Genomic DNA, 234,191 nt, shown 5'->3' with positions numbered 1-234,191 from the left:
CCACGCTCGCCAGCAAGGGGGTGGCTACAGCGATCTGGAAGGCTGTGGAATGGAGGGCGAGAACAAGCGTCCGTTCCAGAGACAGCAGCCAGCCGTTGCCAGCCCCAAGCCTGGGGATATGCTTCCTCCCTGTGCTCCAAGGGAAACGGTAAAAAAGGCCCGAGACGGCCTCTACGGCGTACCACCGTGCGGGCCAGAAAGCCAAGGCCCACGCGGACAGACCAAGAGGAAGCAAGGGAGGCCCGCATCCCGAGACTAGAGGGTGGGAAAAGGAACGAAAAAAATGCGCGAGACAATGTCAGTGCTCAGATCAGCGGAGGCCGGCCAGCCGGTGCGGCGCTGCTGCGGGTGCATCGTCGCAGACCAAGACACGCATGCAGGTAAGAGGCGGAGGCGAAGGGCTGACGGCGAGGGCGAAGACTCCTGTAACGGCCACCCCCCTCCGACGAGAGAAAAGAAAACAAGAGGGACCGTTGCAGGTGATACCATGCTGCTGCTGCTGCTGCTTTCTTTTTCGACTTGTCGTTTGTCGTCTCTGATTTTTGGTCTTGCTTTTTGGGATTATGTGTGCAATTTCTCGATTGGCCGTCCGAGACGTCTCTTCCTCTACTTCCAGGATGAGACGCGTAGGACATCAAAGGACGGAGGAGCGCATCTGCCGGTCTACGACGTACGTACGCCATACTGCTCTAGGCGGCCTCTTCTTGACCCTCGCATCCGGGCCACCGGCATTGTGTCTCCGCCCAGTAAGATGCCTGCATCTTGCATGCTCGCAGATAAGAGGTCTTGGATCGTGGCTCCCGTGTTTGTGTGTATGCATGTAGCTCTCTTTTTTCCCTCTTTATCTCTCCAAGGCCTTTTTCCCCTCTTTCTTTTTTACATTTTCTACATTTACAGCTCTCATTCGCCATTTCCTTTCTTTTTCCTCTCTCATCGTGCCTTTGCTCGCTCCATCTGCTGATCTCGGCCAGCACAGCACAGACCTCTGGTCCATGGACGCTTGACAACACACTAGACGAGATCAGACCTCCGGGATACCGGCCAAGAGGCAGACTTCCCCCGATAAGGCACTCGAGAGTAGTATGATCAGCCGGCAACAAAGGCGTAATCGCAGAATTGCCGCCCGACACAGAGTAGCATGTTGAAAAACGGTTGGCCGTTTGATGGGGTCGTCGCTAGTTTCCCCTTCAATGCTCACAGCTCTCCTCCCGTCTCGACGATCGGCAAAGCAGCACGCATCACGATTGCTCGGCACCCAGATGAACATCCAAGACTTCCCTCAATCCGGACAATCCTCCTGGCCGTTTGCTTCCGGCTCTTTATTTTCGGGGTTTTCTCTTCTCTCAGCCACTCGTACGAGTGTACGCTGCCGATCACTGCATCGGTTGAAAAATGTCGGATTTTTGCTTCTGACATTGTACTAGTGTTCCGCACCTCTCCCAAGCTGCAAGTTCGTAGCCCGCTCTTTCTCCGAGTCTAATGAACAACAGCCCATTAATCTACGAGTGTCCATCCTGCTCATAAGATCCCACTCGGGCTCAAGTTCATCACAGCGTCGTCAGCAGGCGGAGATGCATAAGGCTCGGATGTAAAACACACTCCTTGCTGCTATTGATGTAGGGGGGCGTGTTTTTTTTTTCTTTCTTTTTTTTTTTTTTTCTTTTCGTTCGTATTATGTATGTACTCAGCACGCAATAGTAGTCGGCGACCCAAAAAGCAAGCTCTAGTAGCGGTGTAGGTACGAGTAAACAGTAGACACTCCGTACTCCAATCACCAACAACTTCGCATCAGCAGCCAGAAAAATAAATAAACGAAACAGCTGCCAACGCGAAACGCGGCGGATTGGAATCGCTCTCTCTCTCCATCGTTTCCGCTGTTGACGCGTCACAAACTGTGCAAAGAGTTTTCTACCGGTGTGATGATCGTGTGTGTGGCAATTTAGGACCTGCATGAACGAGAACTTGCATTGTAGCGAAGCACCAGAGGTACATCTGTGCCGCACTCTTAAAAGCTGTGATGCGGGTGTGTGGCAAATGCGGGCTGGTAAACGCGTGCCTCGTATCTACGTCGCAGGGCTCTCGGTCTGTATTGTTGGCTACCGCCCCCCTGAAAGACATAATGCGACCTGCCCTTTTTCATTCCCTTGGTTCTCCCTTTTCTCTCTCGCCAGCCTCTTGTTCCAGCCCCCGTCTACGGAAATCTGGCTGAGGTTCCGCGAATGAAAAGCCCGTGACTGTGACAGCAAGTGTGACGAGCTGCGGGCGGTGATTATGTGATAAGGTTTAAGCTGGCTTATGGCCGCTGTTGGCCAAAAGACCCCTAGACGCACTACTCCAAGAGCTGTCAAGGCGCATGGGCAACACATGGTTAGAGGCACAGATTCAAGCCCAACAGCCAGGCCGTACATAGTGGCCGCAGACCTCCCACAGGAACGCGTAATGCACCGGAGCCAGTCCCAGAATCGCCGACCCCTTTTCATCACGTTTCAATCTCGATTACCCCGGCTTTCTGCCCGTCTCTGCCGGCCGCGTGTGAGTTGAGTTTCATCAAACGTTTCTCTTCTGCCGTTAGATCAGAAAGCCTCCGGCCTGCCCGCCATTCAGAGGCTGTCGGCCAAGGCCTGCCCCCACTGGCTTTGCATGAAAGACATACTCGTAGGGTGGCAGCGTGTTTATGCCAGGGAATGGCCTTTTTCGGCACCTCAGCGGACACATCATGATGCAGTGCTACCTATACTGTATTTTGCGTCAAGCCCGAGCGGCTGCTGGCCAGAACAGGGAAGCATGTCGCCGTAGTCAATACTCCGCCCATAGACCTATTGGTCCTTTCTGACGCTGTCTTCCTTGGCCGATTAGAAGCCATGCCACGATCTGACAAGTCTCGGCTGATCCAAGCGAGTAAGTAGTATGACTTCCTTCCCACTGACCGAGCCGAAAAGACACTGGCTCGGACCCGGACACCCGCCAAACAAAAGAACGTAGAACATGTGCACTATCTGTGCGGGATTTTCGAGCTGGTTGGTCTTTCGTTGGTGGCAAAGATACGAATCGTGCTAAAAAGCCAACGACTTGGAATTTGGGCGGGAACGCTTGGCTGCGTGCGCTAGACAGCCGCTATAGACTATTGGTCCTTTTGGCTAACTACTGTATGTAATAGCAGCCTGCCAAAACTAATATCGAAAGCGCATTGTTTTAGCCAACTCTCTTGCTTGGTCCACGCTTGCATCGATAGTATCGAGCGGGGGGGTTCAAGACGCACACCCTTCCATTCACTCGTATCTTCGGAGCGGGAAGAAGCGTTTTCGCGTTCTAGCTCGATGGATGCAAGATACGTAACAGACCTCATCCCCAAATACGGACATCCGCGCTTGCCTCCACGCGCTTGCCATAGTCGCCATAAGCGTCCGAAGCTCGTCATTCGAAGAAACCGCTCATGCAAAGGGCGGAGGACATTGGTGCACGTACGAGCACGGCACGACACGATGCGATACGGCATTGAACAAGAGAGCAGGCCGCCGGTCTTCTCGAATCGGACATGCCGCTTCTTATCTCGTGGGATGTCCAGGCTGCGGGGAACGTAATCTCCTTTAGGCATCACTGCAGAGCTGCCATTCCGCGCCTTCCGCCCCCCCCAATGAGCGTCTTGACGACTGGATAGGTGTGCCGCAGCCATCTATCCCGCGCTAGCTGCCTTTCGAGAAGGTCGATGGAAGACGATGGTGTCGTCTCAATCTTCCCATCACCAGCAGCATGATATCTTCTGTTTCAGTCGGTGTGCACGCTGATAACAAGAGTGGGGGGCTGTTATCTTTCAACTCAACTGGGCATGATGTCTCGAAACTGCATGTCATTCTCATGTCTTACTCTGCTCTGAGACCGCAGTCAGAAGGCGGGAGCTGCCGCAGGCCCGTCGTACTCCGTAAGCAGCCGCACGGTTTTCCAGGATCAGTCGCCTCGCGTCTTCCGAAACGTTCCCGTGGCGATGAGCTCAAGAAGAGGAAAAAGTCACAGGATCCCATCGAGCCTTGTCGTCGCTGTGTCGTCTGCCCGCATAGGATTGCCACACGTGCTTGCGCATGCAATAAGCATTTACGTAACAGCAGCTGACCGACGACCTCAATTGGAAGCCTCCGAAGCAATTTGAGTAGGTTCGGGGGGGGGGGGGGTCCCAGTGTTTTATCGAGACAGTAATTATCACAGGAAACACTAAGCAGGCGTGAGCTATTCTAGTAATGATTGCGTACGTATCTTACAAGTTTGTGTGTAATGGTTTCTGGAAGAGAATGCTTCCGAGTATCTTCCCTCCCATCTCCACATTAGGAAGGTGGTAAGAAGCAGTCGGCAAGTCGTTCTTGTTTATACATAGCACAACACCGGCGGACGGGACGATTTCTGTCAAGCCTGTGGAGACAGACCGCCCCCATCCATTGTCTGGCATTTTGCCTGATCGACAGCCTCCCACGCACTACGTCGTACAGCGTACGTCGTACGCACTATTCCTCGTCGTCCGTATATCGGTGCCTTTCCTGCCCAGCACGCTTGCCCGTAGCGAGCCTCTTGGGCCTTTCGTTTCGATGCAGGGAGGCGAGAGAGGCGAAGGGAAATGAAGGCGAAGGCGCTCGAGCATGGCCACAGCTCTGACAAAGAGCAAGGCGTATTGAGTTTGCCCTCGTAAGTAGCGTCGGAGATTGGCGAAGCCCACTCGAACCAGCCAGGCTTGGCGCTCGCGCCCATGCTCCGCAAGATACGGAGTACTATGTACATTACATACTATGTAGTACAGACTCGAGTGTCTGCCTCTCCGCCACGAATTTGCGCACGGGACTCTTTCTGCGAACTGGCTGGCAGGCTCGTACGAACCGGGCGGGCTCTGAAACCTTCGAGAAGTTCCTGCGGAAGTCCCAATTGGTCGGCCTGGACGTTCCTGCACTAGTGTATGCGCTAGGGCCACTAGCAGATGCTGGCGAAGTTGACCGTCAGCCATGCTGGCCTGTTGCCGGAAGTACGTCGTACGTACTGTGTATGGTCTGTACCGACCCCACGTGCTAGGACGAAACGAGGGTCCTGGGACCTGTTCCAGCAGCTGCCGGGATGGGTCGTACATAGTAGTATCGACAACGAGCTGGACAGGGGTTGGCCCAGGACCACTCATTTAATTTGGCACCAATTTTGTCTTCATGCAAAAGCTGCTCCGACAGAGGGCACTCTGGCCATGATACGAACATGTACGACTATCCGTACCGAGAGCCATGAACCCTGCGCATCTGCGAGCTGGTGGCGGCCAGCGGAGATGGGTCTGTCGGAAAGCGCGCTCGACAGCTGCCAGCGGCCGCGGCCGCGGCGTCCGCTGAAGAGATTGCGCTTGTCCATCTTTTGCGGGGGATTGAGGGCCAAGCGAGTCATGATCCTCGCTGGAGGCGACGTACGGCCGAGTCAGTGCTACGTCGCACGCTGCACAGCTTTCCAAGTCGTTGACCGCCGGACTCTGACAACGGCTTTCTGCGACGTACGAGCGACCGACCTTTATTCCACATTGCAGTGCATGTGACCCTATGGCGGCTCTCGTTCGTGCAGCTCTCTTGCCACTTCGCCTCGTACAGACGCGGTAGCATGAGAATGATTCCATGCTCTCTCGCCTGCTCGCTCTCTACCTTTCTCTCTCTTGCTCACGGGTGCTGTGGTACCTGCGGCCATGCCGTACCTCGACCAAATCACCAGCTCTGCCGGTCTTTAACGGTGCTAACCGTCATGGGCATGGCTCGATTACAATTAGATATAGCTCGCTACTCCGCTTTGGGAGATATGAAGACCCCCCCTGCCCAATCCATGTCGGTTACAGCAGGTGTGGGGAAGACAAAAGAGCGTAGCGACGAGAGGCAGGTACAAGCTATCCTATCTTACCGGAAGACGAAACCCCGCTCCCAAAACGACCTATATTGCTCCGGCTGGGTGATTGGCGACTGGCGGTATGTATCGTACGGGTATATCTCGCCCTGGGAATTGCAAGATTAGTCGAGAACCACCGCCGACGTAACGGTAATGCCTGCTTCTTGACCGTTTTTTTGTTCTGTTTTCGCAGAGGCCTTCCATGTATGGAGCAGTCTGCCCAACGGGTCCGGCTGTGTGAGCGGCAGAACCCCCCCCCTCAGTGTGCCAGCATTGGCAGATCAAACGACGGCAGCTCGGTACGAGCAGTGCATAACACACACAGCTTGCCCGTGGCGGGCCCCCCGGCCCCGGAGTGCTTCAGAGCTTCCGGCGCCTTCACCGCGCACCGCCGCTCTTGACCGCTCTTGCGCAAAGAGCGGTCTCGGTGCCGAGGCATGAGGCACAACCCTCGTTAGAATCAACGAGACTGTAGATCTGAATACCGACCTAGCGTGCGGTGAGAGCCTGTACGACGTATGGGTATTCTTCAATCAAGCGGTATCTCTTGGGAGTTGCACTGGCTGAATTACGGCAACCGGCAGAGCAGCCGGCGTATCGTTTTGGTGGGCCTATGGGCAAACCGAATACGGTACGGGCGCCGGATCTGAAATGAAGACTTGCAGGGCTGGCTTGTCGCTCCAAATCTCCAACTCTGACACTATGCAACTAGTCTGCCCGCCGGAATTTGACAACGTCGCAAGCCAAATCCATGAACCCGAGACTGTGGCGAGGAGAAGCTTCCGTTGTTCTCAGACCCTTGGCCGGAGGCGACGCTCTGCTGTCCGCAAAGAGGAAATGAGAGACCAATGGGGTTGGGAAGGAAGGCGGGCCTGGACGCGGCCCACGCCCGTGCCTTGGGCCTTGGGCCAGGGGTCTGAGCCAGGGGACCTTGTAGGTACATACAGGCTACTCGTACGCTATGCCGCATTGGCATATGCAATGCCTGCAACAAATGACTTTTGGCCATTGCTGGTACGAGACCGGTGATCTTATACGGCTCTGTATTGGTCTTCAATTTTCCCTTCCGGATAGGCCTGTCCCGGGTATCGGTTCCGTGACATGGGACAGCGGCGGCGATTTTCCTCCCCGACATATAACGTACCATGCAAAATGAAGCATCGAACCCGGCCGGCAGGCCGTTCCATTTCCAGTGCAACACCGTTTCTCTCTTGTAAGATTCGAGTGCGCGACTCTGGCAGAGAGACGAGCCTGCTCGAGGCACCCTCCCGGAAATTGAACACGAAATACAAAACAAAACACCGTGCCACACGGTATCTCCCATACCAGTAATACGCTCGTGCCCGACAATGGACAAGGCTATGATACCGTGCGCTGCTTCGGATAGGTAGGAAGGAGACACGGCAAGACTCTAGCCTGTCAGCCGAGCAGGACACGGGGCGTATCGTAATGTGCTCGTTCGCGTACCTTGCATATGATTTGTAGTTCCTGCAGGTGCAGTTGCATCTGCGGGACGACTGTGGCAACGCGCATACGAGGATTGGCCGTGGCGAGATGTCTTGCCGGCGGTACAGAGGTACTTTACAATCGGCTTTTAGCAGCGACGTACGAGCACGAGCAAGATACAGGTACAGAGGTTGCCAGTGAGCCACCGCTTGGTGCGGTGCCGGGCATGCCAGCAGATCGGAGCGTTCCCACAACTTCGGGGCGGTCGGCTTGTCGTCGCCCTCGTTTGACCGAGGCTGTTTGACTATTTCCGGTGACGCAAGACTCGTATCGCCCTCGATTTGTGCAAGGGCCTCCCTCATGCATTACTGATGTGGTGGAAAAAGGAAAGAGGATAAAAAAAAACGCGATGGATTGCGAGTACGAGTAGTGCAACCTATGCATGGCCGAGGAGGCCTGAGCTCGTACGAGTAATAGTGCACTGGTTTTTTGCCCATGCATGTTTTGATCAACTAATGCAAGGAAGGGGGGAAGGGGATTGTGACGCGTTTACAGGCCACAAATGGCGCGAAGCCGTGCCTGCCATGCAACGTAAGCCTGTTTCGGCCTAGCTGGTGGTAGGAGGAAGAGGAAGCCGCCAGCCATGAAACTGATAGTGGCTCTTACCTTACTCGCCGATCCAGACAGACGAATGGCAGTGGCACGGAGAGAGCCGACGTTGGAGGGCGAGTGGCGGGTTGTAGTGAGGCGCAGCACGATAGGGTAGCAGCATGCGGGATCAAGTTTCGCAGACAGACGGCACGAATCAGGCAGTAAAGTCTGATACTGGCCGCAGAACCAGAGGTGCCTTCAGGCTGTGAATGGCTGCAGCAGTGCCCCGTCCAGTACGATATTTACTGGTGAGCACCACTCGGCGCACCGTGCCAGCAAGTATGGGCGGCCTTCTGTTTGCGTTTTCTGGGTCAGAGACTAAAAAAGCAGGGCGCCCCATTTTCTGAAACAACCGTAAGAGACAGGAGACCAACTGCCGCCGTTGGTAGAGGCCAGAGCCTATTAGCCTCCAGAAGTGCGCATGCAAGAAAGATGCGAAAAAAGGCCCATGCGATCGCGTGTACGGTGTAGCGTGAGGAGGCGAAGAAGAAAAGAAAAGAACGACAGTACTCCGTACGGAGTACTCGTACCTGGCGATGCTATGTCGCAGGGGCCGGCCGAGGCGGAACTTGTCCCGGTGCTGGCCAACCCCATAACAGACTACTCCGTACTCCTACGGGGTGTACACCGTATGAGGCCTTTGCTGAATACGAACAAGAACAGTACGGGGTATGTATTGGTGACCGCCCATTGGGGGCTTGACGTGTCATGCGGAGGGAAGTACTCGTACAGATGCGTAATCTGCGGTTCTTTTGTCTCGTGATTTTTTTTTTTTCATTTTTTTTCATTTTTTTTTTTCCCTCGGCGCCTCTGAACATGTTGATAGCGAATATGCCAACGAGACAGCCACCAGTAAAAAGCGTGAGATTGCCATAGATTCAGGCATGAACATCGTGCATAGTGCGCGTACTCGTATCTTATTGGTACAAATAACCGTTTCAGGAAGGAACAAAAGCGGTGGCAACACCGCAGGGCTGATTGATCTAAACAGGCAACTGGGGCGTCTACGAGTAAGCATCGAGTCTGGCTCTGGCTCTGGGGCTCGTACTCGCACACACGCGTGGCCAGGTCCAAGTCAAGAGCGATACGGCTCGCGACCGGTGACTACTGACAACCGCCCCGTCTCTTCCGTCCTTCCCGTCCTCTGGCGACACAGTTGCTCTGACCGTCGTCGGCTGGTCCATGCATCACAAGCGTCATGGGGATACGGTCAGCGGCCGCCGTTTCCTGGCTTCTTCGCTCTGCATGCATGCGCATTCCCCCGCACGTCTTGGAGCGGGACGTGTGAGTGGTCTGAGCTCACGCTCACCGCCGTCCCGAGTACATACGGAGTATCACCCTGGCTACATACACCCGGACGCGGCATAGATGGGACGGACTCTGAACGTAAGATTTCGCTGGCGTGGAGAAGACAGATCCACGGAAGAGCGCTCCGTATACGAGCGAACATGAGCAAGCGTACGCGTACGAGCAATACTTGCAGAGCCGGGGCGCATCGGACGGGGACTCTCCGTCACACGCTAGAGACAGGAACGTATCGCATCGTTGCGGCGGCCTGGCTGCGAGCGTGAATGTATTCCGTACGAATTGCATCTCGTATCTTGGTATCGTTGCTGAGATATCGGGCTATGTATCAGCACGGGCACCCGACCAGAGAATGGCTGAAATGGGCTTGCCCAACAGTCGGCGCCATTTTTTCCCTCTCGTTCCGCTGCAAAAGTGGACCGTCTTGTGTCGCTTGTTCCTTGTCTGGCGGTTCGTGCATAAGCACTAATAGGAATTGTGCTAAGTCTGGAGGTATGGACAGGGTGTTCACAATATTTGCGCAATGGGCACTAGAATGGCTTGGTGGCGCCAGTACCAAAGGGGGCAAGTTGTGTCAAAAGATGCACTCGCTGCCAAGTGCGGCACCTTCCTTCCACCTTGCACGTAACCCCGGCTTGCGCTATGCTATATGCCTACGAGGTATACCAATAACACCACGTTCTTAGCAGGCCTGCTATTGCAGCATCGCTGCGTCAAACGGTCTGCGGAGCTCGCGCCAACTTTTCCCACGTCCGGCTGCTTCTGGCAAGCGGTCTGTTCCAAGTAAGATACGATGCTAGGTGTTGCCAGCCTGTACCGTAAAGCTCCACGTCATTCTGGCCTGGCCAGTGTCTTTTTGCATCCCTCGCTAACAACCTCCCTTTGCCTCGTGGCTGGAATGGGGTTTACGAGTGCAAAAGCCTGCTGCTGAAGAAAGGGCTGAGAAAAAAACCAAGGAAAATATGTCGGAGGCTGTTTGTTGGACACGGCGCGTATTTTGGCGCGTAGGATTACGGAGCTCGGCAACGCGTGACTGTGAATAGTCCTCCAGAAAACTAGATGTGACGGGAAGGCCTTTGCATCAAAGAGCCAATAGCTGCTGGGATCTTCCATATTCTCTCTGGCGCCTGTCTCTGTCTTGGGTGACGACCGATTCGACTGGTCGACTTCCAACTACGCGTTCAGGCTATCACTTGGAGGCTTATCCTTCGCCTGACCAACCAGCAGAACAAGCACGGATGTGAAGCTATCCTAAAAAATGAGCTGTTCGATCACTTGGCCACATGCTCAGCGCTTGGACTACAGAATTGGGATTGCCATTCGAGATACTGAATTTTTCCAGTATCTTTTTCGTCAAACCGCCAGACAGACCACATACGGCATTCAGCCGCAGCTCCGTCGTTTTGAGGACGTCCTATCTGCCCACGCTAGTTTTGCACCAAAAAAAAGCCGAGCCCTTCCACAAGCACGGCAAAATGGTCGTAAGATACGAGCAACTACCGGTGGCCTCCGACCGAGAGGCATAAGTCACTACTCGTACGCCACGATACCTGTACCCAGTGGGAAAAAGCGAGAAAGAGAAGAAGTGTGCCTGCAGGTCCAGCAGGACAGGGGGCCGCACAACCGGATATGCAGGTTTGGCGGCGATGCACACCAGGACCCTCTGGCTCAGGCGGTTTTTTAGAGAGGGCGCCTTGCTCTATCGCGCTCGCCGGTTCCAAACGCCAGTGCTGCATGCACTCAGCATACGTGAGTGGCTGTCTCGACGGCTTTCGGATGCATGCACGTCGCCAGCGGGTTTGGTCAAGTACGAGAACCAGATATCGGCACTGTGCAGTGTGCAGTGTGCAGTGTGCAGTGTGCTCGCCGACTCTTCTCTCGTCTCTTCTCTGGCGAGGGCCCACCCGATTCCATTGGGCCCAGATGTGGTACCCGTACTCCTCTCTCTTCTGCTCGCGTACTCGTACAGTGCCTCTATCCGTTCAGTGGCTACAGACCGCAGTGGTGTGCTGGCCAATGGGACCACCAGGGGGGTGGTCCCGCTGTCCAGAATTAGAACATGGGAATAATAGTACGTACTTTTTGTGTACGAAAGTAGACAGTGCTGCGCCTTCCTGCTTCCTTGACCCTACTCGTACACACCAACCATGCAGATGGGGTGCGACGTACCTTGCTTCTCTGGTCTTGCCCCCAAACAGCATGCAGCAAGGCAGTGGACCGAGCGAGGGGAAAAATAAAGACAGGGGAGGGGTCGGTTGTTCTTGCTCGTGCCCACACCCCCCACCCCCCCAATTCTCAATTCTCAACACCCCCCGTCTGCTACACACCCCCGCCCACACTTGCCTCCCCTTCTCTTGCCAGCGAAGCACCCTTGTCTCACCATGGAGGACCAAAAACGCTGACATGTTCGACTAGGGTGTATGGGTTGACGGCCCCGCTCCAGGTCCAACCCACCGCGGTGCTTGGTGGAGCCCTTCTTCCAACCGTCCGTTATGGCCCTCCCTCTCATATGGGTTCTCTTGGCCTCTTGTCCTCTTGGTCGGTTCGCGCTCCACTTTGCCTATCGACACATCCCATCCACGGCCTTTTTTATCTTTCGTTGATCGCTCTGAGGTGTGTGTGGCCTGGCTCCTCCATGCACTCAGTTCTTATTATTTTATTCTGACTCTCCATATCCTCGTACCCTCGTCGCAAACTACTTATCCTCCATCGGTTCCCCTTCCCTCACCACGCTCGTTCGCTTGTCTTCCCACCTCTCCTGCTCACGGTTGTTCTTGATCCGTTTACTTGGAATCTAGTCCGTGTTGTATTTTTGTGTTCTGTTCATTACCGGCTTCTACTTCACACCTCGCGGTTCATCCTTCGTTAGAGCAACTCGACTTTTGGAACTCGTTCCTGCCCTTCATTTATATCACGACATTGCTCTTTCCCACTCGCTCGTCCACAAAATATCTCGACGTTTGCGCTCTATATATATACTATTCTTCCCTCCCACCCATCCTTGCTATACTGCCTACCTTACTGGACAGTCAAAGGAAAGAGCGACTTAGTATCGACAGGGTAGTTAATGTACATCAGCACTCGCAACAGCCTCGACCTATCCTCAATATAGCTTCGAGACTACAACTTAGACTCGCCTCGCATCCACTCCTTTCAACTGACAGGAACCGAACGGTCAACGTCCTTCCTTGGGCCACCGTCCCATGCAACAGCCCAATACGAACAACTTGTATACTAACACACTGCACCAAACCACTACACTATCCTCACATTTGCGGATTTTGTATATTTAATTTATAACTTCAATTCTTGGCATAGCCAGGTATACCTTTCGTGAGTCACCCCGTCCGACACCGCTGTCGGCAAGGACGAGGCTAACAACATCCCAACAGGATCGAAATGGAGTCCATGATGTCCAACATCGGCCCGGCGTTCTACTGCTACAACCCAGAACAGAGCATGGCCGCCCGGCAGCACAACCACTTCATGCAGCACCACCAGATGTCGTACGCAGTGCCTACTCTGCCGTCAACACCCATCTACTCGCGGCCAAATTCGTCGTGCTCGCAGCAGCAGATGCAGATGCAGCCGCTCAGATCAATGACCAGTGTGCCGTCGAGCATCATGGCCCCCATGCCTTCGCCGCCGGCAACATCTTCGGCCATTATCAACGGCCACATCATGCACAAGCCGACTATCATGCTGGAGACTGAGCTCTGCGACGCCGATGGCCTGCACTATCCGTCCACACCGCCGCTGTCGACGGTGTCCAGCGCGATCAGCAGCCCCGGCAGCTGTGACATGCTGGCCACGCCGCTGAACCCCATGTTCTCAGGGCTGGACAGCTTCCGCAACCTGAAGGAGGCGTGCCCGACCGACTTTGTGCCCGATAATGGGTCCATGACTGGATGGAGCTCTTCACCTCCGCTGACACCTGGTGAGTCTTGGTTCCGCAATCGATTATCCCATTCAATTCCACAGGGGACCAGAAGCGGCAGCCCGTACACCAATGAGCGGCCGAGGTGGTCTCACATACATGACAATAAATTTCTGCGGGCCCCTCGCTGCACCTTTCAATTCTTTCCGTCTTTGTGTCTCCCGAACACTAGTGAACAACCGTTGCTAACGCATGCTCCCCAGTGTTTGTCCACTCCCACGCACAACAGATTCTGCCTATTGACAACTCACACGCGCCCATCTCGGTGCACAACGAGCTGCTTTCCGTGTCTGCTTGCCCTTCTCTCTCACCTTCGCCTTCCCCGTACCCGAGATCCATTGCATCTGAGCAGGACAACGATTTCTGTGACCCTCGGAACCTGACTGTCAGCGCGGTCGACAGTGATCTGTCGACAGAATTCTCTACTCTGCACTCTGATGTGGATGACGACTATTCCTTGAAGACGGAGCCGCTGTCGCCTGAAGCACATGGTGTGGCTGTCTGTGCTGTTGACTTTGAGCAATCTCTTGTGCACGGTGTTACTGGCCTGGACGACTTTCCGGAGCTGGAGTCGGAGGATGACTTTGTAAATGGGCTGGTGAACCTTGGTGGTGAGCTGTCTGCTATCTCTGCGGGATCTCCGTCCGCGGACCTGGCCAGCCGGTCACGCTCCAGCTCTTCGATCTCGGCGAACTCGGACTTTGAGTGCGATCAGTTTTTTGACACCTGGGACTCATCTCTGGAGATGGAGGCCCAGCAGTCGCACAAGCGCCAGCGGACAGTGTCCACCGGCATGAACATTTTCACGGCCGCGTCAGACTCTGCTGGCTCGAATGAGGTAGAGCAGGTGTCCAGTGTTTCGGACGAGCAGAATGACTCGTCGGACAACAACACAGACTCGGCAGGATCTGCCAGCCCAGAGAACATGGATGGCAACAGCAACACGCCGAGCGTTCCGGTTTCGACGAACCGTCGGGGCCGCAAGCAGTCGTTGACTGAGGACCCGTCGAAGATTTTTGCATGCGACCTTTGCAACCGGCGGTTCCGCCGACAGGAGCACCTCAAGAGGCACTACCGGTCTCTGCACACACAGGAGAAGCCGTTCAGCTGCCACGAGTGCGGCAAGAAGTTTTCGCGGTCGGACAACCTGGCGCAGCATGCCCGGACACATGGTGCAGGTGCTTTCGTCATGAACCTGTACGACGACGCGGAGATTGTGGCGGCGGCAACAGCATCGTATCCGCCACACCCCATGTATGCGCAGCATGCGGCTGCCATGGGCGATGACTTCTCCAACATGGGACGGGTGCTGTTCCAGGTGGCTGCAGAGATCCCGGGCAGCGCAAGCGAAGTGTCATCAGACGACGGCGGTGATGGCCAGGGCAAGAAGAAGCGGAAGCGGTCTGAGTAAGCTTGCTTACTGGCTCTTCGGCTGGCTGCGGCTGCTTCTGGGCAGCCGACCTGGCAATCGCATGTCCGATACGAATTTGATGACACATTCTTTTCAGACCGATGACCGCTACTTTTATGCGGAACGGTCCCTAGGGTTGGCTGTGGTGTTTAGAGGCGCCGTGTTGCGCTTTTGTTGATTGCCGCGGACACCCAATGAAAAATTGGCAGGAAAAAAGGGTTTGTGGCATTTCACAGGTTTTATATTATTGCAATATTGTATCAACACCCCTTGTCTGTTTCCGGCCGAAAGGTATCTTGTTTTGTTGTTCTACTGTCGAATGTTTAAGAGCCCATCACGATTTGCTAAAAAAGCGTCATCACAGTTGGAAAAGGGGAGGAGTTACATCTAAATTTTGTATTTGAGAGGTGGTGGTATGGGAGGCTTGTCGAGAAGGAATGCTCTACCGTTGACGGCATGAAGTATTATTCTGGCTTCATGACCTGAAAGAAGGGCAGATAAGAGTGTGCTGGCGGTGAACTGCAGCCAGACAGCCAGCTTTTCACTTTTTCCCCCGTTGTACTTCTGTGTTCTATTCTGTCTCTCTTCCTGGATTCGAATTTGTTTTTCACGCTGGTTTTCCCCCCCAAGTCAAGGAGTGTGCAGGTCACAGTCGCAGACGGAGACAAATCAAATTGGAATCAGTATTCAGCTAGACTTTCTTGAGCTTGTGATGTGTGCTCTGTGAAGTGATGGTGCTATGACTTGTCAAGGAGATGGTAGGCGAAATGGAATAATCGGTCCAGCACGTGACAATGGTGTACTACAGCCGCAACATAGCGTACGTCTGTGTGTGTAGATCGAAATAGGCGACACCAACTAGAGTTGGTCTAGATCGGTGATAATTTCTTTTTCCCGTTTTCCCTGTTTAGGTTTATCAGAAGCCTGGCGGGACGGCCAAAGCGCGATCGGGAGACAACGGCGTGGACCGGGCAAATTAATTTGAGGAAACATGGATCTAAGAGCGGAGCAGAAGCTAAATAAAGGAAACAAAATTGCAGTTGGGAAAAGACGGAGAGCTGTGGCAAGGATACAACGTGAGGAAGCATCCGGAGTATTTGGGGCAAATCGGACAATGTCAGACAGGCAGAAAAGCGAGGCTTAGCCCCACTTTAGTTTGCTTTTTTTGTCGGGCACATTTGCCAAGGCTACCAGGACGCAATTTCACAACAGCCAGCCAGCCAGCTAGCCAGCCCGGGCGTGAGTGTAAAACTGGGATTGAAGAGCGGCTGAGTTGAAAGGTGATCAGATCAACGGAGAGTGTTCCCAAAGAGGGAGATTGCCCGGTGTGGTGTTACCAGAAGGGTGTGAAGAGTCCAGGTATAGTGGCACGATGGGCCTCCAGGTGATCGGATTGGTGTCGGGGGGGAAGGACAGCTTTTACAGTCTGTTGCACTGTCTGGTGCAGGGACACCAGGTGGTGGCGCTAGCGAATCTGTACCCAGGGGACGAGAGAGGCGAGGGTGAGGAGGGTGAGGAGGGCGACCTGAACAGCTTCATGTACCAGACGGTTGGTCACGAGGTGGTGCCGCTGTACGGCGAGGTGACAGGTCTGCCGCTGTACCGACAGGCGATCGAGGGCCAAGCAGTGCAGCAGGGCCGGGAGTATGCGGCGGACGAGACGACAACGGGGACGACAGGGACGATGGGAGACGAGACCGAGTCGATGACGCGGCTCTTGCGCCGGGTGATGGCAGCCCACCCGTCAGCCGAGGCCGTGTGTGCGGGTGCGATCCTCAGCACGTACCAGCGCACGCGGGTCGAGTCGGTGGCCGGCCGTCTGGGACTGGTATCGCTGGCCTATCTCTGGCAGCTGCCGCGGCAGCTGTCGTCGTCGAGCCGGTCGACGTATCTGGGCGACCTCGGGCTGGCCGGCCTGGATGCCCGGATCGTCAAGGTGGCCAGCGGCGGCCTGGACGAGCAGATGCTGTGGGCCGATGTGGCCAGCGCGAGCGGCCAGACACGGCTGCAGCGGGCACTGCAGCGATTTGGCCGCCTGAACGGAGAGAATTGTGCGGATGACAGCGTGGCCATGCTGCTGGGCGAGGGTGGCGAGTACGAGACGCTGGTGCTGGACGGGCCGCGGGCGCTGTTTCGTGTCGGAGCCGTGGCCGTGGCCGAGGAGAACTGCCGGGTGGTGCGAGAGGGCGGCGGGAGTGCGTGGCTGCAGGTTGGGAAGGCGGTGGTGAAGGGAAAGGGGAGGGAGGACGAGGACGAAAAAAAGGACAAGCAGACGGCTCAGGTACGCGTGCCTGGAATTTTGGATCCGCGGTTTGAGAGCGTGCTGGCCGACATGAAGAGTCTGACTGCTGCTGAGACGGTCTCATCGACGTCTATCCCGATCTCGACTTTCCCTACTTTGTCTCTTCCGATTTCGACCTGGTCTGTCCTCCCGGAACAGTGCGACTGTCTGATTGGCGAGGCGGCCCAGTCGGTCGTCGACCAGGTGCGCGTCCGGTTGCAGCAGCTGTGGCCGACAACCGAATCACCGCCCGAGCCGACGCACTGCATCATCCGCACGCTCGTCGTGCTGCGCCGCATGGCCGACTTTGCTGCCGTCAACGCGGTCTACGGCCGGCTGTTTGGCAGTGCCCAGCCGAACCCACCGGCTCGCGTGGCCATCTCGTGCGGCGATCTGCTGCCAGACGGCCTGGACGTGGCCGTGCATCTGACCGTGCTGCTGCCTCCTCTGGCCGCCTTGACCTCAACCCCGACTCTCTCCTCAGATCGCCAGGGGCTGCACGTGCAGTCGCGCTCTTACTGGGCGCCCGCCAACATTGGACCCTACAGCCAGGCCGTCTCGGTGCGTGTCGATGTCGATGTCGATGGCGATGTCGACCAGGCTGACGGTCCCCGTCTCGTCTGCATCGCCGGCCAGATCCCGCTCGTCCCCGCTTCCATGGACCTGCCTGATGCCGCGGTCGAGACCGGTGCCCTGGTTGGCGAGCAGCTGCTGCCACTGGTCGTGTCGGGCCCCGGTTTGGCATCGTCGTCCGTCCGCGCCCCGTCTCCTCCCGCCTCCTTCGCCTTTCAGGCCACCTTGGCCCTGCAGCATCTCTGGCGCGTCGGCACTGCTGTTGACGTCCGCTGGTGGGCTGGTGCTGTGGCCTACGTGCCGCGGCAGAGCGGTCTGGCGGCCGGTGGCTTGTCGCGCCAGGCCATCGACGTCGCCAAGGCCTGGCGGGCTGCCCATGCGTGGCGACCAGAGCTGGCAGACAGCAGCGACGATGACAACGACGATGGACCGGACCTATGGGATCGCCATTTTGACGCCCGGCACTACCAGCTAGCAGGCGACGACAGCAACAATAGCAGCACGGCCCTGCAGCTCCCAGACTGGACGGCGGTCGCCCCAGCATCCGCGTCGTCTTCGACCGTGCCGCCTGTCTTCCTGGCCGAGGTCGAGGAGCTGCCGCGCGGAGCTGCGGTCGAATGGCATGCGCTTGCTGGTTTCAGTCACGTGACCGCCGGTAGTATCGAGCAGCACACCACCAGACATGGCCCAGGCAGCGGTTTCGTGCAATACGAGACGGCCGTCAAAGACAGCCGCCTGAAACAAACAGTGCGCATGTGGCCACGTGGTGCTGACGCCGGCACGCTTGCTGAGGCGGCCCTGCTCGATGGCACGGCCGCCGAGCTGGTGTACGTGGACCCGGCCAGCTGCAGCCTGTCGGCGATCACGTGGACGTCGGTGCCGGTGGTGCCGTGCATCTCGCTGTGGAACGGAGACGGTGAGAGGCTGGCGGCGGTAGTGGTAGGGTGATGGACGAGAGGAGTGAAGAAAAAGGTCAATTGAGACAGATATGGGTCTATCAAAGCCGTCACAGCCACCAATTCAGCCGTGCGGCTGCACGACGACGACGACGACGAGCGAGGCCACCATCAGGGCAAAGGCCACGACGGAGACGAGCAGCACGGTGCCGCGGCTGGCCGGAAACTTGCCGCGCAGGATCCACTGCTGGCTCTGGTAGTAGCGGTGGTAGCCCAGGAAGAGGATCAAGATGCTGATGCCAAGAAAGGTGCTGCCCAGCGGCCGGCCGACGCGGTGAAGTGCGTCGAGCTGCGAGCTGCTGTCGGAGGAGGTGCTGAGGCGGAAGAGCTGCGTGACGGCGATGCCGATGGAGGAAAAGGCGAGGGAGGTGCGCAGCCAAGCGAGGAAAGTTCGTTCTGGGGGATTAGCGGGAGGGAAGAGGAGAAAAGAAAGAGGAGAGAGGAGGAGGAGGGAGGAGAAGACGAGATGAGAAAAAAAAGAGAAGCGAGGAGACGAGAAGAGAGGAAAGGAAGATGATGACAAGAACAGAATCAAAACAACAGACACTCACCCAATGCCAAATGGTCCCTTGCCACACTCCCCTTGTTCTCTAGCTCCAGCGTCTGCACACTAGCCAGCAGTGACGCCCACCAGCTCAGCGGCTGTTCCGCTCCGTCTGGCCTGTCGTGACTGGCCTCGGACGTCGCTGTAGGCGGTGCTCTGCGTCGTCGGGGGGGTGTGCTGCTGGCTGAGGTCACGGCCGTGCTCTGATAGTCGATCGGTCGACCGGCGGCACTGTCATTGTGGAGCAGAGACTCCATTGGAACGACAGGAGCACGCGGTGTGTCGGTGTCGTAGAGAGAATTGGCGCGTCGACGGCCAATCTCGAGAATGACCTCGATGCGGTCTTGCGGGCGGACAGAGGCTGGAGAGCGGGTGCGGCTCAGAGGACGGCTCGGCGGATTGGACGGACTGGGGCTCTGCGGGTTGATTGGACTGGGACTCGGCGGACTGAATGGACGGGCTGAATCATCGCATTGGACCATCTTGATGTTTGTGCATATACTCCGTATGTGCAGACTATGTACTCCGTATAATATATGCACCTGCCAAGAGGAAATCACGTCAACGGACGCAGAATGGCGCTAGGCCGGAAAGCACGTGCACTGCAGCTACTGGAGCTGCCACCAGCCGGCCTCGTCACTGCTTTGCCAGCTGCTCGACGATGATGATTGTAGCGGTCTGTTGTGATTGTAGGACATGTTCAGGCGTATTACGTGCTGTACATAACTATACTGCCCGTGTCATACATATTCCGGTTGCTGCATATCACGGGATCCACAAGCGCGGGTCACGTGAGCTGTATCCCCATTAACCCCACGTGATACTCGACGACAGCTTTCACGACGGAGGCAAACACGCAAACACGCAAACGCACCAGCACACACGACGATGGCGGCCACGGAGAAGCGGACAGAGCCTATGGCGGTGGACATTCCGGCGTTTGCGGCCGCGCAGCTGGACCTGCTAACGGCCGAGCTGCAGAGCGAGATGGCAGAGACGGCGACGGCCATTGGCAGCCACACGCCAGCAGCACTACAGCGGGCAGGTCTGGCGTTGACGAACCTAGTCGTGGACGGACGGCGGACAGGCATGGGCGGGCGAACTGTGCTGACGCTGGTGCGTGACGGAGCGCTGAGCGTGGCTAAGAACAGTGAAGACGGCAGCGAGCTGCCGGAACACGGCCTCCGGACCGGCGACATTGTATTGGTGGCCGAGCAGCCAGGCGGCAGCGCGAAGAAGCGGGAGATGCGGGAGCTGGAGCAGCGAGGGTCACGAGGCGTGATCACGCGGGTGCGGCGGACAGGACTGGACGTGGGGCTCGACCAGGGCGACAGCGACAGCAGCAGAGAAGAAGCCGTGGACGTGCTGCTGGCCGGTCGCGTCTGGCTGGTCAAGCTGGCGGACGACGTGACCTTCCGGCGCATGTCAGCGGCGATGCAGACGCTGCAGACGATGCCATCTAGCGAGTACACGAGCCTGATGCGGGTGCTCTTTGGGCAGGCATCGCCGTCGCCGGCGGCACGCGAGAACGAGGAGGACGCGATTCGCTGGATTGACGGCTCGCTGGACGCATCGCAGCGGGCGGCCGTGCGGTTTGCGTTGGCAGCGCCCGAGGTAGCCCTGATCCACGGGCCGCCTGGCACCGGCAAGACGCACGCGCTGGTGGAGCTGGTCCTGCAGCTGGTCGGTCGCGGCCAGCGCGTGCTGGTGTGCGGGCCGTCCAACATTGCGGTTGACAACCTGGTCGAACGGCTGGGACCACACGGCGTTCCTATGGTGCGACTGGGCCATCCGGCACGCCTGCTGCCGTCTGTGGCCGGCTATGCGCTCGACGTGCTGACCCAGACGTCCGAGGCCGGCGCCATCGTGCGCGACGTGCGTGCCGACATGGACAGACAGCAGGACGAGCTGCGGCAACTGCAGAAAGGCCAGAAGCTGTCGGCCGCCGCTCGACGTGCGGCCCGTCGCTCTGTCTACGGCGAGCTGCGGGCGCTTCGCCGCGAATACCGCGACCGCGAGCGGCGCTGCGTCCACGACCTCGTCGCCGGCAGCCGCGTCGTGCTGGCAACGCTGCATGGCGCCGGTGGCAGCCAGCTGCGGGTGGCGGCCGGCGACCAGGCCAGCCGCAACTTTGACGTGGTCGTCATCGATGAGGTCGGCCAGGCACTCGAGGCACAGTGCTGGGTGGCGCTGCTGGGCGCCCGCAAGGTGGTGTGTGCGGGAGATCACCTGCAGCTGCCGCCGACGGTGAAGTCGAGGGGCAGTGGAGGGGGAGGGGGAAAAAAGAAGGGAGGAAAGGGAAAGGGAGGGAGTGGAAAAGGAGAGAAGGGAAAGAGCGAAAAGGAAGATGGGAAAGAAGCCGAAAACGAAGCACACACCACTCTCTCCCTCGAATACACCCTCTTCGACCGCCTTCTCGCTCTACACGGCGACTCGATCAAGCGCATGCTGACGACACAGTACCGCATGCACGAGCGCATCATGCGCTTCCCGTCCGACACGCTCTACGGTGGCCACCTGGTGGCGGCCGAGGCTGTGGCCGGCCGTCTGCTGCGAGATCTGCGCTACGGCGACGCAGACGACGGCTGTCCGGTAGCAGACACGGATGACACGCGCGAGCCGCTCGTCTTTATCGACACGCAAGGCGGCGACTTTGCCGAGGGGGACCAGACGAGCGAGCAGACATCCCGAGGGAAACTCACCGACAGCAAACACAACACCTTGGAAGCTGCCCTCGTGCGGCAGCACGTCCGCGCGCTCGTCGCCGCCGGCGTCCGGCCCCAGGACATTGCTGTCGTCACGCCCTACAGCGCCCAGGTGGCCCTGCTGGCGCCGCTCAAGACCGCCTTGGCCGGGCTCGAGGTCGGCACCGTCGACGGCTTCCAGGGCCGCGAGAAGGAGGCCGTCGTGCTCAGCCTGGTGCGCAGCAACTTGACCGCCGACGTCGGCTTCCTGGCCGATCGCCGCCGCCTCAACGTGGCCATGACACGGCCAAAACGGTCGCTCACCGTCATCGGCGACTCTGAGACTGTAGGACGGTGAGCTTTCTTTTTTTTTTTCCCCTCTTTCTTTTTTTCCTCTTTCTTCTTTTCCTCCTCTCTCTTCCTTCTTCTTTCTTCCTCTTTCAACTGCTAACCAGCCAGAGGAAGCACCTTCCTCAAACAGTGGATGGCCTTTCTCGAAGAGCATGCCGATCTGCGCTATCCAGACTCGTCCGAGGCCGCAGCCGAGCCTTGAGTCCCTGTTGCTGACTAATCACTACCTTCCGGCTTGGGCTTCTCTTCCGGCGCATCGCATCGTGCCGTGCTCTCGTAATGCCTGCTGTACATAAAACGGGTATGCGAATACGGAGGACCGGTCGCACCTGCTTGTTTCGCTGTCCCGCTGTGCGACGGATGCCGTGCCTTCCCAGTCCGGCCTCACGAGCTCGTAACTTGGCCTTCTTTCCCTTCTCATCTTCAACCTCTCCTTTTTCACCCTCTCCTTTGCTCATCCTCATCTCCTCCCTTTTCATTCATCCTCTCCTTTTCTCAATCTCATCTCTCATCCTCATCTATACTCTCTTTCCTCCTCTCCCACTGCAGCCTTACCAACCACGGTGCGAGACCTCCCACCCGACCCATCCGTGACACCACACACGCCGCAAACACGTCCGTTCGCCGAACCCTGGCACATCCGACGTCTGACACTGCAGAAGGAATACGGCGTAAAGCTCAAACACAAACAATGGCTGGGCCTCTTGCGACCCTCGGCCCCTGCATCGACTGGGCCCACCAGCAACGTTGAATCCTACCGTGCCAGCAGCTGCGCCTTACCTCTTTGGGCGCCCTGCTGCAACTGTCGCTCCATTCTCGAATCTCCGCCGTTGTTTCTTCTCTTTGCTTTGGCGCCGTTCCGGCTGTTTCATCCACGGGGCCTGTGTGGTTCCCCCCCCGTCAAACTGCTCAAACTCTCAGACAGCCTTCGCTTCGCTCTGCCAGCGTCTGGCCTCGTTCCTGGCCATCGCCACCGCCCGCCCGCTTCAGATACATCGCATCATCATTTCTATTTCTAAACCCGCAGAGCCCGCCTTTTTCTTTGCTCGCGGACCGTTCCCCTTCCTCCACGCTCTGCAAGCTTGGCTTGGGCCCTTCTCCCCCGTCCCACCGCCCTAGCATGCCAACCAGCAGCTAGGATCCCTGCATACTACCACCTTATTATATTGCAGGTATCTTACTTGAACTCGTGTCGCATACTCACTCTTTTCTCTCTCTCCAGAGTACACCCCCTTAAGACGGTCGCGCCCACCCTCATCTACACAGCGTCTGTTTCTGTTAATTGTCTGCCGCTGGTTCGAACGGCGCTCTCTCTCTCTCTCTCTTGCTCTTTCGCTCTGTCGCTCTTTCGCCCTTTCGCTCTCTCACCTTTGTCACTCTCTTCCACTCTGGCTGGGACAGAGCGGCCATCCATTCGTTTCAACGTGTCTGGTCCACGCCGCACAGCACTCAGTCCTCTCTGTCCACCACCACCAGCGCAGCGGTCTTTGCCGGTGCCCGATGGATCACGCCGGCACGAACCCGCGACCTCGTCTTTCCGCCAACTCCATCGCCTCTCGTGGTCATGAACAGAGCCACCATGTTGAAGCCGCTCTCCAGCCCGGGTGTAGACCGGCCCAGGGCCTCGCGCCAGTCTGTCCGGGGACGCATCTCGGCTCCAATCCCCATGCCCGATCCCCTTGACCTCAAAGAGCAGCAGTCCGTCCCCAGTGAGTCTGGTGCTGTGCATGAGTCCTGCCCGAGTCCCATGCCAAAGCCAGTCCAGTCCGCTTCTTTCGACCCGGAATCGGCAGAGGTCGTGCCTGTGGTGGCGGCACCGGTCGAGAATGCCAAGAGCGCATCAGTACCCGACGCTTCCGGACCCCCTGCAACGACCTTTCCGCCTGCATCGGCCTCTCTGCTTCCCTCCCCTCTGCAGAGAGAAGCAGGCACCAGCTCGCCTGCATCGGCTAGCCAGCTATCACCCGCTTCCACACCACAGCCGCGCCCTCTCTCGAAGCGACCGCCACCACATGCCATTGCCACCAGCTCGACTCTGCTCTCAGACTCCCCTCCTACTGCCAGAGGCTCAAAACGCGTTTCCTCGGCCCTTCAGCAACGTGCCCCTCCAAATAACGTGCGATACTCTGAAGCCAGCGCCAGATCGGAGAACCCCCGAATCAGCCAGAGCAGAGATACCGGCAGCGACATAAGGCCTCAGCGGAAAAAGTCTGGTTTTCGTGGCGCTTTCAGCAAGCTCTTCAGCCGCCGGAAGCACGTTGATAGCTTGCCCCCTCCCAGCAGCCAAGCTTCTCATTACGACACCCCCCCACTGCACCGCAGCGTGCGTTCGGTATGTTTTTTTTTTTTTTTTTTCGTCGTCCGCCTGCGCCTCCTCATACTGACTGCTACAAGGATCCCACTGTGCTCAGCATCTCAAAGGAGGCCGAGCCTGGGCGTTCGACCTCGCTTCCCCTCAGCGAGTATGGTCGCGCACTCCGGTCGCACTCAGTCGGTCCTGGCGCCATGTCGATCATTGACAGCGTGCGGACGTCCCTACATGCTGACGGCCCGTCAACGGTCCAAGACGACGCCGCTCGCAGTCGCTCATCCGCAGCTACGGCCACGACGGTAACCCGCATGCGTATTGCACAGCACCACTTGCGCCGTGGTGCCGGGGGTTACGGAAGCAGCGGAGACATTCTCGGCGGGGGGGAGTGGGCCGGCCTGTCTCCCCGACCTGCAAGCGTGCATGCCCGAGCTACTCACCATCCGCTCTCATCTACCGGCCTGGGTGGCGGTGCTGCCACAAGCCGAGGGAACTTGGCAGGCAATGTTGACGGAATCGTGCCGTATCGCGCTGACGAGATCGGCCGTGCCATCACATCTGACCTGGTGGGAGCGACAGACTTGGGTCTCAGGAGACGTTCTCGGTCGTTGTCTGGTCTGCGCGACCTGACCTTTGGTCGGGACAGGTCCCGTCGCCGCAGCGATGAGATCCGTTACTGGCGTGAGAGCTACGATCCGACGCTCATGTCTCCTCTCTCCGACGAGGATGCGGACGGCCCGGAGACTCGCACAGGCCACGCAGATGACAACGGCATTGAGGGCCGGGACGGCGACGACGACGATGACGACATCCGTGAACGCGATCTTGCGCGTCGGCACAGTGGAAGCCCTTCGGACTTTCTCAATAATGGCGGGCTCAGTGGCGCCCTTCTGCCCAGCCTGCCTGCCACACCTGGCTCCCCGGACTCGCCGAATACGGCGATGCAACCGTTTTCCTTTGGCAACTTATCCGGCCTGCCCGAAATGCCACACACCGCCAACATGAACTCCCGTCTCGACATGCTCGAGTCCCGCATGCATCGCGTCGAGCATGTCGTCGACCAGCTCTTCCACGCCGTGGCCGAGCTCAAGGAGCACCCGAGATCTGCGCACTCGTTTGCCAACGACACGGTCATGTACACCTCGCCATCAGCAACGGCAACAGCAGAAATGCGGCCGATTTACACGGCCTCGACATCGGCCAAGCACCGCTTTGCTCCCGCCGCCTCATCACGCTGCAGCAGCCGCCATTCAGACCGCTCCGGCAACTCCACCGCCTCCTTCGACTCGGACATGCACCAGTCACACCTGTCCTTTGGCGAAGGTCGCACCTACATCGGCTCGCTCCACCCGCCATCGACGGCGGCCACGCAGGTGAAGCCTGTGCCCATGCCGGCATTCCCACCGTCAGTCGCAGCCACAGTCAGAGAAGCGGCGAGCCTGCCGGCACTTGGCGCCTCCATTGGTCGCGGCACGTCGCCAGCCTCAGCCGCAGAGATGGCAGCACAGCTTGAAGCAGAGCGGGCTGCCCGCCAAACGCTCGAGGCCCAGGTCAAGAAGCTGAATGACCGCATCAACGTCCTCTCCACCACCATGTACGCCATCGTGCGCGACCCGGCAGCACAGCAGAAGCGCAGCCTTGAGCCTCTGTCCTCCCCGGTGTCAAGCACAGGCAGCATCCGTGACGCTGTCGCCACAAAGCTCACGCTACCACAAGCCATGGGCAAGCTCGAGCGGCCGTCGACCCGGGAAGACGGCAGCAGCAACGTCGACCCCAGCGGTGGCGACAGCCCCGAGCAGCAGCGAAAGACGTCCAGGACTCTCAGCCTGGGCCAGCTGACGCTTGGCAAGAGCGCCGTGCGCGCATGAGCAGCATCTTATCTTATGAGTGCGATGATACCCACGTTTTCGACTGGCCTTTGTTTGCTGCCCTCGTTGCTCTACTTGCTACTAACAAATGCCCGTTCTTGGGTCTCCTTGCTTATTCCCTTTGCCCCGTCCGACCTCAACTGTATTATACTTAGCTCCTCTGTCCTTTCCTTACCGTGATACTACGAAATCCCGCGTTTTATCGTCCTATTTGCCCTACTGTAGGCATGACCTCTTTACCTTTATTTTGTCCTCTGTTTCGTTCAAACTGCTTGTTTCGTCAGCAACCTCTTTCGTCTGGCAAGCACGTGGCACTAATGTATTATTATCCGCAGCGGAAGCCCGCCCGCCTTTTGATTTTGGCATACGTATTGGAAAGCCCCTATTTGAAGCAGAAGTATGCTCCATATGGAGAAATCGTACGCCATAATATATAAGATACCAACCATATGTACTCCGTACGGAGTACCATCCAACTTCGTCCACCGAAGGCTGAGCTGGGGAAAGCCGACCTTCTGTATTAGGAATAGCGCAAGTGGGGCTTATCTTCGAATAGGTAATAGCTCTTACTCCGCAATCGCGCTGGATTGAGCGCATGAAATTTTAGGTTGCCCGTTTCTCACGTAATCAATATTCGCGACCTAGTCTCATCAGGATCTGTTCTTTTGGTGATCATCTTGTCCTCCTGTTCCGTCCAGCTCTCAATTGCCCCTGGCCATCCTGTGACAGCGCTATCTTCCGATCTCAACACGGTTCTGACGCCCGATTGTATAGCGCGCCAGCAGAAGCATTGCATCAAGGCAGACGCGAGAACGAAGTGAAAAGACGAGGCACGATCGCAAGCATCATGTCGCACACGCAGTGGGTCGACTGGACGAAGACCACGCAGTCCAAGGACTACCGTGGCTCCAATTCATTTGCGACGTTTATGATCATTGGCCGTAGGTGCTTATTGTTTGCGTGTGATTTCTTCGCGACGTTGCGCTGACCTCTTGCGCCGACAGCCGTGTGTTTCTTTCTGGGCATCCTCTTTGCCTCCTTTCCGTACGACTTCCCGCTGCTCTGGACGTCGGACCCGGTACCGCCGGCGTACTATGACCAGCTAGAGACGCACCTCAAGTTTGTGCACCAGTCGCCGCCGCTGATTGCGCGGCTGCTGTCGATGATCATCAGCGTCGGCTTTGCCGGCTTCTTCATCAAGCTGTTCCGGCCCTCCGAGGCCAACGTGCTGTTTGACGGCGCCAGCCTGGTGCTCTACCTCATCGGCACCGGCGTCTACATTGCCAACATCGTCAAGGGCCTACGCACCGTCAGCGCCGGCATCTGGGAGGACCCCGAGGCCTTTGAGACCATCAGCGGCCCGCTCACCGGCGAGGTCGTCCTCGGCCGCGAGGACAGCCTCCAGGTTCTGTCTGCCTCCAACACCATCCTGGCCCTCATCCTCGTCGGCGTGCTCGCCCTGCAGATCGGCCAGTGGCACGCCGAACGCCGCGAGGCCGACGACGAGACCAAGCGCCGCTCCGGCCCCAGCAACAGCAGCAGCAACGGCAACAGCCACAGCAACAACAACAATAGCAGCCACAGCAACAACAGCAATGCTACCAGCAGCAGCAATGCTGCCAGCACCAAGAAGAAGCAGTGAGGGCTTCCGCATCAGAGGACGAGAGGGAAAAGGCCTGCATGGCTGTGTGTGTTGGGTAAATTGGGAACAGCTGATACGGCATCGTCGGAATGCCGGCAACAGCCGTGATATGGGACTCGTACATATTACAGTCTAGTCGTCGCCTACGTGCCAGATCAAGCAAAACAGCCAATACAACGGTAGTAACACCATACCTGCGAAAGCCTTGCGACAGATCAAAGCACGCAAAAAAAAATCACGAGTATTAGGAAAATCAACAAGCCGACAAGCAAAGAGTGGAATTAGGATAGTGGACAACCAGCTGCGTGTATTTCTATTTGGTAAGATGGATTAAAGAGTGATATTGCTCTGCAATTGTATCGTATCTTGCTCTACTTAAAAACACCTACGCAGTATCCAAACGCCCAAGTCAAAGCTTAAAACAAACCCGAAAACGAGTAGGGAGAGAAAGAACAGGTGGCAGTGCCGTATAAAACGAATGCTAGCCCTAAAGGCTCTGTCTGGTATCATATGCATGCATAAAGAAACAAGTACTCAAAACAAACCCAAAAGCCGAAGGAAACAAAGTAATACAAAAAATAAGAAGGGCTGGAGCTCTACTTTCGCCGTAAGTCCGGCGTTGATTGCACGCTGTCTGGCACATAGTGGCCGAGGTCCAGGCTTGCTGCTGCCATCATGTCGGAGAATGTTGTCTGCCGAATTCCACTTTGTTGCCGCTGAGATCCACTGTTGCCCGTTACCGTCGCCACCGGAGGTGGTGTCTGGAGAGCTGAAGGAAAAATAGTGCTTTCTTGGAAGCCAGCATGTGCAACGATGCTTGGGTCTGCACCAACATTGATCTCCTCCATCCCGGGAAGGCTTTGCTTCCACTGCTCCTGTTGATGTCGGGACAACGAACCTCGCATGTTTCGAATCGGGGGCACAACAATAGCATCCAGAGAAGCAGTCCCTCTGGACCTTGGAGGTGAAACTGTTCTGTAACTCCCAGCGCCACTGAAACCAGGATTCATCGTTCGCTGGCCACCATCGCTGGCCACTGTCGAGAAGTGCGACACGGGCGACGTCGACTGCTTGCGAATAAAATCTGACCGGAAGGCCGTGTCCTCTTGTAGCATCGGCGAACTGATCGACAGTGGGTTTTTGATTATGTTGCCAAACGAGGAAACTGTCCGGGACCGCTTGTAGTAGCTTCTTCCACCAGGCATCCCACTGCTCGGCTGTCCCTTGCGCCGGAGACGGTAGCTCCCAGCCCACACCATGGCGCCGATCAGCAGGAGCCCTCCCAGGCCACCTACTACGCCGCCGATGACCGATGCGGTAGGAAATGGTTTGGTTGATTTGCTGCTAGTGCTTGTAGCTGCACTTTCACTACTGGTCGTGGTGCCAGCACCAGTCGTGCTTGTAAAGGCAGCCGTCGGTGACGAGTCAGTAGTCGGCACTACGGCGACAGTCGTCTCTGAAGAAGTCGGTACAGTGGAGGAAGAGAAAACTGTTGTGGCTCCTGCTGTCATTGTCGGTATTGCTGACGTGGTGAGTGAGGTTGTGACGGGAGCTGTATTCTGGTCGGCGTCCCGTGTACAATCTCCGGAACTGTTGCAAGAGTATCCAAACGGACAGCAAGTACCAGAGCCGCAGTGTGTCAAGACTCCGTTGAGCGCAGTAGTCTTGACACTTGCGTTCGGATAGTTATCCACATCTTGTAGGCTTATGTCGCAGGAAATCGGGCGAATAGTTGAGCAGCTTTCTCCTGATGGACAGCAGAGGATGGTGGTGTTTCCCGCTAGGACATCGCAGGTCGAGCCGGAAGGGCAGCAGAAGTTGCTTGGAAGGTTGCTTTCTGCACATGCGAAGAAGTTGGAAGAGCAGCCTTCTGACCGTGATACTAGAAGCGGATGATTATCCATAGAAACTGAGTAAGCAAAGGCGTTGTGCGGTGTCCAAATGGAGACCAGTATCACGAATGTCCAGGTTGTTGGTATTCGGGACATATTTGAGCGAGGCATATCGATTTGGTTGCTCGTTCGTTTGCGTATGTGTTTAAAGCTCTCGCTCTGATGGCATAAGTTGTTTGTAGAATATGTGTGATTGTGAGGTGTACGGGTGTCAGTGGTGTATTCAGCACGGCTGGAATTGTGTTGGGGGTGACAAGGATTTGGGAGAGGTATGCAGAAAGGAAGAGCTGAAAATCAGAACTAAAACAGCAAGGTATGAACGGGAAGAGGTTGGCGGCAAGACGGTGCCTTGAAATACAAGACGGAGCCACAGCAATGGAGTGATTCATGAGCACGATTTGGGGCCTCAAGGGGCCCAACCAAAGCCACCAGGTGAGGCTAGTGGGCTACCTCAAATACCAAAGGATAATAAAAGAGGGTAGAAAGGCGCAGCCAAAAGAACGTGCGGTTTCGTGGACGAACAGTGTTGGGGTCTGAAAGAAAGACGGTGAAAGGCCAAGGGCAGGCTCTAGAAGGAGGCAGGCACGAGAGGGACGAACAAACGACTGGTTCTCTGGGTCCAGGATTAAGTGAGCAGTCCAGTTTGTTCATGCACCAAAGATCGCCACATTGTCACTAGGACTCTTTGTCTGGCCATGTGGACCATGCCGCTTTGCTGGATCGGAATGCCAAGGAGTGCACGAGGCACAAAGGAAACGACAAGATGTCTGGTTTGCTAGCACAAGGAGAGGTGGAGCTGAAAGGACTGGAAAGACCGATCCACGGTATGTCTGCGAACGAATAGAGTCGTGAACAAACGGACAGAGCTTCGGCTGGAAAGCCAGTGCGACAGGACAGGAGGAGACGACGTATGCAGACGTTTCATTAGCCACTTGTTGCGAGCTGTCGCTTGCATCTGCCGCCTCGTGGTTTCGTTGATGCACAGAAGCCGGCCAAACGACTGGGTGGGAGGATCTGCGTTCGTGCAAGCGCTTGGTCGCTACCGTGTTAGAGGAGCTCTGGCCGTCAATCGTTGGGGGCGGTTGCCTGTGGCTCCACAAAGTTTATTCTTAGCACAGCCCCCCAAGCTTTCATTGGATCTCAGCAGTCTGCCTCTTTGAATGGGAATTGTAGGAAAAACGTGTGCCTGGCGTGTAGGTCCTTTGCCTTTCTTTGTCATTTGGGTGCGATCGATTGGTTTATATCTGTAAAGAAGGTTGCCGCCCGGAAATTCGCTCTTTGAACACTGGCGAGGCAATAAAGGGATTGAGCAACGGTCCTTGAAATTATCGACGGCTTCCTGGTGATAGAAAGTCTCGAAATATTGGTGAAAGAGCGATGAAATGTACATCGTTTGGCAAAGTCATAGTCACAAGAATGTAAAAGATATGTGAATCATAGAGCTTAAGAGCAGGAGCGTATGACCAATATTCCCGGAACAACTTCTCGCCGTCTTGCCGTAGAAAGTGAGGCCTTGGAAAGTGAGGACAGTGACGCATATCGCAACAACTGAAATGCACGCTTTTACACACCAGAAACAATGACTGACAGGCAAGAACAGTCGGAAGCAGCCATGGGTTTGCTCTGCAATGTGTCCTTTCGCTGCCGTGCGGCCAGCCGGCCGCTCCTGTCGTCATAGCCCTGGTGCCGCGCGGGTTGCATAGGGAGGAGACAGACGTCCAATCGACGACACGGACGAATGAGATATCCCATATATGTCCCTTCCCCCACCCTCAGCCAGAGAGCCGCGCGGGATCTGCTTCTTCATGCTAGTTTGGGCCGTGTATCGCTGCTCTGCTCCATGAACCGCTGAGATCTCTGCAATCGCTGGTGGCGTACTCTGGCCTGGCTAAATAGCTGAGCGACAGGGCCAGAGGGCGGCAAAAGGCAAGAAAGGTTCGCGAGAACAGAAAGAACCGCCTTGCTTCCGTCTGTTTCGGGTTGGCGCTGAGCAGAAGCGAGTCGGGACGCTTAATGAAGGCGGTCGTTGTCTATATATCTGTTCGAAGCACTTTGTCACTAGGCAGGATTCTTGCGATCAAATTGTAGATTTCATATGATTTTTCGTATTTCATGATACGGTGAGCCATATCCCAGGCACCGACTACCTATTATCCTTTTCATCCCACCTAACCGGGTGGCCAATATCCTATCATCCTATCCAAGGATGGCCACTTCCATAAACTCCAGTGTCCAATGCTATGACGGGGTATATGATCCCAGAATGCTTCCCAACCGGTAAGAAGACCCCTCTTCCATCATAAAAATAAAGAAAACAAAAACATGGAAAGAAGCGAGGACCCTGCCAACTAGATCAGGAGAAAGTCCCAGCCCTTCATCTGCATCACGTCCCGCCAGTGGACGTATTGTTGTTGGCTGTCGCTCATCGATGAGCCAACCGACTCAGGCGACGAGGGCTGCTGGCCCTGCTGCTGCAAAAGGTCCTGCTGGTGCCACACCTCGTGCAGAAGAGACACCACGCGGCCGAATGAGCCGACGTATGCCTGATCGCCCATCTGCTCGATGCGTTCCGCAAAAAAATCCTGGAACGGCGAGCCTGGTACAGACACGGCCCCGGCCATGAGATACACCCACACCACGCTCCGATCATAGCCGGCTGCACCACATGGGATCATCTGCAAGACTGCCGTCAGCTTCTCCACCAGCCCGATGCAGCTTGGCTGTGCCGGATGGAAGCCTGGCACCAGCGAGCAGAGGTACACGCGGGCCGCTAGACGGAAGGCTGCCGTCATGTTCTTCGACAGCTGCTTCGGGCTGAGGGTGCCGTTGGCATTGAAGGGCGGCCTGACCGGCGCCTCACCCATCTCCGTCAGCCCAATCTGGTCGCCCAAGACGCTGACGTGTTGGCACAGCATGATGTCGTCCATCCCACCCGCCTTCAGCGCCTCCAGGCAGGCGATCTCCGAGATCAAATACATGACCCGGTCCTCGCAGCCCATCAGCTCGCGCAATCCCAGCGAGGTTTCATGTGCCGGCGACAGGTGCTTCTCCCGGTACGTGTGCGCAAATGTCGGCGCCCGTCCCTGCATGGTCGCGCCCAGGATGTCGATCCAGGCCGTGAGGGTCATGTTGAACGGCGTCTGCGGCTGCGGCAACGATGTCTTCAGTGGTTCCTGGGATGACACCTCCAGGCTTTCAGTGACCAGTCGCGGAAGATCCAGCTTCTGCACGACCGACACGGCAGCCTGAAAGTGCTGGTGCCACGACACGTCTGGGAGGTCGTCGTCGAGGCGACCGACAGAGCACTGGAAGAAGATCATGCCCAGCGTGGCCTCCAGAATCTGCTGGTAATTCTCTTCGCACGGCAGGGCGGCACACAGCGTGGAGATCGTGGCGTAGCGGTGGCGCATGACATCACCGTCCAGCTCTGAGCCGTGCGGCTCGCCCAGCATGGCTTTGAGGTGCTGGGCTGCGATGCTGAGACAGCAGTGCAGGTAGCACTTGTTGCTCTGCAGTGCCGGCAGAATAAGATCCGAGCCTACCGAGCCGTGCTGGTTGGTCTCGAGAATGGGAAAGATGGACGGCAGCACAAAGCGCACAAAGTGATCCAGCAGTCTCTGGTCGCCCTCGTCCAGCTCAATGGCCACCTGCCGCGAGTCCGACGACGGCCCGTGCGAGAAGTCGAAGAAGTGCATGTTGAGCGTCTCCTCTGTCATGGACTCGCGTCGCTCCAGGTACACCTGCTCCATCCACTCACCACCTTCAGTGGCGACGCCCATGGCGACACCCATGCCCGGGGCGCCCATGTAGGTGCCGTCAATGACATCGATGCTGCCAGGAGTGCCGCATGGATACGGCGGTAGAACGGTGCCAGGGGGCGGTGGCGTGTGGAATGTGCTGAAAGTGGATGTGGTGGACTCGTGGAGTGTGGGCACGTTGTCGACGTACATTTGGCGCTCAGTCTTGATGTCCACATCGTATGGAGGAAATCCGGCGCTGAACATGAAATCAGGGTTTAGCTGCGGAGTGGAGAAGGCGCTGGTGCTGCCCAGACCGTAATCGGACGAGGATGTGGGCGGGCTGTTGAAGTTGAAGGAAAGGTGGGAGTCCACCGAAGCCGATCGCGTGCGGTCGAGCGGGTCTGAGAAGGTGGCTGACGTGGGCAGCGAGTGCGACAGGCCCGGTGGCGATGGTACCGATGACTGCATGTTTGTGTGCTGTGCCGACGTCTTCTCCGACTGCTTCGTGCATTTGATGATCCGCTTGATCTCTTCCTTCTTGGCGCGACGAGCCTCGTTGTTGCTCCACCAGTGCGGCCGCTTGAACTCGCAGCAGAGTCCGAGGTGTTTGCAGGCCGTGCACATGGGGGAGCCCTCGTCGCACTTCTTTCGCCGCAGCCGGCACGTGTAGCAGCCTAAGAAGCAAAGCGTCAGCAACTTGTCCGAGGGGGGAAGAGTCTGAGAGACGACGAGTGTGGCATACCTGTTCTTGACCGGCGGTGCATCTGCGCCTTCTGCTTGTTGGTCGAGCTTGTGTCGGAATTGGCCTTTGCCGCCTTGGCAGCGGCGGGTTTTGCCTTTGTTGTGCGCGGGACTGCCATGTTGACAGTTGTGGTCGTTTTTGTGGTCGTTGTGGTTGCCGTCGAGGATGACGCCGATGCCTTGACAATGGGGGATATGCTAGACATTTGTATGCTGCTGCTGGTGCGTGTACCTGCGTTTAAAGCAAGCAGCTGGGTATGCGACCCGTGAAGGGGGGGGGAAGAGTTGCTAAGTGTGGTAGTCGTCTAAGTGGTGTACACTTTTGGTCCCTGACAGATCCACTAAAGAAAGATATGGGTGGGTGGGTATCTGGCAATCTCTGGCCCGAAGGAAAGCGTTGCAGGGGGTTTGGGTGTGCAAGGAATTGAGCTATGCAAAAGAGGAGGAGAGGGTCCAAGCCAGTTGCCCCAGTAAGGTGACAGAAGAGTAATAATGCAAAGGGGACCAAGCCTGTAGTCCGACGGAGCCAAGGGCTAAACACACAGAAGCAGGCGAGAGTGGTTCGCGAGCAGAAATTAAACAATAACAAGGGCTCTCAATGAGCAATGATTGACTGGATCCGAGCAAGTCCGGCTTGCTGTTCACGGGAAAGAGGACGTCTGAGGGTGCCGAGCCGATTAGATGAGGAGGAGAGGAGCGGCAATGGCGGTTGGCGAGAGGCCGAACGGAGGAAGAGAGGCGAAGAGAGAAGAAAGAAAACGGGGCGAACACTCGATTGCAACTGGGCCTTGGTCAACAAGATGGAAGGAAAAGAAGGAAAAAGAAGGGAGCATCAATAACGAAAGGCCCCAGAAGCCGGCGCTGGATGCTCAATGATATATACATGAGCACGATCACGAAAAGAGACCTGCAGATTGGCCTTTTGGCTGCTGGCTGCTTGTTCGGATGCGGCCAGCGTCTGTTCCAAGAATAGAACAGCGAGAAGAGTGAGAGGCGCGAGTGACTGGCTGCAAAGTAACGCTTCCCTCGATTTCGACCACACAGAGGAAAGCATCGACGGCCGGCCGGTCGCCTGGGTGTATGTGTGTTGGTGGAGACGAAGGTGGGCAGTCAAGCCGCGCTAGTACGAACTAAGCATGCAGGCAGCCTTCTTCAGGCTCTCGACGAGGAAAGCACGATGGCTCTGCGCTTATTGGTGACCAATACTACGACGTATGTACATACAGACCGAGGGGTGGGGCTCCTTATCCGGATCAAGTCATCCCATTCCCTCACTTAGAATAGAACAGCAGAGGCAGGTGCGAGAGAGAGGGCAATAATTCGGCCGGGTCTGTGCTCACACACATCCTTTGTATCTTACGCGTATCTTACAATGCTATTATCCGCACACCATTACCGCTATTCACCCACGTCTGCGGCTGGCTCGGCTGGCTCGCAGCTGGTCGAAGCTCCTCTGCTCGACGAGGCGGGGAGAGAAAAAACATGGGGAGACGAGAGAAAAGTCTGACGACACGCCACGATATCGGCAGAGGACGGACAGGATCCGAGCTAGATCCTACATAGTACTACGACTGCATCAAGCAGGCAAAGGCGCCAATGCAAGATATGAATTCTACTCCACGCTCCATACACCGCCTGTCTCTCGTGGCGTTCCTGTCCCTGCTGACGTAGGGATGAGGCTGCCGTACACACAAGAATACCGAATACTGTGCTCCTCTGCGCCGTAGCGTTGAAAAAAACGAGAGAAAAAAGAAAGACTAAAGGAAAAGCGTGCTTCTTGGGAGGGCAGGTGGAGTAGCTGTCTGACCGTGCGCTCGTTCACGCCCTGCGAGCGGTGCTATGTAGCTTCCAATACCATGTACTTTGTACTATACATGCATGTCGTGCCCCGATCAAGCAACATCCACAGCCATGCTTGTGCCACTCTGTGGCTCTCGTCTGTGGGCGCCCACGCCCACGAGCACTTTGCGCGCTTTGGCGGGAAACGACTCTTAGCGGTACTTTTTGGCCAGTGAAGCAACTCGTCGGCACCGGCGCCTTTCCGAGCGCATTGCTTTTTATTTTTATTTTTATTAGACTCTCTGCAAATGCTGTCGGTTGGATGATCGCCGGATTGCCTCATTACCTGGTCAAAGGGTGGCTGTCGAATAAAGGCCCGAAATTGGCAGAGAGGCTCTGGATTGGCTGGCGAGGCACTTGATAGAGGACGATCCTGTCTTGGTCGGGGTTGGCCCCCAAATTCGGGTTGCTCGTACTCGTACAAACGTTGGCCCGTGGCCTAGTGGACATACACGGTCAAAAGGGGCAAAGCTGCCCGGCCTCTGGACGGCTGCAAGAAGAAAATCTACCTCTGATGAGAATGATCAGCGAGCTACTTCCGGGTCACAGTAGCATAACCCCTGTACACACTTCTGATTGGCCAAAAGTATGGAACCTATGTGACGAAAAGATGGCTCTGTGCATATGCAGTTGGCCTGCCGGGACCAACCGTCTCTAGCGCTTTGTGATAAGACATGGATTGTAGTCCTTGTGAGGATCGCGAGGTAGGGTCGTTACGGCTGCGGATTGGCTGGCCGGGGTATTTGGCTCGGGTAGTAGTTGCGTTTTAGTGCTTGACTAGCGGCCGGGGTGGATTCTCGTTGTCCTTCCGTCCCCTTAGTGACTTGTACGAGTACAGAGCGTCTTGTGCGCTCCCCGACCATTTTCCGTCGTCCAAACAGATGGAGCGATTTAACCGCTGTCGAGAAAGAAAAAATACACTGGTCTGGATAGTATTACTATGTAGGTCGCTATCTATTTTTGCCCACCTTAGCACCTGCTTGTGCATGTCCAGAGGTGTGCTCGCTACAGACCGATGTTCAGATCTTGCAGCTCTATTTTTATTTACGGAGTAGCTCCCATTTGTCTGTTTGCCCTATTTTGGGCTGGCATCAGCCATTGTCCTGTTGTAAAGACAAACTGCGGGGAAGTCATTCTTGGTTAGTGGATTTGGAGGGGTTCTACGGATATTCATCGCTACTAACACGGCATTGTCTCATTTGCTTATCACGGAAAGCTGTTCGGTTCCGACCGGGCTTATTGACTTCATCTGTGCGAGTATGTAGTACATTCTGGTACGAGTACTGGACTAAACCGATGAAATAAGGTGATGACGGGTATCTCTGCCTTTCAGGGAGATTCAGTGAGCCATTTTGCACTCAGGCACGTTTGTTGCGGTAATTTCCCCTGAAAAATGCCTACTCGCATCCATATACCAGCACTCCCAAAGTCAGCTCATCTACGCTGTGTCTGGCCACGTCTTGTCTTTGTTTGCTGCTTCTTGTACTCGCATGCGTCGACAGCGGGCAACGAGCCGTGTAATTTCCACGTCCTGTCAATCACACTCTGGAGTCTGCAAATGCTCGCATTCGAGGCGTGTCTCTTGCACCTGCTTTTCGGTAAGAGCAACTCATTCTGGCTACGACGCATCTTGAGGCCCAGGACGGCTAGTGTGTGATGAGCGACACACGTAAGATACTACTATATTACGAGCCCTGGATGCCTGAAGATTAAGCACCCTGCTATCGCTATGCCCAAACGAGCAATATTGCGCGCCAAGTTCGATGGCTGGATGGAATTATGCATTCTATCTCCATAATAAAACGCTTTATCGTGTACAAGTACGTCGTACTCCGTACTCTTCGGCCTTCCACGTACGATGCAGGAAACGATGCGCTACTCGTGCTCCATGCGCTAGCGTATGCAGCTCACCGATGAGGATTGAATGAGGTAAAGAGGCGAAGATCATGGTCTGTGAGAACCCTGCTCCGGACGCTATGAGAAAAGATGCAATGTCGGCGCGTTGCAGCGTAGCACTCCGTTCAAATCTGCACGCACGGGCATGGCGAACCGGGTGAATTCCGTTCTTCTACGAGTACGAGCGTCAGGCATCTGCCATTTTCCTCTTTCTTTTCGTTTCGCGTAATCAATGTGATCAGGTCACCCCCATGAGCAGTACACCCGTATGCTGATCTTGGTCCTCCGTGAGCTGTGAGTGACGGTTCTTACTATTTTAAAAAGGACTGAAGCGAGGTGAAGCAACGCCAGATTTGGCAGCGATTAACAGCAAGTGTCTCCTGTTGGGTTTTGAAAGTATTGTGCGCAAACATCAGACGCAGTGAAATGTACTCGCATACTACGATATGCAGGGAGTAGGATACATTTGGCTTGTGATTGGCGGCGGATACGAGTCTTCATTATGGTTGCAAGCCCCTCGTCGTCCCCTGTCTTGCAAACTGAGGCTTTTTGCACTCCGATGTTACAATTGACAGGGGAGCGCATTGGGCTCCGGTCCAGACAGAGGTAAAATACTGATCAGAGAAAACAGGCTGGGAGCTGAGGAGGCCGGGATTCCGCTGTTTATGCAAGACAAGCGGGGAAGAAGAAACGGCAACATTAGCTTTCTTTTGAGAGACTTAGTTTTGAGATGGGGTGCGCACGAGATGCGACGAAATATTTTCTGTTTGGCTCTGCGAGTTCTGCCATGGTGCTACGATTTGTGGTTGCACGTGCATCCGGTGATGGGAGTGCAGCTACACTGCTGTTGTATGCTGTGCAGTCCGATTTCATAGTAATCCGTACTACGTACATATGGTAATTGATCAGACCAATTGAGCTTTGCACCACATGGGACAAAAATGCCTTTGAGGGCGGGAAGACTATTATCATGTCGGGAAAGGCTCTTATCTTAATTCACACCAACGGCAAGTTCATTGCCACAGACAAGGTTGCTTCCGGCCATTGGTACCTGGTGCCGGCACTTCCTACGACGCAGGATAGCTCTGCTAAAACCGGTATTCACAGCTTACTCCGTACTCCGTATTTCTTACGGCCTTTGTCCATATGGGCGTTTCACGGCGGATGTGGATAACTTTTCCATGCCGTAGCTACCAGCCATTGTCCTTCCAGCTACTGGGACATGCAGGACGGGCATGGCGAAAAAATCGGTAGTGACACATAAGATTTTGAAGAAAGCTGTTCACTTGTGGGGAAAACGTCACGACTGGGTCATCGTGCCCGTCCATGTGGCGATTGCTGACCTTTACTGTACGGAGTACAATGTGTCTTGTGATCCCAGGCTGTTTCAGACCGGGAAATGCGGGGTGAAAAATGCTGAACCCTACATAGTATGGAGCACTTCGGATGCAAATTCCTTGCGCCAGCTCTCTCCGGTTTCCCAACATTGCGCGTGGAGACGTAACCCGATTTTCGGCGGCCGCTGATGCGGCCAGCTTCACCTCGGAGGCAAGATACCCTTCCCGGCTAGCAGACGTTGCGGTGAGAGGTTCATCTGCGTTCTGCTGCTTCAATGTGCGATGCAGGAACAAATTGTCCCTCTGCAGCATGTCGTAATACCATGCACACATTTCTCTGTGCGATGCGATACCGCAGGCTGATGACTCATTTTTTTTCCTGCCACGGGACCAAGACGGGTTGGGTCCTCTGCCCCAGTAGCGGCTGACTGTTGCCACAGTCGGCCAGCCGAGAATGGCCGAGCTGGCTTGAGGATCAGCAAGGATGATCCCCGTCCATCGCAGCTGTGCGGTCTCAACGGCGAGGACAGATCGGGCTCATCCGCACACCGTCTCTCTCCTTGGCCGCTCTCTCTTCGCAATCCTCTTCTTCATCAGGTCATGTGCCCCCACAAAACCGGCGTCCGGTGTGCCCATGCTGGACTTTCTACATTCGGCAACACACCCCTGCCAACAGTGCGAGTCGATGAGTGACAGGCCGAAGACCGTTTTAGTGCCTGCCACTAACAAGAAAAACGACGCCAAGGAAGTAAGAGATGGCCTAGAGTGACTCTCGATTGATAGTTAAAACGGTCCTCTACGACGTATCTTACATAGTAGCGGGCGTTTTGGCTCGTCTGTACGCCGTACGCCGTATGGCCCTCTTGGGCTGCGCTGAAGGAAGCGAAGCTTCGACCCACCCGGGCATTACGAGTAGCCGACCCCGTTGCTTGCATTCTGATCTTCGGCTAGCCCCTCTCTTTGCCCTGCCAATCTCTCAATCACCAATTGCACACTGGCATCACACTTTGCTTTTTCCTCGTCGGCCAAGGTACGGTCCGACTCTCTCGTAATGGCAGACCCTAGTTGCCATCTCCCCATTCTTCGCACTTTCATCGGCAGCAACCGGGAAGGGTTTTCGTCGCTCTCGTCGCATTCGGAACAGCCAAATGCGGTAATAGATGGAAACATGGTCGGCTCGATCATGCGAGTTTGCAACCATGTGCGTACTTCCATTTTTTTTTTTTGCGGTCCTCTCTGCCCTTGTTAGCTACACACAGATGTCTTTTGCAGACGGCAGAAGTGGTGCAATGGGCAAGCACGGCATATACATATCTGAGCACCTTTATGCCATTGCGATTACACTGCACGTTGCTATATTAATGGACTCCGTACTCCGTACTTGTATCTCACTCCGTATGGTTACATCACAGACCGGCCCCATGTTTAGCTCCACCCCACCGGTGCCAGAATATGTGCGTACGACGTACTCGTACTCTTTCTTGTACTCCGTACTATGTATGTATGCACATGGTTATAGTAGCTGGCTGACCAGGTCAAGCCTCCCGCCACGTCAAGCTTCCCCATGAGCCCTGTAGGGCCTGAATTGCGGTCCTTCAGTGCTCGTACGTCGACAGTGAGAGTGGCATGCGCAGACGTCTCAGACTTCAAGCCGGCTGGCATCTGGCTCCCAATGATTCCTAAAGGCTCTCCGCGATCGCCAGAGCACAGCCATACTCCGTAGTGGCACGGCCTCGGCCCTTGGACCTCGGCCTGTGACCCAAGAGAGCTTCAGATGGCAGTGGGGATGAAACAATTCCGGCCAATGAAAATTCTATGCTGCGGGCGCTTAACGCAATTTATGTGAAAACAGGGCGGGCCTGCGGGAGGAACTGCAAGGTGGCGTGAAGATAGGAGGAGTCCATGCAAAGAAGACCTCTGATAGCAGTTGCTGCAACCTGGTTATTTTTGTGCCATTTGGCCCCCTCTGTCCAATGGGGTGTTAGCGCCGTCCGCAGAACAAGTGGCACGACATTCTTTTTAGACCAATCGGCGCCGCAGACGATCCCTTCCTGCAATGCGCTCTGCACTGCAGCTCGTACCTTCCCTGTCCGACTTCCCGTTTCGCCAATGATGCTTCGTCTCTCAACGCGCCAATGCAAGCTATCTTGGTCTGTTCACACTTCGACCCCCCCCTATGACCCTCCCTGGTCATCTGAGCCAGTCGTTTTACCGCTCCTCCGCGGTCAACAGGGCTGCTTCTGCTCTGCACCAATTCTATTCTTGCATACTTTTCAAGGCTAACACAGAGGTTGGGTTACGGCCCTTGCCCCCAACGAAAGACTCGCAGTCAATGCGTTCCCGTTGCTGGGGGCAGTCTCTCGAGCCACTGAGGGTCGATTATGATGTGCTCAGACGACTAAAGATCTGTCTTCTCCATAACAGAGGCGAGGACAGCCGGGGGCTTGAAAACAACAAAAGCCAGTCACTGTGACGGGACATCCTGCATGTGCCAGTGCTGTGATTAAAGCCGCTTATCATTGCTAGTTTATCCGTCACTGTCACCTCAAGGGTTATCCCTCTCTACTAAGATACAAGCTGTCACCACCTCTACGATCCCAGGCACAGCCATCCTTCCATACATAATTCTCTGTAGCCGCCCGCTCATCCTCACGACTGTTGTCCTTTTTTTCGAGTTTTCGAAGTTTCTGTGAAATTGCGTGTTGGATCCCATCAAGCTCTCCTTTTTGGTCGTTTCCTTTTGTTTGCCGCCGACCCCGTTTCTTGCGCCAAGCCCGCCTCTCCTGTGTACCGTTTTCCCTATTTACAACACTGTCACTCCTGTCTGTCTCGTTGACCGAGAAAACAGACCCACTGGCAACGGTATCATAAAACGAAAAAATCGAGACCTATCCGAAATACTCAAGCGAGAGGAGGCGACTGAGCCCGCGAACGTTACAAAACCATACCAAGGAGGAGTAGGTGACAGCCAAACGACATACGAAACACAAACATACAAAGACAAGCACTTGGGGGCGAAACAAACAACATGGTAAGACTGCCCCACCAATTGTACTGTCTCGATCTATGTTCTGATCAAATATACTACCAGACGTCCCATATGCCCACTGCTGTCGCATGGCAGCCGTCACGAGAAATGCAGCAGAAGGGCTCACAATTCCTTCATAACTCATTTTTCAGTCTGAAGGGCGTCCAAGACAGACCAGTATCTGTGGCGACTGAATTTATGGAGTCTGACTTTGAGGACGATGAAATTTTGAGCGACTACGAAGACGGTGAAAACTCGCCACGTGTGAGCCTGCACGTAAGTTGACACACTTTATGAAATAAACCCGCACAAGCTTGTGTTCTGCTAGCTAACGATTTACGCAGTCTGGCCAGCCCAGCTTCACCACTGTGTCATCCTACGACGAGGCCCAGACACCGAGGTCCAGTCGAATGCCCACAGATTACCACATCGCGGTAGAACAGCCAAAACAAGTCGAGGGCCCCCGTGGGCCGCACTTGTTCCGGATTTCCACTCTGTCAGCCGAGTTCCAGGCCGAATTCCAGAATGCCTTGTCTTTGTCACCCTTGACTCCAAAAGTGCCGAGGGGCGAGGGGCTCCCACAGGTTCAGCGGCCCCCGCAACAACAGGTGCCGCTGCCGCTGGGTATCACCCCTCTGCCTACCAAGAAGACGTACAGTGGACCGTTCCAGTTCACTGACGAGGAACTGGACACGCGGGATCTGTATTCGTGGTCACCGGAGAAGGTCGCACAGCGGATGCTCAATGCAGGCTTTGAGCTCAAGGTGTGTGAGCGTTTTGTGGAGAACGACATCACGGGAGGTATATTGATTACGCTCAAGTTCGAGGATCTCAAGGAGCTAGGCATTCCTTCATTTGGCGTGCGGACAAATGTGTGGACCCAGATCAATGCGATGAAGAACGTGCAGCCGGCGGCCGAGCCGCGTCCGGAGACGCCGATCGAGGACGAGCCAGATCGGCATGTGCGGCGCGAGCTGCGGCAGCAAGATGGTCCTGGACGGCCGCTGCGGCGGCGGGCAAGCAGCCGGCGCAAGAAGACGCGCATGGACGACGTTGTGACGCCGCTGGAGTCGGTGTCGATTGTGGGTATCGAGCAGATAGTGCCGAAGCCGCACCAATGTTCCAAGGGCGAGAACTGCAGCAAGTGGAAGCGCAACCAGCGGATGATTGAGGCGTTCAAGAAAGATCATCCCTTTGTCGATATGGACAAGGGTGGTATCATCATGATCGCGGGCGACCCGGGCAACCCGGAGACGGCAAAGGCCATATGTCCGTGGACTGCGGTGGAGGACGACAACCAAAACCAGGGCCTGGGCCAGAACCAAGGCCAAGACCAGTACCTGCGGCCGCTGTCAGACATGGTGCCGTCGGTGGTGGCTTCATCCGACGTCATGGGCCCGGGTGTGTTGCCGGCACCCACACAGGCATTGCAAGAGGACACGCTTCGGACAGTGCAGACACGAGACCCGCAGGACAACGTGCGACAGTTCCTGGACTTCCAGCACCAACACATAACTTCCTGCAGCGAGGTGCCACCGACGCCACCGTTTGAGCTCTACCCTACCCGCCAACAGCCGATTGAGGGTCTGCGGTCGTTGCCCCGACTGTCGATCCCGTCAAAGATGCGGCAGTCCACAGCTGCTGCAGCTGCTGTCGTCTCGGCCAGCCAATCCACGGTGCGGCAGCCATGCTGGGCACCTGAGTCGGCGCAGACGGCATCGACAGTGCCCACATCAGGCACATCATATACGCACACGGCTATGGAGGAGTCGCCGGATCGCACGCCGATGGAAGTGTACCGGTTCGGGACCCCGTTTTCGGAGATGGACGTGCCGGTGACGACGGTGCCTCTTGGCCCAGTGGCTCGTGATGTCTCGCAGTCTGTGCCCCCCGACATGAACTACCGTGCGGGACCGACGAGGACCATGTCGCGAGCCTCTGCACGCCGGCCGTCGTTCCCAGTCCTGCCGTCGCTAGACGAGAACAGAGCGACTGCAGCGATGACGCGCGGGCAGCGCCAGCGATCGTCCCCTCTGGCGGCAGCTCCGACGGCAGGCAGCTCTCTGCCAGCTACCACGCGGGTGCTGCAGCCGCCACCACGCATCAAGTACCCGTGGTCGCCGGAACGGGCGACGTTTGAGACGGCCATTGCGCCCATTTCGTCTGTACTGGGGCATGCGGCACCGGAAGCGTCAGACTCCTCGTCCTCGTCTCTCGTCTCGACTGGCTCATTCAGCACCGGGGCTTCGGGGTCGACCATGGCGACGTCAGTCAGCGGCAACGTGGTGGTGCGGACGAGGGACGACGTCACAGGGGATCACGTGACGTATCAAGGTCCAGTGAAGAAGCGCAAGACCAAGATGCTGCGGCACGAGTGGCACGACCGGTTTGTGACGCTCAAGGGCACGCGGCTGGCAGTGCACAAGGACGCCAAGAACGTCGACCGCACGCTCGAGTATGTGGACATTGACGACTATGCCATTGCCTGCTCATCGATGGCTGCGTCGACCAGCAAGCTGAACGCAGCCTTCAAAGCCATGAGTATCCGACGCGGCGGAAGTGCCGACCCCATGCAGTCGAGCAAGGCGGCGGACGTTGCTGCCTTTTCCTTCCAACTGATCCCACAGGATTCACGCGGTGGTGTGCGTCTGAGGAAGCGGGAGAGCAGTCTGCCTACCGGCAGCAGTGCAGGTGTCAGTGGCTCGGCAGCTCTTTTGCCGACACTGGTGCCAGCTTCGGTGGCAGGCTCTGTTGCCGCGACTGTGACAGTTTCTGCAGCAGCAGCAGCAGCGACGGCGGCGGCGCCTGTCTCTGAGAAGCCGTCATCACCGCCACCGCCGCCAAGCGATGCCGTCAACGGCACGGGCAAGACGCATCACTTTGCAGTCAAGAGTCGGGACGAGCGGATCGAGTGGATGCGCGAACTGATGCTGGCCAAGGCCATGCGCCAGAAGGGCGAGGGCTTCGAGGTGAGCGTGAATGGTAACATGATTTGAGGCGGGAAAGGTGGTGATGATGGAAAAATTATGAATGCATGAATGAATACGTATGTATGCCTGCGAATTTGTCTGTTTGTCAACGTCAAGGGCGACCTTGAGGATTTGCTTGTAATAGTTCTATACCACGCTCCTTCGTCATGGGCGGCATTTTGAATTGATCTTAGTTAGTTTTACCTTGTTCCACTTGTGATTACAACGGACTCTGCTCTTGGTCACAAATGTACTCCATATGTCCATTTTATTTATGCTTGGGTGATTGCTATCTTACAAGGGTACGCCCAACTGGCCACGGCCCCCGCTCAGGTCTTGAGCATGGGCCGGTTGAGGTTGGCCATCTCGGCCACGGCGTCCCAGTCGATTGCATTCCACCAGGCGTCGACAAAGGCAGCCTTGCCACCGTAGCCGTCGGCGCCGAGGCCGTAGTCGCGCAGCCAGACGTGTTCCCAGGTGCTGAGGCAGAGCAGGGGAATAGCGTCGATGCCGCCGGGCGGGCGACGGTCGGTGGACGAGGCGGCGGGGAGATGGGTGGAGGATGAGGAGGCGGTAAAAGCAGTGGCCGAGGAGACACCGCCGGCAGAGACGGCCGCAGCCTGTTTGTCGAGCCATTGGCGGGCGACATTGCCACTGCTGCTGCTGCTGTCGACGCCATCAGCACCGACGGTATTCATGTCGACAGCCTGTCGCCGCCAGTGAGCGCCCGGATACGGTGAGCCAGCCAGGTAGGTGGTCAGCAGGCGCAGATTGTCGCCGCCGCGGCCAGACTGCGGCAGATGGCTGGCCTTGACGAGCCAGATGAAGCCGGGCCCGAACATGGCCGAGGCGGTGGCAGCAAACTCACGGCGCAGGGTCTCGGCGCTGCCAAAGTTGTCGTCGATGGCGCTGCGCAGGGGTGCCGGGATCTCAGCCGGCGTCCCGTCCGACGACGGCCGCAGCTGCTTGAAGAAAAAGTCCGTGTTGTGGGCCATGCTGGCGTGGTTGAAGACGGCCGCCTGGGACGGCGAGCGGGCCGAGTCCAGGACGATGCCCTTGAGATCGCGGTCTTCGTAGTCGGTGCCTGGGGAACAAAGTGTCAGCTGAGGGCAGGCAAACATAGTAAAGAGAAAGAAAATCCCCCCCCGTAATGGAAAATACCTGCTACCAGCTGGTTCAGCCGGGCTAACATCAGCGTCATGTGCTGCGACCAAGCCAGGTCGAAGCCCTCGGCCGAGAGCAGGTGTGGCACGCCAACACGGACGTCGTGTCTTGATTTGGGCATGTGGTGTATGCGCCGGCAGGACGTCGTCGCTGCTGCTGCTACTGCTGCCGCTGTCGACTGTGACTGCTGGAGCCGGCGGCCGAGCGCGCCGACGGCCGACGGCCCACGTAACCTCGGGCGGAACATGGCACCGGCAGGATGCACGAAATAAACAGACTGTGACGAGGTTCGCAAAGTTGTACGGCGGTCTTGGTCCGTGGCAGGCCCGCTTGATCGTGTGATTTCACCGAGTCGTCTGTCGTTGCTGCACAAAATCGGCAGCTGCTGGTTTTTTTCGCTAGATGTGGTGTTCTGCCAGGCCTGACCGCCCTCACGGACCTAACCTTGCTTTGCGGGACAGAAGGTCCAACGACAAGTCTCTATACTAATGCTCGACTCAATACTTCGATTTCATGAGGAGCTTCAGCGCATGCCAGATATCCACTCTGGGAGCCTCCGCATTGCAGACTTCCCACGTGCTACTCCGCCGACCAAACAGCCGGCTTCCGACAGAAGCTGAACACAAAATGAGCCATTGGCGCACTTTCGATTCATGTTTCTGTCCAAGAAACTCAGATAGGCCTTCTCTCAGCTTTCGGCCTCTTATGCCTGTCAGTGTATCTGTGGTAGGTCTGAATATACTCAGACTCAGGAACTCGTAAGTACAACATTGTGTATAAGTAAAATTAAATCAAAACGCTAGATATATTCATATTGGTGATCCAAGTATCTTGTTGAAAACGTCACGCTCCTGTTAATGCGAAAACATACGAACGCCACAATACCCAGCCATACATACGCAGATGCCCTGCCAGGGACCCCAAGATCAACGCCGTCGAAGCGCTATGTAGACGCTCGAAACAAAGGATACGACGCTGGTGCAGAAGTGCAATGTGAAACAAACAAAAAGACGCGGAAAACTTCCGTCTAGTCGTCCTCCATCATTGCCAACATGTCCAGCTCCGTCTTGACGAGCTGCTCGAATTCTTCGCGGTCAATGCCCGACGCCCTGGCGAGCATAAAAAGGCTCTTGATGCTTCGCGACACGTGCTGCTTGACGCCAAACTCGCCCCGTTCCCGCTTGTCGGCCGAGTGCTCTAGCTTGGCGACCGCCGCCGATCCGCTCGAGGAGCTCTGGCTCGAGGCCGAGGCAGGCCGCGGGTGGATCAGGTTGGCGAGGCGTTCGTTGTCCTCGCCGGCGTCGTTGCCGTTGGTGTTGCCGTTGACAGCGCGCTCGAGCGTCAGGACAGCCGTCGGCCGGCCGAACCCGATAGGAGGTGTGGCAATAGCGGGTTCCCCAACGTCCTCATCGGGGTCGTGGCTGTCCATGGCCGGCTGCACGGTGTCGTACTGCGCAAAGTAGGCGTCGTCGGCCTCTGTCTCTGTGCTCTGCTGGGTACTGGTGGCAGCAGCAGTCGGCAGCGGTGCTGGAGAGCGCTTGACAGCAGGCGTGCGAGCGGGTGTGGCGTCGTATTGGGCCCAGTAGTCGTCGTCCTCGTCATCTGTGTCTTGGTCTGCTGATGTTTTTGTTGTTGCAGCACCTGCACCTGCACCTGCACCAGTACCGGCAAACGCCCGCTCGGCCTCGGCGGCTGATTGGTAGCCGCCAAACGAGGCAAAGGCGTCAGGAGTGTCGGGGATGCTGACCTCACCGACACGCCAGCCGCTGCCGCCCCCTTCGTTGTCAGTTTCGCAGTAGACTAGCCGGAAGACGAGGTCGAGATCTCGCAGGAGGACGAGGGCCTGCAGGGTCTCGATGTCGATGCGCTGGTAACGAATCTGGACGTCGCCACCATTGCCGGCACCGGCGCTGTCCCAGTCGATCTCCACCTCGCCCGAAAGCGGATGGGGCTCGAGCCGGGTGCTGCGGGCAATCTCAACCAGCCTGGCTGCTTTGACCGCGTCGTAGGAGAGCAGGCGGATCCAGGGCTCGGAGCTGGATGCCGAGAGAAACTGTACGCGCTGGCGTAGAATGGGTGTGAGAAGCGGAAGAATGGCCGTGGCCGGCTCAGACGCGATGGCGGCGCTGGGCAGCGACGGCAGCAGGGGGGCCACGATGCCTCGCGCATCGAGCGGGCAGATGACCTCTGTCATGGTGTGTGAGGGGGGAGAAGGGGGAGAGAGAGAAGGAGAAGGTGAGGGAGAGGGCGAGGGAGAGGATGAGGAAGAGGGACAAAAGGGGAGGTAAGGGGGGAGAGAAAGAAAAGGAGAATATAAGTGTGTAGGCGAGACTGCAGTAAGGAACTGCTGTAGAGAGAGTAGAAGGTGGAGGGGAACAAGAAGGGGAAATGTGCCTTGATAATAGCGTGAGGGTCGATTAGAATGGATCACGCGTAAGATACGCAAATGATTTTGTAATGTGAGCAAGCGTATTATGTGCAAGACGCTTCTGCCGCTACTTGAGTGAGGAGAACCTGGGCTATAGACAATATATGGAGGCGAGAAGTGAAAAGACAAGAGGCCTCGCCAAAGCCTATTTCCGATTCGGGTTAGGGCGCTGTCTGCTAGGCTCCAACAGCGTCCATGTGCCCGCATGCCCTGAGTACGTCGTAGTGCGCCACTCTCCTTCCGCCCTCATTGCGGTGCTTCGGGCAGACGGAACCAATCAGCAGCGGCACAAAGCGCACCTCCCAAACAAAGCCTTGGGGCCCCGCGCTCTTGTTCTGGGGTGCACCTGCCCCGGCTTCGGCCTGCCGACGGCAAAACCGGCCAAATTAGAGCTAGAGCTCCTATACGGAGTACTCCGTATGTGACTAAGACAGCAGTGCAACTTGCTGACCTCTCCTTTTTTTGTTCTCTCTTCTGTGGGTCTTCTAATATGGATCTGCCGTCTACGGAGTACCAGTCTGGCTCGGGGTTGCAAAGGTGGCTGGGCAATGAATATCTCTGTCTCTGGTCTGTTGTACGAGCAGGATCTGGTTCAATGGCTGGATAGGAGATGCGCGTCTGAGACGGTGGGGTCTCACATTCTGCGAAACGGCAGGTTCGGCACTGTATGCAGTTCTGGAGATTGCCATGCAACAGCGGGTGATGACGTAGCTTCCACTTTGACTCTTTAGCAGCCACGAATAGGATTGGAGGTACGAAGTACCCTGTGCAAATGCAACTTACCGCCTTTAAGCTCTTAATAAGGCCCATGTACGGCGTACCTTAAAGTGTATATACGTTGTATGGACTTTGTAATCAACTATGTAGGTTTATGTCTCCGTTCCTTTTTACTATCGCTTGATATCGCTTGATATAACTCTGAAAATTGTTTAATGCGATGAAGACGTACGGCAGAATAATTAGATATTATAAGATGCTGTCTCGCCCCACTATATATCTTACCTATGCAGGGTACGGAGTAGTGCAGGGCAAATAACGGTGATTCGTAGTGTTAATAGCACTTTTCGACTAGATCTGAGAAAAAAGCATAACCCCAAAGGTCTATCATATTTGCGCGCCAACTGCAATTGGGACGGACTCTGGACACCAAACCAAGGATACACCTTCCAACGACCTCAGTGACTGTCTCCCGACACGTGCATGCATGTCTAGCAAGGGAGAGCGCCTGAAAGATGAGGTAAGCCGGGCATCGCGCACGCTTCCGGATAGCAGCGATCAGACGGCTGACAGTGTGGACACAGGGCTCAAAGCTTCAGGTGGTGATTGCCGGAGGGACGGCAGGGCTGATTGCGCGGTAAGTTTTGGTGGTGGTCAGGGCTGCACGGCGCAGACACGAACACGGACACGACGCTGACGTCTTTTCCTTTTTTCCTCTTTTTCCAGCTTCCTGGTCGCGCCGCTCGACGTGGTCAAGATCCGGTTGCAGCTGCAGACGCACTCGCTCTCGGACCCACGGTCGCAGCTGAACCTGCACGGTGGCCCGACGTACAAAGGCACGCTGCCGACGATGCGACACATTATCGCGCACGAGGGCCTGACCGGCCTGTGGAAGGGCAACGTGCCGGCCGAGCTGATGTACGTGTGCTACAGCGCGATCCAGTTCACGGCCTACCGGACAGCCACGCTGCTGGTGCAGCAGGCGGCCGGCGGCCCGGGCGTGCTGCCGCCGAGCATTGAGTCGTTCGTATCGGGCGCGGCAGCCGGCGCAGCCGCCACCACGGCCACATATCCGCTGGATCTCTTGCGCACGCGCTTCGCAGCCCAGGGCTCCAAGGACCGTGTCTATACGAACTTGCGCCACGCTGTGCGCGAGATTGCCCGCGATGAGGGTCTGCGCGGCTTCTTCCGCGGCCTCGGCCCTGCCATCCTGCAGATCGCCCCCTTCATGGGCACCTTTTTTGCCGTCTACGAGGGCCTGCGCGCGCCGCTGCTGCGCGCTCACCTGGCTGACCGGCTCCCGTTTGGCGGTGGTGATGCGGCCGCTGGTGCCGTTGCTGCCGTCGCCGCCAAGACCGCCGTCTTCCCGCTCGACCTCGTCCGCAAGCGCATCCAGGTCCAGGGCCCGACGCGCGGCCGCTACGTCCACAAGAACATCCCCGTCTACGACGGCAGCGTCGGCCGCACCCTGCGCAAGATCGCCCGCCGCGAGGGCATCCGCGGGCTCTACCGCGGGCTCACCGTCAGCCTGCTCAAGGCTGCTCCCGCCAGCACCATCACCGTGTGGACCTACGAGCGAGTGCTGCACCTGTTGATGCGGCTAGACAAGCACGACTGAGGGATGGAAGGAAGGACGAGAATGATGGACTTGCAGGAATTGTCCCTTTCCTGAGACGTCGCCTGTATTTCTATCATACACACAGATGCACAGAACACGCGTCCCCGCTCTCTTCCGGCCTATTTGCCCTTCTTGACCCAGTCCTCGACGGTCTCGCGCACGGCATGGACCTTGTCGTCGGCGTAATTCTTGCTGACCTGTGCGTGCAGCTTGGCAAAGTAGACGGACCGCTCAATGGCCGCGCGCGTCTGCAGGTGGGCCTGGGCGATGACCGGTACGCGCTCCTCGTACTGCCAGAGCAGGTCGGCGCAGTTGCGCATGGTAACCGGCAGCAGACCCCAGCCGGCGCTGACGCCAAAGGCCAGCGGCACGGTGGCGCGCAGCAGAATGTTGCTGCGACGCGTGACGATGCTGCCGGCCATGGCGGCCACGAGCACGTAGACGGAGCCGGGCATGAGCCGCTCGCCGCTCTCGCGTGACGGTGCCAGCGACGCGATCGTCTCGGTGAACGACCGCTCGAGCCCAAACACCCGGTTGGCCGCCTGGTTGACGCCATCCTCGGCCGCGCGGGCCTGACGGTACAGGAACAGGCGGGCGAGCCGGATCTGGCCGGCGAGTCGGTCGGTCGGTGTGGGGCCATGCCGGATCGGTGCTGCTGGCGACGGCGATGGCGACGGAAAAACCGTTGCGACAGCTGTGGAGGAGGGTGCAGGCGATGCCAATGGCTCGGGGGAGGATGGTGTCGGGGCAGCGGGCGACTTGGCCGCGGACAGCGGCGCAGGCGAGGGCACGTAATAGTCGTCGTAAATGGGCTTCTTGGCCTAGAGATGGTCAGAACTGTTTCCGTTTCCGTTTCTGTTTCTGTTTCTGTTTCTGTTTCTGTTTCTGTTTCTGTTTCTGTTTCTGTGGTGGACTGACATAGTTATCCGGAGCTTCGGCATGCGCCGTCCGCGGGTAGAGCACGACACCTCCAAGCAGCATTGCAGCCACGGGTGCTGCAGCTCCCTGTCATGGTTGATTAGCAGGGCGAGTGCGGGTGGACGGGAGAGCATTAGACTGCAAGGCACATACCCGTTGCAAAAGTCTGGCTGCCATGACCGGTCAATGGAGGATGGGGAGGACGCGGCGAGAGAGGGGAAGAAGCCCGGTCAGACGATCGAACGAGAAGGAAACAGTCAAGCGACACCGCAGAAGGAAAGGCTGCAGACGGAGGAGACGGGCGAGGTCGATGAACTTGAACTTGTTTGGTGATGCAGGGAAATTCGCTGTCTCTCTCTCTCTCTCTTTTCTTCGTTTGGCTCGGCAGCTGCTGCGGCTATTTTTCGGGAGCACCTTCCCATTCATTTTTATTCTATTTTTTTTTGACCTGATTTCAATCGCCGTGTACTGACTAAGCCATATTGGACCTAGCGCTGTCCAGACGCTGGGCTTCGGCAGGGACACGCGAACCACTGAAGAAGGCCGAAAAACCCCTCCGTCTTCTGCATACAAGACGCAGCTAGACGGCCATGTTGAAATACGTGCGGAGAGTACGGCCGCTGCCGTGGATATGCGGGCGATGTCTGGGGCAGACGTCGCTCAGGCAGACACAGCAGCGCCGGCCGCTCTCATGGACGGCGACCAGGCTGTCCGCACAAGAGACGAGCGAATTGTCTGCATTGCCCTTGGCAGGATCCCTGCCGACGGACCACCGGGTCAACACGGGCCAGGAGAGAGACGACGACGCGATGCTGCGGTCCATCTTCGACTCGTCGGCCGCATGGACGGCGTTTTCGCGGGCAGCCAAGAGCAGGCCGGCGGTCGGATTGTTTGGCAACGCATACCTGACAGAGCCACGGGGCTTTCTGGCCTTTGCACAAGCCAGCCTGGGACGGGCGCAGGGCATTGTGGACAAGGTGGCGCGGGCATCGTCGGCGGCTGAGTACGGGGCGATCGTGCGAGACCTGGACCAGCTGAGCGATCTGCTGTGTCGGGTGATCGACCTGTGCGACTTTGTGCGGGCCAACGCGCCCGACAGCCAGATGCAGCAGGCCGCCTCGGATGCCTGGGCCACGGCATACCAGTATATGAACCAGCTGAACACGACGACAGTGCTGGCCGACCAGCTGGACGTGGCCATGGGCAGCGCCGCCGCATCGGCCGGCTGGGGCGAAGAGGAGCAGGCCGTGGCCGCCATGCTGAAGCTGGACTTTGCCAAATCGGCCGTGGACTTGCCGCAGGAATCGCGCGACCGTTTTGTCGATCTGTCACAGCGAATCAGCGAGGTCGGCACTCGCTTCGTCGAGACCATGGCGCCGGCTCAGGCTCGTCTGGACCTGCCCAGCGCCGCCTGTCGCGGCCTTGATCCGGTCGTGGCCCGCGGTCTGACCACCCGTGGCCGCCTACGGCTGCCGACCGCCAGTGCTGAGGCTGCGCTGGCGCTGCGCAGCGTCGTCGACGAGGACGTTCGCAAAGCCGTGTATTATGCGTCTCGCACGGCCTCTCCTCACACTGTGCAGCTGCTCGAACAGCTTCTGTGCCAACGCGCTGAGCTCGCCGGCCTCGCCGGCTTCGACAGCTACGCCCACATGGCGCTGCGCGACCGCATGATGGCCCGGTCGCCCGAGTCGGTGCGCCGCTTCCTGCTGGCGCTCTCGGGCAGCAACGCACCGCGGGCACGGAGCGAGCTGGCCGAGCTGATCGCAGCCAGGGCTTCCAGTGCTTCAGCTCCCGACATCCTTCCCCCTTGGGACCGCGACTTTTACATGCGCGCCTTGCGCCGGGCTGACGATGCTGCTGCGCCGCGTCAGAAGCTGCTGCACGGCACTCCGCTGTCGCACTACTTCTCGCTCGGCACCGTGATGCAGGGCCTCTCGCGGCTGCTGCAACGACTCTATGGCCTACGACTCGTTCCGCGCGCCACACCGCCCGGCGAGACCTGGCACCCCGACGTGCGTCGCCTTGACGTCGTCTCCGACACTGACGGTCACGTCGCCGTCCTCTACTGCGACCTCTTCTACCGCGACGACAAGTCGCCCAACCCGGCCCATTTCACCGTGCGCTGTGCCCGCACCATCTCGCCGGCCGAACTGGCTGCTGCCGCCGACAGCGACCTCGGCCGTGCCCTCGGCTCGCCCGCCAAAGCCGCCAATGATGGCATGGCCACCATACGCACCGCCGACGGCGCCGTCCACCAGCTGCCGACGATCGCGCTGGTCTGCGACTTTGCACGCAGCGGTACAGGCGGTGGTGGTGGGTTTTTGTCACGTGTCGGGTCACGTGATAGACCAGCACTCCTCAGCTTCCACGAAGTCGAGACCCTCTTCCACGAGATGGGCCATGCCGTCCACTCGGTCCTGGCCCGCACGGCGCTGCAGTCTGTCGCCGGCACGCGCTGCGCCACTGACCTCGCCGAGCTGCCGTCGACGCTGATGGAGCACTTTGCCGCTGACGCCTCAGTCCTGGCCCTGTTTGCGCGCCATTACGAGACCGACGCGCCGCTGGACCACGCCCAGGTCGCCGAGGGCCTGCGCCGGTCGCGCCGCTTCGCCGGTCTCGACGACGAGAACCAGATCGTGCTGGCCATGCTGGACCAGGCGTACCACGGGCTGCCTGCCAGTGCTGCCGAGGGTGCCGGCCTCGACTCGACTCGCATCTTTCACGACCTGCAGCGCGCCATCGCCGTCGGACCGGCCGATCCGCCCGGCACCTGCTGGCAGGGCTTCTTCGGCCATCTTTTTGGCTATGGCGCCACGTACTACAGCTACCTCTTCGACCGCGTGCTGGCCGACCGCGTCTGGCACGACGTCTTTGCCGCCGGCCGCGACGGCGCCGCCCTGCATCGCGACAACGGCGAGCACCTGCGTGACTCCCTCCTCCGCTGGGGCGGTGCCCGCGACCCTTGGCGCTGTCTCTCCGATGCTCTGCGCGACAAGCGCCTCGCTCCCGGCGACGAGGACGCCATGGCCCTCGTCGGCAGCTGGGGCACGAGCAACACCTTCCAGCAGAACAAAGGCCGCGTCTGATGGATGCTTTTCATCCGGAAACCCTTGTGAAAAGGGCCTGTCAGAGAGAGAGAGTACTCCGTATGGCCTCGTCATTTTATCTGTTCATATCCTTGTGCAGACAGAGATCAGCCGCATTTAGAAAAGTGGGACTCTGAATTAGAACCAACCAATAAGAGGCCGCCAATACAATTTTAAGACCTGAATACGAAAGGACTCGGCAAGAAGAGCAGTCCAGTCCGAGCGAGAGAACAGGTTGCCCGTGTCTTTCCGACAGCGATCTGGCTGTTGTGGTGCCCGCCTGTACTTGTTCCTCCTGCAATCCATGACGCGCCTGCCGCGACCAATGCGGATGCCGGCTCGAATGATGTTGTGGTCGTGGTGTCTGGCGCTGGTCCTTGTCCTCGCCGGCTCGACTGCGGCTGCGGCTGCAACCTTGACCCCAGCCGCCGCGACAGCCGGCTCGACCGCGACGTCTGCCGTCTCTGCTGCCTCTCCGACCGTGTACAACAGCTCCGCAGCGACGGGCGCGTCCCGCCTCGTCCGCCAGTACGCCTACCACGGCTGCTTCCTCGAGATCACCGGCACCAACGGCACGGCTCCCGGCAGCCGCTCGATCGAGGACGGCACCGACGAGATTCTTCCCGGCAACATGACCGTCCCGCTCTGCCTCGCCTTCTGCGGCTCGGCCGCCTACCCCTACGCCGGACTCGAGTACGGCCGCGAGTGCTGGTGCGGCCAGGACCTGTCCGCCCTGGCCACCGAGGAACCCGCCGCCGACTGCGACCTGCCCTGCGATGGCGACACCTCGGCGCTGTGCGGCGGCAACCTCCGCTTGACGGTACGCCTCCTCTTTTGCTATTTCTATTTCTATTTCTATTTCTGTTTGTTTCTCTCCCGTCGCGAGAAGAGACGCTGACCTTGCCCGCGCAGGTCTACCTGCTGAGTGCGGCTGCTACTGGAGGCGCTGCACATGGAGCGCTGTGGGCAATGCTGGCCGCTATCGTCACAGCGTCTGGTGTGCATCTTGTGTAGGGTATGGAATTATGCTTCGTGAAGAATATATAGATGCGATAGTTGCATAAGACGTTTTTTCCCAATTTCACGCCTGTTCCTTCCTCTTCTGCTCCTTCGTCCCCGCTCCTTCCTCTCTGTATCGTCTTTCTCTCATCTTTTATAACCTTCCCACTTGTAATCTCCAGATTTATTCTCGCTTCTTTCCCTCCTTCTACCCTTCATCTACCTCATCTATCTTCTCTACTTCATCCAAACTGCATCGGCCCCAGTCCCCTCGTTCCCATCGCCTTCTGCACTGCATCCTTCATCTGCGTCACAGCCAGCCGCCAGGCCCGTCTTCCCAGGCTCTTTCCCTCGCCATCCTCCCCGTCTTTCTCGACCCCCTCTTCAACTAGCCATTCCAAGCAGGCAATCAGCTTCCGCACCTTGTCCATGTCTCGTTCCTCTAACACGACACCGACCAGAAACCGCTCTAGCACCTCCACGTCCGCTTCGTGTGGGCCCTCTTCGCATGTAGCCTCGTGCCATGTTCGGATCATGCTTTTGGTCTCCTGCACAGACAACAGCCGAGATCCTGACGCTGTTGCCCCCAAAGTCATCTTGGCTGGCATTGCTGGGAATTGTAGCATCGCTTGCATCTTGTCAACGCTGCTTCCGCCGCCATCGCCATCGCCAGCTCCTCGTCGTGCCACCACTACCGGTATTTCCAACCGCAGCAATCCCTTTGTCGCCATCTCCTGCTGATGCTCCAGCCGTCTCTGTCGGTAATCCGCCAAGACCTCTGCTCGGATGTCCTCTGGAAGCGCAGCCAGGACAGCCGGATCTGGCTCCTCCAGCAGTGGCGTGCCGTTATTTTCAGTCTCCTGGTTACTGCCAGCGTGTGGCTGCCTACTTTCCGCAACAAAGGTTGATTGAGCCCGATTGGCCGCTGCATCGTGTTGTCGCTCTCGGGTTGTTAGCACGGTAGCACCTTTTCCCCCTCGAGTACCCCAGAGACTTCGCCTGACGCCTTGTTGCCCTATAATTTTGCTGCCCCCCCCCCTCCCCCTCCCTCTCCCTCTTCCTCTACCTCTACCTCTACCTCTGGTGCTATTCCTCTCCTTGTGGGGTGATGCTGCAGGCGAGTTCGATTGGCGCCCCTGATGCTGCCTGTATTGTGCGAGCACCTCGGCACGCACATCCTCCGGAAGTTCACCCAGCACATCCATATCGATGTCGGCTGGCATGTCGTCCGTTGCAAAACTAGTCACAGCTGCTCTCACTGGACTTTGCACCCTGGACCACATCTTGATTGGCGATTGGTGCCTGCTGCCGCTTTCGTTGGGGCCGCTCGTGCTTCTGATGCTGTTTCTACCATTGCCAGTATCGTCGCTTACTTTGGACTCAATCACTTCTGGCTCTGCCACAAGCTGCCGCCGAATCTCCGCAGGTAGCATTGCCAGAACACTCGGGTCCACGTCTCGAGGCAGAACGAATTGCGTGCTGGCCAAGGCAGGAACCTCCCCCGGCGACAATTGGCCGCCGTCAGTGCTCCTCTTCTCTGCACCACCAAATGACAGCTTCTTCTGGCTCCCATCAGGCGCCGCTGCCATCGACTTGATCGGCTTGATCGGCTCCAGCTTTTGCAGCTGCACTCCCAAACCGCGCAGGTCACCGGGGCTGAACCGGAATGACCGCAGGATCGACACAGCCTCCTTGCCGATGGCCTCGGCACTATGCGTTGCCACACCGAATACCACACTTTTGTTATAAACGTCGCAACGACCATGCCCGAGGTGCTTTTCAGGCTCCAGCGGTGCATTTGCAGCCCGCTTCAGGATCTTCATTGTCAGGTTCTTGCCCCGGACTTGTTCGTTTAGCAATCGTCGCTCCAGCTCTTTGCAGAGATTCAGCACAAACTCCTCCGCCTCCTCCTGGCTGACAAATCGGATGCCCCAGTTCACCTCAGCCGACACAGATTTGCGCACCGGATGGCCTCCTACCTCAGTCCGGTCGATGCCTCGCGCATAGTCCCACAGCCGTTCGCCCGTCTTGGGGCCAAGCGAGCCCACCAAACGCTCTCTCGACACGCCGCGGAGGTCACTGACCAGCTTCACGCCAATCTCTTCGAGCTTTCCTCTGATGCTATGCGCAACCCCCGGCAGCTGCTCCACTTTCAGACCACCCAAAATCTCCAACACTTCCCCAGGTCGCACCTGGAACTGTCCGGCTGGCTTCGCTCGCCGCAGCGCTACCTTGGCCAGCAAAATGTTGCCACCAATGCCGACCGATATAGGACACCCGGCTCTCTCTAGGACGCGTTGTCGTAGCTTTGTCGCTATGCTGTCGGCTATCTCTTGCTCCCGCCAGATACTGCCCTCATCAGTACCGGCTCCAGTCGATCCAGCGGCTGTAAGCACAATGCTCGTAATGTCCATGAGGGCTTCATCCACACTGACGCTTTGCACAACACCGCCAACCTGAAGGATGGCTTCGTAGAACAAGCGGCTCGCCTCCTCGTACGCAGGAAAATCATACGGAAGAACCTTTAGGTCTGGACAAAGCTCCAAGGCTCTCTTCATCCACATGCCATTCGTGACGCCAAAATGCCGCGCCGTATAATTGCAAGAAGCAATCTCAGACGCGCTTCCCGAAGAGTGAGCAACTGCCACAGATTTGCCGGCATACTCCGGCGCACTCTTCAAGGAGACAGCACAGAAGAAGCTGTCAAAATCAGCATGCATGATATACCGGCGGGCTCCGGGTTTCTGCTTGCTGGATTTGGCAGGTGCTGTCGCCCCCTTTTCTGCTGCGAGTCGCTGCATCTTGGACTTCAGCTCTGCCCTCCATGTTGACAGGTGGTGAAGACGGCTCTCCGAATAGAACTGCTTGAGAAAGTCAGGATTCGCTGTAGACGACTTCCGTATCTTGGGGTCAGACAGCAGCCAGGCATTGTGCTCTTCTGATGTCATGGCATCCGGCTTCTGCGGACTTGGAAGTAGGCCCGTAGAGGCCTCGGCGTCTTGCTCCTCGCCCGAGTCATCTCCATCTGGCAACATGTCCATGTCCACGTCTAGGTTATCAAGTCCTTTTTCTGGGCTGTGGGCATCGTGTACAGAGGAAAGGATCTTGTGGACCTCGTCGTTCTGCAGTACCGTAGAATGCTTCTGTATATCGTCTGTATAGTAGCTGGCCTTGCTCTGGACTCGATATCCAGCCATCTGGTTGGCCTGGCCATCCTGTACAACCAACCCGCCGTCGTTAAGTTGGATCCTTTTTTGCCGGGGGCCTTCACCGATCAATAGATAGTTTTGCCACGGCAACAGCTTTCCGGCTGCTATGGAATCGACGACCCAAGCCGGTTGCACCACACGCAATCTCCTCCATTCATCTGCCTTCTTTGGTGGCAATGTTGAAGCGATAATGTGTGTGACCATAGTCTTATAGTCCAAATATTTGATGTAGCCGGCACCATGAAAGACTAGAAGCCGACGCAGCCTGTACTCATATTAGCGAATGCACGGCGTCCACCATCGTATCATAGCCAGTACTCTGTATGTGCCCAGAATCCCCACTTACTCTTCTGGTGGCGGTTGGGTGTAGCTGGCCACATGGGCCACTACTCCCTTGAAGATTTGAGGCCTTCCCTGCACAGCCTGTCGCATCAAATAGTCTTCGTTTTGGAGCTTGATCTTCTTTCTCCGAAAATAGTCTCCAAACTCCCCAAACGTGCTCGCGCCGTACTCTTCGCCATCGTCTCCCAGAAATGCATGCTTTTCTAGCTGTTTTCGCACCACCGTTGAGTTCTTATCCAACTGGTTGGCCATAGCTGCATCTGCATCTGGAATTTTTTTTAATGATGTACAACATCAGGTTCAACCGAAAAACAGTACCATGACTCTTTATTATGTGCATAACCAAAGTGTCGATGTGGAGGAGAATCGCGTCATAAGCGAAATCGCGTAAAGTGGAAGTTGCTACGGGATGACTGTGCCCCGCTTTCCGCGAAAACACGTGACCATCTCGCTGCGACGAGCTGCGATAAGCCGCCATCAGAATTTCAGAGCTTTGGGTTGTTTCTAAACGCATCAACACGACCACCTCTACCCGTTGTCGCCGTCCGGCAAGATGAACAATGATCAGTTTCGTCGGCTTGCGCTTGGCGCCGGCAAGCAAGGAGGCCCCAAGGATGAAGCAGGCAAAACGTCAGCGTCGCCTAGCCCCGGTATTCTAGGATCGAGACAGAAGTCCAGCATACCGATGACGCCGTGAGTGCGCCTTTTGCTTTGTGACCCTCTGTTTGAAATGCACACAAGTACTAAGAATCTGCGTAACAGTCGTTCCGGAGGCAACGTTAGCAGAGTAGCCTTTGCTCGGCAGATGGCAGAACGATTCCAAGATACGGAGAAGCAAAAGAAGGTTCGAACATCGGTTCCCAAAGGCAGCCGGCTTGCTCAGGGATACGTCGACCGCGCAAAGACCCGAGTGGGCGAAGACAGCACGGACGAGCGGGAACAGAGGCTGGCAGCGTTGCAAGAGGCGCTCAAGTTGGAGCAGATCGACCAGGCAACATACGACAGATTGCAGCTCGAAATTGCGGGTGGCGACCTCTCAAGCACACATCTTGTAAAGGGCCTGGACTTCAAGCTGCTGGAAAGAGTGCGAAGGGGCGAGGATGTGTTTGGGGAGGAGGTTAAGGCGACAAAAGACGAGGAGCAGAAGAGTGGCAGTGAAGACGGCGAGCCTGCAGGCGCAGCAAAACCGGGCGACAACATTGATGATGAGTTTGAGCGTTTGGTTGAAGACAAGGTACAAACCATCACGCACGAAAAGGTGAAGAAAAAGGGCCAGCTGGCGACAACGAGACTCGTCCCCGGACAGAAACGGACAAGAGATCAGATTCTTGCGGAGATGAAAGCGGCTCGCGAAGCTGCGAAGAAGAAGGAGCTGCCTGCGTTGGGGTCACGATTTAAAAGAATCAGCGCGCCACAAAAGGCGGGATCGCGCATCGAGCACGACAGCCAGGGCCGCGAGGTTCTCATCATTGTAGACGAGGACGGCCACGAGAAGCGCAAGGTGCGGAAGCTGGCGAGAGGCACAGACGCAAGGGAAGCTAAGGAGCGCGAGAGACAACGCGAAGCAATGGCCCCGGCCGAGGGAGCCGAGGTGCTCGGCATGGAAGTGCCAGAGTTTTACCGAAAACAGCAAGAGGCGGAGGCGGCAGCAGCGGCAGCAGCAGCAGCTAAGCCTGTGGATATCTTTGAAGATGCGGACGCAGACTACGATCCGCTGGCAGGCATGGGCTCCGACTCAGACTCAGATTCAGACTCGAACTCGGAAGCAAAAGTACAGACGGAAGCCCGGACAGAAACGAAGGCGACCAGCAGCAGGTCTCCGTCAAGAGACAAAGAGGAAGGCGAGGCAAGCGACTCTTCGCAAGATGCGAAAAACAAGCGGCTCGCCTCAAAAGAGAAGACACAGCCGACACAGCCACGGCAGAGCTATTTCAAAGGGTCGACGTTGCTGTCAGAGGTGTCGCGAAGCGGACCGTCGATGGACGACCCGGCAGTGGTGTCAGCACTGCGCAAAGCAAAGGCGATGCGCGAGGCAGCCGAGTCGGAAGAAAAGAGCAAAGAGGACGAGAGGACGGAGCGGCTCAAGAAGCTGCTGCAGGCCAGCGACCGGGATGCCGAGGACCTGGACATGGGCTTTGGCACCAACCGGGTCGAGGACGACGAGGACATGGAGGAAAGCGACATCAAGCTCTCTACGTGGGGCGACGAAGGCAAGGGCGAGGACGGCCAGTCTCGCGGCGAAAAAGGGAAGCGGAAGAGGGGGGCGAAGAAGCGGAAAGGCGACGGCAATAATGCGGCGGACGTGATGCGGGTGTTGGAACGGCGCAAGGGAGCTGGCGGGGCTTGAAGAGGGCTGTAGGGAATACGGAGTACGGGGCACAGGATACCACCAAACACTCTGTAGAAGACTAAAGCATATCTGAAGATTAGGTATCTATTATTGGCATTGCGATTTGTGATATTGCTCGATGGCTCTCCACATTTCTATTTTGATTATTTTAGACATTCACAGCAGCTAGCAGAGATAAGCTGGACCTTAAAGGCGAAGGAAGGTTACTGTGGGGAGAAGGAGCGTCGCCGCAACGTTGTTGCCATTTGTAGCCCGAATTCTGTCTGCTCACTGGCCGTGCATTTTGCCTTCTATCGCAGCTAAAAATCCTCCATAAGCTTGCGTCCTGCAACCAACCGATTAGCAAAATGGCCGCGAAACAGATACCGGTGTGGCTGGACTGCGACCCGGGCCACGATGTGAGTGCGGGGAGGGGGATGACAGGCCGGAACGAGTTGATGGACTGATATGCTGGACCGCAGGACGTCTTTGCCATTCTTCTGGCAGCCTACCACCCATCGATCCGGCTGCTGGGCATCTCGACCGTGTTCGGGAATGCGTCGCTGAAGTGAGCAATGGCCGACCGACAAGAACGAGCGGGGAGCAGTGAGGCTGACTACTTTCATTTTTCTCTGGTTCTAACAGACACACGACCTGGAACGCGACGTCTGTGCTGACGGCCCTTTCCAAGGAGGAGGATGTGTCGGTCTACGAGGGTGCAGCACAGGCGCTGGTGCGGCGACCACTGCGAGAGCCGGCAGCCGACATCCACGGCGAGACGGGTCTGGACGGCACGGCGCTGTTGCCTCAGCCACTGCGGCGGCCGGCCGACGACGTGAGCGCAGTTGAGGCTATGGCACGTGCTCTGATGGTCGAGCCGGCCGGAACAGCCTGGCTTGTGGCTACGGGCACGCTGACTAACGTGGCCGCCATGTTTGCAACGCATCCGACGCTCGTCGAGCACATTGCCGGCCTCTCCATCATGGGCGGCGCCATCGGCGACGGCTTCACGGCGGCTGTGGCTGGCACCGTCAACGGGAGACCGCGCATCGGCAACACGACGCCCTTTGCCGAGTTTAATATTCTGCTGGACCCCGAGGCTGCTGCGGCGCTGCTGCACAACCCCCGGCTCGCCCGCAAGACCACGCTGATCCCGCTCGACCTGACGCATCTCGTGCTTGCCACAGCATCCGTGCAGGACCTGCTGCTGCACGGGCCTGAGAGTGTCGGCAAGGAGGCCAGCAGCAGCAAGGCCGGCGGCAAGACCACCCTGCGCACCATGCTGGTAGAGCTGCTCAACTTCTTTGCCGACACGTACAAGTATGTCTGGACTCCCTCTTCCTTCTCCCGCTCCGGCCCTTGCTCACGCTGCCAGGAACGTGTTTGGCATCGTCGAGGGTCCCCCCCTACACGACCCGCTGGCTGTGGCGGCCGTGCTGATCGGCACCGCGGCTGAGATCCCGTTCTACGACTACACGGACGACGACAGGTCCCGCCACGAACGCTTCGACGTGCGCGTCGTCACCGACGGAACCAGCGAGGAGGCGCTTGCTGGCACGACCGAGACCGGCCGCACGGTGGCGCGGCTGCTGGAACCTGGAGCCGAGGGCGTGCGCATCCCACGCGGCCTGGACATCCCGATGTTTTGGCGCGTCATCGAAGAATGCTGCACGCGGGCAGACGCTGCCAACGCCGAAAAGGGACGCAGCTGAGTGCCGTCCAAGACGTTCACAGGGCTTCTGACCACTAGAAATACGCGCATGTGTATACGATACAAGACAAGAAAGAGGCGAGGAATTGATTAGACCGATTCGTGAGTATGTGCCCGTTTTAGTATCCAATTTACTTCAGTGTCCAAATCAGCAACCCAAGCCAAGTCCAACTGTGCCGTCAGAGGCTCGAGGATCGTCTGGGTGAGTTTGGCCTTCTTTCCCGCTATGGCTACTGCCCGGTCAGAAGGCGGTCGTGGCGGCTGAGGTCGATGCCTCGGGGCGGCTCAAGGCTCTGCTCGGATCAGAGACTGCGAATCCAAAGGCGGATGGATGGCTGCCGACGAGAGGTGATGCCTCCGGCTGTCGATTGTTCATTGTGCTTCTGGCCAGAGCCAGAAGATGAATGCCGGCTCAAGCTGCCTTGGCATCAGCGGCTGCTATCTCGGCCTTGGGCTCGCCATCGGAGTCAAAGCCGAGTGCGTCGAGCTCACGGATCAGCTCGCTGATGCGGATGACTTTTGCAATCTGTTCCGGCAGCAACGCCTCGCCGTCATCGCGCTTGTTCTTGAGCTCCCTGGCTTGCTTGAGCTTCTTCTTGAGTCCGCGCAGCTTCTTTTCGCGCTCAGCTGCTGGGTCGATAGGGGGAACAGGAGGAGTGGCCGCAGAAGGGGTAGAAGAAGCAGCAGCAGCTGCTGCAGCAGTAGATCCTGTTGCATCATCTGCTCCGGCCGCCTTCTTCCTGGCTTCCCTACGCTTCGCGTTCTTGTTGGCGGCAGCACTGGCGGCCGTCTTAGCCTCGTCGACCAATCCCTCGGCCCCCGGCACGCCGCCCTTGTTCCGGTTGCGGAAGCTCTCGGCCGTGCGGTTCTTGTACAGCTCCACGTCCTCAGGCGGCCGATAGCCTGGCCGGATCTTGATGGCTCGTCGAGTGCTGCCATCAGCTCGTGTCGATTCTGGGATCTGCCGCTCGCCGCTGGCATCAGTGATGATCCCCGCCGTCGTTGGCTGGGACGGCATGTTGGAATTGGCTCGTTGCGTTCTCTCTTCGCAGCAGTGCTGGCCGGCCTGGACTTCGGCTCGCTCTGTCGTCTGTGCTTTTTTCACCCTTTTCTGTGAGAGGGGCCACTGACGATTGGATTGAGTGCTACGACGTACGGAGTATAAGAAACCAAGCTGCCCCGCCCAATTGCACCTGTCCACAACAGGACTAGTGCGCACATGCGGTGTGTCGTTACGTAATCAGAACAGACAAGTTAAGCCAATGGAGCAAGCGACAACTGATCGACATACGACTTGTAATGACAACACCCAACCAGCAGACCCAATTGATGCTAACCGCACATGAAGATACGAAAAAAAAAACGCCTGACTGCGCCCCTCTATTTTGTCTACTCCATTCCGATCCAGCCACTCTCGTCGTCGTCGTCATCGTCGCCGAGGACGGCGGGCAGTACGAGGGTATTGAGATCCTCAGACTGCTTTTGGCCGTCTGGCACCAGGGGCAGCAGGGCGCCCGACTCGATCTGAGGCAGTTTCTGCGACGAAGTGGCAGCCTGGTGCAGGAGGTAGTCGACGGTGTAGACGTTCTCGTCTGCGAGGCGTCGGATCTCGTCCTGCATGCGGCCGACGGCGCGGGCGACGACGCGAAGCTCGACATCCAGCTTGCCGCGATTGGCCGTCAGCCAGGGGCCGTGGCGGTCGACAAGAGCCTTGATCCAGAGCAGACAGAACTCGATGTGCGGCGACTGCTCGGTTTGGGCGGCGACGAAGCGCAGCAGACGCGGAACGTAGACCGTGGGCACGTGATCGACGACGAGCGAGATGTGCTCGTGCGGCACGGCAAGGAAGACGTGCTCGATCAGCTTGGCCTCGTTGAGGCGAAAGGCCATGACGAGAGCGGTGAGGTAGTCGCGGTCGTTGCGCAAGACAGCGAGCGTGGCAGCCGGGGTAATCTCCATGCTGAGGTCGAAGGGATCAAAAGGCAGGACAGCATCGAGGCTGTAGACGAGCAAGCCCTCGGTGGAGGCGGCACAAAAAGCCATACCGGTGGGCGAGAAGGCCACACCGGAGACTCGGACCTCGGGTTTGCGCCGGCGGGCAGACGGGTCGCCGCCACGCTTGGAGCCGGGCAGCGAGCGGTCGCGACGATCCTCGCGATCCGAAGCCTCGCCGACATCGTCCAAATCGTCAAGCGGACCGGCCTCGGTCAGCAGACGGCTGTTGAGGAACTCCTGGGTGCCGGAGAGCGAGAGGTTGACGCTGACGGTGAACTTTTTAAGCAGCACACCGGTGGCGACGGCATAGAGGCAGATGTACTTGCTGCGGCCAGCAGCCAGCAGACAGGTACCGTCAGTGCTGTAGCGGATGCTGGAGAAGCTCTTGGTGCCAGAGACGTTGGCAGCAGTGCGGCGGTCGGAAGCCTTGCGGCCGCCCGAGACGTCACGCCGGCCGTCGAGGCCGAGCACCTGGGTGGCCTCGGAGAGTGACCAAAAGGTCAGCTGACCGTCGAGGGTGGCGATAGCGAGCTGCTGCGAGTCGGGGCGGATGGCAACGTCAACAACGTCGGCCTGCAGCTGCAGCGGCTCACTCGTCTGGGTGCGAGCAAAGACGGACCAGATGCGGGCAGTACGATCCCAACTGCCGCTCACGAGGCCGCTGCCATCGGGCGCAAAGGCCAGCGAAGACACGGGGCCCTCGTGGCCGGACAGCTGGTCCAGCAGCTGGCCCGTCTGGACAGACCAGATGTGGATGTCGAACGAGTCGATGGAGCCAGCCGCGACGACCTCACCGCTTGGGTCGACGGCCATGCACGAGAAGGACAGGCGAGTGGGCGCGGTAAAGGTGCGGAAGTTGCGGAAGCGAATCAGATCCCAGGCCCGGACGGAGCCGTCGAGGCTGGAGGTGAAGAGCACGTTGCCCTTCCGGGCAAACTCGCAGGCCGTCACACCGCTCGTGTGCTCGGTAAAGGTGACGATGCAGAAGCCCGACTCGACGTCCCACACCTTGATGCGGCCATCGTCGGCCGTGGTGACGACACGCTGGCCGTCGGGCGAGTACACCAGCGCGTTGGTGGAGTCGAAGTGGCCCTGCTGCTTCAGGATGTACGACTCGGACTGCCACTCCCACACGAGCAGCTGGCCCAGCTTGGACGCGCCAAAAGCCAGCCACTCGCCCGACGTGTTGATCGTCACAAAGTCAATGTCGTTCTGCGAGATGCTCAGTGTGTGGATCATGTTGAAGTCGGGCATCTCGTACAGGCAGAAGAGCCCGTTCGAGAAGCCGGCCACGAGCAGGTTTGACGCCGCATGGTACGCCGCACACCGCAGGCTCGTGTTGTTCTGCATAAAGTAGTTGCGCTTCACGATCCGCCAGCGGTAGTCAGCCTCGTCGTCGGCCTGCTCGTCATCGTCGTCGGCGTCGGCCTCGATGTCCAGCGGCCGCCGGTACTTCCACTCGAACAGCGCGCCGTCTTTGCTGGCCGTGAAGATGGTCTCCTGGTCCTTGGAGAACCAGGCGCCGACAACGGCCTGCTTGTGGCCGGGCAGCGCCGTGTTGGTGAAGCCCTCTTCCCGCTCGAGACTCCATATCCGTGCCGTCAGATCCTTGGACGCTGTGAGGAAGAAGCGCGAGTCGCTCGACCACTCGATGTGCTGCACCGTGTCAAAGTGCCCCACGTACGTGCGGTAGAGCACAAATGGGGCAAATTCGAGCCCGCCATCGGCACTGGAATCCGGCGTCGATGGCACGTGCCACACTTCAGTCTTGCGGCCGAGGCCGACGGCAAAGAAGCGCCCGGAGGGCGAGAAGGCGAGCGCCGAGGCCGACGTGCGGAAGGAAAAGTGGTACAGCGCGATGCGCCGCGGCAGGTTCGTCAAGATCGCCTGTCCATCTTCGTCGATCGAGAGGAGGAGGTTGCCTTTGGGCGTGAGGCCGATTCGTGCAATGTTCTTGCGGTGGGCGAACGGGAGCGTGTAGGACTTGTTGCTGCGACCGGGTCAGCACTCTGTCTTGGGGGCTGGCTTGGTTGCGCTTACTCGACAAGGTTGAACACCGTCACCCGATTGCCTACGGGCGAGTAGAGCTGGGTGCCGTCTGGGCTAAATAGCAAGTTGCCCTGGCAGTAGACGGTCCCAAGCAGGTTGGAGAACTGTGGGCGCGAATCACGTCAGCACCGCATGCTCGACCACCGCGGACAGACGCCCCATGCTCACCTTGAAATCCGTCTTCATCCTTGCTGGCCAGTCGTCACCGAATTCCTAGATGAGCGCCGAGATTTCGTTTTTTTTTCTTGCGACGACACTTTAGTACGACTTCTCCAGGCCGGCAGAATTTCAAAATTTTAGCGGGGACTGGCGAAACATTGTTCCGTGCCGGCTCTAGGTGCAACAGCCAGCTGGGCTAGCTCGTAGCGCACCCAGCTAGCTGCTGTCTCGATGGCCCTAAACGGCCGTTGCGTTTCGGTAATACAGCGCCGACCTAAAAAAGGGGGGACCCTGTAGCCAGCGTGGGACATCACAATAAGAAGCTGGAGGACGGAAGGCACTTGGGGGAGCCACTGGTGGCCCCTCCCCCCTGGATTGCCTGGCCCGTGCGTCGCACTGGAAATTTGAACACTTTCCCTTCTTCGTTGGCTTCTGTCCCCTGACGCCAAAGCTTCTTCTTCCCGCCTTTTTCTATCTGCTGCAGAAACAAGGAGAACCCGACGAGAAACAAGCCCGCACCACTTCCTTTTCTCTCCGCCATCCTCACCGTTGTCCATCGCGACTCTCCGAGCTTCGATCGAGCTTCACACCGTCCCAAGAACCATCACAGCTGGGCCACTCCCGACCTTGCTTCCCCATCTATACTAGACCCCGTACATATCGTTCGCAATGGCTTCCGTGACCGTCGAGAGCGCCTCGCCGATTGGCATCGCCAATCTTCCTAACCAGCGGCACAAGATCGTGGCCAAGAGAGGAGCTGCCTTTACCATCATGGTAAGAATGCCGTCGTTCGGACGTCTCGTGCAGACGTCTCCCCCCGGCTGCTGGTCTTGTCCGCTCTTTTGGCTGACCCCCTTTTTTCTCTCGTCTTCAGGTTGCCGGCGAGTCTGGCCTGGGCAAGACCACCTTTATCAACACCCTGTTCTCGACCACCATCAAGAACTATGCCGACCACAAGCGGCGCCACCAGAAGCAGGTCGACAAGACGGTCGAGATCGAGATCACCAAGGCCGAGCTGGAGGAGAAGTTCTTCAAGGGTATGACGTCCGGCACGTTTTATATTACCCTATCGACACGATGCTAACGCTGCCCAGTCCGTCTGACCGTTATTGACACGCCCGGCTTCGGCGACTACGTCAACAACCGGGACTCGTGGATGCCCATTATCGAGTTCCTCGACGACCAGCACGAGTCGTACATGCTCCAGGAGCAGCAGCCCCGCCGCCAGGACAAGATTGACCTGCGTGTCCATGCTTGCCTGTACTTCATCCGCCCCACCGGCCACACCTTGAAGCCTCTGGACATTGAGGTCATGAAGCGACTCTGCTCGCGAGTCAACCTGATCCCCGTCATCGCCAAGGCCGACACGCTCAGCCCGGCCGACCTGGCCCGGTTCAAGGAGAAGGTAAGCAGCGCCCCCCCTGAGATCGGACACTGGCTTTGCTGTTGCATCGGCTGCTGACGGACCGCGTGCAGATCCAAGCCGTCATCGAGGCCCAGGGCATCAAGATCTACCAGCCGCCCGTCGAGGAGGACGATGAGGCGGCGGCGCAGCACGCCCGCAGCCTGATGGCTGCCATGCCCTTTGCGGTTATCGGCTCAGAGAAGGACGTGAAGACGGGTGACGGCCGCATCGTCAAGGGCCGGCAGTACTCGTGGGGTGTTGCCGAAGTCGAGAACGAGGACCACTGCGACTTTAAGAAGCTTCGGTCCATCCTGATCCGCACTCACATGCTGGATCTGATCCACACAACCGAAGAGCTGCACTACGAAGCCTACCGCGCACAGCAGATGGAGACGCGCAAGTTCGGCGAGGCCCGTCCCCGCAAGCTGGACAACCCCAAGTTCAAGGAGGAGGAGGAGACCCTGCGCAAGCGTTTTACCGAACAGGTCAAGATCGAGGAGCAGCGGTTCCGGCAATGGGAGCAGAAGCTTATCGCAGAGCGCGATCGCCTTAACAAGGATCTCGAGCAGACCCATGCCCAGATCAAGCAACTGGAAGCAGAGCTTGACTCGTTGCAGGGCCCTGCTATTCGCAGCCACGGCCGTCGTTAAGGGCGGCCCAACCACACCGGCCACTGCGCCGACAGCTAGGCTCGCCATGTGCGGGTACCTGGCTCCCGTACCGAGAACACGTCTATTTCGTTTCTCTTGTTTGTCCCTACACCGGGCCTGACGGACAAGCTTTTCTCTGGGTATGTGGGAGCGGAAGCGAGGAAAATAGCAAGGAATGTAGCACGGCCTCGTCCTATTTCCTTTTTCCACTTTCAACAAAAGGAGGTCATTTCCCCGGCCAGACATTTTTGTCACTACATCCTTCTTCTAGCATCCTATCCTGCGTTTGTGTGTGCGTGTGTCTGTTTTCTTGCGTCTTGTTAGCCCTTTTTTTTTTATCCCTCCGCCTTTTTTATTTATTTTCCCAAGCTGCTGTTCCTAGTAACGATGTAATATGGCCGTCTTTCTTATGATACCAGATAATGAGATTGGCTGCCCTGTTTTCTTTTAAACGTAGCCACGAGCTGCGAAATTAGCTGGTATATGGATCTATATTAATCTTCGACTATTAAAATGATATTCAGCACCCAAACGCCTATTGTTTTCCCCCGGCCGGCTGTCTAGACAGCATCCATGCTTGCCCGCCGTGTCAGCTGCTCATTCTTGTTTCCCAACTTGGAGATCTGAAGGAAGACGTCGACGCCATATCCCTCGAGACTGTGAAGCTCGAGGCTGCCAGCCCAGTATTCGGCGTAGACGCGACTCAAGGGCAGCCCCATGCCGAGACGCAGGTTTGGAGGGCGCTGAGAGAGGGTGGAGAGGGAGCTGCCATGGTCCGAGTCGGGATTGACGTGTTTGTGGCGATGGCCGTGCTTGTGCGGCTGGTGCGAATCGTCTGTCTGTAGCTCCTGCAACGTGGCGCTCATCCGGGGCACCTTTTGCAGGTTCTCCAGCAGGCGCTGCGAGTGCTCGCCCTTGCTAAAGGACCAGAGGTACGGGAGCATGTCCTGGGACACGCCGCCACCCTGGTCGGAGACGCGGATGATGATGTGCTGCTGGGCCTCACAGATGGTGACCTCGATGGGGGGCGGGGTGCCGGTGCCGAGGCGGAGCTGCTTCTCGACGACGGCCTGGACGGCGTTGCGCAGCAGCTCGCCCACAATGTACTCGATGTGGCTGAGGATGTAGGGGAAGGTGGTGTCGAGGTGGCCGGCGATCTGGACGCGCGGCAGCGTGACATGGGGGCCGTAGGCGCTGCGGGCGAGCGCGCAGACGGCGTTGGCACAGCGTTCGATGACGTCGCGGGCGGCGCACTTGAGGAAGACCTCGCCGATAAAGTCGTGATTCTCGGGCAGCGGCGCGCCGGGCGAGTACCAGGAGGCGCCAAAGGTCTCGGTGAGGGCGAGGTGCTGCTCGGCGATGACGCGGCGGGAGATGCGCTCTGGGTGTTAGAGCGGGAGGCAGACACAAAGACACGCAGACAGCTCACCGATCGCAGGATGGTGTTCATAAACTTGTCGAGGTCGCCGGGCCCCATCAGGCCGCTCGACTCGAGGATGCCCATGGCCAGCTTGGGGATGACGGGCAGGTGGGCCTGCAGGGTGTGGCCGATGGCCGTGCAGAGCGCGTCGTTGTCGTCGAGGGAGCGGATCTCCTTGAGGCGGCGCAGGCGGTCAAAGGCGTCGTAGTACAGCTCGTAGACGGCGCTGATGTGTGGGTTCGACACGACGGCATAGGGCAGCTGTTGGATGTCGCGGATGCGGTGGGCCAGCCGGATCGGCAGCTCGGTACGGACATAGTTGCCCGAGCTGATCAGCCGGGCCTCGGTCAACGACCGGCCAAAGACCATGAGCTGACGGAGGCTGATGGGACGGGCCTCCTTGGCGACCCAACTGCGATGTGAGTCAGTGGGGAGAGGAGAGAGGGGAGGAGAGAGAGGAAGGAGAGGAGGAGAGGAGAGAGAGGAAGGAGAGGAGGAGAGGAGAAAGAGGAAGAAGAGAGATGAGGAGAGGAGAGAGGGAAAAAAGAGGAACCTACTCGTCAAGAACAGAGATGGGCCTCCATTTCGAAATGTCAGGAGAGTAAGAGGCTGCCGGAGAAGTCGACAGAGACCTTCGAGGCAGAGCCGAAAGCCAGAAGAAGCGACTGCCAGCAGCAGGACGACAGCAGGCGATGCGCAACCGCCCTGACGGACTGGCCATCCGTAAGGTCCCAGGAAAGACACGACGAATAGCAAGAAGCACCAGGCAGACAATAATTGGCGTGTTGTCGTCTAGACGAGGTGAGACTCAGTTGTCGACTAAACAGATTGAGGTCTTGCTTCAGCACCTAGAAGCACAGGCCCACAGCACAGTCCTCAGGTCTAGTGGCGGAAAAAGGCTGCCAATTACCCCACATCGATCACTTTTACGGGTCAGATACCGTTGGGTCTTGCGAGACGACAGTAGAGAGAAACGACAGCCGTGTTACGACGCATCTGGATGGCGCAAGACCCATGAGAATAGGATGGGATCTTAGCGTGCAATAGTCCCTTTGCAGCGTAGTGCAGCCTCGTGGCGGCCCTGATTCCAGGCGATAATCCGATGACGTGGTCGCTTCCATGGCAGCTCCAAATCACACGACAGGCGTCTTATCGCCCGCACAGACTGCCACTGAGCTCTGGCACAGAGCACAGAGCGCTGGACGAAAAGCCTGCCCGAACGTCATGGCGGGGTCTTTCCTACCTTGTTCATGCCTGCCCCACCCAGGGTATGCGCTGAAAAATCGGTATTAGCGGCCACCCGTTCGACCTGTTGGGCCTAGCCGAAAGCAAAAAGTAAGATATCATCAGGCTTTGCCGTTGCAGCGATTTCTCTGATGTGTGTACTGACCACTGTCGCCCTGTCCTCCGTGCCCTCGTCCACGCTGAGCTCCTGCAGACAAGCACCCGTAGTCTAGCTGTTCTCCCCACGTTTTGCCGTCGTCCGGTCCTCTCGCTCTTCCCATCCGCGCCGTGCTCTGCAGCAGCTTACGCGGAGCAGCAGCAGCGTCTCCGCCCAGGCTATAGCACCGATATGCACGAAGAATGTAAGATGCAGAAATAGTAGACAGAACCCAGGAAAAAATCAGCACCTCATCCACCCCAATTGCACACCAATTTGCACCGGTCTGCACCAGCCTGCACCACCCCCGTACTTCTCGTCAAAGCGAGTCCTCGCCCGTCTTGGTTTTACTCTCTTTCTCCATTTCTTAGTGCCCCATTTGTCATACGCCCGTGGCCATCGCACGCCCCCCAATACGAGTGGTCCATTTTGTGCTGTTTTTCTCCTCCCACTTTTCTCCTCGCCTCGTCTCTACTCGCACCTACCTCTCACCATCGCGGGTCGCGTCTCCCACCTCTCAATCATCCCTCCTGTCGTTCTCGTCCTGTCCACCTTCCTAGGCCGTCGACTTTTTTCTGGTGGCCTCCGAGACCGTGCCGCCTAGCTCTTTCCTCCCCACCGAGAAGGCAAGAGATTCCAGGAAAGGCAGGCAGAAGCATCAGCAAAGCCGCGCGCTCTCTGAGCAGACATGGTAAGTTTCCGACATCGTCGCCTCCAGCACCAAGACAGCCCTTCTTATCCCTCTCGTCTACGTGCAAGCCGGTCAGAGTCTCGGCCTCGGCTGTCCGTGTCCGTCTTCACCTCCTCTTCCCCACTCGCCATGCCCTGCCCTCCTCCTCCTGGCCCGTTCTCAGTCTTCAGCTCGCTTAGTCTTGAGGCTGTCAATACTACCTCTTCCATTGCCCTCCTATTTCCTCGTCTCTCCCCTCTCCCGCTATGTGCTTCACGCCACAGTGTGCTTTGACTTTCGCTAAAACAGGCCTCGGTCTCCCACGCGAACAGGATCCCAATCACGATGCGGATGTTCCGTACCCCATGGAGACCGACGATGTGCTCACCGGCCCACCCGTGAACAGCACATCCGACAACGACTCAGCCACAGATACAACTCCGGATGCCCCGATCGGCATGGACACAGAGTCCGATCAGCCCCTCGCAAATGACTGTACGTTCCGCTGTCGCCAACCCCTCTTAGCCTCTCCCCTTGCGAGGTACGCTGGGCCGCTCTGCAGTGCTAACCGTTGTCCAATGATCAGTCGAGGCTATGAAGGAACTGATCCTCACCCCGTTGATCGAGGAACCTCCCATTTTGGATGATGTCATCGACACCTGGACGGTGCCCCAGTGGCGGACGCTTCGTAAGAAGGAGCATGGGCCCGTCTTCAAGGCTGGCGGATATCCTTGGTATGATAGCTCACCCGGTCTTCAGGACCGTCCTCTCCAGCTCTTTGCGCTTCAATCGGTGCGACTGCATACTGACTGCAGCTGGTATCACGTCTCACAGGCGCATATTGCTCTTCCCTTACGGCAACAACGTCGACCATTGTTCCGTCTACCTAGAGCACGGTTTCGACGCAAACGAAATCCCCGACGACTGGGTGTGCTGCGTTCAGTTCTCCCTGGTCGTCTGGAACCCCAACGACCCCTCCATCTACACACACCACACCGCACACCACCGCTTTACAAAGGAGGAAGGCGACTGGGGCTTTACCCGTTTCGTCGAGCTTCGCCGGATGCTCCACAAGTCCGAAGGCCGCTCAAGACCTCTCATCGAAAACGACACGGTGAACATTACGGCCTACGTCCGCATCGTAAAGGACGAGACAGGTGCGCTCTGGCACAGCTTCATCAACTACAACTCCAAGAAGGAAACGGGTTATGTTGGTATGAAAAACCAGGGCGCCACCTGCTACCTCAACTCGTTGCTACAATCCCTCTACTTCACCAACATTTTTCGAAAGGTGAGTCGTGTCCCGATATTTCAGGCCTGGTGTCCCGCTCGCGGCTGCCTTGCTAACATGTCACCAAAGGCCATCTATGAAATCCCCACTGAGACCGAAGAGAGTCTCAGCAACAGCGCGTACACACTGCAGCGACTGTTCTACCAGCTGCAGACGTCAAATACCGATGTCAGCACCAATGAACTGACAAAGTCCTTTGGTTGGGAATCAAGGCATATCTATGTGCAACAGGATGTGCAGGAGCTGTGTCGCAAGCTTATGGAGCGCATGGAGGAGAAGATGAAGGGTACGGCTGGCGAAAACTTCCTCGCCAAGATCTTCTGTGGCAAGGTCAAGACGTACATCTCCTGCATCAACGTCAAATATGAGTCTAGTCGCATCGAGGATTTCTGGGACATCCAGCTAAATGTCACGGGGAACAAGGATCTGCAGGCGAGCTTCGAGGACTACATCAACGTTGAGAGAATGGACGGCGACAACAAGTACTTCGCCGGCGACAAGCACAAGCTGCAGGACGCCAACAAGGGCGTCATCTTCCAGAGTTTTCCTGATGTCCTGCATCTGCAACTGAAACGCTTCCTGTACGACTACTACAAAGACGCGCCGATCAAGGTCAACGACCGACACGAGTTCCCCGAATTCTTCGACGTGGAACCCTTCCTAGCCAAGGACGCCGACCGCTCTGAATCGTGGGTGTACCAGCTTCACGGTGTTCTCGTGCATAGTGGAGACTTAGACGCCGGTCACTACTACGCATACCTGAAGCCGAAGAAGGACGGGTGGTTCTACAGGTATGACGACGAGAAGGTGACAAAAGCTACGAAGCGAGAAGTCCTAGAGGAGAACTATGGCGGTGCCTACCCGCCCCTACAAAACCCATACGTGCGCCCTGGTACGAACAAAAAGTCGCCTGTTATGCGTCCAAACAGCGCTTACATGTTGGTGTACATTCGCCAATCGCGGGTCGATAATGTCTTGACTCCCGTTACCGAAACCGATATTCCCAGCCACATCCGTACGTCTTCTCCTTCTGCATCATTCACAGCTGCCTGCCAGTCGGGGTTGGTGAGTACTGACATTGGTAGAAAACCGCTTCCTCGAGGAGGCTGCAGCGCGCGAGGCCAAGCGCAAGGAGCGCGACGAACAGCACCTGTACATTGGCATGAAGGTCATCTCAACCGACACGTTCCGCGGTCACTCCGGATTCGACCTGACCAACTTCGACGCCATCCCCGACTCAGACCCTGCTGCCCCTAGAGTTTACAGGATATTGCGTACGACAACGATCCAGGAGGCCATTGCTGGTATCGCGTCGGATATGAGCGAGAATCCCAAGAAAGTGAGGTTATGGCTAATGGTCAATCGCCAAAACAAAACGATCCGGCCAGATCAGCCAATCATGGATGTGCACTTGACTGTCGAGGAGACGTATACGCGCATAGCTTCTCACAGAGACAACATGCTCCGCGTATGGGCTGAGGTGGCGGACGAGGTTGGACCTGATGGCGAGCCCATTTGGCCCACCTTCCAGAGTCAGCCTAACGGGCAGGTGGTTAGGAACGACCTCATCTTCATCTTCCTCAAATATTTCAACGTTGAGGAGCAGACAATCAGCGGTGTCGGGCATGTCTACATGAACAAGGAAAAGAAGGTGGAGGAGCTGCTTCCCCTGATCATGAAGAAGATGGGATGGGGTGACAAGCTGTCGGATGGTGAGAAGATTTTGCTTTGGGAGGTAAGTCGTCTTTTCGCTTGCTGCAATAAATGCATTGAGAGCGGTGTTGGCTGATATCACATACAGGAGATCAAACCGAACATGATCGAGTCTTTGAAGCTGAAGCAGACCCTGAAGGCTGCAGAGCTGCAAGATGGAGACATCATCTGCTTTCAACGCCAGCTGGACCGGAAACCGTCGGGTCATTTCCTGGATAAGATTACCAGTGATAAATCATCGACAGGGGACAAGTCCTCCAGCGTGTATGTGCATTTCACACCTGTTCTGGGACTCTCTTACTAACTCACTTGTTTCAGTGTCAAGAAATGGGACTGGTTCGCCGATGCCAAGGGATACTATGAGTTCCTGCTTAACAAGCGACAAGTCCACTTCATGCCTCATCCTACACGGTGTGATACAGAAGCATATGGTCCGTTCGCCCTCATGCTGAACATCCGTATGACGTACGACCAGCTATCAGAGCGGGTCGGGAACCAACTCCAAGTCGACCCAACACACCTGCGTTTCTACACTGTGAACAGCAACGCGTCGGGAACTCCAAGAACAGTTGTCAAGCGCAGCGTTGCCCAAAATCTCAACACCATTCTTACTCCGCAGGGCTACGCCTCCCTGGGCACTTCTCAGAAGACAGACGCTCTCTACTTTGAGGTTCTCGAGATGAGCCTAGCCGAGCTGGAAACGAAGAAGGGTATTAGGCTTATCCTTCTGAGCGAGGGCATCACAAAAGACGTAAGTCCAAATTCGAATTATCCATGGCCGGGAAGACGCTAACGTTCCGTTGTACTACAGGAAACATTTGATCTCTTCGTCAGCAAGAATTGCACGATTGAGGACCTCATTGAGGCGCTCGTCCGAAAAGCCAAAATCGCGAGCGAGGCGGAAGGTGGAAAGATCCGCGTCTATGAGACAAGCGGCATGAAGTTCTCTCGCGACCTCTCCCGAGACTACCCGGTTGTGAGTCTGAACGACTACTCGCAGATTGTAGCGGAACGAATCCCGAAAGAGGAGGTCGAGGCGGCCGAGGATGCGCAGACTATACAGGTGTTCCAATTTCACAACGACCCGAGCAAGGTTCACGGCATTCCGTTCCGGTTTTTGCTCAAGGAGGTACGTCTGATCAGAGCCCAGGAGCGGATGAGTGGTTCAGCACTGGCCAAAGCTAACTTATGTCTAGGGTGAGCCGTTTTCTGAGACTAAGAAGAGACTCGAAATACGGACTGGGTTCAAGGGCAAGAGCTTTGAGAAGATCAAGTTTGCTCTCGTGCGGCGGATGCCCTATTCCAAGCCACAATATTTGGAAGATGGTGAGCTTGCACAATTTCTTTTACGCGAGAGCGGCCGAGTTCTAACATGTTATAGATGACATTCTATGGGATCTCACGAACCATGAGGACGACTTTTTGGGGCTTGACCATGTTGATAGATCAAGAGGCCTGCGTAACGGGATCGAGGATTTGTTTTTGCACTAAACGGCGGTTGGTGAATACAGGGTGTAGGATGGGGGAAAAGGCCATCTCTTAGCACAAAGTACCAGTAAATACAGTTGGAGCCCATGTGCTGTATATTCCGCGATGCTTGCATTTCAATGATGCCTCGGCGGCGTCGAAGGCGATAGTTTGGGCGGTGAGCTGCGGCAGAAATAACAAGTCGATAAGACTTTTGTCGCAGTGAAGGAAGACCAGTCCATACAACTAGCTGTACTGAGGGTCACAGCAACGCAGAAGATTCGCTCGATCCTGTCTCGGCCTTTTCTTCTTTTTCAGGTCGCCTCTGTCATTTCGACATTTGTACGCCTCTCGTTTGCGACATGAACTTCCCAGGGGCGGGCCTTCCGACTGGGGGCGGGCCAAACGGTGCGGACGACCCCAATGTCAAGAGGGTGAGACAAGATGCTGCGATCCGGGTAGAGAGCTTGATGTTTATGATTTGGATGTGTTGGTCTGACTGTGTTTGCACGAACAGGTCCAAGCGCTGATGGAGTCGTGCTTTGCTAAGACGGCCATGTCTGGTGTGGCTGGATTTGGTCTTGGTGGTATATTTGGCATGTTCATGGCATCAGTACGTCGTCAGGAGCGGGTTTTGAAGCTGGGGTGCATTCTTACCAGTGCCGTAGATGTCGTATGACACGCCCTACCACACGGCAGTGCCGACACCCACGCCAGCAGCGGGAGCTGTGGCAGCTACTGGGACAGCAGCAGCAGCAGGTTCTACTGGAGCTGCAGGAGCAGCAGTGGCAGCAGGGAAGCCAGCCGTACCAGGAGCAGTTGTATCTACGGCAGCGACGACGGCATCGACAACAACATCGACGGCAGCAACAGTGACAGCAAAGGCGCTGCCCAAGGCGGCACCAGCAGCCGTGCTCACGCCCGAGACGATCTCGTCTCTGCCACTACGCCAGCAGCTAGCCTACGGCTTCCGCGACATGGGCTCGCGCAGCTACTCGACGGCCAAGAACTTTGGCAAGGTCGGCGCGCTCTTCTCCGGCATCGAGTGCGGCATCGAGGGTCTGCGGGCCAAGAACGACATGGGCAACGGCGTGGCGGCCGGCTGTCTGACGGGCGCGATCCTGGCACGCAACGGTGGTCCGCAGGCGGCGGCGATCGGCTGCGCCGGTTTCGCGGCTTTTTCGGCAGCCATTGACGCGTACATGCGGATGCCGCCGAGCGATGACTAGGGGTCGATGATGTATGTATATAATTTCATGTGCAGAGCCATACAATCACACATAGAAGCGGGTTGGTCATTTCACATTGAAACTCAAAGCTGGATGGGGCGTTTTCTTGGCATAGACGGGAATCATATAACAAATCAAAACTCTTCTCTTGATCGACGGTGGTATATCAAACTCGGACAATGTTGTGGCCTAACAGGAGAAATCAAACAGAACAGACAGATCAGACAGACAATACAGCTCCAGCAGGCCTATGAGCTCGCCTGGAAGACCTTAAAGGTGCCAAACTCCCAGTATGCATCCTTGAACGCATTCGGATAGTTGGCCACGTAATCGGTGCAGTTTGTGGGCGTGTAGCCACCGACACACGTGTGGCTACCAACACAGTTGTTCGGGCAGCCTGACGAGGCGTACTTGGCCTCACCCAGCGCTCCACACAGGTCGATGTTGGCGATGATGCTCGCGTTCCGGAAGTGGCTGCTGATGCTGCACTTGGTGTCGGGGAAGTCGGCCAGAGCAGTCCCCCACGTGCTCGGGTCGGGCGCGTCGTTGCTGATGTCCGAGGGCACAGCATCAGAGTCAAACTGCCATACGCGGATACCGGCATCGCGCCACTCGACAGCCATGATGCCGCCGCCAGCGTCGTTAAACGACGGGCCGTACGTGGAGTTCTTGCCGGTGACGCCGCAGCCGGCGTTTTCGTTGGTCGTGTTGTGGCAGTCGGCCTGGTCGACGGTGCCGGACATGATGCGCTCAACCGACTTCATCGTGCAGTCGTCGGTGGTGTGCAGCGTAACCTGGTTGCCGGACGTGCCCTGGTTGACAGCCTCCATGATGTCGATCTCGCCGTTGTCGGGCCAGTTGTTTGGGCTTGTCGTGTCAGCGGAGGGAAGATTGGAAGAAGGGAAGAAGGAAAGAAGAAAAAGACCAAAAAGGTACATACTCGGACAGCCACAATGCTGGCCACGTGCCACAGCCATAGGGTGTGTGCTTGATATCAAAGATGAAGAGCCCGCTGTCGTACTGGGTCTTGGACGTGAGCCGGACGGAGAAGCGGCCAGTCGGGGCATCCGGAGACGACGTGTTCCCGACAGACGTGTCGACACGGACGACAGCCGCAGACGTCGAGGCGCTCGTGAGGTTCTAGATAGGGGGGAAAGTCAGGTCTGTGTGGCTGTACGGCGGCATCTGGAATTCACGTACCAGGCTTTCGGCCGTACCCTGAGGCACATAATGGACAAAGCCATTGGCAGGATCGTATCCGCTGAAATAGTCGAACTTGTCAAAAAAGTTCTCGTCCGAGTCTTGTCGTGTCAGCAGTGACGTCGACGAGAGAAAGGTGGTAGCGACTGCTTACATGTGTCTGAGAGGGTGTAGTTGATCTTGCTGTACGTTGGGTAGGCCGACTTGCTGTGTTTGCGAGATTCGACCACGGCGACCGGGACGACAATGACAATGATCACGACAAGGCCTCCGACCAGCGCGGCCCATATCTTGTTCGACCAGAATCGTACATCCCACCACGGCGCACTGTAGCCTCTGTAGGCGTCCATTGAGGCTGCCGATCAGATAAACGAAATCGGGGACGAGAGATGGAAGCAAAGAACGTCTGAGCGAGCGGACGAGCAGAAGCTGCTGTTTCGAAACGACTGTTGCGGTAGATTACCTCGAAGATAAGAGAATGCGAAAAAAGGCAATAGCTGCATCCACAAGGACACGCGGCTCACTTATAGCAACATCTCGTGTCTCGACTCTAGTCTTGCGTCGCGGGTTGTAGTGGAGCCGAGCCGAGTCTGGCGCACTGTAGCGTGGCTGTCGAGGGCAGGCAACGCATGGCGATTCTAGGCTCGGCCAACTACTGCGGGCTTTGTATCTCAGGTCTCTCGCAGGTGGCGATGGCTTCCAAAACCTGTACGAAATACCAACGGGCTGTATTACCTGAAGCAGCCTTGAGCTAAGTAAGATATGAGCAGCCCCACCGCTCTCAAGGAGGAAAGGGCGAAAAACAACGTCTGATCGCTCCTTCCCAAAGTCTGGCGACGAGGACTCGCCTGCTTTCTCTATTGGACAGTCATCGACGACACCAGCCGTTTCTATACGGCCTCACAGTTGCACTCATGTTATAGCTCGCTCTGCGATCCTAGAAAGGACATGACATCCCGAACCGTTGAATTGACTCGGGTTTCTGATGCTTGGATGATACCGAACCAGAACGTATGGCGTTACGGAGTACATGTGTCGCCACTCCTGGGTACACGGACCTTTGACGACTTGGGAGCACTCGGAACCTGACCAGATCTATAAATACTCCGTGTGATGACTTATACGACGCTAAACCCCGCCGGAAATATGCTGGATATATGCTGGAAGAATGTCGTAGCACTCTTGAGCTTAGCGTTGTCAGAGGTAACCAGGCGACTGGAAAGCATCTGCGCAATGTTCTTGCCGAAATCAGCCACAGTGAGATGTGGATGTCTTCTTTACTCTTATGTTCATATTGTCCGACTCCGCCCTCAAGACCGTTCGACAGTGTGTTCTGAGATAGATGCGGCTTTAATGCCGGTCAAGCTATCGAAGTTATCACCATTTTGACCCTTGTTTGTGCAACGATATTGCCGTACGGTCCGAGCCTCAAGTAGAGGACTTTGCCAGAGCTGACGATGTCTGATCTCGGTCCTTCCTGGTGCTCAGGGGCCACAGTTCAGACAGACCAAAACGGCCCATGAGTGCCGTCGTGTTGCATTTTCTCGTGGCAGAGCATATCATCCATGACACAGGAGATCTGTGGCCAGAGTCCAGCCGTCAATGCCTCTGCCTACGGCTTTTAAAAAGTCGCGGCTTGCATATACAAAGACGGAGCTGCAGCCTTATGCAGGTCCCAGAATCGGCATAAAATATATCATTGGTGCCTCCTCGGGCGCTTACGCCTCGCTACACTCCGTTCGGTCCAAGAATACAGACACTATCCAGCGACTGGTCGACTCCGGCTTTGTCGTCGTCGGCAAGCTTTAAGACAAGCCAGTTTTCTGACTCTGGCACTCACATACTAGATCTGAGAGCCTGCGCGCTCCAGCTGCTGCTCAGGGAATATTTAGCATGCGGCCGTCTCGCGGGGGCGACTTACATGCGGCCCCCTGCCGATTGTCATCATTTTGCTTCTGTTAGCTGACTAATCATATCCTTCAACACAGTCGGCGGGTTTGTGAGGACAGAAAGAGGGCACGATGTTCTTGCCAAGGCTCTGTATGGATCGTAGATGAAGTAAGGGCTGGCACGAACAGAGGTTGTTGGGGTCTGCTGACTGACAATCGTTTTGGGCCTGGACCAACGGCCGCACTTCTTCAAAGCCTTATAAGGGAGTGTAAGAAGAAGAGCCACTGGTTCATCCTAAATCTGCAAATCCGTTTCAGATACCTCTGCCACGCGTCGACGCCGAGTAGTCGTTGACGTGGCATCAGGAACAATCTTGTGGGTCTAAACAACACTACGTACGGAATACACAGAGCGGAAATGGCCACCGGCTGCTTGGGACTAATCGCTGTACACGTCCAAATATACTGGCAAACAGGAGCAACTCCAGACATAGTTGGGACGAAGAAAGGGGCTAATATCCTGTGTCTCTAATTGGCTGGCAAGTTGATATGGTATACTGATCAGCTATGCCACTCTTCTGCTGGCTTCGTAAGAACATCCATTGCTCCCTTGTATATTCTGCACACTCATATGCTCAGTGTGCCCTAAACCATGCTGCCGACCAAAAGGACGGATGATCGCAAGAATCAAGCAGAGAAAACAAGATAGAAACACAGCCCCAAAGAGCAAACATTAGCAACAGCAGGCACAAACCCCCATTTGTATGTATCCAGACTCCGTCTTCTCGCACTTCTCGCACGTCTTCCCTTTCAATCTTCGTCCTCGTCCACACGAGCCCGCTTCGACTGCCGTGATCCACCCTCCTCTTGCAGTCCGTAACCACGCTTTCCGGCCGAGCTCTGCTCCACCTCTGACAGGAATTTGTCGACATTAAACGGATCCGCTCCGCTCGGTGCAGCGACCTCCTTCTCGAACTGTACCGGGCCCTCACGCGCTTCCACCTCGCGCGCCCCCTTGAATGTGCCGCGGCCCAGTGCCTCGCCAAAACGGCTCGTCTTTTGGATCTTGGCCATCTCCGCATCGCCCGCCGCCGCGTCCTCGTCGTCCTCGTCGCCCGCCTGCGTCCGCACCCGGTAGATGCTGCTGATGGCGTCCTGCGCCGCAAACAGCGGCTTGTCGTATGGGTTGTCCTCGTTGATGCCGCTGTCGAATCCGCTCGTCTGGTTGAAGAGCCGCGAGTCATACATGCCCTCCTTGGACGCCGTCGGCTTCGCCAGTCCTAGGGCCACCTTCTCCGATATGTCCCGGTTCTGCTCCCGTGCTAACACCTGCATCCGTCGCTCAGCACCCATCCGAGACTGCCGCAGCTTCCGCTCTTCGTCGCGTCGCCGTTCCTGCCGTGCCTCTTCACGCTCGCGCACCGCATCTTCCTCGCTGTCTGTGCCGGAATCTGATCCAGATCTCGAGTCTGACTCGGACCGGCTGTAGCTGCCCGACCGTGACCGCGATCGCCTTCGTCCACCGCCGTTTCGCCGTGGTGCCATCGCCTTTGCCCGCTCCTCTCGTGCCAGCTGCGCCTGCTGCCGCAACTGCTCTTCTTTCTGCAGCTTCTCCTTCTCTGCCAGCCGCTGCTGCATCAGTGCCCGCTGCCGCACTTCCTCACGCGCGTGTCGGTCTGCCACAAACAACGCCTCCGAAAACTGTGCAAATTTGTCGTTGATCGTGACATCTTCCAAGCCCTTACCGGCTGCCGCTAACCGCTTGTCCAGCGGAACGGTGAATCCCTTGGGGTTCTTCCAGTTGGAAATGGGTGCTGCAACAACCACATTAGATTTGTCTCAAGGAGGCATGCGGACGTCCTCGGACTCACGTGGAATCTTCCAGGCTTCCTGATCGGCCGCCGTTAATTTGCGAGGCGGACTGTGCATCACCGGCGGTGGAGGACTCGGGGCTGTTGAGACGGACAATTAGCAACGATACATTGGTAGACGCATCTGACTGAAGACTTACGACCGCGCGGAATCTTTTTGTGCTTGAACTTGGGGGGCTCCATAGGATCCTGATAACAGAGTTAGCAGATGTGCGTGTGAGGCGGTTCCCTTCGAAAGCAAAACATACCCGTTGCCGCTCAACAATCTTCATCACCCGATCGGCCTTCTGTGAGGTGTCGCCCATTTGCGATGCTGGCGTGTATCGCACATACGTGGCCTCTTTTCGCTCCCCCATAGCTGCCAGCGTCTTGGGTTTCTGTGCCGCCACCGCGCCGTTCACGAGCTTTGCCAGCGCGTTCCTCGTCCGCTCTGCCGTCGCCTCGACCTCCTCCTGGCTTGGCCGCTCGAGATTGATGTCGCCGGCCTCCGCTCGCTGCCGCAGCGGAATCAGGTCCTTAAAGGACGTGTGGATCACCCGTCCTTCTGTGTGGCCCTGCCGTGCGATCGCGTCGTATTTGATTTTGCCGTCCCCGTCCACCTGCACGGCGAGTGCGTTGTTCTTCGTCTTCTCCGTCCGACCCATGCCCAGCGGGTATTGTGCAAAGAGAATCTCCTAAAGCCCGGCAGAAATGTTAGCCACCTCGAGTCATTTGTGTCCTCCATCGCGTACTGACCGGAAAGGCACCTCCATCCCCAAAATCCTCTGCCTCGCGCGGCCTCCATCCTGCTCGCCTCCCGTATGCTGGCGGCCCGGCCCTCTGCAAAGAGGTCAGCTTTACTCTCTCAACATCACAGGAAGCATCGGCCGGAGACGCGCAAACCTTGACAACAACTTGTGTCTCGTCCAGTTCGCTGGCGCTGACGATACGCGGTCCACGAGGCACGGCTCGTGAAGGCAGCTCCTCTTCCTCGCCCGAGTATTTGGGCTTCGGTAGCGCCTGCGCCAGTGACGCCGCGATTGAAGACATCGTCGATCTTTCGTCTGCCGCCGTCGTTCCTGTGCAGTGTCGCGAGATTCTGGCTCGCTCGTGGTGATTCCAGGATGCCGCAGTCGCTATTTGTGGCGTCGAAAGAACAGTCGAAAATCCAGCCATTAAAAAGTCCAACCTACGTGCCAGTGGGTCCACTTCCATATAATCACGTGATCGTTTATAAGCGCATTTGGTTAGTTCCACCGAAGCTACGGACTACGTCGATCAACGCCCGTCTTTGCGCTCGTTCATATTCACGTGACCCTTACAGGAGATACAAAGTTCTCTATGAACAGCCAAGCAGTTAAGATGGTCATATTCTCTGTTCGGTGCATGATACATACGTCTTTTATACAACATCCCTCCACTTTTCTCCCCAGACCGCGAAAAGGGCTCCGAGAATCCACTATCCTTCGTGGCGGCAGTTTGAACAGACCGAATCCAGAACCCGCCAGCTGGTGCCGTACGCCTTGCATGCCGTCCATTACTGCCATGTGTACCTAAGCCCCCTCCCGTGTTGCGTTCTCCAATTCGATCATACGTAACCTTTCCGTGCACCCTGTGTCTCTGTTAGTTACTTCGTCGCGATGCTGGGGCTAAGTGGGGGAAGGCGGCACTGTGACATACTTGGAAGAAGAAGCGAACAACGAACACCTGCAATGCGCCCATACAAACGACAAGGCCGCACTGGATGAGACTGAAATTGATAATTCGCTTCTCGGTGCTACGGACCGTGCTGAAATTGCGGTTCTCGCGCGTGCGGAAGTACTTCTGGTTGCGCGTGATGGTCGTGAGCTGGCCTGACAGTTTGAACACAGACTCGGCGATCTTGCCGGTCTGTTCGTCTGAGCTGCCCTGCTTAGACGGCAGCTGGACGCGAGCTTCGTTTTCCACCTGTACTGTTAGCGGTGGCCTGGGGACGGAAGAGGACCGACGCAAGGCACGTACGGAAATCTCAAAATCAACGTATTTGTCCGTGTATGTGCTCATCTCGTTGTTGAAGCAAAACTTGTGCTCGCCGGGCTCGTTGGCTGTGAAGACAAAGTCGCCCTGTCGCTCGTTCTCGCCTTCGATAATGACACCACCTGCAGGGCCCGTCACTTCATAGTTGATGTCGAAAGAACCACCAGATTGGACCTAGATACGTAGGCGCAGTCAGCATCCGGACGTAAACCGCAGCAAGGGAGCTACACGCGGCACTTACCGCAAAGTAGAAGGCGATCTTTTCGCCCTTGTTAGTAGCATCTGCGAAGAAGCAGGCCTTCTCGTTCGCCGTGACCTTGTAGGTCAGCGCTGTCGCCGCGACGTCGGTCGCGAACCAGGCGGTAGCGCCTGCAATGACATTCGAAAGCCTCATTGTAACTTGTGGTGTGGTCGGAATGGCATTGGCGAGAAGGCGGTCGTGTGGACAAGGTGGAGGCGGAAGAACGAGAGCCTCGAGTTTTGGAAACCGTGGCACGCGAAAAGGGATGCTTACGTACAGCTGGTCTTGACACGACTATTCGTGAGCTGGCACTAACAATTATTAGCGGATTATCCGATTTCCCAGGGCCGAGCTCTACTATGTAAGGACCTTCAGGGGCCTAAAAAAGGAGACAGTGGGACCTACAAACGGAATCGCATTCGAGCTTGGACCAATTACATGCTGGCAAAAGACCGTTGCATATTACATAGCCAGTAATGATATCATTCCAAGCCTCACCCGCATGGCATTTTTGGAACCTGCCAAATATCCTTTGCACAGAACAATACCAACAACCAGCGCGAGCTCTCCTAGTCTCGCTGCTGTGTAATCCTCTCGAAGCACTCGGTGTTCCTACAACACCGAGCCCAGGCTAGGCGCTACGCGCACCTGATGACGAAGCCACCGTTCTTTCGAATCAACCAGCCAGTTTATAGGTCCATGCCAGCCAATCCGAAGTGAAACACAAACGCACCACCGTTCCTACAAAGACATCGACCTCAGATACAAAGTGAGATACTGTGTTTCGGGGTGCAAGACCACCGGAAAGCAAGTCTGATTCTCACCTTTCACCAACAGCAACCAAAGTCGACCAGAGAGACCCGCCTTTCGGTTGCCAATCTCAAAACAACCCCCTTACGGCAATCAATTCGCGCTGTTGCCATGGCTGTCCAGACGGCGCTCGCCCAGATCACATCGATCTTGATACGAATTTTATCGTATTTCTTCCTTCGTTGGGTGAGCACAGTTGGAACCCCGGTTTTCTCGCCTGATCTACTAGCTAACAACACCAAACCGGTTAGGTTTCTGCTCCTGTAAGTCAGCTCTCGTGCTAATCTGCGATCTACAGAAATCATAGGGCAGCGGGAGATGAGCCTCGATGGGCTGAAGAATTCTAACCGCTCGGCAGATCGTCCCCCCGGTTATATTCAGCCTCCTCGCCGTCAATGTGCCAGCATTCATTTTCAGCCATTGGGCTGAGCCCAAATACGAAGTGGTCGGAGAAGAGATCGACATAATTGTCACCGACACCGAGGTGACGAACGAGAATGGAGACGGTTCTGAGATGGGAGAGGTGAACGTTTCCGATACTGTGATTCTCGGAAGGAGGTCCATATCCCCATGGAGAAGTCTTCTCTTGGGCGCCCCAAGCCCAAGCAAGCTGCTGTCGCTTCTGGCTGTGGCCATCAACGTCGCCCTGGTCGCTATGGTTGCCGACCGCCTTTTCTCTGAGCACTCAGTCACCGCCGCCGACTTGTCGTTTGTGCGCCCAGGGTATATTTCGGACACGCAGGCCAAGTTTGTCATCCGCGAACCGGACCAGTCCAAGATGCCCGTCTCTATGCAGATCCGGATCAAGGATGCTCAGCCGCCATTTGACAGCCCTGTCTGGCAGACGGTCGGAGGCACACGGTGGACCGATAATTCGACCGACTACACTGTCGTGTTGACCGTCCCGCTGCAGAACCCGGTCCAGCGCATTTATGAGTGGAAGACGTCCAACAACCACTCGGGCGAGTTCATGGCTGGTCCGAAAGCTGGCAAGGCACCTGCCCTGTTCAACGGCAGCTTTACCTTTGTCACCACCTCATGCGTCCTGTCACGGGTGCCTTACTCCCCGCTCGACCACCCGCTGGCCATTCCGGGCCTCCGGTATTTGGCGAACGTCTTGCCGAAGCTCAATGCGCAGTTCATGCTGTTTCTGGGCGACTTTATTTACAGCGACGTGCCGCGTTATTGGGGCAAGTCGGTCGAGGACTACCGTCAGAAGTACCGACAGGTGTATGCATCGCCGGACTGGAAGGCCGTGGGCCAAAATCTGAGCTGGATTCACGTGCTGGACGATCATGAGATCAAGAACGACTGGTCGGAAAACAGTACCGGTGTCTACGAAGCGGCTGTCGACCCTTGGCACCACTACCACACAGGCGCGAACCCCCCGGCTGCCCGGCAGGCAGGTACTCAAAGCCTGCGTCCCGGTGCAACGTATTTCGAGTTTGCGCAGGGTCCGGCAAGCTTCTTTATGCTAGACACGCGCTCGTACCGGTCCAGCAACAGTCTGCCGTTCAACAGCACGGATAAGTCGATGCTGGGCGCAGAGCAGCTGGCGGACTTGCTGGACTATCTGCGTCGGCCGGAGCCCCGGGGCATCAAGTGGAAGATTGTGGCGTCTTCGGTGCCCTTCACAAAGAACTGGCGCATCAATCGGCGCGATACTTGGGGCGGCTTCCTGTCTGAGCGCCAGGTTATTTTCGAGGCCATGTGGGATGCTGGTCTGCGTGGCACTGGAGTGGTGATCTTGTCGGGTGACCGGCATGAGTTTGCAGCCACCCAGTTTCCCCCTCCGGCCAATTCTCAGTGGCCTGCAAGCGTTGCGGTGCACGAGTTCTCGGCAAGCCCACTGAGCCAATTCTATTCCCCAGTCCCTTCCTACTTCCAGTGGGACGACGAGGACGTCAAGCTTGAGTAAGTGTATCTATCAATCTCATCAGTAATAAAACGAGAAGAGGAAGGCGGCTGCTGACATTGGCACCTAGATATATCCACCGGGGAAACAGCAAGTTCGGGGCTGTCACTATCAACCAGACCATCGGAGAGAGCGACCAGAGCAATCTACATTACCGTCTTTTTATCGATGGCGCTGAAACATGGAACACAACGATCGTGTCTCCTGTGGCAGTGATAGAGGAGCCGAAGAGCAGTTCAATTTGGAATAAGATTCTGGGTCGCTAGTCTGCTACAAGGGCTTTGGTAGGATGATCAAAAATATATGCTGGCAAGCGATACAATATGCGTTGGGTTGGCTTTAGGGTCCCAAGCTTCTTTCCTCTGTCTTGTTTTTTGTTTTTGTTTTGTTTTGTTTTTGCAATGTTGTTCTACTGATCTGTTCGTTCATTTGCCATGTCTGGTCTGCAAGACTTTCTTTCACATTTGTCTTTTCCATACCCTCGTTTGGTCGCCAGCTATTTACCCATTTCTTTTGTGCGATAATACCGGGTATCATATATTGAATTGGGGGACTACTCATAAATAGCAGAAATGAACAGGTTGTTAGGTGATATCGGTATTTATTAGTCATAATCATAAAACGGCCTTTTGAAATGCCAGAAACACCCTAAACTGCCACACTTCAGGAGGCAACCCTCTGCAGCGGCTTTCGGTAAGGCCGATACTGTTGCAGAGCCGGGGGCCGCACCACATGCACCATATTCTGTATACGATGCAACCGTTGTAGCTGGGCCTGCTGGATCTGCGGTTCGTCAAGCGAGTTGTAGCCGTTCCCCATGGTATCGGCTCCCTGATGCACGCCAAGTCCTCTTGCCTGCAGCAACTGCAACGGTACCGGCGATGCAGGCAACTCAACAACCGGCAGCTCAGCAGGCTGTTGCTGCTCCCCGGTAGGGCGGAAGTTTCGCCATTCACGCCTTAGATTGGGTCGATAGTGAAACGGGTACTGGCGTATCTCAAGCGGCTGTGGCCAGGGAGATGGTTCTAGTGCGCGGATTGGGACAAACGACGACATTGGCGACGGGGAGAGCAGATTTAGTGGCTCCGACGATAATGGCTGACGTTCGGATGTCGTCGACGGGATTGGCGGCAGGCTCTTGTCCCTGAAGTCAGAGTCAAACCAGCGGGTGATCCGCTTGGTGCTTTGGTTTGTAGATTTCTTCATTCTGGCCATCACCGACACAGCCGTCTCGACTAGCCAGCGGTGGCAGCCCTCCAGAGCCCGGAACACGCGTTTCCATTGCATCTTGACAGCTGCCAAAATCGGGGATATACGCTTCCACTGCAGCCGAGCGATCAAGAAAATGAAGACCGCCGAAGAAAAAACTGCCATAAAGCAACCGGCTGCAAACATGGCGGTGGAGGAGGAGCGGTGGTTCGGGGCTTTACTGGAAGTCGAGGAAGAGGTAGTTTGGGGAGCAGAAGTGGTTGCGGATGGGAGAGACTCAGTTATAGTGTTCACGGCGTTCTTTGTTGTCGTATGTGTCTCGGTCATTACGACCAGTGTAGACAGGGTGCTATCGACGGTAGCAATATGCGAGGTGGTTGTAGATTTTGATGTGGCAGTAGTTTTGGACGTGGTGGCTGTTTTCGATGTTTTTGCACTTTTCAAATTGGTAGTCGAGACTGTGATATAGACGCCATCGCGGGGGTTTATTGAAGCAACAGGGGATTCCGTGTTATTGTCTGCTTTGGACAACGACATTGCCGGTGAAGGAGTATGCACAGCAGCATGGCTAATACACAAGCCCATAGAGATTTCAAAGAAGCAGAACACGAGAGCCAGGAGAAAGAAGTAAACAGTAGACGCCCGCATTTCAGAGGTTTACTGCAAAACTGCAAATGAACCGTGAAGAGAAGTAAATAGATAGATGTGAAAAAAGATCCGAAAAGATGTGAGCACGACTCCAGCATCAAGAGGCAGAAAGCGTAGGGGGAAAAGCTGCAAGAAGACAGAAAGGTATATGAAATGAAGAGAAGAGGAGGGGCAGCCAGGAAGGACAAGCCTCATCTAGAGGCTTTGTCAAAGCAGGATGGAAGCGTGTCACAAAAACCAGACAGACGCAGAACCCTGCATGCAGCTATATCCTCCGTGCAGCATCGGACGAGGAAATATATACATCGCAATACAAGGCCCACGACCGCGGCTAGAGCACACTTGCTGCTCGCGGCAATTTTCTTTGCCATCATTGTGAGTGGACCCTTCGCATTTCGGTTGTAGCACAAGACAGGGGCAAGATATAGCCTCGAGAGTAGAGAATCAGACGAATTGAGCGTTGTGCACTCGCACCAGCCGGTGGTGAAATGGGGCAGAGTTGCGTCGGGCTTTCACTGGCGGGACGGCGCTTATATGCAGGTGCTGTTTCACGGCCTGTTTTATGTCCCTTGTATGGTCACGGCGATGCCACGTTGGCGGAGAGTCGTGAAGAGTGGGTGGGACCAGCAGAGAGTCGAAAGCGAAGAAGAGAAATAAGATATATCAAAAACTTGCGGATTATCGTGATGTAGGGAGGCTTTTTTCGCTAAAGACGCCAAAATTTGAGTACGGAGTCCCTGAGATGGAAAGAGAATGGAAAGGGAAAGGCCGGTCACAGGAGGCATGAAGGATGAAAAATACAGGAAGGAGCTTCTACATCGTGACTGCTGTAGATGTGTTGTTGCGGTTCCAGAATGCGATGGTTACCTTGTCATAAGCGCTGGCGCTATTCGTCCACTAGCGGCCCCTGCATGGTCTCACAAGAGGGCTGTCACGGCTCTGTCCAACCGCGGCCGACCCACTGAAGCGCCCACTGGCAGATCTGCACGTGACCGTACCTAACCGCAGAGCAGCGAGAGCGAATTGCCGAGAAAGGTGGGGAAAGCTTGGTGTAAGTCTTACGAGAGAAGAAACTCGCGCTATGGCAAAGTGTTAGTCGTTGATTCTACCTCTTCCAACAAGCTCAGATACCATGGCCGTCTACCGTCTTCCCGTCACTCTGGCGTCTCTGGCGCGTTTTGGCCTGCGCATGCCGACCGCTGGGCGAGCTGTGTCTACTCTGCCTGCATTGAGGCGCCTAACGGCGCAAAAAGCGGCACAACGGAAGCTTCCGGTCAGCGGACGACAGTATTCTCTGCTGCTCAGCCGTGATTCCAAAGTGACTGCTGGCGATGCGTCCATTCAGATTGCCTCATCCGGGACCGTCAAGCGTACTGAGCTGTGAGTTCTGGGCCCCTGGCCAGCCAATTGCTCCCGTCCGATGCTGACTCTCTTCCCAGACCAAACATATGGCTCCGGTATGTATCGTATTGCCTATTCTGGAATGAATTTGGCGTACGGACTTCTCATGCGTGGGAACTAGGGACAACTGCCGGTGTGCAAGCTGCGTGAATCAGGACACGTCGCAGCGGAACTTTGACACGTTCAAGGCAAGCAGACCTCGGATGGCCTCCGGCGAGACGGAACAAGTCTGACCCCCTTTCTGCAGATACCGGCCAATATTCGCGCACGTGACGTGGTGGCCGACGAGAAGGGCCTGAATGTGACATGTAAGACCCGTCAAGGACCGCTCTCCTGGCAACGACTGAATGCTGACGATGGCCAGGGTCTGGTGACAATCACAAGAGCAGCTACCCGTGGGATTTTCTCCAATTCTACCAGGAAAACAACTTCCGGGCTCCAGAGCCGGTCGAGTATGTGCCCATCCAGACTCTCTCTGCAACGAGGGACTGACACGTGCAGATTCCACTACTGGGGGCGGTCTATCGAGCAGGACCCGCCGTCGGTGGCCTATGATAGCGTGATGAAGGCCGACTCGGACGTGGGAGTTGCCAAGCTGACGGACCTGATCGTACGTTTCCTCCCCCTTTCTCTTCCCTCCGATGACCGGTGGGACTGATGCGGCTTCGTCTGTACAGCGCCGGTTCGGCTTCGCCTTTGTGGACGGCACGCCGTCGGCCGACCCCGAGGATACTCGACGGCTGCTGGAGCGCATCGCGTTCATCCGGGTGACGCATTACGGTGGCTTCTACGACTTTGTGCCTGACTTGGCCATGGCCGACACGGCCTACACGAACCTGGCCCTGCCGGCACACACGGACACGACGTACTTTACGGACCCGGCCGGCCTGCAGGCCTTCCACCTGCTGTCGCACCAGTCACCACCGGGCCAGCAAGGCCAGCTCGGCGGCGAGTCGCTGCTGGTCGACGGCTTCCACGCCGCCCGTCTGCTGCAGCACGAGGACCCGGCCGCCTTCGACGTGCTGACGCGCGTGCGGCTGCCCTGGCACGCCAGCGGCAATGCCGGCATCACCATCGCGCCCGACCAGCGCTACCCGGTGCTGGAGCTGGACGACGCAAAAGCCGTCCATCGCGTCCGCTGGAACAACGACGACCGCGGCGTCGTGCCTTTCGACGGATATATCGACCCCGTCCGCTGGTACGATGCTGCCCGCCGCTGGTCGGCCATCCTGCAGCGGCCCGACGTTGAGTACTGGACTCAGCTGACGCCCGGCCGCGTGCTCATCTTTGACAACTGGCGCGTGATGCACGGCCGCCGCGCGTTTGTCGGCCTGCGCCGCATCTGTGGCGGATACAGTCAGTCTTTCTCGTTTTCTTTTGCGTCTCTTTTTTCTGGCTTGTTTTGTCTTTTTGTTCCGCTGCTGACAGCTCCCAGCCGCTCGCGACGACTTTATCTCGCGCTGGCGCAATACGAACTATCCACGTGCGCAGGTCCTCAAACAGGTGGTAGGATAATCTGAGGACGAGTAATAGCAACAAGTACTCCGTAGATAGACAGCAAGGATGGATTGGCCGAGACGTAGAAACAGACACGGAACTGTCTGTCTCGTTCAGACACTTGATCGCTGACCTGTGCCACCTTTTCTGGTCCTTTTTCCTTCGCTTGCTCTCTTGCGGTGAAGCGATTCGATGATACGGAGTACCATGTATAAAAAGACAAGTCGGCCAGTGGTGCTTGTACTGTCGGTCTGCACTGCAGCGTCCTCGACCCTCTGTTCATTCTCTCAACGGCCTCTATGCCACATGCATGAGGCTTAAAATGGCCGCCAGAACCGCTGCTGTTGCCGCGCTGCGAACCAGAGCGAACCGTTGCCATTGACGCATGTCTCTTGCCAACTCGGCCGTCGTCGAATCAGCAGCTGGGGAAACCACAGGCTGGGACCCACTTTCCCGCTCTCCTTTTCCATGCCTGCCCATTTCAGCCCAGCCGTGCTTCTGCCCCGCTGGAGAAGCGACACTGTCCCCTCCTTTTTCTCACCAGCCGATATTTTGATGTGTCCGCTCCTTTCTCCTTCCTCTCCCCCAAGACACGATCCTGCGCCCTTTTCGAATCCTCCTCCGGTCCATCCTCTTCTCCCATCGGCTCCTCCGCTCAGACACAAACGCCGACATCTGTTTCCTGCTCTTCTCGTGGCCGAACTCCTTCTGTCCGATTGCCAACTGTCCCCGCCTGCTGGCATCAATTTCACCGGCGATTGCGAGCGGTCTTTCTAATCAGTCGCTACGCCTCGGCCGACGTGTCGACAGCAAGCTGTAGCTTCAAGAGACGCGCCTAAACCGCCTACACATTCCTGCTGTTCCTGCATCTCACCTTGTTGCCTCGCTGCTTTCAACGGCCTTTCCTGGTGATTCTCTCGGTCGCCTCGCCGCCCATCTTCTCATCCGCCTCGTCTTAGACCTCGCTCGAATTTTACAAACAGCTCCGCCCTTTCCAAGATGGATTCTGAATACCCAACCACCACCGTGACGCCGTCGCCGGTGGACCCCACCCCCGCTCCCCCTCCGGCTGAAGACCGTCGGAACATCCAGGTCGACAATGCTATTCGTGCCATAACGGACAAGCGGCCTGTGCCGGAGATGGACTTCACCATCCACGTTATGGAAGATGGCTCCAACGTCAGCACGCTCGAGCGAGTGTGTAAAGGTCAGCCCGCCTCCCCTGCTCTCCGGCAGGCCAACCCTGTCCCAGCCTCGCGGCATCTGACCCTTTTTCTTCCCTAGATGTCCAAGCACCGGCCACGTACAAGCCGACGGACGAGCAGTTCTTCACGGACGAGTCCCATACCAAGCCCGACATCAATTTTCTGAAAACCCACTTCTACCGCGAGGGCCGCCTGACCGATGAGCAGGCCTTGTGGATCATCCACGCCGGCACCGAGCTGCTGCGTGCCGAGCCCAACATGCTCGAGATGGACGCTCCCATCACTGTGTGTGGCGATGTCCACGGCCAGTACTATGATCTCATGAAGCTGTTCGAGGTTGGCGGCGATCCGGCTGAGACCCGTTACCTCTTTCTTGGCGACTATGTCGATCGCGGATACTTTAGCATCGAATGCGTGCTGTACCTCTGGTCGCTCAAGATCCATTACCCAAACACCCTCTGGCTGCTCCGCGGCAACCACGAGTGCCGTCACTTGACAGACTACTTCACTTTCAAGCTTGAGTGCAAGCACAAGTACTCCGAGGCCGTATATGACGCATGCATGGAATCTTTCTGCTGCCTGCCCCTGGCTGCCGTCATGAACAAGCAGTTCCTGTGCATCCATGGCGGTCTCAGCCCGGAGCTGCACACGCTGGACGATCTGAAACGGGTAAGCCAACTCGGTCTCGGCTGTCCCACCATTGCACTCCCGTGTTCGCCATCGTACTGATTTGTGTTTCTGCAGATTGACCGCTTCCGCGAGCCACCAACACAGGGCCTCATGTGCGACATCCTCTGGGCCGACCCGCTCGAGGACTTTGGCCAGGAAAAGACAAGCGACTATTTCCTCCACAACCACGTGCGTGGCTGTTCGTACTTCTTCTCGTACCAGGCTGCCTGTGCCTTTTTGGAAAAGAACAATTTGCTGTCCATCATCCGCGCACACGAGGCGCAGGACGCCGGCTACCGCATGTACCGCAAGACCCGTACGACAGGTTTTCCCAGCGTCATGACGATATTCTCGGCGCCAAACTACCTCGACGTGTACAACAACAAGGCGGCTGTGCTGAAGTACGAGAACAACGTGATGAACATCCGCCAGTTCAACTGCACGCCACACCCGTACTGGCTGCCCAACTTCATGGACGTCTTCACCTGGTCGCTGCCGTTCGTCGGCGAGAAGATCACGGATATGCTGATTGCCATTCTGAGCACGTGTTCCGAGGAGGAGCTCAAGGAGGAGGCTGCCTCTCCGGGCCCGGTATCCCCGCCCACCACACCTGGCTTCGGGAACATGGATCCGGACTCCATTGAATACAAGCGCCGGGCCATCAAAAACAAGATTTTGGCCATTGGCCGTCTGTCACGTGTCTTTCAGGTGCTTCGAGAGGAGTCGGAGCGTGTCACAGAGCTTAAGACGGTCTCTGGCGGTCGCCTGCCGGCAGGCACGCTTATGCTTGGTGCCGAGGGCATTAAGAATGCCATCAGCACATTTGAGGATGCCCGCAAAATTGATTTGCAGAACGAGCGGCTGCCGCCTAGCCATGACGAGGTCGTTCGCCAGAATGTAGAGGACCGGCAACAGGCTCTTGAGAGGGCAACAAAGGAGGCTGACAACGACAAGAAGCTTCAGACACTGTCGCGGAGGCTCAGCACGTAAGTGTGCCTGTTGACGTCGTTGTGTTCTGCGTTTTGCGTTTCGTCTCGAGATTGCTGATTGCTGACGTGGTGTTGCAGCAGTGAGCGCAAGTAATGCATAACGTGATCATGCCAGGAGGAATGACTCCTCCGTTTTTGTTACCTCTCTCTGCCTCCCTGTCTCTCTGTCTCTCTTCTGTCCTCCAAACTCGCCTTCGTTGCTCTTGTTATTTCTACTTTCCACGGGAATCTAGGCCAGGATTTTGTTGGTGTAGCTGGGGACAAAAATAAGTGCGTAATTTCGTGCCAGTTTTCTAACCGGGGTGGGGGGGACCTGAGGACGCTTTTCTGCGATACACTTGACGGCGAGACCGAGACAGGCCATGCCAGATATTGGCGACTGGGAGCTGGCTCTGGGTTGCCCAAATGTCTCGGTATTCTTGTCCTGGAGGGATGGATCGTCCACGTCCAGTCGGCAGTTATTGGGGTACGATCCGGATAAGGAAACGATGTATGGTTTTTATGTGCGTGTCGAGCCTATCTGGGGTCGGCACTTGTTGAAATTTATCTATTATTTTTGTTCCGGCTCTTGGGGAGGGCGCATAATAAATATTTTGAAGAAAGCATATTTGCTGTGTTGCAAGGCTAGAACGGTTAGGTCTCTAGCTGCAGCAATTCTCGTGTCGGAAAGGTTCCAGTGCCATTCTTCCCCGGATTTTCGTAGCAGCATTGGGATGCAGGGCGTGGGGGTGAATCGGGGGAGCTTCCACCAAAAAAAATGATATTCGAGAGGTTTAAAGTAAAGCGCAACTGTGAAAATAGAGCGAGAGAGCGGGAGAGAAAGAAAGTGATGGACGAGTAGTTTCTGTCAGGTCAATTGCTATTTACCGTTCGGCCTTCGCGGCTGCCAACTGCCGGAGGAGGGGCCAAGCTAAGCGGTGCCTTCCTCCTAGGGAGTAATAGGCCATGGTCGATCATTCCTGCCACCCTTGCGAATTGGGTCGTGCTCTTTTCTCTTTTCTCTTTTCTCTTTCCTCCTTCCTCTTTGCACCTGCTTCTTGCGACTTCTTGCGCTTGCCCGACCTCGACACGTTTGCCCAATCATCCCAGCCTCGATCTACATCGCTTCTCTTCTGTCTCATGAGCGCATCATGACACGGCTCCACTGAGCCGACGACCATGGCCGACCGCAAGAACCCAGAGGCCGTGCCCGGGCGACACTCGCACGCCGTTCCGGCGCCTTCTTTCCGTGGGTGGTTTTCGTCCCCATTTCCTGACTCCTGACTCCTGTTTGCTGACCGGATATCGTTGCCGACGACAGCCACCCACAACTCTCCGCGCACCTGGTTTCTCACACAGGGGCTGTCGCCGCTGGCCGTGCGGCTGACGCGGCTGCTGCTCGCGCACGGCGACTACGTCGTGGCCTGTCTGCCGCCACAGGAGCTGGCGGACGAAGCACGCAGTGCCGAGTTCCGCGAGCTGGCCAGCGAGTGTCGGACGGCGGCGGGATCGACAGCGATGACAGGGACGACAGGGACGGCAACAACGACGATGGCATCCATGACAGCAACACCGCTGACAACACCAGCAGGGACTCGCCATCGGGACCGCGAGGGCTGGAAGGACCGGCTGCGCGGAATCCGCTGCGACGGGCGGCAGATGGGCCAGTGCGCGGCAGCGGTGGCGGAGGCGGTGGCGGCGTTTGGGCGCATCGACATCCTGCTGTGCTGCAAGAGCGAGTCGGTGGTGGGCGCGGTCGAGGAGCTGGCGCTCGCAGGCGGGGCGTCGCCGGCCGTGCTGGACCAGTTCGACAGCATCTTCTTCTCGCAGGTCAACGCGATCAAGGCGGCCCTGCCGCAGCTGCGGGCCCAACGGACTGGCCATGTCGTCGCGCTCAGCAGCGTGGGCGGCCATATCGGCATGCCCGGCATGCCCATGCATACGGCCGCTACGGCCGCGCTCGAGGGCTACTGCGACTCGCTGGCCTACGAGATCGCCCCGTTCAACATCAAGGTCACCGTCGTCCAGCCCAACACCGAGGTCCAGATGCTCACGAATCGCATCGTCTTTGCCCCGTCTCTGTCCGCCTATGCCAGCACCCTCGTGGCAGCACCAGCACCTTTGACAGCACCGCCACCTGCGGCCACAGACTTGCTCTCTCCTGCCCACAACAACGGCGGCGAGCCGGCTGCGCCCACCGTCCGCGACATGCTCATCCGCGTGCTCAACACACATCCCGACACGGCTGTCCCGGCCACCAACAATGCCGCCAGCCGCTCGCCTGTTAGCCGGTTCCCGCGGCTGTCGCCGGCTGCGCTTGACGGACTCGTCCTGGAAACGGTGCACGCGCTGGCTGCCATTGGCGGCCACGAGAACCCGCCGTCTCGCCACATTGTCGGCTTCGAGGCCAGCGCGTCCGTGCAGGACAAGCTCAAGACGGTCACAGAGGAGCTCGAGGACTTTGTCGAGGCCAGCGTGGCCGTCGACATCTTTGACAGCGAGCTCAGGGCAGAGGCACGCAAGGGGCGTCTTGCTGTCGCCGTGGCTGCGTCGGGGGTTGCAGATGGCGGAGGAATGGCCGACTAGCTTGCTGGGATGGTCTCTTGTCTACTCTAGGAAGGAAATATTACGCTATAGCTAAACCTCTATATACCTGTAGTCTGTACTGTACTCCATATGCCTGCGCCTTCTGATTGTGCTTTTGCTTAGTAATCGCTTAGTCAAGCAGGCTCCGGCCCTGTCCACGTGTCTGCATCGCCTGGTGATACGAAGGCGGTGGTGGCAGGGCGACGTCGGGCTGCTGGACGAGCGGCTGTGGCAGTGCAGCTGGTTGGACGGCTAGGCCGGCCGAGAGCGCAGCCGTGTGCATGGTCATACCGTGGAAGTACTGCTGGACAAACGATTCACTGGGTTGGTTGTCAGCATGGACCAAGACGGAGGACTCTGTAGACGGCTGTGAAACTCACGTGTAGAAGCTGTGGCGGGCATTGTGAATGGGCTCCAGGTTGTGGGCCAGCTCGTGAGCCAGCACGACCCACCACCAGACGGTAGCATCGACGCGAGCCTGGACTGCTGTTGCTGCCGTCGACAGGATGCCGGCTGCGTGCAGCTGCTCGAAGAAGCGCAGGTTGCAGAAGATGCTGCCACCGCTGTTAAAGGCAATCGTCGGTCCGACGACATCATGGTAGATGTGCAGGACGGTGCTGGCCAGGCCGTAGACGACGGCAACGTCGCGCAGCAGCCGCTCAAAAGCTGCAATGGCCGGTTGGCGCTCGGCTAGAAAGCCCGTCACGGAAGAGGTCGTGCCACGTGACAGGTAGATGGGCGTGCCGCCGGGTGCCTGCCCGATGTGTTCCAGGTCGTGCGCATGATTGCTGTCACAGTATGTCGCTTGTTGGCGCACTGTCGGTTCGCTCGGCGGCTGGAACAACGTCGATGACCCGTACGGCCGTCCCGACCGGATCGCGTTGCGCATGTCCTGCTGCACGGCTTCCGGCGAGGCCTCCTGGCCGTTGCCGTCGCCCTCGGTCGTCGTCACCCGGCCTTTGCCTTTGTTGCCGTCCATGGATCCGGCGTCTGGCTGTCGGTCCATCTCGTCGTCCTCTGGGCTTTGGTCCAGTCCCAGTCGACGGGTAATGGTCGAGAAGAGACCTCTGTTTCGTCTGCCCTGTTGTTGTAGCTGCTGCTGCTGCTGCTGTTCCTGTTGGTAACGCTGTTCTTCCGGCGATCCCTCGTCGCCAAATGCTCCCGGCATCTGTGGCTCGGGTGTATGTGCTCTTGTCCTCGTCATGGCTGCTGCTGCTGCTGCTGCTGCTGCTGCTTCTGCTTCTACCTGCTGTTGGTCTCGCTGTTTCAGCCGGTCCTTTTCCGAGTATTGTCCCCGTCCCTTTTCGTTTCTCCCTCTTTCTTCTCTCCCTCCTTCTCTTCCCCTCTCCTCTCTCCCCCTCTCTTCTCTCCCTCTCTCTTCCCTCTCCTCTCGTCTTCTCTCCTGCTCCGCTTCCAAAGCCCGACGTCGCTCCTCCTCGGCCATGCGTGCCTCGGCCGCCTTCTCGCGCAGGATCCGGTCAACATTGTAGCCGCGAGCCCGCAAGTCCAGCAGGTCCAGCTTCAGGAACGGCTCAAAGAAAAAGTACGCCTGCTGGCTCGGCCGGTTCAGCACCACCTGACACACCGCCTGGCCGACCTGGTACATGTCCACGGGTCCCTGTGCCGAGATGTACAGCACATGACCGCCCGTCTGGCGCGCACTCGCCGCCGACCGCTTCTCCGTGTGCGTCTCCGTGCCGCCGCCACCGCGCAGCGATCGCCGCAGCGCCACGCTCTGCACAATCTCTACCCGCAGGTGCTTCTCCAGCCAGCGGTGGTCGTGTCGGATCACGTCACGCCGGTACTTTTGGTACTCGTGCAAAAAGATCTTGGACCGCTCTAGCACGTATTTGCGCAGCAGCGCAGCCTGCGTCTGGTCGCTGCTGTGTCGCCCAATCTGGATCTCCTCCTGCACGATGCTGCTCAGCACCTGCGCTCCCAGTGCCAGGTAAAACGTCTCCAACACGTCCTCTTCCGGCGCACACATCAGCTTGTCCTTGAATAGCCGGTAGCTGATGTAGTCGTCCAACACCGCAATCTGGCCCGCTGCCGCCAGCTGGAACTGCCGCACTGGCGTCTCCTCTTCTGTTTCTGTTGCTCCCGTCGTCGGAACGGCCTCGCGTGATGCCAGAAGGAATGGCGCCGTCTGCATCAGCCCAAACAGCTCCCGGTCCTCCTTCAGTCGCGGCAGGTCTTCCGCCAGCGACCGCAGCAGGTTGAGGTACCGTTCTGGTGTCTGCAGCGTGCTGAGCAGCCGTGCCGGCTCCTTGCAGGCCTGTCGGGCCAGCTCTACCTTTGTCGGCTCCATCTTTGACCCGCACTGGAACAGAAAGGCGTTCGCGCTGCGTCCAAAGTCCACAAAGTCAAAGATGTCGCCGTACGTCGACGACACGCCGAGATAGCAGGCCTCGGGCTTGACGTGTTCCATTTTTGCTGTCGCTGCTGCCGTTGCCATAGACATCCGCTGACCCTTGTCTGTCCACCCGCTGCGCTTGGTCACCGGCACAAAGCGCGCCTGCTGTAGCTGTCGGAGCGCGTCGCCTCGGATGTCCGCCAGCCGTGACGAGAAATACCCAAACACCACCACCGCCTCTTTATGGCTCTGCGGCGGCTTCGTCAGCAGCCGTTTCACACAGCTGTTTATGGGAGGGTCACGCGGCACGCCGAATTTAGCCGCGTGCGGCAGTAGGTCTGCCCGCAGGATCGGAAAGCCGAGAATTGCCGCATCTGGGTTGGTGTAGCATCCCATCGGCCGTGCGAGCTGTTCCAGCTGCTTCTCGTTGCTGCTGCTGCCGCTGCTGCCGTCACTCGCCACCGGCAGGATCGCCTTGTCGGTCAGCGAGATGTTAAACGCCTGATATCCGTTCGTCTGGTGGTTGGCAATATAGTAGGCACGCGCTTTGTCGCGCAGGTTGCGGTCGGGAGACGCCATCTTGGCCACCAGTTCCGGCACCGACGGACAGATCCGGAGCCCCAGGCTGGACAGGAGCCCGCCTTCCGGCGAGTTGCGTCGGTATGAGCCCGGCACGCCCGGCCATTGCATGATCGCAAACCCGAGCTCCCGGATCTCGCTACACGGCTCAAACAACTCTGCTGCTCGGTACAGCTTCGTGCTCGGCACCGTCCATTCCTTGCCTGCTGGACCTGCCTCGGCCGGACAGATGGCCGAGTCCCGTAGCCTGGCAAAGTCTCGCGCTGGAATGTCTGTCCGCACTGATGCCAGATACTTGGCCAGCTCCACGTGACTCCATTTCTTGCTGTCTACCTCCGGTCCTTTGCTGCCACCGCCACTTTTCGAGTCTGCTGTCGGCTGACTCAGCAGTCGCGTGAAGATCGTGTCCAGGTCAATCGTCTTGCGCACGCCCAGCGCCACCAGAAACTTCTCCTTGAGGCCGTGGCAGCTCGGCGCCAGCGTCGGCAGGTCATCAAACAGCTTGACCGACGGGAAGAAGGCGTCCGGTGGCCGTCGCATGCCCATCTTCGTCGGCATCGTCGTCTGCGCCTCCAGCATCGCCAACACTACCGGCCGCTGCGCTGCCGATACGTTGTCCCAGTTCTTCGACAGTACCATCAGCACCTGCGCCGCAAATGTGGCCGACTTGGTCATGTCCCGCTTCTCGCCCAGCCGCGCCCGCGCGCCCATTAGGTACTCCAGCCACGGCACCAGATCCAGCGGCGTCCAGCCCAGCGCTTGCAGCTGGCTGTGCGGAATCGTGCTCGTGATCGAGTACGGAATCGTCGTCGGCGGCAACGGCAGGCTGGCCGGAATCTTGTTGCCTGACAGAAAGTTGCGGATCGTGTCGAGCTCGACAATGTACGACTGGATCGGATTGTCGTCCCCACCGCCTCCGTCCTCCGTCTCCGCGATGCTGGCGATGCCGGCTCGAAGCAGAGACCGCACGCTGGGCGGATCCAGGTCGCCAGATGCTGCACATGCTGCCAGCCACTTGACAAAGTGCGTCAGCTTCTCCCGGTCCAGCGGCTTCGACTCCAGCTCCGATCGCACGTCGTCGATCGTGATGTCGTGCAGGATGCCAAACTCATGCAGCTTGTGCACAAACGGACTGTCCTTCATCTCCGCCACCACGACCGGGATCCCGTCCACAAACCGGCTGATCCGCTCGTCGCCCATCCGCACCTTGGCCGTCGACAGCACGCCGCGCGTCGAGAACACGTCGATCGCCGGCACCCTGTACGCCGTCCAGAAGGCCTCCTCGATGATCTGCCCGACGTATGCACTCGGTGTCGAATCGCCAAACGTGTAGGTCTTGAGAATGTGCAGCGCCTCGGGCACGAACCGGGCCACGTCTTCGGCCGTCGGCGTCGGCAACCGGCTGCCCTTGCTGCCTCGGTTGGTGCTCTCGAGGTGCTGCCGGAACTTGCTGTCCAGCACGGCCATCTCATTGACAAAGGCCAGTCGCGTCAGGATACCCGACGCCCGCAGCAGCTCCATGTTCCAGTTGCGCACCCAGCGCGCGTTAAGGTCGATGGCCTCGCGCTCGACTGTCGGGATCAGCGACGGCGCTGACACGTGCAGTCCACCGCCTGTCGTCTGCATCGTTGGGAATCCGATAAAGATCCGCCCGCCGGGCTTTTTGCTGGGCAGCACCGAGGCAAACACGTCGGCCCCGGTTGTGGTCGCCACCGTCTTCGCGCCGGACGTGAGCACGTCCTCGTACGATGACGTGAGGATGGCCATGCTGGTCATCTTGGGCGGTGGCTTCTTGGTCGCGCGCTCTAGCTCGGCCGCAAAGCTGGCTGCTACCTTGGTCTGCACCTTGGCCGAGGTGACCCGGAGGAAGATGGACGCCCGATCGAGCCCGGTAAGGTTCTGCTGCAGGGCATCCTGGGCCGCCTTCTCCTCGCGGGCTGCTTTGCTGCGCTGGCTGGCCAGGGCCGTCGCCGACGCTGTTGCCGAGCTGGTCAGCCGCGAGAAGAAACTGCGCAGCGACGGCATATCCGCGGCCGAGAGCCCGTACGAGTCGGTGGTCTTGCCCGAGGCCGCGGCCGAGCTACTGCCGCCCGACGACCCCGACGCGCTGTTGACTGCTGACGCGGGCGGCTTCCAGCCGACGGCGTTCATGTAGACGGCGTCGATCTGGGCGCTGGACCACTCGACCGCGGCCACGGTCATGAGCCCGTCCTTGGTGCGTGTGCTGAGGTCACGTGGAATGGGCACGACCGTGCTCGGCGAGAGCGTCTTGTGCAGGTCGAGCAGCTTCCAGTCGTCGATCCAGAACTCGATGCGCTGCAGGGCCACAAACGTCAGGCTGGATGCCAGGAACTGGCTGACCGACAGCAGGTTTGGCAGGGCCGTTGTGGCGTTGCGGTAGTCGAGCACAAACGTCGTCGCCCCCGTCGGGCTGCGCTGGTCGGCCGGCACGACCAGCTTGCGCGTGAACAGCGCGTTGCCCTTCCAGTAAAAGGCCATGGCCTCGCTGCCCGAGCTGACAAAAGGCTCCTCGCAGTCGGCAAAGACGCTGTAGAACCCGACGCCAAAGGCCCCGATCTTGGTCTCGTCCGGGTTGCCCTCAGCAATACGCTTGAGCCGCGCCCAGTCTGTCGCCGCAAACGCCTGCCCGTCATTCTCGACCAACAGCCGTCGCAGCGTGTGGTGCAGGATCGTGTGGCGGAGGAGGTCACTCGAGGCTCTGTCGCCGCCATCCGCCGCATCTGTGGCTGTTGGCTGCGGCACCGTCGGCAGCGGCACCGTCGTCGATGGCAGCGTCTCCCACTTGATCTTGACCGTCGTGGCCTGCGCGTCCGCCGCATTTTGGATCAGCTCCCGGAGCGTCGTCCATTCGCCCGAGTAGCGGGCCAAGACCTTGTCGATCAGAGCCCGCGTGTCGACCGTCACCGCCTCCTCGGCCTCGCCGTCACGGAGGGCGGCGGCTCGCAGCCGTGTATAGTCCATCGTGCCTGTGTATGGGTATGTTTTATGGGTAATTGTGGGTTGGGCATACGGGGGTATATGGGGGTATCGGAGTATTGGTGTGCTTTTATTGGGTTATGTTCTCTGGATGCATCGCTCACTCAGCAAGGCCTGTTCGAAGCGATCTCGCCGAGGTTGCTGACCTGTATCTGGGTTGATGTCGTGCCGGAACAGCGGCTGTGAGCTTTTCGATAAAGCAGAGCGAGTCGAGATCTGATTCGAGAGTTGATGCAGGGGGCCGTTTCGGGATAGGCAACCGTCGAGGCAGCTGCACAAATAGAATCGACGGCAAAAAGACAAAGACGCAAAACGAATGCAGGGCTCTCTCTTGGTCATCCGTCCATCCCCTCGATGGCAAGCGAAAGAAGCGGCCAGCAACGTCGACAGCCTGCCTTGCGGTCGCGTTGTGTCGACTTTGTATCTTAGTTTGTTGACTTCTGGAAGTGGCAGCTGCGAGGCACAGTAGTTGCGGTGGTGACGTACAGAGAACGCCTCGGGGGTGCCCCGTGATCTTTAGCGCTATGGGCACTGTTGCAATCAACTGATAAGAGATTAGGTGGTTACATATGTATTCCGTAGATGGCCAAAAACAGGGGCTCAACCAAAGGTTATTCTTGCTACTATTGGCGTTTGAATCGCCGCAGAAGTCTTCGCTTGTATCTATACGCCCATGTTCCTTTTCCCGACACGCTGCGGTCACGCTTCAACGCCATTCTCTACTGTTTCCGCTTTTTCGCGCCTCCAGCCTTTGCGTCAGAGCCTGAAGCCTTGCCGGTTGCGGCCTTCTTGGCCTTGTCCTTTACATCCGCCACGTCCTCGCCCTTCTCCTCCACGCCATTTCCCTTCACACCCTCCACTACCTTCACAGTTGGCTCGTCCGTCTCGTCGTCGTCGCCACCCTGGCCAAACTCGTTGACCCGTGTGTAGTCGGTCCGGTAGGCCCAGCGCTGGTAGATATAGACGAAGAAGATGATGTCGTCGCGGAAAGTGGCCAGACGATGCAGAAAGGGCATCTTGATGGTAAAGGCAAACAGGTCGTCGATAAAAGTGTTGACAAACTTGTACATCATGGCCTTACCCGGCATGTGGGCCACACTCTTGAGTCGGTAGTTGATATAGAGCGACGGGACCATCATCAGGAAGCCGTACGCGTACACAGAGCCGACCAGAGTCGCGATCACGTAGCTGTACCACGACTTGTGGCTGTCATAGACGAGCGAGTAGATGGCGTAGGCCACCAGCAGCGGCACCGCTGCCACGTACATGTACTTGAACGCGATCTCGTCGTACTCCTTGGTCTTCTCCTCCGTCTCGCTCAGCTTGTGCTTGTCCTCAAAGGCGAGGCGCCACGGGATCAGCGAGCCGGCCGGTGCGTCGCGCAGCCGCACGTCCACCACCGTCGTCACCTTCCACAGCTCGATCAGGATGCCGACGCCCTGTGAGCCCAGGATCACCCAGGACGTGTTCTGCGAGTTGTCCACCAGGTACAGGAAGATGACCGTCTGCATGAACACGTTGGCCAAAATCGACCGCACCGAGATCCCGACATTGTCCTTCTTCTTGCGGTAGTGCGCAATGTCCGAGCCGAAGGCGAGCATTTCCAGCAGCGTGTGCACAATCGACACCACCACAGTCACGCACAGCAGGATCGGGTTCGTGTCCAGCAAAATCTCTTTGATCATGTCGATCTCCGAGCCATCGCCACCGCCCGGCGCCGGGTTACCAAAGGCCGACTGCCGCGCCGTCTCCCGGCTGCTCGCCTCGATGCTCGACATCAACTTGAACTTCCAGTCCGCCAGATTGCCCAGGTCCAGATGCAGCGGCAGCGTCTTGACCGTCTCGTTGAGCACCGTCATCTGGCTCTTGAGCTGCCAGAACGTGTTGACAAAGAGCACCGGGTAGTACCACGTGTTCTGGCCGGACCCGTCACGCTGCCCCGTCAGCTCGAGATGCACAAACTGCTGCACCACCGGCGGCAGCTGCTGGTACTGCATTACGCCGCCGTTGGGGATAAACGAGAGCGACGTGTTGGCGTGGTAGTAGCTGCCGATGATCGGTCCCGACGGCGTCTCCGGCTCGTTCTCCAGCTCCTTCTCGGCGTCGGCAGTGTCCGGTCCCGCGAGTAGGTTGCGCACCTTGACCTGCTTCTTCCGCGCAATGTACTGCGTCAGCGGGAAGGAAAAGTAAAAGGCCGCCCCGGGGTCGAAGGCGGCGTTGTAGGGATCCAGCACGCTGCCCTGGAGGCCGATCAAGAAGTGGCCCCACAGCGTCCCATTGTTTTGCACCTGTGGCGGCACGTCGATGACCGTGTCGATGGCCCGCTTGTCGCTGAAGTTGCCGAGCCCAAAACCGGTCTCGGAGAGCACAACCGGGTCGGCGTCGCGGCCGCCGAGCGGCTTGATCTGGGGCGTATGCGATACCGTGATGATAATATCCAGCTTGCTGTCATCGGGCCAGATCGGCGCCACGCGCTGGGGGTCCGCGTTGTACACGGCGCCTTCGTCCAGGCTGGCCGGCCGCAGCTGATACGGCGGGATGACGGTCGTGCCGGCTGGCACCTGGACCGTCTTCCCGCTAGCATCGGTCGTCTGCACAGAAGACTGAGCCGTAGGCATGAACTGCTTCATGACAAACTGCATGCCGACGTACATGGCCACCATCTGGATGATCCGCGTCGTCATGGAGGACTGCTCGGTCAGTTAGTGTAGCGGGGGATGGCAGCAAAATGAGGCACCTACGCCTTGCTCCCCTCGGGCATTGCCCGCAGGCGCATTGTCTTGCGGCATCGTGTCGAAAGCGTGTGGGACTCTTGGACACGCGCGCGGCTTGATGGCGGCGATGGAGAGTTTGCGTGGAAGGACGTTGCTTTTTTCCGCAGTGGAAGAGGCGACCTGGCGAGATCTAGAGCACTCCACTATGGCGTCTTGCGACACTGCTCTAGTGGGCAGCCTAGGCATTACGTAACTGGCTAGAGCCCCGGTGAGATTGCGTCGTGGCACTAGGCACACTGTAGCCCGATGGACTGCATGCCACAGCCTATCGCTCTGCATGCAACGACCAACGTCGTGCGACGGCATGAGTTGTCCGCTGGGCTGACGAGTGCTGTCACAGATATGTATGCAATATATTCCGGAACGGGCGTGGGATGAAGCACGCTGGCAGTTGTCTTGCCGGTTTCCGTGGGCATTTCAACTTTACACTGCAAGCACTTTAGCCTCTCAAGCGCCCACTCAACCCCGCCTACACTCACTACAAGTCGCTCTTCGACAGCTACAGGAGCGGTCTGCACCTTCTTCGCTCCTCGAACATGTGACGCTCAAAGTCCGGCTGCTGCATGCCGACTTCCTTTTTGGTGCTGTCTGCTCTGCTCCCGATTGGGCAGCCGCGAGCGGCTGTCTTGGAAACCCCTCCCCCGCTGGCAGGCAGCGGAGCGCCGTGTCAAAGGATCCCGCTTCAGCGCATTTTAGACTAGTCAGTTGACTGCCAATCCAATAGCATGCCCATCGTATCTCCTACGTAAAACTACGTGTGCTTTTCGTCTTGATACGTAGGCATAGCTCCCAATTTTCCCATTTCTATATAAGTTGATCAGCTCCTTCAAAGCGCCAAATTCCGCAACAGCGCACAGCCCCCTCATCGGCCCTTTCACTATACTGCGTGCCTCTCCGATCCTGTGAATTCCTCCTTCGATTTCGGTTCACCGGCAAAATGGAGTCTGACGGCGAATCGGCTACGCCGTCGTCAGCGTCAGGAACGGCCGGCCTTGCCACCACAGACACATCCGAAACGCCACGCACAAAGATTTGCGTCTACTGCGGCTCGTCGTCCGGCAAGAACCCCGTATATATGGAGGCAGCCCGGGAGCTCGCCCGCGTGATGCACGAAAACGACATTGGTCTCGGTAAGTCCAATCGGCCCCTCTTCTCGTCCAAGCAGCACCTGCGGGTTCATGGATGCTGATGCAGAGAAACTACAGTCTACGGTGGCGGCACTGTCGGCCTGATGGGTGAGCTGGCCAAGACGCTCGTGTCTCTTTCCGGCCCCCAGTCCGTGCATGGCATCATCCCCGAAGCTCTCGTGCGCTACGAACGGGACCCCAAGTATACGTCGACGACGACGGCCAGCACAAGTGGCGGTACTGACGGCACCGACGACAGCAGCAGCTCGCATATTATCAACGAAGAGGGTCTGGCAGTGCCTGCTGAAGAGCTGTACGGCAAGACGACGGTAGTGCGTGACATGCACACGCGCAAGCGCATGATGGCACAGGAGGTTATCCGGGGAGGACCGGGCAGCGGCTTCCTCGCGCTGAGCGGCGGCTATGGCACCTTCGAGGAGCTGCTGGAGACGTGCACATGGAATCAGCTGGGCATTCATGATCGCGGCGTGTGTGTGCTGAACGTGAACGGCTTCTACAATGGCCTGTTCTCCTTGATCGGCAAGAGTGTCGAGGACGGCTTCATCGCTCCCGGTGCCGCCAACATTATCGTCCAGGGCAAGACTGCCGAAGATGCGGTCCAGGCGCTGCGCGAATACAAGGTAGAGCCAGCCGTGCTGAAGCTGGCTTGGGGGAAAGAGTGAGGGAGCGGAGAGTGTAAAGCTTAAAAGAGAGGGGCAATAGGGACAAGAGGTTTCCATGACCCATAGGCGTATTCGTCGCTCCTCTTTATACTTCAGATCACGTGGGTTCTTGCCTTGCATACATTGCCGGGAATAGACAGCATTTCTATCTGCGCCCAGTTAAGCCCATTGACCTTATTTTCTTGTGCCTCTCGTTGATCAGAGAACATCCGTGTTCGGTGCTGCTGGTACAGTGTCTTGGCTGCCTCTGGTAGTCTTCCCGACACTGCACCCGATGGACATTTGTCAACTATGCATATGGAGACAGGTGCTGCCGCTTATATAGCTCAGCAAGGAAGCCAAGACTAAAAAAAAACTCCGATACGGGGAATCGAACCCCGGGCTCGACGGTGAAAACGTCAGATGTTGTCCACTACACCATATCGGAATGATGGTCCATGCGTTTTTTACAGTCGCTTCCGCCTAGGTTCTGAAGACTGGTGCAGCCGACACACAACAAAACCACAAGTGTACACCCTGGCTCAAGACAGCCGTAGTCGCTTGTATTTACTCCGTACGACTCCATACACACATCACAGGCACGTACGTCTCGAAAGGATGGCGGGAAAGAAAGAAAGTTCATTCATCAGTAGTATTACAGAGAGGTAGGGAGGGACGGAAATGTGTTTTTTTTTATGACACTGCAAGTCGCTGCTGCTGCTGCTGCCACCCGCCACCGTCTAGCTGTCGACCTCCATGTCGCCTGGCGCAGCGGCCCCTGCGTCTGCTGTAGTGTCTGGCGCAGCGGTATTGTCGTCATCGTCGGCGCCGGCCTCCTTATCGTCCGCGACGGCTTCTATCCAGGCCTTGACATCCTGGCCGTCGTAGATGGTAAAGGGCTCGACCTGGCGCTTGCCGGTAGCGGACTGGGCGGCGGGCACGATGCCGACGATGCCGATGCTGGTGTTGTCGACGGTCAGCTCGCGGTCCTGGACGAGGCTCTCCTTGAGGGCGCGCAGGCCGTGGCGGACGAGGCCCTCGCGGTCGCAGGCGGCAAAGCCGTCCAGGTGCTTCTCCAGGTAGGTGCGGGCCATCTGGGAGCGGGCGCCGATGGCAAAGGCGGTCATCTCGTCGGTCATGCCGCTCGGCTGGAACTCAAACAGGTGGGGACCACGATCGTCGACGCCGGCGACGAGCAGACCGACGCCATACGGCCGGCGGCCGTAGTGCTGCGTGTTCACCTGGGCCTTCTCGCCAATCATGTCGACGAGCAGCCGGACCGGCATCGAGCGACCGTACGTCAGCCGGTGGCCTAGGCACTGCTGCTTCATAAAGTTGGACAGCACGCGCGCGTCCGACGTGAGACCCGCAATCGCGATGCCCGCGTGCTCGTCCACCGGGAAGAGCTTCTTCTGGTACGACGAGAGCTCCTCGGCATTCCGCTGGAAACAAAAGGCGTCATCAGCGCCTGGCTCTGCACGCAACCCGAGAAGGAAAAGGGAAAGCCCACCTTGACGGCCACGAGCACGGCATGCGTCTTGCTGGCAATGCCCACAACGACGGAGCCCTGCTTCACGGCCTCGGCAGCATACTCAACCTGGAATATCCGGCCCTGGGGCGAGCTGTGAGACGGGTTAGCAGCCGGTCTCGCCCAGACGGCAGTAGTGGTGCTAGGGTAAAGCAGGCCCGCAGTGGCCTCACGCACAATGTGACAGAGTCGTTGTCATAGTTGTTTCTGAACATGGCGGGCAGTCGAGTCGGCGAGACTGTCGGTCGGCAGACGTGGTGGTGGCTGTTGGCGGCGCGGCGTTTATTTCTTTGGCAAAGCCCCGAGCAGCTGCAACAGAAGGGTATGTGTGTGGCGAGATCGGTCGGTTACGGGTTGGTCGCTGCTGGTGGTGACGCCGAAGTGGTCGATGTGGATTCGTCGTCTCTTCGATACAGGCACGCAAAGCAGGCAGCTTTGAGCTTTCGTATGTGCTCTGAGCTTTCCCTTTCCAGAATGTGGCCCGTGCACCGGACTTGTACTCCACCGTGGTGTCGTCGCCCAGAGAATGGCGGCCTGAGGCAGCTGCGGCGCTCGAGGCTGGAAGGAACAGGCTTCGCGGCGCTAGTTCGAAAGGCTGTCTGGTTTGTTATGCTGCCGCCTACGAAGCACAATCGAACTACGACCAGCTGCAACGCATCGCTCGCCCGCTCCATCAAATCGCCCGTCACAACCCGACCGACCGCTGTGTGCGAACCGATCCTTCTCCCTCTTCTCGGCCGATTCTCTGCCTGCACGGCATTCTGCTGCCTGGTACTCCGTACCTGCTGCTTTGCACTAGTCTGTGTTGCTGTCGTCTCGCCAGCTTCCGGCTTCCCCGAGCGATCCTTGGACTCGAAGCAGCGGGGCATCTCGCTGTCGATCCGTGAGCGCAGACAGTTCTCTCGGCTCCCGTCTCTCCCGCGACATCCCTCTTCTCCTTCCCGTCTTATCCGCCCACCATGGCAACGGCTGGACTTAAAACCATCATTGCGCTCTCGTTTGTGCTCGCCGTCGGCTTCCTCCTGGTCATCCTCTCGTGCGCACTCTGGAGGGTGTACTACCCCCTGCTCGTGGTGGCCACGTATGTGCTCGCGCCGCTGCCCAACTGGATAGCTGGCCGGTGTGCAAATCCCGACGACTTTGTCGAGAGCCCGGGAGCAGCCATTCTCGACGTCGGCCGCTTCTTCACTGGCTTCCTTGTCGTCATGGGCATTGGTAAGTGTATTTTCCCTCCCTTATGTCTCCCTTTCGTCTCCCGTACTCACTATTGTAGCCCTCCCGGTCGTGCTTGCTCACTCGAATCTCATTGCGACTGGCGCCATGGTCATGTCTGTGATCGGTGGCCTGCTGATCTACGGCACCATCATCAGCTTCGGCATGTTCTTCCAGGAGGACCAGGACTTTTAAGTCAGCGTGGGAAGTCTGGAAAACTGCCAAACCGGGGACACTGTCGCTGAAAGGAGGAATTCTCTGGCCAAGAAAGCCATCCGCGGCTCCTCGTGGCAGCCTGTATTCTACTCTACGCATGGACAAACCAGAGCGAGCGTGCCGCATGTCGGATTTGTTGTCTTCGTGTTTACCCCTCTTTGTCAGCTTCTCTTGGTCTTTTGCTCGGCAACTGGATTGTAAGAACACAGATTCCATCTAGGCGTTAGGACCGCACTGCAGGATGCATGACAGGCCGTGGGACCTGTTCGCCGTCCTACTTTTTTTGTACTCTCGCTCTGTCACCATAAATTCTAATTATGAAAAGAACAAGAAACAAACAAGCTGCTCTAAATGCCTCTTGAGGGGGGTATCATCTATTCGTTGAGTAGTATCGCAAAGCCGCAATAGTGGGACCCCGGAACGCCAGACAGCGAGGACAGACGTTGAGTGCTGCCTCGCTGGTATATGAGAAAGGAAGATCAGTAGTCGTCGTCGCCGAAGACAGCCAACGGCCCGGCCAGCTTAGTGAGCATCTCTTCGCGCTCGCCTTCGGCGGTGCTGAGGATGGTGACGGCTCCGCCAGCACCGACATGCCAGAGGTCGCGACGGTGGCCGTCACCATCAACCACAACGGACTCGTCATCCCAGCGGAACAGACTGCGGATAGTGACGCTCCAGTCGCCGCGGCCGGAGGCGCACATGTAGCCGACGACGCCAGAGTAGAGGCTGCGCTCGGGACGGGACTCGATCCTGTGCAGCAGCTCACAGCTGCGCTTCTTGGGCGCGCCGGTCATGCTGCCGGGCGGGAGGCTGGCGGCAAGGACGTCGAGGCCGGTGTAGGAGCTGGTGGAAGCGTCGGTCAGCGGCAGACGGCCCTCGACGACGCTCACCATCTGGAAGACGCGGCCGTGCGGTTCGACGCGCAGCAGAGCAGGCACGGAGACATGGGCGGGCCCGCAGACGCCGTGCAGGTCATGGCGAACCAGGTCGACGATCATCAAATTCTCGGCCTCCTCCTTGGGCACGTGCAGCAGGGCGGCAGCCTGGGCCAGCGTGGCCACAGCGGCCGAACGGCGCACGGTGCCCTTCATGGGGCGCATAGAGCAGACAATGGGATGGCCGGGCTGAGCTGAACTGTCTCGGTCGGTGCTCGGCCCATAGGACAGAAACCGCTCGGGCGAGCTGCTAACCAGAGTGGCCCTGCCGAGACGGACGTATGACGCAAAGGGGGCCGGGTTGCGCAGCCGCAGGGCTCGGTAGTAGCTCCATGACGAGGAAGATGACGATGCTGCGACAGACGTCGTCACCTGCACATCCGTCTGGTCGGTGAGGCACAGCTCGTACGAGTCGCCGGCTGCAATGTGTTCCTGACAGGCTCTCACGCGATCCTCATAGTCTCGAGCGTCGGGAGTCCGCACCACCATGGCTGCAGCCGGCTTGCTGTCTATGGTAGCTTGTGTCGTCGAGAAGTCGGCCTGCCGCCACTGCGAGGATGTGCACAGCCGGCGGACCGTGTCGGCCACCCAGACAGACGCATTGTGCGCATCGCCCTCACCATAGAGGTTCTGCACGTAGAGCAGGCCGCGGACGTGGTCGACGACTATGCTGCGGGTGATCCAGGCGAGACACACGTCCGGACGGCTGTGGCCACGGGTGCTGCTCGGAGCAGCCACGCCGATATCGTCCAGCCCCTGCTCATAGGTCACGTAGCCCATGAAACCGCCGACAAAGGATGGCCGTTGGCTGGGGTCCTCCTCCTGGAGTCGCCGGGCTTCGTGAAATTCGGCCAGAAGCTGCCAGATAGACTGTGCGCCCGGCTGCAGCGGGACGGTCTCACAGCGTGGAACAGATCCCGGTCGGCGCAGCCGCAGCGTTGCCGTCGCGTCGCCGGTGTGGTATTCGATGCGCAGGGCGGCGGCAGCATCGAGTGCAACGATGCTAAAGCGGCCCCTGGCGGCGTCGTCCGTAGTGGCAGCGTCAGCGTCAGTTTCTGTTGAGCGTGCTGCTGCACTAGTCGACTCGAGGACGATGTGCTCCGGCTCGTCTCGCGACGGCTGGCCACCGAGGAGAACTTCGACGATGTCGGGCACCTGTACATGGGCGGGAAAACGGATCGTCTGCGAGGCAAGGCCGCGTGTCAGCGCCGCAAAGCACCACAAGTCGCCGACGGACGATCCAGTGCCGATGGACGGCCGCAGCGACAACAGGCTGGGCCGTGTTGCCTGATGGGCAGCCTCGTCGCAGCAGCCTCGGGTTGGCAGTCGTCCGTGCTCCGCATTCCACTGCTGTGCGGCGCCAAACCAGTTGACGAGCACGGCGTGGCTGGCCGCGTCTGTGCAGATGGACTCGGGGTGGTACTGCAGGCCCCAGAACGGCCGTTGGCGGTGGCGGACAGCCATGAGGATGCGCGAGTTGTCGGGCATGGCAGCTTCTCCGTCGAGCCAGGCCAGTGGAAGCAGATCGGGACATCCCGGCAGGTCGGATGCGGAGGACGAGGAGGTGCCGGCCACGACGCCCAGGCTGTGGTACAGCGTGGCGCGAAAGGGTCGGGCCACGTCGGCAAAGAGGTCGACTCCAACTTCCATGTCCTCGTTCAAGTCCACGACATCCAGAGCTCGCACCATCCCGTGCAGACCGCCACAGGGCAGCCGGACAACGCGGCCGCCGTGGGCGGCCACCAGGCTCTGGAAGCCCAGACAGATGCCCAGGGCCGGCGTGTCGCCGTCCCACACATGGCGCATCAGGCCGACGTCGGCCGCACAGTCGGGTGAGCCGGGGCCAGGCCCACAGACGACGGCGTCATAGCAGCCCAGCTCACGGCGAAAAGCGGCAGCCGAGAGCGGTGCGTCGACGGGCAGGACGCGCACGTCGGCGTGCAGCAAGGTGGCGAGCAGGGCGGTGACGTTGTTGGCAAACGAGTCGTAGGCGTCGAGGAAGAGGATGCGCGGACGAGAGTCCATGATGGGGGGGAGAGAGAAGAAGGAAGAGGAAAGAGGAGAAAGTAGAGAGGAGAGAGGAGAGAAGATAAGGAGGTATAGGTAAGAGTGAGGGAGAGGGACGAAAGAGGAAGGAAGAGAGAAAACGCAGATAGGCAGGAGCCACCGGGGCAAACACCACGGAAAGAGCGATGCAGGCAACTGAGACCGAAAGACACAGAGAGCGGGAAAGAGCCCGAGAGAGCCGAAGACGGACAGCACAAAGCTCGATTGGCCGTCAGAGCAAGAGGAAACATTAAACATAAAAGCGGCTCTTGAAAAGTCGGATTTTCGACGTATTTAGTGTGGGGCCTGCACTTACACTATTTTGGGGGTTTGAATTGCTTCTATTCAGTCATCACAAAAGACCCCCGTTCTCCTCAGCTTCCCCCCTAGTCTGTCACCACAAAATGACACGGCGCCCGCGAGTGCCAGATCCGCCGTTCCTTGGCTCCCAGCATCGAGTCCATCAACAGGGTCTCGGTGTTGGAGCGTGGCCGGCCAGCCGCCTGATCTGCACGATCTGCTCGTCGAGCTTCGGCCTCTTCTTCCTCGCCGCGTGCCGGCACCCACAGCCGGGTCTCCTCGACGGACGCGGTGACCTCGAACTCGCCGCGACACAGGGCCGTGGCACCGATGCGCACGATCGTCGATGCGCGCGGGCCCAGCAGTGCCAGGCCCTGCTGCAGCGTTCCATTCCAGGCAAACTTGCGCGTAAAGTCCAGGGCCACGTTGTGTGGCCGATGGCATAGCGATGGCATCAGTCGCAGCAGCGGGTGGATTGGCCGTGCTGTGCGGTTTGTGATGCGTACCCGCAGTTGCATGAAGTCGTCGACCTGAACGATTGGGTTCCTTTTCTCCTCGTCCTTTTCTTCCTTGTCCTTCTCTTCCTCATCCTCCTTCTCCTCGTCCTCCTTCTCCTCGTCCTCCTTCTCTTCGTCCTCCTTCTCTTCGTCCTCCTTCTCTTCGCCCTCCTTCTCCTCGTCCTCTTTCCCTTCGTCCTTCTCCCACTCCCCTTTCCCACCCCCCTCCATCCATATTTCAATCCCTACCTCCTCCACCTTGACCGCCTCAATCATCCGCATCGTTAGCCGAATGCTTCGCAGCTCAATCGCCCCTTTCCGCACGGCTGGCCGTCCGAATCCGTGTCCGCTCGCCCAGTCGCCCTCTTCCCCCCCAGTCGTCCACTCGCCGCGCAGCAGGTCCAGCATTCGCTCCCGGTACCAGAACGTCTCCCGGGTCGCCCGCTCCATGTCTGGCGAGATCTTGCTCGTGCTGACCACAAACTGCCGCTGTCGCGCTGGGTTGAGTGCCGGGATCGACGCGTGCGGATCTTCCAGGTAGATCCGTCGCATGGGCACCAATACCCGGCACGTGTTGCCCGGTAAAATGTGCTCGATCGCCGTCGCATCCGCGTCCGACCCGTCGCCACCGCTGCTGCCACCCGTCCACAACCGCACCCGCATGTCACTCGGCCATGCGTTGCGCAGATCCATCAGAAGCAGACAGAAGCTGTCAGGATCGGGCTTCCGCCTCTCCCCTCCACATCGCTCCCACAGTGGCCCCGGTATCTGCCCGTGCAGCGGCAACACGTCCATCCGCACCACCTCGACGCTCGCGTTCACCGTCACTGTCAGATGCAGCGACACTTGTCGCGTGTGGAACTGCCCACCTGCCACCACGTCTGCTGCCACCCCCTCGGCTGTCACGCCTAGGTATGCATAGTCCATCTGGATCGTCCCGTCTGTCAGCCCTGGCTTGCCCAGGAGCTCAAAGTCAAACGTCGCCGTCTCGCCGGGACCGATGTACCGGTTTTGGCTTGTTTTTTCATCCACTCCTCCCTTTCGTCCTCGCAGCCGCAGCGCCGGTCGCTTCGCCAGCATCAGCTCGTATTCGTACAGCTCGGCTGGCGACGCGTCCCGGCTCTCCAGCGCCGCCTGCATCGTCGCCTGTGTCGAGTCTTGGAACGAGAAGATCAGAAAGTCCACTGCCGTCGTCAGAGACAGATTCTGCAGCGTCACCGAGAACGCCTGCCGCTCGCCTTCCAGGATCATCGCCGACGATTGCGCCAGTGTCGTCGACTGCACCACCACCAGTGGCTGTGCTGGAATCACCTGCAGCGACAGTTTCTCGGCTGCAAGCACTCCGCTGCTGCCCATCATGTTGCCACTGCCACCCTCCTCAAACGGCGCCACCCCGATCGCCTTGATCTTGTCTGCCCGTTCCCTCATCCACGGCTGCCTCAGGATCGGAAACCGTCGCTCGCGGCAGCCGTGCACCCGCACAATGGCCCCCGTCACGTTTAGTGATCCCGGCGCCTGTGGAATTCCTCCCACCCGCACAATCTGCGTCCGGTATGGCCCCACCACCACGCCTTCCTCAAACGCCTCAAACGCCACCCCCGTCGTCTCCAGCCGGATGCTGTCGATCACCACCTCCATGTCGAACGGGTTCTGCAGCGTCAGCCGGAACGTTGCCGGCTCCATCGCCACCAGTGTCTGCTCCACCACCTCCTTGTCGACCGCTTTCAGAAACGGGTTGTGGATGAACGGGTCCACGTCCTGTGATGTCCGCACCGTCGTCACCACCGCTGCCTTGCCGCCTCGGATTGGCAGCTCGCTTTCCGAGTGCGCCACCGGCACGCAGAGCGCTGGTGGCAGTTCCAACCGCACTCCCCGCACCAGGAACTCATCCCAGTACTCTGCTGCCACGTCCGCCAGCCCCAGTCGTCGTGCCAGCCCCGTCGCCTTGGCAATGTTCGTCGCCAGCCGCACCTGTTCGTCCCGCGTGATCATCGCCGCTGCATCCTCCCGCCGCGGTCCCGGTGCCACCCCGCTGCCTGCTGTCCGCAGCAGGTCGCTCGAGAACTTGGCCACCCCGCCAAAGTCTGGTAGCGCCTCCGAGAAGTTGATGCACGCCCGCAAGATGTCCATCTTGAGTGATGGCACCCCGAATTGCCGCGCTGCCGCCTGTCCGCCGATCCGCGAGAACACTGCCTCGTCCGTGTCTGCGATCACTGACTTCGCCGTCTCGTTGTCTGTCTGTCGGCCCGGCTGCAGCTCCACCACGCCGTATGTCCGCAGCAGCAGCCCCAGGAACGCCTCCACCCCCGTCTCCAAGTCGCCTTCTGCCAGGTCCAGCGCCACTCCACTGCCGCTGCCCTGCCCTCCACTTCCCGGTGTTACCAACCCTGCTGCCGGGTGGATGCCTAGTTCCGCTGCTCCGCGCGTTCGTGCTTCCACCAGCCCGTCCGTCAGCACCGACAGCAGCTCACGCACCACCAACGCCCGCTTGCGCCGGTAGTTCAGCCGTCCAAGCACCGACGCGATCCCGCTCAGGATCACAATCCGGTCCACCGTCGACAGCATCAGATCGGCTGCTGTTGCCGCTGGAAACGCTCGCAACACTGACGTCAGAATTTGTGGCCGTCCCGGCACCACCCCCGGCCGCGGCGACATCGTTCGTGCTACTATTTCCTCCGCTTTGCTGCGTCCCACCACCACAATATCCAGGAAGGCCCGCCCCAACACGCCGTCCGCTGTGTGAAGCGCCGTCAGAATGTTGCAGAACCGGATCGTCGTCTCTGCCATTGCCAGGGGCGGCAGCCGCTCCGCTGAGATCCGTCCGTATAGACCTAGAATCCGTTCCAGTAGGTCCGGTAGGATCTGCTGCAGGTTGCGCAGCCATCGCGGTTGGTTCGGGTGTGCTCTCTCTGCTGCCTCTAGCGCGTGTGCAGTCGCCGCTGCTGCTGCCCCCTTTTCCGGCGGTGGCAGGCAGATGGTCGGCACCTGAAACTCAATGTCTGCCCAGCCCAGCAGGAAAAGGCACACCACGATCAGCTCCAGCGCCTTGCCGTGCCACACGTGGTCGTTGTTCGACCGCGACACCGTCGCCCCGTCGATCAGCTCCTTCAGTGCATCCGTCCAGCGTCCCGCCTGCAGGTACAGCGATGCCACCACTATCGTCACCCGGCTCTTGCCTTTGTTGCGCCACCGCTCGTTGAGCCCGCCAGACCCGAAGCCCTGCACTGATACCCGGTGGTCGGACATGCTCCCTATCGGCGTGCCCTGGAACCGGAAGCTATCCGCCGAGTCGCTGATCGCAGGTGACGCGTTCCGTTCCGGACTCGGTATGGTCTTGCCTATCTCGTCAAACGTCGTTGCAGGCCCGGAGAGCCCGCTGCGCACCGGCGTCGACGGCCGTCCCGTCACCGATGTCGAGCTGCTGTCCCTTGCCGGTGCCGGCATAGACATGCGTACCTGTGACCGGTCCGCAGCTGAGCTGTGGTCGTTGCCCTTCAGTGAGCTTGATCGCATCACGCCGCCACCGACGTGTGCTGGCAGTGCAAACTGCGAGTTCCGGCGCGACGGAAGTGCGCTGCTGTGGCTGCTGTGGCTGCTGTGGCTGCTGCCATGCCCGTCGTCCGAGCCGCCGCCGCCACCTGCCTGGGCGGGAGACTCAATGTAGGACATGGCTTCGAAAGACTTGGCCAGCGTGTTCATCTCGGCCAGCAGCAGTGACGACACGTCACACATGACCATCCGCATTGTCGTGCGCTTCGACTGTGCCGGCGACGATACCGTAGCCATGCCCTCGGGAATCGGGATCGGCGTCTCCGGCGACGATTCGTAGTCGAAGATGAGCACGCGGTGCACGAGCACTCGCGGATATGTGTCACGCAGCGCCTCGAGCTCCTGGTAGAGTGTGCGGATGTTGCGCTCTTCGATCGATCGTCCGGCCGCCGACTGCCGCCGGCTGCCGAACAAGACGCTCTTGATGGCCGCCCCATCCGCCAGCGCTAGCACCACCAGCGGCTCGCGGTACTGGTCAAACGGCGTCAGTGCCAGGTGTGATGGCTGGGGTACGTGCGTGATCAGGTCGTAGAAGATGAATCCAACAGGAAAGGCCAGAGGGTTGAACATGTCTAGGGAAAGCATAGCTGTCAGCAGGGAAGCCGGCAGATCGATCCGACGGGCTGTAGGCAGTTGCACCCACTTCGATTTGGCCGGCCGTCCGCGCTGATATCGCGTAACTGCACGGAGCTTTCGCCAATGAGTCGTTGCAGAAACGAAGCAAAGCGGTCTTGGTGAATGGGCCCAACCGGCAGCACCAAGGCCTTCACCCGGGCCGGCGAGATGGGCAGGAAAGGGTCGGACCGTTGCATTGTCGCCATTGTGACTCTCCCGGTCCGTTCTGTCTGGGTGTGTGTCGTGTGTGTATGTGGCCGAAAGAGAAGAGGGGGGTAGATTTATTTCGAGAAAGACATGGCGAGTGGGCAGAGGAGAGGGTCCGAGCCGACAGACGGGGCTGTGGGCTGTTGTGCGTTCTCTTTCTAGGGTCTCTGTGTCTGCGGGAAGTAGACCGTTCGTACGAGAGCTCGACGTTGGGCTCGCGGGTCTTGGCCGGCCGGGAGGTGCGAATCAAGCTCGTTCTCAAACTCACGACGGCTTTTCTGGCGATTTGAGGATTATAGGCCACACCGCAAAGTCCCCTACCTAACCAAGAAGATATCCCTGCCGTTTGTGGCCCGAGCGTTCAGGGCGGACTCGCCGTTGGCAGGAGCGGCTTAAGTGGTGGCGCCTTCCCCTGGAATCGCTAACCGCAGTTGCCAGATGGGCGCTGCAGATAATAAGATACAATTCTCTGCATATCTACTGCCACAGTTACAGATCGTGTGCTTGCTTCAATGCTGCGATGCAGTCTACCTCATAGTCCACAGACTGTTGCAAGATGGAAGTCATGTGCAAAAAGGTATGGGGAACCCCAGCGTATCTCTTGATGGTGACCTTGGAGCCGCCCTCAATCAGCTTTCTGCCATACGCCTCTCCCTCGTCCCTGAGCGGGTCGCAGCCGGCGGTAGCGATGAAAGTGTCGCATATTCCGCGAAAGTTGGGCGCAGCCAGAGGGCTAAAGTAGTATTCTGGCAATGTCTGGCGCAGGCTTTGAAGTAGCTTCTCGGGGAAAGTGCATTGGTTGAAGTATTTTATCAGCTCCCAACTCAGCACTGGCCCCTCGGCAAATTCAGCAAAGGACGGAAATGGCGAGTCCTCAGCCGATCTGTATTCAGAATGAGGTGCCATTGGGGGAACGGCAAGAATGGCAAGCTTCAGTGGCAACTTGATGTCTCGAGCCCGGTGTTGAAGGATGGCTGCAAATTGGGCTCCTGCTGACAGACCTCCGATAGAGACCGAACCAGGGTTGATGTTTAGCCGTTTACCGTTGTCTCTCACCTGCGAGTATTAGAAACATACTCTTAAGGGAGTAAGAATCCATTGTTGTATTTTGTATCCATACCCATAAGAGTGCAGACCATGCATCCTCGATATTATGGCCATAATTGACCTCTGTTTGTTTCACTGGTCAGTCAAGTACAATACGTACTAAGCACAGGCAATACAAGGAAAAGAACAGGAAAAGTATCCTACCCGGACAGAGCCGGTAGGCGACGTCAACGATCACCAAGGGTAAATCGTCTCTTATGTGCAGACACCATTCGGCATCATTCGTCAAATCGCCAAACATATACCCACCCCCTGCCATAGATGTTAGCGAGTAAATTTACTAAACCAAGTTAAAGAAGCAAAGGAAAATCAAGCACCGTGGTAGTTAACGTGCACAGGATACGGCCCTGGGCCGGCTTTTTCAGGGTCAGGATGGTACGACCTGGCCTTGATGGTGGCCTCGTCTGTTGTAGCTACATCCCAATCCTTGACACGTTCGTAGCCTTCCCGCAGCGCATCCAGAGCCCATCGTGCAGCATATTTACGGGGGTCACTCCGAATTTGCTCGAGCGGAATCTGATGCAGTGCAGGCTTCGTCGCCAATGTCTCCTCGTAAAACTTGACAAACGCGGGGTCAAGCTTGGGACGAATATCCGGTTTGATAGGACCAGCAAGTGCCATGGTTTTTTATAAGATGCTACTTGAGCTTGTGAAATATCGGTGGCGATGCAGTATTGAAGGAATTTGAGCCATCTTGGGATGTACTCTACCCTCTCGATCTGATTTAATAAATACGCATACAACCGGTGGGGAAATGATGCCTTCGAATCAGTCTTTTCCTGTTTGGACCACATCTTCCCCTCTCCAATGACTCGTCAGATTTGTACTCCGTAGTTCCCCTAATTTCCCATCTATCGAGATACTGGTGCCCCAAAAAGCACACCATTCCATATGTTGATTAAGATTGTATTTGAGATCGCTTGTAGAACTATCAGCATTGTATGTTTGATTTTCGGCTACAGTCAACTCAAACCACTTTTCCTGGACCATCGCCTTAAATCGAAGTGCCTGCTGACATAGGCTCTGTCAACTCCACGCAACCAATGACACCTCAAACGCCTTCCATGCAAACTTGAATTCGTTTAAATGACGGCATATTCCCAGACTCACGTGCTGTACGAAGTTACATAGTACTAGAGAAGATAGTTAGCATAGGTGCACTTCCGCAGGGGTTCGTGTAAACACAGTCATAACACCATACCGTGATTGAGCTTGTTTCTGTCGCATCGTCTGCATCGTCTGGCTGCGACACGTACACATGCAACACCAACGTCTTGGTGTCGTTAAAGCAGGCGATGACTCGTCCGTCCAGCCGGCCCACGCTAAGCACCCGACTCCAGTCCCGGCCGTCCACCAGCACTGTAGCAAACTTGTCCGGTCCAGCCTCAAGGAACTTGGTGCTCGGGTGTTCCGCCAGCGGCATCGGCAGCGCTTCTTCGTTCATCGGCGGGTTCTCCAGGTCGTTCCACACCGTCTCCACGCTCAGGGTGTCCGTCACCAGCCGCAGGCGCAACGTGCCGTACATGTTGGCGCTGAGTTCCAGCTTGGGACCGCTGCCACCGCTACTGCCGCCGCTACCGCCGCCATTACCCCCAAGGCCGCCGATCGTGCTTCCCATCATCATCGACGATCCGCTAAAGCTGCCGCCACTTGTCGTGTGGGCGAGCTTCGTGAACCGGTCCGACACTGCCTTGAGCTGCATGAGCGGCGGTAGCACGATGTTCACGTCTGCCTCGGCCACTGTGGGCTCCAGCGTGCGATGCTCTCCGTCCAAGCGCAAGACGCGTACCGGAATGTCCTGCACGACCACCTTTTCGCGTTCTCGCTTGACCGTCAGCTCCAACGTCTCCTCGTCAGCCTGCGTCCGCTGCTGCGTCCCCTGCGTCCCCTGGTCGACAAAGATAGAATCGCCAAAGGTGTTTTCCCGCCCGTAGTTTCCCGGTCTTCGCCCACTAGTAGCTCCTCCAGCACCGCTACCACTACTTCCACCCCCTCCAAACCCTCCGAGGCCGCCCCGTGGGTTGGCCATGGTGTGGATGGTCATGGACAGAACGGGCACGCCATCGTGCTTGCTCAGACGAAGAACGGCATCGGTGCTGTTCAGGGCAGACTTGAGGGCGCGCTGGAGAGAAGCCAGGGGAAGTTCGAGATCAATACGATTGCCTGCATCCAAGGACTGGACCAGATAGTTGTCGAAGAGAAATTCTCGGCGGAAGGTTCTGCCAGCTGTTAGCACGGCTGCCGGACCGTGGGAGAAGACTAAGCAGAGATACGCACGACCAAACCTCCGACCCCTTGTCTGGAACTACAATGAATTGTACAGTGTCATTGTCCAGACGCATCCATACGATCTTGTCGAGCGAATTAAGTACTGCGGCCAGTTCTGCAGGCGAGAGTTGCGAGTTAGTCTATCACATAGCAAGTAGGTCCGATTTTCACTGAAAGTTAGGATCATTCATTACTTGAAAATGTGCGTTTGTTTCGAAGATCTGCTTTAAACTTCATGGTGGTACTGTGGGAAAACGCACGATGCGTCCTGTCCTCTTACGGGACTTTGGGGCCACCTTAATCGGAGGTGTGATTTTCAATGAAAATAGACGCGTCTAGGAAAAGTCGCGAGCTGTTAGTGCATACTTGCTGTTACGACGTAATCGTGCGGGGTATTGCTTGTAATTAGTAAATTGCAATTGCCTAGTTAGGGAACTACGTGCCCCGCAGCGGGCTGTCGCGAATGTTGCGATAAGGCATACCAGGTGACAACGAGAGCCCAATCTGACCGTATTAGGAGCATTATAACAATAAGAGACAAAACAGAATCAAAACGCATATATAGAAAGTTTCTCTCTAAATCCAACTCCAGCAAGTAAAGCATCCGGCGCTACCACGATGACGCCGCCGTATGATCCAATCTAAATAATCCAACCTTGTGTAGGGAGCTCTCGTGCTGGCTCTGTCGGAGGCTGCTGAGTTGCCCACCACTCTCCAAAGGCTCTGCTGTTGTCCTTCCGCCAACGCTCCCAGTATGCATTTTCTGTGTTGCTCTGGTTGTTGTTGTTGCTGCGCGAATGCTGCGTGAAGACACGAAACGCGAGCCGGACCACGCCACCCGGGGGTCCGCCATGCGACTGCTGCTTCACCAGGGACACGGAGCAATACTCACACGGCGCCTGCGTATCTAGCGGAACCCGCACTGGAATAGACGAAGAGCCTGGAACACTGAGACGCCGCTTGCGACGAAATCGGGAGACGGAGCGGCTGAGGGTGGAGCCGTCGGGGGAGCCTGCCGCAGGAGAGCTCGTATGTGATGCTGGCGATGCATTCTGGGACATGAGTGCTGCCTTCTTGCTCAAGCGGTTCTCACTGTCGCTGTATCCATCCTCTTCGGCCTTTCCGTTCATGGTCTTGCTGGGAACGGTAGGCAACGGGAGCACCGGGTGCCCACAGGCGTGAACCATAGGCGTGCGGCATATGGGGCATGCAGGCTGTTCTGCGAGGCCGAGCCAGCGCTTGACACAGTAGGATCCAAAACGGTGCCCGCATGGCAAAGCGGACCATGACTCGATCTCGCCATCGGGGGTTCGTACGCCAACGGGAACATAGCAGATCATGCACGGATCGGTCTCCTGGTTTCCAGTGCACACATCTGATAAGGCCGTAGTGCTTCTCCAGTTGCGATGCCAGAAAGATGGCCGAGCGCGGAAAATGCTGGCCATGTTTGCCATAACACCCTTTCAAGAGTTAGATGGGGAGCAAGCAGAGAGCAGTAGGGAAGATGGACGAGGCGATGCTGGTAGGACGGGGAAAACGGCAAAATGGGAAGGCAGGCAGACAAGCAGGCAGACTAACAGGCGGACAAGCAGGCAGACAAACCGATGTGGCCGACAGGGAAGCTGGTGACAAAATAGAGGGGGAGGGTACAGTGAAAGTGGAATGCTGCGGAATCGACAGGACTAATAGTAAGAAAAGTATCGGGTACAGCAGCGAGGTCGTGTGACCGGAAACAGAATAAGATACCGAATAAGTCAAGATAACGATGTTAGTGGAAGCATAACGGATAACAATGTTTGTGGAAACATGAAAGGAAAGTGTCTACCGATGCGGAAAAAAGGCGCGAGCAGCCCGAAGCATCGAGGGAAGGAGGGGTGGCACATATGAGGTCCGGCTTTCGTTGGCTGCAAAGGCCTGCGCAACAAGGATGCTTGTGAACCTGTAATAGTTGTAAGAGAGACCCAGAGCCTCTGTCAGGCCAGGTAACAATGGTACGCCCCAGCACCGCACGTGTCCGGTTGGCTGATTTGGCTGACCAGTCAGGCGCAATCCTTTCATAGCAAGTCAAAAGCGACCCAAAAAGCAGCCGGCAATCAGCGCCAATGTGTGGGCAAAGGGACGCCGATGTGTCAGGCGCTTTGAAGGAGGAGTAATCTGGAACGGGCACTAACATGTCGGTCAGCCTCGCGGGCCAGAAAGTTGGATGTGGGAAGTCCGCAACGGCTCAGATACGTAATAGATCTTCGGGCTTATTATTCAGGCACCTAAACAGTGCATAGAGACACCCGGACAGCTTGCAGCTACAGACAAGATGCCATGACGCGAAACACTCTGTATTTGTTTATCCATTCGGTTCCATCGCTCCCGAGTCTTGCTTTATCTCTTCTTATTCATACAGTAAACCCCATGCAGGCTCGTGCTCTAAAAGAGACCGAACAACCCATATTACGCGAGAAACCAAATATGCATAACCATGAACCACACACTCAGCGCCGCCGTGCTGGCGGCTCGTCATCGTCGCTGTCGTCCATAAATCCCTGTTCTAGGCTGCACAAATGGGTCAGTCAGACATGCCGTACACCGGTATCGCAAGTAGCAAAATAACATACTCTCTGCTAAGCCGATTTGTATTGTAGGCTCCTTGGCTCGGGAGGCCACGCAGTAGAGCTTCGCCGCGCCGAATTTCGCCTAGCTCTTCGCCTTCTTCTCCCAGGACGAGGCCTTCACTGCCGCCATTGATGTCGTGGTCAAAGTCCTCGCCATCAGACAGAAACTCGGTATCGTCGTCCATCGTTTGGCGTCCTAGGAACCCGCCTGCCATGAGGCCACCGGCAAAGCCTAGGCCGCCGCCAGCGGCAGCCCGATCGCGCAGCCGCTGTTGCCATGTAGACGGCACCAGGAACCGACCGGCCACGCTCTGCATGCGCTGACGGATCGATGATGTCTGGGTGGTGATGGTGTCGAGTGGCAGGTAGTGGCTGTACCGGTTGTGGTAGAACCGGATCAGAGGGATGACAGCAAAGGTAATGATGATGTATGCGAGGAGGGCAATCAGGGCGGGGATGAAGAGGGTCTGCAAGCGGAGAAGAAAGTCAGCCAGGTACATGTTAAACAGGCATCAGTTGGCCAGGCCTTGCCCACCTTGATCATAGACAGTGTGGCCCCCATCTTGGATTGTTGCAGAGGGTATCTAAGGTAGGGAGGTCTTGGATGCCGGTGCCAGACAGGAGCTTCTCAGTACATGGCGGCACGATGCGCGCTGTCGACAACATACGGCAACGACTCTAGATGTGTGGTGCTGCTGACGACGACAGATGCGAGTACCCCGTACACATATGTAGCGCAATTTTGGAACAAGCCGGCAAGCCACAGAGGCAACCCGTTTGGGCTCTGAGAATTAGCCACAGCGCCTAAACCAGAAAGAGTCCGCTGTATGTTCCCCCCTCCCAATTTCTATATAGCACACATGTTGACGTTACTTTGCAAGAATCTCATACGTATATGATATGTCCTTTTGTTTCTCACGCGATCGTCCGTCTCTTTCTGTCACGCTTTGCGTGTTGTTTTCTCAAAGGTCGTTGGGCAGCGCGACGGCCGTAAGAGACAAAAGGAGCTAGTGCATCTGGGTGCCCCTGCTGGATTATATTACCAGCAATTTAGCAGGCGTCTATCGTTCTCGTACAGCGCTTGGTCATTTTTCCAACTCGTAATGCGGTGGTAGAATAGTTCCCGCACTGTACTGGCCATCGTGTCACTGTAGCAATCCCCATGGCACGGACTACCGGCCGTCTAGTCACGATCCCTCAAGTCAACGTGCGCAGCGTGTTCGAAACACATGCTTGGGCTGGGACGCAATGCGACGTGCAAGAAATGTGTTTGAACATGCTTGCGGGCGAGCTGGGCGTGCAAGGACAGACGGTATGCAGGGGCGTCCACACACGGCATTTCGCTCAGTTGGGATTAGCGCGCGTCTCTCATACTGTGCTGTTGGAGCTCGTACCCCCCCCCTGAGGCGTGTGCCAGGCAGGATGAAGAAGAAGAAAGAACCAGGACCCAGGGGTTTTAGGCCGTGCTAAACCTGTTTCAGCCAGTCGAACTTCACAACAGTTTGTCTGCAGGAGCGACCGACGCACGCAGCGCCCAGGCTCCTCCCCGTATTTCTCGCCCACAATCGATAGCGAGATTCCGGATGCGATTTTGCATCTCGCAACCTGGAGCGGACGTTGCCTTTGGTTTGCTCAAAACCAAGAGAAAAAAAACAACGGACGAATGCGCGTGCCGGATCTGCTGGTCTACAGCCAATTGACGGCCATCTAAAAATAAGATTCCACCACCGGCGCTTGCCGGACGGCTCTTCTTCGCTCTCTCTGGCCGCCCGAGGGACCACCACACTCCTTTTGTAGGCTTTTTACCAGCTGCGACCGAAACGGGCTTACTCGAGATCGAGGCAAAGGAAAACGGACTTCAGGTGTGTTCATATATGGCACCATCGGCTGGTGGCGGCCCTCCCCCTCCCATGCCAGGCCGTCGGCTCTACCGCCAAGCGCCGTCTCATGCTAACGAACCTTTGTTCATGCAGACCCCCTCCTCTCCTGCGTTTCTCTCACGTTAACAACCACCTGGTCGTGTCTTCCGACCAAGGGCACGATGCGATCCGCCTGTTTTATTCTGAGACAGCACCACACCCACTGACGGCCGAGAAGAAAAATCAACAGTCATACGGATCTTGTCTCCGGTCGAAGAGAGACGGGGGAAGGCAGAGAAAGGCGCAGAGACACACCACAGCGCCTGGCCTCACCACAGGGCCGTTTCGTACTTCGGACACACCCCAACCTTTCTGTGTCCTCGAGCTGTAGCCCACCATGTCGTCCGACAAAGGCAGACAGACGTCCAGCGGGAAGCCGTCGTTCTTCTCCCGAGTCAAGCACAAGTCCGACAAACGAAATACCAGCGATGAGGGCAGGTTCCTCGGTCCGCTTGACATGGACGCATCCGGTTCTGTCGCAGCACGAACATCGCGGCACCACAACCGCGAGTCGTCGATCAACAACCGTGACTCGATCATCTCTGTTGACCGGCCCGGCTCACCCGAATCCGGCCTCAATATGATGGCCGGGGTCATGACCTCAATCCCATACGACAGCGTTAGTCCGGATCATCGCTCTCCAGTGACGACCGAATACGCCAGCAGCATCGACGGGGGATATACTGGCCGTCGCGAACCACTGCCTCACCAACTCAATAAAGCCACGAGCGACTACCACCAATATCCGTCCTTTGACCCCGCCTCCTCTTCTGCAACCGCTGCTGCTGCCGTGGCCATGTCCATGTACAGCGCAGCACCCGGCGCTCACCTCTCTGCCGGGAGGCTTGCGCCGGGCACAAACAACCTCACCATGGCTTCGACTGGCCGCCAAACGCAGCTTCAGCAATGGGGTCCGCCACGCGAGAGCAGCTACCAGACCACGTCGCACAATTCGCGATACAATTCGTATGCCCCATCCGTCGGCCGCACCTCGACAGACCAGGCCAGCATCATGTCCGGTATGTTTGCGCCCTAGCTCCCCCTTTCCCATGCCCGAGTGCGGTGTGCTCACCTATTGTCGCAGCGTTGCCCAGCGCATCCTCACAAAGTTCCTACGCCTCGTATCGCGACTTAAATCGCACAGCCAAGACTTCCAACAGCGCAACAGTCACCACTGCCGACGGTGGCTTCGCTTTGGCGAAGCCGGACGACGACGTGGTGATCGAGCAGATGTTTGTATCACTAATGCAAAAGCGTGGATGGCACAACCTGCCAGAGCAGGCGCGACGGCAGATGATCGCCTACCCTCCCACGAAGAAGTGGACGCTGATCTACCAGGACCGGTTGACAGAGTGGCAAGGCGAACAGCGACGTCGCCAGTCGTCGCGGCCCGGCCAGTACCAGAACGTGGACATCACGACCTTTTCGGACGAAGAGGGCTCGCCGGAGTGGTATGTGCGCAAGGTGATGGAGAACAGCCTGGACAGCAAGCACCTGGGCAGCCTGGAGGTCAACCTGCGGACGCAGCAGATCGGCTGGGTAAAGCGATTTATCGAGTGCCAGGGCCAGGTGGCGCTCACGAACGTGCTGTTGAAGATTAACCGCAAGAGCGCGCGCGGGCCGACGGTGCCGGACAGCGGCAAGGGCGACAAGGATGTGGAGCGGGAGTACGACATTGTCAAGTGCCTGAAGGCGCTGATGAACAACAAGTATGGTGCGGACGACGCGCTCGCGCACCAGCAGGTGCTCGTGGCGCTGTGCATGTCGCTCATCTCGCCGCGGCTGTCGACGCGGAAACTGGTCAGCGAAGTGCTCACGTTCTTGTCGCACTGGGGCAGCGGGGAGGGCCACATGAAGGTGATCCAGGCGATGGACAGCGTCAAGAGCCAGCAGGGCGAGAACGGGCGGTTCGACGCATGGATGCGCATCATCGAGGTCACCGTGGACGGGCGCGGCAAGATGGGCAGTCTGGTGGGCGCGAGCGAGGAGGTGCGCAGCGGGGGCATCGGGATGGAGAACCTGCTGATGGAATATGCGGTGGCAACGCTCATCCTGATCAACATGCTGGTGGATGCGCCGGAACGAGACCTGCAGCTGCGGCTGCACATCCGGGCGCAGTTCACGGCGTGCGGCATCAAGCGGGTGCTGGCCAAGATGGAGGCATTCCAGTACGACCTGATCGACAAGCAGATCGAGCGGTTCCGGTCGAATGAGGCGATCGACTACGAGGACATGCTGGAGCGGGACAACAGCAGCATAAAGGATAGCATCGAGGGCGAGGTCAAGGATCTGAACGACCCAGTGCAGATCGTGGACGCGATCCAGCAACGACTCAAAGGATCGAAGACGCAGGACTACTTTGTGTCGGCGCTGCAGCACCTGCTGTTGATCCGCGACAACGACGGGGAGGAGCGGCTGCGGCTGTTCCAGCTGGTGGACTCGATGGTCAGCTACGTGGCAATGGACCGGCGGCTGCCGGACATGGACCTAAAGCAGAGCCTCAACTTCACGGTGCAGAACTTGCTCGACAAGCTGCACACGGACTCTGAGGCGCGGCAGGCGTTGGACGAGGCGCTGGAGGGCCGGCAGATTGCCGAGGCGGCGATGGCGGAGCGCGACGAGATGAAGGCGCGGCTGGAGCTGGGGGCGGACGGGCTGGTGGCCAAGATGCAGAAGCAGCTGGACGAGCAGACGCGATTCATCGAGGCGCAGCGGCGACAGGCAGACGCACTCAAGGCGGAGATTGAGAGCGTGCAGACGCTGCGGGCGAAGGAGGCGCAGCGCAACGAGCTGGAGACACGCGAGCTGTACCTGATGCTGCGCGACGCCCAGGATGTGGCGGCATCGACGGCAGCAGCGACGAAGGCGGCGGCAGGAGGGGCAGCTGGCGGTGGAGCGGGCGGCAAGCTGGGCGACGTGGATCCGGTGCGCATGCAAGGCATCCTAGACCGCGAGAGACTTATGGAGCGTCTGCGGATGCAGATCGAGCGGCAGAAGACGCAGTACAAGCTGGAGGGACGGGTCTGGGGCGACGCGGTGGGACCGTCAGACCGGCTGCGGGCGCTGCGCGAAGAGATGGAGGGCTACAGCGGCGCTGGCGATAGCGAGGGCCGGGGCGTGGAGGGCCTGCTGGGGGTGGGCGAGGGCGGGCTGTCGCCGATGAGCGTGCTGGGAAGCGTCAGCCGGATCAGCCGACGACCGGTGGGCAGAGGCGGACAGCAGCAGCAGCAGCAGCACCAGAACGGAGGCTTGGGCGGATCAGGCGGCGACGAGAGCGAGGCGGGCGGCGAGGGTGGCGAGGAGGGGGGTGTGAGCGAGGGCGGCGAGGGCGACGACGTGGTGTACGAGAAGCCACGGATGGTATCGATCCGGCGGCCGGTGATCGATCCAAAGCAACAGAACGGGCTGATCAGCGAGATTGCCGGCAAGGTGCGGCGGTACGACGGCAGCGACTCGGAAGACGGCGATGGAGTGACGACAGGACCATCACATCCCAGCCTCGAGTCTCAGTCACCGATCACGCCAAACGATCTCGAGCCACCGAGGATTCAGATCACGGATGCATCATCCGAGACCACAGCAGGAGCACCACCTCCGCCTCCTCCGCCTCCTCCTATGCCCGGTCAGCTACCCGGTGCACCACCACCACCACCTCCTCCTCCTCCACCCTTTCCAGGCCAGCTGCCTGGTGCTCCGGCTCCTGTATCACTTTCTGGTGCTCCTCCTCCGCCTCCACCGCCACCACCACCACCGATGCCTGGGATGCTTCCTGGCGCACCACCTCCACCTCCGCCACCTCCACCTCCACCTATGCCGGGCATGATGCCTGGCGCACCGCCGCCGCCACCGCCACCGCCGATGGGCGTGCCCGGGTCGATGACTGGGCACTTCTTGTCTAAGCAGCCGACGTTTGGTTCGGTGACGTCGGTGGGCCTGCCGGTGGTGAGGCCAAAGCGGAAGCTCAAGGCGCTGCACTGGGAGAAGGTGGATGAGACGGTGACAACACACTGGGCGGCGCACACGCCATCGGCGGAGGAGCGCGAGGAGAAGTACCTGGAGCTCAGCCGCAAGGGCATCTTGGACGAGGTGGAGAAGCTGTTTATGGCGAAGGAGACGAAGAAGATTGGCGGTGGCAGCGGGAAGAAGGACGACAAGAAGCAGATCATCTCGACGGATGTGCGCAAGGCATATGGTGAGTGCATGTGGTGTTGTGTTGTGCTTCCGAGACGGTTCGGGTTGCTAACGGGCCAGAAATCGCGTTTGCCAAGTTTTCGCAGCTGTCGGTGGACCGGGTGGTGCAGTTGATCATCCACTGCGACAAGGAGGTGCTGGACAACTCGGTAGTGATGGAGTTTTTGCAGAAAGACGACCTGTGCAACATTCCGGACAACGTGTCGAAGCTGCTGGCGCCGTACGGCAAGGACTGGACAGGCCCGCGGACAGAGGAGGATACGCGCGAGGCAGACCCGGCAGAGCTGACGAGACAGGATCAGATATTTTTGCTGACGGCATACGAGCTGCACCACTACTGGAAGGGACGGATGCGGGCGCTGGCACTGACGCGCAGCTTCGAGGCAGACTACGACGAGATCATGGGCAAGATCGGGCAGGTGGTGGCGGTGTCGGAGTCGATCCGCGACTCGGTGTCGCTGATGAACGTGCTGGGACTGATTCTGGACATTGGCAACTACATGAACGACGCGAACAAGCAGGCGCGCGGATTTAAGCTGAGTTCGCTCGCGCGTCTGGGCATGGTCAAGGACGACAAGAACGAGTCGACGCTGGCGGACATGGTGGAGCGGATTGTGCGACAGCAGTATCCGGAGTGGGAGGCGTTTGCGACGGACATTGGGGGAGTGCTGACGGCGCAGAAGATCAACATCGAGCAGCTGCAGGCGGACGCGAAGAAGTACGTGATCAACATCAACAGCGTGCAGAGGTCGTTTGACAGCGGCAACCTGTCGGACCCGAAGCGGTTCCACCCACAAGACCGCGTGGCGCAGGTGGTGCTGCCGGTGATGAAGGAGGCGCGACGCAAGGCCGAGCAGATGGAGCTGTACCTTGAGGAGATGGTGCGAACGTACGACGACATTATGGCATTTTACGGCGAGGACTCACGTGACGAGAATGCGCGCCGCGACTTTTTCGCCAAGCTGGCGCTGTTCATCCAGGAGTGGAAGAAATCGCATGAGAAGAACGTGCAGTACGAGGAGACGCGGCGGCGCAACGAGGCGAGCATGAAGCGAAAGCACGCGGCGCAGCTGAAGGCGAACGGCGGTGTGGGCGGAGCCGGCGACCCGATGATACCGCTGCCGAGTCCGACGAGCGCCGGAGCCATGGACAGCCTGCTGGAGAAGCTGCGGGCGGCAGCGCCACAGACACGTGACCAGCGAGATCGGAGACGGCGAGCGCGGCTTAAGGACCGGCACCAGGTGCGGATAGCGTCGGGTCAAAAGGTGGCGGACCCGAACGAGAGCGGCGACGGCGAGGCGGGACGGCCGGGCAGTGCGTCTGGAGGAGGGAGTGGAGGAGCAGCAGCCGGGATCGAGAGACGGAGCTCGCTGTCGACGACCGGAGGAGGAAGCGAGAGCCAAGCAGCCGGTCTTTTGGGGAGTGGCAGCGGCAGCAGTGCGCTGACGCCGATACCGGCATCGCCTAGCGAGGGTGACGCCAACGACAACGGCGACGGCGGCGACGTGGCAGCACGAGCGGCACTGATGCTGCAGGGGATGCGGGGCGACGAGGCCGACGAGGAGAAGCGGGAGAGCCAGCGGAAGATGCGGCGCCAGACGGCCGAAGAAGAGCGGCGGTCACGACGACGACGACGTGAGCGCGCCCAGTCTGGCACCATTGTCGGCGGCGTGCCCAGTCTGGCCGAATCGGATGCCGGTGGCGGCAGCGATGTGGCGCCAACGACACCGACGACACCGGCAACACCGGCAGACGAGGGGGTGAGCGATACAGTGCGTGTGTCCGTGTCGACAATACCAAGCACTGTGAAGGAACTGCCCGAAGTGCCAGAAGCGAGAGAGACCGAGACGGAAGAAGCGACAGCAGAGGCACAGGCGACGGAGGAATGAGGGCAGATGAATGGCAATGGAATATGAACGGCGGATGCACGGCACATGAACGGGCCATGTTGTCTCCAGGAGATGTGCGACTCAGATCGACTGAGCCAGTCGACTCGCTGCAAAGAAATGCAAGTACCACAACGACAACTACAAACTCACAAATCACCCACAAAGAGCACGTCCTCTTGTTTCCTTTTCTCGTCCTTCCACCATCGTTTTTAGTTTCCTTTGTTGGCCACAGGATGGGGAAATGCATGTACTCTTCAACTCATCCGCACTCCCTCGTCTAGCAGTGACTACCCCAGAGCGCCTCTTCTGATAGAGCGTATTAATGGCTAAAAAAAAATCCAAACTATGCAGTGAACGGAGTGAGTGCAAGGCAGACTGTCTCATCGAGTGCGGCTGCGACTGCGGTGTCGCCGGCGCTGGTGGCCGGGACTGCGGCTGCGACTGCGTCCGTGATGGCTGTGGTCGCCGGCCGTGGCTGGCCGTCTCTGGCGCCGAGCCTCGTCCTCTTCGGCACGTCGTCGTCGCCGCGTCCGGCTGCGGTCGCGATCGTCTCGTCGGTCGCGGTCGCGGTCGTCGTGTCGGCCACGATAGCCGTGATGGCGACCAGACTCGTCCTCGTTCTTCTCGTCGTCCTCGCGGTCGTCGTTGTGCTCCTCGCTCTCTTGGTGATGGTGGCGACGGTGACGGGGACGTTCTCGGCGACCGTCGGTGCGGTCATCATCGACAGCGTTCTTCTCGTCGACCTTGTTGTGTCGGTCTGTGTCGATCTTGTCGTCGTCGTGGTCTCGTCGCTTCCGTCGATGGTCTCTCTCCCGGGCCCGACCACGTTCTCGTTCTCGCTCCCGTTCTCGTTCTCGTTCGCCTCGACCTCCTCTCTCTCTGCCTCCTCGTTCTCCTCGTTCTCCTCGTCGATCTCCTCGCTCTCCAGTCCGTGGCCTCTCTGTCGTCGTCGCCCGCAGTGGCCCCGACACGGCCATCGCATTCGCCCCCGTGGCCCCGTCGGTCGAGCCGGCCGTGCCTCCGAGCCGCATGCCTGCCGGCAGCCCTAGGGCTTGAGCCATGGCCTCCTCCTCGGCTTCCTTCACTCGTCGCAGCTCGTCCCGGCGCGCTGCTGCCTCGGCGGCCTCGGCGTCGCCAGCCGCCCCCCCGTCCTCGCCCTCCTTGGCATACCACGTCAGGTCGCGGCCCTGCTGCCACCGGCCAACCGGCGCCCGTAGGCTGTGGCCCAGATAGTTTTCGCGATGCGCCGACGTGGCCACGTCGTCCCAGCTGAAGTTGACGCCGCCGCGCGATCCCTGTTTGCGCACCGTCGAGACGAGATCCATTCTGGTGGCGGTCGGTCGTCCGTCGATGTCCGTGGCTGTTCGTCGGTTCGCCTTGTCGGAAAGGGGAAAACAACTGGCAGGGGAGACAAGGGGAGACAAGGGGCGACAGGTGAGCACGGCGTCATCGAAAGACGACATGGTATAGTAGAAATAATAAAGTGGGTATTTCTTACATAATCAGCATCGTAGTGCATCACTGCTTCCGTTCAGCTTGGAGAGCTTCCACCTCACTTTCCCCTCTCTCCTGCCCATTGCCATCCGAGGCTCACGCTGCGCCTCCCTCTCGGCCATGTCGTGGAAGACGCTCGACGAGCTCCAGTGGAGCGACCCGGCGGCGGCCGACGAGATGCAGGGCATCCACTCCAACTCGATCCTGTTCTACTTTATGCGGTCGCCGTACTTTGACAAGACGTCCAACAACAACACGGTGTACAACCAGGCGATGCACAACGCCAGCATGTTCCCGGTGCTGGAGACGCGCGAGCGGTTCGAGGACTTTCTGCGCGGCATGTCGGGCGTCGAGTACGTGGTGCACCAGGCGCCGGCCGAGATGGCTCCGGGCACGGGAACGGGCGTCTGGGTGATCCGCAAGCAGCTGCGGCGGAAGCGCAGCGACGGCCAGCCCGATGACCTGACCGTCTACGCAGACTACTTTGTCGTCGGCTTGAACGTGTACCAGGCGCCGACGCTGGGGGACGTTTTGAGTTCGCGGATCGTGGGTGCCTCTCTTTATTTTGCTTTTCTTTTCCTTTGCTTTTCTTCATACCTCTGACTTCCCAGACCTCCATTGCCGTCTCTCTCAGCAAGGCCTTTCCGGCCATGGACAGCATGCAATCCTGGTCGCCGGCACGTGGACACGTCTATGCGACCCGCGAGGACGAAGAAGACGATTACGACGACGACGACGACGACGACGACGACGATGATGACGACGACGATGACGATGACGAAAGCGAAGACGAAGACATGGTCGACATTGTCAACATAAACAGCAGCAAAAGTAGCCCAGGCAGCAGCCACAGCCTTGGCCGCGAACAAGATGTCCCCCGGGCCGACAAGGAATCCGGGCTCGACCCGCGGCTCGCCGAGGAGTCGTATGCCATCCACATGATGTTTGGCGGTGAGTACATGGATGAACAGCCTGTGTCTGGACGACCGGGCGAGTTCCATCTCTCGGCGGCCTCGCGCAAAAACGCCAGCGCGGCCAAGGCCCAGGAAAACACGGCCGACTCGGCCGACAGCAACTCTAAGCAGCAGCAGCAGCAGCAGCAGGAACAGACAGCCAGCAAGAAGACGTCACCCGTTAGCAAAGACGGCAAGAGCGGAAAGAGCGCGGCTGGTGGGCCAGGAAAGGCCAAACGGCGCAAGAGCAAGGGCGCGTCGGCAGCTCAGCCTGGTTTGTAGCCAGTGGATGGACGGCAGACTGTAATACCATACAGCTCGTAGTGTACAAAAAACGGCAGTTCTATGACGGAATAAGGAGCGACCGATAAAACGGGTTCCCACGCAAAAATGCACTTTCGTTTGGCTACATTTGCTACGGCTGAAAAGCGTGTTATGAATAGCTGTTCTAACGCCCAAGAGCAGATTTAATCCATGTTTTTGGATGCCGGGTATACAAACCAGAACGCCATCTCTCAACAGTTGCCGTAAAGATACTCATATCGTAGCAGTCCACTCAATCCAAAACAACCTCCCAGCTTTTGCCCCGCTGCCTGCGCTGCTTGACCAGCGTTGGCCCCAGCTCCCAGCCGAGACCGCTGCTGCTGTCGACGCGCAGATACTGCACAACCCAGCACTGACGCTCGAGACCGTCGGCTGAGACATACGTCTCCTTGATGGGCTTGCCGTACGTCAGCAGCGACGTGCCGCGGGCGAGGCTGGCCAGCTGCTTGGCCGAGATGTCGGTCAGCGCCTGCATGCGGACCTTGGGCAGCGTGATGGCAGTGCTGCCGTCGCTGCGGACAGTCTGGCCGGCAGCCATGGCAGCCAGGGCCGTTGCCGTGGCCTCGGCCGAGCCGCTCGAGAGCAGCAGCTGCGAGAACACGACATACTTTGGACACTCGGCCACGGTGCAGTGAGCCAGGACCGACGCCGGATGGATGAAGACGAGCCCGCTGCCGGTCTGCTTGTGGTCCAGCGGCAAGAGCGGCACGTAGGCCACCTCGATGGCGCGGCGAGGATGCTGTCGGCCCACAAACTCGGCCGGTGGTGTCGGCATCGCATCGGCCCGCATCGCCACCCTGTCGACGAAGCCGGCCGCCGCCATCAGCTTCAGCAAGGCCACCTCTCTTTCCGTCGGCTTCTTCAGCAGCGGCGTGTACTCCATGTTGGCCAGCCCGGGCATGTTGGCCCGCAGCAGCTCCGTCAGCTGTCGCCGGATTTTTTGCACCTCGAGCAGCGTCTTGTAGCTCACAAAGTTGTTGTCGCACCACGTCGGCGTCGGCGTCTCCGAAAACTCGGCCACCACGTGCAGCCGCTTGATCGCGTCCGAGTAGTCGTCCGTACTGCTGAGCCGCCGGTGTACCTTGCTGTACTGCTCCGCCCTTTGCCGTTGCTGCTCCTCCTTGCGAATGTCCTCCTGTGTTCGCACGCCCGAAACAGAGTCCTGCTTCGGCGCCTGCACCCGCTTGACAAACAGCCCGTCCACCGTCAGCGCCGCCACCATGGCAATGTTGTAGTGCAGCAGCCCTTCGTCGTTGCCACGCAGCAAAATGTTGGCATAACGCGGCGGCAGCGGAAACAGCATCAACGCCTCGCCCAGCTTGGAGATCTTGCCCGACCGCTGCACCGCCCCGATGTGCTGCAGCATCTGCTCTGCTCGCGCCAGGTTCTGTCGGTCTGGCGGCGTCGGGAACGGAAACACGTCCACTTTGGGCACGTTGAACGACTTGAGTAGCAGCACCACGTCCTCAATCGGCATCCGCAGCATCTCCGGCACCGCAAATGGCTTGAAGCTGGCCTCGTATAGCGCTGACGAGTACAGCCGGTAACAGTGACCCGGACCCGTTCGTCCGGCCCTTCCGCTGCGCTGGTCTGCACTGGCCTTGTTGATCCAGCCCACCTCGAAGCTCTGCACTCCCGTCACCGCGTTGTACCGCCGCTCTTTGGCTCGCCCGCAGTCGAAGACGAACCGCACTCCCGGGATCGTCAGACTCGTCTCCGCCACGTTTGTCGCCAGGATCACCTGTCGGTACCCGTTCGGTGCTGGCCGGAACACCTTTTGCTGCTCCTGTGTTGCCAGCTTCGAAAATAGCGGCAGTACGTTCATCCGCAGTGGTCCTGTTCCGGCTTCTCCTTCGCTCGCCTCCACCACAAACTCCTCCTCACCTTCACCTTCACCCTCGCCCTCCTCGTCCTCGCCCTCGATCGCCGCAATGTCCAGGTCCAGTCTGCCGCTGCCAAAGTCGATATCCTCCGCTTCAAAGGGCGCCTCTCGTGTCGACAGCCGCACCTTTGGCCCCGTCGCCACGTCGAGTCCGTTGATCTCCCGCCTCAGCCGCTTGGCCAGCTTCTGGATCTCGTCCTCGCCCGTCAGGAAGACCAAGAAACTGCCTGGCGGCAGCTTGCGGTGGCCGCGCACCACCTTGCGGAACGCCTCCTCCACATAGTCTGTCTGGGTGGTGCGCGAGAAGTGGACCGTTACCGGGAACTGCCGGCCCTCGATGCTGATCACGCGTGGTGGTGTTGAGAACAGCTGTGTGTTCTTCGTCAGGTCCTCGATCTGCAGCGTCGCCGACATGATAATCAGCTTCAGTGGCCCCAACGCCTTCCATCCGGCCACCTCGCTTCTCTGCTTGTTCAGGATCTCCCGCATCTGGTTGACCCGGCTCAGCAGCCCGATCAACAGGTCCGTGTTGATGCTCCGCTCGTGCGCCTCGTCCACGATGATCGCCGAGTAGCCTGACAATACAACGTCGTTGGCCATCTCGCGCAGCAGCACGCCGTCCGTCATGAACTTGATCGCCGTCTTCTTGTTGTGCGTGCCCTCGAACCGGATCTGGTACGCCACCGCTGACCCGTGCGACCCGAGCTCCTCAGCCACCCGCTTCGACATGCTCACTGCCGCTACTCGTCGCGGCTGCGTCACTCCGATCATTCCTGGCGTCGGCGAGTCCGGTGAGCCGTAGCCGGCCTCAAACAGGAATTGTGGCACCTGCGTCGTCTTGCCCGATCCCGTCCCGCCCGTGATCACCACCACGTTGTGCAAGTGGATCGCTTCCATGATCTGATGCTCCTCCGCCACCACCGGCAGCTTCTCCCGCGCTGCCTCCACCTCGGCCGTCCGTGTCACCGCCACGTTGAACACCTTCCGGCCCGTCGCCTCCGATAGCTGCAGCTCGACCGGCAGCGGTTCCTGTTCCATCGGCCGCGGCTCAAAATTCTCCGGCCGTGGTATTTCGAGCATGGCCGCTGTCGTGCTCTCGGTCGTCGGCTGGAACCCCAGCGCCGCGTTTCGTTTCTCGGTCGCCCAAATCTTGAATATAGACGGCCCTTTGTCCTCGGACGAGTCGCTCTCTTCTGACTCGGACTCACTTTCGCTGGTATCATCTTCCTTTGCCGTCTCCTGTGCGATCACATCCTTCCCTTCGAACCCTTCCTCTTTGCTTTCATCTCCGCCAGAGAATCCGTCCCACTCCTCTTCCTCTTCGTCTTCCTTCATATCGTCTTCCTCCACCCGTGGCACAATTGGCTTTGCCTGCGTGTGAACTTGTTCCACCTGGTATTTAGACTTGACGCCGCCACGTTTCTGCCGTTTCTGCAGCACTGGTCTTCCATCATCGCCGAGCTCCAGTGGACGCTTCAGACCGGATCCAGCAACCGCCGGTACAGACTTGGCCGCCTGTGGAAACAGAGAGACGGCCGTCGCTATAGCATTTGCCGTTGTCACTGCGGGCAAACTCCCTTCCGGCTCGTTTTCCGTTGCCACCTGTGGTTTTGGGGCAGGCTTATTCGGACGTGCTTTCAGGGCCGGTGCCTCTTCCGCCTCGGACGACGATTCCTCGTCCGGAGAACCACTGTCGCTGCCGGTATGCCGGGCCATGCTCTCCTTCTTCCTCTGCTCGGCTTTACGACGCTTTCTGCCCACTCCCAGGTTTTTGGTGCTCTCAAACATGCTGGTGTCGATGCTTGATGCAGCCAGCTTCTCGTAGAGCCTGAGATTTTCGTCCTTCTTCAGCTTGAGCTCGATGTACTTGTCCAGACGCTTTGCCTTCTTGGCGCTCATCTGTGGCTGGCTGGCCCGGAGCTCTTCGCGCAATTGTGCCTTTTTCTCGTTGTGCTCTCGCTGTTCTTCGAGCAGGATCTCTGCCCGGTTGCTGTCCACTGGGGCTTCCCCATCATTCTTCGCCCGAGCAACGTTTTTGTGCTTCCTCTGCCGAGGGACAAACTTCTTCGTCACTGCCATCTTATGTTTACTTGGTGTGATAAGACGAATGGAAATCTATCCGATAAACAAAGATTTACGACAAACGTACGGAGTACTCACAATTTTTTTGTAAGGCGCTTTCGTCCGATTGCTTATCGGAGTGCTTATCCGTAGTTCAGCGACTTCTAAATTTCCCGTTTTTTGCGATCACATGGCCAGAATGCTTACTAATATGATACGTATTTTTAGTCGTACGGAGTACCCCGCGCGTGCACGCCTCTCCACATTTATTCCTGCAAGCACCGTGTACTGTTCAAATGTTTTGATCGCACTGTACTCTCTCCACACCTAATATTGGCCTAAAGCAGTCAAATTACTCTGTATATCAACTGGCCTGACTGAAGCACATCGGCACGGCGTATCTAGAGCAGCCTATAATCTGAAGCTTTAATAAGGGTTTAGATCAAGCCTTTCCGAGTTTATATCAGAGGGCCAGCTGCTGTTATAATATCGTACGTATGGTATTCCGATAAAACCTAGGGCAGAATTGTAGCGGTCTTCTTAATAGGCTTAGGGTGGTGCCTCTCAGCTTATGGGCACAGTGCATACGGTGCCAATTCATCAGAATTTCCTACACTACGAATAGAGCTGAAGCTACAACGCAAGACCACTGTACAGCACGAGCGCAGAACGCAGCCTCACACAACATGGAAGAGCCTGTTGTTCGCACCGCGCCCTACCCGGCACCGTCGAGCAAGGTGTTGGGAACGGTCAACGGCATCCCCACGGAGGTGGAAGTCATCTCGTTCACAGACAAGATCATGGTCCTGATCTCCCAGGGCGGCCGGTTGGCACAATGGGTACAAGAGAGAGAACCTCTTCTGACAAGACTCACGCTGACGCGGTGGCACAGATCGAGGTGCCTCTCTCAGCACCCTCGGCAGCATCGGTGGATGCGGCCCTGCCGGCTGGGCTCCGGGGCAGCAGCGGACCCGACCTGCTGCCGTCGACGCACCTGACGCCCAAGACGCTCTTCGGGGCTGGCGGCCAGGCACGGGAAACGTTTGGACAGCTGGTGGCGGCACAGGTAGGCAGCCTGCTGGCACTGCGGGACGCGACCGACAGCCGGACGGTGGTCGTCGGGCTGGGGCTGGAGCCTGATCAGGACGTCGGGCAGGGTGGCGGCGGCGACAGCTCGCAGGCGCAGGCAATCTACTTTGACATTGTCGAGCTGGTGCAGAAGGTGCTGTGAATGCGGCCAAAGAATCTGTTCGGCTCACACGCTGCAGACGATTATGTGATACTTGGGATCTCGTGGCCAGAATAGGAAAGGCCGAAGCGGCTCTCTTGTGAATGGCTCCTGGCTCGAAAGAATACAAATCACAAGTGCCGCTTGTTCTCCTGGGCAAGACAACACCCCCTCTTCTACTAGCAGCAATCTTCCGGTCGCCCATTAGCTCCTCCTGTCCATTGTCAGTACCTCTTTGGATTGGTGACATCACGGCCTAGGCATCAAATGAGGGATGTGCAGACGAGCGTGATCACAGTGGAGCCGACGAGTTCTCTGTTCGGCCCCGCTCGCCGCCCCCACATGGTGTCAAACATTCGTATCATCCGCATCCCGAGGAAGCACCGACACATCTCCGGAGCTGGGGAAGAGGCGTCCGGCTGAACACGCGATGCCGTTCGTGGCGTGGGATGTTGGGACCTGCGCGAATGCGCGAGGGCCACTTTTGGGGCTCTCTCTTCTTGGCCAGCCGGACCGGCAGGAACGTCTTTCTCTTTGCTCGTTCCGTCGGGCTTATCGTTGCGGACGAGAGCAGGCTTCCGGACACTCCAGACGGCTGTTCATCGCTCTTTCGTACGTAAAATCTGGTCAGGTACAGCATGCAAGATGACATACTCTCCAGCAAAGTCCGACTCAACGCCATGCATCCACAAAGGCGGGTCTGCCGTGAGCTCCCATTGGCGCCTTGGTCCAGCCTCCGGCTGCAGGCTCGGACTTCGAGAGGGGTCGTCATTTCATCATAGCTCCGAGAAGTCTGCGATTCCGTAGCCCAGATGATCAATATGACCCCACAGTAAGAGCTGCGCAACCAGGGCTCTGCCACGGACTTGTTGTATATAAGCTGCGCTGATCCGTCGTCCTACTTTTCTCTTTCTTGTTCTGTTCTTCCAGCTCATTATATCATTTTCCCATTAATCACATAATCAAAATCGTCAAGATGGTACGCCTCAGCTTCTTCTTCATCGTCTCCACGTCCTGCTAACAGCCAATAGGTCAAGGTTCTTCTCGTTCTGTACGATGGTGGTCAGCACGCCCGTGATGTAAGTCTATGTTGTCTGTGTTCGATGTGGTCGTCAGAACGCGGGGTATACGCTGCGGCCGACGCTCGGCATGTTGGCGAGATCGGCATGAGGGCGGTAGCACGGCTCTGCAGCAGATTGATGACTAAGCAATACATGAGCTGACGAGTGTGATGTGATGCAGGTGCCGGAGCTTCTGGGCACGACGGAGAACGAGCTGGGGATCCGCAAGTGGCTCGAGGATCAGGGCCACACGCTGGTGACGACCTCGGACAAGGAGGGCGAGAACTCTACGTTTGACAAGGAGCTGGTCGATGCGGAGATTATCATCACGACGCCGTAAGTGTCCCATGCCCTTTTTGAGTTTTCAGTGTCCCACAGGACGAAACTGACCTCCTCAGATTCCACCCTGGCTACCTGACGGCGGAGCGTCTGGCCAAGGCCAAGAAGCTGAAGCTGGCGGTGACGGCGGGCATCGGATCGGACCACGTGGACCTGAACGCGGCCAACAAGACGAACGGCGGGATCACGGTGGCGGAGGTGACGGGGTCGAACGTGGTGTCGGTGGCAGAGCACGTGGTGATGACGATCCTGGTGCTGGTGCGCAACTTTGTGCCGGCGCACGAGCTGATCGAGGCGGGCGAGTGGGACGTGGCAGCCGCGGCCAAGAACGAGTACGACCTGGAGGGCAAGGTGGTGGGCACGGTAGCGGTCGGCCGCATCGGCGAGCGCGTCCTCCGGCGTCTCAAGCCGTTCGACTGCAAGGAGCTGCTCTACTACGACTACCAGCCGCTGTCGCCCGAGAAGGAGGCCGAGATCGGCTGCCGTCGCGTCGACACGCTCGAGGAGCTCGTCGCCCAGTGTGACATCGTCACCATCAACTGCCCGCTGCACGAGAAGACGCGCGGCCTGTTCAACAAGGAGCTCATCGCCAAGATGAAGCCCGGCTCCTGGCTCATCAACACGGCTCGCGGTGCCATCGTCGTCAAGGAGGACGTCGCCGCTGCCCTCAAGACTGGCCACCTCCGCGGCTACGGCGGCGATGTCTGGTTCCCCCAGCCCGCTCCCAAGGACCACGTCCTCCGCTACGCCAAGAACCAGTGGGGCGGCGGCAACGCCATGGTCCCCCACATGTCCGGCACCTCGCTCGACGCCCAGCAGCGCTATGCGGCCGGCACCAAGGCCATCCTCGACAGCTACCTCAGCGGCCGCTTCGATTACCGCCCCGAGGACCTCATCGTCACCGGTGGCGACTATGCCACCAAGGCGTATGGCCAGCGCGAGAAGAAGTAGGCGTGCTCCCCCAAGAAAAAAAAGTGCTCACGGAAAACAAGTTTGGTAGAAATACAATGTGATGTGATCAGGGATCTGTTTTGAGTCACGTGCAGTGCTGCAGCCTTCCTAACACGTGATTCCATTATTGTGTCGTAGGTATTACAAACCATAACCATATCCCAAGTCTAAAGCCTCGTTCAGAATACACATTAATGCGACATCATCGTCACCATCACACATTGCATACGTCGCACATACCCCACTCTTCGCCCTCCTTCAACCCTCACTGCGCCATCACGTCCACGTACCGCCCAGTCTTGCGGCCCTTGCGCGGCTTGCGCGGCCCTGCCGCCCCCAAGAGGTCATCGATACTGTTGGCCTCGCTGACACCAGTTCCCGGCCGACTTGGCGACGCACTGCCCGGCAGGCTGACCCCTGAGATCGACCGTATCAGTGGCGGTGGCACGCTGCCGGATCCGCGGACTGCCCGCAGGTTCGGCACCGACGGCGACGCCCCCAGAGGCCGCAGCAGTCGTGCTGGTGGTCCCATCGGTGGACCTCCCATCATCGGCGGCGATGCCAATGGGGGTGTCCCCATCGGTGGTGCCATCGTTGTTGCCGTCGGTGCCGTCGTTGTAGCCATTGTTGCAGCCGCCATCGTCGTAGATGACTGCGAGGTCGATCGCGGTGGCGGTGGCGGCGGTGTCGTTTTGGCCGTCTCGTCCGAACCACCGTTCTTGTTTATCCACCGCTTCAAATCCGCGTCGTAGTAGAAGCTGCTCTTCTCGCCCAGATTGGCCCGAACCGCTTTGGGCGCCTGCTCCACCACCTCCTTCTTCCCACCGCCAAGCCATGCCGGCAGGCCCCATCCCTTTTTCTTGGCCTTTGCTGCTTCCGCTCGTTTGGCTGAATTGTTAGCTCGTGCTCTCTCTGTTCACATCGCAACAAGAACCAAATGGAACAAAAACCTACCGTCTTCTTCAGCTGCTTTCCGAAACATTTCCGCGTTCTCGCGGTCCTTCTCCTCTTTGGTCTTCTCTGTCGGCTTCTTCTTCGTGGCAATTCCATCATTGTCGTCATCCATAAAGCTCTTCTTCCGCTGCAGCTCGCCGTTCCCATTCGATGTCTCTGCGTCCGGCTCAGCCCCCGCATCAAATGACGGCGGTTCGTAGCTGTACGGCTGGAACGACGGGGACGCATACCCGCCGTTTGTCGTTTCCTCCTGCACCGGCTGCGCTGGCTGCCGCGTCTCGACCTCCTCGCTGGCCCCGGCCCCAAACGACGTCCTAAACGAAGGCGGCTCGTATCCGTACGACATCGGCTGGAAACCAAACTCTGCCACTGGACTCGGCTCCGGTCTCTGTTCCGACCGTGGCGCCTCGCTGGTTGGCGTCAGCACTGGCTCTACCTGCACCAGCGGCGTGTATGACGACTGTCGAGAAAGCCCGTTGCGACCCGAGTCCGACTGGCCTCCCGTGGCATTGTAGCCGCTCAGATATCCGGGCGACAACTCCGACGATGCCCGCCGCGAGCTGACCTCCGCCGGCTGGTACTCCAGAGATCGCCGTCCCGAAGCTGCAAACGCAGATGGCGGTTCGTACAAATTCGGCACGCCGGCCGCAGGCGCTGACACCGATAGCGACATGAAACCCGTCGTGTTGGGCTCGTACGGGCTCGTCACCGAGATCGGCGATGTCACCGACTGGCCGCCTGCTCCTGCTCCCGGCGCATAGCGTGACGCTGACCGCATCGGAGGCGGAGACACCATGCCCGAACCGCCAACGCCGCCGTTCGTCTGGCTAACAAACGTCGGACTGAACTGGGAGCTCTGCGGGCTGAACATGTCCATGCCCGTGAGGCCGGCCGACGATTGCGGCCGGCTGATCGTCGGGGTGCCGCCCGGTAGTCGTGCAAACGGTCCGCTCTCTGCTGCTCCCTCGCCGTCCGGATGCACTCCGCCGCCCTCGGCCTCGTCGCCTGCCACGAACTTGTTGAACCGGTTCCACATTGTGTCCGACACCTTGTTCATGCTTGGCTTCGGAATCCATGAGTTGGACTCCTCCTTGGGCGCCTGCTTCAGCCGCTTCATCAGATCGTCTACCGCCGTCTCTAGCAGCACGTGGTGGTATGGCGACCGCCGGCTCTGCGCCGTGATCGCTCCCATGATCGCCTCGCAGTACTGCAGCGCCCTGTCCCGGAACCCATACTCGGCCAAAGTCATCGCATGCTGCAGCTTGTACGCCGCCAGATGGGGACTGCCGCCCGTTGCGGCCGCGCTGCCGCCCAGTGACAGCCCGTACTCGTACACCTCGCTCAGCAGTACTGCGTCCGTCTCCTTGGCGAACGAGTCGACCTGACGCTTGTGGTCCGCCCCGAGCAGCACAAAGTTGGCCGCCGCGTCGTCTAGACCCCCAAACACCGTCACGTTCCGCGAGAACAGGAAGCACACATGGGCCGCCTCTGCTCGGCCATACCCCGACAGCAGGTTCCCCAGAGAGTTGATCGCCTGCACGTCGTCTGTCGTCCGGTTGTTCAGCACCAGACACAGCGTCTCTCGCCAGTTGTCCAGCCCGGCCAGCGCATCCTTGGACTGCTCGCCCGCCGCTGGCTGCCTCGATATCAGCTGCAGTCCGGCCCGCGCATGGATCGGCACCAGCTCGTCCACGCATTCTTCGTGATTTCCCGACAGAACGTCGTACAGCGCCGCCAGCGACTCGTTGTTGTGTCCCGGTGTGTTAACCTCCTTCCGCACAAACTCCTGCGCCACCTTCTTAAACAGTTCGGCCGATGCAGCTCGTGCAATGAGGAACGCGTGACCCCAGAGCCGCTTGTCAACAGCATCCCACGCTGCCTTTTCCTTGTCGCCGAGCAGCAGGTTCTTGCGGATCTGCTCAACCACAGCTGGGTCCACTGCATCGGACTGCATCTGCCCCGACGACGGCCCGTCCGATAAGCCCGCAATCCCAATGCCGGCCGTATACGCAGGCACCTCTGCGGCCGTGACAGTCTCGTCAACAAATGGCAGGAGGCAGTCACGCACAGCCTTATCCACCGCTGGGGCGCCCTCTAGGACGCCGTCGTGTTCAACGAAAACACGGAGAATCTTCCACAGCAGTATTCTCTCTTCGAGCCGCTTGTCTTCGTGCGAGACCTGCAACGAGAAGGACTGGCTGGGAAGAGAGCGCGCCAGGTCCTCGATCCCCGCCGTGAGCCATGCTATCACCTCCTTCTTCTTCGACTTGCCCTTGAGAGGGCCGGGGAATCTCGCCAGCCGTTCTTCAAGCGGGTGGATCTCTTTGATGTGCTTGATCTGCACGTCCCCGGCCTCACGATGATACATGGGCAGTGCCTGGTTGATGCCGTAGCGTGGGATGTCTCGTGGAAACGACGACACAAACACGCCGCCTACCCCCCAGGCAAATATCGGCGCCCCCTTCCATCTCTGCAGCGGGTCTTGCTCTGTTCCGTCCGTGGGAGGAACAAGATTCAGGTTCTGCGACGCAGCTCGAGGACGAAGCGGGAGAGGGATACTGGCCGGGGCACTGTCGGCTGGCTTAGGGGCCGGGGGGGTGGCAAGCATGCTGGCGGGAGACTGCGTGAGAGCACGTTGCGGAATAGGGTCACTGTGCGGCGTGTAGTTTAGTATCCGCTTCGGAGGCGACAGCGTCTGGGTCGACAGGCCATATGAGCTCGCTTGCGGCGGTGGCGTCTGTCGGGATTTCTGAGGAGAATATTGGTTCGTCGGTGGTGGCGCTGGATTCGGCATACTTGACGTAGGAGGCCGCGCCTGGGACTCATCTTCTTCCACCTCTCGTGTGGGCGGCAGCGATGGGACCCGATTGAGACGCGGGTCGTACGCAGACGAGCTGCTTCGCCGTTCCGGCAGGTTGCTCTCGCCCCGGATAATCGGATGCCCGAGAGACGCATTCCTTGGCTTGTCGTAGGACATCTCGAAGTGGGCAAGCGGGCTGGACGTCCGCGGCTGGTGGGCGAGTATGGGCGGCGGCACGCCAGCCGGGATGGGTGCATAGCCAGTCGAAGGCGTCCGGGCCACAGGTGCAGGAGAGTATCGGCTCGGTGGCGAAACATGGGCGGAGCCGTTTGCGTGAAGCGTCATGTTGGGCGAGGGAGAGTACCGCGACAATTGCGGAGAAGCGGCGCTCTGGGGCGCCAGGTTCGAGGATACAGTAGATGCGTATGGGTTCGTCCGTGGCGGTGCCACCAGCCGGACGATGTCAGGAGTGCCCGACGTCTGTTCCGCTGGCTGTTCCTGTGGGGGTGCTGGTGTCGGCGCGGGTGAGTAGTGAGCCTGCGGGGGTGCGAATGAAGGCGTGTGTGGAGGCTGAGAGAAGGCAGGCGGCGTCGTCTGGGGAGGCGGGTGGATGGGAGCGGCCTGCGGCGGTCCATATGGACTGGCCGGAACCGGTGACCCGTGGGTATGCCGAGATGCTGGCCGAGCCTTGGAAACCATGGGCAGCTCTTCGAAGAAGCTCTCATGAACAGGAGCAATGACAGGAGCACTCAAAGGAGTCGCCTGAGCCTTCGGCAGTGGCGCGGCTGGAGACTGCTCGTAGTTCGGTTGAAGAACAGACGGCAGCGTCAGCGTCTGCATGCTGGTACTCCGGGCCAGGATAGGGGGTCCCGGTGGCGGGGCAGAGGCTGCTTCCACAGTCCTGGGCAGGTGCTGCATGCTCGGCCGCTTCCTCGGCTTCACAACGTCCATGGGAAGGTCGTAAGGCGAGTGATACCCACCCTTGGACTTGTCGGCAAAGCTCTGGGCCTTTGGAGCAGGCCGTTCCTGAGACGGCGTGCTACCATAGAGCGGAAACTGGCTGGGTGGCGGCCCAGGAGTGACAAACGGGGACGGAACGACAGGCTGGGCGGGAGAAAACGTAGTAGTCGGCAGGTATGGATTCGCCGGCTGTGGCGTTTGCAGAGGCTGGACCATCTGCGGGCCAGCTGGAACATATCGGTTGGCGGTTGGTTGTGGCTGTGACCCGTTGACCTGGGGCACTTCCGGGACCTCGTCATCCAAAAAGCCCTCGTCGTCGTCTTCAAAAAAGGCAGCCGGATCCAATTCCTTGTTGTCCGTCTCCAGCACAGAGTCGTCCATGAGCAGTTCGTCCTCGTCGTCGCTGGCGAGAGCAGCAGCCCACTCAGCAGCCAGGTCTTTGCTGCTGGCTTTCGGGACCTGTGCGGCGATGTCAGACTCTTCTTCCTCCTCCATGGCAGCGGCCAAATCTGAGCTGTTGTGGCCCAGTGCGCCCACATTCATCGCCTGCAGAACCTGTATTGTCGATTTTCGCTCAAAAGCAGGCTTCGGCGACATCTCCGCTGGCTCACGGTCTGACGGTCCAGCGTGATTGAAAAAGTCGTCGTCTTCGTCAATCGCCTCTTCGCCGAAAGGATCATCAGCCTTGTGTTCCGGCGGACTTGGCTCTGCAGCCTGGTGGTGGTCGTGGGAGATGAGCGGGACGCCCTCTTCGAAGCGAATGCCAAGAGCATCATCAGACGCAGCCGCTGCATGGTCGACGGCATAGCTGTGGTCGAGCAGAGCATCGGCATGGCTGGGTTCCAGCTCGGCATATTGGCTAACCTCCTGGTCAACTTCCTGGATGATGTCCGAGGCCTCGTTGGACGTCAGCGGCTGATGGTCGAGGCTCCGGTCGGACTGCTCGTCTGCAGGCATTGTGTCGAGGGCAGGAACGACGGGAAAGGAGTTTGTCCGATCGGTTGGGGACATGAACTTGAAAGGGTCCGTGTCAGCCCGTGAAAGGCTCCATTCGGTGTTGTCGTCATCGTCGGCATCCCAATTGACCTCGTTCGACACCGTTCGCGTAAAGGAAACGGTGCTCATGTGCTTGTTGGCCTTGTCGGACACAACAGGCTCGGCCGACGGTTCGGCCGTCGCACCAGTGGCCTGATCGTGATCGACCGGGGTGTTGGACATGTCCGCATCGGCATGACGGAGCTGCCCGGTCCACGGATTGCTGGCATCGTACTCGGGAAACCAGGCATCTGCAGCCGTCTCGTCGTGGTCGGCAGTACAGGCTTCGGCTTCGGCTTCGGCCACGCCGTCGGCCACGACCTCGTCAGCCGTGTGCGAGGCATTGCTCTCCTCTAGGGCCTGCGGTGCTAAAGCTGGCTTTGCCGGGGCTTCCGCTGCAGACGCCGGCATAAAGGCCGGATGCCACGTCGCGTTCGGCTCGTCGGACGGCATCGGGCACTATAGGGGAGCGAATTAAAGGGAAATAGACCAAAGCTTCTCGCCGGAAGCACAAGCGAATCGAAGATGCACAACAGAAACTGACCAGGTCAGCAACATGGAATCGGCAGGCGACAGTCCGCAGCTCCTGTGCATAAAAAGGGGGATCAAATAGCGAAAGGGGAGAGGGGGGGTTGAGCGGACGCGACGACGTACGGAGTACTGTATGGATTAATCTGAAAAGGAGTGACGAAGGTGCTCGAGTTATAATGCGCCTGGCATCTTGGTCATGTGCCAGAGATGAAAAATTTGTCAGAGGTCGCGCTTACAAGGGGTCCGGAAAGCAAAAACAGGCTGCAGACGATGGCAAGAGCCAGTGAGATGGGAGACGATAAATAATGTGGGAGGCGGAATACGGGCAGGAGGTCAAAATGGTTCCATCAGGAATTCGCAATAGAGCAAGGACATCAGTGGTTTTGCAGGGATGTGGCATTAGTGCCGAATCGCCAAACTGTCCTCATTCTTCGGTGCCGTTAGAATAATTACATATAGCGGACCTTCCATGCCTGTCTGTGGGGCTTGGACGTGCATGCGAGTGAGAATGGTTCTATGTAGGGGCAAAAGGGGCCACGTTTTAGCAGAGCCCCTACTACTCCGCACAAGATACACACGGCTGCCTCTGTGGCTTGCCTGCGGCGTCGTACTCTGTAGCGTTCTTAAACTGATGACGCACGCATCAGGCAGGTGCTTTGGCCCCTTCTGTGAACGGGAAAAAAAGCAACAGCTGCAGAGAAGCTGCATTGACATTCCACAAACGAAGCCCAAGGCAAGGCCGCGTAAAGGTTGGTCAGAAAGACAGACAGGACCCTCCTCGCTGCCACGAATCAAAGGCCCGCAAGCTGAGACACGCTGCAGCACAACACTACGTACATTAAAAAACGATATATTACCAGCAGAGGCCCAGAAAAGCCCGTCTCTTATCCACACAACAAGCGACCTCGCCGGAAGCTGATGCACGATGACAATGTCTTCCGGCAGCAGCGCCTAAACCATCACACTGCTTCCCGCCCAATCAGCCCGACACGCCACCTGCATCTTGGCTGCCGATTTGCTTTTAGATCCTCGCCTTCCCTCCTCCCTCTCGAGGACGCGAACCCGCATGCGGGATGCCTCCCTCACCATCTTACCATCCAGCCGAGCCGCCCAACCGGCTCTCTGACGACTCGGATTCCGATCTCGAGCTCGATCTCGACGAGCTCGACCCCAAACACTCGCAGCCGACTGAGCCCCACGACGCCAACCGTGGCCAGGCAAGTGCTAACGGAACGCCCCCTGCTCGGATCGCTCTGCGCAACCTTCGGATGGGCGGGTTACGACGAGCCGCAAACCGGGCACGTGGATACGGCGATCTGGGCGGCAACAGCAGCAGTGGACGGCGGCTGAGCGGCGACGAGGATGCCCGTGGCCTGCTGTCCGACCATGCCGGCCTGTCCTCCCGCCGTGGCTCCGATGTACATGCCGATGACGATGATGCGCCACTGCTGAGCCAGAATCACGGCAGCAGCAGCAGCGACAACAGACGGCACCGGCCTTCTGTTCGGGACAGGCTGCACGGCCTCGCCCGACGACTTCGACTGCCTGGCTTCCGTGCCAGCCACGACAACCACGACCACAACCACAACCAGCATGGCCAGGGCCTCGATGGCTTACAAGAGGAGGACGACCCGTCAACATCACGTCTGGTGACCGTCGGCTCGGTGCAATCGACCCGGTTCCCGCCCAACGTCATATCCAACGCCAAATACACGGCGTGGTCGTTCTTGCCCGTCACGCTGTACAACGAGTTCTCCTTTTTCTTCAACATGTACTTTTTTTGCTGGTGGCTCTGTCCCAAGCCATACCAGCACTGCGTATCGGCTACCTCAGCACGTACATTGCACCTCTTGCCTTTGTGCTGGCCATCACGCTGGCAAAGGAGGCGTACGACGACATTGAGCGGCGACGACGAGACAACGAGGCCAACTCGGAGGAGTACAACACAATTCAGTTCGCCGATCTGGCCAAGGATAGTCAGCCGCGGGCGCCAAAGGCGCTGCGATCGTCTGCTTCGACAAAGGCGCAGCGAAGACGACTCAATGCTGTCGAGCGGGAACGGCTGTCGGACATCCAGGAGGAGGAAGAGCGGCTCGAGGGCGACGGCGTGGGCAGCCGGCTGCAGCCGTCATCTCGGGCGTTTGAGGTGGCCAAGAAGTCGCGTGACCTGAGGGTCGGTGATGTTTTGAAGCTCACAAAGGGACAGCGCGTGCCTGCGGACGTAGCGATCCTCAAGTGCCTGTCGCAGGAGTCGCACGTGCAGACGGAGACTGTGTCAGCACCGGCAGAGAGCTCTCTCTTGCTCCTAGACCACGAGGAGGGCAGCAGTGCTCCACCGGCAAAGGCACCCGAAGAGAGCAGTGGCCCCAACGGCGAGACATTCATCCGCACAGACCAGCTCGACGGCGAGACGGACTGGAAGCTGCGGTTGGCGTCTCCGCTGTCCCAGCAGCTGCCTACGGCCGAGTTTGTGCGGCTGCGGGTGCTGGGCGGCAAGCCAGATCGCAAGGTCAACGAGTTTGCCGGCACGCTCCAGCTTCTGCCGGCGCGGAGTGCTCTCACGGACTCGGACTCGGACGCTGACGTGGCCGAGACGTCGGTGCCGCTGTCGATCGATAACACAGCGTGGGCCAACACGGTGATTGCATCGCATGCGACGACACTAGCAGTGATTCTGTACACGGGCCCGCAGACGCGGTCAGCCCTGTCGACGGCGCCATCCCGGTCCAAGACGGGTCTCCTGGAGTACGAGATCAACTCGCTGACCAAGATCCTCTGCGCGCTCACACTAGCACTGTCGCTCATCTTGGTGATGCTGGAGGGCTTCAACCACACAGCGGGCAACGTGTGGTATGTCAAGGTGATGCGGTTCTTGGTGCTCTTCTCGACGATTGTACCGATCAGCCTGCGGGTCAACCTGGACATGGGCAAGAGCGTGTACTCGTGGCTGATTCAGCGGGACCCAGGGATGCCGGGAGCGGTAGTGCGGACGAGCACGATCCCGGAGGACCTCGGACGGATCGAGTACCTGCTGAGCGACAAGACGGGCACGCTGACGCAAAATGAGATGGACATGAAGAAGATCCACGTGGGGACGGTGTCGTACGCGAACGAGGCGATGGACGAGGTGGCAGCATATGTGCGGCAAGGCTTTGGCGGCGCAGACACAGGCCTAGTCACGCCGTCGTCGACGTTTGCAGCCGGAGCCGGAGCTGGAGCGACGCGGACACGGCGGGAGATCGGGGCACGGGTACGCGATATCGTGCTGGCCCTGGCGCTCTGCCACAACGTGACGCCGACGACAGACGAGGACGAGAACGGACAACCGGTGACATCGTACCAGGCATCGTCACCCGACGAGATTGCGATTGTGCGGTGGACCGAGGCGATGGGCCTGCGGCTGACCTCACGCGACCGACGAAGCATGACGCTGGAGTCGACCGAGACAGGACGCACAGTGGTGCAGGTGCGGATTCTGGACGTGTTCCCGTTCACGTCGGAGGGCAAGCGGATGGGCATCGTTGTGCAATTTCTGACATCGACGACGCGAAGCGAAGACGAGGGCGAGATCTGGTTCTACCAGAAGGGAGCAGACACGGTGATGGCACCGATCGTAATGGCGAACGACTGGCTGGACGAGGAAACGGCCAACATGGCGCGCGAGGGCCTGCGGACGCTGGTGGTGGGCCGCAAGCGGCTATCGGCAGAGCAGTACCGAGAGTTTGCAGGACGATACCAGGAGGCCTCGCTGGCGATGGCCGGACGCGAGACGGGAATGCAGCGGGTGATGGGCCAGCACCTGGAGCGTGACGTGGAGCTGCTGGGGGTGACAGGCGTGGAGGACAAGTTGCAGCGGGACGTGAAGCCGTCGCTGGAGTTGCTGCGCAATGCGGGCATCAAGATCTGGATGCTGACGGGCGACAAGGTGGAAACGGCACGCTGTGTGGCGATCAGTGCGAAACTGGTGGCTCGTGGACAGTTCATCTACACGGTGACGAAGCTGAAGCGGTCGAGCAGCGCACAGGAGCACCTGGACTTTCTGCGCGGCAAGCCGGACGCCTGCCTGCTGATCGACGGCGAGAGTCTAGGGCTGCTGCTGGCCCAGCACCAAGATGCGTTTATCGCAGCGGCCGTGCAGCTGCCGGCTGTCGTAGCCTGTCGCTGCTCGCCAACGCAAAAGGCCGACATGGCGCGGCTGATCAAGACGTACACGCGCAAGCGGGTGTGCTGCATCGGCGACGGCGGCAACGACGTGTCGATGATCCAGGCGGCCGATGTGGGCGTCGGCATCGTCGGCAAGGAAGGCCGGCAGGCGTCGCTGGCCGCCGACTTTTCCATCACGCAGTTCTGCCACCTGACCAAGCTGCTGGTGTGGCACGGGCGCAACAGCTACCAGCGCAGCGCGAAGCTGGCGCAGTTTGTCATCCACCGCGGGCTCATCATCGCCGTGTGCCAGACCATGTACAGCATCGCGATCCGGTTCGAACCTGAAGGCCTGTACAAGGACTGGCTGATGGTCGGCTATGCGACCGTGTACACGGCCATGCCGGTGCTGTCGCTGGTGCTGGACCGCGACGTGGACGAGGACCTGGCCAGCCTCTTTCCCGAGCTCTACAAGGAGCTCACCGAGGGCCGTTCGCTGTCGTACCGCACATTTTTTGTCTGGGTCCTCGTGTCCGTCTACCAGGGCTGCATGATCCAGGGCCTGGCCCAGCTGCTGACTGCCGTCGACGGACCACGCATGGTTGCCGTCAGCTATACCGCCTTGGTGCTCAACGAGCTGCTGATGGTCGCCATCGAGATCACCACCTGGCACGTCGTCATGGTCGTCTGCATCATCGGCACCTTTCTGCTGTACATTGGGACCGTACCTTTTCTGGGGGGATATTTTGACCTGGGCTATATCATGACGCTGTGAGTTCTTTCCCTGTTTCCGGCTTTTCCTGTTTTGCTCGGCTCCTTCCGCTTCTGTCTTGACTCCTCTTTGCTCCTTCTTCATCCACTAACCAATCAGCGGCTTCCTGTGGCGCGTCACTGCCATCTGCGCCATCTCCTTGATACCGCCATACGCCGCCAAGCTAATTAGCCGCACAATGAAGCCGCCATCCTATCGCAAGGTGCAGAGCATATAAGAGGGAAGAAGGGAGAAGGAAGAGAGAAAGGAGGAGAAAGGGAAGAGGGCGTTTGGTGTTTGTTCTGCGTGGGCAAGACTGCCGTCTCTGATTGTGTCGATTCGTTTGTTCTCTTCGGCGTCTACATGTATTAATACACAAATGCTTGGTGTCCGGCTACATTTGTCCGTTCCATCTTCACAGCTTGAGTACCAGCCAGCTATCCAAGACAGGCGCACACCGCATCTTCAGTGCCCCCAAAACGCCGCCCAGGGGACCCTGTCGCTCCTGGCCGCCTGCCCACCTCTTGGGCCCGGCCCAGGACGAGACGAAACCGTCCGGTCCGGAGACGAGGAGCACGTTCGGCCGGTCTCCTGGAACAGGTCTGCACGTACAGCCACTGTTGTTATTCACGTCTGTGCTTGCCGCTAACCTCTGCAGCGCCGTCGTCGAGTGGAACTGGCAGCTGGTCGCCGGCACAAACGTGGTCTCTGTGGTGCCGGACGCCTTCTCGTTTCCCTGTTGCTGCTTCCACGGCCACCACGATGTCCGCTCTCCCGGGCTGCCCAGACTTTCTCGCACGGCCGCCTCTGTGATGAACGAGCGGTCCTCGTCGGCAAAGCAGTGTACCTGCAGCCGGTCATGGCCATACTGCTGCTGCATGGCCTGCAGGTCCCGCATGATGGGGCTGCCGTCGCCGTCCTGACGCATCCGGTTGGCCCACAGGATGGTGACGGACGTGCTGCTGTTGCGCTTGTTCGTGTCATCCGTCCGCAGTGCCGCCGAGGCTGCCTGCAATGCGGGCGCGATGCCCGTGCCGGCAGCGAGAAAGAGCACGCGGCCGCCGTCGGGGCTCAGTCGCCGCGCCACGTCCAAGCCCAGCTGAGGTCCACGCAGGCCGACGGTGTCGCCGACCGCACGCTGCACGAGATACTTGGACATCTCGCCGCCGGGCACGACCCGGACAAAGAGACGGACGGTGTCAATGTTGTCGGCCTCTCGCGGCGGCAGCGGCGTGTACTCTCGCGCAATCTGCAGCTGCGGCTGCTTCGCCTCGACGGCCCACGTGCTGCCGCGACGCCAGGCCTCCGCAATGGCTGTCCGGGTCACCTCGCGAGCCGCCGGCGACATCATGCGCCCCGGCTGCAGCGTCAACACCACTGCCGTCGGCGAAACCGGCTCGCGGCCAACTACCACAAACGGCGCAAACGACTCGCCGTTCAGCCCACGCGCTGTCTGGTCGTTGCTGCTGCTGCGGTAGCAGACATAGCCAAAAATACAGACACCCACACCCACAGCTGTGGCCGCGAGGTATGGCTTGCTCCTCGTCTCCCGATTCGGCCGGCCGCTGGACACTGCACCGTCCGCTGATGCTGCCGGTTGGCCCTTGGAGAACAGCCGCTCGCCAGCAGCCTTGCTCTGTTGTTGTCGCCGGCAAGGCGGAGGTAATGCACAAGGCCGCCGGCCCGCTAAGCCGCCGCATGCAGCCCTCTGAAAAGCGACAGCCCGGGAGAAACACCACATTCCCGTAGCTGGCTCTGCTGGTGAAGAAACCCGATTGCAGATATCGTTGCAAGATGCTCGCTGACAGAAGACAACCGCAAAGGTTGCTGGCCCATATTTTTACGTTGTGTGTGCACGTGACTCGGCGACGGTGATGTCGACTCGTCTTAGCATCTGGAACTGCATCACTATGTACCCCCAGATCGGTAGATGCCGAATTTGGACACAGAAGTATAGCTTTCTTTTTGTGGGTCACAGTAAAAGGACGCAAAGAGAACACATCAACATTCCTAGGACGCACAACGGCTTGTGGGCTGCAAGATGCTACCACCACACGGTATTAGTCAAAACCTGGGCCTATCTAAGCGTGACCCGTGTCGGTGGCCCAGCCGCTCCTCCTCTTCCCTTCGGATACGTGCGACTGGTTGCCAGCCGCTTCGAGAGCTTATGCCGATACCGGCAGCAAATGAGAGAAGAGCGATTGAAATCTTTAGCCTCAGCTGCTAGCCTCGCTAATCTCCTATAGTTTTCGTTTTTTCCTTTTTTTACACTGAAGATAACTGAAATATCCAGCTAAAGCTTAGGCACAGAGCGCTGTTGCGGCAAAACATCAGGGGCGATGGAGGGGTGGTTCTATCTTATCAAAGAGAAAGGGCCACCAGATAAAAACTAGAAGATGTGTCACACAACTTTTCGGCCGCAACCTGTCACGAACATCTACACACAACTCGCCTTACTTCTCTTCCTCGTCTGCGTGGGAGGCAGGTCTTGTGGTCTTCGTTTCGCGCTTTTGCCCTTTTTTCCGTTTCTCTTCCTTCTTACCCCCGCTTTTGCAAAGAAAGTGGTCGTTTATCTATCTACAGGTCTGTGCCTCCCAGCTAAACGACTTAAAGCCAATGCGCCTCATCTTGGAAGGCGAGGCGCAATCAGTCCAGCAACTGACACGCAAGACCTTCCAAACAGCTTTACAAACATATCGCCTGCTCGTTCGATCCACCATCCGTTCACCATGTGTGGCATCTTCGCTTGTCACAGGTATGTCACTTTCCTCTTCTCTGTTCTCTTTTCTGGCCGTTGAGCCACTGAGTCATACTTGTTGCGCAAACCTCCCTTTTACCACAATAACAGCTTCACACTTTCCGATGCTGCACAGAAGCTTCTAAGGCTGGTATCCGTGTCCAATTGACTCGTTCTTGCTAACCCACAACCAGTCACCCCGACGTCGTGAAATTTAAGCCGACCGCGCTCCGGCTCGCAAAGGCGTAAGTGTTCTGGTCCTTTTGTGCCGTTCTGTTGTTTGGTTACTTACTTGTGCCTTTTCAGTATTCGGCATCGGGGTCCCGATTGGAGTATGCACCATTCCGCTGATTGAATGCGGATTAGTACTGACGAGACATCAAACAACAGGCGGACAAGTCACTTCCAACAACACGAGTATGTCTTTGATCCCAAGCCAAGACTTCCTCGGGTAGTTATCAAATTCTAACCCAGGCTGCAGTCCTGTGCCATGAGCGTCTCAGCATCGTCGGTGTTGGTAAGTCCTTTCTGGCAGATCCCTCTGCCTCGTCCATATTCTTACATACATACAGAGAGCGGTGCTCAGCCCCTAACCAACGCCGATGAAAGCATCATCCTCACTGTTAACGGCGAGATCTACAACCACCGTCTGATTCGCAAGAATCTCAAGACCTCCTACCACTTCAAGACCACGTCCGATTGCGAGGTCATCATTCCTCTGGTGAGTCCTCGGCGACACCACTGTGTATGCACCAGGAGAATGCACCTGACAGCCCTTTAGTACATGGAATACGGCCTCGATGCACCAAAGTACCTCGACGGCATGTTCTCCTTCGTGCTGTACGACAAGAAGCTGGATCGGACAATAGCAGCGCGGGACCCCATTGGTGTCATCCCCTTCTACCAGGGCTGGCACTCGTCCCAGCCCAAGACGGTGTACTTTGGCTCCGAGCTCAAGTGCCTGCACCCCGTCTGCGACAAGCTCGAGGCCTTCTTACCCGGTCACATTTACGACAGCCTGACGGGCGAGACCACCCGCTACTTCCAGCCCCAGTGGTGGGACCCCAAGCGGGTGCCGACCACGCCGCTGGACTTGAAGCTCGTCCGCGAGACGCTGGAGAAGGCCGTGCGGAAACGACTCATGGCCGAGGTCCCCTACGGCGTCCTGCTGTCGGGCGGTCTCGACTCCAGCCTGGTGGCTTCCATTGCTCAGCGCGAGACCCTGCGTCTGCGGAAGTTGGCCGAGGCCAACGGTGGCCAGGAGCCCGCGTCTTTTGGCGCGCCCGACGACGACAACCACGACAACATGGATCGGGGCGAGGGTCTGGTCGGCATTGACGACGAGAACACGCTCTCCACCGTCACGTACCTTCCCCAGCTCAACTCCTTCTCCATCGGCCTGCCGGGCTCGCCCGACAACGTGGCCGCCCTCGAGGTGGCCAAGTTCCTCGGCACCAAGCACCACGTCATGACATTTACCATTGAGGATGGTCTCAACGCCCTCTCTGACGTCATCTACCACCTCGAGTCCTACGACGTGACCACCATACGCGCCTCCACGCCCATGTACCTGCTGTCGCGCAAGATCAAGGCCATGGGCATCAAGATGGTACTGAGTGGCGAGGGCAGCGACGAGATCTTCGGCGGCTACCTCTACTTCCACGCTGCCCCCGACAAGGCTGCTCTGCAGGAAGAGACGGTCCGTCGGGTCAAGAACCTGCACCTGTCTGACTGCCTGCGTGCTAACAAGTCCACGTCCGCCTGGGGCTTGGAGGCCCGCGTGCCCTTCCTCGACAAGAAGTTCCTCGAGGTCGCCATGGACATCGACCCGCAGGAGAAGCTGATCACCAAGGACCGCATCGAGAAGTACATCTTGCGCAAGGCCTTTGACACCTCGGACGAGCCTGATGCCCAGCCGTACCTGCCCGAGAAGATCCTCTGGCGCCAGAAGGAGCAGTTCTCCGACGGCGTCGGATACGGATGGATTGATGCGCTCAAGGACAACGCCGAGATCCACGTCACCGACGAGATGATGAAGAACCCCAAGCCCGAGTGGGGCGACGACATCCCGGACTCCAAGGAGGCCTACTGGTACCGCCTCATGTTCGACGAGCACTTCCCGCAGTCGTGCGCCTCCACCGTCATGCGATGGACGCCGACCTGGTCCAAGCAGACCGATCCCAGCGGCCGGTGAGTTTGATAATTTATCTCCACATCTGTGATCTGGTCCGAGAGCCCCAGCTGACATCAGAAAGTGCCATTGCCATCCACAACGCCAAATACGACGGTACCGAGTAGACTAAGGGAATGCCTCTGTTCTTGCCGTCTCTGATAGACAGCAGCCGTGAATCTTGGTTACATATGTCTTGGTATGCTCGTAAATCTGGGTGTGAAGAAAATAGACTGGGAGTTAGACGCAACATACTGTAGTCACGTGGTTTTACAAGCGAAACGTGCAGGTTGAACAGACGCCTGTCGTGTCACGTGGATGCCCATTCTTACCTCAAGAGGGATGTTCCCACGCGGGCGCCCTGCCGGCTGGCCGTTTTGCGGTTGTCAGGGGACTTTGTCTTTCTTGTGTCCGGTTTGAGCCGACGGCCTCTCCACTAAAACGCCTACTTGAATTTATTTCTCTCAGGGCCGGAGGGACCTGTTGGCAGAAAAATACGGCCAGCTAAAACGGGAAACCGGCCCAAACGGGAGAACGGGTCACACACAGTTCAACCCCTGGCCTTTTTTTTTTTCCTAATTCCACTCGTAGTTTCCGCAAATTCCCATCAATTTCACTCTCCCTCACCAACAATCGCATTGCCTCCCGTCACGAATTCCCAAATCAGTCACGATGTCGGTTCCCAACTTCTCGGACATTGCCAAGGCGGCAAACGACGTGAGCTCCCGCCCGCTGCTTCTTCTGCTCTTCTCTCAATTGCTCCGCGTCCAGAGATCGTCCCGCCCCCCGGACAACCACTACTGTGGCCCATCGCTTTTTGCGCAATCCACAGTCCAATCGTCGCTAATGTCTGCTGTTTTTGCCCATAGCTGCTCAACAAGGACTTCTACCACCTGTCGGCTGGCACCCTCGAGGTCAAGAGCAACACCCCGAACAATGTTGCCTTTAAGGTTTCCGGCAAGAACAGCCACGAGAAGTCGACATCTGGTGTGGTAAGTTCTCTATACCAATGGGCAAGGCAGCGAGTGGGGCGAAGAGGAGAGGCAACAGAGAGCTGGATTGCAGCAAAGAGAAGAGAAGGGTGGTGTCAATCGCATGGCGGCTGGTAGGACTGGAACATTGTGAAGCCAATGTGGCAGCAGTGTGGCCCATCTTCGTCTGTTGCTGGCTGCAGCTCTCTGTTGATCACCGGCTCCACTTGGCAGCTTGGGCTCTAAACGGCTTTGAGAAGGACTGTCCAGCTGACAGCCTCGCTACAGATAGAAGGTCGCTTCGTGGACAAGTCTCTCGGTACGACACCTCCTAGCACGAAATGGGCACCAGCACAAGCATCAGCACAAAAACAAGCACCAGCACAAACACAAGCATCAGCACCAGCACCAGCACATGCACACCATATCTCAAGTAGCAGCCTCTTCAGCATACCCAGCGGTTACGCTTCAAACGTCGAGTCCCAAGGCTTCAACTCAGAGCCCAAGAGCAGCGGCGATTTTCGCAAGGCGGAATCGCCAAAGCTCTTCTCCTTCCCCTCTAAGACTCCATCTTCAACCGCTCCTACTCCCCTTGCTTCTTCCTCCCGCTCACGAACTTCTGTCTACCCCCCTTCATATGATCCGTGCCTTGCCATATATCCGGTTGGTGGATGGCACAGCCGCTCACCGGTTGATGCGATGGTGCTGCTGACGCCAAGAACGTCAACATTGCTAATGAGGTATTCACGACCAGGCCTGTCCGTTACCCAGACCTGGAACACGGCCAACGCGCTCGAGTCCAGAATCGAGCTTGCCGACTCCCTTGCCAAGGGCCTCAAGGCTGAGGGTATCTTCTCCTTCCTGCCGGCCACGCAGGCTCGCGGCGCCAAGTTCAACCTGCACTTCAAGCAGAGCAACTTCCACGGCCGTGCCTTCTTTGACCTGCTGAAGGGCCCCATCGCCAATGTCGATGCCGTCATCGGCCACGACGGCTTCGTTGCCGGTGCCACCGCCGGCTACAACGTCAACAAGGCTGCCGTCACGAACTACAGCGCTGCCGTCGGCTACCTGGCCTCGACCTACTCCACGTCCGTGACCGCCAGCGACAACCTCAGCGTCTTCGCCGCCAGCTACCACCACAAGGTCAACAGCCAGGTCGAGGCCGGCGCCAAGGCCGTCTGGAACAGCAAGAGCGGCAACACCGTCGGCCTTGAGGTCGCCACCAAGTACCGCCTGGACCCCCTGTCCTTTGTCAAGGCCAAGATCAACGACCGTGGTGTCGCTGCTGTTGCCTACAACGTGCTCCTCCGCGAGGGCGTGACCTTTGGTATTGGTGCCTCCTTCGACACCCAGAAGCTGGACCAGGCCACCCACAAGGTATGTAGCCCGCAATCCGAGAGATGCTGTCTAGAGCCTCCTTGCTAACAATTCAATCAGATCGGCACCAGCTTCTCCTTCCAGGCCTAAACGCGCCTCAACCCGATATCTCTTGGACGGTCTGTGTAGCCGGAAGCTGGGAGGTAGCTTCAAAGCTAGACTTCGAACATCAGATTGTACCAACTAGTAGTAGGTTGCAGTAATTGACACAAAAATCGGCAATCATATGGGACATCGAATGTTTGAACAAATATGATTCGTGTGAATTTGGCGTCAAGGTCTATGTAGTCGTACACTCCAATATGCGGAGTACAAGGAAACAAATCATACAGCTATACTTACTTTGGACTGGCCGGTTCCTTTCTCTTGCGCTGCCATTCTCCAAACACCACCACAGGCACAACCACGCTAGCCATCAGCACCACGCAGATCGCAAAGAAGCCGACCACCATGGACGAGTCCGAGCCAATAGATATTCCCTGTTCCGCCTCAGCAGCTTCTCGTCGGCGTGCCGAGCGCTCATCGAGCCGCCGTTGTGTCCGTTCGGAAGATGCGCGGTCAAAATGCGGCGTGTCTGGATGCAGTCGCGTGCCGAAATCATCTGGGTTGACGTTTCCAGGCCCCGATCCGGTGCCAAAGCCGGGACTGCTTTTGCTGCCGCCACTGAAGCTGCCGCTGGAATTTCCGCTTGCCCTGGCAGCTCCGCCGGATCCGGTATTGCGGTAGAAGCTCGGCGGTGGACCTTTGAAAGTGCCGCGCCTGCGACTCAGCCCCGACGCGGGGCGACCACCGGCTGGACCGGTGCTGTGGTAAGACGAGCTCGTGTGGTGTTTGACAGCATGGCTGGCGGAATGCCGCGATTGCAGGCGGTGTCTCATGACATCGCGGTCGTAGACGGCGCGTTTCTCCGAGTGGCCGAGAATGGCGTAGGCCTCGGATATGCGGACGAAACGGCGGGACGCATGGGGGTCATCCTGGTTGTGGTCAGGGTGGTGAGCCTTTGAGAGCTTGTAGAAGGATCTGGACGGAAGAAAGATCAGAGTAAGTCGGTTGTGTCAGGAATTGGGCGGTATCGAAACACAGATTGTACTTCTTGATGTCGGCCATCGATGCGTCGAGTGGCACGTTTAGGGTGTCATAGTGCGACGGGCTGTGTGCTGGTACAGCATGGTCGCTGAGACAGCGCCCACTGGATTGAAAGGGCCTCTGAGTTACAGGTGAAAGCGTTGTCGGTAAAGAGCATCGAGGCTGTCTATGGTGGTTGGAATGAAGGAGCACGTGGGGACGTAGGACGGCCGGCAGAGACGTGGGGAGGCGGAAGAGTGTCATTCCTCATCTCTGGAGGAGCTGTCCTGTGCCCTTCTTCGGTCGTGACAAGGGGAAGCGGATGGGCGGATTGACGCAGCAAACTGGCAGACGGACAGAGTCGAGAATCAAAGGCCGGCAGCTTTCGAGTTCGCAGATTATGCCGTAGATCGGCGGAAGGAGCCAATTCCAGGTGATGACATAGCTGTGGCTGCCACCTGTGGCTTGACAAGTGTCCCGCATTATGACGCCACTCCAGCATTCGCCCCACGCCCTTTCAATGGCATTTTTTCCGAGCCAGACGTCGTTACGTAGATGTCTGGTTTGCAGGGTCGGCGAAGCAACAGGAGCAAGACAAGATAGCACGTCCTTGACGCATCGCGGTGAAGACTTTCAACATGGCGGCCAAGGCGCCAACAGCCGAGCTCGAGAAGCTCTCCGGTACGTTCAGCCCTGTAATTTTTGCAAGTGCACGCCAAGATGGGGTTTCTAACACGGTTGGCCTGTGCAGTGAACGGCGGCTCAATCGCTGCATCCAAGACGGCAGCAGGCCCGACGGCCAGTGGAAACGATGCAGAGCATGACAACTCAGACTCCGAGGACGAGGCAGACGAGGCGGGCGTGAACGGCAGTGGCGCGGGCGCGGATGGAACGGCGGCCACGGCGGCCAAGAAGAAGAAGAAGAACAAGAAGAAGAAGAAGAAGAAGGCGGGCAACGGCGGGGCGACGGTGCAGTCCGATCCGCCGCGCGTGCTGATGTCGCAGCTGTTCCCTAACAACAGCTATCCCAAGGGCGAGGAGGTGCCGTACGTCAACGAGAACGCATACCGGACGACGAGCGAAGAGAAGCGACACCTAGACAATCTGCGGGCGGACTTCCTCTCGGACTACCGGCAGGGCGCGGAGACGCACCGGCAGGTGCGGCAGTGGGCGCAGAAGAACATCAAGCCGGGCCAGTCGCTGACGGAGATTGCCAACAACATCGAGGACAGCGTGCGGGCACTCGTGGGCCACCAGGGCCTGGAGGAGGGCGACGCGATAGTAGCCGGCATGGGCTTCCCGACGGGCCTGAACATCAACCACATCGCGGCACACTACTCGCCCAACCTGGGCAACAAGACGATCCTGCAGCAGGAGGACGTGATGAAGGTAGACATTGGCGTGCACGTCAACGGCTACATTGTCGACAGCGCCTTTACCATCGCGTTTGAGCCACGCTACGACAACCTGCTCGAGGCCGTGCGCGAGGCCACCAACACGGGCATCCGCGAGGCCGGCATCGACGTCCGTCTGGGCGAGATCGGCGCCGCCATCCAGGAGACCATGGAGTCGTACGAGGTCGAGCTCGACGGCACCACGTACCCGATCAAGGCCATCCGCAACCTCAACGGCCACACCATTGAGCGCCACACCATCCACGGCGGCAAGAGCGTGCCCATTGTCAAGTCTGCCGACACCACCAAGATGGAGGAGGGCGAGATCTACGCCATCGAGACCTTTGGCAGCACTGGCAACGGCTATGTGCGCGACGAGGGCGAGGTGTCGCACTACGCCAAGCGCACCGATGCCCCCAACGTCAATCTGCGTCTCTCGTCCGCCAAGACTGTGCTCAACGTGATCAACAAGAACTTTGGCACCCTGCCGTTCTGTCGTCGCTACATTGACCGTCTGGGCCACGACAAGTACCTTCTTGGGGTAGGTCGACCCTCCTGCTGGCTGGCTGCCGCTGTGCTGACATCTCCCAGCTGAACAGTCTCGTATCAAGCGGCATTGTCGAGGCGTACCCTCCCTTGGTAGACAAGAAGGGTTCTTACACTGCCCAGTTCGAACATGTGAGTCAGATGCGCCCAGCCTTGTTGCTCTTCTGACCCGCCGCTGACGCCCGTTCAGACCATTCTTCTGCGCCCGACGGTGAAGGAAGTCATCAGCCGTGGCGACGACTTTTAGACTGGATGCGCATCCTCGTAGGAGAAATCTTGCCCGACTTTGCGGTATCCCATATCCGAGGCACTATGCCCGGCAGACTCCGGATAGAATCAAGTAAAAGAAACATCCATTTCAACGGTCACAGGGCCATCCCCAGATTGCCTCTGGAAAATTGGGGCGCGCACGTGCCCGAGAAGCTTCTGGGAGTATCCGGACATGGGTTCCCGTGCGCCGGGGACATTTCGCGCAGGATCGGCGCCCAAGCCCGGTATTTCGGCGTTGACAAAGGCCCATTTTCTCTCCAGCCAATCAACGGTCATTGCCCCCGCCCCCATGCTGCTCCGAAGAGTTTTCTTTCCCTCTGCACTAGTCCACATAGATGCGGATTTGGGCCAATAGCCGTAGCGCCGTTCTCGCGCACGAGACTTTCCGCCACAGTCCTTTCCGATAAGACTTCGCGCATCTGGAATCAGAAGCGAAAAAAAAGCGAGGTTGAATATTTATTCGGGGCGCCGCTTAGAAAGCCGAAGTGCTCTCCTCCCCGTCCATCCTCCTGTCCATCTTCCTCTTTGCCATCCTTCCTACAAGGGCATCCTCCTCAGTCTTTCTCTTTCTCTTTTGTTTGTCTCCCATCCTTAATTAGACGGCCAATATCCCACTTTCTTTAATCAGACATCAAAGAATTGCCGAAACCCGAGCTCTCCTCCTTTTTGCCGACAATCTCGCTCAGTCATAGCACTCCTTCGGCTGTCTGACTGCAACCTACTCAACCCTCGTGTCTGTCTATTCGAATCGAATTGGAAGAACCGCCTAGACAGACAGCCGGTCTCCAAACAAATAAAACACATCTGAAAACACAAGGCTTCTGCCGGAAGCACGCACCAGCTCAAGATGAAGGTCTTCTCCAACTCCGTCACCTTTGACTACTCTTGGGAGGAGGTCTCGACGGCCAACTGGCGCAAGTACTGTCCGTGGAACGACAAATCGACGCACGTCATCGCCGTCGACACCCTCTCCCGCTCCGTCGACCCCGAGACAGGCGTCCTCCGGACCGAGCGGCTCATCACGTGCCGTCAGAGTGTGCCCGACTGGCTCAAGACCCTGTTGGGCAACGTCGTCTGCAACGGGGGTGAGAGCCACGTGTTCGAGACGTCCTACGTCAACACCAACGCCCGCACCGTCACCATGGTCAGCCAGAACGTCACCTGGTCCAACCTACTGAGCGTCCAGGAAACGGTCGTCTACCGGCCGGCCGAGAACAGCCCCGGCTCGCCCTCTCCCCATCACACCCAGTTCGTCCAGGACGCCAAGATCACCGCGCTCTGCGGCGGCTGGCAGCGCATCCGCAACGCCATCGAGGACAGCCTCGTGACGCGCTTCCGTGACAACGCCGCCAAGGGCCGTGAGGGCTTTGAGTCCGTCCTCGCCATGAGTCGCCGCGTCTTTGCCGAGGAGAAGGAGCGCGAGAAACTGCTGGCTTCGGCTACTGCTGCTGCCGTTGCTGCCGCTGGCAACCCGTTCCATTTGAGCGAGAAGATCAGTGCTGCCAGCAGCAGCAATGCGGCGCAGATGGTCGCCCAATAACCCCTTTAAATCGATCATCTCCGCTTCTCCACTCATGATGCAACGGCTCTCTCGAAACGACTTCTCTTTTTATGGTATGGGCATGTTGAGAAGCGAATGGCACTGTTTTCTTCTTATCTTTGTTTTTAAACAAAAAGTTCGCTATTGCATTGCTTAGGAGGCAAACCCGGGTTGGAATTTTCATTTGCGGCGTCTAGGATGGGATACACTTTTTTACACATGGCGTTTTGGCCGGTATACCCTCTTCGTGACAAAACAGAATCGTTTTTTTGCTTCGAGGAGGTGGCTACATTTCTCTTCTTTCTACACTTCGTATTGTATGGTACAAACAGCAAGTTTCGCGATGGGAAGCAGTAGTAGACATGGGGCACAGAAAGATGAGCTCTCCGATGTCAAGACAAAGGCCATGCCATACTTGCATTTAACACTTGACCTGAGAATAGAACATTGTGTGCAATCGTCCGGATATCTGTTGCATGTGCAATGCCATGTTGCAACTTGCCCTCACCAATTCTTCCTCTCGACTTAGCTCATTCTATTCGGTGCTATTTATAGATTTATATCAAATAGAAGTATACCTCAAGTCAAAGCCTAAGGGAACTTGCCCTCGAGTCAAGTTATATTCTTCTCTCCGCTTCGCACATTCGATCGCTCGTTCTCAGCTGGGCAGTGCCAATAACGCAAACACTCCACCCATCACCGGGCGCGCCATAAACGACGGCCCATCCACGGGATAATTCCCCGTAGTAGCATCATATAAATCTGTCAGGGGACGGTTCGACTGCGTTGCTTCCACAAAGTGTATCAGCCGTTCCATAATCAACGACTGTGTGTCTGCCTTTGCTATGGCCGCTACAAAGACCTCCCAGTCTGCCTTGGCCCACATATGCCGCGTGTCCAGTGGCAGGCCAAAGTCCAGTATGCTTGTCTGGTAGAAGTCACTCTGCATGTCATAAATAGACTGCGGCACCAGATTCAGCCCAAGAAGGCGGTCTGCGTACAAGTTGTACAGCAGTCCGTGCGTATCGTTCTGGCCATACGCCAGTGTGGTATGAGGTGGATTCGCCTCCGCAGCAATGCCATAGCTGGCCCACTTCTCGATGTAGTCCTCGGCCGTGTTTTGGTATGTCGTGGTATACGAAGACGCAGCTGGAACACCACTCAGATTCGCAATCTCGGACATGGCCCCAATGCCAATGATGCCCTTCAGTGCTAGATTGGTCTGGTTTGCCAGGGTACCAGCAAAGTCGTCGGTCGACAGCTGATTGTCTGGAATCAGCGAGTCGTTGACAAGAAACTGCGCCCATTGGTTGAGGAGCGGCCAGTGCTTCGCCAAGTACGAGTGGTCGTGAGAACGTTGGGCGTAAGCCAGAGTCATGATAATCATGTTTCCGCACTCTTCCACTGGCATAGCCTCATCATCACCCGCTGCATAGCCGAGAGCATTGGGGAAGACACCCAAATCATGAATCGACCAGGGGTTAGGGTAGTGGCCGCTCTCTTGATGCTCAAACAGCGGGTCTAGGAGAAGCTTCAACAGGGTAGAGTTCAGGTAAAGTAGGATGGGGTGTGCCGGGAATAAGACGTCAACAGTTGAGCAGTCGCCGTCGGAGCTGATTTCTTTCAAAAAGACGTAGTCCTGGCTCGATCCGTGTGCCACTTGCAGACCTCCAAACACTTGTCGGACAGCTAGTGTTGTCAGAGTGGCGTAGTTGCTGCCACCCGCTTTTTCAGAATCGCTCTGGATCTTGGCATCAAGACTTGCGGAGTCCTCCGCAGCATTCTCCCAATCCTGGTAAAAAGCTGCCACGGCGTCCTGGGCAGACCCGTATTTGGTTGTCCAGAGTGCAGCGAGAGCCTCGGTAGAGTCAGAAGCACCCCGAAAGTTGATCACTTGCTCCTGAGCAATACCGACAACAAAGAGAGCATCTTTTTCGGTCCCATCCAATGAACCTAGGTCTTGGGAAAAGGCAAAAATGGGTCTAGGCCGATCCGTCAGTACTCTGGGAGTGGTAAAGAATCAGCCGGATTAAGGCACACACCGAGAATTGCCAATGGCTCTGTAGTTGACATCCTTGGTGTTGCTGAGACGTCCATTGTCGATAAACTGGGCTCTTGTTGCATTGTCGGAGCTTCCAGTCTGACTAGTTAACTGTGTAGTTGTGTGTAGTGTCAACAACGGGTGGACAAGGGAAACTTAGAGACAAAGAGGGAGCCTTACCCCGACACTACTACCTGTACCAAAGAACCAAGTTCCCCATTGAGCCATATCCGATGCCTCTACAAATACAGCCTGCTGGGAAAGAGAGAATTGATGGTAGGCAACGCTTTTATTATCATTGTAGTCCCAGTCGATGGTTTGATTTGTGTTGGCACTTGCCCATTCTAATACCATCTGGTTCAGCTCCCACGAGACGATCTAACACAGACAATGAAAAGACAGTGACGGCTTACCTCCAGATATATCAGAATAGATTTGAGTATTGTGAGAGTTTCCGTCGATAGAGGCAACAGAAACATGCAGGTATGAAAACTGCATTGACTGACGAAGAAGGTCGTCAGGGTACACGGGTGACAGAAAAGTAGCCGTCAAAGACACCTTTCCATCAACAGCGAATTTGAATACGCTCTTTGTAGAGGTATAGTTAAAAGCCAATTGCGTCGCAGTTGCCGGTCCTTGGGCTCCTCCCATCCAGTTGTACGTGACTCCATCTACTCTAACGAGCCCTTGCCAGCCTGTAACCTCGTTTCTATACTCTATGTTAGTATAACTTCAACGAGGAGTGGCGCGTACCGGCAGACAACTTACGCCCAGAAACGAGGCCAAGATCCAGCCAAATAGCCACCGGAGTCTCCGTTGAGCCACGTGCTGAGATATGGAGATCTTACGGCAAGGGGAATGGCAGGGGGGTTAAGTGGTGAAAAGGGAGAATCAGCAGAAGCCCCAGTAGTTGATAAGCAAACGAGCAGGCCAACTGCCAGGTTCTTCCTAGGATGCATGACGACAAGTGTAGAGACCAGGGGGGCGGACGAGAGTCAAGCCAGTGGGTTATCTCAAGAGCAGAAGAATAATTTCAGAGAAGTTCAGAGATTGTGGTCAAATATGGGCAATGTGACTTCTCAGATCTGGCCAAGTCGTTTTAGGAAGGCGGAAGTTGACCAGGGACAGAGAACCGATACCCTGTGGAAAGAGGTCGGCGGCAAAAGGTACTTCTCTTGCTCGATTCGTACGAAACAGGGAAGGGCGTATTAAGCTCCTACGACGGTTGAGAGCAGAATAGGAAGGAGCAGCACATATGTCAACAAGTATAGCCAATGAGATAGGCCACATGCCCGCTCGATCAAACAGCAATACATCATGTGGTCTAGACTATGCTGTAATAGGCTGTCATCGTTCGGGAGATCAGCCTGAGGGGCACCTCGCGAAGCCAACTTATTAGTAAGTGTGCAATAAGTTGGCTGGCATTAGATGTGAACGTAGAATACCCGAGATCGAGGGGTAGAACATGCATCATTTTGGCGTTGGCAACCTTGTCACGCGCATTCAGTATATTCGATTGCATCTCCCATTCGTCGATGATGCGTGTGAGACGAGGGGAGAACGTAGGCGATGGGTTACGGTGCAGAGCCGATCCTCTAAGCGATGATACGATGATGAGGGGGAGGACTAGCGCAATGTAGCTAAACAGAAGCACAGCGGACATGCGTGTCAATGTGTGAGTCGGTCCTACATAAGGAGCATGTCCTGTTGCTGCATCTGCAAGACTACTTGTTGAAGGCACAAACTGGTCAGTATTTTCACTGCTTGTTTGTAGGCGGTGTATATGTAAAAAAAAACGGAAGGAGGGAAAGACGTCTAAATGGCAGATGACAGAAGTGTTGGCACGTCAAAAGGAAATAGCTCGTTCATCCAGGCACAGAGTATTGAACCAATGCCAGCCCATGTCCCTTGGCGATCCATCACAGGCAGAGTACGAGTACGAACAGGATCAGTCGTGCCCGGGGTTCGTTCCTTTGTAGTTGTACATGTGATAGTATCTTACTTGAAAAAAAAATTTGCAGTTGGTCTGGCGTTCCAATATGCTTCAGCAGGACCTAGGTCTCTAGCGATCGTCATTTTAGGAAATGCGGGTAGTTATGGAGCCATTTGGAGATGGGGAAGGTAAGAAAGCAAGGCAGCATTTTATGATGCTTCTCCTCCTTCTTCCCCTTGGAAATCAATATCACACGCCAAGGGCAAGCAGCAGATTACTGCAGAAACTCGTGCAGATCTAGAAGGTCGTTTCAGGCATAAGCATCACATGCGCCACAAACTAAAAGAGTATGGAGTACGGAATGCTTGGGTAATGAAATTGCGCCCCTCCTTTTCTGCATTGGCGCAGGGGATGTGTGGCCCGAAGGCGCCGAACCATAAGACGAACGACTAGCGAAGGAATAGCTAGGGTCACAGCCGGCCGTCATACTGCAGGACGCGCAATCTCAAGACATCGCACTAGGAGTACGTACGTAAGGAAGGCAACGTAAAATCTGCTCATAGCCTGGCAAAGATTAAAGTGTAGCTTCCACAGAGTCTGGCGAAGTTGATACATGATGATGTAACCTTGCTTGCGGGTAAAAAACGACTAATAACAAGATCATCGAGCGTACTCCGTAGTGGCCAAGAATACGGCTCGGGTCAACCCTATGCGTTTCAGCCTGTCATGACAAATGGCCACAAAGTGCATTTGCCTTGTTCCCGTTACTCCGTACTTACATCCGCTGAGCACCTGCCTTTTCCCCTTACCAGCAAGCTTCCTTATTGTGTCGCTATATTCAAGAGAATTACGGAGTAATGGAGACCGTATTAAAATATCCTGTTCCCTCACTCCATAAAACCTACTCCATTTTTTTTTCCTAGACAGCGTCAGAGACATATCCATCTTGCCCTGATTCACAGGTCAAGAAGCAAGTGCTCGAACTTAATGATAAACACTCCGCACAGACAGTATGTTAAACCCTAAAAGCCAAGCCAATGTTGGAATTTACGTCCATCACATCTAGTTTGATATTGTACCAAATGTTACTTTTGAGCTGCCAAGCGTAGCTGAAACTGTTTTTAGTCGAATAATATACATTTCTTCATCTATTAAAAGACGAGTATATTATTAACCTCCCCGAGGCCAAAATATGTGAAATCAATCACGAGAAATCCAGGGGGTGGAGATTAACAGCTCCTGTCTCTAACAGGAATCTTGTCCTCCAACTTCAACAAGCAGACTTTCCTAGCCTGTTCTCTGGTTCCAAGTCTTGATTCACTTTGAATAAAAGACCGAGCCCGTCGTGAATGCGTAAAAAAAAGAAAAAGAAAAAAAAGGGACGATCTTCATTGTAGACGTAGTTTTCCCCATATATAAAACACACAAAAAAACGCCTTCCAGAACGCCTTATGGATGATAGCTTATATTGCAATTATCAAGACGGTGTTGACTCACGCCGGGAGTAGTGCTTCCGGCTTCTCCTGGTCTTCGCGCATGACGTAGTTGACCATTCTCTCCGTGAGGGTGGCGCACCAGGGGTCGACGTATGTTGTCCATGCAACGGCGGCCGCATAGTTCATGGGAAGCCAAAACGGCAGCACCATTAAGAGGTGAGTGTATCCGGGAAACGGTGTGTAATGCTCAACGGTCTCGCCCTTCTCATCCTGCGTGTTGGGCAACGTCGTGAACCCGAATACCATCCAAGCCAGCATGCTGCGGAGGAGCGGGCCGTGTAGCAGATATACGGCAAAGGACTGCTTGCCCAACCACAAGAAAGCCCTGTTTGAAAGGACATCGCGGGTGGAGGGAGAGAAATGTAGTCCGATTGCGATGAGCTGGAGGCCGATGCCGGTACCAAAGCGAGGGAAATCCGGGTTGTATGGCAGAATAACCATGAAGATGTCGTATATGGACTTGGCCCAAGGCACCCACTCGGGATGGGCTTCAGGGTATGAGGCGACGAGCATGCCGAGTGTCAAGAAGAGAGGAGACAAGAATTTGCACAGCCGTGAGTGGTCAGCGAGATATTGGTTGCCGGCCGGGTGGTTCTGTAGCTCGGCGAGGAAGATTCCAAAGAAAAACTGCATTCCAAAGGTGGCTGCAAAAATTGTCAGCACAGGACCGCCCCGCGATTTGAGCAGCCTCCCATCGTTCTGCAACACTCACGATCATTGGCAAAGTAATAGTATAGCCACATGCCCATAGCTGCCATCATGCGATACCGCGGCCGGATGTAGCCTGTCGCCAGCATAAAGACATAGACCTCCATGCTCCCTTTCAGCAGGGGCAGCATTGTCCATTGATTCGCATCGTATTGGTTGCCTCCGTTTGTCCACGTGCCGACAATGTTGCTGACCAGGCTTCGGATAGCATGACCGAAACTCAATCCGGGAGACGGACCGGTCTCACGAATCCACCAGCTGTCGCAATGTTTGGCAACGTGGAAGACGCCCATCTCGCACGCAAACCATATTATTATAGTGGCGATGCCAGCGGGTAGAATAAGGCGTGGTACACGACGAAGGGCCGACTTGCCCATAGACTTGAAGGCTGCTTCCTGATTGCCCTGGCGGCAGAGCTTAATGGGTTTGAGGGCGCAGACGTAGCCGGTAACCATGGCGAAGATGGTGACGCCAATACGGCCCTGTGTGAAGACGCGAACGAAAGGCCATTGTATGAAGCGTGGGCGTTCGCCCTCGGCTCCAGTCGAGTCGAATGCTAGCAGGTCGAAGGCGCGGGTCAAGTGCGTCAACACGACTGTGGCAGAGGCGAGACCGCGTAGGCCCTGTGAAGAAGCTGGTCAGGAATTGCTCCACGAGCGCGACGATGACTGAGACTGGAGCAGTAGAGACCACATACATCAACCCACTTGACGTTTCCTTCCTTTCCTATAGCCATGTGCGCTGCCGGTGTTGTACCACTTCTCTGGAGAGACGCAGTGGCAAAGCCCGATCAGAGATGCGCAAGACAGGCTCGAGTAGGACAATGTGTCTCTCTTTGTCGGACGCAGCTTCGCACAATACGGCTGAATAGATTGTGCGTGTCCGACTGAGTAAGGGTAACCCTGCTGTTAGAAGCTCGATTGCGACAAAATGTGTCTCCCCTTCCCCTCGCACTGTGAACACACTACTTCCCCTCGTACAGGGTCTCGGTGTTCCTGCTGTCCTTGCTAGTCGTCAAGTCTGCAGTCAGGAGGCAAAAGACAGACAGAAAACACGAATACAAGCAGTTGTATGAAAGTACCAGAAGGCAACCGGGCAGAATATAAAGGAACAGGAAAGAACGAGTGACATCAAAGAAAGCTAAAGTAGAAGAGCAAACGAGAGACCGTTACTCCACTCGCAGATGCTGTTCTCGACGAGCACTATAAGGAAAGTGGACTTGTCGCTGGATATAAGTAACTGCTAAAAACGAAGGGTCGTATTAAGAAACGAGAAAGGGGTACGGGGTATGTAATCTGATGGGCCACTTCTACCCCCTGGCCAAAACAATTTCTGTGCTGCCCGGAACATTTTACTTATTACTTGAGGTATGACAGCATGAGGAAGAGAGGCATTTTAATGGGTCTAGGTTCTTGGCGTTTGCTCAGGAGACGCAATCAGGACGTGAACGAATAGAGGCCGTGGGCCTGTGGCCTACTCCGTACGAGTATTGAGCAGGATGTGGCGTTCTGTCTGTTAGCTTGATACGGGGAGAAATTTAGTAGCCATGCTCGGGGCAATCCGTTCCTTCACCAGCCGAAGCGTCCTAAAAAAAGTTGACAGCTGGTGACGACTCGTACAAATTCCGAGGTGCCATCTCAGGTCTAAGTTACGAATACTCGTACTCGTGGCGTGAGTATTTAAAGGTCCGCGTAATGTACTCGTGTACTGAAAGTATGGGGCAAAATGTCGGTAAATTGTTCGAAAATGCACATACATACAGGTACCGAACACTAGATCTCTAGCACATTATAAGATACCCAAATCGCCAGGAACCCCGAGAAGGAATTTACAATCATGGATTAGTCAGAAGCTACGATACGACTATGGCTACTTTGGCGGTCCCCTGGCCCATTATATGGGGAAATGCCACGCGTAAGATACATAGTACGCCTCTGCTCTCAATTAGCCCCGGAATTAACGCGCTACAAAAACCTGAAGCTTTTGCCAAGACACCTGCCAAGACACCTGCCAAGGAGCTTCATCCAGGGATTTTTGCCAAGAGCGCTTCGGACAGACCGGAGCTCGCTCCTCGCACATTTCTTGACCGACACCAGCGTTATCACCTGCAAAAGAATGGTACTGCAAACTACGTGTACTCATATTCCGTATGGACATGACGTATCTTACATACCCCGTACTCCGTACCCAATGCAGGATTTGCATGCAGAGCCGCTGATAGCGGGCGTGGGGGGGGGGGGGGGGGGGGGTACGGAGTACATACATACTATGTAGGAATCACCTTCGTTACCCACACAAAAGTGTGGCTTCTCGGGGGTGTGGTCGCGTGGTCACATTTCGGAACTTGCACTCGGGCTCGTGCCGCTCTTAGTCTGGCACCGAGGCATGTGAGCAGATACACGAGCGCATCAAGCAACGATGCAGGTTGCGTGCAAGGCTTCGCAGTCCTAACGAGCAACTGGCCAGCCATTGCTTCACCATGCTTTCTCGTGCTCAGCAGATGAAGCAGGAATATGCAAACCCATAGACCCAGCATCAAGCCCCTGTTTGCCCCTATAGAGTACACGTCTTGAAATACGTAAGATATCTTATATACTCCGTAGTCGCAGGATGTATGCTTTGCCAAGACGAGCCACCCTCCTGTAGCTTATTACTGAGGTCTTGGCTGCAGTGGACATGCAGGCCAAAGGCCCAATCACGATCATACCTAGCATGCGCTAACACTTACCGTGCAAGTGCTTACGTGTACTATTCAAAGGCCTCCTTCCGCCAAACCCGTCGTTCAGGAAGATGGATGTGGCGTTCATGGCCGATTTCGTTGTTATGGGTCCATTGCTTGGGGAAGGCTGTCCAGCCGCTCGGCTGCCGCGTGGGATTCGCTTGATATGCTGCGCCGTACCAGGTAAATTGTAGGTGGGGAGGAATGCTAGATTGAAGGGCTGAAGCGCCGGGCTCAATATTGAGGGTTGTCTCTGGTTGAAACATACACGTATCTTACTTGTACGGGGTATCCCGTACAGAACGGTATACCTTTCTATCTTGCAGGATCACATCATTTACGCCTTCTTGCCGAGAAGGATTTGCCGGCAGCGGTAATGAAGGAAAGGGAGCGATCTACATCTTCAGGCCCGAACAAGACATTAAATACCTGCGGAAGGCTTGATGTGGGGGTCAAGCCCCTTTTCATGAGCGTTAGACCAATAAAATTGCGCCGTCATTTTTGACGTTTCATCATTTGCCTTTCGGCTAGTGAAAATGCCGGAAACAATCTGTGCAAATCCAGATAGCAAGTAAACTTGGTTCGCGTGCACAGAGACTCAACTGTCTTACCCGCAGGGGTGAAGAGCTAAAAGACTGGTCGCCGTCGAAGTTAAATGCTGCTTCATGCAAAGCCCAGGTGATATTAGGGTGCAAGGAGGCTCTATTAGAGTTTTGTTTCTACGACGTACATAAGAAAAGCTGAGTGCATAGACAGAATCATACTGCTTGTAAGATATACGGAGTACTCCGGCGTAGCTTTCAAAATGCACCACGTACTGCCGCCATAAGAACAGACGGACGCCATGCTTGAGGATTCGGCCGGATGGCCTAGACGGTTCTGGATTGACAGGGGAGGCGGTCGCGATACCCAGTACGGAGTATGGCCGGAGGTTCAATACCATGCCCAAAAAAACTCCGTACTTTAAATCGATGCCCTACGGAGCGCTCGCGCTTGTATCTTACCACGGCACAGATCGTCGGACTCTTGTCATGGGCAGAGTCGACGTTGCAATTCCGAAGATCCCTGCGTGACTGAAAGTACAGGAGAATAAACAAGACGCCGGCCCCTTCTTTATCGGGTTCCAGAGGCCGTGCAATGCTGGACTACTTGTTGTTGGTGCAGAAACAAAAACAAAAAACACGTGACTCACACAAATTAGCACATGTCATCGAAAAAGGGCCTAATTGTGCTGGATGCACCCACAACCAGCCTCGCCGTTTCCTGTGTGCCACTGAAAAATAATAAGGCAGCCGATCGTTTCTCAGTTCCGCTTGTCTCGAGGTTTCCACCGCTTACTCCGTAGCCAGCCGCTTCAACTGAGGGTGTGGTATGGTAAGATACGTACCCAACCGAACGTCTGTACGGAGTATACGGAGTACGTCCTAGTACTCCGTAGACTCTTCAGTGACATCGCCTGTTCTATGGGACGGGGACAACAGTAAAACAGGGAAGATAAAAGCCCGCGCATTTTGGTGGTGCATTTACGCTTACGGCAGTGAGCGGTTCGTGTCTTGAAGTGTCCGTCTCACTTGCCGGTGGCGGCCGTTGTCTCAGTTTTAGTTGTTTACGGTGTGAGACCTAGAGCTCACAAACAGTGCATTATTACTCCGTAGAATGGATAGAAGATGAGTTAGGCGTGACGTAAGTTGTAGGGCTTTTAGTCGTATGACTTTGCGTTTAAAAAGACTGGCATCCTATTTTAACTCTAAAGTCCGGTGTCGTATTCCTATACGAGTTTTCCGCTCCTTGGCATTATTATAGCATAGACGTACGTCGTAAGGCGGCATGCAAGATCATGAACGAGTGTTTGGCTCACTTGGTACAGAGTACTCCGCAGAGCTCTCATTCTTTGTAGGCCTACGGGGGATTAGTTTTGGTAGCCAAAGGGTACATGGTAGAATGAATACGGTATGTCACTGCCCGTTTCCCCACCACCCGAAAGCTTTATACGAAGGGGGTTGGCGGGCTGAAAACAGATGCACACTTCGTATTTATCAGGACGTATTGATACTTTGTGAGGCCAAGTGACAGTTGATCGTCAACACCCCGCTCATCAGCAGGACAAGTCACAAAGCCGTCCGAAGAATTCGACGGTTGATCGGCGTGCAAAGTGCGCGTTACGGATTCACAAGGTAAGATATAAGCCCAAACATGGACCGTCTGCCAGTGGTTGTGGCCCAGCTTCCCTCAACCTGTCAGCAGCTTTCCATACGTTCGCCATGGTCGTGTTGTCCAACCCAACTCTCGTGATGGGCCTAAATACTCCATCATGGGACCCCCCTTACTAACGTTGTGGTTACGACGTCTGCTAACCCACCAACTACGGATATTTCCCCAATTGATTCTTGGCATTCTGTTGGGTTTCCTCCTGTTCACCACCGCCTCGCTTGGCAACGGAAAACCGGATCACGAGCCGTACACCGTGAAACGGGAAAGGTATGTGCGCACTGCGTGCCAGAGTGGTAGGCTACTCGGATAGGTCTTCAAGAATGAAGGTCGAGTGAGAGATCAACATGGTGCAACTAGCAGTCTATTGCAAAGAAGAAAGAAGCGCTGCTCGTATGGACAGTGGGGATACAATGCTTGCAACCGACTGACGAAATGTGTGTCGAATCGTATTTTCCCCAATCGACCCACAATCCATGTCGAGTCTTCTTCTGCCGAGGGCAGCTTAGTACGGAAGCTTACTATGTGATCTAACCCAAGGTTGGTAAACAGCTCGCAGGGACATGTTAATGCATACCAAGGGGCAACGAGACACGTACCGAGGCTGTGTAGCCTCTTGCCGAGACAGCAGCATCCAGCCAGGCGAAACATAGCGTAAGCGTTGAGAGACATTTCGAGCAGACTTGCTTAGTTGCATGTCCTAAGAAGAGAACAATCTGATCCGACGCTACGAAACGCCTTGAAAAAAGAACTGCAAACGAAACAGAGACAGAGTCCATGCCGACGTAGTGCTGCATCCAAGCTGATGCACAACAAAAACGTCACCACACTGGGATCCTTTCCACCCCGCATACCCTTCCTCCATCGCCTTCACGCCCATGACGCATCCTCCCGGCTGACGATCAGCTCGTCCACGTCTGCCAGCCGCTCGCGCAAGATCTCGGCCCCGTTGACCAGGTCGTTCTTATCTGCGCGCAACCCAGCAGCAGCCTCGTCTGCAACGATGCCTGCGGCCACGTGTCGCCGCACCAGCCGTGCCCGCACGACGGCGAGATCGGGCGTATCGACGAACCAGCGCTCGTCCATCTTCCGTGCAGCCGAGCGCCAGGGTTCGCGGTCCAGACACACGTAGTTGCCCTCGAACACGACGATGCGCTGGCGCGATCCGATGGCGATGGCATCAGCGACCGGGTCCTTGACCGCGTGGTCGAACGAGGGGGCCAGGATGAAGGGAGTGGGCGATGAGGGGGACGACGAGACCGACACCTCCGCTCGCAGACGCTGCACCAACACCAGAAAGGCCGCCCCATCAAAGGTGAACTCGGCACCACGCCGGGCGTGCGCTCGTTCGGGGTCCGGCATCGCTGACAGCTGCGCTCGCGTCAGATGGAAGCCGTCCATCGGAACGGCCATGGCCACCGGCTCGGCGTCCGGCGTCTCTGCTGCCTGGCGCCTGTTCACCCCGGCCACGACCATCCGTGCCAGCGTCGTCTTCCCAGAGCCCGGGATCCCGCCGATGGCGATCACTGCATATCGATCAACCCAACGTCAGCACCAACTTTTGCTTCGTTTCATGGCTCACTCGTCCTTTTGCCCGACCATCCGCCCAAATACGCAGACTCACACAGTCGCTGGCTCGGGGCTGTATCCAGATACTTTACCCATAGCTTCTCCACCAGCCGGTTGACTTGGGCCTCCATTGTTGCGGGATGCCGGCTGTACGGGACATTCGCACCTGATATGACGAGGTCGGAGAAGTACGATAATAGCAGTTCACGCACTGTGCGGAACACGGTAAAATACACGTGGTCTGCCGGCAGTTACTTTTGGCGGCAGTTCCTTTGTAATAATCTCTTTTATTTTTATAGATTCTGAATAATATATCCGAATATCCAAATCTTGCACCTTTGTTGAAAGATGACCCCCCTCTATGTCAAGTAGAACATATGATGATTCGCCGCCCAGAACGCTCCAGATTTAACAAATGCAACCACTGCTCTCACAGCAGTACGGCAGCCATGCAATGCGATGCCGTTGAAGATCCACAATGCGTTTTAGTGCCAGTTTCCGTCTTCGCCTAAAAGAGGCCGTCAATCTCGCCCGTCTCTGTGTCGACATCGACATTGAGGTAGCCCGGTGCTGTTGGCAGACCCGGGATGGTCTGGATGTCCGCAGCAAGTGCGTAGCTATGCGAGTTAGCAAGAGTGCGAGATACGACAGAAGAAATGAGAAGGAAAGATACTCACAGGTAACCTGCACCGGCAGCCATGCGGACATCCCGAATCGGGATGGTGAAGCCCGTAGGAGCGCCCTTCAGGTCGGGGTCGTGGGACAGCGAGTATTGCGTCTTGGCCACGCAGATAGGCAGGTTTCCAAAGCCCTGGCGCGTGTATGTGTCCACCTTCTTCTGCGCCAGCTCGCTGAACTCGACCGCTGCCGCGCCGTACATTTCCTTGGCGATCTTCTCGATCCGCTCCTGCACCGTGTCCTCGAGGCCGTACAGAAGTCGGAAGTTCTTGGGCAAGTCGCTCGCTGCAATCACACTACGAGCCAGATCGATCGCGCCCTTGCCACCCTCTGCCCAGTGGTTCGCCAAAATGGCATCTTCAGCGCCAGCAGCCATCGACTCTTCGCGGATGACAGCAATTTCGGCTTCGGTGTCGCTGGAGAACTTGTTAATGGCCACCAGCACAGGCACGCCGTAGCTCTTGGCGTTCTCAATGTGCTTGCGCAGATTGACACAGCCCTTGCGCAGAATCTCCACGTTCTCCTGACGGTAGACCGCATTCAAGGCCGCACCCGGCGAAATCGGTGGCCCGCCACCGTGGACTTTGAGTGCACGTACGGTAGCCACAATAACCACCACATCAGGAACAAGTCCCGATGTCCGGCACTTGATGTTGAAGAAACGCTCGCCACCCATCGTGAAGTCGAAACCGGCCTCCGTCACCACAAAACCCGCCTTGGTCGAAGCGTCCTCGTCAGGCTCTGTGCCGGCCAGCTTGAGTGCCAGCTTGTCGGCCAGAATGGAGCTGTTGCCGATGCTGATGTTGGCAAACGGCCCAGCATGCACGAAGACCGGCGTGCCCTCGAGCGACTGCATCAGATTCGGCTTGATGGCATCCTTCATCAGAGCCGTCAGGGCACCACCCGCGCCAATGTCGTCGCAAGTGACGGGGTCGCCGGCCCGCGACGTAGCCACAACCATGCGACCCAGCCGTTCGCGCATGTCAGCTAGGCTTGTGCTCAAAGCAAGAATCGCCATGCATTCGCTGGCAACCGAGATATCGAACCCCGTCTCCCGGGTCTGGCCCTTCTCCGTCGGGGCCGTGCCGACTGTAACACCGCGCAAGTGACGGTCGTTCACGTCCAGGACGCGTTTCCACGTAATCGTCTCCGGGTCGATGTCCAGGCGGGCAAACCGGCGAATTTCCTCCGTCGTCAGAGTGTCCGGGTCCGTCTTGTCGATGCCGAGCTTCTTCAGCCGCCGGAACATAATCGGGGCAAACGCCCGCTTGCCGTTCTTTGCCGGCACGAGGCGTTTGTACAACGGTCCATCCTTCTGTGTATTCTCATGGAAGATGCGGGTCTCAATGGCAGCAGCCAGGAGGTTGTTCGCAGCCGTGATCGCATGAATGTCGCCGGTCAGGTGCATGTTGAACTCGTCCATTGGGATGACCTGGCTGTAGCCACCACCAGCGGCACCGCCCTTGATTCCAAAGGTAGGACCTTGGCTCGGCTGGCGAACATTGGCAAACGTGACGCGACCCAGATGGGCGCCCAGTGCTTGAGCAAGACCCATGGTCGTCGTCGACTTGCCCTCACCAAGCGGCGTCGGCGTAATGCCAGTGACCACAACGTAGCGGCCGTCACGACGGTGTCCAAGACGCTTCAGGAGACTGAGGTCGACCTTGGCTTTGTAGGCACCATACGGCTCGAGCTCGCCCTCAGTGATGCCAATTTCGGCAGCCACCCGCGTGATCTGTTTCGGGTGTTGAGCCCGGGACACAGCAATGTCCGAAGGAACAGGATCCTGGAGCTTCAAAGGCAGCGGCACAATGTGCCGGTCCTTCTGGCTCTTGAAATAGTTATCCGCCGCATCGAATACGTTCTGCATGAGCATGGCCACAGTCATGGGGCCGACACCACCTGGGACAGGTGTGATGTATGACGCTACCTGGACCGCCGACTCGTAATCAACGTCGCCAACCATGCGCTGACCGGATTTCTTGGTTGCGTCGGGAATGAAGTTCGTTCCCACGTCAATTACGACAGCACCAGGCTTCAGCCAGGAACCCTGGATCAGTTGCGGCTGGCCGATGGCTGCAACAACTACATCTGCCAGCTTCAAGTGGGAAGCAAGATCGGCCGTCTGCGAATGGCACACGGTCACGGTAGCATCCGCATGCCGAAGCAAGTAGGCTACCGGGTTGCCGACAATATCGCTGCGGCCAACAACGACGGCATGCTTGCCTCTCAAGCTGATGCCAGTTTCCTTGAGAAGGCGCATCACGCCTTTTGGCGTGCAGGGGGTAAAGAGAGGGCGGCCACCGCGTTTGGAAAGCTCGCCAATGTTGTTGGTGCCAAAACCATCGACGTCCTTCTCCAAGGCGACAGCCGACGTGACAGCATACTCCGACACATGCTTTGGCACAGGAAGCTGAACCAAGATGCCGTGGACGCTGGGGTCTCTGTTGAGCCGGAGAATCTCCTCAAGAATCTCAGACTCCGTCGTAGACTCTGGGAGGTGGATAAGGTCGCATTTAATACCAGCCTACCAAAAAAAAGTTAGTCTGTCGATTCCAAGTGGTCAATGGGAAGCATAGCATCAATACCTCTTCGGCGGCCTTCAACTTCATGCGAACATAGGTTGCTACGGGTCTCGTTAGACGGAACTTGTCCCGTCGTGCAGGCGCTGAAAGCAAAAAAGGGTCAACATACTTGAGTCAGACCGATCGGCCACTGCAGTGGTTGCAGTCATGTCAGCAAAAGGATGAGTCAAGACGCAGAGGCAGGGACATGAATTGCGGCTACTAGGAGAAGGAATCCGTACCTTGGATGATCTTGAGGCTGGGCTGGAAGAAAGGATTGGCCTTCTGCTTCACAGCAATCTCGGTACGAAGCGCCTCCCGAATGCTCTTCGCGATCGCAGTCCCGTCAAGCTTTACTGCCGCCATCGTGGAAGGAGAAGTAGAGAACCGTCGAGAATCAGAAGCAGGTGGACGGGAAATTGAGCATGCAGCAGACGTGGCGCGCAATACACTGCTGTAGGTGGGAAGGGCAGTTGTGGTACAGCTTCGTCCAGAAGAGTAAGAATTTGCCAGAAAGGGGATTTGGTCCGACACCGTTGTTGCCCTTAAGTGATGGGAGCTGGTGTTATCAAGACCGACGTAATACCTACTGGTCGTAGTGGGGTAGGCTTCGGCCAGGCAATATGTCGTGCAGTGAGGAAGGATGCTTCGTGGGTTTGGCAGTGGATGTTTGCGATAGCGCTTTAAATCGGACCTGGATATGGGCGCTACTGAGCAACCAACACTCCAACGCAGAGATATCTCCGAGGTCGACGCTGTCAGGTTTCGCTTATTTGCATGACCGCCAGCCAATAGTGCCCTGTGATGCTGCAGCAGCGGTGCCATTGCTCGCGCTTGGCCGTAGCTTGTCTGGAGTAGATCGGAGGGGTAATGAAACGAGGCAATTGGTAAGAATCTTCTTTAGGAATTAATGCCTAAACAGGCAATCCTGAAAAAAAAAATTGTTTTTAGGAGCAATGCCCCAGACCCGCCATTGACTCGAAAAAGTGCTAGACTGGCGTTTAGCAGAAGGCCATTTAGAGACGAACGTATGGTTCCTTCCGTTTGCGGAGCCTAGTTGCTAAATGCAAGAACAATTAAAGTTGTAAGAAACTCAAAGCCTTTTAACTCCAACAGGATTGTCAAGGTGAGATCAAGACACACAGCACAGAGGGACGATGTACACGAAAAGAATAAGAGGAAATAAACGCTATACTCAACTAAAGTAACACCATGACGAGCCGGTACTTTATTTGTAAGAATAGCGCCAAATGCGCTCTAGAAACAGATGGAGGCAACGGAGCAGGAAGGTAACATCTTATTGCCACACATGGCTTGCGATCGGTAATATCAAGGCTGCTTCTACTAAAACGATGGGATGTCTAGACTGAAATTCAAACATATGTGTCATTAATTGGTGAGGCAACGAAACATCTTGCAGCAAGGTACGGAGTGTACATACATAAGTGATTTGACGTTCGAGTCATGATAAGATAATACGCAACTCCACAAACAGTCACATGATCCTGAAATTTCTTTGCACTTTACACGTGACTGGATGATCACGCCCTGGATGACTGTCCCTTTGCCCCGCCATTCTACCTCTCGCGCACAAGACTCCACAAGCAGTTCGATTCGCCCTGAAAAAAAAGACGTAAAAAGTAAAACATCGCCAACGACGCCACAGACGACGACGAATCTGGTCCGACCCAAGACACCACCACGACCCGTTAGTTTCACGATACCTTCAACATGCGGCCCATTTTGCTATCTGGGCACGAGCGTGCGCTCACCCAGGTGAAGTATGTTATTTGATTCGTGAACGACACGGCCGAATTCGGCTAATGCTTCCTGCTTCTAGATACAACCTCGACGGCGACTTGATATTCTCAGTTTCAAAGGACCACAACATCTGCGTTTGGTATTCCCACAACGGCGAGCGGCTGGGAACCTACCACGGTCACCAGGGTGCCATCTGGACCATCGATTCCGACCCCACTTCTACTCTTCTGGCCAGCGGCTCGGCCGACAACACGATTCGGCTGTGGGATATCAAGACGGGGAAATGCCTCAAGACGTGGGAGTTCCCCACTGCGGTCAAGCGCGTCGAGTTCAACGAGGACGGAACCAAGTTGTTGGGCGTGACCGAGAAGCGGATGGGCTACCTTGGCACGATCGTTGTGCTGGACATCAAGGTCGATGTAGAGGCTGAGCAGAGCGAAGAGAAGTCCATGACAATTGTCTGCGACGAGAGCAAGGCTACTGTGGCTGGATGGAGCTACCTGTCCAAGTACATTATTGCTGGGCACGAGGATGGTTCTGTCTCGCAGTATGACGGCAAGGTGCGTTTTTTGTGTCCCCTGTTTGATGACTCCATGTTGACTAGTTCTAATCACATCATAGACTGGCGACCTCATCTACAACGTTGCCGTTCACGACCTCAACATGCAAGTGACGGACCTGCAATGGGGACAGGATCGGACCTACTTCATCACCGCGTCCAAGGACAAGACCGCCAAGCTTCTTGCTGCCCGCGACCTAACTGTCCTCAAGACCTATGTTGCCGACACACCCCTCAACAGTGCCTGCATAACGGCCAAGAAGGACTTTGTCGTTCTTGGCGGTGGTCAGGCTGCTATGGAGGTGACACAGACTGCCGCTCGCCAAGGAAAGTTCGAGGCACGCTTTTACCACAAGATTTTCGAGGACGAGATCGGTCGTGTCCGTGGCCACTTCGGCCCCTTGGTAAGTTTCAAATTCAAGAAACGAATATCTATGTTGTTTTGTGAAGCATATTCTGACAGCATGCAGAACACCGTTGCGGCAGATCCGACCGGAAAGGGCTACGCAAGCGGTGGAGAGGACGGCTACGTCCGTGTCCACCACTTCGACAAGGGCTACTTTGATTTTGTGTACGAGGTGGAGAGGGAGCGCGCGAACCGGCTGGCCCTGCAACAATAGGCGTCGCTCGGGCAGAGAGTGGTATTCTATGCGAAGGAGTGTTTGCAGGAGCTTCCTGGGTCTTGCTTATACATTCGCGGCGTTTTTGGGATTTTGGTCAGGGGCAAAATTCATCGAGTATCTTTATTTGTCACTGTGTGCGTATATGAACGGGATACGGGAGATGAAATGGTAGCATAGTACACAATATACACTAGAAATGCCATCCAGCCAACACCAGTCCTTATTCAGACCCGCTCGCTGACCCAGATGGCACCACGGCAGCCGGCTCGAATGATGCCCGTCAGCAGCCAATGCGGCTCGGCCTTCTTGGCGTCGTTTTCCACGGCGTGGTCGAGGTGCTCCAGCTCCTCGTCGCGAATGCGTCGCAGCGTCTCAATGAGGTCCGTCAGTTCGGGTCCTACATCGTACCCCTCAGCCGTCCACTCAGAAGTCATCTCGAGCAATTCACGGATCTGCCCATTGTAGTGTGTGCCAATCTCCGTCTCCACGGCCTCTGTACAGGCCATGGCGGCTTCGCGACCTAGGAATGCTGTAGACCAGCCCAGTCCGGTTGCTGCGGCGTACCAGAAAGGGTACAGCGCCGTCGGTCGGACACGGTGCTTTGTGATGAGCTTGTTGAACGTGTCTAGATGCCCCTTCTCTTGGTTATACATGTGCTTCATGAGGGGCCGCAAGTGTGGGTGCGTGCGGGTCAGCAGCGGCATCTGAGCTGCGTAGATGAGCGTTGCAGCCAACTCGCCGGTCTGGTTGACTCTGAGCTGGACAAACAGTGCACATCAGTTTGTGCATGCCAATTGTGGATGTAGCCGTTCCTCAAGAGCAGTGTTATACGTACCGCAGACGAGAGGAAGTCTTTCTGCTTTTGGGTCAGCGGCTTTCGCCTCGGCTTGCTGCTATCCCCATTCGATGAAATCGAGACGGGTGGAGGTACTGGGGGCATCGCAGCGGATTTATTGCCAGCCTCGGTGCCAGAAGCTACCGATGCGAAACGGCGAGCTGATACAGTGGACAACCCGCATCGCGGGCAGGATCGAGATTGAAAGGAAGTAAATGGTGCACTAGGCGTGTACAGATTCATCCGATTGCCCAATTGACGGGTAGCCTGGAGCGTCGTTCGTGACATTGCGTACAGTCTAATATTTATACCCCTCTAAAGATATGAGAGGAAGCTACCAGCACAGTGACAGGGCTAGAGAAGCTCGTGCTGGAATCGTTTCATGGAGAAGCCTCGAATAGCTTCAGTGGCTTAGCCCCACTATGCGCCACATGATGACTACTTGTATCCGCATCGGAGTTTTAATTAACCGAAAGCGGCGCTTACCCAAAAGCGCTAAGGAGTAGTCGTATGGAGGAAGTAGGGGTACGGAGTAGAAACGCGAATACCAATGCCTCTCAGCTTCGCAGAGAATGATATATCAGCAAAGAAATTCGAACAATCTGGCAACGACAAGCAGCTGCTAGAACTCGACTAGTTACGCATTTGGTATTCAGATGCGACAACTCTTTCCAGAATAGTATTTACATAATTGCTATTGGAACAGCGTTAGACGAAGTGACAGATCAATTCATCTCTTGAGGCTCTGCATTCGAATTGTGACTTTCTGCAGACGCGCCTCCGTTGCAGCCTTCTCCACGGACGGGGAGCCACATCACCGTTTCAACGCCATACCACCATTCCATCTAGCCGAAGAGTTGAGACAAAATGTCTGACGTTGATGACGAGCTGCTCGCCCTGGCTGGTGGCGATGTTTCGTCGGACGAAGAGGAACAGCACCAGAGGCGGCACTCAGGCGACGACGACGACGATGACGTTCAAATGAACATCAGCCGCAGCGGCTCGGAATCGCGGAATGCCACGCCCGAAACGAGAAAGAATGATACGCTTGTTTCCAGAGGCGCAGCCGCTAAGAAGACGCCTGCGAAGAAGGTTAAGCGGCGTGCAAATGAGGATGATGAGTCGGAGGAGGAAGGAGAAGCGTAAGTGGTTCTAAGGACATGGAGTGCCTCTTAACAAATGTTTCGTGGTGCCTCTTTCCTCCGTATGGATGTTGTTTCGATGCTCGCGCCACGCCTCGAAAGTCAATGACCCTGGGCTCACATTTCCTTCACAGTTCCTCAGCACCTGCTTCTCCGGCTTCACTTCAGTCAGCCCCCATGGATGAGTCCGATTCCGACTCTGATGCTGGTGCGGCCCCTAGAAAGGGCCGAGGCGCTGCCAGCGGCGACAACGATGACGACGACGACGATGAACACAAGTATCCCGTCGACGGACTGTTTATGTCTCTGGATGAGAAGGAAGAAATCATGAACATGCGCGAGGTGGAACGGGAGCAGATTCTGGCTGAAAGGGCTCAAGAAAAGGACCGCATCCACCAGAACAAGCTTCTCAGGCAGCTCGTTAGTAACGATGAACAACGGAAGAAGCGTTCGGCGAGCGCAGCAGACTTGGATGAAGGCCAACGAAAGACATCGCGGGTACGCACCAAAGTGGGCGGCACCAAGGTGGGGGAGACGAACTCGGCAATGGACACGCTGAAGAACCGGCGGGCTGAAAAGAGTGAACGAAACCGTCGACGGGAGGAGGATCGCGAGCGCCGGAAGGATCGGTCATCCCCGATAGGTGGCCACGACCATGAGGACGGTGACGACGACAGCGAGGTGGAGTGGGCAAAGATAACACGCAAATCTCGCTCGCCCGAAGCCAAAGCGATCCAGACGGTGGAATTGCGGGACATCGAACGGGTGCGGCTCAGTAGAACCCGGTTCAGCCAAGTCTGCTTTTATCCCGGTTTCAACACTGCGATTTCGGGGACGTTTGTTCGAATCTCCATCGGCCCAGACCCGGAGACTCGCGAACCGGTGTATCGGATGGCTTTAGTCAAGGGGTTTACCAAGGGCAAGCCTTATGCGATCACAGGAGTCCAGGGCCAACTGCTTGTCACGGATCAGTACGTGCAGGCAGCGCACGGAAAGGCACAGAGGGAATGGCCTTTCCTTGCGTGTTCAGACGGTCCATTTACCGAGGTGAGGATTAGAACGAGTTCCTGTTGCTTTATTGTCTGTTATCGAGCTAACATAGTTGTCAGTCTGAATGGACCCGCTACCAGAAGATATGCCACGTTGATAACGTGTCAATACCTAAGAAGGGGATCCTTCTCAACAAGGCAGATGACATCAACAAGCTGATCAATCGAAGCTGGACCGAGGACGAGCTGACCGAGAAGGTGCAACGGCAGCAGGCGCTCAAGAACCGGTTCAACGGGGTCGAGCGAATGAAGCTGGAGTATGGGATCAAGGATGCCAAGGCGCATGGCAACTTTGTGCGCGCAGAGCAGCTGCAGGAGGAACTGCAGCACCTGGAGACACCGCGGCTGGCGTTTAAGACATCGCTGACGCAAGTTGGCCAGGCAAGCAACAGCAGCGATCAGGGCAGCGGGGGTCTGTCGCAGCAGGAGCGGCTGGCACAGCTAAATGCTGAGAACCGACGACGCAACGCCGAAGCGGTGCGCAAGGCACAGCTGAAGGAGCGGGCGAAGGTGCGGGCGATCAATCGCAAAATCGAGAGAGGCGAGGAAGTGGAGGAGGACCATTCACGACGAGTGCGGACGCGAGCCAAGTTCGTGCATGACGTGAATGACCAGGGACCCGAAAAGAAGCCGGCCAGCCAGCCAGCCAGTCAGGCTGGCAGTGGTGCTACGACACCGGCCAACGGGACACCTCAGCTGGGGGCACAGAATAACGGCGGCGGTCTGCTGCACCTGGCGAAGCTGCAGCAGAGGCCGACGACGAAAAGCGGCCTGCCAACGATTCACCGTCCCATTGTCGATGACGACATCATTGCGTCCCTGGACCTGGATATCGACGAAAACATTATGGATGACTAAGGGTTTGCGGCAGAGGGGATCGTTTCAGCATATATATATTTTTCGTTTATAATTCTTGTATGATTATCATTAGCGCAGAGGGTAGAAAACAAGCTGGGCAAGGAAGTGGAAGGAAGCAGGAAAGACAAAACGAGAGGGAAGGGCCTGTGAAGCTGAAAGTTGTCAGACAGAAAGCGTACATCATTCGGAGAAGCAGAAATCCATGAGAAAATGCAGAGATCGAAATCGCAACAAATGGACACACACGCGTCTTCAGCTGCCCTGCTCCAGCTCGCGCACTCGGGCGACAAGATCGTCCTTCTCCTGCTCCAGCTTCTCGACCTGCGCCTCCAGCTCTTCCATCTGCTCAGAAGCGCCAACGCTCAGCTCCTCGACAATCTTGACCATACGCCAGAGTCGCAGGACGATGACGAGCGACGCGATCTCCTCGATGACACCGTGTGCCAGCACGTCCACGACGAAGCTGATCAGGATAACAAAGGCATCGAAGCAGTGGAACCACGCGGAGAAGAAGCTGTGGGTGGGATGTTAGTGATGGAGGGAATGGGAAGGGGAAGAAAGAAAGAAAGAAAGAAAGAAAGGCTGACCTCCATCCAAAAGCCCAGACGCTGGCGATAAGCTCGATCAGAAAGAGACAGCTAAAGACCAGGCCGCAGATCTTGATGACGTTCTCGACCGGCTCGACCCACGGCAGGTCCTCGGTGCCGGTGTCGCAGGTGATGAGCGACAGCAGGATCTCGGTCAGGATGGCCAGGACATCGAGGCTCACGAGCGCCAGGATCAGGTAGTGCTTCTCCTTGGACTCGAGGTAGTGCTGGGCCTGACGACGCCAGCGCGTCCAGCGGGCTGCTGCCGGCGTCGTTGCGGCTGTCGTCGGCGGCCCTCCGTCCGGGAGGAGGACGACGTACTCGCTGTCAGCCATCGATCTGTTGGTCGTTCTTCTCTTGCTACCAGGACGGGGCGTCCCGAGATTGCCAAGACCGGCTAGCCTTGTGATGCCACAGCGAGGCGAAAGGATGATCCGACGGGGCAGATCGCCAAGAGATCCTTTCACGATCAGAGTTGCAATTGGTACAATCAATTAAAGAGACAGGTTCAGATCGCTCTCTGTGCACCGGCGCAACAATATCCCAGTTGCTATCTCTGGCATGTCTTTTTAGTAAGGTCAACGGTCAGCCGCATTGGTCATCGGCCAATTAGTCAGCAGTCCAAGTGAACGAGATCCTGATAAATGTCTATGTAAGGAAAAGAAGGGAGAAGTAGGGTGAATATATAGCAGAATGAAGACGAGCAGACGGGTTACGGTGGTCGGGAATACCAAACTCTTCTGTTTTTCAACATCACAATGGGACACAATGTTCTGATCACCGGCGGCTCTGGATATCTGGGCGGCAGCCTGTTATATTATCTGGCCAAACACAGAGACCAGCTCCCGGAAAACACAAAGCTTTATGCTCTCGTGCGCAAGCCCGAACAGGAAGAAGCCGTTCGGGCGTACGGTGCAGAGGGCCTCACTTTCGACGCCTACGACCCGGCTGCCGTGCTCACTGCCGTCGTTGGCCACGACATATCGGTCGTGTTCTGGCTGTCGGATGTCATGCACCCCCAGGCGCAGCTCTACTTTATCAATGCACTGGCAGAGGTCCGGCGAAAGACGGGCCAGGATGTTCACCTCTTGCACGTATGGTGATGCTGCTGATCAGACACTTCTGATAGGCTCTTGTTTCCTGACAGCGTATTCTGCAGACAAGCGGTGCAAAGATATTCTCTGACATGGCGGGCGCTCCATCAGACCGGACATTCTCAGACAGTGACCTGAGCATTTATGCTCTTCAGAAAACCCAGATACCTAGCCAGGATCTTATGCGAATGGTGAGAAAGCGTCCCAAGCTCTCAGGGTTGCTAGTGTCTGGAGGAGATGCTAAAGCTATAGGCCGTCGAAACGAACAACACGATCGTGGAAGAAGGCGAGGCCAAGGGCATCCGCACATACATCTTTGTTCTGTGTATCGTCTGTATGTGCTATGCAAAATTTGCCGACGGTCGTCAGTAAAAACCGCGAGTAAGATCTGACCAGAGGCGATTATAGATGGCAAAGGACTAGGCTTCGGCAACAAGATCTCTATCCAGACGGTAGAGATTGTCAAGGCCGCCCAGGGAACCCGACAGATGTATCAAGTCGACACTGACAAGACGGTGAGGACAACCGAGTTGGATCTTCCCAAGAGCAGTTTTTCTCTTACATCTCTCTCTTCAGATCTGGCCTGTCTGCCACATACTCGACACGACCACTCTCTACTTCCACCTCCTGCGGGCGATCCTGGCCGAAGAGAATCCAGACTACGGCAAGAACGGATACTACCTGGCGTCTCCTGGCAGCGTCGCCTGGCAGGACATATACGTCGCCATGGCGGCAGCGCTGGCCCGCTGGGGCATCGTCGATGATGCCAGCGTAAAGACGGCAGACGAGACGGCGCTGGCCAACGTGGGTGCCGCGCTTGGCCAGCCGGCAGAGCTGGTCCGCCTGATGCTGGGCGGCATGTAAGTCAGAGTACACCCTCAATCCTTGTTCGGCAGCTTTCTGATCATCTGCATGTAGATGCATGTTCGAACCAGAGCACGGCAAGTCGGTCGGCTGGACGCCTCATTATCCACCGACACACATTCTCGATGCAGCCGACGATGAAGTTGCCTTGATTCTCGACGTTCTGGCCGATAGGACAAAGCTCTGAGCCTTGCTCTTTACAGTGTCGTCTACCCACACTCATAGGACCTAAAAGACAGCCAATCACATTCTGTATCGTTTTGGGAGGCTCATCATGTGTTGCTTGTGTTTTTTGTATTCCTGTGCCACGCTCTTGTCAGTGCCATCGACGAATTAGCCAAGCGATATTGTTGAATGCAGACCCTCCACACCCATAACCGCGTCGCCTATGTACCTATGCTAAGTTCCTTCGCCTTTGTACATGCTCCCAGAACAGACCGGGAAAAATGACTCGCCCTCTACAGTAAACACCTAAGCACAGTTTAGTTATACCCGCTTCTAACGCATTGGCCTCCTCTTGCTGTCATTTCAAAACATTAATGCCCAAATTATCAATCTGCCCGAAAACTGGTATGGCTGTATGCCGAAGAAAAAAATCCTGCTAAATGTGCCACCAGGTCCAATGCGAGCAGCCGCAGCAGCTGTGAAGGTGGAATGGGGAGAAGGGTCGAGGAAAGGGAGGGGGGGGAGGGACAAGAGAGCAGCGTCAGGCCAGCTAGCCCTGGCGAGGGCGCTTGCTAGGCCCGGCCCGGCCAAAGACATCCTTGCCGTAGCCCAAGCTGGCCAGGTCAAAGATCTCTTCGACGTTGAGCTTCCGCTTCTGGCTGGTGCCGGCGGCGTTGCCACGACCGATGCGGGCAGAGTTTATGGTTCGCGAGCCAAAGCGTGCAGGGCCGGAGTGCCGTACGCGGAAGGCCGGCTTCGAGCCGTGTGGAGAGGAGGAAGAGGCGGAAGAGGTGGGCGAAGCGGCCGCGGAAGGGGTGTGTTGTTGCTGATCGGCGCCAGGCTCGCTGGCACTGGCAGGGCCGCCGGCAGAAAACTTGTCGGACAGGTCGAGGTTGGCCAGCTGCAGGTACGACTCGGGCGGGTAGGCCATGGGCGCGCGAAAGGTAAAGGCACCCTGCATAGGCACCGACACTTCGACGGGTTCGAGGTAGTCGCAGTCGCTGTTCTCGGCCACCGATGGCAACCGTGCTCGTGTCGATGACGTCTTTCCGGGGTTGGCCGAGACCACAGGTGCTTTCACGGCCGCACTACTGCTGCTGGCGGCGTGACTTGTGGCTGCGGCTGCTGAATTGCTGCCGTTTGTCGTCGACATCGCTGCCGTTCGCAGAGTCGATGGTGAGGGCGACCCGGTGTCCGACCGCATGGCGGTGTCGTGGTTGCCGGTACTGCTAGGCCCGCTGCGGCTGTCGCGGCTGTCTCGTCGCTGGGGTTCTGGCGTCGATGTCGCATCCGTCTTGTCGACCTCGTCTTCGCTCTCGATCGTCGGCACGATCGAGTCTCGGCCGTCCAGCCGCTCGGCGGCCCATCGTCGCACTACGCGGACATCGCACCCGCCCTTGTCGAGCAGGGCCAGAAGGTCCTCCAGGCAGTCTTGGTAGCCGTCGACCCGTGCCTTGGCCTGGGCGGTTGTGGACGTCTTGTAGAGCTTGGTCACCGACAATGCGGCCGCCTTGAAGACACTCAGCAGCTCTTCGGGGTATTCGACAGGACCGTTGTGGCTCATGGCGTCGGTTGGGCGGCTGCGTTTCGGATCGGAGGTTTAAAAGGGCTCGTTGTGGTGTGTCGTGTTGAGCCGATCGCTTCCAGCCGTCAGGAGGGCAGGCTTGTTGTTCTGAGGGAAAAGTCAATTTTGCCTCCCCCTCGCCGATATTATTGGGAGACATAATATAATCAACTGTAGGGCGGAAAGGTCGAAAAGAGGAGCCCTGGAGACGCCAGCCTGCTTCCTATTGGCCTGTTCAGGCGGTCGTGGGGAAGCCTGACAACAACATGGCAGAATCATGGTCACGTGTAGCTATGTACTCCACCTCCCTTATTTCTCGCTGATTCTAATTCCGGGAATGCCTATGGGCTCATATGTAAGATACGGCGTACTTACGACAATGACGACAAGTACTCGTATACTCAGGTCATCATTTCCATGTCCTGACAGCATAGCATCGCAGATTCTTCACAGCCATTAAACGGTGCATTAGGCCTGTGCGATGTGCTGTTCCGAGTACACGTAAGAAGGCTGATCGTCAGACATTTGCATCTTTCTTTCCAATGCATTGGCGCGTAATGGCCGTAGCCTCTTTCCCTCGGGAGCCAGCCATGCCACGTGAGGCCAAGCGATTGAATGGATGCCTGTTTTTATGCGGGGCTCCTGCGCCGAGCTCACTACCGTACTCCGTATCTTACAGTTCCTTCCCACTCTGCTGCGCCTTCTGGTTCCAGTCATCCTTGCCGTATTCTGAACTAGCCATCCATCTCTCCTCTTTTCTGCTTTTAACCCCCCCTTCGTCATCTTGCCTCACGACCATCCCACGACCCTCCCACGAGTTCGATTTCTAGGCTTTACACCAGCCGTGATTTGCCGAACCTCCCGTCGCACTCCTCGGCCTGCCAAAAAAAACAGACCACTGCGAGAAGCTAGCCTGCTCGGAAGTCTTCTCCCAGGCACGAATAGGCTTGAGAACGTCATCTTCTCTTCTGTTCCTCGCCTCACCGCTGTAGCTCTGTCGCGCTGCCACGATGTTTCGCGCCGCAGCTCCCGGGCCTTTTGACGAGGCTGTCGGTATGTCTCCGGCACTGCACAAGATGCGACGCAGATGCTCGCCTCCCGTATTTCGCCCTCTCCCCAGCTGCTGCTAACATGCCCTCCCTTTGCCAGCCAAGGCGACTGACGAGAACTCGACATCCGAGGACTGGGCCGCGATCATCGAGGTCTGCGACCGGGTGACAGCCGATGCCACCAACGGCCCCAAGGAGGCGGTGCAGAGCCTGATTAAGCGGCTCGCCCATCGCAATGCCAACGTGCAGCTCTACACGCTGGAGCTGGCCAACGCGCTGAGTCAAAACTGCGGCACGCCTCTGCATCGCGAGTTAGCATCGCGCGCCTTCACCGACGCCCTCCTCAAGCTGGCCAACGACCGCAACACGCACAACCTGGTGCGGCTCAAGATCCTCGAGCGCATGAAGGAGTGGACGGAGATGTTCCGCAGCAACACCGACCTGGGCATTATGCAGGACGCCTATGTGCGACTCCAGCAGGCACAGCCGCAGCTGCAGCCGCCGCCGTCGGCCCCGCAGAAGAATAGTCTCACCGACCTCGACCGACAACGGGAGGAGGAGGATCTGCAGCGGGCGCTGAAGCTGTCGCTCGAAGACGACGAGTCCAAAAAAGTCGTGGGCGCGTCAGGCGGCGCATCGGCTGCTGCGGCTGGCAGATCGGCTGCAGGCGCGAGCAGCAGCGGTCCCGCTGGCCCTGCCGAGATGCCCGGAGCGTCGGACTCTGGCGCGCCTCCTCAGGGCTCGACAGCGGCGACGGTGTCCCGCGTCCGGGCGCTCTTCGATTTTGCCGCGTCCGAGCCCGACGAGCTCGACTTCAAGAAGGGCGACGTGATCGCCGTGCTCGAGTCGGTTTACCGTGACTGGTGGCGTGGTTCGCTCAAGGGTCGTACGGGCATCTTCCCGCTCAACTACGTGGAGATCCTGGCTGACCCGTCGCCCGATGAGCTGCAGCGTGAGGCGCAGATGGAGGCCGAGGTCTTTGCTGAGATCAAGAACGTGGAGAAGCTGCTGACCCTCCTGAGCGCTTCCAACGTGGGATCCCGGGAGGAGGACAGTGACGAGATTTCGGTTGGTTGTGCCCAGACCCTCTCTTTCCTTTGGTCGCCCTGCTAACGGGACAGAAACTGTACCATCAGACGCTGGCCATCCGGCCGAAGCTGATCAAGCTGATCGAGAAGTACTCGCAGAAAAAGGGTGAGCGTGTTTTGTCACTTCACTGCCCCTATCAGAGCCGGTCTGGTCTTTGTGTATGCTGACAGTCCTATTCGCCAGACGATTTCACCCAGCTCAACGAGAAGTTTATCAAGGCGCGGCGTGACTATGAGGCCCTGCTGGAGTCATCCATGGCCCATCCGCCACAGCACAGCTACCAACAGTACGCGATACGGCCGCAGGTGCAGCAACAGGGCTATGCTGCTGGCCCTGGCGGCCTGACCGGCTATGCAGCTCCGACCGGCCCGCCAGATCAGAGATACTACACTCCAGGACCACGACAGGGTCAGTTATAGATCGTACCGAGCGAGGAAGAGAGAGAAGAGGTGGGGACAAGGGAGGAAGCTCACCATGTTACCTTGTTGCTGACGAGACCTAGACCAAGCCAACTTCCAGCGGCCAGGCGCTACCGCGACCCCTGTGCCGTTCTACCTGGCCAACAGCGACGTCCAGTCGGCACAAGCAGCACCACAGCAGCAGCAGTCCTCCCAGCAGCAGTTGCCTCCTCAACAACAGTCGCCACAACAGCAGCAGCAACAGCAGCAACAGCAGCAAGCCTACCTGAGCCAAAGCCAACAACACCATCGGATTCCATCGGGCGGCAACGGTGGCTTAAAGCAGCCGTCGCCTCTCCAGACCAACGTTTCGGCCCAGCAGCCGGCCACAAGCTCATACATGCCCTATCATCCACAACAAGCGCCGATGGCTGGCGGTCCCCAGAGCACCCATGGCAACCCACAGGAGCTCTCGACTTCTGCCTACGACTCTCCCGTCGTATCACACAGCGCCAGCACTGAACCTGCCTCTGCGGCCACCTACACGTCCTCGGTCCACTCTCCGGACCAGTTTGCTCCCTCGGGCCCGACGCCCGGCAGTCCTTCGCCTGATAACGCCCCGAGGCTGCCGACCAGCTACCCTGCTTACGTCAGCTATTCGCATCCACCGACAGCACAGGCTCCGTATTCTTCGGTTCCCGAGGCGCCGACAACGGCCACACCAGCACCACCGACGACTTCGCCGCCACCTGCTCCTGACAACTACTACGATGCCCGGCAGAGGCTGCCAAGCATCCCAGCGAGCGCCAACGTGCCAGCGGCACTGTCAGTACCGTCAGCACCGCCGGCACCGTCGGCACCGTCGGCACCGTCAGGGCCCTCGGCACCAGCCGTTCCTGGCGCCTCGATCGACCAGCCGCAGTACCGGGCGTACATGCCGTCTACCAATGCACCTACGGCACCGGGCGGCCCGGTTGCGGACGACTACTACCGTCGGACGGGTCGTGTGAGCTACTGAGATGGAGGTGTTGGGGGTGTTTTCCTACTTGGTTGTATGCTGGAGATGGCGGCTCTTGGGCATTTTCAATCTTTGTTTTCTTTATTCCCATGCATAAACACGCGTCTGTCCTGTGTTCCTGTGGCTCTCACTGTGTTCTCGTATACCCGTAGTCTGTAGCCCTCTGGACCAGTTCATAAGCATAAACATTCATGAAAGCACCACACATCCATCACCATCGCCGGCTGTAGGCCGAGTTTTGCGGCAGCTTGTCGACGGCAGCCGTCTTTCCGGCCGGCTTGCTGCCGGGGTCTCGGCGTCGCAGCAGTCCGCCGTCGACGACGGGTTCGAGCGGGCCGGCCATGCCGGGCACATCGTCGGGGTCGCCCGGCTGGCCACGGGCGTCGTGGCGGAACAGATCCATGAGCTCCTTGAGGCCGAGCTTGAGGGCTTCCTTCTTGTTGACGCCCTTGCCGCCACGACCGCCACGGCTGCCGCCGGCCGATTCCTCGAGCGCGTGTGCCGCCAGCAGACGCTTCTTGGCCTGCAGCTCGAGGATCCGCTGCTCGACCGTGTCGGCAATGGTGAGCTTGTAGACGGTGACGTCGACGGTCTGGGTCAGGCGGTGGACCCGGTCGATGGCCTGCTCCTCCACAAATGGGTTCCAGAACGGCTCGAGGATGACGACCCGCGTGGCCGCCGTCAGGTTCAGCCCAAGCGCACCGCACTTGAGGCTGCAGAGCAGCACGCGCGTGGCCGCGTCTTCGCGCAACGATCGCAGGCTGGCCTCGCGCGCGTCGTTGCGCATGCGGCCATCATATTGCACGTGACCTAGTCCCGCTCGCTCCAGAAAGGGTCCCAACAGATCCAACATCGAGGTGAACTGCGAGAAGACGATAAACTTGTGCTCGTCTGCTTCGGCCCGCAGAATCGACAGCGTCTTGCGGATCTTGGCCGACCACGCGAGCGAGTTGCTGTACGTGCTGGCAGTGCTGGCATCGCTGTCGCTGTCGCTGTCGTTGTCGCTGTCGTCGTCGTTGTTGCTGTCGCTCTCGCTCTCGCTTTCGCTCTCGCTTCCACTTTCACTTTCACTGTCACTTCCAATCTCTGTCTCGCTCTCGTCTGAACTCCCGCTCTCGTCGTCCACAATAAAGCTGCTCAGCCGACTGCCGTCGTCCTCGTCCTCCGAGTGGTGGATGGAATCGTCGCTCTCGATCCAGTCGCCTCCCCCCTCGGCATCCTCGTCCTCGGAGCCGCCTGCTTTGCCCAGACGCAATGAGCCCCTCTGCTCTTCGCCCACCAACCAGCTGCCATCTTCCTCTTCGTCCTCGTCGTCGCTGTCGATAATAGCGCGTCGATTTCTTGGCTTCCGCACTGCTCTCACCAGCGCCTCGTCGTCCCCATTCTTTGCCTTGTCTTTCTTTGACCTGTCCTTTCGGTCGCTCCCTTTGCTCTTCTTCTTTTTCTCTTTTTCCTTTTTTTCCTCCTCTTTCTCTCTCTCCTTCTTCTCCTTCCTCTCCTTTTCCTTCTTCACCTTCTCCTCTTCCTTCTTTTCCTTCTTTTCCTTCTTCTCCTTCCTCTTCTCCTTCCTCTCCTTCTTCTCCTTCCTCTCCTTCCTCTTCTCTTTTCCCTCTCCCAAGATCTCACGGTCAGCCAGACAACCTGAACACACCAGCTCGTCGCCCGGAACACAGGCCGTCTGCTCTGCCCGCGACAGTTCCGCCATGCAGACCTCACATCGCTTCGCTTGGATGCCGAGACCGCCCAGCGCGTCGGCCAGATCGTCCATGTCTCCCCCGGCCGAAGACGCCTTTGGTGCCGGCTCCGTAGACAGCGCGTCCTTGTCTCGCGACAGCTGCTGCTTCAGCAGGTCCGGATGGTTGCAGGCCTGCCGCAGCCGCAGCAGCAGCACCAGCGCGTTCGCATAGCTCATCGCCGACCCCTTCATCATCTTCTCCAGGCTCTTGTCCGCTCGTTCCTCCAGCTGGTCGTAGAACCGCCGTTCGGCCACCGAGAATTCCGTCGAGACCTCCACCACGTTGCGCTCTGTGATCTTGAAGCCAGACGTCGGCGTCTCGCTCGAGGCCGCCGCCGCGTCCAGCGCCTTCTTTCCGCCCGGCACCAGCGCGCCCTCCTCCTTCAGGATCTCCTTCGTCCGTCGCTTCATGAAGCAGCGCAGCAGGCTGTGCAGCCGTCGGATGGCGAGGTAGCCCCGTCCGTTCTTCAGCGGATGGTCGATGTGGGCTCGCCACTCCGCCAGGTTGTCGTACGGCGTAATGCGCAGAAAGTTGACCAGGCTCTGCAGCTCGTCCAAGTTGTTCTGCATCGGCGTCCCCGTCAGACACCAGCGGAACTCTGCCGAGAGCGCACAGCACGCCTTGGTTGCCTTGGCATTTCGGTTCTTGATCGAGTGCGCCTCGTCCAGGATCACCCGGTACCAGTTGACGCCGAAGCAGCCGCTCTTCAGCGCCTCGCTCGAGTGCCCGTGCTCCGACACCAGGATCTGGTACGTCGTGATCACCACGTCGAACTCGGCCAGATCGCTCGCCCGTGTCGTTCTCTGTGGCCCGTGGTGCACACATACCTTCAACCGCCGTCCGCCTGACACCTTGTCCTTGATCTCCGCCTCCCACTGCCGGATCAGTGCCAGAGGAGCCACCACCAGCGTGCTCTTCTCCACCCGCTCGTAGCTCTTCTTCCACCCAGGCCCGTCGCGCTCTGGCCGCGAGTTCGTCATGATGAGCGAGATCGCCTGTAGCGTCTTGCCCAATCCCATGTCGTCGGCCAGAATGCCGCCCTTTGGCACTCGACCCCTCTTGACTGGCCCCAGCTCGCGGCCCTTCATCCACTGCACGCCTTCGACCTGATGCGGCAACAGCTTCACCTTGATCCCGGCAATCGTCCCATCTTCCAGTCCCTCCACCACCTTCTTCGCCTTGCTTTCCTTTGACTTTCCCTCCTCGCCTCCGCCTCCACCCTCCTCCTCTTCTTCTTCGTCATCCTCCATGCCGCCCTCCAGAAGCGCTTTCAGGTCCTCGCTTGCCTTGTTTGGGTCTACGTAAAAATCCACGTCCGCATGTGCCGCCGCCGTCGTCTTCGGCTGCTGCTTGTCGTAGAAGGAGCTTACCGGGTAAGAGCTTGTGTTGCCGTTGGGTAGAGACGAGAACAGTGGCTTCGGAGCAGCCTTGCGGTCTGCGTGCTTGGGCGCCAACGGACCCGTGATTCTCTGGGGACGGTGGTGCTCAGGTCGGTTCTTGTTGTTGTTGAAGAGGACGCTGTCCCTTTGCCGTGCCGCCGCCGTTGGCGTCATCTGCGTCGGCCTACCAAACACAGGCCGCGCTGTCCCGGCATTGATGCTTCTGCCGCTGTCGCCCGCAGTTCTGGCTCCAGGCGTGAGGGCTACTGCCGGACTGCTGGTGATGTCGATAACATTGTCCAGTCCTGCGTTCTGCCGCGGTGGGGAAGAAGGTATCGAGTTGACAGCTTGCGAACTCACGATCAGCAGGTCGTCGTCCGAAAACGACTCGCTGCGTGAGCGTGCCATAACGGGCTGATCCCCGAGGGCACTTTGCGACCTAGAAGCGTCAGGTTGATCGGACGCGGTCGATCGGATCAGGTCACAAAAGCTCTTAGCAAGCTCTTCGCGAGTCTTCCTTTTCTGCTGGCTCTTTGTGCGAGATGGCCGCTCTTGGTCACCGTCAAAGGCTGGACTGTCCTTGGCTGTAAGGGTATCTTTTGGCCGAAATCCAAGCCCACTTCCAGGCTTCCTGATGATGATTGGGACCGTTTAGGACTCAGGTGTAGAAGCAGAAACGCAGATGGTCTCACCTCATCGATACAAAAGAGCGATAAACCGGCGTCGTAGCCTGCGACAGACTGAAGCAGGAGAGAAAATTCACGTCGTGTACGCCTTTTTGCCTTGGGCTGGCCGTTGTTTGCCGTGGGGTAGAAGCCCGGATTTAGGCAGCTATGCTTTCATTGGCTAGCCCAGTAGGGTAAACAGCCGGTGCTGAGCAACGCCACTGGCGATAAGATAAGGACAGCCAGGCTGTCTACATGTGGTAGTGGGATGCAGTTGCAAGATCCGAGTATCTTACGAGCATTGCAAAGAACCGTACGGAGTACGTTGGAATAGCACCGTCGTTGTAAGGTGGTGGTTAGTAGCAGTGCAGTGGTATGGTAGACTGAAACACATGTTGGCGACACTATGTAGCAGAAGGCCGCACAATTACTCTGTCAAGTCAGAAAGATGGAAGTGAAGATCGTGTGACTTTGGAAGACATGTAACAGATTACGTACATCCAAGAGCATGGTGTCACGTTCTTATTGAATGGAGAAAGTTCAACGGACACGCAAATATCAATAGGCTACGATTCAAGTGCAAATAAGTACTCCGTGTCTTACTTTGTCGCTAGGGTAGCGAAACTAAACAGCGCCAATAGGTCGGGCGAAATGGTGCAGCAAGAACAGACGGATTTGCGTAAGCTAACAACTTTGTGCTTTAATACAGCATTATTGCCCCGCTTTGACTCTCCGTCGCACCTGCCGGCCCTTCATCCCGTTTTGGAGCTGAAGAAGGAACAGGTGACAGATTTGACTGAGCGGGAAACGTGAAACGCTGGTACCCCCGCTTACGTCATACGAGCGCGGCCAAGAATACGAGCAAAGGCGTCATAAAACTACAGCTCTGAAGGATTCAGGCTACATCTTTCTGCAGTCAACCGCGAGCTCTTATCTTCCCCCAGCGCCCTCACCAGCTTCATCATCTCGCAGCTGCCCTCTTCAAACTGCAGCTTCTCTTCCACTTACCAAGATGGAGCAAATCACACAGCTAAAACGCCGCACAACGGACATGATCCAGTCGATTCCCCAGTCGATTCCCCAGTCGCTTCCTCAGATGCCTCAGTTTCCTCAGATGCCCCGGCTGCCTCACATCTCGGCGCTGTCGTCGTTTACCAAGCCCGGCAGCCATGACTCCCACTATACGCTAAAAGGAACCTGGCAGCGCGTCGCCATTCCGGCCCTTCCCCGCTCCTCGCACTCGATGGATGTGGTTGCCGGCACCGCCTACGTCTTTGGTGGCGAGAGCACCAGCGCTCGCCAGCCCACCGACAACTCTATGCACGCCATCATTCTTCCTACCGGCAGCGCCACGGCCGACTACTACGCCATCAAGGCCGTGTCTGCCAAACCCGAGCCTGTGGTGCCAATTTCGGTGCCCATCATCCAGGAGCCGACATCCGAATCAGAGCCAGTGGACACTTCCGAGCCAGAGACGGCGGAAGAAGAGGATGCCGACGGCCAGAAGCGCAGCGTCGACAAGGGCAAGGCCAAGGAAGAGCCTGTCGAGGAGATACCGTTGTCCGGCCCAGCTCTGGGCTCGGTGCCCGAGCCGCGTGTTGGCCACGCCACTGCCGTCATCGGGAACCGCATCTTCCTCTTTGGCGGTCGTGGCGGCCCCGCCATGGCACCACTTGAAGAGCGTGGCCGCGTATGGGTTTTTGATACCAAGGCCCATACCTGGAGCTTCCTCGACCCGCTGGCGCCTCCTGTGGCTGCGCCTCTGCAGGCCATGCCAGAAGAAGGCGACACTGGTCTCGGCACCACTGCGGCCTCACGTCCCGTCTTCCCGGCAGCCCGCAGCTATCATGCTGCCGTAGCCTGGAACCAGCCGGGCAGCTCTACCTATTCCAACAACCGTCACCGTCGTGCTACCAGCTGGGTAGAGTGGGTCGAAGGCGACAGTGCTGAGGTGGGTACGCCACAGCGGCCCATCGTGGGAAAGATTGCCGAACGCGCACGCGATGTCGACAGCGATGGATACGGCTCCTTTTTTGTGCACGGTGGCTGTCTGGCCGATGGTAGCCGCACCAACGACTTGTGGGCCTTTGACGTCCGCACACGCACATGGAAGGAGCTTCCTTCCGCACCAGGGCTTCCGCGGGGTGGAACTGCGCTCTGCCTCAGTGGCGGTCGGCTGTACCGCTTCGGTGGCTACAATGGCGTGTCCGAGGAGGGTGGCCGTCTGGATTTCCTCGCACTGGGACTAAGCTCATCGGGAGAGACGAGCGCCGAGCCGGTCAGGGTCACTGTGGCAGCCAAAGGCGGATGGCACAGCCTGATTTCGGACACTGTTGTCGCCGTGGAGTCGTCCCGTGAAAAGGAGGAAGAGGCCAAAGCTGCTGCTGCCGTCTCTGCTGAAGCTGCGGAAAAAGAGGATGAAGAGCCTACAACTGTTGCCACCGACGTATCGGCATCCACAGAGTACAAAGGAGCCGTAGCCGTGACGACCACTCCGGCTGCTCCGGGTGTCTCGGCCGCTCCGGCTCCCACCATTATTGTCTCTGGCCCAGAAGACGTCTGGCCGGGCGCTCGCTCTGTCGCCAGTCTGGAGTCTGTCTCTGTCGGAGGCGGCTGGGAGTACCTGCTGCTGGCACTGGGCGAGCGGTCGCCGAGTGGTACCGGTCACGAGGCGGCTGGCGTCTTCTGGGACGACGTATGGGCATTCCAGGTGCCGTCCGATCGTTTCAGCGCGGCCGGCGTCTCCGATGCCGTGACTAGTGCCGTTCACAATGTGCGCAGCAAGCTGCCGCGTGGCTGGTTTGGCAGCCTGAACGGCAGCACCGGACAGCGGCAGGGTGAGGGCCGATGGGCGCGGCTGGTGACGGCGCCGTATGACGCAGACGAGGCCGAGGCCGAGGGTCACGGTGGCAGCGACGTCTACGGTCCTGGGCCGCGCGGATGGGCAGCCAGTGCGCCGTTGCGAGAGTTGGAGGAGAATGCTATTGTGATCTTTGGCGGACTCAACGACACCAACAACCGGCTGGGCGATGCCTGGATTCTACGGCTGGGAGATGAGACGATCGAGCAGAGCTGAACGAGGAATGGACATGGGTGCGGGTGTTGATATATGACCAGTATGGACATTTTGGATATCGTTGTTTCTTTTTTCAGGACCGGTTTTGCTTACGTGCCTTTCAGCATATATCGAGCCAGTTTAGTCAAAGTTGTCATCAGCAATCGGCTGCAATGCAAGACGAAAAATATATATCAGAGTCTTTATGTACAAGAGAGCCTCCGAAGAGAAGAGCCTGCGACCTTGTTCTACACTAGATCATGGCTCTACGTGGAAAAGTCCATGTTCTCGTTTTTTTTTGTTTTTTTTCGCTTTCTGTTCTCTTGTTCGGGAAGTCGTCTCTGATCTCTTCTCTTTCCCGCATCGACATCCCCATGCTGCCATCAGAGATCGCTCCGCGTAGTCTCAACACCCCACGGCTTGTCCGTCAGCGATGTCAGACCGGCGCTGTTCTCGCACGAGTGCCGGCCGGTTGTCGGGCCGACCTTGGGCTCGGGCGTCTTGCCAGACGGGTCGAGCGCGGCCGCCTTGAGGCCACTGAGCAGCGACTTGACCGTCTCGGGCGTGAGGTCCTCGTAGTAGTGGTCGTTGATCTGGATCATCGGCGCGTTGACGCACGCACCCAGGCACTCGACCTCGATGAACGTGAACAGACCGTCGGCCGTCGTCTCGCCCTGCTTGATGCCCAGGTGCTCCTTGATGGCCTTGACGATCACATCGCTTCCACAGCCGCCGAGCTGGCATGGCGTCTGGTCGCAGGAAGTCAGCTTCGGTGCCCTGTCTGGTGCGGCCGCTCCTCTCGGCCGTATCGACTGCCTGCACTCACCGTCGTGCATGCCTGCACAAAGTACTTGCCAACCGGCGTGCGGTTGTACATTGTGTAGAACGATGCCACCTCGTACACGCGCATCGGCGGCATCTCCAGCAGCCGCGCCACCTCGTTCATCACGCTGATGCTCGTGAATCCGTGCTGCCGCTGGCCCAAGTCCAGCAGCGGCATCACTGCCGCCTTCTTGTACTGCGGCGGATACCGCTTGAGGATCTCCTGGATCACATTCTTGTTGTCGGCCGAGAACTGGAACGGGATGTCGGGGTTGTTGTCGGCCGTGTTGCGGTGCTGCCCAGCCGTCAGTCAAGAACACGAGAGACCGCCATGGGAGCATCAGACACGCACCACCTGAAGTGTCGCGCTGGCCCGCCGCGCCGAAGCCGAGAGAGCCCGCATCTGCATGGGCTTTCCGCCGGCCTTTGCCATCCCCACGGCCGACGGCGACGAGGCCCCACACACCGCCCGCACAGCCAGCCGGAAAGCAGCTGGAGAGAGCCGGCCAGCCATTGTGAAGAAGAGAGAAGGAAGAGGGAGGGGGGGTGGGGAGGGGGAGGCGAGTGCCAAAAAAAAAGAAGCAGCTCGGAGCCGGGGCAATCCCAACCGGAAGAAGGGAAGAAAAATCAGAACCCGGTCGATGGACGAGCGGTTTCGTGGACAGGTGGCTGCACAGGTCGAGGCAGCTCGGACAGATCCAGTTTGTTAATGCGGCGGGTACGGCGCTTCCTCGTCTCGTCGTCTGGCGGCGGTGTTTTTGATATCTTCGTCCGTCTGACTTCCTTCCGCTACAGCAAGGTGAAGTTGTGGAATTGGCCGGAATTAGCTTTGCCCCGTCTGCCCAGATCAAATTGCAAGGCCCTGATTGGCGACATGGCAGTATGCAATATAATCAGCTAAAGAGACATATCACGTGACGTATATTCATCTAAGCAAGATATTATGCTACGAGTATTTTACTGTGGGCCATGACGCGATGACATCGCCGCGGCCTATCCTGGTAGGTCCATCCCGGCAGGTCCATCCCGGCAAGTGTCATATTATCATGGAAACCAGAACCGCTTGTCGGGCCTTTTCGTATTTTACCTCCGAACTCCTTATGTGTTCTTTTGCCCGAGGAGTGACTCTCCCACATGTTTATCTCACTTTCTTGGGCTCCGTGCAATATTGTATCTTATTATGCCATGTACTGCTATGGCATGTGTTCGCGTAATCTGCTGCAAGAATATTCGCTTATACTCGTATTGGTGGTAGGCCTTCCCCAGGCAAGCGAATAGACTTAATGGACGGGCTGCCCAGTTTTCGCGTGTCCGTTGCCCCATCGCCTGTATATCTCACCCTGCAAGCATGGGGGCACATTACGCACCCTAGAGATCTCACCGCTACCGTTCAATTGACGTATGGTGGAACAGCCGACTATTGTTAATTGCCGCTCGTCAGTTCCCCGACTATCCTCGCCGCAAGCTTACAGAGTAGACTTTCACTTTTGTCAACGTTTGACCACGAACAGATAATTTGGCCGTTCCTGATCTATCGGGACATCTCTCCAGCCTCATATCCAGTTTGTCTCCTCTGTAGACTTTAATTCCGGGTACTTGGCCCCTGAGAGCAAGGACAACGTGTTCTAGCAGACCCATGTCATTTGCACTCTGTCCATATCGCTGCCACCACCGTGTGTAACAAGTATCGTTCGCCGGGTACTCGTGTGGATGATATAATTCGCGTCGAAAAGTGCATGCTTCCTGTGAGGAGGATGAGTTCTGTTGATAACGTCATTGTTGGTTCACCACGGCGTTCCTGGCCGTTATTAGGTAGTCGTTGATCATCTTCGCCTCGTAGGTGCATGCCATGTACTCCGTAAGATCGTCCTCTTGTTGATCATGCGTGCATCCTGACGTCAACGGTAACAAATGGTTTGTATCTTAACAACTTGGTCTCATATCGAAGACAGTTGTATTGCGACTGATGCTTACAAGCAGACAGCATCGGTCGGATGCAGCTTCCAGCAGCTGAGACAAGCCAATTGAACACTTGCGCAAGGGGCCATAATGAGCGGCTGGACGGCGCAGCCGTGAAGGAGGATCCATGGATGGATGTGAGATGTCTGTCGCTGCCGACATCTGTCGCGCCAAAGCTGTGGCGCCCGAGCTGTCGCGTTTGCCGAGTCTTCGCGTGTCCGGACCTGGCAGCTTTTGCGCCGTCGTCATCGCAGCCATCGGGCAGGGCTATCCACATCCATCGGCCATCCGCATCTACGGGCTCACGGATCAGCTGGGCTCACACCGCCAAGACTGCGGGCCAGCAAAAGATGCCAAGACACGAGGCTGCCAAGATGTCGTCGAGGATGTCGAGACAGCGTGAGCGAGAGCGCGGCTGGACACGGCGACCATACTGGTAGCATCCGGCCAATGGCGTTTCAGTCTTTGGCCTTGCTGCGATGGGTTCGCCGCCAGCGCAATTTGCGATTCATCTCCATGATAAGTAGAGATTGGCCAATGCGCGCATCCGCCTCGCGCCTCGCGCTTTTGGCTTCTCGCGTCTTACGAGCGATCGAAGTGGGCCTGGAACCTGGGGCCGAGGAAGAGCCAAGGCTTGCCTATTCTGTCAAACTCCGTGGACTCGTAATAACATGGCGTTCCTCTTTTTTTCCCTCTTTTTTTCCCCGTCCGTGATTTGGTAGGAAAAGAGTGGGGAACTCGGGGCATCCGGCATGAACTGCGGTTGAGCAACACAAACAAACTCGTCCTGGTTGCCAGGTGCCCGCCGACAAACGCGGACGTCGGCAGCTCATCTTTAGGCCGAATTGGCGTCATGACGACGTGCCCTGCTCGGTGGAATTCCTCCAGCACGGGGGTCCAATGTCGCACGCATCTATCTTACTATGCGAAGCAGCAGACGCACTTGCTCGTATGCGTGCAAGCTCTTCCTTCCTAATCGATCTCGTCCTCGCCCAACTTGGTAGGAATATGCAGACCCGCAGGCTCTCCTCGCCTCTCTATTTTCCTGCTATTGTTACCCCTTGTTGTCAATTCCGTCCGTATTTGACCAATTCCTCCGTACGGTCTTTTTGCTTTTTGTTTTCCACGGGAAAGCTCGGCTTTCAGACGCTACCCACAGTGGGTCCGTATGCTCCATAATTATCTGGCAAAACACCGCAAGCAACAAGACAAAGAACCAGTACTCATCTTGCATAGTATACAGGCACCAGTGAGGAGTCCCTACGAGGCAAATACAGGCCACACCCAGCGGTAAGAGAAACAGCGATGGCTGGCCCCTTTCACCGCCTGACCTTCTTGACTCTACGGAGCACTCGTAATGATATGGACCTGTCTTGTCCTGTTCTGTCCTGTCCTGTCCTGGCCAGACCTGGCCACACGGCCTGCCATGGCCATGAGTAATATACCCTGCAGCAAGCTCTCATCTTGCTCTTGTGATGAGCACGACAACAGATATCCACCACAGGCCAGAGAAGCTTTTTACTATCTTACATAGTATGTAAGATACAGCGGGCCAGACCCCATGTCATCGACACCATAGTAACGACACAATGCTGTGCTGACCAGCTCTTTGTGACCAATGCCACATATCAAGATTGAGTATGGAGCACAGTACCTGCGCCAGAAAATAGCGTCCTGCGTGTTCCTTTAACATGCGCACGAGACATGGCCAACCGCTTGCTACGCCGTCATTACGCAGGAATGTACCTTGCGTCGTTCCCACCGCACCAGAGTGACCTTGTTCCTTCCTTCCGCCTGCTAGCACGAAAGCGAGGCGAGCAATCCCTGTCACGTTATCGTTATGTGCTCCATCCATATCGGTGGCAGAAATTCGCGCACCGACTGGCGATGTGCCAGGCCCTTCCGTCTTCCGGTTTCTGTAATCATCTACACCCCCTCCCCATTTTTCTGGCCTGGCTGACTTTTCTGCCCCAGTCTCAGTCCCGCACCGCTTGCAGCCAGATACCACTCCACTAGTCTACCGGCTCACCCGCACCGACCTCCTACCAGAAACGCCCAGCATCGGTGCTATTCCGTTGCGGTATAAAAAAAAAATACCATACTGTAAAATCAGTAAAAAAAATTAGGAAATAGTCCAGACTAGAAGCCATAACCACTAAATCCCAGAGCACCACTAACTCCATGTAAGATAATACCACACTAAGTGCCCACCAATCCAGCCAGCCTATTATCTGCTTGCTCGCCCTCGCTCGCGCTCTTTTCTTTATTCTTATTTGTGTCCTTGGCCGTCCCGTTTCCTTTTCTCCTCCCTCTCTCCTCTCTTCCCTTCCTCTCTTCTCCCTTCCTTTCTCTCCAACGCACTCAACGTCCAGACCTTCACCTCTCTTCTCCTCTATCTCCACTCCAATCCCTCTGCTCTTCTCCCAGTGTTGTTCGCTCCCATCTCCAATCCGCACCAACCCACCTTGCCAAGACTCAAGCTCTTGGTTCGTCAATCCCAAGTAGGTGCATATTGTCCGCGCAAGCTTTAAGCTCCTCAGACATCTTCCTCCCAACCCTCCAATCCTCCAGGTAAGAACAAAGGCTCCGTTGCCCGCCCAGTCGTCCTCTATCATTCCGATTACATATGTCCCTTCCACTTCCCCAACGATCGCTCTTGTCTTGTGCATATTCCTTTTTGCATTCTCGGACATTGCTCGCCTCTCGCGCTCATTAGCTCCCTAGCCTATGAGGCAGGTCTAAGAGCTAAGCTACTCCGTTGGTTCGGAATTCGCGGCGATAAAAAAAAATACGGCGAAATAAAAACAAAATAGATACCCCCGAGCGAGAAAAATAACAGGGCCGTTCTAACGGCTTTGGATCAATACTTCAAACAACACCTCGCTGGACGCGCCCCATCACATCGCCCTTACACATTGTTACACCTCATCATCTTTCCCTTCTAGCAGCTGCACGGCATACCGCTTTGAAATTTTTGTCCTTCGACACCAAGCTAATATAAATCCCTCATCAGTACCTCCCATCCTTCGCAATGGCCGCTATCAACACCGCTCTTCTTGCCCGCAGCGAGTTCGCTCAGCTCGCTAAGCGTACAAACTGGGCCGGTCACGAGGCTGGTGTTATCGTCGTGTTCTGCATTGTCTTTGTTGTTGCCGTCGGTCTGATTGGTCTCTTCATTCACAAGAAGCTGGCCGCACGCAAGGCAGCAAAGCCTACATTTTAAACGACTAATACCGACTAATGTATGGGATTTGGGAACGAGGAAGGGGATGTCAGTGAATGACGTTATGTGTGCTGAGATGGTGAACGGGGAGGGGAGTCATGGGAGGAGAGGGTGAAGTGTGGATGAACCTTTTAATTTATGAGACGTTCCGACGCGTGGCAGCATGGCGGCCACGTTGTCTCGCCACTTTCAAGCGGAGAACCCCGTCATGGGCGTCAATCTCCATTCTCTGTACTTGATGTTTCCTGCCGACGATACGAAAGCAAACATTTCCACGGAACAAGACATCAAATCACATTGCTAATGTGTCAATGCTTTGCGCGGCCGCTTTCGACTCAACTCGGCAAACCGACAGGCTAGCAATACATTGCATCGAGGACGATACCGATTCTTACGCTTGATCGGGGAAATATACCAAACACGTCAGCCCTTCTTTTCTCAGCATAACCAAGTTGGTCGCGGAACGCATGTCGATAGCTTGGATTAAGTTGGGGGCAGTTGGCAACGGCTTGATGTGTACCTCTTTGTATTTTCATGTTTCTGCTGATATATCACTGTAGAACACTTTCTTCTTACTAAGCTTTATTTGGATACGTTGTTCTCAGTGTTCTAATTGAAAAAAAAAAGCATTACTATATCTGCGTTTTACGATTGACCTAGTGATCGATGCATCCAGAGGTAATGATAGTATAGACGGCACCGGTCCGAAGTACAGTGCTTCACAACTCGATCTTCTCCAAGTGAATCAGGCCTTGTGCCGGCTAGAATGAAGATGTCAGTATGTGATTGTGTTTGCAGGACTGAAAGAGAGGAGAAACATACTGGCACGAATTGCCGCAGCTGTACGCCAGCCTCGCGAAAGACGGCAGCCGTGTCTGCGTCCATGCTGTAGCCCTGGCTGTAGACGACCTCGCCGATGCCGACCTGCACGATCTTGATGCTGCACGTCAGACAGGGGCACGTATCACAGTAGAGGATGGTGTTGGCCAGCGACGCCGTCGGGATGCGTTCGCGGCCGGCCTCCAGCAGCGCATTCTCTTCCGCATGCAGACAGAGACAGGTGGCCAGGCTGAGGCCAGCACCAAAACCTCCGTTGCAGCGACCACAGCCGCCCTCGCCGCAGTTGCGCAGGCCACGGGGCGTGCCGTTGTATCCGGTGCTGACGACGCGGTGCTCACGCACGAGCACACAGCCGACTCGACGCTTCATGCAGTTGCTGCGCTGGGCGGCCAGCGACGCCAGTGACATGAAGTAGCGGTCCCATGAAGGGCGGAGAAGTTGCTCGACGCCGGCGGCTGTCAGACCCGCCTTTTCAAGCGCAGCAAACAACGTGGCCATGGTGGGGGGCGATGCAGCTGAGGACGGTAGAGCAGGCGTCGGGGAAGCCGAGAGAGCCGAGGAAGAAGAAGAAGAAGGCCCTGTAACAGGCTCCTGTGACGCCTCAGAGAACCCGCCAGGCGCCCCGTTGACGAGCCGCATGGCTGATCGGGCCATGACTGGAAGCAGCGGCGGGTGCTTAGCGTCGCCGCCGCCGTACAGCTCGAGGTCCGACTGCACGACAAAGTCGTCCAGCGAGACAGAGTCCTCGTCGGCAATGCCTCCTCCGCTCTTCACCGCCCGTGCCTGGGCTCGGCGCCACCGCACCGCCAGGGGGGCGTCGACGCTGATGAGCAGAAAGAAGGGCCGGCCGACGAGGACGTCCAGCGTGGCCTCGCCGGCAACGTCTGTGGTCACCCAGCGCTCGCGCCAGCGGGTGGTGACAAAGTCCAGCAGCGTCCCGGCAGACGGAAAGACAGTCGGTGAGGACGTCGAGCTCACCGGCGAGGCGTCTGCGGCACTCCCCTCACAGCCAATGTAGAGGCGGGTGAAGCCATGGCATTCCACCAGGTACTGGGCCACCGTGCTCTTGCCAGCACATATGCCTAAGTTGGGATGTCAGCAACCCGGCTGCTGCCGAGAGGATGGGTGTGTGTGCCATACTGCCGCAGATGCCGATGAGCATTGTCGAGACGGAAAACAAAAGCACCCGGCTCTTGCTTCCTTGAAACAGATCTACTTTGCGAATGTCTTCCCTTTCACCCAAAGACGATCGGTGCTGTTGCTGTTTGTTGCCCTGCAATGCCGAGCAGAAAGGCCATTTGGCAAAAGGTGGAAGGCCCCTTACACCAATGGAAGACGCCAAAACGCGCAAAACGCGTTGACGAGTAATACGGCGCAGTCCGCGTGGATCCCATTGCTGGCGACGGTGGATAGTGCTAGAAAATCGGACCCTGCAACTAAGATCTTAAGTTGTACTATGTAGGACAGGGCAAAGCTATGTATGTAGCTGGTGCACTTGCCTTCCATAGCAGCTGCACTATTTTGTTAGCCTATGATTGCCCGATCCGGCAGGAGGGCTGACTAAGAATTCGTTGAAGAAAGGAGCACCGGGCCTGTCCAGTGTCGTGGCAAAATGACTACGATTATGGCCGAATGCTCAGGTGACCAATTGCGGGTTTCACGCTTCCTGTCCACGGATCAGCAGGTCGTAGAAGAGTCGCAACAGGGCGCCGAAAATGGGTACAGAGTTGGAAAGGCCCCGTGTGACGCAACTCTGCTTAGTAGTAGACGAGAGCGGCGTGTGACTTGTCATAGGCAGCCACGGCCCACGCTAGCCCCCTGCGCCTTCTATGGCGGCTGTTACCCCGCCCCCTCACGGCTCACTGTCGTGACCACTATAACAAACTGAAGCTCTCTGGGCGAAGACGTCGCACTTTCCCATCTTCTGCTCCTCGACACAGTACCACCCACTTTTGATTCTTTGATTTTTCGCCCTCTTGGTTGCGAAACGACCACGGTCCCTCACCACACGTTCACCGAGCGACCCGTGCCTCCTTCGATCCGTCCGACCCTCGGCGCATCCGATATCGACTCGTCCGACACAGCCAAACGGGAAGACACGGACGCGAAGCGGCTGATCAGAGACCCGAGATACGTCGCCCAACATGGCCGGCCTACAGTTCGCCACGTTCAACTCTCTCATTGAGATGCCCTTCTACACGGCGCTTTTTGCCTCGAAGCTCGACCATGACAAGCTGGACGACTCGGCTCGCTCTGTGCTCGGCCTCTACGAGCCCCGGGGCGAGAAGGATCCGGGTCTGAGCTCCCAGATGCAGATTCTCGGTGGAGCGCTGACCAGCAACCAGTACGCCAGCTTGACGTGGTCTAACTGATTTGTGGCCTCCTGTCGGCTAACACTGCCTCTCCCAGGACGCCCGCTGGCATGATTCGCGCAGAGGGCATCATCAAGAACTTCAACACGGTTGAGGACTTCAAGCAAGCTGACAAGGCAGCCATGCTTCATACTGCGGCTAGACAGGTGTGTACAGAATGTTTTGTGCCTTTCACGAAACAGCAAGGATCGTCGTCGTTTGCTGACCACGTCCGGTCACCAGATCTGGGATGCTAAATCAAAGATGGCAGTATATACGAAGTTCCCTCCCTCCTCTCCTCGTTCAACATCATATCTTTTGCCGACCTGAAGAAATACCGGTTCACGTACTGGTTTGCGTTTCCCGCACTGCATTCAGATCCACAGTGGAAAAGGGTTGGCGATATCGAGCATTTAGGACGGGAGGAAACCACCCTTCTCGTCGACAAGGTTGGTACGTGGCGCTATGCAACAGACAACCGGCAGCACGGCTTCTTTCTTGCCAAGCGTGTGCGGATCGACAGCGCAGGCGGCGACAAAGAGGAGGCAAGAAATGCTTACCTCCACGCCGATGAAATTGCTTTGGGCTTCCAGTGGGTAGTAGGCTCGCTACGCGATTTCGAGTCGGGCTTCTTTAATGGCGTGGACGAGGAGGATCAACTGATCTCGTTTGTCGACCCGTCTACCTATCCAGAGAATCCGTCGTGGCCGTTGCGCAATCTCCTGGTGCTGGTGCGTCAGCGCTATCACCTGCGCAAGGCGCGGATTCTCTGCTACCGCGACACGCAAGGGCGGCGAGACGACCCGCGCAGTGTGATTCTTCCTGTGGCGATGGATGAGGCATCCAGCAGGGAGACGACTGATCTGCCAAAGGTCACTGGCTGGGAGCGCAATGTCAATGGAAAGCTGCAGGCACGCATGGTCAATCTGGCAGATTACATGGACCCAACACGGCTCGCAGACCAGGCTGTGGATCTGAACCTGAAGTTGATGAAGTGGCGCATCTCACCGAACCTTGATCTGGACAGCATCAAGGACGTATCGTGTCTATTGCTCGGGGCAGGGACGCTGGGAAGCTACGTTTCCCGGAACCTGATGGGCTGGGGTGTCCGGCGCATAACGTTTGTCGACTACGGATCCGTGTCGTTTTCAAACCCTGTACGCCAGCCGCTCTTTGAGTTCAAGGACTGTCTCCACGGCGGTGCACCCAAGGCGACGCGTGCGGCGGAGTCGCTGAAGCAGATTTATCCGGGGGTCGAGTCGGCCGGTTATGTCCTTTCTGTTCCAATGCTCGGTCACCCGGTGTTGGACGAGGAGAAGACGCGGGCTGACTTTGAGAAGCTGGAGGAGCTGATTGACAAGCATGATGTTATTTTCCTGCTTATGGACACGCGCGAGTCACGATGGCTCCCGACCATAATAGCCAAGGCGAAGGGAAAGATCGTTATGAATGCAGCTCTTGGTTTCGACACATATGTTGTCATGCGCCACGGTCCGGCACCTGCCAAAGGCTTCGAGGATACGCTTGGCTGCTACTTCTGCAATGACGTTGTCGCCCCAGCAGATGTGAGTCTCCCTCTGATAGCCTTTGTCCTGGCAATTTGAGCTTACTGCTGACTCTTGTCCTACATCCAAGTCTGTCAAAGACCAGACCTTGGATCAGCAGTGCACGGTCACGCGGCCCGGCGTGGCTGCTATTGCATCGGCACTGCTCGTGGAGCTGTTGACAAGCGTATTGCAGCACCCATTACGGCACTATGCACCGGCACCCAAGCCCTTAAGCCGGCCAGGGAACTCGGTGGCGACGTACGAGCGAGACCCGGAGAGCCATCCTCTAGGTCTGGTGCCACATCAGATTCGAGGCTTCCTGGCCAACTTTCAGAACATGCTCATCCAGGGCCCGGCGTACCCGCATTGCAGTGCGTGCAGTGCGCAGATTCTGAATGCCTACCGGCAAGAAGGCTGGGATTTTGTGAAAAAGGCGCTGGGCGACCGCGAGTATGTGACGGAGCTGTCTGGTCTGGCCGAGATTCAGCGGCAGGCCGAGGCGGTGGCGGAGCAGCTCGACTTCAGCGACGATGGAGACGATGACGGCGATGACGGCGAGGCCGTGATGCTTTAAGGAGCCTCTGCTTCTGCGCTCTGTCCATTTCTCTGGCGCAGCGGTTTTCTGGGTTTGCCGTCGTCGTTGATATAAGATACATTAACACGATTCACACTGATGGTTCTGGGACTGGGTGTTCGGAATTGGAGACAACGAGGCGTTTCGTGACGGGAATTTCTCAGCTACTCGTTTTGGAAATAGACAGTAGCTTGCATGTTTTTCTACGGTTGCATTGTGCTATGTATACAGCATAGTACAGCTTATGCAATGTCTTTATGAACACCATTGTGACCCCCACTAATTTTGGGAGATGGCGCTAAAATGTACTCCGTACGATACTCCGTATTCTCCACCTTTCCCGCGCCCCATACATGCAAGAACGACCCTGTGTCTTTTCCTCCCAACTTGGCCCCCACATCTGACAAATTGGTAATACTGGTTTCCTCTCATTCATCATTCGGCCCAGCACGTTTCTCATTGGGGTGCACAGATGTGCAGGGCTCGTTGATCACGCTCGAGTCATGTTGCGCCCGACCTGGTTGTCCTTCGCTCGCCGGGAAGTGTCTATTGAGGACTACCCGGGCACTCTGGTACCGTTGGAAGAGGCCCATCTGTACAGCCACTCAGCTCGCACCGGACGGACCGAGTATGAAACCTTGGCCGAGGATGATGTGGACGAGGACGAGGAGGCACTGGATCAGCGTGGCAAAGACACGATAGACGGCGACGGCGACGTCGAAGCAGAGTCTGTCGGGATGTTGTTGATGCGGGCGTGTGAGTATAGCATCGAGGGGCTGCGGCGTGAAGTCCGGAGTAGCCCGAAAGACAGCCCAGGCAGCCAGACGACATGGACCGACTACGAACGTGAGCAATGCCCGGCAGCCAGCTCCCAGCAGAAAGATAATAGAGACTAAGGTGAACAGTGAAATCCAAGCTCATCAACAAGGCAATCCAAGATATCGGCATGGGTCGATACAACTGGGAGCTGTTCTGTCTCTGCGGCTTCGGCTGGTTTGCCGACAAGTGAGTGTCTCCCTCTTTGGTTTGCATGGACAGCTGCTGACTGCATCTTGACAGCCTATGGATGCAAGTATGTTGTGTGGCAATCCCCTTGCTTCCGCTGCCGTGCTTGCCGTTCTAATCAGGTCACACATCTCAGGGCATCTCCCTCATATTGCCATCGTTGTCGGCCGAGTTTGGCATTGGCGAAAAGACGGTCCGCTACACGACCAGCGCGTTATTTCTCGGACTCTGCTTTGGCAGCTTCTTCTGGGGCATCGGGTCGGACGTTCTGGGGCGTCGGCTTGCGTTCAACTGCACGCTCCTCATCACCAGCATATTCGGGACTGCTGCAGCATATGCGCCCAGCTGGGGATCCGTCTGTGCTCTTGTCGCCGCCCTCGGCTTTGGTGTGGGTGGAAACCTGCCCGTCGACGGAGCTCTGTTCCTCGAGTTTCTACCTGACGCATCCAGCTCGCTGCTGACGTTGCTGTCAGTCTGGTGGCCGATGGGCCAACTCTGCTCATCGCTGCTGGCCTGGATGCAGATTGCCGATGTTAGCAGCGGCACGTCCAGTGGCTGGCGCCGATTTGTGACCACGATCGGCCTCTTGACGTTTGCCATGTTCTTGATCCGCTTTTTCGTCTTCCGTCTGTTCGAGTCGCCCAAGTTTCTGCTCTCGCAGGACCGTCAGGCCGAAGCAGTCGCGGTGATTCACGGGCTTGCTCACCGCAACGGCACCAAGACGTGGCTGACGGGCGACATTCTCGATGCGGTCGCACACGGCGGAAACAACGGGACGAGTATAGGGAGCGGCTGGAGAGATGGACCCGGATACCAAGCGGCTGGATACGAGGCTGCTCCTGGTGTGCCGCTGAACAGACAAGCAACAGCATCATCGGCAACTGGTCGGCCGGCAACGACGATGCTGGACCTGGTCCACAGCCGGCTCAAGTCTTTCTCGGGCGAGCGTCTGCGGCCACTGTTTCAGTCGCGACAGCTGGGCATGGCGACAGTCATCATCTGGATCGTGTGGGCCACCATCGGCATGGGATATCCGCTGTTCAACGCGTTCCTGCCGCAATACCTGTCCCATGGCGACTCGTCGGCAGAGGCACCGTCGGATGCGGCCGCACAAACATTGACTTCCAGCACGACGTACCGCAACTACGCCATCACCAGCATTGTCGGCGTTCCCGGCAGCCTGTTAGCCGCTTACACGGTCGACAGCCCGTCGCGATTTCTGGGCCGCCGTGGCACGCTGGCCATCTCGACGCTGGTGTCAGCGGTTTTTCTGTTTGTCTTTGTCACGTTTGGCCACTCGTCGCGGTCGCAGCTGGTCTTCTCCTGCATCGAGGCCTTTTCGCAGAACATCATGTACGGCGTCCTGTACGCCTTCACGCCCGAGATATTCCCAGCACCTGTGCGTGGTGCCGGAACGGGCGTGGCCAGCTTTCTGAACCGCATCACAGGCCTGGTGGCGCCTGTGCTGGCAGCAACATTGCCGGGCGACGGGTCTACGGCGCCCATTTACCTCTCGGCAGCCCTGATCCTGTTGGCGTTTGTCGGCATGGTGCTGATTCCGATTGAGACGCGTGGCCGACAGCGGTTGTAGTTTGGGTAGACTGGGTGGATTGGGGGTTCGGGTAGTAATATAGAAGAATAGACAGAGGTCGTCAGACTGGCAATATAGCGGCTGCACTTAAAAAGAATTGAATTTTAAATATTAAAAAGGTCTTAACTCCGATCAGTAACTCCCTGGGTGGCACCTTTTTTGGCTATGCGAATATGCGAAATGAAGCTATTTTCACTCCCGAAAGGCGTTCTCGCCACTACCTCGTGCCACGTGCTCCAGCCGGCGCATCTGCCCGTCGTCGCTGCAGAGACCGGCCGACGGCGTCGCGCACCATTGGATCGGCACGGATCGTGTTCTGGACGAGCCACTGCTTGATCTTGCCGCGCATATTGCTGAGGACGTCCTCCTGGCCGACAAAGGGGGCCATTTCCATCTCGAGCAGGCGGGCGGCATCGGTGTCGAGGGCACGACCGACGGCATCGAGGCGGTCGACGGCAGCTAGCAGGGCAGCCTGATTAGGGCCGTTGTCGGAGCTGTAGCCGGTGGTAGCAGCATCAGCAGCGACGATCTGACCGGAGCGGGTGTCGGCGCTAAGCAGAGGGGCGATGCGGGAGAGGCCGATAAAGAGGGTGACGCTCAGCTTGCGGGCGAGCAGGACGGCCTGAAAGGGCAGCAGAGGGGCGTGTTTAGGGGCGACGAGGGCGAGGGTCGGGTTGACGAAGGCGGAGAGGATGCGCGGGTGAGTAGGGCGTGAGACGGCGTGGAGCTCAAAGACGAAAACGCAGGCAAGAACAAGCCAGCGCTCGTAGGCGCCGCGAGCCGAAAGGTAGCCGAGCAGGCCGAGCAGGTAGAGTCCGACCACGGCGGCGCCGTAGTAGGGCAAGAGAGTGCGGAGGCCACGAACGACAAAGTCGCGGACAGAGACGCAGCGCAGCGGCGGCCCGGCAGAAGCCCAGACAACGGCGTCGGGCCCAAAGCGATCGTAGGCGAAGCGGCGAGCCGGATCCAGCAGCATGTCCGATGCCGTCTTGAGGTGCACAAAGTAGGCGTTGACGGCGTTGTTGTCGGTGCTGCTGCTGGCCGCGACCTTGTCCGGGTGGTGCAGCGCGGCCAGACGGCGGAAACGCGACTTGATATCCCGCTCGGATGCCGTCAGCGGCACGCCCAGGTCGCCGTATAAGGAGCCAGCCCGCTGCAGGTCGTAGTCAGCCTCGTAGACGGTGTAGGCCAGATAGATGGCCACGACGAGAATGTGGATGCGGCGGCGGTGCTCGGCATAGCGTGGCGTGCCCGGCCGCGGATGGGGCTCGCCCGCACGGATGGCCAGCGAGTAGTAGAGCGACTGGGTCCAGCCGGTGACGAGCTGCAGAGAGAGAGAGAGAGAAGGAGAGCAGGTCAGTCAATGGACGGCGATCAGAGTAGACGCGCGTTGGGGCGGTGTCTGCGCTCTCACATCGGGCAGGAAGCTCCAGCCGACCAGAGACAGAAGATTGGACATGTCGGCGGATTCGGAGGGGGGTCGCTCAGGTGGATCTGTGCATGGCTGGGCAAGAGACAGAGTCGTCAGAAATGAAGCCAAAGAAGACACGACGTTTGATTACGAAGTACGGAGTACGATTAGCGCCTCGACAGCCTTCTAACAAGCGCGACGATCACGTGTCAAAGGACCCCGCGCGCACGGCTGTGGCAGCAGCTAAGCCGCAGTGGAGCATCGTGCAGTCGAGTATCGTCTCTGTTCCTGCAAGGAGCAGACCCTTCTGCGAGAGCGATTCCCACAACACGAACGATTTGCGTATCTGTCGTTGGCCAACATGCCTCCGGCCAATCTTGTGGTGAGCCGTTTTGTGCGCGCGTGTGCGATGGCGCGGTGGCCCGACGTGCCGAGCTGACCGCAGGCCGGATGCAGACGAGGATCAAGGTGCAGCTGAAGCTGTCGATTGCGCGGCTGCGGATGGTGCAGCACCGCGACGAGGCGCTGTCCAAGGCATCGCGGCGGGCGATGGCGCAGCTGCTGGAGGCGGGCAAGGAGGACTCCGCGCGCATCCGGGTCGAGAACATCATCCGGTCGGACATCAGCACGGAGCTGCACGAGATGCTAGAGCTGTACTGTGAGCTGCTGCTGGCTCGTGCCGGTCTGCTCGAGAGTCCGGTCTGCGACCCGGGCCTGGAAGAGGCTGTCAAGAGTCTCATGTACGCGGCGCCCAAGACCGAGATCAAGGAGCTGCACCAGGTCCGCGTCCTGCTGGCCGAGCGCTACGGCAAGGACTTTCTCGTCGCCGCCATGGACAACGTCGGCGGCAAGGTCTCGCCCAAGGTCGTCCGCAAGCTCAGCGTCGTCCCGCCGCGCGACGAGCTCGTCCAGGGCTACCTCGAGGAGATCGCCAAGGCCTACGGCGTCCGCTGGCCGCGATCCCGAGCCGACGACGACGACGATGCCCTGCTCGAGCCGCCGCCCGAAGCCCTGGCTCTCGATCTGGTCGATCTGGACAATATCGACAAAGACGACGACGACAAGACCGACGGCGACCATCCCCTTGCTGCCTCTTCCGTCGCCCCGGCCACGCCCTCTCGGCCACGCCCCTCGGCCAAGGAGGCCAGGGAACAGCTAGACCTCACGCGCGCCACGCCTCCGAAAACAGCCGTCGGAAGCCTCCCGGCAGTCCTGCCGCTGCACGTCAATCCGCCCAGCCCGTCTACCGACAACATCCATCCTCGCGTCACGCTCGATTCCCAGGAGCTCAAGCCGGGTACCTCGTCCCCGAGGATCACAGCCGCCGATCCGGCTGCCCGACGGCTCGTCGTCAAGAAAAAAGACACTGTGGATGACGAGCTGGCCCGCCGCTTTGCCAGCCTGAAGCGGTAGTTAGCAGCCGGACCTCCTGTACATACTACGATCTTATGACGTGCTTTTGTGGCGTTTGTATTGCTGCCTTTCGTTTGCTATTTCGAGTCCTTCACTCGCCTTGTAAATACGCGGGATGGCCTACCACAAGTCAATTTGCGTCTCTTCTCGTGTTGTGTCTGTCCAAGATTAGTCAACTACGACATGTGCACAGCTTCGCTGTTTTCGGCCCTTTTCGCGAGCGCGTCGTGTCGCGACTTCAACTACAAACCCTCGTCCACGTCCGTCAGCCCAAAGGAGCAGGTCCGCGAGCCGAATCCGAGCATTTGACCATGGAAGAAGGTTATAACGGCACAGCGATAATCCTGTCCCGGGTGACAAATGGCAGGCCGGAGAGCATACGACTAACTCGGCATCGGACAGGAGACTTGGCATACTACCGCTTTCAGGACGACAGACGCGTGGCCAGAAGCTCCATTGTGCGCCAGTACTTTGACTTTGCTCTGGACTGGTCCGCCAAGAAACCGCAGCGCGACCGGGATGACCATGACCGAGAGACTTTTTCAAAGGCTGAGAACAACGAAGCGGAAGCTCGGGACAGTCTATCTGTCCTCTGCATATCTGCGGATGAAGAAAGGACAGCAGCTCCTCGAAAGAAGAAGTCGCGCCGGCGGCTCCGAAAAAAGGTCGCCAAGGCCCTCGGCAATCTGCAGAATATGTCCGCCAGCCAGCTGTTCTACGAAGACGTCCATCGAGACGGCTTCATGAGCCAAGAGGAAGGCGAGACACGCAGTCTTCCTGCTTGGCAAACGAACGGCTCCGACGACGATGATTTCCACTACCAGCCGCAGAACAACGACTAGAACTCCTGTCTTCTGCCCCAAATCCACCCGGAATCTCTCCCCGACTCGGAACTCTACTTTGAGGCCATTGAGCCCAATGTCCCATTTGTATGTGTCGACAGACCTGTGCTTTCGTTTCAAGAATTGCCTGCTTCAATCGACTGCCGTCGAAAAACCCCCTCTTTCGGCCGGTTTTTCGCAAACCAGGCTCCCATGCCGACGCGAAGCAGGAGGCCAACTGCGCTGGACATGTGGCCTGAGAGCTTCTGTGCCCCGTCACCATCGCCATCACCCCCGTCCAGCTGTCCATGGTCAAGGGAAGACCAACGTTGGCTGGAAGAGGGCCAAGTCGCTGGCTGAAGCGACATGTGTGGCCAGATAGTCACACATAAGTGTATCCATCCTTGATAATAAGACGCGTCCTCTTTTTCCAAGTCCACATTGTATTCCCACCACAAGGCCGTGATAATCCTCGCAGGCCAAAGTTGCTTGACGTTTTTGAAGACGCAAAATATGCCAATACAGATCCAGCCCAGCAAGCAAGTCGGACAGTCAATGGCTGCCGATAAAGACAGAGCACCCACAAAACGCCAGATCCCTATGCAGCCATTTGTTCCCTGGTTGTGCGTCCTCAATGGTATCATCTCCGTCCTCCGTCCTGCGTCCTCCGCCCTACTCCAGCTTGTCCAGATGCTCCAATCGCGTCAACACGACCTGCTTGCTCGTCTCCTCAATCTCGCCGGCCAGAAAGACCTCGTCCAGGATGGCATACACCTTGTAAAAGTTGAATACGAGATCCAACTCGCACACGTTGCCGAAAAAGGCGTCGAGCACCTCGACGAAGAAGTGGATCGCCTCCAGGAACGCCAGCTCGTTATCGTTCGTGTCGACACACGCACAGAAGAAGAGGCCCGCGTAGCGCCGGTACACCACCTTGTGGTCGCGGAACTCGACAAAGTTGCTCTGGTATTTCTGGTCGCGCGGCGCCACAAGCCGATGGACCTGCATCAAGTCAGCCCAAGGCCGCCCGCACATCCCCATCACCACCACTGTCTTACCTCTCCCTTGAGCTTGATCTTCTCGTCGTCCGAGTACGGAACGTACCATTTGGCAAGCCGCGTCTTGCCTCTGTAAAGGGGGAGGGGGATTGTCAGCGCTGATGCGTTCGGGAAAGTGCCAGCAGCACCAGAAACTCACTGCCGGTTTTGGATCAAGATAAACGAAAGCATCGCGGATGTAAAACCCAGCACGTCTGTCTGCTGCCGTTGGACGTCACGAGTTCTTGGGAAGTCCGACCTGCGAGGTGCATTAGAGAGCAGGTTTATCGCATTGTACCGAACAATCCGCCTTTACGAGCAACGTTCTGGCCCCACTAAATCGGCTTTGCCTTACATAATGGGAAAAAGGGGGCCTAACTACTGAACAATGAACAGTGATTGAATTCTACCCGATGTGAGATATAGATACTATATAATATATAAATCACATTTTCCGTGCCACCAGTTCTACATCCAGCCACTCTGCAATCACTTCCACGAGTTCAGCCCAGCCCACGGATCTTGTGATGTCGGCTGCTGTTGCTGCTGCTGCTGCTGGCTGTAATAGTCAGACTGTCCAACATGATAAGTCTGTTGAGGACCCAGTGGAGGAGGCCCTCGAGGGGGAGGTGGCGGCATAAATCCATAGCCTGGTGTCACGGCCTGCTGGTTTCCATACGTGCTATACTGGTTGCCCGGCTGGCCAAATGTTGTCTGAGTAGGCGCTGGAGAGGTTGGTCCCACCGGCCGCATCGCATTGACACCGAAACTTGTGACTGTAGGTGGTGGCGACGCCGGTCCTGGAATGCGGCCGTGTGCGCTAGGATTGTATGCGTGCTGAGCGAACTGCGTCGCATATGGCGATGGCATAGCGCCCTGGTTGGCGGGAGGGGAAGTTGGGATTTGATATTGGCTCGGATACTGTGCTTGTGAGTACTGGGGTGTTGAAGCACTGGACAGGTACAGTGGTGCAGGAGTCGGCCGGCTGCTGGCACTTGCAGGGCCAGAGATTGAAGACGTTTGACTGTGCTTCGGCGGTGATGGCGTCGACTTCTCCAGACTCATCCGCTCCATCAAGCCACGCAACCGATCTCGCTCCAGCTCGGCCTGGGCGCCTTTGTTGGCGGCGCGGTCCTGCTCGATCTGATTCAGGAGTTGTGCGCCCTCTGACCGCCGGTTGTTCACAAATGCTTCCACGTTCTTCTCCAGGCTCTCTACCGTTTCTTTCATCTCAGTATACCACCGCTTTGCGCTCTGCAGGCCTGCCTCCAGGTCGAGAAATTCCTGGTAAGCGCGCTTGTACTTGTTGATTACTGAAGACCGCTGGCGCTGAATGGATTCGTATTTGCTCTGCTCGGCGTGGACACGTTTATCTTGTAGCAGGCTGTTAAAGGCCATTGTCAGCTCCTTCAAGAGTGCAGCCTGCTTGTGGTTTGCCTGAATAAGCCGGTTTTGATGTGTGCGGAACTTCTCCAGCTCAGACTTAAAAAGCTGACTTTCGTAATTCGCAATGGCCTTCTTGTTCAGAATCAGAATCTGTGAGATATCGTCGTTATGAATCTAGACAGAGGCAGTTAGCTACAAAGAAACTCTTCATGTGTGTAACGGGCTATTTTTTTTACCTTGTCTTTGAGATCTTTGAGGATCTGGTTTCGTTCTCGCTTGACAAGATTCAAACTTGAAAGGATATCCTCCACCTTTCCGATCTGGTCCGGTACGCTGGGACTGTTGTCTTCAAAATCGGCATCCAGCAGATTGCCCTCGCTTGGGCTAGTGTTCTGGCTGCTCAATTTACCGCGCACCTTGGAGAAGGCGCGGTGGAAGAAGGCGTCGATCTCGCCGTGTTGTGCTGCAGAGCGCATCTCTTCGAACTCGCTTCCATTTTGCCGAAGTTTCGTGGCAAGCATACCGTCGCTCTTGGATGCCTCATCCAAAGCTTCTCGGTAATTCCGGATGTCATTGCGAAGCGTAGTTGTAAGCCTCGAGCTCGGCTGCTGAGTCCATTCGCTTTCGTACTTGGATCTCATCTTCTCGCAAACACTCTCCTCCATATCTAGCTGTTTCGTGCTCTTGTCGAGCATGGTTACGATTGCATCCTTTTCCCGGCGCAACGAGTCGAAGATCATGTCGGGGTCCTCGTGATCGGCCACGTCTACACACCAGGTGCTAAATTCTTCATCCGGCTGCACGTCTTGGTCGAATCCACCCTTGAGCACCTGCAGCGCTCCGGGGAGACGCAAGTAGTCAAGGCTGGCTTCCATCTCACCGTTTGCTGTGTCCACCCGTTCGGTTTCAGCACGAACAATCTTGGCCTTTTCTTCGTCGTAAAGACTTGCGGATTCTGTGACAGCCAGGGGTATGATTTTGGAGAATAGGTCAGGACCTGTAATTCGCTGAATGTCCTGTCCTGCGTAGAGCTCGCTGACGGGTATTGGTTTGCAAGCCGGCAGCTTAGCGACAGGAGACACACTCGAGGAGTCGGGTACGGTGTCGTGGTAGATGAAATCGTTATCCTTGGTCATGCCGCGGAGTTTGTCCTGGACTGTCACCAGATGCCTCTTAGTTAGACCAACTAGTAAGGCATTCGTATCTGCCCCCAGGTTCGAGCTTGAAGGCACGGAGCCAGGGAAGCTGCTAGCAGCTCTAGCTGCATCCTTTGCCAAATCTTCCGCGAGCTGCAGGCGTGCGACTGCAATTCCATGGTGGTTTGCATCGTCGTCAGCCAAACCTTGATAGTACTGTGCCATGGAGTGCATCAAGTTGGCTTTAATCTAATCGGAAATGCATACTTAGCAAGAGTGGATTATGGAGTAGCGAATGTGACGTGGAGTCGTACCTGAACGAATAAGAGCCAAACTTTCTCGAATATGGCTCTCTCGACATTCCCTTGTACACCCTCGACAGCTTGGCTGTAAAGAGAGCCGGCATGGCTAGCAAGTTTAGCCAGAAGGCCAACCTTTTTCTGATCGGCAACCTGCTTTTCGAGGAAAACTTCCTGCGCCTGGGCCAGCATAATGCTGATCAGTGTCTTCACCGTTTCCCGGCTGAGATCTGCGGAGGGGGCGTGGAGAAAGTTCTCGTTGATGTACGTGAACATGCCGGCAGACGCCTGGAAGGAGTGATAGGCAGTTTTCAGGCCCGTTTCTTCGGAACGGTTCTGAAGAGCAGCATGGCAGGATAAGACGGCAGATATGTTAAATATGACAGACGCTTTTTCAAAAGCAAGAGAAAATTGAGAGGTCGCCTTGTGTGTAAATGCGTCAAACCTGGCCCAGTTAGCAAGGACCGTCCTTGTATGTCCAGCACGACATGACTGCCTCAAGTAGTCGCCCTACCGCCACCGCGCGCTTCATGAATGGGCTAACGCACCAAGTAAACGAGATACGAATGTGCTGCTCATCGACTGGAAACCGCAGATCGAGAAGCTCTAGCTGGCCATAATACCGGTAGAGTAGATCTCTTCCGGAGCTGCTGTCTTTGCCGGCACCTCGCATGTCCTGCCTGAGGCGGTTGAGGGTAGCACACTCTTCTGCATAGCGTTCGGGGTCGTCGCCATAGGTGTCCCGGATGTATGACTTGAGCGGGAGAACCCAATCGATCTCGTTTGTGGCCTTGAGCGGCACCGAGATCATGGGAACTTGGGCCATTGTTAAGCCGGATTAGGACCCTGGCAGCAAATGATAGCCACCAAGCTTAAGTGGCCCGACGTGTCAAACCCTGATCCGGGCTGCAGATTCCCAGACAGATGCGCGCTGCGAGCTGAGCCCGTAGGACCCTGAAGGCAGGGTATATGGTAGCGATCGAGGTGGATTTCGCAAAACGGATATCGTGGCGGAACGGAAAATCTGTAGTTTTTCGAAGCTGGCAGGCAGCAAAGGTGGGCGGCCGGATGCTTCTATATGGTTGCGCAGTACGACCTTGTGTTCAGAGCTGCACGAAGGGAGCTCGGGAGCTTTGGATGCCGGTGGCGATTGAAAGACCCAGGTGTTTCGGGGGACCGACAGTGGCGTTCCGGAGGTGACAAAACAACCTCGATCTTCGAAGAAAGAGGAAAATGAGAAAACGGTATCGGCGGGCGCACTCGTCGGGTGGTAAGGCAGCAACGTAATGCGAAGAGGTAGGATGGGGTGACAAAACCGGTGGTAGCGCACCTTCTTGCGAGCTGCGGTAGACAGACGAAACTTCTGTCCAATTTACGGACCCAAGAAGAAACGTTAGCCGCCCACGATGGCCGTGAAGCGATACAAATCACAGGAGTCGAACAGAGAAGGTGGAGGGGGTTGGAACTGCTAGTTGGCGGCAGGAACAAATGTGGGACCAAGGGTGGGAAGGTGGGCTGCTTGCTCTCTTTTCCCGCTGCTGTGACGTGGGGCATTTAGCGACCGCTTACATAGTAATCAGAGCGCTCATTAAATATCGAGACAGCACGCCGAGTGTCAGCCGGCCATTCTGTCTTCAGTATAGGCGACTGTGCTCGCATCATTTACTTTTCGTGTGCTATGGATGATAAATCAGTAACTCATTTCCCATATAATTGCTAGCAATTCGAGACCTACGGAGTAAGCGCCCAAATGCGGTGCTTTTAGCACACCTTTCAACAATATGGCCTTTTTAGTGATGGGTTGAAGCACCCAAACTGCTAGCTTCGAGATCGCCAAGCTACAGCTTGTAGTGTCGAAACAACAAATTTGCCAATCATGGAGTGTGCACGGAGTATCTTGCAATGCATCTGGCGACTGGCACTTGTGAACGATTCCCGGAGGCCAGGCAAACTAAAGTGGCCGGTTCTGCAGCCTCAGATCTTTGACATCCGGTACGCAAAAATCGAGGGCGGGCAGGAAGCGCGGCGAGAAGCAGGTCGCCGTCAGCGACGGATTGTGACTACATGCATACAGCGTACAGATAGCAGTCAAGAGGCACGGGGTATTTGTTGAGGCTGCGAATGCCCTGGCCCTGGTCCTTTGCTATCTTCATCACGCAGCGTCTCATTTCTGGCATGTTTCCGTGTGTGTGTGTGCTGTGACTGGAAGGCATGGAGAAGGGGCTAGCCAACGAGGTGCGAGAGTACAGAAGCTTATGCGGGCGACGAACTGTACATCCCCTGGCCAGCTGCTCTGATTGGCTGACAAAAGGAATCGTCCCTGGGGATATCTGAGCGGCAATAGGATAAAGGCTGGGTTGGGGGCCAACATCAGCCAACGGCCAATTCACAGCCGCGGCCCGCGACTCTGGTGGAGGTTTTCTTTGCCTTGGTTCTGAACAGCTCGATGCTTTCTATGACAGTGAAATGGACAGTATGTGATACTCCATAGAAGGGATCGACTAAGAAATGTTAGTAACTGTTATTTCTCAAAAGTCACATTCAGTAAAACTACGATGTGACACGTCCGTCTAGCTAAGAATTACGCATAAGGCCGTAAGCCTCGTAGAAGAGGGAGGTAGCGGAAGGATGGTATCTTACAATATATGTCCAAAAAAAAATGAACGTACAGCAGCGGGTATTCGCTGGTCGTCACCGACCCAACTACTAATCCGCCGATTACTGGTTTAACTAGGGGAGAGCGGACGGGATCCCGTGCTTTCCAGTATCTATGGCCGTACGTGCTGGAACTCTGTAAGACAGGACGTTATATTGCTTCAACATTTTTATAGGATTCTTGCAACACAGCCTTGCATCTCCACCAGAATATCGACGATATGCACCTGTTTCTTAAAGGCCGTCGGTGGTAGCAACGAAACGTCCAATAGGAGTCAGCCTATTAATCCAAAACATGGGACAGTCCTATAAGCAATCGACCTGTCGCTTTAGAGGCTGAAGCTAAGCAATTGCTTTTTGGAATTGATAGTTGGTGTTATCATTTTTCATTCTCTGTTACTAGAGGCAACGAGCTGAAACTAGAAAGAAGGGTATGTTTTGTTGAGAATGAAACTCGACTCATTTGGAATGTCGATCATGCTACTTTAAAAAGCTGCTGCTCTTCGATTTCAGATATGGCTGTGTGATGTCAGAAATCTTGCCTCGTTAGTAACTATTACTCAATAGTTGGAGCGCCGCTCTGTCTACCTATGCTAACAAAACACCTGTAAACCTTCGGCCTTTCTAACGATATACCTGTAAGCCGTAGACGTATATTAAAGAGGTCGACTGTGCTTGATGTTAGCCTTATATGAACTGATCTAGTGCTTGAAGTTCCCCCCTTCTTAAAAAAAGCCCGAGACGCAATTGGTTTTTTTTTATTCTTTGAACAGTAAAAATATCACAATACCTGACAGGGAAAAACGAACCAAAGAAGAGTCGGGAACAAGAATAATACTGCAAATTGAAAGCAGCTACGCCTATAGCTGTGCTGTCTCTCGTTTTTTCCTACAACTGAATAAAGTTGCATTGGGTAAGCATCGCGCAAGAGCCTTTAACTACCCATGTCACGACGCATGCTCAGCAGAATTAATTACAAAACTGCAGGAGTTTTAAAGAATATGCAAGGCAATTTACGCACACGTTCCGAGCACAGAACAATAGTACATGTGTTGAAAAACGATTGTAGTCCCGTACTTTGCTAATGTATGCTTCACTCATGGATGTTGAAAGCGACATTACTCAATTATGCACCCGAAGCTTGCCCACCAACCTCGCCAGCACAGCTGGGGCGCTGGTGGTGATTGCGAAGAAGTATATAGTTCCACCGCAAAACGGCAAACAATCAAGAAAGCATTGTTCATGGATCATTTTGATCTCCTACCGTTGCATTTTGATCTTGCATGCTTGTCAACATCCCGAACTGGGCTTGTTTGAATCTCATACATGTGAAAACGCAAGCGCAGTACCAAGTATTATCGGTCACCAGCTGTTCGAATTGATTCACGGATTATAGTTCCAAACATATGTGCCCATGATTTCACACACCGGTCTTTTCACCTATAATGGCCCACTTGGATGATGCCAAATACTGGCCCTCAACAATTTGGGCGCCAATACTCGTACGCGCCTCCAGATTGGGATTTACGCTAAAATACTATGTTCTGTGCTACGCCCCATGATTCATTTTGTGCGATGCGATCTCGGAACTGGAGTGGGAAGCTCGAAATAACAAGAAGGAACACTTAGTCATGAGGCGTTGACAAGTGACGAGATGTGCATGCGCTCGGCAGCCTCATGGTTGCGGGTCCTCGTGGTCGGTGTGTTTCGAAAGAATGGAAACTCCATAAAGCGAGGGCAAAATCGGAGGAGATAATCGATCGGCGTGGGCTAACACACCGGTAAGGTGGCAATTAGTTTAGTTGGAGCAACACCGCCCGAGAGCATGCAGCTGAACTAATTCCACGATGCCGACTCCGTACTTCAATTGCCCAATAGCAAATCATTCTGCGGAGAATATCTTCGGAAAAGTTCTGGACTCTGAGGGAAATTAGAACCCACTCTGTAACACGCACGGGGCATTGGGTACGCCTCTACGACGTAGTCGGGCATCTACTCCGACTTCTCTCACTTAGGGTTTTGCTGATAGTAACGTTGCTTGGCTGGGTAACCGGAAAGTGAGGCAATGCCATTCTGTTGCTGCGATGAGCAGGAGGGCTGTGTACGGCCTAGCAGTCACCTTTTCGCCAATGGACGGGGGTTTTGTCAGCACCGCTTTTGATCTAGGGAATACACCGCTACCAATACTATGGAAACAAGACGTAGGTTACAAAAATTGCAAAGGCGCACAAAAAGAGGAAAATAAGGGAGTGTATTGTGGGGAATGTACGATGACATCAGAGAACTTGCTCCGGTTTCGGCATTCTCGTATTTGTGCCGATCACTATCGTAGCTTCCTTTTGCGATTAAAAACATGGGTACCAGCAGCTATTTTGGCAGCCGTTTCCCTAAGCTTGCTGCTCGGCCCGGCAGTATCTCAGCAGTAGCCTTATTATTTAAAAGTGGAAATGGTGTATATTGCGCTCCGTTATTCCAAGGCCATAGTATGGATAGATCAAACAGAACCACATATCATTCGCTCTTTCAGTAAAACAGTTCTTCGGCGTCAACTCCGTATGTGGCGCTAGTTCTCCAGAAATGATTAGCTTTTGGGAACGGTGTCGCACATGAGGCGCAGTAGGGTCAGCGGTACTGGCGGCTTTCTTGAAACCATTATGGTCTTACGATGCATTCCCATTTAGGCATTTAGGGCCTTGGGAAGCGACCACATTGGCCGTGGCAAGATACAGTAATGTGACCACTTCCTAGCATACAACCTGAGCAAACATAATCTTCCGTGACAAGCCCACCATATGAGTGGCCTAAGAAAGGGCCGCCTCAGATATGCGCAACGCAGATCATGCATTTTCTCCCGAAAAGCAGCCCAAGGGAAGGGAAGAGAAACGGGAAACAGAGTCTGTCTTCGGGTCGGAAGGCGGGATAAAGAAGAGGGAAAACATACTCTGCGAAGGGTTTTGAGGATTATACAGAAGTAGGGTCTTGGCGTCAATACCCATTGGCACAGAAGAGGTCATCTTTGGCGCAAACCTGAGCTGATATGTTGCATTCTCCCGCAAGTAAAGCTGAGAGAGCATACGACATAGATTAGAAGTCAAGAGCTAAAGAAGCTATCGCTAGTTACCAGTTCCTGTCTCTATTGGCGCCAAATGCCCACACGTCTTCATCGCCTCCGTGCCAGCAAGAGATACGCATCAGATATCGTGAGAGAAGGATTGTGGGGCACAATTTGTACTCGTACATACTTGCCCTACTTTCGACTTTCTGTTTTTTATGACCTCAATCCTAGTGGCTGAAAACGAAATACTCCGTAGTATCTTACGATTGATCTTCGGATACTTCCGCAATGCCTTTCCCCAACCATATGGATACTATGTAGGCGTTCCATGGGCTGCGATGAAGGCTCCGCCCTCGAGTGTCCCTCCCCAGCTGATATCGAAGTGGGCCGGTAGGACAGTTAGAATGTTGCTGGGCACTTGATAACAATGTTCGTCTAAAACTGTGATCTCTACTTTTGTCAGCGAATTTAAAGCCAGAAAGAGTGGCTATCTCGTAGAACTGATGTATACGAAGCAATAAAGAAGCCATGCCGCGATTACTTCTAAGCCTCGATAGGTAGCCCTCCAGTATAACACCAATGCGCAAGTGAGGTGGCATGGTATATCGGCTACATAGTGCATATGCATTGTCGCTGGAGAGCCACGAAAAGCCGGTCGTTGGTGAGGTGGCATCCAACGAGGTCAATTGCCGGATCGTTGTGTTCTTCGGAGGCTAACTGCATTGGGCTCTGTAGAGGCACTAATCAAGTTGGATTGATCTGTGCATAGCCGATGTCCAAGTAGGGCTCCTGCCGCTTGGGCTTTCCCATATCTCTTCCCGTTGAAACTCGCCGGAACGGGGCAAGAAATTGTGCGGCCAATCGATCATCGATGAGGAGGGCAGTGCCCGCTGATGTCCACCAGACCGACACCGGCTGTGGAAGGGTGGCATTAGCATCTGAGCGATAGCCGGCACGTCTGTACTTCGTATCGGTTCTGCTGTGATAGAGCTGCACCCCGTTATTAGCGCTGTTTGCACACGAGGCGGGCGAAGAAGAACGGGCAATGATCCACGCTGTCCACGTGGGATGTGGTCTTCATCTTTGTGCACTTTTGCCCGACAACAACGGCACGAAAAAACCACTGCAGAATTCTACGTACAAGAAATAGCTCGAGACTAGCCGCCAATGCCATAGCACATTGAAGAGGGGAGCTGAAATAAGACCA

At 57.2% G+C, this 234,191-nt stretch overlaps 78 protein-coding genes across 78 annotated transcripts; 38 read left to right on the top strand and 40 right to left on the bottom strand.

Annotated features, from left to right (window-relative positions):
• Nucleotides 1–4,493: 4,493 nt before the first annotated feature.
• On the bottom strand, nt 4,494–5,370 carry CMQ_612 (uncharacterized protein; the record flags this gene model as incomplete). The annotated part of the gene is made up of 3 exons (XM_014317691.1): nt 4,494–4,618; nt 4,772–4,960; nt 5,256–5,370. The coding sequence occupies 3 exons, from the start codon at nt 5,368–5,370 to the stop codon at nt 4,494–4,496; spliced, it is 429 nt and encodes a 142-aa protein (XP_014173166.1).
• Nucleotides 5,371–12,687: 7,317 nt separating this feature from the next.
• On the top strand, nt 12,688–14,636 carry CMQ_725 (c2h2 transcription factor; the record flags this gene model as incomplete). Its single annotated transcript, XM_014317804.1, has 2 exons — nt 12,688–13,225; nt 13,429–14,636. 2 exons carry the CDS (start codon nt 12,688–12,690, stop codon nt 14,634–14,636), a joined length of 1,746 nt encoding a protein of 581 aa, XP_014173279.1.
• Nucleotides 14,637–16,008: 1,372 nt separating this feature from the next.
• On the top strand, nt 16,009–18,438 carry CMQ_599 (ATP-binding l-psp endoribonuclease family protein; the record flags this gene model as incomplete). Its single annotated transcript, XM_014317678.1, has 1 exon — nt 16,009–18,438. One exon carries the CDS (start codon nt 16,009–16,011, stop codon nt 18,436–18,438), a length of 2,430 nt encoding a protein of 809 aa, XP_014173153.1.
• Nucleotides 18,439–18,510: 72 nt separating this feature from the next.
• Nucleotides 18,511–19,472, bottom strand: CMQ_1057 (pf02656 domain containing protein; the record flags this gene model as incomplete). The annotated part of the gene is made up of 2 exons (XM_014318136.1): nt 18,511–18,842; nt 18,998–19,472. The coding sequence occupies 2 exons, from the start codon at nt 19,470–19,472 to the stop codon at nt 18,511–18,513; spliced, it is 807 nt and encodes a 268-aa protein (XP_014173611.1).
• A 406-nt stretch (nt 19,473–19,878) lies between these two features.
• On the top strand, nt 19,879–22,227 carry CMQ_614 (DNA-binding protein smubp-2; the record flags this gene model as incomplete). The annotated part of the gene is made up of 2 exons (XM_014317693.1): nt 19,879–22,020; nt 22,156–22,227. 2 exons carry the CDS (start codon nt 19,879–19,881, stop codon nt 22,225–22,227), a joined length of 2,214 nt encoding a protein of 737 aa, XP_014173168.1.
• A 1,362-nt stretch (nt 22,228–23,589) lies between these two features.
• Nucleotides 23,590–26,201, top strand: CMQ_1347 (uncharacterized protein; the record flags this gene model as incomplete). Its single annotated transcript, XM_014318426.1, has 2 exons — nt 23,590–24,357; nt 24,420–26,201. 2 exons carry the CDS (start codon nt 23,590–23,592, stop codon nt 26,199–26,201), a joined length of 2,550 nt encoding a protein of 849 aa, XP_014173901.1.
• Nucleotides 26,202–27,048: 847 nt separating this feature from the next.
• On the top strand, nt 27,049–28,026 carry CMQ_414 (secretory component protein; the record flags this gene model as incomplete). The annotated part of the gene is made up of 3 exons (XM_014317493.1): nt 27,049–27,142; nt 27,206–27,674; nt 27,975–28,026. 3 exons carry the CDS (start codon nt 27,049–27,051, stop codon nt 28,024–28,026), a joined length of 615 nt encoding a protein of 204 aa, XP_014172968.1.
• A 413-nt stretch (nt 28,027–28,439) lies between these two features.
• CMQ_1667 (uncharacterized protein) lies at nt 28,440–29,354 on the bottom strand (the record flags this gene model as incomplete). The annotated part of the gene is made up of 1 exon (XM_014318746.1): nt 28,440–29,354. One exon carries the CDS (start codon nt 29,352–29,354, stop codon nt 28,440–28,442), a length of 915 nt encoding a protein of 304 aa, XP_014174221.1.
• A 2,729-nt stretch (nt 29,355–32,083) lies between these two features.
• Nucleotides 32,084–34,422, bottom strand: CMQ_1089 (c6 zinc finger domain containing protein; the record flags this gene model as incomplete). The annotated part of the gene is made up of 2 exons (XM_014318168.1): nt 32,084–34,149; nt 34,218–34,422. The coding sequence occupies 2 exons, from the start codon at nt 34,420–34,422 to the stop codon at nt 32,084–32,086; spliced, it is 2,271 nt and encodes a 756-aa protein (XP_014173643.1).
• Nucleotides 34,423–42,388: 7,966 nt separating this feature from the next.
• On the top strand, nt 42,389–45,312 carry CMQ_1058 (sam and ph domain containing protein; the record flags this gene model as incomplete). The annotated part of the gene is made up of 2 exons (XM_014318137.1): nt 42,389–42,592; nt 42,661–45,312. 2 exons carry the CDS (start codon nt 42,389–42,391, stop codon nt 45,310–45,312), a joined length of 2,856 nt encoding a protein of 951 aa, XP_014173612.1.
• Nucleotides 45,313–45,614: 302 nt separating this feature from the next.
• Nucleotides 45,615–46,570, bottom strand: CMQ_481 (superoxide dismutase; the record flags this gene model as incomplete). The annotated part of the gene is made up of 2 exons (XM_014317560.1): nt 45,615–46,369; nt 46,447–46,570. 2 exons carry the CDS (start codon nt 46,568–46,570, stop codon nt 45,615–45,617), a joined length of 879 nt encoding a protein of 292 aa, XP_014173035.1.
• A 906-nt stretch (nt 46,571–47,476) lies between these two features.
• Nucleotides 47,477–48,643, bottom strand: CMQ_394 (uncharacterized protein; the record flags this gene model as incomplete). The annotated part of the gene is made up of 1 exon (XM_014317473.1): nt 47,477–48,643. The coding sequence occupies one exon, from the start codon at nt 48,641–48,643 to the stop codon at nt 47,477–47,479; it is 1,167 nt and encodes a 388-aa protein (XP_014172948.1).
• A 1,438-nt stretch (nt 48,644–50,081) lies between these two features.
• Nucleotides 50,082–51,212, top strand: CMQ_1751 (mitochondrial dicarboxylate carrier protein; the record flags this gene model as incomplete). Its single annotated transcript, XM_014318830.1, has 3 exons — nt 50,082–50,114; nt 50,179–50,231; nt 50,321–51,212. The coding sequence occupies 3 exons, from the start codon at nt 50,082–50,084 to the stop codon at nt 51,210–51,212; spliced, it is 978 nt and encodes a 325-aa protein (XP_014174305.1).
• A 119-nt stretch (nt 51,213–51,331) lies between these two features.
• Nucleotides 51,332–52,307, bottom strand: CMQ_1153 (uncharacterized protein; the record flags this gene model as incomplete). Its single annotated transcript, XM_014318232.1, has 3 exons — nt 51,332–52,033; nt 52,131–52,217; nt 52,284–52,307. The coding sequence occupies 3 exons, from the start codon at nt 52,305–52,307 to the stop codon at nt 51,332–51,334; spliced, it is 813 nt and encodes a 270-aa protein (XP_014173707.1).
• Nucleotides 52,308–52,720: 413 nt separating this feature from the next.
• On the top strand, nt 52,721–55,216 carry CMQ_945 (metallopeptidase mip1; the record flags this gene model as incomplete). The annotated part of the gene is made up of 1 exon (XM_014318024.1): nt 52,721–55,216. The coding sequence occupies one exon, from the start codon at nt 52,721–52,723 to the stop codon at nt 55,214–55,216; it is 2,496 nt and encodes an 831-aa protein (XP_014173499.1).
• A 325-nt stretch (nt 55,217–55,541) lies between these two features.
• CMQ_1541 (uncharacterized protein) lies at nt 55,542–56,230 on the top strand (the record flags this gene model as incomplete). Its single annotated transcript, XM_014318620.1, has 2 exons — nt 55,542–56,036; nt 56,129–56,230. The coding sequence occupies 2 exons, from the start codon at nt 55,542–55,544 to the stop codon at nt 56,228–56,230; spliced, it is 597 nt and encodes a 198-aa protein (XP_014174095.1).
• Nucleotides 56,231–56,457: 227 nt separating this feature from the next.
• Nucleotides 56,458–60,018, bottom strand: CMQ_1234 (DNA damage repair protein; the record flags this gene model as incomplete). Its single annotated transcript, XM_014318313.1, has 3 exons — nt 56,458–57,156; nt 57,391–59,689; nt 59,771–60,018. The coding sequence occupies 3 exons, from the start codon at nt 60,016–60,018 to the stop codon at nt 56,458–56,460; spliced, it is 3,246 nt and encodes a 1,081-aa protein (XP_014173788.1).
• A 301-nt stretch (nt 60,019–60,319) lies between these two features.
• CMQ_722 (red-like protein) lies at nt 60,320–62,113 on the top strand (the record flags this gene model as incomplete). Its single annotated transcript, XM_014317801.1, has 2 exons — nt 60,320–60,459; nt 60,529–62,113. The coding sequence occupies 2 exons, from the start codon at nt 60,320–60,322 to the stop codon at nt 62,111–62,113; spliced, it is 1,725 nt and encodes a 574-aa protein (XP_014173276.1).
• A 350-nt stretch (nt 62,114–62,463) lies between these two features.
• CMQ_1341 (uridine nucleosidase) lies at nt 62,464–63,807 on the top strand (the record flags this gene model as incomplete). Its single annotated transcript, XM_014318420.1, has 4 exons — nt 62,464–62,514; nt 62,578–62,663; nt 62,741–63,415; nt 63,471–63,807. 4 exons carry the CDS (start codon nt 62,464–62,466, stop codon nt 63,805–63,807), a joined length of 1,149 nt encoding a protein of 382 aa, XP_014173895.1.
• Nucleotides 63,808–64,218: 411 nt separating this feature from the next.
• Nucleotides 64,219–64,824, bottom strand: CMQ_660 (RNA-binding protein; the record flags this gene model as incomplete). Its single annotated transcript, XM_014317739.1, has 1 exon — nt 64,219–64,824. The coding sequence occupies one exon, from the start codon at nt 64,822–64,824 to the stop codon at nt 64,219–64,221; it is 606 nt and encodes a 201-aa protein (XP_014173214.1).
• Nucleotides 64,825–65,195: 371 nt separating this feature from the next.
• On the bottom strand, nt 65,196–68,036 carry CMQ_761 (periodic tryptophan protein 2; the record flags this gene model as incomplete). Its single annotated transcript, XM_014317840.1, has 3 exons — nt 65,196–67,791; nt 67,842–67,954; nt 68,019–68,036. 3 exons carry the CDS (start codon nt 68,034–68,036, stop codon nt 65,196–65,198), a joined length of 2,727 nt encoding a protein of 908 aa, XP_014173315.1.
• Nucleotides 68,037–68,678: 642 nt separating this feature from the next.
• CMQ_565 (septin) lies at nt 68,679–70,064 on the top strand (the record flags this gene model as incomplete). Its single annotated transcript, XM_014317644.1, has 4 exons — nt 68,679–68,783; nt 68,884–69,046; nt 69,104–69,414; nt 69,486–70,064. 4 exons carry the CDS (start codon nt 68,679–68,681, stop codon nt 70,062–70,064), a joined length of 1,158 nt encoding a protein of 385 aa, XP_014173119.1.
• A 560-nt stretch (nt 70,065–70,624) lies between these two features.
• On the bottom strand, nt 70,625–72,205 carry CMQ_1558 (pyruvate dehydrogenase; the record flags this gene model as incomplete). Its single annotated transcript, XM_014318637.1, has 3 exons — nt 70,625–71,443; nt 71,494–71,896; nt 72,042–72,205. The coding sequence occupies 3 exons, from the start codon at nt 72,203–72,205 to the stop codon at nt 70,625–70,627; spliced, it is 1,386 nt and encodes a 461-aa protein (XP_014174112.1).
• A 1,596-nt stretch (nt 72,206–73,801) lies between these two features.
• On the top strand, nt 73,802–79,235 carry CMQ_897 (ubiquitin c-terminal hydrolase; the record flags this gene model as incomplete). Its single annotated transcript, XM_014317976.1, has 12 exons — nt 73,802–74,030; nt 74,122–74,269; nt 74,370–74,826; nt 74,896–75,841; nt 75,912–76,561; nt 76,628–76,803; nt 76,858–77,290; nt 77,351–77,668; nt 77,736–77,865; nt 78,382–78,440; nt 78,524–78,619; nt 78,963–79,235. 12 exons carry the CDS (start codon nt 73,802–73,804, stop codon nt 79,233–79,235), a joined length of 3,915 nt encoding a protein of 1,304 aa, XP_014173451.1.
• Nucleotides 79,236–79,483: 248 nt separating this feature from the next.
• CMQ_435 (beta-glucanase) lies at nt 79,484–80,785 on the bottom strand (the record flags this gene model as incomplete). The annotated part of the gene is made up of 4 exons (XM_014317514.1): nt 79,484–80,102; nt 80,176–80,375; nt 80,436–80,536; nt 80,590–80,785. 4 exons carry the CDS (start codon nt 80,783–80,785, stop codon nt 79,484–79,486), a joined length of 1,116 nt encoding a protein of 371 aa, XP_014172989.1.
• Nucleotides 80,786–83,134: 2,349 nt separating this feature from the next.
• CMQ_1248 (transcriptional regulator cwf13) lies at nt 83,135–85,224 on the bottom strand (the record flags this gene model as incomplete). Its single annotated transcript, XM_014318327.1, has 6 exons — nt 83,135–84,138; nt 84,196–84,276; nt 84,336–84,384; nt 84,444–84,869; nt 84,931–85,014; nt 85,078–85,224. The coding sequence occupies 6 exons, from the start codon at nt 85,222–85,224 to the stop codon at nt 83,135–83,137; spliced, it is 1,791 nt and encodes a 596-aa protein (XP_014173802.1).
• Nucleotides 85,225–85,801: 577 nt separating this feature from the next.
• CMQ_1524 (endosomal cargo receptor) lies at nt 85,802–86,584 on the bottom strand (the record flags this gene model as incomplete). Its single annotated transcript, XM_014318603.1, is given in 4 exon segments — nt 85,802–85,843; nt 85,855–86,121; nt 86,176–86,364; nt 86,432–86,584. The coding sequence occupies 4 exon segments, from the start codon at nt 86,582–86,584 to the stop codon at nt 85,802–85,804; spliced, it is 651 nt and encodes a 216-aa protein (XP_014174078.1).
• A 768-nt stretch (nt 86,585–87,352) lies between these two features.
• On the top strand, nt 87,353–89,422 carry CMQ_472 (alkaline phosphatase family protein; the record flags this gene model as incomplete). The annotated part of the gene is made up of 4 exons (XM_014317551.1): nt 87,353–87,427; nt 87,493–87,504; nt 87,600–89,155; nt 89,227–89,422. The coding sequence occupies 4 exons, from the start codon at nt 87,353–87,355 to the stop codon at nt 89,420–89,422; spliced, it is 1,839 nt and encodes a 612-aa protein (XP_014173026.1).
• A 397-nt stretch (nt 89,423–89,819) lies between these two features.
• CMQ_752 (uncharacterized protein) lies at nt 89,820–90,692 on the bottom strand (the record flags this gene model as incomplete). The annotated part of the gene is made up of 1 exon (XM_014317831.1): nt 89,820–90,692. One exon carries the CDS (start codon nt 90,690–90,692, stop codon nt 89,820–89,822), a length of 873 nt encoding a protein of 290 aa, XP_014173306.1.
• Nucleotides 90,693–92,145: 1,453 nt separating this feature from the next.
• On the top strand, nt 92,146–96,868 carry CMQ_538 (serine/threonine-protein phosphatase 2b catalytic subunit; the record flags this gene model as incomplete). Its single annotated transcript, XM_014317617.1, has 11 exons — nt 92,146–92,393; nt 92,453–92,507; nt 92,662–92,722; nt 92,779–92,866; nt 92,916–93,024; nt 93,092–93,770; nt 93,850–93,920; nt 94,911–95,118; nt 95,196–95,785; nt 95,861–96,771; nt 96,856–96,868. 11 exons carry the CDS (start codon nt 92,146–92,148, stop codon nt 96,866–96,868), a joined length of 3,033 nt encoding a protein of 1,010 aa, XP_014173092.1.
• A 1,064-nt stretch (nt 96,869–97,932) lies between these two features.
• Nucleotides 97,933–99,339, top strand: CMQ_1469 (short chain dehydrogenase reductase; the record flags this gene model as incomplete). Its single annotated transcript, XM_014318548.1, has 2 exons — nt 97,933–98,002; nt 98,075–99,339. The coding sequence occupies 2 exons, from the start codon at nt 97,933–97,935 to the stop codon at nt 99,337–99,339; spliced, it is 1,335 nt and encodes a 444-aa protein (XP_014174023.1).
• Nucleotides 99,340–99,469: 130 nt separating this feature from the next.
• Nucleotides 99,470–105,253, bottom strand: CMQ_525 (ATPase subunit c domain protein; the record flags this gene model as incomplete). Its single annotated transcript, XM_014317604.1, has 3 exons — nt 99,470–99,659; nt 99,720–100,356; nt 100,765–105,253. The coding sequence occupies 3 exons, from the start codon at nt 105,251–105,253 to the stop codon at nt 99,470–99,472; spliced, it is 5,316 nt and encodes a 1,771-aa protein (XP_014173079.1).
• A 734-nt stretch (nt 105,254–105,987) lies between these two features.
• On the bottom strand, nt 105,988–108,057 carry CMQ_1315 (clptm1 domain containing protein; the record flags this gene model as incomplete). Its single annotated transcript, XM_014318394.1, has 2 exons — nt 105,988–107,958; nt 108,010–108,057. The coding sequence occupies 2 exons, from the start codon at nt 108,055–108,057 to the stop codon at nt 105,988–105,990; spliced, it is 2,019 nt and encodes a 672-aa protein (XP_014173869.1).
• Nucleotides 108,058–108,979: 922 nt separating this feature from the next.
• Nucleotides 108,980–109,852, top strand: CMQ_1112 (lysine decarboxylase-like protein; the record flags this gene model as incomplete). The annotated part of the gene is made up of 2 exons (XM_014318191.1): nt 108,980–109,172; nt 109,248–109,852. The coding sequence occupies 2 exons, from the start codon at nt 108,980–108,982 to the stop codon at nt 109,850–109,852; spliced, it is 798 nt and encodes a 265-aa protein (XP_014173666.1).
• Nucleotides 109,853–110,571: 719 nt separating this feature from the next.
• Nucleotides 110,572–111,574, bottom strand: CMQ_501 (proteasome component; the record flags this gene model as incomplete). The annotated part of the gene is made up of 3 exons (XM_014317580.1): nt 110,572–111,273; nt 111,342–111,453; nt 111,537–111,574. The coding sequence occupies 3 exons, from the start codon at nt 111,572–111,574 to the stop codon at nt 110,572–110,574; spliced, it is 852 nt and encodes a 283-aa protein (XP_014173055.1).
• Nucleotides 111,575–111,706: 132 nt separating this feature from the next.
• Nucleotides 111,707–112,228, bottom strand: CMQ_1079 (uncharacterized protein; the record flags this gene model as incomplete). The annotated part of the gene is made up of 1 exon (XM_014318158.1): nt 111,707–112,228. One exon carries the CDS (start codon nt 112,226–112,228, stop codon nt 111,707–111,709), a length of 522 nt encoding a protein of 173 aa, XP_014173633.1.
• A 90-nt stretch (nt 112,229–112,318) lies between these two features.
• CMQ_463 (vacuolar protein sorting 55 superfamily) lies at nt 112,319–112,766 on the top strand (the record flags this gene model as incomplete). The annotated part of the gene is made up of 2 exons (XM_014317542.1): nt 112,319–112,574; nt 112,633–112,766. 2 exons carry the CDS (start codon nt 112,319–112,321, stop codon nt 112,764–112,766), a joined length of 390 nt encoding a protein of 129 aa, XP_014173017.1.
• Nucleotides 112,767–113,266: 500 nt separating this feature from the next.
• CMQ_553 (para-aminobenzoate synthase) lies at nt 113,267–115,747 on the bottom strand (the record flags this gene model as incomplete). Its single annotated transcript, XM_014317632.1, has 1 exon — nt 113,267–115,747. One exon carries the CDS (start codon nt 115,745–115,747, stop codon nt 113,267–113,269), a length of 2,481 nt encoding a protein of 826 aa, XP_014173107.1.
• A 407-nt stretch (nt 115,748–116,154) lies between these two features.
• Nucleotides 116,155–122,664, bottom strand: CMQ_1507 (hypercellular protein; the record flags this gene model as incomplete). Its single annotated transcript, XM_014318586.1, has 8 exons — nt 116,155–116,598; nt 116,815–120,686; nt 120,758–120,959; nt 121,134–121,214; nt 121,468–121,992; nt 122,057–122,106; nt 122,188–122,295; nt 122,361–122,664. The coding sequence occupies 8 exons, from the start codon at nt 122,662–122,664 to the stop codon at nt 116,155–116,157; spliced, it is 5,586 nt and encodes a 1,861-aa protein (XP_014174061.1).
• A 485-nt stretch (nt 122,665–123,149) lies between these two features.
• On the bottom strand, nt 123,150–125,651 carry CMQ_1680 (cell cycle checkpoint protein; the record flags this gene model as incomplete). The annotated part of the gene is made up of 5 exons (XM_014318759.1): nt 123,150–123,176; nt 123,245–123,575; nt 123,672–124,262; nt 124,321–124,426; nt 124,967–125,651. 5 exons carry the CDS (start codon nt 125,649–125,651, stop codon nt 123,150–123,152), a joined length of 1,740 nt encoding a protein of 579 aa, XP_014174234.1.
• Nucleotides 125,652–126,797: 1,146 nt separating this feature from the next.
• Nucleotides 126,798–127,479, bottom strand: CMQ_690 (uncharacterized protein; the record flags this gene model as incomplete). Its single annotated transcript, XM_014317769.1, has 3 exons — nt 126,798–126,858; nt 126,921–127,384; nt 127,453–127,479. 3 exons carry the CDS (start codon nt 127,477–127,479, stop codon nt 126,798–126,800), a joined length of 552 nt encoding a protein of 183 aa, XP_014173244.1.
• Nucleotides 127,480–129,173: 1,694 nt separating this feature from the next.
• CMQ_580 (cytokinesis protein bni1) lies at nt 129,174–134,916 on the top strand (the record flags this gene model as incomplete). The annotated part of the gene is made up of 4 exons (XM_014317659.1): nt 129,174–129,855; nt 129,921–132,307; nt 132,740–133,028; nt 133,088–134,916. The coding sequence occupies 4 exons, from the start codon at nt 129,174–129,176 to the stop codon at nt 134,914–134,916; spliced, it is 5,187 nt and encodes a 1,728-aa protein (XP_014173134.1).
• A 380-nt stretch (nt 134,917–135,296) lies between these two features.
• CMQ_1564 (uncharacterized protein) lies at nt 135,297–136,241 on the bottom strand (the record flags this gene model as incomplete). Its single annotated transcript, XM_014318643.1, has 1 exon — nt 135,297–136,241. One exon carries the CDS (start codon nt 136,239–136,241, stop codon nt 135,297–135,299), a length of 945 nt encoding a protein of 314 aa, XP_014174118.1.
• A 289-nt stretch (nt 136,242–136,530) lies between these two features.
• CMQ_1364 (RNA polymerase 2 transcription mediator complex subunit) lies at nt 136,531–137,645 on the top strand (the record flags this gene model as incomplete). The annotated part of the gene is made up of 2 exons (XM_014318443.1): nt 136,531–136,956; nt 137,022–137,645. The coding sequence occupies 2 exons, from the start codon at nt 136,531–136,533 to the stop codon at nt 137,643–137,645; spliced, it is 1,050 nt and encodes a 349-aa protein (XP_014173918.1).
• A 274-nt stretch (nt 137,646–137,919) lies between these two features.
• CMQ_555 (deah-box RNA helicase) lies at nt 137,920–141,648 on the bottom strand (the record flags this gene model as incomplete). Its single annotated transcript, XM_014317634.1, has 1 exon — nt 137,920–141,648. The coding sequence occupies one exon, from the start codon at nt 141,646–141,648 to the stop codon at nt 137,920–137,922; it is 3,729 nt and encodes a 1,242-aa protein (XP_014173109.1).
• Nucleotides 141,649–142,316: 668 nt separating this feature from the next.
• CMQ_1449 (uncharacterized protein) lies at nt 142,317–142,861 on the top strand (the record flags this gene model as incomplete). Its single annotated transcript, XM_014318528.1, has 2 exons — nt 142,317–142,469; nt 142,523–142,861. The coding sequence occupies 2 exons, from the start codon at nt 142,317–142,319 to the stop codon at nt 142,859–142,861; spliced, it is 492 nt and encodes a 163-aa protein (XP_014174003.1).
• A 973-nt stretch (nt 142,862–143,834) lies between these two features.
• CMQ_1226 (formate dehydrogenase) lies at nt 143,835–145,209 on the top strand (the record flags this gene model as incomplete). The annotated part of the gene is made up of 4 exons (XM_014318305.1): nt 143,835–143,837; nt 143,890–143,937; nt 144,101–144,255; nt 144,318–145,209. 4 exons carry the CDS (start codon nt 143,835–143,837, stop codon nt 145,207–145,209), a joined length of 1,098 nt encoding a protein of 365 aa, XP_014173780.1.
• A 265-nt stretch (nt 145,210–145,474) lies between these two features.
• On the bottom strand, nt 145,475–151,411 carry CMQ_898 (copii vesicle coat protein; the record flags this gene model as incomplete). Its single annotated transcript, XM_014317977.1, has 3 exons — nt 145,475–145,728; nt 145,921–146,097; nt 146,164–151,411. The coding sequence occupies 3 exons, from the start codon at nt 151,409–151,411 to the stop codon at nt 145,475–145,477; spliced, it is 5,679 nt and encodes a 1,892-aa protein (XP_014173452.1).
• A 1,151-nt stretch (nt 151,412–152,562) lies between these two features.
• On the top strand, nt 152,563–156,621 carry CMQ_1620 (haloacid dehalogenase-like hydrolase; the record flags this gene model as incomplete). Its single annotated transcript, XM_014318699.1, has 3 exons — nt 152,563–153,260; nt 153,323–156,403; nt 156,504–156,621. The coding sequence occupies 3 exons, from the start codon at nt 152,563–152,565 to the stop codon at nt 156,619–156,621; spliced, it is 3,897 nt and encodes a 1,298-aa protein (XP_014174174.1).
• A 177-nt stretch (nt 156,622–156,798) lies between these two features.
• Nucleotides 156,799–158,124, bottom strand: CMQ_1754 (cytochrome c mitochondrial import factor; the record flags this gene model as incomplete). Its single annotated transcript, XM_014318833.1, has 2 exons — nt 156,799–156,985; nt 157,034–158,124. 2 exons carry the CDS (start codon nt 158,122–158,124, stop codon nt 156,799–156,801), a joined length of 1,278 nt encoding a protein of 425 aa, XP_014174308.1.
• Nucleotides 158,125–159,112: 988 nt separating this feature from the next.
• CMQ_1167 (asparagine synthetase) lies at nt 159,113–161,418 on the top strand (the record flags this gene model as incomplete). The annotated part of the gene is made up of 8 exons (XM_014318246.1): nt 159,113–159,138; nt 159,315–159,365; nt 159,427–159,452; nt 159,511–159,537; nt 159,602–159,637; nt 159,693–159,841; nt 159,902–161,310; nt 161,376–161,418. 8 exons carry the CDS (start codon nt 159,113–159,115, stop codon nt 161,416–161,418), a joined length of 1,767 nt encoding a protein of 588 aa, XP_014173721.1.
• A 544-nt stretch (nt 161,419–161,962) lies between these two features.
• CMQ_1380 (outer mitochondrial membrane protein porin) lies at nt 161,963–163,728 on the top strand (the record flags this gene model as incomplete). The annotated part of the gene is made up of 4 exons (XM_014318459.1): nt 161,963–162,007; nt 162,160–162,282; nt 162,550–163,638; nt 163,699–163,728. The coding sequence occupies 4 exons, from the start codon at nt 161,963–161,965 to the stop codon at nt 163,726–163,728; spliced, it is 1,287 nt and encodes a 428-aa protein (XP_014173934.1).
• A 248-nt stretch (nt 163,729–163,976) lies between these two features.
• On the bottom strand, nt 163,977–164,745 carry CMQ_1638 (heat shock protein DNAj; the record flags this gene model as incomplete). The annotated part of the gene is made up of 2 exons (XM_014318717.1): nt 163,977–164,658; nt 164,720–164,745. The coding sequence occupies 2 exons, from the start codon at nt 164,743–164,745 to the stop codon at nt 163,977–163,979; spliced, it is 708 nt and encodes a 235-aa protein (XP_014174192.1).
• On the top strand, nt 164,202–164,642 carry CMQ_776 (uncharacterized protein; the record flags this gene model as incomplete). Its single annotated transcript, XM_014317855.1, has 1 exon — nt 164,202–164,642. The coding sequence occupies one exon, from the start codon at nt 164,202–164,204 to the stop codon at nt 164,640–164,642; it is 441 nt and encodes a 146-aa protein (XP_014173330.1).
• A 596-nt stretch (nt 164,746–165,341) lies between the features above and the next one.
• Nucleotides 165,342–166,890, top strand: CMQ_1543 (methionine type metalloexopeptidase; the record flags this gene model as incomplete). The annotated part of the gene is made up of 4 exons (XM_014318622.1): nt 165,342–165,384; nt 165,455–166,638; nt 166,689–166,775; nt 166,834–166,890. 4 exons carry the CDS (start codon nt 165,342–165,344, stop codon nt 166,888–166,890), a joined length of 1,371 nt encoding a protein of 456 aa, XP_014174097.1.
• Nucleotides 166,891–167,760: 870 nt separating this feature from the next.
• Nucleotides 167,761–168,453, top strand: CMQ_1286 (mitochondrial protein sorting; the record flags this gene model as incomplete). The annotated part of the gene is made up of 1 exon (XM_014318365.1): nt 167,761–168,453. One exon carries the CDS (start codon nt 167,761–167,763, stop codon nt 168,451–168,453), a length of 693 nt encoding a protein of 230 aa, XP_014173840.1.
• Nucleotides 168,454–169,111: 658 nt separating this feature from the next.
• CMQ_999 (glutaminase) lies at nt 169,112–170,848 on the bottom strand (the record flags this gene model as incomplete). The annotated part of the gene is made up of 3 exons (XM_014318078.1): nt 169,112–170,435; nt 170,496–170,605; nt 170,675–170,848. 3 exons carry the CDS (start codon nt 170,846–170,848, stop codon nt 169,112–169,114), a joined length of 1,608 nt encoding a protein of 535 aa, XP_014173553.1.
• Nucleotides 170,849–173,920: 3,072 nt separating this feature from the next.
• Nucleotides 173,921–175,367, bottom strand: CMQ_1312 (uncharacterized protein; the record flags this gene model as incomplete). Its single annotated transcript, XM_014318391.1, has 3 exons — nt 173,921–174,567; nt 174,636–175,254; nt 175,329–175,367. The coding sequence occupies 3 exons, from the start codon at nt 175,365–175,367 to the stop codon at nt 173,921–173,923; spliced, it is 1,305 nt and encodes a 434-aa protein (XP_014173866.1).
• Nucleotides 175,368–180,428: 5,061 nt separating this feature from the next.
• On the bottom strand, nt 180,429–181,258 carry CMQ_422 (kinase-related protein; the record flags this gene model as incomplete). The annotated part of the gene is made up of 2 exons (XM_014317501.1): nt 180,429–181,084; nt 181,183–181,258. 2 exons carry the CDS (start codon nt 181,256–181,258, stop codon nt 180,429–180,431), a joined length of 732 nt encoding a protein of 243 aa, XP_014172976.1.
• Nucleotides 181,259–181,635: 377 nt separating this feature from the next.
• CMQ_1326 (c1 tetrahydrofolate ligase) lies at nt 181,636–184,735 on the bottom strand (the record flags this gene model as incomplete). Its single annotated transcript, XM_014318405.1, has 5 exons — nt 181,636–181,744; nt 181,805–184,332; nt 184,394–184,431; nt 184,500–184,520; nt 184,612–184,735. 5 exons carry the CDS (start codon nt 184,733–184,735, stop codon nt 181,636–181,638), a joined length of 2,820 nt encoding a protein of 939 aa, XP_014173880.1.
• A 1,365-nt stretch (nt 184,736–186,100) lies between these two features.
• On the top strand, nt 186,101–187,309 carry CMQ_666 (eukaryotic translation initiation factor 3 subunit; the record flags this gene model as incomplete). Its single annotated transcript, XM_014317745.1, has 4 exons — nt 186,101–186,150; nt 186,210–186,690; nt 186,752–187,093; nt 187,160–187,309. The coding sequence occupies 4 exons, from the start codon at nt 186,101–186,103 to the stop codon at nt 187,307–187,309; spliced, it is 1,023 nt and encodes a 340-aa protein (XP_014173220.1).
• A 227-nt stretch (nt 187,310–187,536) lies between these two features.
• Nucleotides 187,537–188,252, bottom strand: CMQ_1510 (ubiquinone biosynthesis protein; the record flags this gene model as incomplete). Its single annotated transcript, XM_014318589.1, has 2 exons — nt 187,537–188,070; nt 188,148–188,252. The coding sequence occupies 2 exons, from the start codon at nt 188,250–188,252 to the stop codon at nt 187,537–187,539; spliced, it is 639 nt and encodes a 212-aa protein (XP_014174064.1).
• A 762-nt stretch (nt 188,253–189,014) lies between these two features.
• On the top strand, nt 189,015–191,196 carry CMQ_1291 (RNA polymerase 2 transcription elongation factor; the record flags this gene model as incomplete). The annotated part of the gene is made up of 3 exons (XM_014318370.1): nt 189,015–189,289; nt 189,424–190,336; nt 190,399–191,196. 3 exons carry the CDS (start codon nt 189,015–189,017, stop codon nt 191,194–191,196), a joined length of 1,986 nt encoding a protein of 661 aa, XP_014173845.1.
• A 252-nt stretch (nt 191,197–191,448) lies between these two features.
• CMQ_759 (ion transporter) lies at nt 191,449–192,118 on the bottom strand (the record flags this gene model as incomplete). Its single annotated transcript, XM_014317838.1, has 2 exons — nt 191,449–191,710; nt 191,784–192,118. 2 exons carry the CDS (start codon nt 192,116–192,118, stop codon nt 191,449–191,451), a joined length of 597 nt encoding a protein of 198 aa, XP_014173313.1.
• A 423-nt stretch (nt 192,119–192,541) lies between these two features.
• Nucleotides 192,542–193,928, top strand: CMQ_590 (NAD dependent epimerase dehydratase family protein; the record flags this gene model as incomplete). Its single annotated transcript, XM_014317669.1, has 6 exons — nt 192,542–192,877; nt 192,943–193,068; nt 193,130–193,211; nt 193,286–193,392; nt 193,454–193,737; nt 193,796–193,928. 6 exons carry the CDS (start codon nt 192,542–192,544, stop codon nt 193,926–193,928), a joined length of 1,068 nt encoding a protein of 355 aa, XP_014173144.1.
• Nucleotides 193,929–194,456: 528 nt separating this feature from the next.
• Nucleotides 194,457–195,470, bottom strand: CMQ_1406 (uncharacterized protein; the record flags this gene model as incomplete). The annotated part of the gene is made up of 1 exon (XM_014318485.1): nt 194,457–195,470. One exon carries the CDS (start codon nt 195,468–195,470, stop codon nt 194,457–194,459), a length of 1,014 nt encoding a protein of 337 aa, XP_014173960.1.
• A 1,010-nt stretch (nt 195,471–196,480) lies between these two features.
• CMQ_1561 (sh3 domain containing protein) lies at nt 196,481–199,024 on the top strand (the record flags this gene model as incomplete). Its single annotated transcript, XM_014318640.1, has 5 exons — nt 196,481–196,523; nt 196,620–197,587; nt 197,656–197,713; nt 197,792–198,016; nt 198,111–199,024. 5 exons carry the CDS (start codon nt 196,481–196,483, stop codon nt 199,022–199,024), a joined length of 2,208 nt encoding a protein of 735 aa, XP_014174115.1.
• Nucleotides 199,025–199,235: 211 nt separating this feature from the next.
• CMQ_743 (snf2 family helicase) lies at nt 199,236–202,547 on the bottom strand (the record flags this gene model as incomplete). The annotated part of the gene is made up of 3 exons (XM_014317822.1): nt 199,236–199,915; nt 200,090–200,449; nt 200,651–202,547. The coding sequence occupies 3 exons, from the start codon at nt 202,545–202,547 to the stop codon at nt 199,236–199,238; spliced, it is 2,937 nt and encodes a 978-aa protein (XP_014173297.1).
• Nucleotides 202,548–203,816: 1,269 nt separating this feature from the next.
• CMQ_777 (kelch repeat protein) lies at nt 203,817–205,880 on the top strand (the record flags this gene model as incomplete). The annotated part of the gene is made up of 1 exon (XM_014317856.1): nt 203,817–205,880. The coding sequence occupies one exon, from the start codon at nt 203,817–203,819 to the stop codon at nt 205,878–205,880; it is 2,064 nt and encodes a 687-aa protein (XP_014173331.1).
• A 362-nt stretch (nt 205,881–206,242) lies between these two features.
• CMQ_1542 (NADH-ubiquinone dehydrogenase) lies at nt 206,243–207,195 on the bottom strand (the record flags this gene model as incomplete). The annotated part of the gene is made up of 3 exons (XM_014318621.1): nt 206,243–206,608; nt 206,686–206,976; nt 207,034–207,195. 3 exons carry the CDS (start codon nt 207,193–207,195, stop codon nt 206,243–206,245), a joined length of 819 nt encoding a protein of 272 aa, XP_014174096.1.
• Nucleotides 207,196–208,767: 1,572 nt separating this feature from the next.
• CMQ_1715 (uncharacterized protein) lies at nt 208,768–209,043 on the top strand (the record flags this gene model as incomplete). Its single annotated transcript, XM_014318794.1, has 1 exon — nt 208,768–209,043. One exon carries the CDS (start codon nt 208,768–208,770, stop codon nt 209,041–209,043), a length of 276 nt encoding a protein of 91 aa, XP_014174269.1.
• A 2,628-nt stretch (nt 209,044–211,671) lies between these two features.
• On the top strand, nt 211,672–211,863 carry CMQ_907 (uncharacterized protein; the record flags this gene model as incomplete). Its single annotated transcript, XM_014317986.1, has 1 exon — nt 211,672–211,863. The coding sequence occupies one exon, from the start codon at nt 211,672–211,674 to the stop codon at nt 211,861–211,863; it is 192 nt and encodes a 63-aa protein (XP_014173461.1).
• Nucleotides 211,864–212,582: 719 nt separating this feature from the next.
• Nucleotides 212,583–213,865, bottom strand: CMQ_554 (deoxycytidylate deaminase; the record flags this gene model as incomplete). Its single annotated transcript, XM_014317633.1, has 3 exons — nt 212,583–212,624; nt 212,686–213,785; nt 213,844–213,865. The coding sequence occupies 3 exons, from the start codon at nt 213,863–213,865 to the stop codon at nt 212,583–212,585; spliced, it is 1,164 nt and encodes a 387-aa protein (XP_014173108.1).
• A 982-nt stretch (nt 213,866–214,847) lies between these two features.
• On the top strand, nt 214,848–217,175 carry CMQ_496 (autophagy ubiquitin-activating enzyme; the record flags this gene model as incomplete). The annotated part of the gene is made up of 4 exons (XM_014317575.1): nt 214,848–215,047; nt 215,113–215,221; nt 215,387–216,619; nt 216,690–217,175. The coding sequence occupies 4 exons, from the start codon at nt 214,848–214,850 to the stop codon at nt 217,173–217,175; spliced, it is 2,028 nt and encodes a 675-aa protein (XP_014173050.1).
• A 503-nt stretch (nt 217,176–217,678) lies between these two features.
• On the top strand, nt 217,679–219,771 carry CMQ_1003 (sugar transporter; the record flags this gene model as incomplete). The annotated part of the gene is made up of 4 exons (XM_014318082.1): nt 217,679–218,021; nt 218,081–218,180; nt 218,235–218,247; nt 218,317–219,771. 4 exons carry the CDS (start codon nt 217,679–217,681, stop codon nt 219,769–219,771), a joined length of 1,911 nt encoding a protein of 636 aa, XP_014173557.1.
• Nucleotides 219,772–219,988: 217 nt separating this feature from the next.
• Nucleotides 219,989–221,230, bottom strand: CMQ_1299 (heat shock protein DNAj; the record flags this gene model as incomplete). The annotated part of the gene is made up of 2 exons (XM_014318378.1): nt 219,989–221,095; nt 221,186–221,230. The coding sequence occupies 2 exons, from the start codon at nt 221,228–221,230 to the stop codon at nt 219,989–219,991; spliced, it is 1,152 nt and encodes a 383-aa protein (XP_014173853.1).
• Nucleotides 221,231–221,543: 313 nt separating this feature from the next.
• CMQ_1008 (uncharacterized protein) lies at nt 221,544–223,437 on the top strand (the record flags this gene model as incomplete). The annotated part of the gene is made up of 3 exons (XM_014318087.1): nt 221,544–221,564; nt 221,639–222,591; nt 222,789–223,437. The coding sequence occupies 3 exons, from the start codon at nt 221,544–221,546 to the stop codon at nt 223,435–223,437; spliced, it is 1,623 nt and encodes a 540-aa protein (XP_014173562.1).
• Nucleotides 223,438–224,088: 651 nt separating this feature from the next.
• On the bottom strand, nt 224,089–228,100 carry CMQ_589 (vacuolar protein-sorting protein bro1; the record flags this gene model as incomplete). The annotated part of the gene is made up of 7 exons (XM_014317668.1): nt 224,089–224,418; nt 224,475–224,544; nt 224,614–224,712; nt 225,133–226,013; nt 226,076–227,224; nt 227,290–227,719; nt 227,823–228,100. 7 exons carry the CDS (start codon nt 228,098–228,100, stop codon nt 224,089–224,091), a joined length of 3,237 nt encoding a protein of 1,078 aa, XP_014173143.1.
• Between the last annotated feature and the right edge of the window lie 6,091 nt (nt 228,101–234,191).

The sequence above is a fragment of the Grosmannia clavigera genome (assembly GCF_000143105.1).
Source record: "Grosmannia clavigera kw1407 unplaced genomic scaffold GCSC_140, whole genome shotgun sequence".
Classification (NCBI taxonomy): domain Eukaryota; kingdom Fungi; phylum Ascomycota; class Sordariomycetes; order Ophiostomatales; family Ophiostomataceae; genus Leptographium; species Leptographium clavigerum.
The sequence above is the reverse complement of the archived record's forward strand: the minus strand, read 5'-3'. Positions and strand labels throughout refer to the sequence as shown.